Genomic DNA, 284,675 nt, shown 5'->3' with positions numbered 1-284,675 from the left:
TCTGGTATAAGGCTCTACTCTGTTGAAAGGCCCCCTTGGGGAGGGTAATGAACTTGTGGTTCATCGAGGGGGTCTGCGTTTTAAGGAGTGCTACAAGAGGGTGTCAAGGCATTGCTCCATGGCCAGACAACAAGTCAACCCAGAGGAAGGCCAGTTCAAGGGGGAGCAAGGCCAATGTCAAGGTCCAGCCAAGGGTCTTCGAGGCTGGAGAAGGACCCGGGCAGCAGCATCAGCCACAGGGAGTCGTCGTTCACCCAAGAGAACCAGTGTGCCATTGGACCCCTTCTGTGCCACACAGAATATGAATATCTGCTAAATGAATAAAAATTGAGAGAGACCCCTCATTCATCCCATTTATTACCCTTCTGCTCAGTGCCCCAGAGCAGAATGGCTCCCTGGAGAGCTAAGGGGCAGCCCATCCCCTCGTCTTTTCCTACAAGTCTCCACAGAGAACTCACTCTACAGGGATTCAGGTTGGAAAGGGGGACTTGTGGGGACTCTAGGGAGTGTCGTGGGCAGAATTGTGTTCCCCCGAGTGATATGTCCTACCCTATTCTATCCTATCATGGCTTCTGAGACACAGTCCCTATCCTAATCCCCCGAAACTCAGAACATCACTTTATTTAGAAAAAGGTCTTTGTAGACATAATTAAGGATTGTGAGATGAGAGCATCTAGGCTTACCTGGGGGGGCCCAAGGCAATGAACATGCCCTTATAAAGGACCAAAGAGAGAAGAAACAGGAAGAGGAGAATGCAAATGTAGAGGAGGGACCGATGTGGCCACAAACTGCGGGACACCCGGGACTAGATCCCCAGAATCTACAAGAGGGAAGGAAGGGCACAGCTCGGCTGACACCTTCGTTTCAGACTTCTGGCCTCCAGAACTATGAAAAAGTAAATTTCTGTTGTTTTAGATCACCAAGCTTGTGGAGATATTTTAGAGCAGCCCCAGGAAAGGGGGAGAAGGAGCTGCCCTTAGAAGGGCAGGTTCACAGGCTCCTTGCCCAGTGAGGATGTGAGGTCACTTGGGGTTTAGACAGTCAGCTGTGACTATCAGCAGGAGTCCCTAACAAACAAGCGGCTGGCTTCCAGGTCACCTGACATGGGACCTTCCATCGGTATCTGGGGGACCCAACCGGACACACATCCTGACACAGAGATCCAAAGACCGCGGAAAACCAACACACGTAGGGAAAAGGGGAAACAAGAAAGAGAGCAGAATAAGCCCTGAGAGTCTACATGAAATCTCAGAAAACAAGATAAAATAATGGATTCTTGAAACAAGCCTACACTCAAGAACATTTTTTTAAAAAGCAGGGTAATAATCATCCCTCAATAGTTAAAAATATGAGGATGACAACCAAAACTCAAGAGTGATAGAAACAAAATGGAGGAGGCGCCTGGGTGGCTCAGTCGGTGAATCGTCTGCCTTCCAATCGGGTCAAGATCCCGAGGGTCCTGGGATCGAGCCCCGAATCCCGGCTCCCTGCCAACAGGGAGCCTGCTTCTCCTTCTCCCTCTGCCCCTCCTCCCTGCTAGGGCACTCACATTCTCTCTCTCTCTCAGATAAATAAGTAAAATCTTAAAAAAAGAAAAAAGAAACAAAATTGAGGAAATTGCCAAGAAGGTCAAACAACAATAAAAGGAATTTTCAACAAAGGCACAAAGATGAGACCACAAAAGGGTCAAGCAACCCCAGAAGTCATGAAACGGAGAAGGGAAATGATGAAGAAGTAGCAAAGGGAGACATCAGAATTGAGGGACTCAAGTCAACAGACTGAGGGGCCTGCCGCAGCCACTGACCCCTGGGGTGACTCCCGAACCCCGTTTTGCAAATGGATACTGCCTGTCCATCTTCCGTCTGCCCCTTCCTGCACCCCACTCCCGCTGTGCGTGAGGCATCAGCACTCATATTTTACGATGACACTGAATCATAACATTTACATGCTTTCCCGTTGAGTTGATTATCCTGAAATTGAATCTAAAAGTTAAGCATGTGCGCCTGCACTCAGTAAATGGTTTCCGTCTACATTTCCTCCCCTAGAAAGCCCGCAGTCCCAGTGAAAGGATACTCACTCTCCAGACGCAGGTCCATTCCATACACCACCCATTACTCCCCCACGTCTCCAAGACGCCTCATATCCCATCCATTCCCTCCTCTGCCCTGGCCTCCCTCCCCAAGGCCTCCCACAGGTGCCTGAGGACCACTGGTCACCACCATCCGGGGCCAATGGGGTGCCCGGCTCTCCCCAAGGAGGCAGGCCAGCTTCCTTCTCCAACCTACCCTCCTTCAGGAGTGTGTCCTCCAGGGGCTTCCCGGGGAGACGTGCGCAGATAAGCTCCCTAAGGCCTGACACCAGACCAGACAGCACCTGTGTGCCCAGCAGTCAGCTCCCCCACCCTCTCCGTGGGAACCTTCTGGAAGGCACCCACTGGGAAACCTGCCCGGGTGAGTCTGTCCCCAGTAGCGGTCTCCATAGCCGCTGCTACTCACACAGGGTAGCTCCTGCATGGATCCTGGGGCACATCTCTCATTGCCTCTGTTTTTTTGTCTTCTGAACCATTTTCCAGAGGATTCCTCGACTTCTAAGCCTTGTACTGAGGTCCCTCCTCTACTCTTGACCCCACAGTACACCCTTGCTATGACTGTTCTGTTCTCCTAACATTGTGTTCATGTGTCATGGATGCATCATGTCTTCCTTAATTCACTGGAGAGGTTAACGAAGCTAGGGATGGGTTTGAGTTTTTTATATCTTTTTCCTTTTTCTTTGGATCTTGCTGGGTTTTTTTTCTTTTTTTGTGTGTCGATCGGATCATCTGCAAAGCAGACGTGAAGAGCAGAGTTCGTGAATGCCACAAAGGTTGGCCACAAAGACTGTGACCACTAAAATCCCAGCAGGCGAGCATTTCCAGCCGGCTTCCAGATTCCCGTCTGAACCTGTAAAACTCTGGCATCTTCCTCTCCCTCAGCAGGTCCTATCACACCTCACACAGGGCCGGAGAGGCCAGCTGGATGGGGGGACACCTGCCCAGCGGTGGCAGGTGACGTGAGGGTCTGGGCCACCTGCTCGCAGCTCACTTCCATCCCCAGGTCCTGCCCAGGCTGCATCCCAGAAGTACCATTTCTGTAGTGGAACTGACTTCCCCGAGGCACACCCAGCTTTGTGAGACAGTGGGCGATAAACAGTGATGGAAGATGGACCACCAGCTCTCTTCAAGGTCACATTCTGACCACCTTCAAAGGTCAGTGCCAACCTACCCAGCTTCCAGAAAGTGACATTGTTTTCCATTCACTCTCTTGGCCGAAGAGGGGTAACTTTCCAGGGTTTCCGCTTGGTCTTTCCATCATGGCTGCTCTTACTCTGTGTTCCAAGAGCCCAGCTCAGGATCGGTACCACTGACAAATGTATCAACCAAGGCCGTATTGAATGTGACACAGCGATAACCGGCCATCTCTGCTGTCCTCATACGTCTTGTTGCCTCCTCACTTTCGACAGGCTGACCCCACTTGTCAGGGCGTCCCCTTCCCTGGGACACTCTTTCAAGTCAACCACCATTAAAGCTGTTGACATGAGGGCTATCGTCTTGAGCTAGGCACTACCCTTGCCCACATACCCCTTGGGATGGGCTCTCCCTCGCCAACCAGCCCCTACATCTAATTCTCAAGTCCCCTGCAAAGCAGAAGTAAAGACAGATGTGTAAGAGATGGATTGGGCATCACACCAGTGAAAAAGAAAAGGGTAAGGGGATGGGAAGGGAGAAGAGCCTTCAGACGGTGATGCACAACTGGTCCTTGTGGAAGGAGAGGGAAAGGGGTCCCAGGAGGGGAAGCCCAAAAGGGCCATGCAGTCCCAATATGGTTGGGCCAGGCCATCAGGATCACTGGTGCGAGGGTCATCCTGAGAGTCCAACACAGGCTGGAAAGGGTGACCCTCATCCCCCTGTTGTTGCCCGTCATGGCCTCTGCTTGTAGGCTGGGCAGCACTGACTTCAGCTGGGGCGTTTCTGGAAGGAGATCAGAGGGGCACCCCCCATGGCTGTCGAGTCTCTCTGAATGCTCTTTTCTTCTGCATTTTTTGTGTGTGACCGCTCTGCTTTGCTCTCATCTTTCTGGCTGCAGTGTCTGGCTATCCCCAGCTGTGTGTTCATTCATGGGCACAGGGCCATGATGCTGCCTGGGGAAGGAGCTGGCCGCCCATGGGCCTCTCATTAGGGGATGTGGGGCCAACAATAACCCGGGACCTCAGGAACAGGGCCCAAGGGAGGCAGCAATAAAAGTCAAACTGGTAGGGGTTGCCTCTGGGGTACCCAGCAGAGGCCACACCAACACCAACGTCAGTCCTCCCAAAATAACTCATTAAATCCTTGAGTGCGGAATTCTTGGTCCATGGGTGCAGGGGCATGGGGAGGTGGGTTGCTTGGTTATTTGTAGGGGAGGCAGAGGAGTCTGGGAGGGGAGTAATGCTTAAATGGCACATATTCTGGGGATGAGGGGACGGGGGGGGTGCATCTCTACTTAGCTCCTGTTTCAGGTCCACACCCTCCCCATGGGGGGCATCCTGAGTCCTGGGCATGTCCAGGCTCCGAGGAGCCAGCACACCCTCCTCGGAGCTGCTCGACGAGGGTCCCCATTAGGCTCCTCCATCACTTCTCCAAAGGTCTTGAAATCTCACCTCCTGAGAAGAATCTTCTCCCATTCTCTTACTTTTTGTGAGTTTATAAGATCATCTCAAATCCTATTTTGGAAATGAACAAGCCATAAAATCCATATTTCTCGAACAGCAACCGTGAAGCTTAAAGCTCTTTCTCTCTGGCTGCTTCCCCCACCACCCCAACCCTGCTCTTGTTTTTACCCGGAGCACTTGCCCCACAGCCTGTTGTCCTCCTTCTGACTCTGAAACGGGATTGGAGGACATTAGCAGAAGTAGCAGAGATGTCCACCGCTGGGTGTCTCAGGATTGCTCGGGAGAGAGCGGTCACAACTCCCCAAAATGCCCCTAAACCGTCTTCAGCCTGGCTCCCCTGCAGGTCCATGCTGGGGGGTTCCTGTCCCACAGCCTCTCCATGCAACCCCTCCTCTGCCTGGGCCCCCGCCACACTCCCCACTACTCACCAGATCATTCGCTAACAAAGTGTAGACTAAAGCCAGCCTTGTCCCTCTTGTCCCAGGTACACAGCTTGGCCAGGGTGCCCCAGGGATGCCATACCTGGCATCACTTTGATCCCTGCAGGGCTCCAGCCAGAGATGGCCAGTGAGGTCCAAAATGACCAGTGTCCCCAAGGGAGGGGTGTCCCAGCAGAAAAGGGGACAATGTCCAGTAAAGGGCTCAATATCCATCCCAAGGCAGGGCCTGCGAGAACAGACCAAAGGGCTGAGGACAATTGCTGCCATCTCTGTCACACACATCCCTCCACCTTGGGCCCCAAACTCCAGGCAGAGGTAAGAGTCACACCTATAAAGTTAAATGCATTAGGCCTTTTATGGCAGCAGTGAAAGAGGCTGCATCCTGATATGCATCTAAATCCCCAGATTTGCGTGTAATTATATGCACAGTTATCCAGCATACAATTCTTTCCGTCACACAAAATGTGGCTTAAGTGAACATTTGATCAGCGCCATCCGTTCCATAATGAACACATTCAAGATGAAAGTGATTCACAGAACCCTTCTGGCTTGTGTCAGGACCAGCAATTCCTGGAGCCCCAGAGAGGTGAGGAATTCTCAGCCCAAGAGACACAGACCCCTGCAAGAGGCAGCTGGGTGCCCCCAAGATGACGTGCGTCTGCCCAGGGGCCCCCGGGGGAGGGGAGTCAGTGACATGAACAGCTGCAGCTGGACTGCAGAAAGGAGAGCTGTGGGGGCCCCATCGGAGACTCTCTCCTGGGATTGCCGGCTGGATGAAGGAGAGATCTACTGAACAGACAGGGGTGTGAAAGCCCCATGACCTGGCTGGGCCCTCGGCATGGTGAAAACTAGACTGGGTGACCCCTGAGCCCCCCTGGTGGCCCAGCCGCTCTCTGCACTCCAGGCCTCTTGCTGATTCTGACCCTGCCTCGCACCTGGACTGTCGCCACCCCTACCCTGGCATTGTAAAATGGCGGGGGGGGGGGGCCTCCCACAGCCAAGGGCTTGGAGGCCGGGGAATCCTGATGTCCCCGTGGGGTAACCAACAGCTGGGAAGAGCTCAGGGGCAGGATGGGTGGATCCTAAATGGGGCTCCCCAGCACCTGCCCTCGCCAGGGCCTCAGCGATGATGATGGACTGACCATCATGTGGATTACAGATCTTTGGGAAAAATGCATTTTTTTCCACATATTGAGCAACACCCAGTCCTGATTCTCCAACTAAGATTTCCACAGATGTTAATTTTGTTAGTACCGTGTTCCAAAGGCAGCTGAAGTGGAGCAAAAGTATTCGGGGGCACGGGTAGGGGAGCCTGATGGCTCCACAGAGGAAACACCTGGCTGGGAGAAGAGCTTGGCCAGGACAGTGTTCTCTGCTATGGGAGAGCAGGGGGAGAGGAAGAAAGAGAGAAGAAGACAGAAGGAAGGAGAGGGGGGGGGAGGGAAGAAGGAAGGAAGGGACGGAGGGGAAACGGAGGGAGGAGGGTAGGGAGGGAGAGAGGAGGGGGAGGGAGGATGGAGGATGGAGGAAGGGAGGAGGGGGAGGGGAAAGAAGGAAGGGAGGGAGGAGGGGAGGAAGAAAGGGCTTCAGACTCCAGCACAGCACCAAGAAATTTTCAGCCAGGTTGGCAGCAAGTACTTGTGACAAACTGTCCCACTGGAGGGGTTCCCACAACTGGTGGAAACTGGTCTGCCTCAGTCAGTGCCCGGAGGGGAGCAGCCACGGAAGTGGGATCTTACTGAGAGAGAACCTCCATGGGGGAGAGACTTCTACTCACTGTTCACACCCCCTGAGAGCATCACCATCCGAAAGTGATCTTCTTGATGCAATTTGCTTCCTTGTCCCTCCGAGCTCCCCTCCACCAAAGCACCAGCTCCCCAAGGCCAGGGACTTCACCTGTTCCATCAACCCTTGTCCCCTGACCCAAGGCCAGACACCAAGTAGGTACTCAAATATCTGTGGGGGAGAAGGATGCGTGGAGGGAGATCTTGGCTTGACAAATTATTGGATGGTAACAGAGATTTTTGAAAACATGGAAGTTCCACTCCCCAAATTGGAATAATAAATATTCAGATTTTTTTTTTCCTTGATCACCACCACCCAAAAATCACTTGTTTGTATTAAAAGGTAAAATTGCCCTATGTACGCCAGAGGAGTGTAGCCATCGTGACCCACGGTGCTGGGGATGCTTCCTGGTGTTCTTTTCAGCAGATGGTTTGTCATGGGCAAGACTACATGTGGTATTATTTTCATACCTCTATTAGGCTTCCCAAAGGAAAACATTCCTTAATCTGGGGGGTGCAGAGGGAGAGACCTGATATCCAGCCCTGCAGCCTGATTTCCGGCTAACAACACGGAAGTCCCGTAGCTGGAAGCTGATCGATATCCACACATTCATTTCCTCTGGTATCAAGCAGGCTAGAACCCGAGCATACAGCTCTTTTACCTTGTAATGTCATGTAAACAGAGCCCTCTGCACACTAGGTCAAAAGATAAGCATCTGGAACAAAATAATTAGAAAAACTTGAAACTACCATAATCAGAAACAGCCTCGAAAAGCGCTTAATTTTACGAGAGGGTTATGTTACGGGTTTTGCAAAGAAGCCTTATTTCTTAACTTGGGGGGAAACAATCCAAAGGCATGCACTACTAGCTCTAACGAAGTTCAAAGGCTTTTTCAGGACACTTCAGTGTACTAATTATTCCAGAGGGTAGTGGAGTCCTTGACGTGCAAAGGGCATGGGGAGGGGGGAGACATCTTGATCACCCAGCAAGGAGATCAACATTAGGCTTGGGAAGGAATGACTTTGATCGCTTGTATGGTACTTTTTTTTTCTTAATATTTTAGGTAATCTTTATACCCACTGTAGGGCTTAGATCAAGAGTCATGGGGTCTACTGACTAAGCTAGCCGCAAGAGACCCCTACTTGTATGGCTTTTGATTTCAAAGTGAGAGGCAGAGCAGACCTGGCCTGACACGCCTGGACCTGAGCTGTTCTCAACAGGCGTCTCTGTCACTCTGTCCTTTTCTCTCTGGCTTCAGTCAACCCTGGAGATGCCTCCCAGATGTTCCACAGTGATCGTGTCCCAGGACCCTTGGCAGCGACTCTGGGTGATGGACAGTGACCAGCGACAAAGGAGCTGCTCAGAGACGCACCTGCTAACACACCTGAGCTTCTTCCCTGGTAAGAAACATCCACATTTTCCCAGGCCAGTGGGGCTCCAACAACATTTTAGCCACAATGGCCTGTTGTCCCTATGGCGTCCCAGTTGGGAAATGGAAGTCAGGATGGTCAAGAGAGAGGCCTGGAATCAGCAACTTCTAGGCAGTGCTGAATTTGAGCCCACACCTGGAGGTTCCACGGGACTTGACTTCAATCCACACATCTCGCTTTAGTCTGGAGTTGCTTTGGAAGTTGTGGTGCTGGGACATTCATTGTTTACATGTCCGTCGATGAGCCTTGAATTGTTCTGGGCCGGAAGGACACAGAAGTGAACACATCGCAGATGACCCCAGCCCCCACCAGCATCCCAGTGGGAAGACAGACAGTAAGCAGACACAAAGACCCCAGTCCCATGGAGCTCTGGCTGGCACAGTCCCAGGAGGGTGTCCGTCCCCTCCTACATCCCAGTTCTCGGGGGCAACTCTCTCCTCCCCCAGAGGTCACCAGCTGTCTAACTGGGTATCCGAGCCTCTCTGTCCCCTGGCCATGTGCCCAGGCAGGTGATGAAGCTGATAGCAACAGGGAGGCCAGGCCAGGTCCAGCCCCAGATAGGGTGAGGAGGAGGAAAAGGAGGCCCAGCCCTAACCCTGCTTCTAGAAGTTGCCACGCTCCTGTGATCCTTCTTGTCCCATATCTGAGCAGATTTCCACCAGCTAGAAGAGAACACCCAGAAGACAAGGAAAATAAAACTCCGCTTCAGAATGCCAAGATGGGGAAATTTATCTTAGTGTTCAAAAAAAAAATTTTTTTTGGAATAACATGATATGTCTGAGGCCTGTCTTTGAGGGGGAAGTTGTATTTATCCAACTGTTCCTTGTTATCTCCCTTCCCACCGTGACAGGGTGAGGGCTGGTCTGCTCTCGTGGACTCTCAGAGTTCCGGGTGGGAGGGCTGGACAGGGTCAATGTCTTGACCTTCCCTGGGAGCGCTCCCCCACCCAAGCCTGTCTCTCTCTCCCTCTCCCCACTGTTATCCCCCCTCCTCCAAGAGAGTGCTTGCATTTGGTCCCGTCATCCTATTTCGACCTCAGCCAAGCCTCGTGTCCTGCCCTGACACCCATGATCTGGGACAAGGACCCTGAGAGTGTCTCACTCCAGTTTCCCAACATCCGCATCCAGCTCTCAGAGGCTGGCACGTCGGTCAAAGATTTAGAAACCCGTGTGTTTCCTGTTTGGCCCCAGCCGTGCTAAAACATCCCATCGGGAGCTGGGTATCAGCCTGGAGACGCTTATGTTTGAGAAGACAGCCCGGAAGGAAAGGCGTCCCGAGCTCCCAGTGTCGAGACAAGGCTGAGCCCAAGGCTTCCATCAATTCCTCCACTGCCGCTCCTTCTTCCATGAATGACCCCGAATGCTCCTGGCCTGGAGGAGTCCTCCTCAGGGCCCTCCAGCTGGGCACACAGCCCTGCCTCCCTCTGGAGGGGCCGTGTCCTGTCCCACGCATGGCCTGGGTTGATGGCTCGTTCCTCACCTGTGTGGAGGACCTTGTCCACGTCAGATCAAGCTCCGCAATGCCCTCGAGACAGGGGAGGATGGGCCAAGACCCCAACCCTCAGGCACCCTCCTCTCTAGAGAGGGAGCCAGATCAACATGACATTAGCCGGGGCACAGGGAAGCCAGCTCCTGTGAGGGCAGAAAGGACTCGGGGAGCTGACTGGAGTCATGATGTGGAAAGTTCCAGAAGCTGGGGTCAGACGGGGAGCTGGGTGTCAGGGGCCCTTGAAGGCCTGCCCATTACTCTGAATGAGAGAAGCCTCCAGGGGGCTGGGGGGGTGTCACTGTGTCTGTGGGGGAGGGGGATGGAAACCAGCCAGGGTGAGGACACAGTCAGGGAGGCGACACAGGCCCGGACCACGCCCATGAGGGGTCACGCTACACCCTGTCCTAATGCTACAAAGGGACAGTGACCATCCGAGCCCTGGTCCCTTCTCAAATCCCAGAGTGAACATGCTCAGGGCACTTTCATACCACACTCAGAGTCAGTACCTTTCTGCTAAAAACATGTCTTCCAGCAGGCGTCGTGGTGTCAGGGAAGAACAAACCCCTGGCCACCGAGCCGGCCCAAGGAGCTGTGGGCTCCTCCATCGTTACGGGCGAGGGCCTGGCCCGCCAGCAGTGGAGCCTGGTTCCTCCCCTCCAAGGAGGGGGACAAGGCTGATGTCAGAGGAAGAGGGAACTGCCCTGCAGAGGGCCTGGGCCCCTCCCCATCCCCCAGACACATCCTCCCCTTCCTAGGCCAGGATGTGTCCACTCCACCATGCACGGTTAGGGCAGTAGGAGACCGAGATCCCGGAGCACAAGCCGCCAGGCAGGCAGCCCCCGCCTGCCACATCCACACTGCTCCGGGGCCAGCAGAACTGACTCCCATCTGTCCCTGGGTGGGGGCCTCCAGCTCTCTAGGGGACCTGCTGTCCACAGCGACAGCCTGGATCCCCTCAGCATCCGGCTCTCACTGTGCTGGGGTTCCTGAGACGTCCCTGGGTGCGTAGGGTGAGTCAATCAGACCAAGACCCTGGATCAGGTGTGCACCCCTGGTGGGTGGGGTGGGGAGGATGTGGTTGTCGCTACCACACCAGACAGCGCCAACACATGATTCCATGGCTGCAGAAAGTCCTCCTAGGCAGGGCAGTGCCCAGCACGAGGGTCCGGAGCCGTCACTGATACTCTCCACGGGAGCGCCTGCTGTATTCTCAGAGCACCCTCTGTCTGGCCTGTCCTTCATGAACATTCTCTCCCTCTCGGCAGCCTGTCCTTCCGTCTTCTTAACAGGGACTTTCACGGAGCATCCATTTTCATTTTGATGAGGTCTAATTCGTCCATTTTTTTTTTTCCTTTTACAGGACAGGCTGTCTGATGCTAAATCTCAGAACACTTGTCCCAGTTGTAGGTCCCAAAAATCGTCTCCTGTTTTCTCTACGAGTCTCGTGGTTCCATGTGTCACATTTCAGTGCGGGAGCCACTTGGAGTTAAATTCCGTATACGGTATGCAGATGGGTCAAGGATCATTTTCTGACCACAGACACCTGATTGCTCCAGCGCCATTCGTTGGAAAGACAGCCCTCCTCCGACGCCTTGGTTCTGCACTGTCATCAGAAACCAGCCAGGCTGTCTGTGTTCACACCCCTGCTTAGCTCGCAGAGCTGCTGGGGATCACCTGTGGAGCCTGTGGAGGCTCAGACGGCGACTGGAACGACCTGCTGATTAGCATGATCGTGGACCAAAGACCACGTCCCTCCTAGGCCTCATCTTAGCCCTCAGCAGCCTTAGAGCTATTTCTTCTTCTGGTCCCGCCACACCACCACTGGGACCCATGGCAACTCTGCAGGGACACACACACCTGATAACGCCACCACAGGGGCTCAGCCAAAAATCTGGCCCAATAAGCTTGTCCGGACAGCCTCACCCCTTCAACACATGGGACCCACTGCTAGTCTGAGGATGAAGGCCCCTGGGGAGGGTCAGGAGGGGCTATCCCTGACTTCCTTGTATTGGGGGACCAGGCTCAGGGACCCCACTCAGCTGTCAGGCTCTAGGTATCCTGACCCCTCTCATAGGAGCCTGCATCACTGGGTCACCAAAGACTCCCTCCCAGCATCTGTCCCTGGAGCAGCCGCATCTCCCTCACTCTAACTCAGGACCCCTCCCACTACAGCTGAGACCCATTTCCTGTTCAGTCCCCCACGCAAATGAACAACAGCTGGGAAACATCTCTGCTGAGGCTGACCACACCCACCCCTTCCGGGCTCATTGATGGCTGGCTGAATGGGGGGCAAGTTCTCTCCCCCGCCCCCCACAACCCCAGCAGCCCTGGCTCCCTTGCTGCTCCGCTGAGCCTTTTCAAACCACCTCATCTTGTGGCCACAAAGGAAAACCAGCTTTGCACAGAGAGGGAGGTGGCCCTGCAGGAGAGTCAGCACGGTCCCTACCTAGAAAGCGCCCACCACGTGTTGGCAATTTCTCTGTGCCCTGCAACAGAGATGTCAACCTCATGCACCCTTCCACCGGCAAGGAAATTTGGCCCCAACACCGGCCAGGCCACTGTGCAAAGCCTCTGACAGCAGCCCACGGGAGCTTAGGTAAGGACTTGGAGAGGTCGGAACCCACGTGCCATGGGGACAAGAAGAGAGGAGGGAAGTTCATGTTGGCTGGAAGGCCAGGGAGGTCCTAGGGATGGGGCTAAATAAAGCCTGAGACTGTGGGGGGATTGTGTTCTCTGATGATCGAAGGAGGGAGGCACGCAGACTAGAAGAGAAAGGGTGGGGCAGGGAGCTGGGGAGCAGCACAGGTGGGCACATCCTCCAGGCAGGGACTCATTTGTGGGGTTTCAGGAGCCAGCCCAACTTTTCAACCTTCTGTTGGGGACCCTGCTTGTGGCATGAGGGTGAGACTTCCCAGGCTAAATCTGTCCCAGTGCCCTGAAGCGCTGTTGCCCTCAAAGATGCCGCCAAGCAGACTAAGGTCGCTGAGGAAATCTTGTGATAAACACGACAGCAACAGGTCACAGAACAGACAGCAGATTTGACCTGCACACTCAGGCGGAAGGACCAGGCATCAGAGGACATTCAGCCAGCCCCCCTAGCCCAGACCTCTCACGTCTGGACTGCTCATTCTCTGTCCTCCCCAACCAAGGCATTTGAAGAGGGAATAGATGAGAATTCTGGATTTTACTAACAAGCTGTGAAAGTGCTCCTCAGAGAAGCCACGTGCAAAGTCACCAGGCGCATGGGGCGGTGGGGGGGGAGGTGTTCCTGCAGACACCTTGCAAAGTCTCCCCCACTGTACCTGGGGTGAGTCTAACTAACACGAGACCCTTCCCCATCCTGATACCAGATGCTGGTTGGGCTGGATTGCTCTGAGGTCTTCAGTGGCAGCAAATACACCACGGCCAACTCAACATCACTTCCCAATCACAGAAACCACCATTCCAATGAACTCAAGCAAAGATACCCTCCTTACCCCCTAAGCAGAAAAGTTCAAGAATAACACTGGTCTTGGCAACAACTGGGTCCAGGACTCAAAAAAGGTCATCAGGGCCCTTCCCAGCTCCTCCCAGCCACCCACCCACCGGGGATAGTAACCACCTGCATTAGGAACAGAGGTCCTCTGTTTCCCAGGGCTGCATATCAAGCCCAAGGAAGACTTGGATTGGCCCTCTTCAGGCCATGCACTACAGCCAGGAGGAAGGGACAGTCCACTGGTCCAGCTGGATGGAAAGTGGGGCATCAGAAAGGGAAGTTCCCAGAGTCCCATGGAGGATAGGACCCCGTGGAAAGAAGGCAGCCACCAAAAGCCATCTCCGCACAGAGGATCACAGTGATCTCTGACATTGACAAGCATTCCCACAGACATTACCTCATCCAATTCCCTGTTCCCCCCACCCCCCAGTGCCCGGGGTACAGGCAGGCCCAATGGAGGCCGCACCGTGGCTCTGTTCCACAACACCATCAGACTGCTCCCCAGCAGACACTGTGCCCACCCACACACTGACTTCCCACCCCGCTCCCAACCTCAGGGCTCTCTCTCTGGACACAAGAGCATGCACAGCCCCCAGCCAGTGCCAGGGGTCCCTGAGCAGCCCTCAATCCATGACCTGCTAAAGCAGCAGAAAGAAGTCCTCACCTCCTCACCTCTGGAGAGGAATAATTCTGCATGGTCCCTAGGAGGCCCAGTGGCCTACAGGGAGAACTAGGGCGATCACATACCTATCTCCCCCAGCTCCACTGCCCTGCCTCCCAGGCCACCCCCCCAAATAAATGACTTGCAGCCAAATTCTCAACTCAAGTTCTGTCTGATGGAAACTCCAATAAGAAGCTCTGCACATATTGATAAGCTATTGTCAATAAAGCAGATACAAGAAAATTCTATAAAATAACTAAATTATATAGCAATGCCCTCCAACCCAGAAGGGAGACATTGCTAATCGATGGAGGCCCCTTTAGAAGGCTGTCCAAGCCCAGTAAGAGAGAGCATCATGATCTCTTAGTCATGTCTGGCACTGGTAGGGTAAGTAGGGATACAGCAGGTACCTTGCTGTTTGCCATCCCTGCTCCAGCCAACTGGCTTGCAGAGCCCATAAAGCCACTCAATAAATGTCACTGTCATCTTGTCACCAGTTCCCAAAATGGCTGATTTTCCTCCTCCCTCCCCCAACATTGTCAGCCTTGCTAACAGTCATATGTGCGTAAGTATCTGCTGGAAAAAGCCTAGGGCTCAGCCTGTCTTGCTATTCAACAAAGGAAACAGAGATGCTGAGTGCAGAAAGCAGTTAGCACCCACCTGGGTGAGTGGTTCAGCTGAAAATAGGCATGACTCACCCTTGGCCGGGAGGGCCAAGCCACAGTTCCAGCAAACCCTTCCCCACCCTAAATGCCACCAAAGGAGTCCAGGGAGCAGAACCGTGCATCCTGGAGGTACGGCTCTGTGTGTACAGGTCATGCAGCCTCACAGCCACCCAGACTCCACTCCCCCAAGAGTCACGTGGCTCGAGGAAGGCCTTAGGGCTCATGTTACACAGAGCACAGCCAGAACCATCTGGCCAAGCCTGGAGCCCACTCGGAGTCCCTGTGTAAACATAGCCCGTCACTTAGAAAAACAGAATTACATTTTCCATAATGAAGAAATAAATCTCTAGGGGTTATTTACAAGAATGTATACTCTCTGCTAAGGGACAGTGTGTTTTTCACCAATTAGCTAGAACAGGGTCTTTGCACAACATAACAAAACAAAAGAGAATGAGGAAGGGAAAGTCCAGTTAGGTCTGTGTTCAAAATAAACAATCTTTACCATTACAGACAGTCCCTGGTTTAAATACAGGCCAAGTTCCAGGACTGTGTTTCCAAGTCAGTCATTTGGGGTTTGACATGTGCTTTCCCATAGAAACTATGTCCGTTGGTTATAAAGCTAGCCCACAGCCATCCCTTCCTCTGAAAGTGATGGAAGTACATTACCGCCCTCTCATCTCCACTTCTCTGCAGCATCATCTCTGCCTTGCCTCCATGAGAAGATAAACTCTGAAGTCCAGAACAAGTCAGGCAGGACCATACCGGGGAAGGACCAGTGGAGTGTGGGCAGGGGCAGGGAGATCTAGTGGCCTTTGGTTCTGGTGTGAATACTAGCACCCCTCCTTCAGCCCCAGTCCCCATCACCTTACCTCTGAACAGTTCCCACCTTACATTGCTGCTGCTCGGACAGTGAGGTAGCCCCAAGGAGGGAGAGCACAAGTTACAGGATTTGACCCTAAACAAGAGCCTGGGGGAGAAGCTGCACTGTTACCTTCACATGCAAAAGAGAACTTGATTATGAAATCTGAGCATTTCAGGGTTTGAGGGAATTCACTAAGTGTTTCCAACAAAGAGCAGGACTATATCTGTTTTACCCTAAAATAATCCCCAGGCCTGGACCATGGCAAGATCAAACAAAGTTTGGGTGGATGGATGGATGGATGGATGGATGAATGGATGGATGGACAAATGGACCAATGGATGAATGGACAAATGGACAGATGGATGGGTGGATGGATAGATGGATGGAGTGATAGAATGGTGGATGGAGGGATTGATGGATGGATGAATAGGTAGGTGGATAAGTGGATAGGTAGGTGGACGGATGAGTAGATGTGTGGATAGCTAGACAGATGACAGACAGAGGGATGGACCAATTAATGAATGTATGAAGATCAAAACAATTCTTTCTTTTCCTCACCATTGCCTCTGGTTTGAGTCCAGGGCCCTCCTCTCAGGGATTCATAGAGCTTCCTCACCCCTTCTATCGGAGGGAGTGGGGTAGAGACACATGTAGACAAGACAGCTGTCTAGAAAGCAGGAAGCTCTCATCAAACACTCAATCTGTCAACACCTTGATATTGGACTTTCCAGCCTCCAGGACTGTAAGAAATAAATGTTTGTCATTTATAAGCCACCCAGACTGGGGTATTTTGTTATGGCAGCTCAAACAGACTAAAGCAGCTGTGGACACTAGGCAATGTTGCTCACTGGCGCCATCTTCAAAGATTAGCAACCACATTCATTCAGACCACAGTCCTTAGCAGGTCTAGCTAACATCATTTGCAATTTGTGGTCTCCAAAGTCAGCATGGCAGAGGAAGCAAGAGAAAGAGAGAGAGCTAGAGAAAGTACAGTGACTTCTGAATGCCTCTGTTCATTCGCCAGAGCTAGCCCTACAACCCCAACATGACTGCAAGGAAAGTTCAGGAATGGAGAGGAGTGGGGGACAATTTAATCAGCCCCAGTGGCCTCTGCTCCATCATCTACCTCCTCTAAGGATGGCCCCTATGTTGATGAGCACAAGCAGATTCCCATTCACTGCGGGTGGGTATGTAAACCAGGACAGCCTCTGTTGAAGGGCAGTGCGACCTGCCCAGCTTCCTGCTTGCTCTGGGCTCTAGGACTCAGTGGACATGACTAAGCCACAGAAGACGAGGGCTGAGGAACATCAGGACACCAACCTCCTGTCCTCTTTCCAGAGTATTTTGTGGTGTTGGCCAGAATAAAGAGGAACTCATTCCTCTTGAGGGTGGAGGCCACTGGTGTGACCCTGTTGGTTCCCACCTAGTTAAGGAGAACACACAGTATCATTGTGGGAGGCAGAATTGGCCACATTGGGCAAGTTGGTTTGTACAGCCTTTTCACATACTGTGTCCAATTCATGGTGCCATGTTAGCACAAAGGTGGAGAAACCAGAGAGAAATCCAAGAACAACAAGTCCACTTGACCTATAAGTGAAGGTGGAAGGGACTGGGATTAACTCACCAAATGAACAGGAAATGACTCAGCATCAAATGCCTGTGAGCAGCAAGTCAAGAGTGTGGACATGGGTGTCAAATGGACCTGGCTTGGATCACTGGCTCCATCGTTTACCAGCTGTGGGGCATTAGTCATGTTACTTAACCTCTCTGAATGTCACGTTCCTCATCTGTAAAGTAGCCAAAGTCGTAGTAGCTCCCTCACAGTGTTCTTGTGACCATTAAATTAAACCATGTGTGAGCTGGGCTCATGGTGAGCTCTCAGTAAATGTGGGTGGTGTTCTTGCTGTTGATGTTATTATCCCAATTTCCAACTATGTTGGAATAACATGACAATCTCTACAAGCCATTAGGTTAAATGAGAGAGAAATCATTAGTAGCCCATCAGCGACCTTGACAGATCCTTAGTGTGTCATAGCAAACCCTCCTAGCCCCAGCCCTTGTCTACCTCTTCAGCATGATCCTACCTCACACCACACACTCCATCCCTGATGAAGGATTTGCAGTTTCAAATGGTTAGGGTTCTTCTGGATAAACCTGGATAAACTTAGGCAAACTGAAGATGTATTGAAATCTAAACACTAATGAAGCAGGACTCAGGAAGGGTAAGAACCAGGCAGTTCTTGGAGAAGGAAGGACTTCAGAGGCCATGCCATGTACTCTGGGTTTCAGATTTACGTGGAAGACAACCTGCGCTCACAGGAGCACAAATGACCAAGGATGGCTAACGTGTAATTCAGGGAAGACTGCTGGGGAAACACTGGTGTAGGGTCAGTCTTTCTGGCAACCTGCCTTAGCATAATCCAATCAGCATTGCCTGGAACAAGGCGCTTGTGCCACTGAGGGCAAGAGAGGATCCATGTTTTATTTTGTGCTAGGAAAAAACCCTGCTGAGTACACCAAACTCTTGGTTTTATGGGGATTACTACTTAGGAAACATATAAAATAGGCCTTTACTTTAAAAGAACCCATTTGAAAGTTTTAAGCAAATAGAGGTGGCACCTGGATATATAGCAAGTCACAGAGGGGCTTCAAGGATTAATGCAGTTTAAGGAATGTGACCTGAAGCGGGGGCGGGAGGTGGGGGGGTCACATGCACACAGAGAACTCCTTATGAATAGAAGTGCTCTAAAGAGTCCAGCATCCTAAATGCAAATTTCAGGGATGAGACAGGAAATCTAAATAAGCTGGGCCAGGTGTGACACAGTAGGGAGCAAGGGAGCCTGTGGCAGCCCAGAAGAGGTACAATCCAGCTAGGTTCCACTCCATTCATGAGCCGCAGTGGGGAAACACAGGCCCAGCACTGTTGGATCTCCACTTCCAAAGAGAGGTTGGACATTTTTTCAGATTTTTTAATGAGAGTAACTAACTCAAAAGTTTTAAAGCAATGGGTGAGTCACATGTAGCCTATCGTGGACTGAAGCCCACCCCTGGGCATACAGCCTCTGACCCCACTGAAATTTGAGAGACCCGAACGCATGATCATCAGGGTCATACCACTCCTTGCTCTTCTTTCAGCATGGAGAAAGGGCTATGTAACCATGCTTGGGGGGAAATGGTGAACCCAGAAAGCTACCTGCCTCTTCCCTCTGAAAGACGAAAATGGTGCTTAAAGAAGGTATTTCTTTTTCAACAATACCATTATGAAAATTTTCAGACAGAGAGCAAAGGTGGAAGAATCTTATAGAGAATGTCCTTATCTCTAGTGTACACTCTGACATTAACCATTCACTGTATTTGCTTCATCATGTCCTGACCCCTCTACCCATCCCCCCAGCCACCACCTATGCAGCCTCATAATGAGGTTCTTGGTAAATTAGCAGGGATGAGGTTTTGGAAGGTGCCCTGATTCCCTCAAATCCATACTCCCATGTTTCTTTCCTCTGTACTGAAGGGAGGTAGAACTCCCAGAAGTCTTCTAGCTTGCAGGTATGGACCAACACTGGTGGAATCACACAAGTAGGAGAGAAATTCGGATAGTTCTATTTCTCTGTGTGTGTGTGTGCCCCAACTTGACTACAAGGAACCTGCCAATCATCCTTCTGGAGTTTCAACTCCTACCTGACATGTTTGAAATGACTCCAACATCAACCATGTAGCCTGAGATCCTGGGCTCCAGCAACACCTCCTCCTCCTCTGTTTGTCCCTATAGCCTAGAGAGGAGAGTGACTTTCTTGCTCATGTCTTGACTACCTTATCATTCTGTGTTCCTTACCTCTTTCCACTACCGTGGAAACACTTCCTTGCGTTGTGTCCTCTATCTGAAATGATGGGTATGGATTCTGTTGTCTTGATTGGATCCTGGATGAAACAAGAGGCCAGCAGTTTGTGACCTCCAGTCTTCTGGAAGGCATAGGTCATGATTCGAGATGCTTGTTGTGGATGACACCTGTGAAAGAAAGAGGGGAGGGAACTATAGAGGAAGAGACCAACTCAGACCCACCCTGATGGAAGCCACCAGCATGAGGGAAGATGGCAGCCATAGTGGGAGTGTGGGAAACAGCCCCAGAGGGTCCTGAATGGGCTAGAAAGGGCCAGGCTTTAATCCCCCACTGTGCCCAAAAACTGTCAAGAGCTACCAACAGAAGCAGCCTCAGCCAACACACCAGAATGGGTCCTAAAGATGCTGAAGCCAGAGCCTTCCCACAAACTCATTCCACCAGATTTCCAACAAATTCTTCCTTAAAGGGAGAGCCAAGAGGTACACTTTCATATCCAGAACAGCAAACTACTTCTTTGTAAAAATTGTCTAAATTATATCTTAACGTCATCTTGAGGGAACCCTGCTTGAACTGAGAAGTGAACAAGAATGGGATCCAGCCTCAAGAAACCAATGTATATACACCCCCTGCCAGAGTTTCTCCTCCATGGACACTTGTATTTTTTTCAAGATTTTATTTTTAAGTAATTTCTATACCCAACATGGGGCTCAAACTCAAGTCCCTGAGATCAAGAGTTGCATGTTATACCGACTGAGGCAGCCAGGCATCCCCTCAATGGACAATTTTAAATAGGTGATTAATCACAGGGTCACAGTGGATGAGATGGTTAGGGCCCATCTGGAATGAGTTAAGTGCAGAGAAATGTTTTTAAGAAATAAATCTCATCCAGTTGTCAATTGTAACATGGGAAACTATACTCTAAAAGTGATATCTAGGAGTGCCTGGGTGGCTCAGTCAGTTAAGTGTTTGACTCCTGATTTTGGCTCAGGTCATTATCTCAGGGTTGTGAGATTGAGCCCTGTATTGGGCTCTGTGCTGGGTGTGAAGACTACTTAAGATTCTTTCTCTTTCTCTCCCTCTGCCCCTCCACTCCTTTAAGAAATAAAATAAAATAAAATAAAATAAGGTAAAAAAAAAAAAAAAAGAAATAAAATTAACCTCAGTAGCCAGCTCTAGCCACTGAGTTAAAAACCTCCTGCTTACATTTAGGAAATTCTTTTTAATCAGATGTGATTTAAATTTAATAAAATACACTGATTTAAATGTACATTTCAACAATTTTTGATGAATGTATACACTTTTGTATATGAAGTACACATCTTGATGAATTACAACAAATGTATACAACCATGTAGTCACAATCTCAATGAAGATATAAAACACTTCCATTGCCCCCAAAATGGTCCCCTGTGCCTCTCCTTAGTCAACCCCTACCCTTGGCACCAGACAAGTACTTACCTAAACTAAAAGTTTTCAAATTTCTGGAAGAAATGTCCAGTGATCCAATTGCTGGACCATATGGGAAAGGCATGTTGAGTCTTCCAGGAAATTGCCATGCTCTTTTTCAGAGGGGCAGTACTTTTCCAGATGGCCCTGGTACTGGTACATTTCTACCAGTAATTTAAGTGACCTAGTTCCTCCTCATCTTTGCCAGCATTTGGTGTTATCACAATTTTTTGTTTTAGCAATTGTTTTTTTAAAGAGTTTCATTGATTTTATTTTATTTTATTTCTTTTTAGTGTTTCAGCATTCATTGTTTATGCACCACACCCAGTGCTCCATGCAATATGTGCCCTCCTTAATACCTACCACCAGTCTCACCCAACGCCCCACCCCACACCCCTCCAAAACCCTCAGTTTGTTTCTCAGAGTCCACAGTCTCTCGTGGTTTGTCTCCACCTTCAATTTCCCCCAACTGACTTCTCCTCTCCATCTCCCGATGTCCTCTGTGTTATTCTTTATACTCCACAAGTAAGTGAAACTATGATAATTGACTTTCTCTGTTTGACTTATTTCACTCAGCATAATCTCTTCCAGTCCTGACCATATTGATACAAAAGTTGGGTATTCATCCTTTCTCATTAAGGCATAACACTCCATAGCATATATGTACCATATCTTCTTTATCCATTCATCTCTTGTAGGGCATCTTGGTTCCACAGTTTGGCGACTGTGGCCATTGCTGCTATGAACATTGGGGTACAGATGGCTCTTCTTTTCACTGCATCAGTATCTTTAGGGTAAAAACCCAGTAGTGCAATTGCAGGATCATAGGGTAGCTCCATTTTTAATTTCTTAAGGAATCTCCACACTGATTTCCAAATTGACTGCACCAACTTGCATTCCCACCAAGAGTGTAAGAGGGTTCCCCTTTCTCCACATCCTCTCCAACACATGTTGTTTCCTGTCTTGTTAATTTTGGCCATTCTAACTGGTGTAAGGTGGTATCTCAATGTGGTTTTGATTTGAATCTCCCTGAGGGCTAATGATGATGAACATTTTTTCATATGTCTGATAGCCATTTGTATGTCTTCTTTGGAGAAGTGTCTGTTCATGTCTTCTGCCCATTTTTTGACATGATTAAAACTGGGGGCATCACGTTGTCTGATTTCAAGCTTTACTACAAAATTGTGATCACCAAGACAGCATGGTTCTGGCACAAAAACAGACACATAGATCAGCAGAACAGAGTAGAGAGCCCAGATATGGACCCTCAACTCTATGCTCAAATAATCTTTGAAAAAGCAGGAAAAAATATACATTGGAAAAAAGACAGTCTCTTCAATAAATAGTGCTGGAAAAATTAGACAGCTACATGTAGGAGAATGAAACTGGACCATCCTCTTACACCATACACAAAGATAAACTCAAAATGGATAAAAGACCTCAGTGTGAGGTAGGAATCTATCAAAATCCTAGAGAAGAACAGAGGGAGTAACCTCTTCGACATAGGCCACAGCAACTTTTTTCAAGATATGTCTCCAAAGGCAAAGGAAACAAAAGCGAAAATGAACTTTTGGGACTTCATCAAGATCAAAAACCTTTGCACAGCAAAGGAAACAGTCAACAAAACAAAGAGGCAACCCACGGAATGGGAAAACATATTCGCAAATGACACCACAGATAAAGGGCTAATATCCAAGAGAGACACAGCAAGAGAGGGAACACAAGCAGGAGGAGAGGGAGAGAGAGAAGCAGACTTCCCACTGAGCAGGGAGCCAAATGTGGGGCTCGATCCCAGGACGCTGGGATCATGACTTGAGATGAAGGCAGATGTTTAATGTAATGACTGAGCCACCAAGGGACCCCTATTTTAGCAATTCTCACAGACAATGATACCTAATTGTGGTTTTTCTGTTGCATGTGCTTCATGACTAAGATGCTAAGCATCTTTTCATGTGCTCATTTACTATCTGTGTACTCTCTTTGGTAAAATGTCTGTTCATGTCTTTAGCCCATTTTCTTTCTTTCTTTTATTTCTTTATTTCTTTTCAGCATAACAGCATTCATTGTTCTTGCACCACACCCAGTGCTCCATGCAATACGTCCCCTCCCCAATACCCACCACCTTGTTCCCCCAACCTCCCACCCCCCGCCCCTTCAAGACCTTCAGGTTGTTTTTCAGAGCCATAGTCTCTCATGCTTCACCTCCCCTTCTAATTTCCCTCAACTCCCTTCTCCTCTCATCTCCCCATGTCCTCCATGTTATTTGTTATGCTCCACAAATAAGTGAAACCATATGATAATTGACTCTCTCTGCTTGACTTATTTCACTCAGCATCATCTCTTCCAGTCCTGTCCATGTTGCTACAAAAGTTGGGTATTCATCCTTTCTGGTGGAGGCATAATACTCCATAGTGTATATGGACCACATTTTCCTTATCCATTCGTCCATTGAAGGGCGTCTTGGTTCTTTCCACAGTCTGGCAACCGCGGCCATTGCTGCTATAAACAGTGGGGTACAGATGGCCCTTCTTTTCACTACATCTGTATCTTTGGGGTAAATACCCAGTAGTGCAATTGCAGGGTCATAGGGAAGCTCATTTTTAATTTCTTGAGGAATCTCCACACTGTTCTCCAAAGTGGCTGCACCAACTTGCATTCCCACCAAGAGTGTAAGAGGGTTCCCCTTTCTCCACATCTCCTCCAACACATGTTGTTTCCTGTCTTGCTAATTTTGGCCATTCTAACTGGTGTAAGGTGGTATCTCACTGTGGTTTTAATTTGAATCTCCCTGATGGCTAGTGATGATAAACATTTTTTCATGTGTCTGATAGCCATTTGTATGTCTTCTTTGGAGAAGTGTCTGTTTATATCTTCTGCCATTTTTTTTTTCTAATTGGATTGTTTGGGTTTTATTTTTTTTTATTTTACTTCACTGTTGAGTTTTATGCGTTCTTTATATACTTTATATACTCTAGATACTTTGTTGCAAATGTGTTCCCCCAGTGGGTTGCTTTTCTTTTCCTCCTATCAATAGACTGTTTTACAGGGCAAGAGTTTTTAAATTTTGATACAGTCCCATTTATCCCATTTATCCATTTTTTCTTTTTTCTTTTGGTGTCAACTCAACTAACTCTTCACCTAGCTCTGGTTTAAACTATTTTCTTTCTTTCTTTTTTTCATAAAAATGTAGGGTTTTATAGTTTATATTTAAGCCTGTGATCCATTTTCAGTTGAGTTTTATGTAACATATGAGATTTAGGTTGAGGTTCATCTCCGCCCATGGACGTCCACTTGTTTTCACACCATTTGTTGAAAAGGTTATCCTTCCCTCATTAGGCTGCTCTCACACCTTTGGCAAATATCAGTTGGGCATATTTGTGTGGATATATTTCTGGGTTCCCCATCTTGTTGTATTGATCTATATGTCTATCTCTCTGCCTATTCTATATAGTCTCAACTACTGTCACTATATAATGATGCTACCATCATAATCCATTCCTTAAAAAAAAAACGACAATTTGAACAAAACTTCTGTTTAGCTTCTCTTGAATGCTTTAAAGATCCTGCCAGAGATGGGACACAGGTGAGAGTCAAGAAAGTAGCACAGATGGTCCTGAGCCCAGCCACTGCTAGGAATCCAATTCTTGGATAGAGAAGATGAGAAAGGCTCAGCAGGGCTCCCACTTCCCACAGGGTGGTGGAATAGGGCTTTAGTCACAGGGCAGGAAATTTGGATAGGGGCCCTGCCAGTTGGCTAGACCAGCCTCAAGACACATAAAAGAATTACAATAGAGTGATATTCAGTGCCACATTGGAGCCATTACTGGAGGCTACTTACCGGCAACCCCAAGATTCTATGCCTCAGACATCTGTTCTAAAAAGAGAAGCCTTAATCAACAATGGACAGGGAATTGTTGGATAAAATCTCAGCTTCCTCAGCCCAGGCTGGAATAACTCTGAGGCCTGTCCTCTCTTGCCTCCCCATCTCCCAGCAGGTACAGTCTCCAGTTGCTCGTGGTGGTAACCATCTAAATCACACACTCTTTGACCTCAATTCCTTGTCTTAGTTTTCCCACTCCCCTGCAGGTGCTTCCTTGGGGTGGCCTCCAAAAATATTATTTGCATCAAATATGCTCAGGGTCTGGTTCTAGGCAACACAAACCAAGACAAGGGGCCCAGGGTTGACTTTGAGCTGGTTGCCCTTAGCCTACAATCTGCGTTGGTGCCATGTTCCTTTCACCATGTTTTTGGATTCTTACAAACCAGCTGTTTGTACCCTTAAAATTCTGATTCTTGTGTGATGAAACCAACTGTGTCAGCTGACAGGGACTGCGGCTTAGGCATTTTAAACTGGAAAGTTGAGAAATTCTGTGTTTTGTTCTTATCTTATAAAAATGAGTAGTGTTGCATCTCCACTTCCTCATATCAGGTAGATAAGGGGATAGGAGAAGAATAAATGAAACAAGATGGGATTGGGAGGGAGACAAACCATAAGCGACCTTAATCTCACAAAACAGAGGGTTGCTGGGGGGAGGGGGCTTGGGAGAAGGGGGTTGGGATTATGGACATTGTGGAGGGTATGTGCTATGGTGAGTGCTGTGAAGTGTGTAAACCTGGCGATTCACAGTCCTGTACCCCTGGGGATAATAATGCATTATATGTTTATAAAAAATAAAAAATTTTAAAAAAAATGAGTAGTGTTGTGGATTGAATATGTCCCTGCAAAATTCATATGCTAAATCTTAACCTCCTCTCCACCAACATGACTGTGTCTGGATATTGGACCTAAAGGAAGGTCTATAAATTTTAATGAGGTCATGAAGATGGGGCTCTGATCTAATAGGTTTGGTGACGTCTATAAGAAGGAAAAAAGAGACCACAGATCTCTAAGACATACACACACACACACACACACACGTCGAGAGAGAGAGAGAGAGAGAGAGAGAGAGAGAAGTAAGGCCATGTGAGGACACAGCAAGAAGACAAACATCTACAAGCCAGGAAGGAAGTGCACTCCAGGAACCAAACTGATGGAGACCTTGGTCTTGGACTTCTGACCTCTAAAAATATGAGAAAGTAAATTTTTGTTGTTCGAGCCACCCAACCTATGGTGTTTTGTTGTAACAGCCCAAGCAGACTAATGCAGGTAGTAAATAGGCAGGGAGGGAAGGGAAGGAGGGGAGGGAAGGGGAAGGAAGGGAAGGAGGGGAGGAAAGGGGAGGGAAGGGAGGAAGAGAGGGAGGAGGAGGGGGAGGAGGGGGGAGTGAGGAGAGAGGAGGGGGAAGGAGGGAGGGAGGAGAGGAAGCTAGCTCTTACTGGGGAAGAATCTCCTTAACTCAAAACAACTGAGACAGTGGTGGAAGTCTTTAGAAAAGCCAGAGCAGGGAGTTGGCTTTGACCAACACTCATAGGACCGAAGGAAAAGGACCAAATTAAACAACACTTCAGAATCCTAGCAATGATTTCCTTAATCTAGAAGAGACATGACTATGGAATTCTGCCATCTTTTCTAGGTCTTGTGGAATAAATTCCTTTCCTCAAGTAAGTTCCTGTTCAGCTTCCAGTCACCCTGATGGGACAGTGGGAGTGGGCAGGTATGCCCAGACCTGAGCATCAGTGGGAGCAGAGCTGGCTCAGCTGCTGCCTCCAAGCTCTACATGCAGTTTTCGCACAGACACATGGACGCACCTGCTAGGCTATGGCCACCTGACTTGGGCAACTGTCCCAGGAGGAGGGCTTCCCAGGCTGGCAAGCATCATTCCAGATTTTACACAGGGGACATTTTGGCAGAACCACTGCTGACTCTAGCCTCCAGACATCTGAAATCATTCAGCCTGTGAAATCAAGCATAGACGTTACAAAGATTCCAAAGACCATCAAGTTGAAACCAGATACCTAAAGACGTGGCAAGCCAGTTAGCAAAAGAATATAAACACTAAAGTACTAAAGCATGCCACTTAGGTCTGCTCAGGAGCAATCTGTGCTTGTCGGTGTCTCAGACACTAAAGGAGACCAGCTGGGCAGCCTTCAGTCAGGGCTGGGAGGGCTGCGTAGACTCTGCATGTTCCAGGTCAGGGCAGATGGGCACATGGAGAAGATCGGGGGATGCTGTGGGGCTGGTATTAAGGCCTGGGGTGTGTGGCTGGTCCTCTTGAGTTTGCATGATCCTGAGTACTGCCCCACCCTTCCCATCCCGTCGCCATCCCCAGGGCCCTTCAGGCCTAGAGAATAGGCCTCAGTAACTGACTCTGGCCAGTGGAGGGCATCAGAGGACAGCAGGATCCAGTGGGTTGTGCTCAGGGGCCAGTTGGCCCTGGAGCTTGTCTTTAATGGACTGAGTGTGTCCAGGCTCAGAAGGAAGCTGGCCCAGGAGCCCAGGGAAGCCGGTGGACAGAGGCAGGCCGTCATGAGGCTCCGACACCACGTGCCTTTTGGGACACGTGGTTCTTTCCTCCCTCCCTCGGCACAGATCCCGGGGTCAGAACTGTGTTGCTCTCCAGCTCAAACCCTTGTTACATGCCAAGGCCGAAGGAGCCACCAGCCTGATGCGAGGGAGACCCACACTGAAGGTTCAGCATTGTGGGGCCAGAGTCTGAACATGCAGCAAGGATGGGGGCGGGGCAAAGTCAGGCTCAGGGAACGGGGAAGGGCTAATGGGGAGGAGAAATGCCAGTCAAAGGCTTGCTAACAGAGAAGGGAGGCATTTAGCTGCAGGGGTGAGAAAGGCAGCACCGGAAATCTCTAGGCTGTCTACTCCAGGCCGGGGCTGGGGCCTGGGTCAGTCTGCAGTGGCGGGAAGGAAGGAGGGTCTCCAAAGGCAGGGTACTAGAGAGGCAGACATGAAGTCCTACTAGCTGACACAGCCCCGGGTGACTCCCACCTGAGGGCCTGGCCCAGTCACCACCAAACTGGGGCTAGTGGAGTTGGCTCTCAGCCATCGGCTTCCAAGAACCACAGCAGGCATGCCAGGGGTCCGGTGGCCTTTCAGGAGAGGCCTCACATCATTGAAGCAGGGAGGCCATGCACAGCTCTGAGACAGACCTGAGTGGCCATCTCGGGCCTGCCAGCACTGACCAGTGGCCTTGGGGAAGTCACTTACCTGACACTCACCCCCCTCTGAGCCTGTTTCGTGATCCATGAAATGGGTATGTTGATAGCAGTGCCTACCGCACAGGTTGGCTGTGGGGACTGAATGAGATCACACTGGTGACACTCAGCCCTGGGCTATGCACGGTTTAGAAGCTCAGGAGCTGGGAGCCGCTGAACATCTCATAGCTGTCACTTGATGGGCAGCAAGAGAGGGTGACTGTCCGCTGGGCCCTGCGCTTGGAGGCTGGGCTCCACCCAAGGGCCAGGGCAGCCCCTGACTCCCTGTGGGTTGCACCTTGCCCCCTCCCAGCTTGAGGTCCCATTCCCCAACTCCTGAAGACATGGCCTTCCTCTTAGGCGTGGTGGCGAGGCCCAGGACACTACTTACCCATTCACCCCACAAACCTGGACTCGGTGCCAACCATCTGCCAACACCATCCCGGACATGTGGCACTCAGCTGGGCTATGAGACACACAGGAAGGGGAAGCCTTTGTCTCTCTGGAGGCTGCTTCTGGGACCAGCATGGTCAGAGGGGTGGGATTGGGGCAGTGGCCTCTCACGCCACCAGCTGCTGCTTCTAAGGGTCCCCAAGGATCTGGGGGACAGAAGGGGTTGCCGGCAACTCAGAAGCCCCAGGACAGGTGGGGCCATCCTGTGCAGGAGCTCTGCTTGCCCCTTCAGAGGCCCTCCCACCCCTCTCCATCTTGCTCCGTGTCCCAGACTCTAACCTCTACATCCCACATCTACAGAGGCCCGGCCTTCCAGCTTCCCTGCGGGCTCAGCCAAGGAGGGGCACTAGCCAGGACCTGGAGAGCGGTGAGAGAGGTCACAGTCCTTATCCTCCTCCCTCCCTGCCTCGCCCCCCCCCACTCTGTATACCCCCACAGGGCAGTGGTTCAGTCTCTCTTCCAGCCACTTCAGGAAACCACTCCCTGCTCTGCCTCTTAAGGCCTGAGGGAGCAATGGCTTCCCCTGGGACCAGCTCCAGGAGCAAGTCAGCCTCCTTCACTGGCTCCCTTCACTCTGCCTACATCTCTGCCAGGGGTTCCCCGGGCAACAACTCTGCTGGCTGTTTCCTTCCCAGACTCTGGCTGGCAGAGAGAAGGTGTTCAGGAGGTCCATGTGGTGCACAGCCCGGAGACCCCTGAGGCCAGGATGAGAGAGTGTGAGCTCAGTCCTTGGGCAGGGAGCCCAGAGGCTACCAAGTCCTGCTGGTGGAGAGCAGGGGGAACAAAACCCAGGGCACAGGGTTGGGGGGCCCAGACTTCCCACGGAGAGTTAGGGTGAATGACAACTATGAGAGGGCATCCCCCCCACCAGGGAAGCCCCCTCAGGGGGTAAGTACTGGGTGTGAATGGGCAGCAAAAAAGAGCTCTCCCCAGCCCTTCTACAGATAGATCCCTCACTCAGCTGCCTGGAGCCCAGGACACATGTTCCCACAGCCACAGAGGCCCGGCCCTAGGCCAGAAACCACACAACCCATGACATGACGAAGTGGCCAACAGGGACAGTCAGTTTCCCATTGTTCCCTGGGAAATGGCAAGCCCAGGTCCCATGCCTTCACATCCTGAGAATCAGAAGTTATGTCTGGCCCCTTCTCCCACCCAGCCCCCCAGGGCCACCCACCCACAGTCTTCCATCCTTCAACTCTGGCCAGATGGGCTCCCCAAGGCTCTGCCCTATGGAAGGAGGCAGGGACCAGGTCTCTGAGGGTGGTTCAGGCCAGAAAGGGAGTCGCTGGAGGTTCCGTGTTCCTAGCAGAAGCTGCTAACTGGGGTTGGGAAGGAGGGGGCAGCCCCGAATGGACAGCCCCAGGCAGCTGTGGGTGGGTCCCTGGAGGCCTCTGCAGGCGCCAGGGGTGTGAAGGCACTGAGCCAGGGATCTTGACCCTGTCTGTTGGGTTGGAGGGAAATCCCAGAACTCCCATTCCCCCACCCCTTGCCCCGCCCCACCCCGGCCCGCCCCTACGCTCTAAAGGCCCAAGGACTCCCTAAGCTGCACTCCTGGAATCAGAAAGCTTGGTGATGCAATAAGGCTGCTGGTCCCATGACAGACCGCTGAGGGGGTGACTCCCCAAGGGGCCCAGCACAGGAGGGTTTGGACTACCAACAAACCAGACAGGGGCACCGGGAGAGGCAGGAGAGGAGATTCTTTATAATCTGATATTAAAAACAAACAAAAAAAAATGCAATCAAGTAACTACCACGGATAAAAACACAGGGTGCTAAATTTCTGTAACTTAAGGGCTCCTGGGTGGCTCAGCCGGTTAAGCTTCAGACTCAGGGTTTCAGGTTTCAGCGTGGGGATCCAGCCCCACACTGGGCTCCCTGCTCAGCTCAGCGGAGTCTGTTTCCCCCTAACTCTCATGTTCTCACTCTCTTTCTCTCTCTCAAATAAATAAATAAAATCTTTAAAATAAATTAAAATAAAAGTCCATAACTTATCTACACCTTGATCTGGTCTTGTGTTGACTCACACGGCTGGGAGGGGTAAGAGCAGAGTCACCTAACACATTCACTGTTCTGGATTTATGAAATGCCGTCAGGTCCCCGTGAGGTCCCCGTTGCTGCTGATCCACCATACAGTATGGTTTGTCATGAGGGTCTCCTAGTAAAAGGGCATGAGGCTGGGGGTTCTGCCTTCCAAGGCATCAGAAATCCCTGGGGGTCCATAGGGAGAAACTGGAGACAGAGGGCGAGCATTTTCTAGTTTCTCAGCTGCTGCAGACATCTGCCGGGGGTGGGGGCCGCTGGGCCACAGTCAGCCCCACCAAAGGGGCAGATGTGCAAGGGTGGGGCTCCTGCATGCTTGTGAGGGGCTCACCCCCAGCAGAAACCGCATCTCTGCCTTTAATTATGCATTTGAGTAAAACTGGATGCAAGCTTGTTGGCAGCAATGGAAAGTCTTCAAGGACCCAGCCAGGCCTGGATTGGGGGAGGGGAGGCTTAGGAGGAGGAGGGCGTGGGGAGGGAGTCCTGCTAGTGAAAGGATGAGATGCCCCCTTGCCCATGCTGCACTGAAATCTCACTTACTCAGCCCGGACCTCATCCGAGTTGCATGGGGCCCTATTTCACAATCCACAGCACTTTGCTGAAGGCTAGCCCCTGTCCTCTGAGCTCAGACACCAGAGCATGGGATCGTGTCCCAGTGTTAAAGGTGGGGAAGCTGAGGCTCTAAGGCGCAGGACTGTGGGCTCTGGAGCCAGCTGGCCTTAGCAGGATGACTGCCCTGGCCCTGACTGCCCCTTTAGGGCAAGATGTCAGCCACTGAGTGCCCTGGAGTCCACTGGCCATAGGCCTCTGTCACTCCCTCTCAGTGCAGAGGAATCCGGGGGCAATGGCCCAGTGGCAAGCTTGGGACTGCGCCTCTGCTGTCCCTAAGGCCTTGCCTTGCAGGGCTCCCTGGGTCCCTTCTCACTCTGCCATCCAGGGCAGGAAGCTGGTGGGAGCAGCCACGGGTCCTGGCACTGTCAGAGATCAGCCCTGAAGGGTGCCTCCAAGTTCCATTCATTGCTGTGTCTCCAGCAAAGGTGGACACATGGTCAGAATACAGGGAGAAGGGCATAAAGTAGAGGAAGGGGGGGAGCATGTCTCAATGTGATGAGCACTGCCCTGGGGGTTTTTACACAAAGCCTTAAAATCCTAGAAAATAGCCATAATACAAACAAAGAAAATATTAGCCACTTATGTTTATTGGGCCAGATGCCAGGAAGGTAGGGTGTGTGCATCCCTGGTCTACCTCGTTTTTATTGTGCATCTCAGACAAGCGTTCTCCCTGCCATTCAGTCCTCTGGGAGACAGGGACAGCTCGGGCACTCTCCTTGTGTGTGGTGTGGGGAGGGCCTGTGACTGTGCGTGTCAGTCCTGTAGGACAGCACCGTGGCTGAGGGAATGGTCACCAACATCCTAGCATAATAGCAGACAATCAGCTCCTGGACAGCATTCCGAGATCACACAGCCAGTGGTGACATCCTGCAGGGCCTCCTGATTCTATCTGCGGTTTATAAGTCAGTGATTTGGAAGTGACCATTGAAGCACTTTCGTGACACTGATGTCTGCAGCCTAGTCATGACAACTGCTCTCAATTATCAGATAATTCCAACATCAGGTTCATCTAAGGACTAGCATTCATGCCCTGTCTCTGCCCCATGCCAGTGGTTTTCCTAGATCTTGGTAGGACAGGGATTTTGTGCTGTATCCTGGATATTTGGGTTATTGATCCCAACGAAATCTATTTTTAGCAGATAATTACCTACTTCTGTTGAGGCAAGGACAGCCTAGTCTTCTGGGCTCAAGGCACATCTTGCAAGTGTTCTTTTTTCCAGTGTTGCTGGAGCTTCTGCCCTGTCCCTCCTGATATCATCTGTGGGAGTAGAAGGCACTGCCCTGAGGCACCTGTGTCACTGAGTGAACGTCTGCAGGAAGGGGCAGAAGCCACGGGGCTCAGGTGTCCTATTGCCACTGGGCCGAGGGCAGGGAGGTACATGGCTTCTCAGGCCCCACTGCTGCAGGCAGCATCTGTGGGCAGGTGGGCTACTGGGGATCCTGCCGTGGGGGACTGAGACAGTTGCTGCTCACAGATCGTACTGCTTGCTGGTGCTGGGTTGTTGAGTGAGGCTGGACTGTTCACTGAGTCTCTGTTGGGTTCCCCTTTCTCAGTGTCTTAGCCAGAGAAACTGGGCTTTTTGAGGTTTTCTTTTAAGCTTTGCCTGTGGAAGGTTCTGACTGCAGGTCTTCTGGGACCCAGATAAAAAGAAAACTCATGGAGCATCAATCTTCTGGCCCTGAGATCCTCAGCCCTTCTACCTTCTTCCACCCAATGCTCAGAGTCCTTTGATCATTGTCAGTTGAGTATTTTCCAAGGTATTAGATTATTTTTAGAACAGAGGAGCAGGGGAAAGGGCATTCAACATCTTTTTCTGGAATCAAAATATCAAGTCCTTTATAATTGCACATTCCAACCCATCTCTCACCAGCTCCCACTAAGTGCCCCAAAATACACACCAGTTCCACCAGGCTGGTTGGTCTCCTCAGGGGATGGTTCCATATAAAGGGCTCATCATCAGTCAGATAGGCAGCAAAAAAATAGATTAGCCTTGGTGAGATGAAGCCCATGCTGCTGAACCACATTGCTGACACCCAGGTGAACCAAGACAGAGGCTGTCCTCCACAGGATGCCCAGTACCTCTTCTGGCTCAGCGGCTCTTCTGCAGTAGATGGCCTCTGGTGGGCATTGACCTGAGATACTGATTCACACATGGCGACTGCCGCCATCTTGGATCTTGGGAGAGCCTCATGCCTTTTGTCTCCAATCTTCCTATATTTTTTCCTCTGGTTCCCTCTGGTCCCCTAGCCAACCAGAGAAGCTTGCATCATTGCCTTGACCTACTACAGAAGAGAGTCCCCCCATGTTCTGAGCCCGACTCAAACCTGTCAGCCTTCCAACTCGCTTGCCAACAGGATTGGAGCCCTATTCCCAAGTGAGGCATACGCTGCCTTCAAAGCCCAGAGGTTCGTCAGGTGCTGGTGGCTGTCTGTCATAGGGGCCACAAAGTAAATAATTTGCCTTTACCTTAGAAGGCATATACCAGCCTACTCTAGATCATTGGACCCCTGAAAACTTCCCCCAAAGTTGCATACACCTGAGTCTTGTGTATTTGCTTCCAGCTTCTAATACTGTCTTACCTGTGCAGCCAGTATCTTGCCACTTCCAACGTGCCAGATCTAATCAGAAAAATATCAGTATGTTGGACAGGCACGTTCAAGGTTACAGAGGATTATATTAAGACACAGATCAAAGGGTTAGGATAGCCCTGAGACAGCAAAGCGGGGGTATGCTGCTTCCTTCCTCTTTCCTGATGAGCATCAGCTCGGGCTCTGTATCCCATCGCCCTCCAAAGGTGGAGTGTTCACCTTCACCCAGTACACAGTTACTCAGGTAAGCAGGGATAGGCCCCCTGGGGGGAAGGAATGTGGACTATTTATGGTATGTATCATAGTGACACTGTAAGGTCTGTTTTCCAGGGGCCTGGCTTCTCCTTTAGTCAGTGGGCTCTGAGTCTGAAAACTAGTTGAGATCTGGACACTAGGGAAGGGATGGGGACTGTTCACTGGACTTTTCATTGCAGCATGTGATATTAGCCCTCTGTTCACCAGTTCCTGAATTCTTCTGCATATACTCATCAAGCAATGTTCTGGTTGGATGCTCGTTTTTTGAGTCCCAAGGAGTGCCATGGTTCCTTAGCCAGCCCCACTGATACCAATGGACCAGTGGCTCATGGTCACATTTCTGGATATTCTGCCATTATGGTAACTTAACCTACCTTGCCTCTGTTAACTGAGCACCTCCACCTAAACTCTATTTGACGATCTCAGCCTCCCCTTCGACACTAGGAGGTGAAGTCTTGTGGCGTTAGCTACTGTCTACACTAATGGCATTGAGATGCAGAGACACCCCTCATAGGTGTGTCCCTTGCTGCCTTGGTGAGGGAAGTGTCTTCTGGGCCCTCCCAGGGAACACGGACAAGTGGTAGAGCCTTCAGCCTCACGTGATAAATCCACTCACACATCCCTATTTCCCCAAACTGTCTCCATTCTCTCTCAACGTTAGCAAGAGAACCACAGCATGCACACCTCACTTACACATGCCCAAGTTTGCAGACCCACTTCGGCCGTGTGTTTAGGTAATTCCCAAGCATCCTTGTTGAGAGGTCTGATCCTAGGGCATAGCCAAGCTCTCCCAAATCAGTAAACTCAATTCGTTATCTCAGCATCCGCACCCACACGTTTCCCTGCTGCTGGTCGACACATTCAAGCCAGGACCAGTGCCCACATCCGTGAAGATGTTGTTTATGCCCAGAGCAGGAATTTTCTTTTCCCACTTGTGCTAGTCACTGGTCTAGAGGAAAGAAAGACAGGTGGGGACAAGTCTTGAGAACAAGCATCCCATCGCAGACATCTAGCACTAGGAACATGTCCAAACAATTTCCGGGTACCAGCACTGTGAGGGAAGGGGAGAGCTGCTTCTTTATGCCCACAGGTGTTCTGGAGAATCTGGGTGTTCAAGCTCAGACTCATCCACCCAAATGTCCCATGCTGGGTCATGGGATAGCACTCCCCTATCAAGGCCCTGGCTACAGCACAGAAAACCTATCCAGGGTGTTCCCTTTGTCGCTCTGACACACATTTGCCAGATGTCAATACGAGATGACAGTAAAACTTGAATTTCAAAAAAAATGAATATTTTAGTAAAAATAGGTATGTCTCACGAAATTCTTAGAACATACTTATATTTGAAAAAAAAAAAAAACTGTTCACAGTTAACCTACAATGAGCATTTAAGGAGCCAACTCCTACCTTCTCTGGAAAGCCTACACTGGCATCCTTACAATTAAATGTTGGTGCTGGGTCTGATCAACACTTTCTTCCCTAAGGTATCAAGACATGGGGATGTCTTGCAACATCGCTAGGAGGGCTCGCAGCTCCCACAGCACACGCTGGGAGACACCAGCCCCTGCCATTCTGTCCCCAGGTATGCATTTGGTTTTTATTACAGTTTTTAAGTGGCTTTAAATACCTGAAGATTCTAATCAAGTGGCTCCAGAACCCTGAAATACATTTATAAAACTAACTTCAAAACTGGGGAGCTATTCCAGGCTCCTGGGCAAGTCAGATCTGGCCAGTTTGGAAGGTTAACTTGGGAGGGACGGAGGACAGGAGGGAAGGCACAGAAGCAGGCGGATGTCAAGTTTCCACCCTGAACCAAAGGCCTATCTGTGCTCCCCGAAACAAGCATGCCCACCTGGGCTTGGGGTCCAGGAGCTGTGGGAGAGGGGGCTGGGCATTTGAACTGGGTTTGGGGTGCAGGTGGCTAGTTAACAAGAAGACTGGGAAGAGTATGAGGGGAGGGGAAGGGCGGGGCGAGGGTCAGTGGGCGCAGGGTAGAGGGAGGACGGGGCGAGGCGCTGCTGGAATCTTACTCCTGGTTTTGGGTTGGTTCCCAGTTGTCACTGACCTCAAGCCCTTGCCAGCCTCTGGACATCCTGCGAGGGTCCAGGTGGCAGCAGCCCAAGGGAGCGAGCGTGTAACAGGTTTCCTTAGCAACACTGCAAATGTTCAGGAACATTCAAACAGGAGTGTAATGTGAAATATGAAAGCATATCTTACGCCATTGAAACTAAAATGAAGTCATTCTATGAGGCATGGACATGAGGAAGGGGTGGGAAGGGTCATTACCGCAGTGCCTGATGTGACCATGGAGACATGGGAGCACAGGTGATGACCGCCGCACCCAGCGAGGTCCACACTCTGGGGCCAGCTGCTCCCAAGCTGTGTGTGGCTGGTGACACCGCGGGGGTCCTCTGGCTTGGAGCGCCTGGGTCTGCCCCTCACAGGCTCCTGCCTCTGGCTGTGCTGCCTGATGGAGAAGTCCTCTTCCTGCTGTGCTGGGCACTGCAGGGACCAGGCTCAGGGACACCCATACCTGGGCTTGACCCTGACCGCACCACTCTAACCCTGTGGTCTTTGGGCAGGTGTCTCAGCTTCCTCGCCTGCACAACCCCAGGGACACTAGGTGGGTCATGCACCTAACACAAAAGCTATTGACACAGCAGGCACCCACAGTGCCCACTTGGCACACAGTAGGTCTTCAGTGAGGTTCCACGCTCTTCCCTTAAGAAGGGGGTCTTCTGAGAGTAAAAAATAAAACCTTAAGGCCTGAATTCTTTCCCTTCAACTCAAACCATTTCTGCTCAGTTCCCTAATCCTCAGGAGTGAAAGTCCCTAATTACACTAAGCAAGGGAAAGCATGTGCTCATTGGCCTGAGCTTCACGTGATCTGAAGCTTCCAGAACCCTGAAAGACTGAGTGTTCTGATGGTATTAGAGTCACGAGTTTCATTCCTCAGGAGACTTCACTCTCTTCTGGCTTGACTTCCCTGGCTAATTAGAGCCTCTACTCAGCAATATCAAAACCTAATTCTTTGTGTGTTCAGGTGAGGAAAAGCATGTTGCCAAAATGAATTTGCAGATTCTATGTTTCTGAGAACTTGAACCTGGGGTAGGAACAGGCAAATGAAATTCTGTCAGGCTTTGAGTAGAAGGAAACTCTCTCTTGCCCTCAAACACAATCTTCCTGGGGAGGGAAAGCCAAGATGACCTCGGACCAACTCAAGAGAGAGGCGGAGTCTCCGCGTTGGGGGCCGGGCTCTCATAACACAGTAAGGGCTGGTGAGTGGCAGGAGCAAGAGGAGAAGGATCCAGATGCTTCGGGCTTCAGTGAGGGCGGTGAGCCTGGTGTCAGCCTCTCCCCAGCAGACCCCGTTCCCCAGGAGGGTGCCAGGAGCACAGGGCAGTAGGGGCAGAGCTCTGTTTGGAAAATGCCCATTAGTCAAAGCTAAAATCAAGGGCAACATCATTTGCAACGACATGGATGGAGCTAGAGAATATAATGCGAAGTGAAATAATTCAATCAAAAAAAGAGAAAGAGAAAATAAGTCAATGAAAGAAAGACAAATACCATATGATTTCACTCATATGTGGAATTTAAGAAACAAAACAAAGGAGCACAGGGAGAAAAAAGAGGGAGAGACAAACCAAGAAACAGACTCTTAACTCTAGAGAACACACTGATAGGGACTGGAGTGGAGGGGGTGGGGGATGGGGGAAACAGGTGATGGGGATGAAGGGGGCACCTGCTGTGAGGGGCACGGGGTGTTGTACTGAAGTTTTGAATCACACATTGTTCACCTAAACTAACTAGTTTTATACTACAGGTTAACTAACTGGAATTTAAATTAAAACTTTTTTAAAAAGTCAAGGGCAGGCATGCCTGGGTGGTTCAGTCGGTGAAGTGTCTGCCTTCACCCTATTTGGGCTCTCTGCTTAGCAAGGAGCCTGCTTCTCCTCTCCATCTGCCCCTCCCCACCGCCACCTGCTCATGCTTTCTCTCTCTCTTGCTCTCTCTCACTCTCTCTCTCAATAAATAAATAAAATCTTTTAAAAGTAAAAATTTTAAAAATAAATAAAAAATCAAGGGCAACATCAAAACACATAATCATGATTACCAAACAATGTTTATTCAACAAGTCATTATCAAGGGCCTACTATGTGCTAAGCACCATGGAAGGAGGCAGGCACACCAGAGTTCATGAACATCGTGGTCCTTGGGCTCCCAGAACTTAGAGTTGGGGAGCAAAGTTGTGAATCAGGTCACCACGTACATGGCAGGTAAATTATGGGAGTGTTTCTGCAGGAACGTGCAGGGAATAACAGAGTCCAATGGTGGGGAAGGCTAGAGGCTCAGAAAATGCTTTTTTTTTTTTTTAAGATTTTATTTATTTATCAGAGAGGGGGGGAGAGCGAGCACAGGCAGACAGAATGGCAGGCAGAGGCAGAGGGAGAAGCAGGCTCCCCGCTGAGCAAGGAGCCCGATGTGGGACTCGATCCCAGGACTCTGGGATCATGACCTGAGCCGAAGGCAGCTGCTTAACCAACTGAGCCACCCAGACATCCCCAGAAAATGCTTTTCTAAGGGAATACTGTAGAACTAAGAACCAAGAAGGGAGGAGGGCCAGAGCAGGGGAGGCGAGGGGCACCATCCAAGCAGGGGATGGATGGGAGTCAGCAGACAAGTGCTTCCCAGTGGTCCTGACCCCACAAGAAACACAGGTCAGTGTGTGTCCCCCAAAGTGTGGGGGACAGTTCCAAGGCCTCCTGCCCTGAAGACCTGGCTGAAACAGCGTCAGGCAACACCTCTCCAAAGGCCCTGTGATTCCCTACTCAGCCCCACAAGCCAGAAGAATGCTCCCCAAAATGGGATTTTTCCCAATTTTCCAGATTCATAAAAGAAAAAAAAGTCATTCGATATCTGATGAAAACACACTATCTTGTAACTCACAGGTAGTTTACTGGACATGGCTGGGGTTTGGGAAAGTATTCTGCATATGTTCAATTTTCCATATGTTCACCTCGAAAAAATCCACATGCCCCTGTTAGCCTGATGCCAAACTGGCCCAAAGACATCAGAAGAGGGGAGCATGAGGGGTGGATTTTAACAGCCTCCTGCAGGGAGCTAGAGAACCCAGGAGGGACACATGGGTCAGGGACAGCAGGCCTTTCAGCACAAATCCTGGACTCAGTCATCTTGTAGAGATTGTAGGACACTCCCTGGTGGGCCAGGGGTCTCCTTTCCCCTGGTCCCTGGCTGTGAGCAGAGTTCAGGCTAAGTCCAAGCCCAGCACTCCGTGATACTTGCCCGAACACTAGCCCTGGAGATGGGGGCTTCCCAAACAGTGACATTCAAGGCTTCTCCTCTGATGGCCATCTTCATGCTGAGCATCCTGCTGGAATGGCCAAGACAATAATCCTTCCCTACTTGTCCTCTCTGCCCCTAGATCTCTGCAAAAGACAGGGTCTCCAGACTGGGGCCATGAAGACAAGACAGTGGAGAGGAGCCCTCTACTGCCCTCTGGTGTCCAACCATCAACCAGATTTCCCAAGAGTCATGGTGGCTTAATGAGAAGCTCTCTGCTAGAGAGGGAAAAGGACCCTGGGTGTATAGGCCTCTTTTCTGGGCATCAGCTTCCTAATCAGTAAGAGACAGAAAACACTAATTCAAAAGTTATATGCACCCCTAAGTTTACTGCAGCATTACTAACAATAGCCAAGATATGGAAGTAATAGTGTCCATCAATAGATGAATGAAAAAAAAAGATGTGGTATACAGATATATACACACAATGAACTACTACTCATCCATAAAAAAGAATAAGAACTTGACATTTGTGACAACAAGGATGTACCTAGAGCGTATTATGCTAAGTGAAATAAGTCAGATAAAGACAAACACCATGTGATTTCACCTAGATGTGGACTCTAAAAAAACAAAAAAAAAACAAAAACAAAAACAAAAAAAAACAGAACAAATGAGCAAACAAAACAGAAACTCATAAATACAGAGAACAAACTGATTGATGCCAGAGGGGAGGGGACAGGGAGATGAGCAAACAGGTGAAGTTATAAAACTACTAAGTCATAGGGATGAAGAGTACAGCATAGATGTACACACATACAGTATTGTAACAATGTTGTTACATTGTAACTGTTAAATGGTAACTGCACTTACCCTGATGAGTGGAGCATAATGTACAGAATTGTCCAATCACTACCGCTACATCGCTGAAATAGATATAACATTATATGTTAACAGCTCTTCAATCACTCAATCAATCAACAGACAGGATTAGCCACATAGTGTTGAGAAAGACAATACCAGCCCCTAAGCAAGTGAACAAGGCAGGATAGTCCCTGGGGCAGGGGCAAACTGTCAGGGAGCCACGGGTTACCACCAATGAGAGCTCCGAGAAGCTGGGGAGCAGATGGAGGTGAGCAGAATCCCAAAGGTGAGGACCAGGCAAGGCAGGAATGTCAGGGGGAGGAGAAGCAAGGACACCCAAGATCCTGGCCATGAGCCACCAAGTGCCCCAGCTAACCTCTCTCTCCTCTCTTCCCTGTCCCCTCCCCATCTCCCCTAAATAGCTAATATAGGAAATCAAGACATTCTAAATTGGATCCTTTGCAATAAAGGATATTATAGAGATGACTGGCAAAATTTGAAAGGGTTCTCATGATTAGAGATAGCAACTTAATCACGATTTTGACGGTTAGACCACAGTTAACTGTCCTTCAATAGAAGACTGTAAAATAATTATGATAAACGTAGGCAATGGATACTCTGCAACCATTAAAAAGAATGAATTGGGTCTACTAATAGTTGTAAACTTTTACGAAATCCTCACTGCATAGCAGGTCTCATCCAAGAGCTTTATGTATATGGATGCAGAACAATCCAGGATGTAGAGGGAGAAGCGAGTCCTGGGGAGGTTAAGTAACATGCCCTGGGTAACACCGCTGGATGATAACACACCCAGCCGGGAGTCCAGCTCTCACAGCTGGATCCAGAGTCCATGTACTTAACCACCCACAATAATTCTGGAACAATGCACAAGACCCCATTAACAATGACTGCCTTTGGGGAGTGGGACTGGAAGCAGGAACAAGAGGGAATTTGACTTTTCATTTTATACTGTTTATATTCTTTGCCATACATCTTTATCATGTATCATCACGAATCACGGCTGTACATTCTTTATAACCCACTCATTTAAGAAAATAAACACTAAAGTATACAAAAAAAAAAAATTTAACCCACTTCTGCCCTTAAGGAACTTACAGTTCTGAGGCCAACTTTTAAGAGATTCATTAATTTTACAAGCAATGGTAAATATATGGTAAGGAAATGAAAAAACAGGAATGGGCTCCCATGGGCTAGGGAAGCTGGGCTTTAAGTTGCACTATTCCACAGCTTGTGCACTCATGTGCCCACACACACACACACACACAGACACACACACCCCAGTTGAAGATGTTTGGTGAGAGCTCCTATCCTGAAGCAGCCCACGGGCCTGAAACACCCAATTTCACTTGCGGAGCTTCGCCAGGCAAACACTAACTGCAACAGCGTTTTGTGGCTTTTGAAAACTCGGTACAAATTATCCAATGTGACATGGCAATGATCCCATGAGGTCTAGTTTCCTTGTCCGCAAAACGTAGATGGTGGTGTGTCTTCACCTAATACCATCTATTATGTATTGTTAATCATCCTATCCCATTTTGTAGTTATGGAAACTGAGTTTAAAAGGCAGTTCCTGCAGCGGGGAGGCGGGGAGGAGGCGGTGTACTTTTCATTCCAGTGTTTTTTAATGACAAGGGAGAAGGAGGAGAGGGCACCAGCTCCGAAAGAGAGAGGGGAGAGAGGGAAGACGGTGGTCCCCAAACTGTCCCTGGAAATTCTGAAGCACAGGTGGCTGGGGCTGGTGGCGGCGCTTGGGACAGCTGGGTTTGAAGCGGTCCTGAGCTCCTAGTCCGGGCAAGGAGGGTGCGGGGAGGTCGGGGGATGTTTGCCCCGACCGTGTCCTCCGATGACACCCCGTCTGGTCTGTGCGTCCCATCTGCTGACTCTGCCGAGAGCCGCGACAGTGCAACCCGGTCCTTGGTCCTCGGTGCAGGACGGTCCTCGGTTAGGCAAGGCCTCGGTGCCGACCCCGCGCGGGGGATCCTGGCGCTGTGGGCTTCCCGGCCCAGGAGCTTCCCGACGCCGGGCAGGATGCAGGGCGGCCAGAGGTACGGGACCTGCGCGTCGAAGCCCGGGACCCCAAGTCCTACTCACCAGTTGGCATTCCCGCTTATTAGTCGGTGGCTTTGGGTAAAGCTCTTTCCTGAGTCTCAGTTTCCCCATTGGTAAGGCCAGAGTAAACCGCGTTCCCCTGCAGAATTGGGTAGGAATTTAAAGAAGGGCCGCGCGCTCCGAGGGCGTGTTCAGGCGACGGGTCCCCTGGCCCTGAGGGTAGGGCCAAGTCAGCAGCAGCACCCGGCGAAGTCAACGCAACTCCCGGGTGTGGGCTCAACCCTCCCCTCCCCGCCACCTTTCTCCCAGAGGTTGGCTTGGGGCGCGGAGTCTGGCGTGCTCCCCGGCTCCCGGGCCACCCGCGCCACTCGCACCACTCGCGCTCGGGCCTTTGCGCGCCACCCGGAGGCTCTCCCGGAGCTGGGCGGGACCGGGGGACGGGGGGCGGGGTTCGACCCACGTGACCCGGCCGGCTGCACCCGGACCTAGCCCGCACCCCGCGGGCCGCGCAGATCAGGTGCTCGGCGCCCCGCGCCCTGCCTCCCCCCCTGCGCCCTACCTGGCCCGGTGCTTCCCGCGCCCTCCCTGGCCCGGACTATCTTGCTTTGCCCCAGAGCGCCCGGACCCGACGCCCTACCTGGTCGCCTGCCTTCCTTCGCCGGACCAGAGAGAGCAACCCCGGGAACAGGGCCAGGGCCTGCCCGTCCCTAGAAAGCAGCTGGTGAGTGCAGTCAGAAGGGGGAACGGCGAGGCCAGTCCGGGTGGTGCCCAGGACTGGGGGCCCAGGCGTAGGGAGGGTCCGTGGTGCTGTGTGCAGCTCCGAGTGGTGAAAATACCCCAGTGCGGGGGTGGGGCTCCCAGACCCTGGTCCAGGCTGTTGAGGAGGGCGCTCCCTTTCCACCAAACCCAGGTCTCACGGATACCCTGATCAGACTACTGGGTTTTCATGGAGCCCATTTTGGACCAAACAGTGCTTTGAATCACAGCCTACTGTAGTCCGAGCGCGGACAGGGCTGAAGTTTCGGTCAACGGAGGGGACCCAAGGCTGGATTCCCAGGGGCCCAAGGCCTTCTGATGAAAGTCTTCCACCTCCACTGCGGGGCTGATTTTGGGGGAAAGAGCCATGATGATGTTTTGCCACGGGAGGGGGTCCTGACCTTCCTCTTGCTTTCCAAAAGCCCCAGCTTTAATATAGTCATCTTTGTTTACAGAGAGCACTCCCCGCTTCAATCCACCCATTTGCCTAGTTTCAGAGATAGGCCCCCCCCCACCCTGTGGACGATGGGCGTGGTGTAGTGGACACAGGACCCAGGTCCTGGCCTGAGCTAACCCTCCCTTATAAATCCCCTATAGTTTCCCAGGCTTAGACACCTGTTTCCCACTAACCTTAACCCAGTATTGAAAACTCTATTTTCAGCTGGGCTTCTACTTTTTCTTTTAATGTGGTGTGTTCTTTTTTTAAATCATATATACATATTTTTTTCTGAGAGGTCTGGATGGTATTGGGGGAGGTGTGGCCCACACGAGCCCACTATATGCCAAGGCAGGCACTGGCTGTGGCTGGGAGGCCCGCAGAAAGGGCAAGGGCTTGCCGCCCGTGGGGAGCGTTGGATCCAGCTCGTTCACCTCTTTCCTGGACGTCCCTGCCTCCACGTCATTGTTGGACCACTCAGAGGACCCTAGCCAAGCCACAGCTTTCCTGGGCAAGAGCCCCATCCCCTTCCAAATCCCCAGGGCCTCCCCACATCCAAAAATTGGGCACAGTGGTCGATGCTCTGGGGGATTGACTGAGGACAGTTCCAGGATCACGGAAGAGACGTCAGTGGGTCTTACTGATTAAGACATTAGAGACTGAGACATGAAAATCAGCTGAGTGGTTCTGCTGGGGGGATTGGGGTGGTAAGGAGGTTTCAGAGCCCTGAAGGCTAACAGGAAAGGTGACTTCAGTGCCCTTGAATGACAACATGGTGCTTGCTTGTGTGTGTGTGAGCCCACATGGTTGGGTCAGCCTTCTGAGGCTGACTATCTTGCTTGAGAAGCAACCCCTGAGGGAAAGCTCTGCCCCCCCCCCCGTCCTATAGCCTCCCCTTTCTCTAATATTCAGGTAGTTTGCAGGGCTGGAGAGGGCTGGAGAGCTCCTGGAGGCCGAACCTCCCCATGACCCAGAAGGGAAAGCTGAGATCCAGAGGGGCGGGAAGTTGACCTAGGTCACAGGGCCAGCTGGTGCCTGCACCAGGATGGGCTCCTGACCCTCGGCCCTGTCCTCTCTCTGCAGCCTCACCCCTTACCCATTCTTCCTGCAGACACTGGGGCTGAAGCTTTAGCTGCACATGCAGAAGCTGCATCTGTGTATAGATGACAAGTCTCATCGGCAACCGCCCAGAGACCTGAGAAAGCAGAGAGAAGGGACAGGTGCAGGTGGGGGTGAGCAAGCTATAGAGACCTCCCCCAGTGCGGTTGCTGCTAGAGCAACAGCACCTTGAGTGGGGGTCTGGGGAAGCTTCTGGGTGGAAATGCGCTCATTTTGCCGCTGACAAGGGCTGGGGCAAGGTCTGGCCACAGAAATAGCCACACCCGCCAGTGCAGAGGGTGGCATTTGGGAAACAGCCAGCAGGGTCAACACCAAGGGCCCCGCAGCTGGCACGTTTGCCTTCCTTTGGGAATGTGTCTGCACCTTTATCAGCAAGGACACCGCCGTGGCCTCGACTCTGAGTCAGAGAGCCTTCCTGCCTCCTTTGGGACTTGGGCATTTCTTGACAAACTTGGACTTGTTTTCCAGCTTTATTTGCTCAGGGCAGGTGACCGCTCATAAGCGCCATTGTTCCAAGGCTCAAAGGGCAGCTGACCCAGGAGGCTGGTCAAGTCAAATGTCCTGTAGGAGGAGCCCCCACCCACACTTCCCTTGAACTTGGCCAGACTACGAATGCAATTCTTGAACAGAGAAAGAAACACGACGCACCATTGAAATTCAGTGGTCCGCATCTGGGATATACCCGTGGTGTAAAACCCATTCCATGGTCTTTGCAACTCTTTTATCACCACGACACCCTTGCTTTTCTCCATTACAACTAAAAAACCATTAGGGAGGGCTAACTGTCTCAGAGATTAAAAAGGTGATTAAATCTGAGCAGTGGAACAGGCGAAATTGAAAGCATTTCACGCAGGAACCTCATGACTTGGAGCCCGGCGGAGTCAGCCCTCCCCGCCACACATGCCCTGGGAGGTTTCCCTGGGAGGGAGCAGGGACGAAAGCAGCCCCTCCCCTGGGTGGTGGGTGGGTCCACAGGCTCTCTGCCCTCATGCTCCCCCAGGACTGTTGTGGGTAGAGGGGTTCCAGGGGCAGATCGGGGTCTCAGGGAGCAAGCACAGTGTGTAGTGATGGGAGACAGATAATTAACAAAAGGGCTGTCCCCTCTTTGAGCCCATTTGGTTCCACAGTGTGGCTGTGCCTCACAGGGGGCTGTCCACAACAGCGTTATCAGCCCGAGGCAAGCCACAGGGGGTGCCAACAATGTCTCCCCCAGGTCCCAGTGACTTTTGGTCTGTGCATTGTAAATGCTCAAGTCGAGAAAGTATTGTCCATGCAATTTAGGGTTACTTTCTAAAGATAGTGTTCAAAAAGCACTAAAAGCCTCCGCATGTCCTTAATTCACTAAATGGGAAGACTCAGTCACAGTAGATGTAGACTCGGGTCACAGGCCCTTGGCTCTCAGCCCCTGGCTGCGCCGGGAGCCTCTCCCTCCATTCATCCCAGAGCATGGCACAGCCTCCTACAGGCAGATCCAAGCTTTGGAATCCCTCTTCCTTCCCTCCTCTCCCTGAACCTCTGGCTCTCCTGGAAGTTGGGTCAGAGCTCAACATAAGCACTAAGCTCAATTTTTCAGGTGATGTCCAACCGCATGGTGCTTGGTTTGGCTGGGTCAGATCCGTGTTTTCCACAATCTAGATCACGTCCATTCTGGCTTTTTAAACAGTATAGTGAACATAGGTCATTTCCCATGATAACTCAGTGTCACGATCAGAACTTCCAAGAGGGAGCTAAGCCACGGTGCCACCATTTCTGTAGAAGCAGGTGGGGCCGCTTGTTGCTCTCGGCCTCCTGGTCCCCCCTGTGCGTATGTCAGCCTGCTTCTGAGGGGCTCATCTGGTCTTGGTGGGCACCCCTCTACCAGAGGTGTCCAGACCCTCCAGGTCCAGCGTGCATCTGGTCCCCGGGGCCTTGGTGGTCTTTGCTGCCCAGGCTGGGAAACCAAGAAGCCCTCCTTATGAGCAAGAAGCTCCCAAGAGAAGGAACAGTCTGGGGAAGGGGCGCCCCAGGGAGGGGAGAAGAAGGATGTGGGAGGGGAGGGGGGCCATGTCCTCAGCGTCAAGGGACTGTTCTGGCGAGCTAGGGGCCTTCTCATCCATCCGCTTACCAGCCACTGAGCATGCTCTTGGCTAACTAGGCTTGCATGGCGAGAAGAGTATTCTACTTTCCTTTTGTTTTGCCTCCCTCCCCCGCCCCTCACTATCTAAGTTTCTTTTTTTTTTTTTTTAAGATTTTATTTATTTATTTGACAGAGAGAGATCACAAGTAGGCAGAGAGGCAGGCAGAGAGAGCGGGGGGGGAAGCAGGCTCCATGCTGAGCAGAGAGCCTGATGCGGGACTCGATCCCAGGACCCTGAGATCATGACCTGAGCCGAAGGCAGCGGCTTAACCCACTGAGCCACCCAGGTGCCCACTATCTAAGTTTCTTAAAGGAAGCCTGGAATTGTGTCTCTTTGGAGAGGAGACGGTGGTAATTAGTCAGCTGACGGTCACGGCTCTCTCACCATGAATGTGCTTCTAAGGATACAATTTCTTTTTCAAAACTGGTTTGAGAAAAATGAATCAACCCCAGTCATCCACCAAGAAAGAACTTTTTCTTCCAGTTTTTCAAAAACCAGAAATCGTGTATTCTAGAACGGCAACAGGGAATTTTGTTTTAACGCTTTCTTGTCCAAAAATCTAAATTCAGCTGTTGATGAAAATAGTTTGAATGAGTCTGGCACATTGAGGCGACTTTGGAACGCATCATTCACAGTCAGCATCATGCTCAAAGGGGGAAATACTGAGGATTTGGTGCAAAAAAATGAAGAAATTATTTCTCACCGATTTAAGGCACAAGTCAGGGAATATTTTAGTTGAGGGCCATGGGAGCTCTATAGAAATTTTCGTTTTAGATGGTATCTGGATGCTGCCTTGAAAAGGTCACTTGACAAAACTGACCCCTTGTAAAACAAATCAGAATCCATCCCTGGCCCAGAGCAGGTTTGTTGATGTCTCCATGATGAACGTTCACATGGTCAGCAGCACTGGAAGAGAGCTGCTCCCCAGAATTCAGAAGCAAAATCAAGTTTTCAGTCAGCTTAAAGAATTCCCAGGGAGAGCAGACAGACAGGATCCCGAGAAACGGGTTTCAGACCCCAGTGAAGCTTTGTTGAAGTCACACAGAGATTCTCAAACTCTGTTCCCCCCGGCACAACTGTCACCCGACCCACATCTTCCCCTGAGCCGTGGTGCCTAGAGAAGAGCTGACATGAGTGTGGCAGCCTCGTCCTTGGGCTGAGGGGCAGCGTGCAGGGGGTCAGAGCACTGGGAGCCCAGAACAGTGCCTGCTGCATGCCAGGCAAAGGACAAAGTCTGTCCCTCCTAGAGCTTGACAGGGATGGACGGGACAGCGGCAGTCACAGCAGAAGGTGCGAAGAAATGTTCAAAGGATGGGCATGATGGGGTGAGCAAGGTGGTCCCCTCTGGGACCTCTGGGAAGCTCCCCCAACCCTGCTTGCTCAAATCCCTGGGCAAAGTCCTCCCTGGTGTGGTAACGCCTCAGTGTCGTGCCCCGTGTGATGGCAGCACTGGCATTTGTGAGGCCCTTGTGATTTCTCTGTGGGAAGAGAGCTTGTTTGGAGGTTCTAGCAGGGGAGCGCAGCTACTCGTATACCCTTGACCGAAGAACGGTCCTCTCCTCTATCGGGGAAGGTCGTCCTCTTCGACCGAGCGCGCAGCTTCGGGAGGGACGCACATGGAGCGGTGAGGGAGGAAGGGGACACCTGCCTAGCCAGCCAGATCAGCCGAATCAACCCTGGCGATCAATGGGGTGACAGATGTCGCAGCCAGATCGTCCTCACATCCTCTCTGTGGGAAGAGCCAGCAGGAGGGCCCATCCGTCCCCCGTTCTCTGCTCAGCCAACCCCTCAGCGTCCCTGCCCTGCTTCACTAGAGCTTTCCGGCTCAGAGGGGTCCCAGGACCAGCAACATCGGCCCACTCCTGTTTGAACATGACCCCCAACCCTGGGAATCTCATTCAAACACAAATTCTGAATCAGGAGGTCTGGGGCAGGGTTTGAAAATCTGTCCACAAGGCACACTGTTATTGTTTTGGGTTTTTTTTAGATTTTATTTATTTATTTGAGAGAGTGTGAGAGCCCAAGTAGGAGGAGTGGCAGAGGGAGAAGGAGAAACAGGGGGCCTGCTGAGCAGGGATCCGGACACCAGGCTCCATCCCAGGACCCTGGGATCATGGCGAAGGCAGACACTTAACTGACGGAGCCACCCAGGCGCCCCATATGAAGCACTTTGAACAGCATGCAAGGTTCTAAGGTTCTACTTATCTTGGCTTTTGGCGTTTGGGTTTTCCTTCCTTGCCCTTTTAGCATTGACTTGGATCTGGCTTATCGTCTACAAATAGGGCATAAAATGACCTGAAGTTTCCTTCCTGGCCAGCAGGTGACCTAGAATCAGGACGCCACACAATGTTAAGGGCCCTTAATTCTGTTAAAGCAGTTGAATGAAGTCAGGATTTGGAGGGTGAGGCAAGGATGCCAGGGCAGCCCGAGCTGCCGGTGAAGCCAGCGTGCGCCCGGGTTGGAAGCTCGGATAGACCGAGCTCCCGCTGACCTTGCTGCCCAGGGGCTTGGTACTCCGTCATTGGCCTGCACTTCGACTCACCATGGGAAGAACGCGCATCCCCCTCCCCCACCCCACAGACACTGTAACCTCACAGGCATCACACCAGGGCCACCTCTCAGCAGGGCGCGCACTGGCCGACTCCACACCTTGACCAGGAATCTGGGGAGACATTTCCTCGTTTCCATGGTGTTGCTCCCCCAGGAGTTCTAAGGCAGAAGCCCCAGGGATGAAGCGCATCTCCAGCATTTCCCCAGTATTTCTGGGGGTCCCGTGGCAGAGCATGGCCCGGGGATGGGAGAAAGCGGGATGCCCCTAGATACTGACATCACCGACATTATGTCACAGCGGAAGGACAGAGGGCCCCGTGGCTAAGTGTGTGAGTCCCAAGGGTGCAGGGATTGCACACATAAGTATGACACCTTTAAACTACACAAATTGGCCTGTTTTAGAAAAGCGTTCCACCCAGGTCCAGACAAACTGCCCAGAACTCCGTGTATTCTGCTTTGCCTCTTACTTTGTGGCTTAGCTGCTGTCCACAGGCTTCCGGGGTGACCACCGATGATACTGTCTTTTCCAGGTGTGACCCCGACAAGCAGGATGGGGAGAAAACTGGATCTTTCCAAGCTCACGGACGAAGAGGCCAAGCACGTCTGGGAAGTGGTTCAGAGGGACTTTGATCTGAGAAGGAAAGAAGAGGAAAGACTGGAGTAAGTGTGTGGGGCCGAGCCCCTCTCTCCGGCGTCCTCTGCAGCGGGGGCAGGGGGTGCCTCGCGGGGTGCCCCGGGACGGGCAGACAGCAGGAAGCATCAGTGCAGGACACGGGATGGGAAGCCAGCCACTGGGAACCGTCCCCCTTTCTGGGCTTGGCTTCCACCTAATTGAAACGAGGGGATCTGACTTTCTAGCCTGCATTTAGGTGTTCCCTGAATAGTCCTATTTCCTGTTGACCCAGCTTCAGGGTCACCTTGTCTCCTGAGCCTGGTGATGCTTCGGCCGTGACATAGCAAGCTAGAGGTGATAGAATAGGGAAATACCCAGAAGGCCGGAATGGAGCGGTTTTAGGACCAAGACTGGCTTTGTCTGTCTTTCCAGAGTGCTGGGTGGCACCCATCCTCGAACGGGCAGCCATGGGTGGAACCAACACCCTCCGCCATTATTTACCCCCCCACACACCCCACCCCACCCCCATATCACTTAGCTGTGCCCTGTGCACCTTTATCATCCTTTCTCGGTGACCGTGGGGGCGGGTAGTCCTATCAAGGGGACACTGCAGCAATGATTCAGGGAGGGGGGGGCAGCAAAGCAGACTCCTGAAAGGGCACTCTGGGCAGAAGCAGAGAGCAGGTAGGAGGGAGTGGGCTGCCAGCATGTGGGGCCTGGCAGGCGCTGTGGGACCCGGGCCTTCTGAGTCCCAGCCACCGTCAAGCAGGGGATGAGACCCGGCTTCTGCTCCACGAGCGGTCAGGTGGACTTTGAGGGCGGAGCCAGCAAGTCTGCCCACACCCGCATGCATGGGTGCCAAGGGTAGACTACAGGGTCCTGGCCTGAGTAGCTGGGAGGCTGGGTGGTCACCGCCTCCCCGGCGGACAGCAACGAGGAGCAGGTTTGGGGGAACCAGGAAAGGGTTCAGACACATTGCAGTTAGGTTGTCTGTGGGACATCAGATGGACAAGTGGATGCCGCGTGTGCCGGCTGGGAGCTCAGAACGGCTTGTGGACTTCTCACCAATAGCTGGTATTTGTGTCAGCTTCCTGGGGCTGCTGTCATCACTGTAAATTTAGCGGCTTACCATGTACACATTTCTCCTTGTTCTGGAGGTCAGAAGTCTGAGCATCAAGGTGTCAGCAGGCCTGTGTTCCCTCTAGAAGCTCCAGGGAGGAATCTTTGTCTTTGCCTTCCCCAGCATCCAGGGTACCCGCACTCCCTGGCCCCTGGCCCAGCCTCTGTCCTCCGGGCGGTCAGCCTGGCACCCAGCCCTGACTCCACTTTCCCCCTCCTTATCCCTCTGCGCCCTGTAAGGACCTGTGATGACACTGGGCCCACCCAGAAAATCCAGAGGAGCCTGCCACCTCAAGACACCTGACTTCATCCCGTCCGCACAATCCCCATATGCACGGTCCCAGGAACTAGGAATGTACACAGTTTTCATGTGGGAGGAGCATTACTCCACTGACCCCAGGATGTTCTCACCAGACAGAAGGAGACCCCCCTGCAGGAGAGAGTCCAGAGCCCCCAAGGAGACAGAGAAGGCCGAGCATTGAGGGGACCTCTGGGTCCCCACACAGAACAAAGTCCCTGACAAAGGACCAGACACTCAGGGATACAAGCATGGTGACAGTGCGGAGGGGTCCTAACGCACCCACACTAGACCTCACACTGGAGCCCTTGGCAGGTCTGGATCAGACCCGACCTCCAAGTCCCATGCAGGGGCCAGAGCTGCCTGCCCTCGGTCTGTCCCGTCTCCCTCTGCCTCCAATGACCCCGCTTTGCGACATGCTGAAGTCCCTCCCTCTCTTTCCCTTCTTCCTGTGAACACTGCAGCATCCTCTCACTCTTACCAGAACAGCTCCCCCGCCCTGGTCATGACCTCTGGGCCCTGACGGGGCCACAATGTTCCTGCCAGCAAAACCAGCCTGCCCCTCCCTCTTGACAGCGCCCCGTCCCCAGGGATGGACCACACCCTGCCTGCAGGTAGCCCAGCTGTTGTCCACGTGTATTTGAAGTGTAAATGGAAACACGGGGGTAAATGTGAAGGAGGGGAACCCAGCTCCCAGGGAGCAGAGGGAGGAGTCCCTGGGCCAGGTCGCAAGAGGCAGCCTCTGTCCCAGAGACCCGTGAGCTGGGCTGCTCCTCCTTGGTGTAGACGGCTGAAGTGGGTCTCGCAGAAAGCCCTGTGCTTATTGCATGAAGGTGAGTCCCTTCTGACATCCAACATTCCTCACTGTCAGAGTCCTCGGGGCCGTTCACATTGCCAAGAGGAGCCAGGCCCAGCTGGCTTGTCGATGCTGTTGCAAACAGAAGGTTCCTACAGCAGTGTGAACTGTGATTCCCCCTGTCCTAGGTACAGCCTATGGCCCAGGCCAGACCCCCAGGACAGATATGGTCAGGGTGCCCCCCTCACTCAGGAGTGCCTGATACCATCTGCTCAGAAAAAGATAGTTCTGGAAGTGGGAGGCAGGGGTGTGGGGGGATGGGCCCGCTCCGCTGTGTCGACTGGGCCTGCCCTGTGCTTGGGGTGGGCTTATCAAATGTCCCCTCCCAGACCAGAGACTGCCTGGGGGACATTAATGCCATGGAGTGTTGTCCCACCTCTGGAAATGTGATCTGCTGTGAGGCCATGTCGGGGAAGGGCTGTGTCACAGTAATGTTGAGCCAAGGGTGGTGAAGCCCAAGGCCATTACTGTGACCGGTTCCTGTGGCACAAACAGGGATATAGCAGGTGATACGTTTGGGAAGAAAAGAGTCATTCTAGGAGGGAGGAGGAAGAGAAGGGCTTTTATAGCTCTTCCCATTTTTGATGGTTTCGTCTCTCATTCACTGTGCTGTTAGCTAAATATGCAACACAAACTAAAGCCATCTCTGACCATGAGGAACATTTGCTGCAGCGTCCCGCTGACCCTAGGCCGCCGCAGGACCCGGGCGTGTGGTCCCGAGGCAGGGGGGTGGACACGATGAGCATCATGAGGTCAGGACACGTGGATTGAATTTCAACCCAGACAGGCAGCTCTGCTGGGAAGGGGCACGGCTCAACCAGCCTAAAAATAAAGACTCTGGGTTCCTGACACCAGAATTGGTTCGACAGAGCGGTTCGCCGTCATGTCAGCACTCTAGTTCTCTGATCTTTGAACCAGCTGAACAGAGAAATCATGGTCCGATGACCACGAGCTGGTGGCTGTGACCAACCAAGCACCTTGGGAATCGCTCGGTTGGGTTTCTGAAGTCTTTGCATCTCCAGAAGGGATGCCAGATGGAAGGCTCGGCTCAAGGAACCAGCCACAGCCACTGATAGAACCGAGTGAATGGGGAAACAACTGTGAAACCAAGAAACGTGTTCACTAAATAAGAAGAACTTTCCTATCCCAAATACACATCAGGAGGACACAGCGTACGGGCCTGACTCGCCGGGAGCAAATCTGGCGCGGAGCCTTTTGCTAAATGACCACTGCATAGACCAATTGGAAAACAGACAACAACAGTATTTCTTTTAATATTTACAAGTTAACAGAAATGTGTATTAGATGTATTTCTTCCCAGACGTGGAAGCAGGAGTCCACTGTAAAGGATCCAGCACCTGCTGGATCAAACTGTAGGAGCAACACACCGTTGGGTCTCTCTCCTCTGTCAAAACACGTGACAGATGAGCTGGCCCAGGTCGCTGATACTTGGGCAGAGTGACAACACAGATGCCACTCCTCTGAATCAACTGGATGGAGTTTTCCTAGGGTCTAGCTCCCCTAGGAAGCAGACACACAGAGTGGCAGACATACCCGAATGGGTGGCTTTCCTTGCAGGCTCTTTCAGGAAGTGGACAAGAAGGGAGGAAGCCATGCCGTCTTTGGCACATAGAAATCTCTCCCTGCGGTTGGTGTGTGGGACCAGGCACTTGGGAGTAGGGTGTTCACTGTACAAAGTGTCCTATCATTCTTGGCCTCCCATCAGGACCTGATGCTGCCCTCCAAAGAATCCAAAATTCAGAGATAGACAAAATTAGTATGTTAACAACATTGGCATCTGTAAGGCGGTTTAGGGTAGATTTAACTTACTACCTGTTTCCTACCATCGAGTCCTGACTGGTGGGCTGTATAATGAGGATGTGTGTCTTGCTGTGGATGAACATTGAGCCTTAAAATGGACAGACCCTTGTGTGAGAGCCCCGTCCTCTTTATGCCGAGTCTGCTACCTGGTGCAGGGCCTGGGCTTCGAGCCACCCCGGGTGCTAAGGAGACAGAATGTAGGATTATTTGGGGATATCTGGGTGGCTCAGTGGGTTGAGCATCTGCCTTCGGCTCAGATCAGGATCCCAGTGTGTCCTGGGATCTGCCTGCACCCCCCCCGCCCCTCCCCCTCTACTCTCGCGCTCTTGTTCTCTCTTAAATAAATAAATATAGTCTTTAAAAAAAAAAAAAAACCATAGGATTATCTCAGTGCCACAGAAGAGTGTTTGGTAGCATGCTATTTCTGATAATTTTGTTAAATTAATAAAATAGAAATAAAAATACTTTCTTAACACGATGAAAGAGTGCTTCAAACAAGAGTCATCAGGATATATTAATGTTAGAAACAAGCAGAGGACTTCTATCATCGGCACTCATCACCGCTAATTTAGCCTTGCTCATGATGTGCTGGCCGATGCGATTAGAGAAGGTAACAAAATAAAGCCTGTGGTCATGGGGAGCCATAGCTACAACCTGCAGATGTGAAAACCCAAGGTCGTTCTTTGTAAAACCAGGAAAAAAAAGGCTAATTACAAAAGAATATTAAAAAAAAATCAGGGTCCCCTTCTTAGACATCAAAAATAATCGGTTAGAAGATACATAGAAAAAGATTCTATTTACAATAAAAAGATGAGGTACCCAGAAACATACATATCAGCCATGTGCAAAAGCAGTATGAAGAATAACACAAAACATTATGGAGCAACATTCAAAAATGTGAAATAAATAGTAGGCGACACCACGTGCTCTAGAGAACACGAGCGTCTGACTGCGGGGGAATCAGTAACCGTAACCCCGGTCAAATTCCCAAGGTACTTTGGGGAATGTGAGAAAATGGTATGGAAGAACAAAGATGTAAGATAGAACAGTTTAAATAAAATTAGTAAGAGGGGCTTTGTTCCAGGAGATAAATTATTTCAGTGCTAAAGTAATTAAAGTGGTCCTTCACAGATGTCACCAATTAAACAATATGGAAAAGTCTGAAATACAGCAGTGTGTATAACAACTTCTGCTACAACAAAGGTAACGTTTCATACCAGTAGGAAAGGTTAGTCTGGGGACAGTTGACCACCAGCATGAGTGAGAGTTAATCTCGGATTTTTAATTGAAATGTTAAAAACATGAGCCATGTAACTAGGAATATTCCTGGGAGAGAATACGGATAAATACGTATAGAATCTTGCAGTGAAAGAACCAACATATGGCAATGCAGGGAGAAATTAGAACAAAAACAATTGATAAGTATTGACTAAATAAATGTGTACATACAAAATTTTGAAAAAAATTTAATTTTTAAAAAGAAGAAACAATATAACAGAAATGCCGAGGATTCCTATCCTTGATATATAAGGGGCTTCTTAAAATCAAAAAGATAAGTAAGTTTTCCAAATTAGAAAACCACCCAAAAACCCAATGAAATGGGAAAAGGATATGAACAGGAAATTCACCAAAGAAGAAATGCACATAGTCAAGAAAAAAGATGAACAAATAACTGCAAGAATAACAAAAGAAATACAAACTAATCAAAATATATCATTTTCACGTATTTCCAAAGATGAATGAGAATCCCAGTAGTCAGCCTGGCTGAAGAGTGTGGGTGAATGCAGGGATACGTTAGACCTTTGTGGAGGTCAGTCTGGCATAGCATAGCCAAAGCCCTACAATGGGGGCAAGCCCTTTGAGCCAGCAAGCTCTTGGCTAAAAGTCATGGAAAGGAGAGAAGCAAGAGAGGATATCCCCTCACAGCAAGGATCATTAAGAGTGAAGAACTAGAAAGACTCCAATGTCCAAAATTACAAGTTTTCGCCAAGTAACCAGCTTTAACCATGAATTCAACAATGGATCACCTGGAGCCCATTAGAAATAAAGCTGTAGCAATAAATCTTCATGACCAGTTCACAAGGTACCAAGTGGAAAAAGCAGGTGGTGAAAATGTATGGGTTTATGGCATTTCACTTTTTTAAAAAATGCATAGAAAAGTCTAATAAGACCAGAGTCTCTGAGCTCATTGACCTTTTTCTTACTGTATTCCTCCACACTCACATCTGGGGGTCTCCTGCCTTCTGTTTCTTTGCTGAACTTCCTAGACCATCCAGTAATCACGTTCAGAGGGTCAGGGACCCCACCTGAGTCCTGCTCTGTGCACACCCATTCCCCGAGGGTGCATACCAGCACCATGGTTCTGATGCCCCCTGGACCCGCACTGCCCCTTGGACCGAGGAACTGAGCTACGTCTCTCTCCAGAGTGGGGACCAGTAGCCACCTGCACCTGTTAAGCCCTTGAGATGTGCCTGATGCAACTGGGGAACCAACTTTGTCTTTGTTTTTTTCATCATTGTAACTGGCTGAAACAACCCCGTGTGCTTTGTGGCTGTGTGCTTTGGATGGTGTGGATCTAGACAGCAAATCTCAAATATATGACCTCAGCCAAGAACTGTCTTCTGAACCTTCGAGGCATGTAGACAAATGGCTGCTGAGCCCCTCGGCTGGGGTCTAACCAGCATCTCTAACACAGCGTGTCTAAGGCAGGTCTTGATTCCTCCAAGGTCTCCACTTCCCCATCTTGGAGTCAGCCTGGTTGCTGAGGTCAAGTGCCAAGGCATCACGGTCATTTCCACTCCTTCCTTCTCATCCCACATTTCATGCCTTGATCAGCCTCACTGAGCCAGATGTGGCTCGCTGGCCACACAGAGCTACCCCAGTTCATTCCAGTCCATCTTTCTGCTGGACATCTCCCCCCCACCTCCCTGCCGTGCTGTCTTTCTCCCCATGGCCCCCAGGAGTCACCTTTCCTCCAGGTCTCCCCGTCCCACCCTTCTCACATCACTCCCATCCCTTCTCAGACATCACCGCCTCAGACAAACCTCCCCACATTGCTTTCTGAAATAGACCCTGTTCTCCCAATACCATTGCTTTCTGCTTAGCCCACTGGATCTCCCTGCACAGCACTTAGGTCTGAATCTGTCTCCTCACCCATATCTAAGCCCAGTGAGGGCTCAGTTTGGTCCCTAGCACCCAGCCCATTGCCTGACCACAGAAAGACTCACGGCCGTCTTCCAATGTGCACAGATAATGAATGTGCACTTGGGTCTTTTACTATGTTACATCATTTACTCCCTAGACAGGCTTGCCACTCTGCGGTTCTTATTAGCTGCTATTCCAGGACTGGACACTGAGGGTGGGCCTGTCTGTGAAGAGTGTCCAGAACTGGTTAACTGTGAGACTGTGTAGGGGAGGGTTTTCTGAGTATTTGACGTTCATCCTCGTGACTCGGGTATTAAGAGGTCTTAGCTACAGAAAAGATACACGTGATTTTTTAACGTCACCTAAGTACAGACTAGCACTTCAGGAAACCTCCTTGCACGGAACATGCACAGAAGGGCCCAGCTCTTGGACTCCCTCCATCTGGGGAAGATCCAGGGCCCAGGACACCTGCAGCCTCACCCGATGGACGTGCGCAGCAGAGAGAAAGGGAAGCCTTTGCATGGCATTTCAGAGCCTGTATTCAATGGCCAGTGTGCGGGCTGCCCCTGGGATCCGGTGAGACGCCGAGTTTGCAGTCTGCTGGGCTGCACCCCTGTCTGTGGAGGTGGCCTCTCAGCGGCCTCTGTGCTGGAAAGGACTGGGCCATTGCAAAGCGCAGGGGGAGCGGGAGCGCTCAACCCAGGTAGTGACTCATGCCCCTGGGTGAGGACAGAGCTTACTGAAATAGCACACCCTGTTTTCAAGGGCACAGCCCAAAAATCAAATATTAGCCGTGTGAGCTGTCCCCAGAAAGGCAAACAGGTGGAACTGTGGGCTCGCAATCTGCAAACAGATCCGGGCTCCTGAGACGCTCTCCGGAAGCTGTCCCTGCGTGAGACGTGGACAGATGAGGCTAGCCTTAGAAATGCTGCCCCCAAGGGTTGTGAGGTCCCCCTAGCTGGGGCACCGCCCTCAGCCTGAGGGGCGGGCTTAGCCTGAGAGCGCTGCCCGGACTCCCGCGAGACCAGGGGCCTCTGGCTGTCGCAGTAGCAGACTAGTCAGACCTGTCCTGTTGGCACACATCCTGTGGTCAGTCCCAAGGACTTCACAGAGCATTAGTGAGTTTCTGTTTCCCGTCATTATCCTTCCTGGTAATTATTCACACACTTGGGACTGTAGATCCACACACTTGCTCTTCGACTGTCCTCCTTCCATCGCGACTAACCGTCCTACTGAGTTTGGCCTCTGTGCTTTCAATAAGTTGGCATCCTGATTCTGGGACTCATCGGCCCCAGCACCGCCTTCCTGCGCTCACACCTGGAAATCGTCACTCCGTCGGGAGCACATCTGCCGGTTATTTTCTCAGGAAGGGCACGGCCTATGGAGTGGACGTTTGGGAATCTCTGCTGGGAGTAAGGTCTCCGCTCGCCCACTCTCCCTTCAGAACTCCGGCAGAATAACGAACCCCTAGAGACGCCCACCTCCCGACCCCCAGAATCTGTGACTGGGGCAGGTTATGTGGATATGCCGGCAGGTGCAACAAAGGCTGCTAATCAGCCAGCCTGGACATGGGGAGACGGTCCTGGGCTCCCCAGCTGGGCTCGGGGTGATCACCAGGGTGATCAAAGGAAGTGGAGAGGCAGGACAGGGCTGGGAGGGGCACCCCACCACCTGGGCTGGCTCTGAAGGGTAGAGGAAGGGGCCTCAGGCCAGTAATAATGCCCTCAGGATGCTGGAAAAAGCGAGAGAACAGATGCCACCCCATCCCCTCAGAACGTCCCGGAAGGAGTGCAGTCCTGCCAACACCTTGATCGTGGCCCCGCGACGGCCACGTCAGATGTCTGACCTCCAGAGCTGTTGGGTAAAAAGGCCGTGTTATTTTAAGTCATGAAGTATGTGGGCATTTGCCCGAGCAGCAACAGGAAACTGCCCTGTGGCCTCCAGCTTCCTCTCTCCGCCTCGCAGAGAAGCACCTGCCTGCCGACTCCTGGCCCCCCAGCGTGAGCTTGCCTCATCCTAACTGAGCTGTGCGGGTTGTCCACCCGCCCTGTGGTCCTCCAGCTCCTGGTCTGAGGACCCAACTCCTTTTCTTCTCCTGCTTGGAGAGTTTTCCTGTATTCCAGTGTTCGCCGCTTCCGTGGCACAGTCAAAACTCACAGCCACCGAGCTGTGTGGAGAAGAGCCATTCATTAGTTTCCCATCTGAGATTGTTCGTGGGTCCTCACGGCCTGAGTAGAAGGAGCCTTCAGCTTCCTCTCTGGTGTCTGACACTCTGTTCTCTTCCTCTGACTCTTTATGGCTTAGTCTTATCTTTCTTTTTATCGTCCCCACACCCCCTGCTTTGGGTCCTCACGGGGACAGAGCTGCTGGGATCTTGGCTGTAGGCACTGCCCATGGGCTCCTTTCTGGTCCCTGAGATAGAGTGGAGGGTCAGGTCTGCTTCCAGAATGAAGACCTCGGCTCGTGAATCATCCTGGCTGGGCATTGAGAGGGGCTGGCTCCCCCCACTGAGATTCTTGGTCCCTGGTGTCAGTCTCACGTGCTGTGGCTTCTCCCAAGCCCAAGACTGCCAGTCCCCGGGCTTCCCAGCACCTCATGCTGTCCTCCAGGGACAGGGTCTAAAGATCACCTAATCCAAGAGCCAGAAGCAGAAGCTGCGGTCCAAGCTCATTCCTCTTTCAGTGGCTGCTGGGGGACACAGGTGCGTGGCCACTGTGTGCTCCCCCCTCTCTGATCCTAGAGGGTGCACCACGCACCCTGGGTCCTAGGCTGTCCCCAGTACTCACACGTTTCCACCGTACTCCCCCTCTGGACTCCCAACCTAAGAAAGGGAGAGCAAGGACACGTGGGTCTGCCCTCTTCATTTGCCCCTAGCCCCTTGCATACCCAGTTGTGGCCAACAGGGGACCTCGCTTCCCCTGTCCCATCTTGAAAGGGCATTCCTTGCACCAGACCCATAATGTCCTGCAAGGCCACTAAGCCTGTCTTGAGGACAGCTGGCATCTCCCCTCTACTCTGGGCTCCAGATGTTGGCACCCCAGAGCAAGCTGGAAGTCCGCGGGCAGAGCACGGTGCTGTGGGTTTCTGTTCCCAGGGTCACCCCTCTGTGGAGCTTCTGCTCCATCTGTCCCTGATGCCACCGCCCGTGCCCATCCCTTCAGCCCTCTGCTCTGCATCGGCGGCCGCAAACGTGCTCCGGAATCAGCTGTTCTCAAACATGTTGGCCTCAGAGTCCCTTTACATTCTTAAATCATTGAGAACCCCAAGGGGCCTATGTTTGAATGGATTATATAAGTCAATATTTACCCTATCAGAAATTAAAACCAGGCGTTTTTAAAATATTCATTGATCCATTGAAAAATAACAACAGTAAACCCCTTATACGCTAAATGTAAACGTTTTTATGAAACATAACTTTTTCCAAAACAAATGAGAAGACAGGCATGTTCTGTGTTTTTGGAAATCCCTTCCATGTCTGGTGTAATAGGAGATGGTTGGATTCTCGTTTGGGCTTCTGTTTTGAATGCATTGGAATATGTTGTTTTGGCTGAAGTATTTGAAGAAAATCTAGCCTCGTGTTGATGTGTAGTTGGGAAAAGGGGGTGGGTTTGGGGGGGTCTTGCCAGATGATTACAGATGCTGTGCTTTCATATTACCGGGGAACCTAGCAACTGGGGGTTTCTTAAAGTAGTTAGACAGTGGGATCTGAACGCGTATCAGTGAACCAAACTCCATTGATCTGTCCTACACTCAGATCCCATTTTGTATCCATGTGAGGTTCTGTCACACCATAAACAGTTTCCAAATGGTAACACATTTCATCATATGCCGAAAAAATCACATTGATTATCATCACCACTGATCTCATCAGCAGCCTCTAGGTGACAGACACTGTCAGGCTCGTGGTGGCAGATATAGATTTCCCAAGGTTCTTCTTCATGCTCGAAAGCTTGAGTTTTGTCATAGGCCACAAATATCACCACTTGTTTTCCTCGCAGTGACGAGCTCACTGTGTTCATTTCTAAGAGAACGTCTGGCCAACACACAAGACAGAAGAGTTTAGCTTCCTGTTGTGCTTTTAAGTAAAAATGATGCTTCGTGAAAAAAAATTCTAGTTCATGTTAGAACTCCAGCAATGGGCTGCCTCCTTACGTCAAGACCCCGGTCGTGCTTCAGGTTGGAACGGAAATGCTTTCAGTGTGAGCTGCTCGTTTCTTCACGTGGGGTATTGCAAAGACACGGCTCAAGGGTCAAGGTTAGTAAGATGAGTAACTTATTGTGGCATCAAGGACCTGCCTCTAATCAGGACGTACTTCATCAAAGACATGCTCTTCTTTAACCTTGTGACAAATACCGCAGGTTGCTGGTTCGGTTTGTGCCTCTGCCTTCACCCACACTGAAGTCCTAGCTGTTCGGTCACCATTGCTTCCCCGCTACTGGTGCAGGAGTCAAAGGCCAAACAAGAGAAGTAACATCTCAGCATTGTTGTTAAAATAGTTTTGACCTTGTGGACCCCTTAAAAGATCTTGAGACTCTCCAGAGGTCTCTGGACCACACCTTGAGAACCCCTGTTCTAAATTGTGGTACGCAGTATGTGTGGGGGTCATTCCGCCCGTCTTCCTCCCATTGTGAGTTTCCATCCCTTCCCATCTTTGTTGGGGCCATCTCTCCTCCACCTCAGTGAGCATAGCCTGTGGTCTTTCCATCTCAGCCTGGTTCCTTCTTTATTTCCTCCTCTCCCTGAATCGCAGGTAACTCACAAGCACGCTTGTTTCAAGTCTTCTTCCAGCTCTGGCGGTCGCTCACAAACAGGGTGTTTTCTCCTTGAGGCTGACTTGAACTGACTTGAGCTGCGTGTTGGTCTTTTGCCTGCCGATGCAGCCATTGTGGAGAGACATCTGGTCGACCCCATTTTGCAACAAGCAGAGTGTGTGCATCATTCTGTCCCCCGCAACTCCTCACCATGCAACTCCAGATCGGAGTGATTGACCCTGGAATATGTCAGTGTCCAGCTGTCACCCACATGGCTCTTATCTCAGAGGACTTCCGGTCCCGGGATGTGATGTGTCCTACAGGCCCCCACCCTTCCTGCTGGGCTGGGGGTGTGGTTCTGCCTGGATGCAGAATAAGGGCCACTGTGCTGGGAGAGAGGCGAAGGGTGGTCTCTAGATTTTCTAGCTGATCCAGATACTGTCAAAGTGGAAATGGAGGAGGTCAAGAGACCCTCCCCACTGGGGTCCAGGTCCCTGTGCTCCCAGGCTTGAAGCAAAGATGTCAGTGCAGCTTTCTCCGTGGATGACAGCCCTCCCCCAAGACTGCGGCCATCACGAGGCCATGTTTGCTTGGTTTTCAAAGCTGAGGCTAGAGTTTCATTTGTGGGACCTCCCAGAGTGTTTGAGCAACAAGCGGGGAGCGGGAAATCAGAGAAGTGCAGACAATGCCACTTAAAACCAGGAGTCCCGTCCCAGAGCTTCCTAGAAGAGCTCTGGGCTATCCCCGTCGGAAACCACAGGCCCCGAGTTCCCACAAGACAGTGGCTCCCTGGGTCCGTCTGATTTTGTCACTAAGAATGGATTAAGTAGATCCCTTTGAAAACTAAAAATACTGCATTTGGCAGACATTCTCTAAAATCCAGAACAGAGGGAATGGGTCCATGACGTGGAGGGGACATTTCCCAGTCGGTTCGATTTGGTGAGCCTACCAGACGGGTCTGGCGGGGGGTGCTGTGGTTTTCCCAGGACAGTCCAGTGCTGGATGTTTCCTGCACCAGACACCTCCCAGACGAGGCCACTTCAGGCTTGCTGTGTGGGAACAAACTGGGGGGAGGGGGTGGGCAGTTCAGCTTGCTCACCTATTGGAAGGGACCCCGAACTGTTTGCAAGGAGATATCTCCCGTCTTTGTCCCCAGGACTCTGTGTGACCTCCTGGGGAGAGTGCCCAACCCCCACTTGCCTGGCGTCCTCCCTCCACACAGAACCATTAGCTCAGGCCATGAGGCAGAGCAGGGCCTCAGAGAGAGGAGCACTGCCTTGCCCATGTGATGAGCTTTATCTCTGCCATCTCTGTGGCAGTGCTGACCAGCCCATGAACCGCCTGGACTTTTCTCTCTTCTCTAACCTCCTCTCAAACAGCTGGACTGGGCAACAGATTGGAGTTGGAAATAATCCTGTGGCCAGACCATGTGCACCCCCAGGATCCCACCTGGCCATGGCCTTGCTGGACTCCCCAGAGCCACCAACTTCACTCTGCTCTGAGGAACATTGGACCCCCCGGTGCTAGGAACTGCTAGGCCCACCCTCATCTGGTGAAACGGGGTGCTGGAACACAGTCTCTGAGCTCTGGGCTGTGCATCAGCAAAGCTCCGGGCTCCGTCTCCAAGCTGGGGTTCCGGAACTCTGTCCCTCCTCTCTCCGTTATGGGTTATGTGAGGTGGTGAGGACAAGCGGTGGCAACTGTCCCAGCCTGTGATTCTGAGCCCTGATGGGTCGTGGCCCTTTAGCACTGAAAGTCACGGACATGCAGCCTGGAAGAATGTCAGATTGTGAAGAGGCACGGAAATGTTTAAAGGCAACTTCATTTCTGTAAAAATAGAGTTGTTTCAATTCCAATACCCTAACTACACATGTTTGACCCCAACTTGCTGGGCTTCCCCCTCACCCCGCCCACCCCCCCCCCCGGGAAAGAGCAGGAGCATGGAGCTGGCCCTGCAGACAGTGAGGGCTGCCTGGAGGTGACTTACCTGTTTTCTGTATATGAGAAAATTCTGTGTGTTTGTGTGTGTGTGTGTTCTTGCACATCCATGCATGTAAGCACTTAAAACCTATTGCAAAAACAAGGCAGGTGTCTCAGAGATTTCTTGTTTCTGATATTTTCCCAAGGGGGTTGAAGGGCCGGATTAAGAAGGAGAGCTCCCAGAGAGAGCTGCTTGCTGACACAGCGCACCTGAATGAGACCCACTGTGCCCGCTGCCTGCAGCCCTACCGGCTCCTTGCGACCCCCAGAAGGCAGTGCCTGGACTGTCGCCTCTTCACCTGCCAGAACTGCAGCCATGCTCACCCGGACGAGCAGGGCTGGCTCTGTGACCCCTGCCACCTGGCCAGGTGAGTCATGGCCTGACATCCGAGGGACCCTGTGGGTACCAGGGCCTGATAGGTCTCCGGGGGGGGGGGGGCCTGGCTGAAGAAGGGTGGGCATGGACGCATGCCTCCCAGCGCCATGCCTCTGCCTGAGCACCCTGTCTCTGCAGGGTTGTGAAGATTGGCTCTCTGGAGTGGTACCACCAGCACCTGAGAGCCCGCTTCAAGCGCTTCGGGAGTGCCAAAGTGATCCGTTCCCTGTGCGGACGGCTGCAGGGGGCAGGTGAGGAGCGTACCCCTCCCCAGCCCCGCTCTTTGTTCCCATGTGTGTTTCAGGTTTCAGGACCAAGTAGATCCTTTGGAATGGGTCTGTGCCCCTGTCAGGCCCTCTCGGGTGTTTTGTACGAGGTTGGCTGCTTTCTGTGGCCCCCTGGGAAGTCCTGAATGCTGTCGACACCCAAACTGCTTGAAATCCTACCTTTCAAGGTTTCCTAGCAGGTTGAGAACTCATAGCTCAAGTCTCGAACTCAGTGACTAGTCTAGTCAAGTAACCAGGCTCTGGTTAACAGAGCATGTTCTCCAGGCCCTTCCTCTCTGGGCGTCTGATTTGGGGCCTGGATCTTCTCATTTCCACAAACATTCCCTGTGCATCTGATGGGCCGAGGGGTCTTCCTGCAGCTGGAGGTCTGGTCCCCGCCACGGGGCTCAAGGGTGAGAACCCCAGGGAACAGGGCAGAAAGCCACACTGCAAAGCGTTTGAGAAACTCGACCCCAGAGGCGGTCCTGTTCACAGAGGCCACGTTGGAACCCCTGAAGACCTAGTATTGCTCTGGGAGGTGCCAATTCCAGGGACTGGGCCGGCTCAGGAATCTGTGTCTTATGAAAGATTGTGGGGATTGTGAAGCCCAGCCGAGGTCCGGAGTTCCTGGAGCCAACACCAACCCGCACCTGCCGATTTCAGAGTTGTCAGAGTTGTCACCACAAGGTGGCGCTGTGGGACAATAGGAACCCTGACTCCCCGCTGCTCCCAACTGGCCCCAGAGTCCTTGGGATGATGCCCAGGCTGGATTCTCCCCCAGGGGCACCTGGGAGCACAGTTCACTGAGTCACAGAAGGTGCAGGGAAGAAAAGTCGTGTATGTGTTTTCAAGTAGTCAAACTGAAAAAATAGAAATGATTGAAGTTACTGTTCTGAGGCCTGGTGGGCCAGGGCCAAACACAAACTGGTCAGCTAGGGTGGGGGATGGGGGTGCAGGGGGTTCTCCCGGTAAACCTGCAGAGCAACCGGGGCATTTCCCGAGGCCCCCGCAGCAGGACGGGCGGATGCTGCCGGAGACGGCCGTCCCAGGTCCGAGAAGGAAATGAGAGGAACCCGGAGCTAAAACACGTGGTCTCGGGGGATGTCTTTCTTCCCAGCGCCTTTCCTTTGGTTCCAGGTTTACCTGACAGAGTGCAAGGCTCGCCTGACATCCACAGTAAGTCCTCGGAGCTCGTAGGGCTCGTGATTGTTCCCTCCTCCCTGTGAGAGCGGCTGAGAACTATCTTCCGTGTCAGGATCAGGGACCATCCTTCGGGTTTGCTCAAACCCTCATCCCAAGTGGAGAGAGAGATGTAAGGAGTCGGCGACCAAAAGGGGCGCAGAGCTCCTGTTCCTGTTCAGTCCAGGGGGCAGCTCCATGCTGACAGGCCACACGCACACCCACATACACATGCACACACACAGACACACGTGTGTGCCCCAGGTCTCTGGGAGCCATGCCCACATTCCCTCCATGCAGACAGAGCTCAGCTCAGTGTCTTCTATCTGGTGGTTTGGGGTAAGTCTCCTCAAGATTCACAGTCCAGAGAATGAAAATAATCAGCCTGTCTGCCCGGTGCATGGGTCCTAGTGTGGGGGCCCGCTGCACAGGGCACTCTCAAGTACAATAAATGCCCGGCTCGTTCACACTCGAGACCTCCCCTGACCCAAAGGTACAGGGAGTGAGGGCTGGGGGGTGTGCAGGGGCAACACATGTGGGCCCAGCCCCACAGCCCACATGCCCCCAGTGCAGGGATGTCCTCATGGCCTTTGTGGGAAGGTCGACGATCCATGTTCTAAAACCCTAGAGCTCGTTTCCTGGAGGTCTGGAGACCTAAAGGAAAACAGGAGCCAGGTTAGTGTGAGTGGGGAAGCAGAGGGAAGAGGCTGTGATGGGGCTGCCCGGGTGCTCAGGTGAGGCAGGGGGCCTGGAGGGTGGAGGAGGGGTGGGCGCCCTGGGGCTGAGGCTCACCTCCTTCCAAGCTATGTCTGCAGACTGCAGATAAACTCATGAAATGATTGTTTGAGAAAACGTGATTTTGCTCTCAGCCTCCTTCACCCACCACAAGGCCAGGGATGTGGATTACCCGAGAAGGAGTCCCTGAATGGAGGACAAATGCCCGTTGGCATGATCCCTGACAAAACTGATGCAGAGTAGTTGTTTTCTTCTGGGGTTCAGACCAAGTCTAACTGATGCTTGGATAGGTCTTTGGAAGGCCAGCAGATGGTTTTGCCTGGATGTGTCATGGTGGGTGGATAGGTGGACACGTTTTTGCAGAATGCATGAATGAGTGGATGGATGGATAGTTGGATGGAAAGTGGATGAATGGGTGGTGGCTGGATGAGTTGTAGGTAAGCAGGTGGGTGGGCAGATAGGTGGGTGAGTGGATGGGTTGTAGATGGTCGGGCTGGTTGGATGGACTGGTAGGTGGGTGGATGGGAGTGGGTAGATGGGTGGTGGATGGGGGGTTGGGTGGATGAATGGGTAGGTGGGTGGATGGGAGTGTAGATGGGTGGTGGGTGGGGGGTTGGGTGGATGAATGGGTAGGTGGGTGGATGGGAGTGGGTAGATGGGTGGTGGGTGGGGGGTTGGGTGGATGAATGGGTAGGTAGGTGGATGGGAGTGGGTAGATGGGTGGTGGGTGGGGGGTTGGGTGGATGAATGGGTAGGTGGATAGGTGGGTGGGGAATGAATGGGTGGCCCCCAATCTCTCTCCCTGGGTTGAGTCACGCGTGCGTCTGTTGCAGGTGGGCCTGAGGCAAGCGCTGGCGAGGGAAGTGGTGATAGTGAGCAGACAGATGAGGATGGGGAACTAGACACAGCAGCCCAGGCCCAGCCCATTGGCAGCAAAGTAAGTCTTCCCTGGTCACCCCCACCGATCCCCCAGCTGGAGCCTGGGGTTCTGATGTCCTAAAAACCTCAGTGTTCTCCTTGACTTTACCGGTTACCGTAGCATGAGCACAGAGACCCTACCTCCCTGGCCGTGCCCGGAGAGTGTGAGACACCGAGCACCAAACGGGATCATGCCTTCAGCACGTGGTCTCACCATAAGAAACCCCAGAGCAAACTATGGGGCGGACAGAGCCCTTGGGAAGCCCACCCGACCTGTCCGGTCTGGGTCCCAAGAGCACGCTCTGAGGTTGTGAGGGCAGGCAGGGGTCGCAGAGGGCATCCTGCTGTCTTGCCAGGTGGCTTTGGTATCCTTCAGGGAAGAGAACCTCTTTGACTCCCCTCTGAACATTTTACTTTTTTTACAGCCAGCCATAAGCCTTGCTTTTAGGTTCATTTCTATCTTCACTTATTTCATAACATGTTTTTGGTGACAGACAAACGGAGTACCCCCCGGGGTTTCTGGAGATTGGAGGGGGGAATGACAGAAGGGGAGCCGTTTGGGGCGGGGGAGACAAGGAGTTTAGTTGGAGACACCGAGAGGAGACCAGGATCCATGACATTCAGTTCTGGCCAGTCTATGGGGAGAAAATTGTAAACGTGCCACTCAGAGAGCTTAAATACTAACCAGTGTCTGGAATATTCCCTATGTCATGCCGTTAAAGCATCAAGATTAGCGTGAGGGAGGATTTCAGTAGGTGGGTGCTGTTCATCTGGACAACTTGGAGTTCTCCCCCACCTCTGGGACCTTGCGGGGGGTGCCCCTCACCTGCCTGAACCATCCGTCCCCCACCTCTCAAGGGAAAGAAGTATCTGGGAGCCCCAGAGGAGCCTGCCTGTGCTCCCCGCCCCCCATCCCGAGGCTGCCGTGTCCTCGGCACACCGGAGCAGCCTTAGGCCCCTTGGGTCCAGCAGGTGTTTCCTTCCGCTCCTCTAAGAGAGGCTAAAGAGGCAGACCTTGCAGGGCATTCCGAGGTGCTGCCTTGAGCTCCTTCAGGTTTGTGTCTAGGGTGGGAGGTGAGGGTGCCCCTGAGGGCGCTCACCCTGCCCAGGGCAGAGGGTCTCAGGTCCTTGCCATCCAGCTGACCCTGACTCTGCTCCTCTTGCCCACATCTGCACCTAAGAAAAAGCGTCTCTCCATTCACGACTTGGACTTTGAGGCTGACTCTGACGACTCAACTTGGTCTGGCAGTCACCCCCCAGATTCGTCCCCAGTGCCAGCCGCCACGGACAGCCTGCAGGTCAGTGGGCTCTCGTTTCTGCCCCCGTCCTTCCCAGGATAACCTGAGCGACAGGTGCTCGGGCCCCAGGTGGGGGACGGCACTCTGGGAAGGAGTCCGATGGCCATAGCAGGCCTGATGGGCCTGATGGGCTGGGGGGAGGGGGAGGGAGTTGGGGTGCTGAGGATCTGGGATCCCACAGGATCCAGAAGCTTCACACCCCCCATCTTTGCAGAGACAGGGCTGGCCCCTTGGAAAAGTGGAGTGCAGGAGGGGAACCAAGGCTGGACGAATGAGGGGCCCCGGGAATTCGGATGGGCTGCTTGTCAGGGGAGCAGGCCAGAGGAATGCTGTCTGTCCTGGACTCAGGGCCTGATAGGTGCCTGGGCATCCGTCCAGCAGTTCCAGGCCCAAGCTGGGCGGGGCTGTGTCTGCCTGGGCTGATCCGCAGACTGCTTCAGGGGAGAGGACAGCAGGGCAGCAAGCCGGCACCCCAGAGGTCTTTGGATAACAAGTCCCACTCCAGCTGCAAGAACAGCCCCTGTGGCCTCTGCTTCCTGTGGTCTCCGGGCCCTGAGGACCGCTTCCTTCCTGCCCCCTCAAGCTGGAAAGGAGCTGGGGCATGTGACTTCCAGACAACCTCAGTACCTTGTATCCTTGGGGGCAAGGGCACAACAGAGAGAAGCTTCTGCCAGCCAGAGGAAGGGTAGAAGAGGGGCTGGGGCTGCAGCCGAGGGGCCCCCAGGGGTCCTGCCATGCTCCCGCTCACCTTTCTGGGAGTATTAAGGTGTATGCAGTTAGAACAACACATTCCACCCACCACCCCACCCCACCCAGATAATAGCTCCCCCACCCACCTCCTCGGGGCCTCAGGCTCTAGGTGGGTCAGAGCCCTGAGCTGTCAGATGTGTTCCCTTGTACAGTGAGTGGCCCAGGGTCTCGAGAGCCCCCCAGCCTTCCACGGACACGTGATACAGAGTGGGCAGTAAATGGTTCTCTGCAGGATTTCTGCAAATAAAGGGACCTGAGTTGCAAGGGGCCAGAGCAGGGAGTGCCTAGCGTTTGCTCCCGTGAGGTCTGGAAACCCTCAGACTAGGATGGAAAGACCCCCGTGCCAGGGAGCTGCCCTTCCTAGTAAAACCTCACGCGCCCTTCAGGTCCCGTGTGCTCAAACCTTCACTGATGAACCCCGTGCCAAGGACGCCTCCCCAGAGGCCATGGTTGCCCCTGGATGCCACCCCCCTCCAGAAGAGCAGACGGACAGCCTCTCCCCTGCGGGACAGGACACCCTCACTGAGCTCTGCGTCCCTGGAGAGTCCCGCAGGACAGCCCTGGGGACTGCTGCTGCAGCTGGTAGGTCCCTTGATGGGCTCTGCATTGGGGAAGGGGTCAGCAGAAAACCCACCCACTGCCCTGATTTGTGCAGACACGCCGGCCGATTGATAGCAACCCCTTCCTTCACTGCCTTGTCTGGCATGTCTGGTCGTGGTAGACACCACTCCCCATCCACTCCCACCCACTCCCCCCCACCCCCAGGCTGGACGCTGCCGTCCTGACACTCAGAAGTCCCAGCATCAACAGCTCAGCTGGTCACATAGCTTGTTATCAGCTGTAGGGAGGGTACTGAGCTGGCTTGGGGTAGAGACAGGCAGGTGTCCCTGCAATGATAAGGATCACTGGTCACCTGGACCATCCATCCTGACCAAAGGACAGGTCAGGTCCAAGCCTGGGGACTGACACTGCACCTGGGGATGGACAGTACTCTTGGGGACGGATGGCGCGTTTGGAATGGATGGTGCACTTGAGGACAGATGGCGTACTTGGGGATGGATGGTACATTTGGGGACAGATGGCGCCCTTGGGGACAGACGGTGCATTTGGGAATGGATAGTACACTTGGAGGAGGATGGTACTCTCGGGGATGGACAGTGCACTTGGGAATGGATGGTACTCTTGGGAACGGACAATGCAGGTCCCGTTTGGGCACTGCTTCCCCCTGGTCCACCACCAGCCCCCAGCTACGAATCGTGAGGTCTGCAAGTGCTGAGAACTAGACTTGCTTAGTTGAATTTTGTTGTCAGACAGCGCGCTTCATAATGAAATCCTGAATTGCTGTCTTTTCCTGTGCCCTGTGGGAGTATGGGTTCAGGAGTTCAGACACCCTAATGCAGGAGCAGATGAGATCACAGAGGCAGCCCGGCCCTCCCCCTCCCACGTGGCCGCCGCGTGGGGCCAGCTGCCGGGAAATGTGGTTAAGACACCTCCTGCCAGGAAATCGGTCCCCTTTCCATTTTTCCTTTTCATTATATTATAGGGAACATAATCTCATGGTCCACAGGCTGATTAGGGTGCTGGAGGCATTTGGGGAGGAACATGGGGGCTTTACTTCCCGCTGAACAGTGAATAAATGAATCTGCATTGAACAGGTCATAGGATGGGGGTGGACGGGGACGGGGACGTCACAGACTCCCTGACCCCCACCATGATCCTGTCTCACGGTGAGGACACCGACGGGGTGGCAGGCAGGGAGGGAGAGGCCGAGGGAGACCACGTTTCTGACCAACCAGCAGTTTCACTTCATCCCTGGAACGGGGAGCATCTCAGGGGACATGCTCCCGACACGCAGGGGCCTCGTCTGAGGCTGGGTGGAACGGGGCAAGCCGCTTGTTCCACCAGCTTAGCCATTGTGACTCAGTTTCTCCTCCCTGTGAAGAGGGCTCATGCCTGGCGTGTGACACCGTTGTAGCCACTAAACAAGATTGTAGTGTCACAAATGTAGCAACTTAAAACAGCGGATCTCCATCCTGTCCGTATGGGAGGGAGTCCAGGCACTGCCAGACTGTGTCCCCAGCATGCGGTCTCCCAAGCTGAAGCCAGCGGGGCCCGGGGTTGCAGTCTCCCTGGAGCTCGGGGCCCTCTCCCAAGCTCGTTCACCTGTTGGCAGGACTCACTGAGCCAGTGGGGACTGGTGCCTGTGGAGGACAGTAGCGGCCATGCACAGTGACTCCCATGCGGCCAGCCCTGGCCACCTCTCCCTCTGACTCCACCTCCCAGGGAGGGGTCTGGAGCCCTAGGGAGGGGCCTTGCGGTGAGGCCATGGGGACAGTAGTTCCCCCCAATCTGGAGCACAGGATGAGCATTTTTGGGCATGCTGGAGGTGATCCGTGCCCACACACAGATGCGAGAAATAGCCCTCAGCGACCAGCATGGACAGACTTTCCAGAGCCCCCACCACTCACGGACGCTGCCTGGGCCCCACATCAGCCACGCTCTGGGCACACAGTTTCACGTGGTGGAATTTCGTGTACTGTGGTCACCCGGCTGATGTGGTCTCTGCTCCTCTGGCCCCACTGAGAGTTCCGGGCAGGATCCTGTTTCCTGAAGGTCCCGTGTGAGGGTTTGGGATCCGCTCCGCTCTGACCTTGATCTAAGGTTCTCTGCTTCCTCACCTCGGGGGGCTGAAATCATGTCTTCGGTTTCTGTCATCTCTCGTTTTTCTTTACTGGGAAAAGCGTGTGCACTGGCTTCCAACTTTTTGCTCTGGATAATGTGATCCCACTCTCACTCCAAAGGGAAGAGCGTCACCAGGAGTGAGCGGCTCCCCTCCCACTATCTGGCCGAAATGGACACCTCGGAGGACGATGGCGAGAGCCCCGGGGCTCCCCACGCTGCCTTCCACCCATGCGGAGGAGGAGGCCACACCCCGTCCCAGAGTCAGGTAAGGCACCTGCAAAACTTTCCTTCCCGCTGATGCTTTGGATGGAGATTTTTTAACCTTCATGCCAAGCTGCTTTGGAGAAATCAAAGCTTTCAGTGCTTTCAAGCCGCACGTTTGCCCAGGCCTGTGTAGCAGAGACGTGCGAGCAGTATCATCCAAATGTCCGCTGTCCTGTTGGCATGAAATCCACATAATGTAGAATTCACCGTCCTGAAGCTCATGTTCACTGCACTCAGTGCGTTCACAGCCTGGTGCAGCCGTCCCCTCTGTCGGTCCCAAAACGTCACCGCCCCAGAGGGAAGCCGATCCCGTGAGCCGTCGCTCCCCATCCGCTCCCTCCAGCTGAGGCGGCCACCGGCCTGCTTCCCGTCTCCGCCGTGCGCCGTGGGCATTGCATCCAGACGGGAGCGTTCACCGCTTGATGTGCGTGCCTGGCTTCCTGCACACGGAGTCACGGTCTCAGGATCCGTACTGTGGCCTGTGTCAGTGCTTGGTTCCTCTGGAGGCAGATACTTAGCTTACGCCCCATCAAGCATTCTGTCATTTACGAGAGGAGCAAATACTCCACCAGGGTATGCCTTTAGTAGATGTTCCGCAGGTTTTAAGAAAATTTAATTTGACATACAAAACACCTGTTAAATGAGGGAGACTCACTCACGTTGTAGACCCTGATTTATGACATAAATCACAAGATTCCTCTGAGTATCCCGGGTTCCCTTCCCTGAATTTAAACCATGGTCCCACTTACAGACAGCAGAGTCAGATCTGAGCAAATACATCTTATGGGAGGAAAGGCTACCACACTTTATACGAGGACAGCCTGACCATAGGCTGATGCAGACTCATAGAGACCCTGGCAAGGCCCAACTCCTACAGAGGAGATCTTGGGATTAGGGCCTTTTGTTAGTGAGCAGCCAGAGGCAGGACATCAAGAGGAGAGCCCTGCTCTGGATGGAATCCCAGAGGCAGCTCAGCCACGGCTGGTCTCAGGCATGTGTTCAGGAGCGAGGACTGACCCAGGCTCTAGTATGTGGCTCAGAGTTCCTCCTGGGACCCTCCCCTCAGGGAGACTTGAAGGGTGGGAGGTGGCCCTGGGGATTCTCCCTTCAGGGTGACCCAGGGATGGAGCTCAGGCTGTCAGATGGAAGGAATGACTGATGTTGAGCGTGTTCAGAAAAGGCGGAAAGCAGCTGGGACCCATGCGGCTGTGCTTGGCCCTCTTCTAGATGCAGGTGGGAGGGGCCGCTCTGCAGGGAGCTAGGGCCTTCCCCCACCCCTTAGCCTTGTGCGCACTCTGACAACCCTGGAGGAGCTTCATCTGACACAGCCCCAGCCCACACACCCCCTAAAACTCCTGGCTGTCACTCTAGCAGCACCATCCGTGGCCCTTGGTGACTAATGGAGCTACCCAGTGGGACCCACCCAGTGGGACCCAGACTTTGCTAAACCCTCTGTCCCCAGCAGCAGAGGTGCCAGCATGGGGACGGGACCCCCACTGGGCGGGTGGGGTGCCAGCCCTCCCAAATCTCAGCTGATGCAGAAAAGGTGAGAGGCTCTTCCAACCTTGATCCTCGGTCCAAGCCTCGGGAAATGGGATCTGCCGGAAAAAAGCAGCAGACTTGTAGAAGGAGCACTTCTTCGCATGGCTTCTGAGGAGTCGGTGCATGTTTTTGGTTTTAAAATTGGGCTAATGTCAGCGGAACAGAAATGTGAAGTCTCCCTCTCCAGAGCCCGTGCCCTGAGGCACAGCTGACTCTCTTTCCTGGAGCGCTACCCAGAAGCTTCCCACAGCCATGGGCTAGAGGTTCTCTGTGCCCACCCTCTGCCTCTGGAAGAAGGGTGCTCTCCCTCTGCCCTGAGCACAGCAGGGTGTGAAAGACCCTGAGAAGGTCTGCAGTGAAAGCCGTCCAGCATTCTCCACCCAGAGTGGCTCTCACTTCTTGGGGCCTGGACCCTCTTTTATGGAAGAGTGAGGAAAACACCACACAGGAAAGTAACCTTTGATCAGACCAGGGGTCAGCCCTTAGCAGGGCTGGGGGAGGGTAGTGGAGGGGCGGCGAGGCCAAGGCAGGGACCTTCCTGTGTGGCAAAGCCACAGTGGACAGAGGAACCCCCAGTCAGATGACAAGGTGATAAAGACTGGAACTGTCTGTTTTCAGTAAGTTTTTAATTTAACGACTGTAATAACTTTCAGTAAAACACATTCCCTGACATCTGGCCAGCCCTCCTGGTACGTGCCATCCTTCCTGCCTCCTTGAATGATTCCCTATTTCATGCTCGGAGCTTGTCTCCAACTCCACCTCCCCCAGCCTCTCCCAGAGCACGTGTCCCACACATCTTTGTGTAAAGGCCAAGTGGGCAGCAGGCCAGGTACCCCGGGGAAAACCCAGGGCAGACCATTCCAGGGGTCCCTGCAAGGGGCTGTGGGTCCTGTTGATGAAGTTCTAGAACCTAGGTGAGGAATGGTGGGCTGAGGTCCGGAGCCGATGACCAAGAAAGAATTCTTGAGACATCTTTGGTGCAAAATGGTGGTTTATTAAAGCACGGGGACAGGACCCGTGGGCAGGAAGAGGGGCTGCCCCGGGTTGTGAGGGATGGCAGGTTCTATACCTTGCCATTGGGGGAAGGGGAGGGGAAGGGAGGTTTCAACGGAGTTTTCATATGTTAAAGAGGGCCTACGAGGTGCCGAGGTGCCCGGATGTCCCAGGCCAACCGGAGGCCTTACCCTTGCTGCTGGATCAATGTTGTCTTTAGACCAGCCATTAACATTAAGATAGTTGGGAGACTTTTTGGTGGGATGTCACAATCCTGCCATCAGTCATCTTTGTTAGTAAGATTTAGGACATTTGTAAGCCAAGGGAGACTCCTGTCTTGCAGGATTGTGAGCTCTGCAAGTTAATTATTTGCTTATTGTTCATGGCAGTCAGGGCTGCCTGAGGGATGCTACACATATGACTGAGGGGGAGCGGATGGAGAAAGGGTGCAAGGCGCCAGCTTTTGCTTTGTCTTCAGCCAGCCCCGTGCTCCCTCATCACTGTCACCCCTCAGCTCTTGTCTCTCCTCCAGCCCCAGATGAGAACAAAAACCCTAGTTCCTTGTCTCAGGGTGATTTTCTTTTTTTCAATCTGGAAGTGACATTTGACAGCAGCTGTGTCAGGCACCGGTGGGTCACCCTCTTCTTCTCGGTGAGGGGGTGGGGTCTTTTGTGCCGGCCACGTGTCCCCGGAAGACAGAAGCAGTCTGTGCACACTCTCAGCCGGGTATCGATCCCACCTCTCCAGCCCAGGCAGCCAGACGGCGGCTCGGTTACCGGCAGTGGCAGTCGCTCCAAGTCCTCACCAAGCGGTGACGGTGACGTTTCTCAGCTTTTGTATTCTTCTTTGGGCAGCTTTGCCCACTCAAAGCCCTCGGTGATGTGAAGATCAAACCAATTACCTACCGAACAAAGCAAACGCATCCTGTCGCTCATGTGGCTCAGCATTTCCCTTTGAAAACAGGGTGAGCTCCCGAGGAGATAATGGCAGGAAGGACGCACCTGCCGGGCTTGGAGGAAAGGAAGGATTGATTTTCTCGGGTCTGGTCTGGGCGTTAATAGACTCTGGTGACTCAGGAGAGGAGGAAGTTGTACTTTTAGTCACTTGAGGCCGTTAGCTGGTGCCTCCTGGCCCAGAGCGACCCGAGGCTCTTGCCAGCTAATGACTTTTAGTTCGAGCAGCCTGGCATAATGAATTAGCGCCTTCCTGTGCCAACCAGGAGTGGCGGTGACCACAGCTCCCTTACGGTAGTGACACGTCATACCTTTCAGATCCAGCTGCCTCACTTGCTGAATTTGTCATTCTTCTTGCTCACCCCTTGCCCTCTCGTGTGGTGCCACTCCCAGATTTTACTTGGTGTTCTAGAACTCTCAGTGTCAAAACGGGCCTCACGCTCCCCTTCCCAGGGCCCGTTATGGATGGTGGCCTTAGCTTTCCTTCCAGTTCTTGGGAATTTAGTGCTTCTGCGGAGATGGTCCCCAGATTCCTGCTGGTGAGAGTGGGCTCTGTCTGCCGGCCACTCCCTCATCTTGGGGATCCCATTTAGGGTCGGAGGGAAGAACTGTCCTCCCATGGTAAAAGTGTCCCCAACGGAAAGCTCAGTGTCTTGGTCATGAATGGTGGATCTTTGGCCTGGGTGGCGACAGGATCACCGGAGTGCCCCACCCTACAGACCCTGGTTCACGAGGGCCAGGACTGGCCCCAGCACAGGCACTGGGGGCGAGTAATGGAGACTTCCCCCAGAGTCCTGTCTCTGAGCACAGTGCACACAGATGACCAGCTGAATCCCAGTCTGTTTGGTTGTCTCAGTGTCTCCCAGGCTGCGAGCCCACAGATGCCGACAGAGAAGAGGAGACCCTCAGGAGGAAGCTGGAGGAGCTGACCAGCCACATAAGTGACCAAGGAGCCTCGTCCGAGGAGGAGGGGAGCAAGGAGGAAGAAGCAGAACTGGACAGGAGCCCCTCCATCAGGGACCTCCCGGGGGCAGGCCTGGAGGTGAGGCCACCTGACTGGGCTCGGCAGGACCTGGGAAGAGGCAAGAGCTCTTGACTCCCGGGCCAGGAGGCAAGAGCTTGTGACGTAGCCCCTTGCCCACCCCAGGCAGCCAGCCAAGCTCTGGGGGGCCCTGGGCCCCAACAAGAGCTGCATGGGAGGCTTAGCCCCCAGCCAGCCAGCTAGTCACCCAGCCCCAAGTTCAGAGGAAAGAATGCCATAGGATGGGCCCATCTTGGGGAGCGCCCTGCCGTCTCTCCTGCTGGTCATCACGCTCCATGCTTCCCCCTCCCAGGTGAGCGGGGCTGTGGGCCAGATGTACAGACAGGAAACCATCCCTGGGGACCCTCAGGACCTTGTGCAGCCCAGCAGGACCGCAGACAAGGAGCTGCTGGAGCTGGAGGACAGAGTGGCTGTCACAGCCTCAGAGGTTCATCAGGTGGAGAGTGAGGTAACACCAGTCCCGGGGGTGGGGGGTCTCCAGGCGGAATCGTGGTGGGATTCTGGCAGCTGTGGACAGTGCACCAAAGCTCCAGAACAGGAGCTTGGGGTTTCTGTGGGGATTGCCCACACCACCACCCCTGTTTTCATCCCATTTACCTTGGGGAGAGGCAAGCAGGGTGTTCAGCCCTACAAGAATGATGCTGACGCTTACCCCTCCCTGTCCCAGGAGGAGGGGCCTTCTCCAGAAGCAGGCTCCAGTTTTAGGACAACCCTGAGGTCTGGAGCAGACTCTGACCCAAAGGTCATCCTGTGAGTCCAAGTGTGGGTCCAGGACTCAAGCGTCAGGAGCCTACAAAGGTCGAAGGACACTGCCAGGGTCTCTCAGGGACAGCCAAGATGACTGAACTCTGCTCTGCCCTCCCCCGGTGTCCCCCAGAGAAAAGAGGGTCTGCCCCTCGGGCTGCAGGGGGAGTCCGCACCCACGGCCCTTTCTCGCTTCTGCTCATCAGCAGGTGCCCACCAGGAGTAAGGAGCGTGTCTCCAGAGCTGTGTGTGTTGGGGACAAGCCACCTCGAGGACTTTGCATTAGTTTATTCCTTCTTGCTCAGAAAATGATTTTCAAACTCCTGAAAATGGCAAGGCACAAAGGCACAGCTGTTGCACTCTTTGATAGAGCCTTGCCTTCATGGAGTTTCTGCTTTCGTGGAAGGAGATAGAGGCCAAGCCAATGACCAAGGATCAGTTCTTAAAGCCAGCCGTGCAGGGAGGAAGTGAGGGTGGCTTGGAGGAGCCCCCAGGTGGGCTGCCCAGCAAGGAATATTGCAAGAAGAAAGCAGCACACATGTGTGGCGGTCCTGGGGTGGTCTTGAACTTGGCATGTTCAGGAAGGAGCAGTGAAACCCTGAGCCTGGGGCAGAATGAGTGAGGGGGAGAGGGTAGGAGACTGCTGCAAGAGGAGGGCAGAGTCCAGAGAGCCGTTGGAGGGACCAGAATAGGGGTGATGGGGCCTTGATTCTGTTTCCAGAAATTTCCTTTGGCTACTGTGGGAGTCAGGGTTGGGGGCCCATTTAAAATGATGTCAGGAAGGCAGGCTCTGCCAGAGGCCAGTCAAGCCTTTGCCCATAGTGTAGGCCTGTCTCTTAGAGCTGTGGTGACACTGTCCGCTGTCACTGCCCCTCCTGCCATCCCTGGGGGGAGCCAGATTTCCCAAAGTGCCTGAAAATGTACAGAGCCCCCCTCCTCCTGCATGGGGGTGACCCTTGAAGCAGCCCCCTCCTCGACAACCATGAAGATGCATGATAATGGGCCCCCAGGAATCGCATCTGTTGGGACCCCATCTTAAGGGGACTGTAAGAAAGCTGGTGAATGGGAGGCTACTCTTCCTGGACTGTGACGTCAAGCTGGTGTATCAGAGTGACGTCCGTGTGTCTGTCCTTTTTCCTGCCAGGTCTCCAACATCAAGTCCAAGATTGCCGCCTTGCAGGCTGCAGGGCTCACCGTGAAGCCTTCCGGAAAGCCCCGGAGGAAATCTAACCTGCCGGTGAGTCCAGGAAGCCCGGCGCCTGGCTTTGTGCCCAGAGCCCCAGCCAGAGCCACACCCGGGGGCCTGAAACCAACAGGCTGACTGGCCCCCTCCCTTCCCACCCTGCCAGCCTGGCTGGGTGTGACTGGAACAGATTCCCTGGGGACAGCAGGGAGGGCGCTGCCCCCCACCCTCCACAGTAGGTCTGGGACCAACACTCATCTGCCCAGAGTCAAGCTGGGGTCCCCGGAGCTGGTCACACCGGTGGGGCAACCTGGCAGGCAAACACAGGGTGGTCCCGGGGGAGCCCCAGGTCTGGCTGCAGGAGGTACACAGGACATTCGAACTTCAGATAAATGACACGTCACTTTCGAGTATGAGTATATCCCCTGCGATGCTTGGAGCAGACTTATAAACCGTATTCATTGTTTCTGAATGTCAAAGCTAACGGGCTGTCCTGTGTGTTACTGGGCTGTACCTGGCAGCCCAGGCTACTGGGCTGGTGAGCTGGGGGCTGACGGGCCGTCCCTGAGCACCTGGCCCCATGTTTACGGAGAAAGGCCGTGCCCCTGTCCCGCTGGTCCTCCTGGGGCAGGCGTCAAACAAGCCACCGTTAGGTACAGGCCTTTTCATTGTCCCCAGATATTTCTTCCCCGGCTTGCTGAGAGACTGGACCGGAATCCTAAGGATCCGAACGCAGACCCCATGGAGGAGGTATGTGTCGTTCCAGGAGGAAGAGATCGGGGCCACTCCCTGGCAGCACAGCAAGCAGGGAGCTGACACGTGTCAGTGGGGCTGACCCTGACACACCTTGCAGCTCGGCCTGCCCCGCAGGGCGGCTTCCCCAGAGGCACACACGGGGACAGACTTGGTGTTAGAACATTGGTTGGGGAAATCCGGGAAAACCCAGATGAGGAGCGGGAAGGTGGGACCGACGGGAGGAGGCCAGCAAGCCTCCCACCTCGGCAGACCCCACGCAAGGTATCTGTGGCTCCCAGTGACGCCCCGGGCGTTGTCTTGTATGGGGCAAGGAGGCCGCATGGACCCCCCCCTCCAATGCCATCAATCATGGACGAGGTCCGTTCTGGGCTCTTCTCCCTGGCCCGTGCGGGCTGGCAGGCTCCAGAGGCCTGGGGACAGGCCCACCAGGGGGATGTGGGGGCCAGCTGTGGAAGCATCAGGAGCCAGCGTGCATGCGGTGTTACGGGGCCCGGGGTGTGGGAGACAGTGGCCCCGCTCACAGCGTGCAGGGCATCTCCAAGGTGTAGGCCGTGTGGTTGGGGGTGCGGTTGGAGGCGCCCTCCCAAGTGCCCCCGAAAGAGTGGCGTCTGTTCCCAGTCCTGCCTGCTGCCCGATGTCCCCTCGGAGCCACAGTGAACACGCAGCACTTCTGTGTGTCGTGACAGTGACACTGGTAGCTCTTTAGAGTTAAAAACTGTGCTTTTCTGAAGGCTCCTTGCGTCTGAGGTTTACGTACCTGGTGAGGAAGCATTGCGGTTAACCCTGTTGTCCCAGTGAGAAGACCAAAGCCCAGAGAAGTTGACGTCCTTGACTGAGATCACGCAGACCATAAATGACAGGATAAATGATGGAGGAGTCTCAGCCCGGGCCCCCGGGCCCTGACCTCCCACCCTCTTCTGGAGGCCCTGGAGCTTACTGATGGGCTCAGGGAAGCCCAGCCCTGGAGGCCTCTCCAGCAGGCTTCCAGGTGCATCCCCCACACCTGCCAGGCAGAATACCAGGCCAGACGTAGGAAGATTTCCAAGGGAGTGAGGCCACCTGCTCATGCCCAGCAAGGCAGAACAGGGAGAGGCATCGTGGAGAGGCAGGCAGCGGGAGTGAGGGTGACGGGAAGGCATGGGGACCAGCAGCCATGGGATTTGGGAACATGTGAAGAGCGGGTAGTCTCCCGCTAGCCATAGGAGGGGGCTACTGCCTCATTTTCCAGAGGAGTTCAGAGAGGACACACAGTCGTCCACATCATGGGGGTGGGTGGGTGGTGCCTGGACTTGAACCCAGGTCCGTGGGGCTGAAATGTGTGTTCCCTGCCCTCCCGCCCACTGCTGACAAAGGTAAGCATCTCTTTTATGCTCTGATATTTGGTGTTTCATTTATTGATACCGTGCATTTTAATATTGATAAAAGTCCCAATATTGCCAAAGAACAGAAGGCAGCGGACAGAATTCACTAGAATCTGGAAGAATCGTGGGAAGTCCCAAGTTCGCTCCTCGTGTTGCTAAGAATGACAGCAATTCATGATGCCCAGAGACATCTTCTTTCTTCTAGGTGACAACAGCACCCTATCTTCTCAGAAGGAAGTTCACTAATTCCCCGAAAAGCCAAGGTAAGAGTTAGCGGCTTCCCTCATCCCCGCAGGCTGGGAAACGAGCTGGAGGGTGTGGGAGTGGCCAGTCGGGGTTCTGCGTTTCTGGGTCATCCCCACGACACAGCGTCTCCTGCCCCGGAGCCTGAAGGGCCCTCCCCGAGCCACCACGGCCACCGGCAGGAAGCACTGCGGTGGCTGGGTGTTCTGGAATTCTCTGCACTGAGGACACAGAGGAGGTGACGCTGGTGTTCTCCATGTTTTGCGTCGTAAAGGGCTCTCTGGCCTCAGCAGCTCCCGACCCTCTCAGGCAAGGCACAGAACACGACTTAGCTTCCCTTGATGTCTCAGTAGCAACAAGGACATCAGCTTCGCTCAGGGTGAATGGGAGGGAAGGCCCGGTTGCCTTTCCCGTGGTGCTCGGCCAGGCTGCCGGGGAATCGTGTGCTGGTGCGCTGCTCCCCTTACAGCCCGGCCACGGGTCACCAGAGGGAAGCAGCCTCCTTTCTGGGTCAGGGTTTAGTCCCCCAGCGGGACTTCCAGGCCTCCAGGCCTCTGAGCCACCATGGCATCTCCTCTTGTCCCTACGTCTGAGCTGCCCTCACAACCCCCTCATTACAGCTCTACCCACAGCCACGGTCCCAGCACGCAGCTCCCTCTGTGTTCCTCTTCTGCTCCCAAACAATCGTTGGCTCCCACCTGCTGGCAGAATGAGTGGGATTTCTTAGCACAGCCTTCCAGACTCTCACCTTCCAGCCCACACAGGAGCCCTGGGTGAACAAGACACACTCACAGGCACATGTGGGCATTGATCGCTCTGTGCACACACACACCTCCGTACCTTTGCCTGGGCTGAGCCTTCTGCCCAGAGCCCTCCTCACTCCCTTTCCTACCCACCTCTGCCCTCCGAGGCCAAGTGCATTGTCTCCCCCACCCCAGGAGTTTCTCCACCACCTCCTCAGAGCAGGTTTCTGCACATCCCTGTTTGTGCCCAGCTCTCCTCCGTGCAGCTGCCTCTCTGCACCCCAGAGCTCCCTGTAGCCAGGCAGGTCAGGCCGCAGACAGGGCAGGTCCTGAGACCCTCTGAGGTGAAGCCCCCACTCAGAGCCATGAGGCCACCTGCCAAGGGCCGGGAGGAGGCTCCTAGAGCACATGCACCAGCACCGGGGGGAGCTTCCAGCAAGTGCCACGGCTCCCACCCAAGTGAGGGCTCCCAGTTGAGCGGGAGGAGCCCAGGTGAGCGCCTGGTGTTGGTCAGAGGCCGCTCACCTGGTCCCAGTTCCCCTGGAGCTGGCAGGCTTCCCAGGGGCTGAACAGCCCAGCTGTGGCTGCTGGTCCCCACACGCTGCTCCTGCCACCACAGCCAGTCTCGGCGGAGTGGCTCTCAGCTGTGGGCCAGACATCCATCCCCACATCAGAAGGATTCACTGCCGCATGGCTGGGATCTCTGGGTGAGCAGTTCCCTCCGTAGAGTTTGGTCTGGGAGCAGGAACACGTAGCAAATCCTGGCAACACGTTCTCCACCCAAAAAGGAACCCCGAGCTCATTTGCCAGCCCCCCTGCGTAAATGCGACCGTCAGCCCTCCTTGGTGGCCTCTGCCAGTTTCCATGGAGTAAACCTGTCCGCGGCGGCTGAGGTCAGGCTGCCTAGATGTCGCAGAACATGGGGCTGGGCAGAGGAGACGCAGCCCAGCACCCCCTGCACCCCCACCCCAAGGAGCAGGTACATGTCAGGCGGCCCCCCGACAGCTGCTAGAGGAGGAAGGCCACTGGCTGCCCGCACCCAGGGTTTGCTCACCTGTGGCTCACAAACAGCTGACTAGGATGGGAAACCAAATGCCCCTCTACATGACTGAACCCCTGGGGGGAGGGGCACCCTCTGTTCTGAGGAGCACACCACCCCCCCAGGCCCATGGCACGTCACAGAACTGAAGGAAATGCCGAAGCGTTCTGCGTTTCATTCGAGGGAGCATTTCTGCCACCGCCGTGAGATCGGGTTTTAACGCTCGCTCCAAGGCAAGGGAGAAAGAATAGCACTAAACTGTGTGTTTTCTCCTGCGCTCCCTGAAGGTAAAGACGGGACCTCCTTTCATCGGCAGTCGGTGTACCGCGGGTCCCTGACACAGAGAAACCCCAACAGCAGGAAGGGGGTGGCCAACCACAGCTTTGCGGTAAGCCTGTCTCCTCCCTCCGGAGGCGTCTTGAAAGCCCCGGGGCCCCTTCTCCAGTCTCCGTGCTGGCGTTAGGACTCCAGAGCAGAGAAAATGGGAGAAGCTAACAGAGTGAAATCAACCAAAGATTTAAAGAAAAATTGAAAACGTTTCTTAAAGATGCCAGAATATACCAGTGATATGGGCTCCACTTACCCTGGGCTGAGTCTCGACTTGGGGAAGGGGACCCTCCGTGACAGAGTGAGTACACTCAGGGGAGGGGACCACCCACAAGACAGTGAGGACACTCGGGGAGGGGACCGTCCTTGAGAGAGAGGACACAGGGGAGGGGACAGCACCTGAGGCAGTGAGGACACACTCCTCAGCCCCAGCAGCTCACCCGTGCAGTAAATCTCATTCAGCAAACCACCTGTGCAGATGTTGGGGTCAAGGCTGTCCCCAGGGGCCATGGGAGAGAGTGCTCTGCAGAACACCTGGGCTGGCAGCCCCTCACGAGAACCCGGGAAGCCTCCTGCCCTGTGTGGATGCCGCCTGTCCAACAGCACCTCACACATGTGGCTCTGTGACAGCTCAGAAGAGGTCATCTCTGGGGACCTCGAGGTCATGCCCATGTCCTGTGGATGGCCTTGATGACTTGGGGCCGGTGGCTGCAGTCAAGGCCCAAATGCCCTGTGCCCCCGCAGTGGCTGTCCACTCCCACAGGCGCTGTATTCTTTCCTCAAACTCCATTTTTAAAAGGGTTTCCAAGCATCTCACACTAGGGACGCACAAAGGTGGGGAAAGGCTATTCCTAACTGTGTGAGCTTGTACTGGCAGACGGGGAGGGGTGGCTCGCCGTCTTTAGGTCACCCCAACAAGGGGACAAGGACATGCGTAGGGGTTGCTGGGAAAGGGTAGAGGTGCCTGCGGGCCTGACAGAGGGCTGGTGACCATTAGTAAGAAACTGACCAACAGGGACTTGAAAGTCTAAATGCTTTCAAGTTCGAAAATACCTCCATGGGTTTCAGAGCTTTAAATTTTCAGATATTTTCTATCTATGCGCCCCCTCTGATGAGGGGCAGGTGCCGCTGACCCAGCGTCACAGCTGGGGGAGCAGAGGCAGAGACACTATGCAGAAGCCCCATTGGTGACTGACCAGCACCTTCTATGTACATGTGTCTGTGTTGCTGTGTGCATTCATGTGTATGTGTGTGTACAAGTGTACGTCTGTGTTTGTGAGCCCGTCTGCGTGTGTGCACCCTCGTATGTATACACACTCATATGTCTATGTACGGGCCCACTTGTGTCTGCATGTGTGGACACACTCCTGTCTGTGTGTGCATGTCCACGTATGTCTGTGTGTGTGTACACTCCTGTGTGTGCACCCTCATATGTCTGTGTGCGTGCCCATGTGTCTGTGCATGTGCACACACTCATGTCTGTGTTGCTGTGTGCACTCCTGTGTGTGCAACATGTGTACCTCTGTTTGTGCATGCCCATGTGTCTGTGCATGTGCATACACTCATATGTTCGTGTTGCTGTGTGTACTCCTGTGTGTGCACACATGTACATCTGTGTGTGTGTGCCCCATGTCTGTGTGTGTATGCCCACGTGTGTCTCTGTGCATGTGTACATGCCTGTGCATGTGCACACTCATTTATCTGTGTATGCATGCCCACATATATGTCTGTGTGCACACCCGTCTGTGCACAACTATGTACTGTGTATATTTGTGCTCCACAGAAACCTGTGATGACCCACCAGCCCTGAAGGGGGGGGTTTGTTGGAACAAGATGGAGCAACACAGGGCCCTGCCCTCACTTCCCCTCTGCCTCACCATCCCGTCCCTCCGTCTTCCCTGTGCTCCATGGTGGACATGGTCCAGGAGAGACAGGACACAACACCATCCACAAGGGAACTCCATCTGTGAGGGGACAGCTTTCCCAGACCCTCGGCTCCTCACTCACGTTCACGGACAACCTCTGCCCCCACCCTTGCTGGCCTGCTCTGATCCATGAGAAACATCTAAGCTGACATGTTTTTCCCTTAGGACGGTGTTAAACTTTTTGAAGGACAGCCAGAAGAATGTTCTCGGTGTGATCTTTTAGCCCTTTCCCTGCTGGCTTGGTGCTGCACCCTCTGTGTGTTCCCCACACAGTGTCAGAGCACAGTCAGGCACTCTGTGTGTTTCTGTGTGTGTGCACGCATTCAAGGAAATCGGGTATCAAGATGAATGACTGAACTCATGGCCAGCTGGCCTCACCGAGCCCCTCACAGCTATTCTGTGGGTCCCCTGTGGTTCACAGACCGGGAGAAATTACGCTGTGGTCAAGGGCAGCCCGAGCATGGGGCAGCAGGTGGGCCTTTGACCTATGTCCAGGGCAGATGCAGAGGACCTGTGGGAGAGGCAGATGCTGGAGCCCTGGGCAGGTGGGCGAGAGGTTGGGGCTGGCCCAGGGCTGCCACTGCTACAGTGACATCCAGCAGGACAGAGGGCCAGGGGCAGTCAGGGATGCCTGCCGGCCACCTCCAGCCACCTGCCATCCATACTGTGCTGAGCTCAAAGTCCTTCTCCATCTGGGACAGTCTGGCATTCACTGTCACTTCTGGGTGTCTATGTGGCTTCTCCAGTTTTCAGAGGAGCCCACCGCGACCCTTGGGGCTACCTTGGAGCAGTAACTGTAATTGGAAACACCCTCCCCCAAAACTGAGCAGCGGTACATGCTTCACAGGGACTCATGTGTTTAATCCTTGGATTAAATTTAGGCCCATTTTGTAGAGGAGGACACAGCCCTGAGTGTGAGGCTCCTCTCCTGCAGCGAGAAGCCACCATGTGATCCTCTGTTACTTTCTAAAGTGACTTTGAGCCAGCTTTGACGTTTCTCTCTTAAACTGCCTGGTGTTTGTGTTCAAATGAAATGGGAACCGGAAGCAGATGGAGAAGTGGTGCCCCGAGCCTTAGCTAGCCAGCCCGTCTTCTGCCCTGACGCTGGACAGAGCCCCACCCCACCACCACGCAGACCCTGGACCGCAAGCTTGGCACGTTCACTGAGCCCTAAACACAGCCACCGCAGAGGAGATGCTGTCCTTGGGCTGGCCCACGGGGTTCAGGAATCAGCTTCTGGATCGATCCGAACAACCAGGCTACAGATTGTGCTGGACCTGTAGAAAAGACGGATCTGATGCCCCTTCCTGGGATGGAAGCTGCTAGAATATATAGCTCCTGACTCACTGCTCAGTGATGGAAAGGTTCCTACAAATGAAAGGGGATCCGTTTCTTTTTTGGCACACCTCTCCTTATTCCCAAAGTAAGCTAAAGTCACTGTGAGTTCACAGGAGTCAGAGAGACAGCCCGATGGCCCTGGTGTGTCCCTGAGTGTTGATGGACTAAGACAGTGGGTCCCCCATCCTACTTGCCTGTACCCCAGCCCCTCATTAGCCGCATTCCTCCACTGCTAATTTGAGTGCTGACAACTTCAAACTCAAACGTACCAGTCTCTTCTGCCAGAGTGGCCTTCTTGGGTCTGTGAATTGTCCCTGTGCCCGTCAGGTGAAGCAGGCATTCTTGCCCTCGGCGGCCCCGCGGAGCACCCCAACAATGTGGGAGGCCCCGGGATTCGTGCTGATCTGGCGTGTCCTCAGCGAGGTTGCCCGGGACCAAGTCTCTTTCCCCGCCCCCTGCATGGGTCCCTCAAGCCCCCTGGATGCCACAGCGCCTTTCCATGCCCCCTGAGCTCCCTGCCTTTGGTCACCTGGGCACTGGAAGTACCGCACCAGCGACCAGCCACCACCTCCCCTGGCATCTCCACACCGCCCCTCCAGCTGAACGGGTCTTGCCTCACCCCCCCCCACCCCGCCGCTCACTGTGCCCACTTGTGTGCACTCCAGCCTCCCCGTATTCCTCTCCTTCACCCTACACTCAGTCAGGAGAACCTGGGCCTGTGGAATGTTCCACGCGGTTCTTTCCCATGACATCTGAATATTGCTGCTCATAGACACGTCGGCCCACCTTTTGATAAAGCTGCTGAGTCTCCGACCGTCACGTGGCTCGGTACTGTCTGCGCGCACACATGTTGGTGACCTTGGCTGTGACTTATGAACTCGCAACCCCGGGGAGCTCTGGTCACTCCGGCTACTGTCCTGTGGGGCAGCCCAGGGCGTCAGGAGGGCCACCATGCGCCCCACTGCCCAGATCCTCTGGCCTTCCCAACAAGCCCCTGGGAACCTTGAGAGGCCTGTCGGCTTGAGGGACTTCATCCAAGGCAGGCCAGCCCCGCCTCTTTTCTCCAAAGCCCCCTGCTCCAGCTCCCCCTGAGGACACCCACCCCGTGTGAAGGCCTGGATCCGCCGGTCTGGCCATATCCATGAGCTTCCTTGTTGTCCGTGTTGTTTTTGTGCTACAACAAGAGCTGAGTATTTACCGTCCAACCCCCTCCGGGGGAATGGCGACTCCTGGCCTCTGTCCCCGACTTCTGCAGCAGGGCTGGCGAGGGCAAGGGCAGCACACCAGCCTCTCTCGAGTCTGCTCCCACCCGCGCCGCCCAGCCACCTGCGCTCTCGGCCACCCTCCACCCCTGCACTGCCTGCCCCCTGCGTGATTGGAGAGAGGCCTGTCGCCCCACGCTAGCACACAGTCCAGGCAAACACTGAAGACATTACAGCTTGGGTAGTGATGGCAGCCAGCCTGGATCTCGACGGGCCCCGAGGCTGCTCTAACCAGTCATCACAGTCTGGGCTGCTTCAGACCAGAGGTTGACTCTCTGGAGGCCGGAAGTCCTGAATCTGTGTCCACAGGGCCCGCTCCCTCCAGAAGCTCCAGGACAGACTCCCTTCTCTGCCCTTTCCAGCCTCGGGGGCTCCCGCTGTCCCGAGCCAGCAGCTGCATCCTCACAGGGCCCTCTGTGTCGGTCTCCGGTCTCGCTCCACCCTCCTCTCATGGGGATGCTTGTCATTGCATGTAGAACCCATCTCGATCACCCAGCGTGGTCTTCTCATCTGGAGATCCTTCCCCTAATTACAAGGACCTTTTTCCCAAATAAGGTGGCATTCTCAGGTTCCAGGAGCTAGGAGGAGAGTCTGGGGAGACCCCGTGCAGCCCGCTCCAGCTAAGTGGGGAAACCCATTCTAATCCACAGCTGATGGAGTGAAACCCCCCATGCAGACCCTCAAAGAGAGCACAGAGCCGGCAGAAGGAGCTCTGCACCCTCGCAGGGGAGCAGCCTCCTCCCCCACCTCCCCGGGAGCCCCAGTCCCCAGCACACACTTCACTTCTGAGCGTAGCAGCGAGCTCGGGCAGCCGGCCTCCCTCTCTGCCCTGTCCTACAGCACAGCCACGCTGCCCCTGCCCTCCTGGCCCCAGGGCCCCATGGACACCCCATTCCCCGGTGCCTGTCCTTCCTCACCCAGTAGCAGACTTAGCCCTTCCTGCCCCCATCAAGGCCCGAACACCCGTTTTGGGCAAGTAAACCTCCGGTTCCACCAGTTTAGAGAAGAGAGATGGGGGCTCAAGGCACGGAGTGGCCCTGGCCAGACACCCCAGAGCCCAGCCTGTGCTGACATAGCAGAAAGCTTCAGGAACAAAGGCTGTGCACATGTGACCTCGCCAAGCGGTAACTTGGAGGCCCGAGCACGGGAAAATCCCACACCTGTGGGGTCCTCAGCAGTCGGGGTTCCACCCAGAAATGGACACAGAGCCACTGTGCTGCCAGTATTCAGGGGGCTGTTGGGCATGAGTGACCATCTTCCCCAAGGCAGTGGCCTGTGGAGAGCCCAAGGCATGCATGTGATCAGCGTTCCCCAGGCAGAGAGAGGAGAGGCTCCCCAGGGCTGTGATGGTCATAATTTCAAAGGGCCCCCAAACCACCCACTCTGTGCCGGCCTTTCCCGGGCTCACACGACTGCTCACATGTCGAGGTTATGTCCCTGGCTCAGGGGAGGGCTTCCTTGGGAATAAAAAAAAAAAAAAAAAAGAGGAAAAATGTCATGAGGAGCTGGAGGCACAGACCTAAAGATCTCTCGGAGTCTCAGGTGAGCTTGGAGCAAGCAGCCAGAGGCACTCTGCCCATGTCATCTCGTGTCTGACCCATTGTAGTCCAGGTCCAGGCACCCACAGCACTCCAGGGGGTCAGGGTTCTTCCACCACAGTGACAGAGCAAGGCACAAATCTGAAGGTCTCTGCAGCACGGAGTGGAAACACCCACTTCACAGGGGCCGGATAACCCACCCCAAAGCCACGCTAAAACTCTTTTGCGCTTGCTTTCTGATCCCCAGGCTCTTGGCATCCAGCGCGCGGGCCAGCCGTGGGACCATTAAGCAGGCCTGCAATGCCCATAACATCAGAGCTGTTTTTGCACAGAATTATTATGACCTATGAGCTGTCTATGTGTTTTGTTGGTTAGAAAACAGAAAATGGAGACCAGCTAAGGCATTAAGAACAGTCAGCATCATCTCTCATCCAGCAAGCATACCCGTCCCTCCAGACAGCCATCTGGATGTTCACGTTCAATTTAAAACTGCAGGTGACTTCCCTGGCAAGGAGGTGAAGCCCGCCCCGGATGTTACCCCACAGCTGTGGCTTCTCAGGAAGGAGCCAGCTCCAGAAAGAAGGGCTTTACTCCCTCCTGCTGCCCAGACTCCCCTGCAGTTGCCCCCAGTGAAGTCCACCCAGAGAGAGACTCGCTCAGAATCCCAAGGCAAGGGTAGTACTGGAGAATGGAGCATTTGACTACATCCCTGCAAACACAGCAGTCTGTGATGGTCAAATTTATGTACCAGCTTGACTAGGTCATGGTGCCCTGATGTTTGACCAAACACCAGTCTAGATGTTGCTGTTACAGTATTTTTTAGGTATGATTAACATTTACAATTAGCGGCCTTCCAGTAAAGGAGATTCTCTTCTGTAGTGTAGGTGGGCCTCATCTAAGCAGGCGAAGGCCTTCGGAGAGAAAGTTCTCTCAAGAGGGAATTCTGCCCCAAGGACTGCCTTTCAACTCCAGCTGCAACTTTATCTCTTCCCTGGGTCCCCAGCCTGTCATCCTGCCTTGTAGATTTCAGACTTGCCAGCCCCATAATCACATGAACCAGTTTCTTACATCTCCACACACACACACACACATACACAAACACTATTGGTGCCAATTCTCTGGAGAAAACTGACTCATGCACAGTTCCCACATAAGAGCTGTGTCTAATAGTTTCCACGCTAGAAACTTAGAAACCCTTTGGGTGGGAGTCATGTATAAACATTGGAGAACACCATTTCCATTGATCACAATATGATGCCAGGTTCCCAGAACCACTGCCCCTTGGGGCAGGAAGATGCTCCCACTACTGCTCATCTCTCACTAAAACTTGATCTCAGCTCTCGGGGACTTTGCTTCCCACATGACACATTCTCGGGGACTTTGCTTCCTACATGACACATACTTGAGAAATGACTTTCTGACTTAAAGATGAGTCCTTTAAGATGTTCTCAAGAATTTGGATTTGCAGTAGGCAAAAAATATGAACAGACATTTCTCCAAAGAAGACATACACATGGCTGACAGATACAGGAAAAAATGCTTAACATCACTTGGCGTGAGAGAAATACAAATCAAAATCGCAATGAGATAGCACCTCATTCCAGTCAGAATGGCTAAATTTAAGAAGTCAGGAAAAAGTATATGGTGGTGAGGATGCGGAGAAAGGGGAACCCTCTTATAATATTGGTGGGAATGCAAGGTGGTGCGGCCACTCTGGAAAACAGCATGGAGGTTTCTCAAAAAGTTGAAAATAGAGCTACCCTACAAACTAGCAATTGCACTACTGGTTATTTACCCTAAAGATACAAATATAGTGATCTGAAGGGGCACATGCATCCAAATGCTTATAGCAGCAATGTCCACAATAGCCAAACTATGGAAAGAGCCTAGATGTCCATCAATGAATGAATAGATAAAGAAGATATGGTGTGTGTGTATGTATGTATATATATACATCCATGTATATATACATACATACACACACAATGGAATATTACTCAGCCATCCAAAAGAATGAAATCTTATCATTTGCAATGACATGGATGGAACTAGAGGGGATTATGCTGAGTGAAATAAGCCAGTCAGAGAAAGACAATTATCATATGGTTTCATTCATATGTGAAATTTAAGAAACAAAACACAGGAACATAGGAGAAGAGAAGGAAAAATAAAATAAGATGAAACGAGAGGGAGACAAACCATAAGAAACTCTTAGCTCTTGAGAACAAACTGAGGGTTGCTGAAGAGGAGGAGGCGAGGGGGGGGGGTGTCACTGGGGGATGGGCAGGCAGGAGCACAGGTGATGGAAGGAGCACTGTGTGTTATACGCTCCTGATGAATCCCTGACATCTACCTCTGAAGCTAATAATACACTACATGTGAATTAAATTGATTTTAAATTAAAAATTTTTCAAAAAAAGAGTTTGGATTTTCAGCAGCCTTCTATATCAGAAGCAGCTTGGTCGCCAATGGAAAACCCACCCCCCACCAACCACCACGGCCACTCTGCTGCTCGGACTCTGGTGACTCCCTGTCCCCAAGGCCACCTCTTTCCCATCAGACTGTGCATGTCTGTCTGGGCCTTCAGAAGGACCACATGTTTAAGACACATAGGCCAAAGCCACAGGACTAGCTGCTTCTAGAAATAAGCACCAGGAAGAAGTATTTCATCAGTCACTCTTGACACTTATGGAGCACTGCTTCTGTCTCCTGGAGCTGCTTCACACAGTGTACGAGACAGGTGGCCGAGGACAGCTGAGATGGACTCTCTCCTGGCTTGGGAGGCTGGAAGTCCAAGTTCAAGGTGCTCACGGTGCTGGTTCCTTCCAGAAGCTCCAAGGGAGAAGCCATGTCCTCCTCTGCCCCAGCTCCTGGTGGCTGCTGCCACCTGGGCTTGTGACCACATCACTCCCATCTCTAACTCTGTCCTCACGACACATTCCCCAAGTGTGTCTACATGTGTCTGTCCTCTTCTTAGAAGGACCCCAGTGACTGCATTCAGGGCACACCTTACTCCAGCATGACATCATCTTAATTTGATTACATCTGCAAAGACCCTATTTCCAAATAAGGTAGCATCCTGAGGTCCCTGGTGGACATGAATTTTGAAGGGACACTATTTGACCCATTGCACCATTATGGTCCCAAATCTAGGCCCCAAAACAGCCACCCATCATCACGTTTCTTGCTGCATGTGCCCAGACATCCCCCTTGTTAGAGGTAAAAGTTCAAAGATCTCAAAAGCAGTCAGTTTGCTCCAAAAAGTGGGATCCCCTTGATCATGCCAACATGAAGAACAAGGAGGGGTGAGTCCCTCAGGAGGATCTCTTCAATGTGGGGCTCCTTTCATTGCAAGGAGCGGAACCCACTCAAACCGGCCCAAGTGAGAGAGAGAGTGTGTGGGACTCGTGACACTTTCCTGCAGGACAGTGGAGACCCAAGACCCAGCCTCAGGAAGGACAGGGCCAGGGGAGGCTCCAGGGCAGCCATGCCCTCGTGGACTCTCTGAGGTGTCCCTTGTGACCGTGAACCCCCAGTGGCCTCTGCAGTCCCAGTCCTGACTGTCCCCTGAGATGGTCATAGTTCATAGTTGCAGACCCAAAGAGACAGCATGCACAGGGCTGTGAGCCTCCCAGGTGCTGGCCAACCTTGGGTGGGGCTGCCGGATGGAGAGCAGAAGCCCTGCACTCGACTAGCAACAGGACATTGATCCCACACATGGGTCGCCACGGCCTCCCGCATTTGGACTACGGAAACCAGACTGCGGTCTCTCCACCAGGGTCTGAGGGCCCCCCTCTACAGTTCACCAGGAGCCACACCTGCAATGAGTTATCTGCCTGCTGGAAATACAGGGGGCAGTGGACCGCCACCCAGGGGCCCAGTCCAGCCCACAGCCCAGTTTTGTTAGAGTCCCTACCGGAGCCCAGCCGCCCACGGTCATGGCCGAGCACCTGTGGCTGCAGCAGAGATGTCAGCCCACAGAGCTGATAAGATCTGCTGACCCCTGACTGAACACAGAGTGCCCAGGTGGGCGAGGGCCAGGACCATGGATGGCTTTGAACTCTGTGTGCAGGGCAGTTCAAGGACGGGAGGGCAGGTGGGAGCGAGCCGCAATGCCTATGCCGCCTCCCAGCCCCGCTGCTGGCCGTCACCTGCTGGAGGGCCCCCACAGTGGCAAGGGACCAATGCCATACTGGGACAAAGCCACTTAGCTGAAAGGGGAGGATTCACTGTCCGACACATTCACAAGCACGTGCGTGCACACATGTACGCTTGACCATGTATGTTTAAGTACAAGCATGTGCACACATGCATGTGTACAGATAGACAAATACATATGTATGTACATGCTTACATGTGCACGTACACACGCCTAAACACATACATGTGCATGTGTACACATGGGCAAACGTACTCCCACGGCTCCTCTCTTGCACTGGGGGCCCTGGGACTGCGCACACATCTGTGGGGATCACCAGACGACCCCCTCAGACAGGACCACACCCCAGGAGAGAGTGTCCTGTGTCACCATCACTACTCTTCACCACGAGCACTGGCAGCTTTTGACCACAGATGATGCAGAAATTCTGGCAAAATCCAGTCTTGGTGTCCTTACCCTGCAGCCCAGGGCAGAAGACCTCGCCCACCCTCCCCCCCTGCCCTGCCCCTGCTGTGTCCCCATACTCCCCATCGCCAGGGAGCCACAGAACCTTCACTGCCGGGAATGGCAGCTGCGGGGCAAGGGAGAAGTGCGTGGGACGGACAACCTGAGGGTCATGTGCACCCCGAAGCTTTCGCTAGAAGTCTGACAGAGGCATGAAGCGGGGGGTTGTCCCCCCACGCTCACCCAAGGGGAGCCACCAGGAGCCCTCTTCCCCAGAAGGGGCTTCTGGCCACAGAAGTGCACGACCTTCACGTCCTCTGTAATCATTCCAAGCACGAAGTTAGCTCCTCAGTCGCAGTTAGATTGTAGAGTATCATGCAGCTATTTTAAAGCTATTCTTTTAACAACTTGAGGGCCTGTTGAAGGGAAGCAGCGAGATTCAACGTGCAGACATCCAGAGAACGTACCCTGACAACGGGCAGGGAGACGCCCCCCTAGAAGGAGACACATCACGTGTGCTGAAGGACTCACTTCCTCCATGGGACTGGTGCTGTTTCCCCTCATTTCCAACACATGCTAAATTCTTCCAAAATGTATACAAATTGCTTTTATAAGAAAAAACGAATTTATTCATTATTGTACAATAAAAATTAACTTACTTGTTTTAGAACAGTAACAAACTTGCTCGTTCCACACCTCAATTGTGAAGACTATGGAAGGCCTAGGAAAAAGCATTTTGGGCATTACAGAAACGGGACAAATGTGGTCTGCGTGTCACCGGCGGGGACAGAGGGCAGATGCCGGGCGGGGACGGGCTAGGCTGGGGGGCTCGAGCCACCATGCTGCATTCACAGCGGGCCCTACGGGCGCCGGGGACTCTGCTGTCAGCCCAGGGGCCAGCGTGATGAAGGAAGGCTAATGTGTTTTAAAACCACTCGACCCAAATGCAATTATATAACAGGAAGGGACAAATCACATAGCTGATGAGTTTTTTAAAAAAAAATAGAAGACAGAAAAGGAAAAGCGCAGACTCTGTCCTGATGCCGCCCTGGGAGGGAGGGGGAGGTGCGGGGGGTACCTGGGGGGTGGGCTGCCTCCTCCTCGGGTAATAAAAGGGGGTGAGCTGGCTCTGTCTGGGTCACCACCGAGCCGCAGCACGCTCGCCGCCACCCTCGTAGGGACCTGTGGTGAGTAGCTCTCGCGCTGTTTCTCTGGGCTCCTTCCCGCTCACTATCCTCCCTGGCGGGCTGGGGGTTGCTCCCTGAGTCAGAGAGTGGTGTGTCTGTGGGCCACCAGATTGCCCAGGGGCCCCCACACTGAAGCGTGGTCCGCAGTGGAGACAAAAGGCAAATTGTCCCATGCAACTCCTCTGGGAATGCAGACCGGGAAGCCCAACGGATCGGCAGCAAAAATCTTTAGCCGGCAGAGAAGCAGGTCCTTGGGGACCGGGAGCTGGGCGCTGCCAACCTCTCCAATGCCAATCACTTGGTATGGGTCCTGCCCAAAGGAACAAGAAACAGCCCAGCCAGTCTGGTTTGTTCCTCTGCTTCCTGGTGATAACTGCTAGTTCCTCCGGACTGGGGACCTCAACACTGCCCAGTGTGTGACACCCCAATGGACCTCTGAAATGGAGAGAGGTGGTCATTTTAAATAGCTCAGACCATGAGCACTCTCCATGGGGCTCGGACAGGCTGGAAAGTCAAGGTCAGCAGAGGGGGTCCTCCCTGAAGCAAAGGGGGCTCCCAGGAGTCTTCCAAGTGCCAAAGATGTAGGTGCCTGCAGCCGGGGCACCAAGTCAGCCTGACAGATGTCCCTTAGGTAGGTCAACGCCTCCACTCGGGCAGGGTGAACAAGGACTTTCTGAATGCCTCTGGTGCCCACAGCCCTCTGGTGCTGCCATGCCCCATGCGTGGTAGGGGTCCTGCTGCATGAGAGCAGGTCCCATCTCCTGGAGACACAGCAGGTGGCATCTGGGATCATAATGAGGGTGAATGCACTTGGTAAGGACAGAGGACAGACTCCCCTGCATCTCCTGGCTGCTGCCTGCCCTCTAGGGTGTGTCCGGAGGTCCTAGTCTAAGCAAGGGAAAGAAGCCTGCACCAGGGTCCCAGCCCACGAGAGGCAGAGGCATGACACACCCCACCCCTGGCCGTGTCTGAGGTAGGCAAGTTGCCCCCACAACTCTGCAGTGACCCTGATTTCCTTGGGACCAACCCCCCACAGCCTACTCACCTCTGCCCTCCCTGCCTGGGTGCACGACATGCACAGCGGTACAGAGACTTCCCATCCTTCCAGTTCTCTAACACAGATGGACAGAAAGACCAAGGCAGGTCCAAGACAGCCCATCACTCTGCACCCCCTTTCATACACCTCCCGGATCCTTCCCACAACAGAGGGTCGGTGCAAACCTAAGCCTGTCAGAGGCTGACACACACAATGGCCTCAGGTAACTCTCTCTGGACAGAGGAGACAAGGAGGTCCCAGGGAGGGTGACAGATTTCACAAAGAGTTGGGTTTGTCTGCTAGGTATGTGCCCAGGACCACCCTAGCACAGATCGGAGTGTGCAATGCAGTGTTGCCCCACACACGTGCACTCACATGTGCACACACTCCCATGCACACTGGCACACATGCACACACACACCCATGCACACCGGTCCATATGCACTCACTCGTGCACACACTCCTATGCACACCAGCACAAATGCACTAACACCTCGTGTGTGCACACATGCACTTACATGTGCACACTCACACACAATTGAATGCAGTGCACTCACGTGTGTATACACATTTGTGCACACAGACACACACAGTGCTCACATTATCTAGGGTAGCCACCTTGGTGAGCACACACCTGCACGTGTGCATAACATCACTCTGGCCCTTCTGCCCCAGGTTGCGCCCTTCTGTGTGGGATCCCACCTCCAGCAGGGCCTGAGTGAGGAGCAGGGGGCATGAAGGCTTTGCAGACCTGGCTGCTGTGCCTGCTGCTGCTGTGCCTGGCTCTGAAAGGGGCTGCCGGCCAAGCCCACCAGCATTCCATGGAGATCCGCAGTAAGTGCCCAGGACACCCAGATTTAGCCTCCCTCACCTGCTACCACTGTTCCCCGGACGAGGGACCCTGGCTGGGGCCTGGCCACCTCCTAACCAGAGGTCCCGGCATCGCTAGGTGCCTCAGCTCTGGAAGGGGTGTGGCCTGCTGTTCACCAGGCTTTTCCGCAGAGAGGCCCTGTCACCGACTCTCCGGCACCCCTGCCCTTGCACAACACACAGTGGAGGGGGTCGCTTCCTGCCCCTGAAGGTGGCCTGGGCCAGAGTTGGCCTTTTCTACCCCGGCCCAAGTACCTGGGTGGGGGGGGTAGGGTTTGCTGGTGAGTTTGAATTCCCATTTCCCGAAGCTTCCCACTGTCCAGCACTGGCCTTGTCACACCTTCTGGGTGTCCCTGCTGCACAGGTGGTCCCAGCATGGCCTGGGCAGGTGGACAGCCGTGAGCTGGGGACCCTGGGGGAGCACTGCGTGTGAGCACTGGGCCCTGCCACCCACGGGAGTGCACGGCGTACGCATGCCATGGACACAGCACCCACACCCATAAACGGCCCTCACCCTTTCCTTCCCAGCCCCGGACATCAATCCCGCCTGGTACACAGGCCGCAGAATCAGGCCCGTGGGACGCTTCGGCCGGAGGAGAGCAGCCCTGAGGGACGTGGCGAAGCCCAGCCTCTGGCGACAGCCCGCCTGCTTCCCCCTGCAAGGAGGTGCCGAGCCCGCCCGGGATGGGTGACAGCTCAGCCCACAGAGGAATAATTGTGGAGCTGTCCCCCCGCATTCCCCGTTCCACAGGCTACTTGCCCTCCAGTACTAATAAAAGCAGCTGGCCTTGCTTAGACGTGTCTTTGTGGTGGCCACGTGGGAGCTGTTTGTCCTCCTGGCACGTTTGCTTGAAAGGACACTCAGAGCCTAGCAGCCCAGAGGTGCCATGACTTGCCCGAAGGCACCCCACACTGAGTAGGGGACCTGGGGCCTTTTGGGGTCACCTGCAACCTATTGCATGTGCACCCTCCACCTGGGCCACTCTGAGTGGCTGCCCAGGCTGTGCACTGCACCACCCCATGCAGGAGGCCCCTGGGAGAGGGCAGCACAGCCCCTCAGCCTGACCTGTCCCTCTCCGAGCCCAGTCCCTTTTACCCCCTTTCTGAGTACTCCGAGGAGAAAGAGAAGCATGAGCTGCTTGTTTCAAACTCAACCAAGATGTCCCTATGTCCTGCCTCCGACTGGGCAACAGAGGCCAGCCCTTCCCTCTGAGACTCAGTTTCCACATCTAAACACCCTGGGGCAGTAACACCCATCTCATTCGACAGCTCAGGCAGGCATAGCACATGTTTGCTGGCCAACCCTGTGTACGTTCAATGTAGACCCCTTCCCCAAGGCCCTCTCCAATCCAGCGTGAGGGAATGAGAACAGTGGGGACAGGCTTATCCAGTTACTTCCACACCCAAAGCCCATGGGCCTCTGCCTTCACCCTGTTTTCAGGGTCTCAGGAACCCACCCTGACCACAGGACTTCTGTCGGGCCACACTCAGGAGGCCCCAGAGCGAGCCTGCAAGACCCCAGACCCCAGCTGTCCCTGCTCCCATTCATGGAAGGGGCATCCATAGCTCCCCAGACATGGAGAGGCGGCAGAGCTGCCCCACCTCCCCAGCCACAGGGAGACCCCAGGGAGGGCAGAGGTCAGCTCGCCCAGGGATGAGCCCCTGCTACATGGGCACCTGCCCAGGGTGCAGTGAGCACAGGGATGGGAGGGGTGAGGTTGTACCCAAGGCAGGCAGGTGCTGGCCCAGGCCTGGAAGAGCGAGCAGCCAGGAGAACAGTCTGGCACGTCCTCAGACAGTTACACATTGAGTCACCATATGGCCCACAGCGCTCCCAGGTACGTCCCCAGAAGAAGTGAGAACAGGTGTTCAAACAAATGTTTATACAGAAATGTTCACAGCGGCACAATTCACAAGAGGCAGAAAGGTAGAAACACCAAATACCCAGCCAGGAATGAACAGATAAACAAAACGTGGTCCAGCCAGCATGGATTATGATTCAACCATACAAAGGGACGGAATTGGACTGAATGCTCCAGTTTGGGTCCTTGAAAGCGTGATGCTAGGTGGGAAAAGCCAGACACAAAAACCCACATCCTGCAAGATCCGATCTACATGAAAATGGGCGCCAGTTGTCAGGGTAACTGCTTAATGGGATGAAAATGCGTTGGAACCAGACTCAGATGGTGGCTGCAGAACAGTTTAAATGGGCTAATACCACTGAATTGCACACATTCTCAGAGAAGAGTTCAGGGTGAAGCTCAGACAGGACAACACAAGGGCGTGAGGTTGGGCAGCTCCAGACTCCGGCCCCTCTTCTGTGTCCCAGAGGGAGGAAGGGGCAAGAGGTTGTATGTTTCCTACAACTTGTCATGAAAGTTTTCAAACATACAAGGAAGTTCAAAACGTAGCCTAACGAGCATCCACACACCCTCCACTTAGTTTCAACCATTATTACCGCATTTCTCTCTCTCTCTGTCTCTCTCTCCCCCTTCCCATTTGGAAGTAAGTTGTAGACATCGTGACATTTCCCCTAGATGTTTCCATATGTTCCCCCTCAAAATAAGGATGGTCTCCTGCATGACCATAAAATTATTGTCCCTGATTCATTTTTTAATAATTCTATAATATCATCTAATTTCTAGTCCATATTAAAAAATCCCCACGGCCAGAAAGTTTTGGCTATCTTGTTTTCTTTCTTTCTTTTTCTTTCTTTCTTTCTTTCTTTTTATTTTTATTTATTTTTTTTTTTTAAACCAGGTTACAACCTAAATCCACTGTTGCTGTTAGGCATTTCTCCTTAGTCCCCCACCTTATTTTGTCATGACATGGACTTTTACAAGAGCCCAGACGCGTTATCCTGTGAAATGATATGGGAGGTGATGTGTGGATTGGTCCCCAGAGGGTGGTTACCTTGTTCATGTTCCGTCCCCTCATTTCCTGTGGTCTGAGAGGGAAAGGCAGGGCCTCAGTCTGATGGGTTACTCAGGGCTCCATGTCCCTTCTGTCCCGCATCATCGGATGGACAGTCCAGGCCCCACTCGGACAGATGCTGGGGCCAACCCTCCCATGGAGGAGGATCTCAGCTATAAGGGGTCTTCCTGTTCCTCACTGCGTGCTTGAGGCAGCAGCCGGTTTACCCAGAGCCCCCAGCCAAGGATCTAAGCACCCACTGAACATCCCCACTGGGAGCCCATGTCCTCACCAGCGTGTTGCACCAGGAAGATTCTCCAATTCCTTCCACATTTGTTACCATATTCTTCAAAAGGAGGTATCTCTCTCTCTCTCTCTCTCTCTCTCTCTGTTCAACACTTACAAATAATTTTTGGGTGCTCAGATTGTCCTCAGTTTGGCCAGTGGGAGTTCCAGCAAGAGAATAAAGGGAGCCCAACGTAGGCCCTGAACTCACAACTCTGAGATCAAGACCTGAGCTGAGATCAAGAGTCAGACACGGGTGGCTCAGAGGACTGAGCCCCCAGGCACCCTGGGAATACATTTTGGAAGAAGAAGAATGGATCGAGTCAGGTCCTCTGGGCTGTTAAAAAAAAAAAAAAAAAAAAATTTGAAGATCTAATTGACTTTATTAAGCGACTCATGAATGGGGCCACAGCCAGTCTAGCCAGTAGTGAGAGGTTCTGTCAAGGTGCAGAGAAGGAAAGGTGTTGAAAGGCAGAGAGAAGGCTCCTTTTGTCTTAGAGTTTATTAGCCTTGTTGAGGGAGGTCGCCCTAATAGGGGAGAACGGGTCTCTCAGAGGATCGCCTCCAGGAAATTCCAGTGCATCAGGCTAAAAGTCACATTCCAGAGAGGGCAGAAACTGCGGTTGGGTTGAGAATGAAATCTGGCTTTACTGATGCCTTAATTTCAGAGGCTCCTTGGGCCTGGAGTTTTCTTTCTGATCATGTGAAGGGGATCCTTCCAATGGGGTTGGAGGAGACACCTCCCACAGAAGCAGAAGACAGAGAAGGGGTAAGGTTGCAGGCCGGTCGGCAGGGTTCCTCCGAGGGGCCCCGTCTCAACCCCCGGAGTCTCCTGCTCCCACCACCTAAAAGGGGCACACACCTCCCCCAGCTCCAAAGAGGACCCAGGTAGACACCCAGGCTGAGCGGGGCGGGAGCAGCTTTCCCATTGCAGGCAGGACAGGGGCCTCCCAGGCTGACCCCCATGGGGACTCGAGGCCAATGCAGACCTCTTCTCCCAGGAGTCTTCATGGAGAATGCATCTCTCTGCGTGCTCCACACCCACTGCCCACCCTTCCCCCCATCACAGGTTCCAGGATGGAGCAGACATGAGGTGGGCAAAGCATGGCACAGAGACCCTTCCAGAATCCCCTGTCTATTGTGATAGAGGCTGGTTTTGGAGAGCCTGCCTTTCCTTTAGGTCTCGGAGCGGGGAAGGAATAGTTTCTATCCTCTTGCTGGACACATGTTGGTTGAACCGCTGACATGTGTCTGATGTTGCCAGGCACCGAGCACCCCACAGAAGGAAGAACAGAGCCCTTGGCCTCAGGGCCATTGCCCATCTTGCCAGAATATTAGGTTCACTGGGAAGGTGAAGCGCCCTGAGCGCAAGCTCCCTGGAGACCCATGGAACCAGGGCAGGTGATGGGCCAGGGATACGGCCAAAGGAGGCTCCCAGGTGATTCTAATGCAGGGTTGAGCCACCTGCCTGGTGGGGTCGGAGGAGAGGGTGAGGAGCCATCACATCCAGGGTGATGGGGAACCTGAGCTCCAGAAGCACAAGGCACCCCATCAAGTGTCGGGGCACAAAGAGGGATGCCTGGTAGAAATCCGTCCAAGGATATGTTCTAACAATAAATTCCAGCACAGCCATAAGAAACTTGACAAGACGGGAGGGAAAGAGGCATAGATATGTGGCGTCCTACACACATCATCCTCATTTCCCCCACTTCCGATTGCCTCAGTCAACTCACAGGAAATTTCTCTGAAAGCCTGGCATTTAGCAGAGCAAAGGCGGGGACCCTGTGCCCTTGAGCCCCAGGGTTTGTCCTGAGTGATGATGGAGCACCACCTAGTGGCCATGGGTGACCTCAGCCTCTTGCCGCCTCCAAGATGGGACCCACCAGGTGGGCACCGGGGGGTCCTGGGTCTCTACAGCCAGGAGGTGAGGGGAGCACTAGAGACAGCCTGGCACCCCCGGGACTCACCCCCACGTACTGCATCTACATGAGAATAATATGAAACAGAGTGCGGCTTGACTACTGTCAGAAACTGTCACCGATGAAATTGTTTAAGGAACAAAATAGCGTGAGTGGAAATCTGGGTAACAGACCCTCTCAGAGGCTTTTATTTCTGTATTTATCCTTTAGCTTTTCTCAAGCATGACTGGAGACGCCTTGGGAAACCTGCATTTGTCTGGGAAGACATACCATGATCTTGAGGTTGGAATGCAGGGGGTCCCAGGCCTGTAGGCTGAGGGAGGGACCAGGGGCCAGGAGGGAGCCTTGTCGGGAGCCCTGACCTTTGGAGGGATACAGCCATGCTGAGACGACCCCAGCTGGACGGGTCCTAGCCAATGCCGGGGTGTGTCCTGATCAGCTCAGAGCTCCCTGCCTGCTGGGCCCCAACCAAAGGTCCAGGCCCTCGGCTGGGATGATAGGCCTGTGGCAGGGTGGACGCAAGCAGAGAACCAGTGCAGAGGAGCCCCTAGAAACGCTGGCACGCCCCTCATGGATGCCAAGAGTTCAGAGTAAGCGTGAAAGGATGCTTTACTCCTGTCCTGCTGTTGATCCTCCCGGTGATACAGCGAAAGCAGCCTTTTCAGGTGGACCGCAGTGTCTTAGTGTTTACAATTTCAGACTTTGGGGCAAGGATGAAAACCAACACCACCTCTCCACCTCACAAAACGCGCACCCTCTGAAATACCCTCAACTTGACATCAGGGCTAACCTCCCCAGAAGACCATCTGGTCCTCCCCCTGGAAACAGGCAGTAATGGGGTGAATGCGTGATGTGTCAGCCCTGGAGAAATGTCCTGTGGCCCTGAGCCACAGTCTGGGCCTGGACCTACCTCCTCGTTCACTCGGAACAAGCCCTCCTAAAACACGCACCATCACAAACCCCAGCCTCGCAAATTCGGCGACACCAGCTCAGAGAAAGCGGCTGAATGTCTGCAGACATATGTGCAGTTCCACTCACACCAGGGCTAGAAATCTGTGTCCTCAGGTTCCCTGGGCACAAGCATCACTGGCTGAACTCAGAGCCCGGAGAAGAGAGGGTAGAGGGGCCGGTCCCCCACCCCCAACCCCGCCCCAACTGTCGCATTAGATGCCATCCCTTCTGGGGCCACCGCCCCGAGATGTAGGAAGTGGACGTAGTCCCATGATCTTCCCAACACTGTCACCCCCATGCGGGCCTGTCCCCTCCTCCCCCAACTCTCAGAACCAGGCGGGCCCAGCCCCAGATGGACAGTGAGACTGCAGAAGGGACAGCCATCCAGGCCAGGGCGGGCGCACCTGGCCTGGGCATCGGGTATCAATGTCAGGGGTTATCAATGTCATCGTGACAAAGGACATTCCAGAAAGTTACAGATTTTTATCTTGGTTTTAGTGTGTGCCAGGTTATAGGACTTGAATCTTCCAGGAACCAGGGAGGTGTTTCCTTTCCCTTATCTTTATGTTTGGAATGTTCCTTATGGGTTTTTTTTTTTTCCTGTGAGGCCAATGCACAGTGTGTGCTGGGGGCAGAAATGCAGCCCAGCTTTGGAAAGGTTTTGCCGAGTCACTTTGACCTTCGAAAGTATTAAAGCACAGCTTCCCTGGGAGCCCAGGAGCAGGGCCCACAAATGCTAAAAGGTGAACGTTCTCTGTATCGGCCCTAGAAGCCCCCTAGCCCCGGATCTTCTCCTGAACAATTCCCACCGGCTCTGGGAAGTGGGAACACTGGCGGATGCCAGCTTCCAGAACCTCTGGGTCTCAAGGAACAAGCCTGTTTGATGGCGACTCAGATCCTTGGTGGAGGCAGTGGCTCCCCCTGCTAAGCCTCCTGGCCTGGGGGGGGGCATCTTCCCCAGGCCCCCCACCCTAACGTGGCTGCTGCTAGTGGGGGCAGCACCTGGCCTGCCCGGCAGATGCCCCGTTCAGAGCCAGCCCTGCATCTCCACGCTGCTGCTGTCCCTCCTTCTTCTCTTCTCTCTGCAGGAGCTCCCAGGCTGCGAAGGGCAGAGGAGAGTGGTCTGGGAGAAAGCCCACCAGGCTGTCCCAGGTCCCACCCTCCCTAACATTTACACAGAGCCACCAAGTTCGGGCCCCTGGAGACACTCTGCTGGGTCCTGGGATACCAGAAAGGAGAATCAAGAAGCAAAGCCAGAGCTGAGCCCCACCCCCACCCTGGCTCTCCTGGGGGCTCCACCACTCACCTACAGCGTTGAAGACCTCGGTCACCTGGTGGTTTAGTTTGGCTGAGGCCTCCATGAACAGCAGACTCTTGCTCTCCGCAAACTCTTTCCCTTCCTGCCGGAAAAAGCAACAAAATTCCCACACTGGTTACAAAACACACTTTCCTGGGAATACTGGGCTGCCTTCAAAGACCCAAGAACCAGTTCCTCCGTTCTGGGTCATGGTGCTCCTGGAGGGGCCCAGGGCTGGGGAGATAGGAGGAGGGTGGTGGGGAGGCGCCCCTCCATGAGGGCCCCACACCCCAGCAGAGCCCCAGCACCAGCTTCCCCTGGTGGCTCCCTGCCCTCACGTCTCCCCTCTGGCACCTGGGGGCTCTGACATGGGGGAAAAAACATGTGGGAAGGCAAGAAATATGGAAGGGAAGCAGGCAGAGCTCCCTGCGGGGGGGAGCGCATCTGGGCCCTGATTCTGGGGGTCCCTCCTGGCTTCCCCCCCAGGGTAGCACTGCAGGGAGTGATACGTAAGTGTGCTAGTGCGAAACCATTGAGATCCGAGAAAGATGAATACTTCGTACTATTATAGGAATGTCCACTTTCTGATTGGATTCAATGTTTATGCAAAACCTTAGCATTCGGGAAGACTGGGAGTGGGGGCTTGGGGGAGTTGGGACAGACAGGACCTTTTTGTAGTACTTTTGCAATGCTTTCTGTAATTCTGAAATTATTTGAAAATGAGAGCCAAAAAATTCACCTGAAATCTATGCTCTCCTCGTCCCTGCCTTGGCCAAAGCACCCAACGTTGCCCCCATGGCTGGATGCCCGTGTCCCTGGCACCTGTACCTCCAGGTGTAGACTCAAGGCCCAGCTGTGCTTAGCGGGAGCTCAGAATAAAGAAAAGATCAGGGGGTGGTCCAGGGTCCTGGGTGGTGGGTGAGGTCTACAGCCCTGACCTCAGGGTGTCCGTTAGTGTGAACTCTAAGCCAGGAGGCCTTCCTGCACAGGCAGAACAGGCTCAGCCCAGGGCAGGGGTGCTGCTGCCTGAGGCCCCTCACTCCCTCAGAGCTGGGCTGCCTGCCTCCCAGCAATCTCTGCACCCAGGTCCTGGTCTCCCCAACTAACTTGACCTAACTTACCCCCAAATACTCTTTCCAAATCACCCATCATGCCCGGGCCCCTAGCTTCTCAAAATCCTCTGAGGACTCCTTGTTGCCCCCAAATACTGCCCCCTCCCTAATGCCACACGCTGGGATCTCTGCTTCTGAGCCCACTGCCTTCTCATCACAACCTTCCCTCCTGGCGGCATCAGCCGACCCCCTACAGCCAGCACCCTGCTCTTCCCTCTGCCAGCCACCCTCTACTCATCCCGCCTGCCCGTGCCCTCCCAGACCCTTCCTTCACACATACACCTACACACGTTCCTATGCACGCACACACATGGTCTGCACACACACCCTGCAGGCACGGACCCGTGCACACCCCTCGCCCTCGCTCACCACCCGCCGTCTCACGGCGCTCTACGGGCTTCTATTCCACCTTGGATCGCTTTACAAAGCTCTGGCTTTCTACTGGTCTATTCCTCCCTCAGTTGCTAGCAAGCAAATGTGGACTTACTCAATTTATCAAGCACAAAGAAAAAGATCTGAAAACCCACCGAAGTGAACACGGGAGGGCGGGGCAGGAAGGGCGTGGGTTCCTCACAACCCTGGCTGAGCCAGCGGGTCCCTGCAGGCTGGCAGCACGGCGTGTCCCCGCTCCTGGGAACAGTACGCAGGGCCGACCCTCCACCAGCTCGCCGCTCGGCTGGCCTCCCCACACCTGGGGAAGAGCCATTTCTAGACCTAACATCTCCAGGAAAGCCCAGAAATCTTTGTCCCAAAGGGAAAGTCAAGCGGGAAGCATATGTGTTTGTGCATGTGCATTCAAGCGTGTGTGACGTGTGTGCGTGTGCGTGTGCATGTGAGTGGGCAGGTGACGGAGTGACAGGTGCGGGTGTGTTTTGGGGTCACTCTCTTCGCCCCTCGGGGAACAAAACGGCACTGTCAGGGTTACCTGGAGCGTCACCTCCCGCTGCTCGCTGAGGTCCGTCTTGTTCCCAACCAGCATCACCACCACCTCCCCTGGGGGGGACTCCCTCTCTAGGTCCTTCAGCCACTGCTGAGCCTTGCAGAAGGAATCCTGACAAAGGGGAAAACACATCAGAATAAACCCTGTGGGTGGTTTCACCAGCTATCCCGGCAAAGAGCAGGCAGAGGCGGGTGGCCTTCCTGTTAAAAGGGGTATGATCCCATTGGCCCCTCTGCTCACCACTGAGCTGCTCAGGTGGGCAGCCTCCCACGCTGCAGCCCGTGGCACCGTGCTTGCCCCCAGCCCACCCCACCCACAGACTCTGCTCTCTTCCTGCTCACCTGCCCTCAGCCACCTCCCTGCCCCGCCCCACCCCAACCCCAACATGCTAAGCACCCCCTACCCCAGGCTGAGTCAGGTGCCCACCCCATCCCTCCCACAGATCCCTGCCTTCCCTCCTCCAGCTCTAAGTACCTGCTGACTCGTACTCAGCATCGACCCAGACAACACCCTGTGGATGTACAGCCAGGGCCGTGTGCTCTTTCCACGACACACCCCTCACCAGTGCCGTAGGCCCCCAAGGCATCAGGAGTGAAGATGGGGGTGCTCTAGCAGGGTGTTCTGAGAGGACCATGCAGGGGCACAAATTCAACCATGCAGTAGCAGGAGCACGGGTTATCAGCAAGAGCTTCCTGGAGGAAGTGACAGACTTTCACAGATGTGCTGCCCACTGGCTGTGGTGGTTTTACCATAAAGCACCAGCATGGGCTGGTCACAGGAAGCCTTCAGAAAAGAGTATCCCTGCGCCTGGGAGAACAGAAGGCAGACGTCTTACAAAGGAAGGTGGGAACATGACCGAGGCAAGGCTCACCTTCCTGGTGATGTCATACACCAGAAGCGCAGCGTTGGCGCCCCGAAAGTACAGGTGGCAGATGCTGTGGTACTTCTCCTGGCCAGCTGTGTCCCAGATCTCAAACTTCAGAGACTTGGCGCCCAAGTCCACCACCTTTGTGAAGAATGCACCTGAAACAGAAGCCCGGGCTTTAGAAGACATGGTCTTTAGAGCCTGGGCTGGGCCACTGAGGCAGGATGCAGACAGAGCTGTGGCGGGACGATTCACCCTGCTAGGAACAGAAGCTAAGGGATGAGTCTGGGCTGAGATCATGATTCTTTGGCATAAGACTCCAGCTCGGGGGCGGGGGGCGGGGGGGCTCCTAACAGAACCCACCCACCCAGGTGTCCGCGTGTTCATCTGCCTTTCGCTGCACACCCACAAACCTGAGGTCAGATAAAACCTCCTAAAGGGCATGTCCTATCCTATCCCCAAAGTGATGGTCTTAGGCCTCTGGGGCGTAATCAGAGCTAGATGAGGTCAGGAGGAGGGGGCCCCCACTGTGGGATCAGTGCCTTTATAGATAGAGACACAGAACCCTTGATCTGTCCCTCCCTCTTCCTCCCTCCCTCTCTCCCTCCCACCCCTCTAAATCTCAGTGCCCTCTTCTTCACCACGAGCCGACGGTGCCCCCTTCCCACAGTGGGTGTCAAACCACAAGAAAAGAGAGGAGAGCAGGGTCTGTGCCTGGAGCTCCCCTTCCTTTGCCTGCCCTGGGCTCTCCCTGACTCACAGGGCGGGACGGTGGCCTCCTGTCCACATCCTTCTATCATGTCCAATCACATTCCTGAACTTGATTTTGGTTGTTCCCTAAAACCCACCACTGGTAGGTTCCCCACAGGAAACACCTTCAGGTCAGCCTCCCGAACTCAGCAACCCTAGCTTCCCATCTGCTCCTTCTCTGCTTTGTAAATGGTGGCTGCTGGTCAAGCTCCAATTCACGTGCACCCCAACAAACGTGCAGGGAGGGCTTTCAGTCCCAGCGAAGATGAGGCACGAGTGATGGGGTGATTACAGAGAGGAGAACCTTAACTCCCCCAGAGAGAGACATGAGGTCTCTCCAGGGCCCCTGGACTCCTCTCCAGAGCAAACTTCCTCCCCAGCCCCCTGGAGCCCTTGGCTCCAATCAGGGGAAGAGCCCACATTAATTATCTCTCTTGTTCAGAAACCACTGACCGCATTTTCTACATCATCACAGCTAAAGCCAGGAAGAATAAATGATATTGGCCTCAAGGTGGGGGGTGGGGTGGCATCGGGCCAAGAACCAGGAATTTTTCTGTTTCTAGAATACGTAGCTGGAGGTGACACACAGGCACATTTTCACGGGGCCTCGGGTGGATGAGCAGGGCCGCCTGGTGCACTTACACATCGTGGTTCCATCACAGCCTAGACCGGGTCCCCTGCCTCCTCTGGTCCCACCACAGACTTCAGCACTGGCACCCCAGCAACAGCCCCGCCCTGGTCTCGCTTCCATCCTCTGGGGTAATGGGGGGGAGGGGTGCGGCTCCTAGAGGCAAGTGAGCTGCGCAGTGCCCCCCATCTGCGCAGTGAAGGGTGTAAAAATGACCGATTGCCCTTCCCCCACTTTACTGCATTGCCCCAGATTATAAAGTATCTCAGTAAACACCGACCTGAGGAACGAGGTAGTGCTCTGTCTGGTTTTAATGTCAACAAATAGCTGATTCTGTTCATCGAAGCCTCTCGGCCACATCTGCCTTGCTTGGACAGAGTATCAGCGGGGGTGGGGTTGAAGGGAACCTGAAATGCTTAGCTGACAAGGGCCAGGATGGTAACAAGGCTGAATGAGGGCTGTCTTTCCCTCCCACACAGGCCACTGCGACCCACCAGTAAATACGCATACCAGCACTAGATGTCACCGTTGCTCCAAAAGATGTCACTAAGATAGCAGGGCTAGCACCAGGAAGCAGGGAGAATTCTGGGGCTGTGACCAGTTGGGACTCCAGGAAGAGAGCTCTGTGGGGAGCCCAGTGGGGTCTTCGGGAGCTCCCTGTGGTTCAAGCCCCTAGTCCCGCCCCCATAGCATTCCCCCTTGGAGCTGCCCCACCTCCCCCGCTAGGCGCTCTCCCGCAGTGGGATGCTGTGGGGTGGGGGGGGGAGCTGTGGGGCTTTTCGGGTCTCCCTTCAGTAGGCTGACCCCCAGGGGACTGTGCTCCCTTGAAATTCCTACTCTGGTTCTGCTTTGGGGACACGAGCGTTCCAGCTGTCTCAGGGCAAGACCCGGAAGACCCCGTCCAGCCAGGGGACAGACAGACAATGGAAGCATCTGCCTTCGGAGGGCTTTTGTACAACACAGACTACACAGACATAACTGAAAGGAGGGATCGTATTCCATCATCTCGTTTGAAGTGGGAAGATCAACCTTTATGATAACATACAATGATGTACTAATTATAATGGCATGATAACTAATAAATCCTGTAGACTATAATATACAGATAAACATTATAGTATAATAACAAATAAAATCATTAACTGCCCTTCTTTATTTTTATAACAATGTAGCCACTGTGACAGCAACCACAAGCAACCTTGTGGTGTCATAAAGCACGTGAAGTCAACTCTGAGATTTAAGGGTCAGGAAGTTCTAGCCCTGTGGTCGGCAGCTGCTTGAATAAACGATTGCCAGACCCAGCTCGAGGCTCGCAGCTCCATGGGCCCCTGTTCTGTGGTTTCTGGTGCCTGATGGTGTGCACAAGTACGCACTCCAGGGACAGTGGGAAGGAAACAAAGACCCAAAGCACCAGCCCCAAGGCAGAGGCAGGGTCCTGAGCCTGAAAGCGGGGAGGACGGCCAAAGCTGCCCATGAGGATGAGGCTGGTCCAGGGCCCAGGCAGAGGACCACGAGGGGAGAGAGCACCCCTAGGCCTGCCCCCCAAGCAAAGACCCCCACTCTGACCTGAGCCCAGGCTCTGCCCACCCGCCTGAGCCCAACAGAACCTCTGAAGGGTGTGAGGAGGATGCTAGCATGTCCCCAGACCTGCTGAAGGAACCTATGCAAGTTTCTGTGGGCAGGGACAGGCCCTCGCCCACTGTTCCTGTACCTGCTGTGGGCTGGGAAGCACTGTCTGCCAGGCTTGGGAAAGTCAGTAAACTTCCCATTAATTCAGAGTGACTGCACTGTCCTTGGCGTAGCTGGCTCTGTGCTTAGGAGCCCCCTCCTGCCCTCCAGGGAGGGTCCTCACTGCAGCCCACCCCCTTGAACCCAGCAGGTACTGGTCCCATGGAGCCAAGTCTCTGGCTCACAGCGATTGTCCACACCACCGTCCCTCCCTCTCCTCTCCCACGGGAGCACGGTGGCAGCCCACTGCCTCCTAGGGGACTGGTCCCCTCTCCCATACTGGTAGAGCAGAGGCCCACACTGTTTTGGCAAAGGGCCTTCAGTAAATACTTTGGGCTTCAAGGTGCTACCATCATAGTTATCTCCGCAGGATACGCAAATGATGGGCACGACCGGATTCTGGCTGGGCCAGGCCTCCTTCTCCAGTCTCTGCTCTCCACAGAAGCTCCCTACCCCCCAGGCCAGATTTAGCACTTTGTTGTGTTCTTTTAAGTCTGGTCCAGTATCGTGGCTGACTGGTGTCACTTTTCCTCTGTTGGAGAAGGTCGCCCTGGGCCCCCTCAGCCAGGCTAAACCAGAATCTTTATGAGCTCTTCTGGAGATTCCCCCCTCCTGGAGCCAGCCCCTCACCCCTTCTCTGCCCAGCTCACCATGAGTGCTGGGGGCCTGGACCTGGCAGGTCTCTCGGCCCCCATGTCCCTCTGGCACTCTTGACAGTCACTGTCCTGAGAAGACTGCAGGGCTTCCCAGTAGCTAATGCACATGTCAAAGTTAGCATTGTGTGTCCCTGTCCAGTGCCCCTGTTTGGCATCTTCTAGAGCCCTCCACACCTAGTTCAGGCCTGGGACAGAGGCCACGCCCAGCAGGTACTCACTGCATGAGTGAGGGAGGGAGGGAATGAATGAATGAATGAGTGAGTGGACTCGAGTAAGTGCCAAGCAAAAGGCTTGTCCATGGCAGAGTCCAAGTCTGAGGCCAAAGCTCTGGTTCTGAATGGGGGATCTCTCCTTGGCCATGCTAGCCACCTCCCAGGAGGGCTGGCATGAAGTACGTGTTGAGTTTCTATTTTAGGTGGAGAACAGGATTTCCAGCCCCAGAACAGCGTGTGACAGAAGTCAACGACCCAGCAGATGCTCCAAAGGCCCTTTTCCCCAAGAGCTATGGCCTGTTACTTCTTTAAGAAGTAGGGAGTGGGTCTTCCCTCCATGCCGCCCCATCCCCCAATCCAGACCAGGTGATAAACTGAGACCAGGCAGAAAGGGAGCTGCTCTTCCGGACACTACCCAGGGGAACAGCATTGGCAGGAGGGACCCTGGGCAGGGTGCGAGGTCTGTCTATCTGGGCGGCTGAGTGGCCGAGCCTAGGGGGCCTTCCCTTGGGCTCCCGTTCCACCAGGAACAACCCCTCACACCATGCCCTAGGGGCCCAAGGCCCTGACCCTGAACCCCTGCCCCCTGCAGCCTCCCACTAAGCTGACACCAGACTGCTCTCTGGACGGCACATGTGTCTGACCAAGGGGGGGCCTCATCCCCTCCCTGCTGTGCTGGGTGCCACCCGAGGGCCCCGGGCGAGTGTGGGAATGCCCCACTCCTGGGCCACCGCCCTGCCGTCCCCTCTAGCTGACTGACCAAGGGCATGCTGTCCCATGTCACTTACATCCCACGGTGGGCAGGATGCTCTTGAAGTCATTCTTCACATACCGGAGAGCCAAGCTGGACTTGCCTACAGAGCCACTTCCCAGGAGGACCAGCTTGAACACGCAGGGCTGGTCCAGGCCAGCCCCAGGAGAGGGGACCTGTCCCGTCTGTGCCATGTCCTGCCAAGAGAGAGCAGATGCAGGAGGTTGCATGTCTGCCGCCAAAACATCTTAGTGAGTTCGCCCCTGCGGTGCCGCTTCCCTGGGGGACGGCAGACAGCCTTGAGCAGCGGGGAGCTCAGGGTCCGAGGCAGCAGCCTAGGTTGGTGACCCTGCGCCACTCAGCACCCTGTTCCCTCACTGCAGAGCAGGGCGAGCAGACCCTGCGTGACAGGTTTGTTGCGAGCAATGCTCGGGAAGTGTGAAGGTGTCCAGCAGGACTCACTGCGTTCAAGCACTACATACCCTGGGAAACAGCCCTTGTATGCTGGCCATCATGCTGCCTTGTCGTCCTCATTCCCATTACTTCTCACTCACATGACCTTATTTAATCATCACAACAGCTCCAAGAGGTAGGCATTTTTATTCCTACTTTACTGATAAAGCCAAGTAAGACTGCAGGACTCCAAAAAGTACTAAAACCGCCCGAGAGGCAATGCGCTCTCTCCATTGAGGCTCATGGGTTGGAGATGGTGCTTTGAAAGGATCTAGGATCTACCTGAAGAAAGGGTCAGTGTTTCAAGGACCTCAAAACATTTTGGTCTTTCCCGCTGTATCCAAAGCCTCTGCACCTGTGAGGGATACGCCGTAGAGAAAACCAGCTCTGTGATCAAAATAAATTTGACTAAACCCTGCATATCTGTTCATTACAGAAAATTTCAGGCACCCTCCACCGTGGAACGGAGACCGTCCTAGTGGGCCTCACTCACTCTCCTCCACTTCCAAAACCTTGGTTCCCGCCCATCCCCAGACTCCCTCCCACCAAGACCGGTGTGAAGCAAACCCCAGGCACCCTGTTGTTCCATCTGCAAATCTCAGTATATACACACACACACACACATATTCTTTTGTTTCTTTGTAATTAATTTGTTCAAAAAATCAGCTTCACAGTCTTCCTCTGGCTGATTGGATCCCCTGTTCTTGTCCTGTGAACCCCGTATTTGTTCTAGCCTGGCAGATCGAACAGCAATCTGATCAGAACCAGGCCATTGTTTGGCAAGAATGCTTCATAAGCATGCTTTGCATTTCTTCAGAGGGCCAATAATGGCCAAGCACTTTGGGGGTGAAGCTCAGGATCCTTGAAGACCATTGCCAGATCCACTATGTCACTAGGACCAGGGATATTCTAATGTCCCCACCTTGTCTCCCTTTATGATCTGGGCCGCTTCTAGGAAGAAAAACTTCCCCTAAAAAACATTGAAACCCACAAGGGGACAAGGGGGTGGGCAGTCCTGGGAATAGCCTCCTCCTCCTCCTCACTCTGTGGGCAGGAGGGAGGCCCCCAAGGGTGACAGGAATGGAGGAAGGGAAAGAACTTCCAAGAGGAATGGAGACAAAATCAACAGCAGCAAGAAGCACACCATGTCCCCCACCCCCAGCCCGCAGCTGTCCCTGTCTGGTCTGCCTGCAGGGACAGGAGGGGTAGAGGCAAGCTTGGGAGTGGTGAAGGGATGGGGATGGGAAAAGCAGCCCTGAGCCCTAACTACTAACAAGACTGTCCCCAGCACAAGTGACCGGGGAGTGACAGGGTCTGAGAGAAGGATTCAGAGCTATTTCTGCTCCTTGAGGACAGGGTGCTCCACACAGTGGAGGGGAGTTTTGGGAAGGCATGTGGAAACTCATCTTATGTGGGATTCACAGGTCTCACCATTAAGTATGATGCTTATAGTGTCAATGCGTGATGTTTCGGAGAAGGATTGGAAAGATAAAGTATTTTAAGTTTTCTATCTCTGTTTTTTTGAAGCGGATCCTGGGGTCACTTGGGGAGCTGCTAGCTTCCAGGAAATCTGCTAGATCTGCTCAGATCTCTGTCCCACAGATGCAAACCTGTCCCACCACAGCGGCCATCCCGATCACATCCAGTCCCCAGCAGCAGCAGTTAATAAAACAGACAGTCTCTGCTATCACATGCCCCGAAGTCAGTCCCTGTCCCTCTTCCTGATTGAAATAACGCTGGTTTTGAACTCTGTCTTAACTCATAAAATTATTTTTTAATGACTTATCTCTCTTGCAGGACTGTAACCTCTAATAAGATTCACTTTATATCATTATTTTATTAATACTCTCACATGCTCTGGGTTGTAACCTCCCAGGAGAGCAAGGACCATAATCATGGACCTTATAGTAGGTGCTCAATAAATATTCCATGCACACACAGGAATGGCGCCGCAAAAAAGCCATAACTGGACAGACATACTGTTTCCACCCCCGCACTTTGCATGGCTGGTACAACCCCAGGGAGCTGGCCTTGCAGTGAACTGGGCTATCTGCCAAAAGGCTGAGCAGAAGAAGCATCTCTAACAGGCATTGAGAATACCTGCTTTGCATTTCCCACATCAAGAACAGTGGTTCGATGAGCCCGCCCAGGGGAGCTGCCAGCCTGGGCTCACAGCTGAGAGGGCAAGTTAGCTCAGTAGCAAACCCTCATTTATAAAGTGCTGCTTTTCCCCTCGCCCCAAACTCAGAGGAACAGAGTTGAACGCTGGTTACCAAGGACTGGGGAAGGGGAATGAAAAGATGCTAATCAAAGGATACCAACTTCGTTACAAGATTAACAAGTTCTGGGCTTCTAATGGACAACATGGAGATTATAGCTAATGATACTATATTGTATCCTTGAAAGTCCCTAAGGGAGTAGGTTTTAAATGTTCTCAGGGCCAGAAAGACGTGGTAACTATGAGATAGGACGGAGGGGGTCACTAACAGCATGGCGACCATCACATTGCAGTATACAAATGGATCAAATCAACATGGCGCACACCTTGAACTTATACAATGTTGGATGTCAATAACAGCTCAACCAAGCTGGAAAAAAATCCTTTTAAGAATGGAATGTCCTGACTTTTCGGCGTTACCCCAAGCTATTCCCTTGTTTCTAACCAGAAGTACTTAATGGCTGCTGCTTGGAAGCAGGCAGGCATCCCGTTGATTCAGACCATAATTTGCACAGAGAAAGTTCTAACACACCTACAGTGATACATTCTTGAGAAGTTAAAGATACCCCTTCAAGGGTTCCTTGCTATTTATACACTCGGATTAATAAAGCTCTTAAGTCTAGAAAATCTTTAGCATAAGACATGTGTGAGTTAATCAAAACAGGTGGGCTATGAACGAATGATCCATTCCTACGATATCACATTCCAGCATCTTATTCCTTTGGCAATGAAACATCTCTTTGTTTAAAAATAGTGTTTTACAATAAATATAAACACATCATTGTCAATATGAAAAAATAACCCCAGATCCCACCCCCTTAATATAACCAGGAAAAGCATTTTTGCCCATTTTCTTCTTAGTTTTCAGGCTATGAATCTTAAAACAAGCAAACCAAAACCCAGAGCTTTAACATAAAATGATGTATCCTCCCTTTAAAAAAATAACATACGTAAAAAGCAGCTTTCCACACTGCTGTGTACATTCCACACGCATTCAGCATGATATGCTCACTGACCACAGAACATTCCTACAGCTCTTCCACTTTGCTAACCCATTTCCCCACTACAGGATTTTTTCCTTGGTCATAATTGTCTTCTTGGTAATAAATAAGACTGCAGAAAGCACTTTCGAGTACAACTTTTTGTGTGATGACATGTTGTAAGCTTCCGATAATCACAGGCTGGAGCCCTCTGGTCAGAGAGAAAATTGAAAATGTGACTTCTGACCCAGCCTCTAGAATTTAATCAAGATGAGGTTATTTGAAGTCTTTCTAAACACAAAGATGTTCTTAGGAACGCAATATTCATGATTAGGAGTAAGATACGCCCTCTGGAGCATCCTGATTAGGGCCTTTTAAACATTTCTTACCAGCTCATCTCTTTTCTACCAAAGGGAAAAAGAAAGGATTGCAAATCTGAGCTGGTCCTTTCTTGGGGTAGGGGAGGGCATTTCGGGGCATTTCGGGGAGGCTCTGCTCTGCTGAGCCTTCTGTCCAGGATGTCACTGGTGTCCTCTCTGCCCAGGGGCATGTAAAGAACAGGGAGGTTACTGAGAAGCTGGTTATGCCCGGGCAGATCTGCACTAACTGGGTGCCCTGATTCCTCCAAGACAGGTCCCTTGAAGGGCTGGCTCCTCGCCCCCACCAGCGGTTTACAGTCAAGGCCTGGAGCTGGACTTTTCCCAAAGCCACCGTATAAACAGGAGTCTCCTTCCGGGAACCCGACCTAGCCAGCCACAGGGGATCCAAACAGGGGCACTTCCGGTCCTCCGGAAAACAAATTCCTCACCCTACCCTTGGCCGTTTTGTTTAGGCCCACAAGGGCAAAAGTACAGACACCCTCACACACACATGCACACAGACACACACACAGATACACACAGACACTCATACACAGACACTCACACACAGACACACACACAGACATGCACACACACTCACACACACTGTGCAAGTAGACAGAAGTTAAAACAACAACTCACGTGTTCCTGAGGCCTGATCACCTCCAGGAAGCCTGGCAGCCTGTCATCATCAGGTCCTGCAGGACCCCACCTGTCTCCCTTTTCTCCCTCCTCTGGCCCCCAACAAGGTTTGCTTCCCCTGCCCCGCCCACAGGCAGGCAGGCAGGGATGGTGGCCCAGGTGGGGACAGACTGAGGTTCTGCTCCAACAGAAAACAGGTAAGAGGCAGCCCCGCCCCTGCCCCCAGGTCAGGTCTCCTCCTCCTGTCCCCAGAGGCTCCCAGGACAAAGTCCACCACGGTCATGCGTCACCTGGGACAGGGCAGGGCGGGAGGCTGGATGGTGAAGCCGACCTGCGACCTGCGAAAGCACCTGGGAGCCTGCGGGAAGCCAGACTCCAATCTGGGGTGTGGGGAGTCACCCACATCCAGGAAGTGTCTCAGCTTTGATATCCGTCTCTCACTTCAAAGCTGAGGTTCTCCCCTTGGCTCCTTCCTGGGAGCAGCGCGGATCCTTGTTGCCCTCCAAGCCTGGAAGGAAAGGATGTATTTTGGTCAATGAAGTTATTCCTGCCCCCAAAGAGCTAGGAGACGGCTCTTGTGGGTCCCAGCACCCAGGGCCAGAGGCAAGCAGGGCAGCCAGTCCTGGGCTCGGACACCTGCATCCTGGCTGGACGCCACAGTGGGGGAGGCGCTGTGTTTCTCTAACGCCCCCTCCCAGGTTTGTCACCCTTCAACCTGAATACTCCTCCCAGGGATGGGAAGATCGGGCCCCAGAACAGACGGAGGGTGACTCTGGTCCTACTGACCTCCAGGGTTTCCTTCCTCCCTGTCCCTCACTAGGACATTGCATGGGGCATGTGCAGGGAGGGGCCCTGGGCTGGCTTCCTGCTGGGGTGCCCTCCCACCACCCCTTCAGGACCAGCTCCTCTCTGCTGCGCCCATACCACCCCCCGGGGGGGCGGCGTAGAGGGCTTCCCCCTCCGTACATTCCCTCCAGGGTGTGGCCACCTCCCTGAGGGCCATCAGCAAGCTTGGCTGGGCCCTGCCACTTGGGAGGCTCAGGAACGCTACCCCCTCATGAATGCCCTCCTTAGCCCCCCACCTGAGACCCGCAACCAAAGGTCTGGGTGACGATGTGTTTCTCGGCCTATAAACCATAGATGGAGGGTCCAATTCTGAATTCCTGTGAAGTGGCCACCTTCCTGCAGATTGGGGAAAGGGGGCCCAGAAGGAGGGGGAGATGCCAGTTTCATGGCAGGAAGGCAGAGACGAGATAGTTAATAACCAGCATCTGACCCAAAGCGGGAGATTTGTGCCTGCGGTCAGACAATGGATTTGTCTGATGAGCCAGGCCTCGTCCAGAGGAGATTTCTGGAGACCGTTCAGCTCCCATGTGACTCTTCAGCTGCACCGAGATTGTGTTACCAAGGGTCCCACCCAGAGGCACAGGCCCAGTCTTCATCTGGGTGTGGAACAGAGGGTCATGAGCATGTTTGCTGTCTCTCCATTTCTTTTCCTGGCTCCGTGGGCCAGGAGCGGGGGCACAGCTTCCTGGGTCCTCTGTCAAAGGTCTCACAGGCTGCGGCCAGGCCCTTGGAAGGCCAAGGTCCTTTCTGAGCTGGTTGTTTGTACAATTCAGCTCCCTGCTGTTGTAGGAGTGAGGTCCCATGGCTGTCTCCCGGGGTCACTTGCAGTTCTCACAGCCCACCTCCTGGTCCTTGTCACATGGCCACTCACTGACCCTCCCACATGGGCCAGCCTGCTCTTCAAAGCCAGCAAGAGGGTCTGTCTGACTTTCAGAACCTTTTTTAAAGGGCTTGCCTGATTATGTGAGGCCCACCAGGCACCTCTCCCTTTTCATTAACTCCAAGTCAACCACTAAGGGGACTTAATTACATCTGCAAACCCCACTTCACCTTTGCCATATTACAACAACATAACTCAGGAGTGATGTCCATTCTATGTACAGCCTTGGGCACCCTCAGGGAGAGGGGATCCCAGCAGGTGTGGACACCATGGGCCAGCCATCTTGAGATACACACTAGAATCCTGTTTACCCTAGTGTGAGCTAAAGCCCACACTCTGTCCAGCTGACCCAGAGGGAAAGCTCCCCATCAGCACACTGCTGTTGGGTGGTGGGGACCCACTCGCTGGTCCTCGGATTCAGGCCAACCCCAAACAACCTGGCCCAACTTACAAGGCCCAGGGGCACCATGAGAGGCTAGGACCCAGCTCCTCATGAGGTCTGGAGGCTCATCCCTTCTCTGGTCTCAGTGTTAGCCTGCACATGCTTCGCCTGAATGGGTCTTGTCCTTCCCACGGGAGCTCCGCAGTCACTACCCCTTCTGCTCCCCAAGAATGTCCCAAATGTGTCGTTTGTCTCTGTGAGACAACCTCACCACAAAGAGACATCCACCAAGAGAGAGAAACCTGTGCACTCACGTTTAAATCTAAAGACACAGGGTGCCTGGGTGGCACAGCCGGTGAAGCATCTGCCTTCAGCTCAGGTCATGACCCTGGGACCTGAGATTGGGCGCCCCATCAGGAGGGAGGGTTCTGGGATCAGGCTCCCTGCTCAACGGGGAGCCTGCTTCTCCCTTTCCCTCTGCCCTTTCCCCCTTGCTTATGCTCTTTCTCGCTCTCAAAGAAATAAACAAAATTTTTAAATCAGTCAGTCAGTCTGAAGATGCATTCCCCCGTGGACACAGTCAGACTCCAGCACCAAGAAACTCCCGGAAGGGAGGCTCGACACTTAGAGCGCGTTCTGCCCCATAATCCTAATCGCCACTGCTTGTCGGGGAAACTAGGCAAAAATAGGACACAAGCAAGTCACTTAAGTGACCACCACTTACATCCTCTTGAAAGAGCTGCGCCAACTTTCTAGCTTTCACTCTTGGCGTTTCACTCACTTCCCTGACTTGGCAGCAATAGAGATGCCACTTGACTCTGGCCCTTCAGCAGCCCACATATAGGAGCATGCCCGATCACGGGCATAGACTCCCCCTGTGGAAAGAAAGCCCAAATCCTGCAGTTCTGAAGCCAGAAGCCCTCTGGGGATTCTCTGGTCTGAGCACCCCACAAGCGTCAGAAGAATCTCAGCAGCACCCCAGCCAACAGGTTATTCAGTCTCCACTCCACATCTCCAGGGCCGGGGGCTCTTCTGCTCCCTGAGCCCCCTCCCTACCCCCACCGCCTGTGGCTCCTTCCCATGCACACCCAACTTCCGTAACTTTCCACCTATTTGCCTCCCTGACATCACATGGCCAACACCTGAGCCACTGCCACAGAAACATTTCTGAGATTTTCGACACAGTCATCAAGGCACATAGTGGACACTGCCAGTGACCTGCCTGGACCCCACGGTCCCCCAGCTCCTGGCACAGAGGCCACCGGTGTGGCCAGGATGGGTAATACAGCCCCATCCCAGGAGACGTGCCCTGTCTGGGGATCTGTGGGGGAAGGGGTGCTTCCCTGTCCTCCTTGGGCTTCCTTATAGAGCTGGAGTTAAGGATCAGACTCGGTGTGACGGATGGCTGCAGGACAGATCTTCCAGAATGTTCTTATCTCCTAGGGCCTTTGAGATAAGCAGAGAGGGTCACCTGCCTTGCCTCAAAACCTTCACCCCTGCTTATCTCAATGGAAAATTCCAACAGGGATTTCTGAACACCAGTTAAATTCCTCAGCTCAGCAATCAGGCCGGCGCTTGGCTGCCTGACAGGCTGGGCAGAGCAGACGAAGCAAAGTCCGGCCCCGAGGCGTCCAGGACCCAAAGGCCAGCACAGGGGACTGTGCAGGGAGAGGCGACCACCTCAGCTTCGGACCAGGCCTCACAGTCCCGTGGGAGCAGGCAGAGGAGATCGGCTCACCTGACCAGGTGAGAGGACAGGGGCAAGGCAGACTCCTTTGGGGAGGAAACATCTGACACACCAAAGACGGACCAGAAACTTCCCTAATGACCCGCGGAAGGAGGGCTTTCTGAAGGGAAGCGGCTGAGCACAGTGAGAGGAGTGAGGCCACAGGGGACGCTGTCGGAGCACCCAGAGTCTGGGGTGGGCGCCCAGAGAGCTGAGGATGGAGGGGCCCTGTTCCTAACGACTTGCGCAGTTCCTAACGACTGGAAACATAACAAAAATAAAGTAGCACCTTTTACTGCGCACCTACTATGTGCCAGGCATTGTGCTGACCCTTGACTTGGGATTCTGATCTCATGGTCACCCTCATGGCAAACCCACCCTGGGAGCCACAGCCAGAAGGCCGTTCCACGGGCCCTTCCCTCACGGTGCCCATTCTTGGGGGTAAGAAGGTCATAGGGCCCCCCACTTGTAAGGCACAGTCCCAAATCCAGAGATGACGAATTCCTCACCCAAGTAACCCCACCACCCTCCTACAGGGCCCACATGGGCCTCTGTGCTGGGTCCACTCTACTCCAGCACAGGCTGCCACCAGGGTGAGCACGCAGTCTCCTCGTGCCCAAGAGACCAGCGATGGGGAGTATGGGGGGAGCACATCAACCCCGCTCTGTGAGAGACAGACGCAGGTCGGGAGCAAAGGAGGCCAGTGGGGCTGGGCCGTCATGTCCTGGCAAGCGCTCCTGGGAGCTCTCGGGTTCTAAGAGCAAACCTCGACTTCTGGATTCTTTTGAAGGTATACCGGTCAAAGGAGGAGGGTGGGACATATTTAATTCAGCAACGTGTGTGCTTGGCTTCATTTGTCACTTTTAAATGCTCAGATGGTTGGTATATGGACTACGTTTTGTGTGCCTGCCCCAGTCCCTGCAAATATTAGGGGCGGGCCTGACGGTTTTATCCCACTTCACAATTGAGGAAATAAGCCCAGAAAGGGAGAGGTGGCCCAGAGAAGAACAGCAAGTGGACAAGTCCCACAGTCAGTGGGAAAGAGAGAGGAGGAGCTAAGCAGACCTGGCCGTGAGCCAGCCCCCCACCACCCCCACCACCCGCCCCCCCCCAACCCCCCCCCCGCCTCCCCCCCCCCCCCCCCCTGCCTCAGAGGTTTGGTGGGAGGTAGTCACCATCCCCTGGCCCCGGGGCACAGAGAGCTAACCTGCTCCCGCCCCTACCTCCCCCATTCCTCACTCTCATCCCTGCCTTAGCCAGTCTTCCTTCCTGTAGAGTGCTCCCATCAGCAAGTAGACAGACTCTCCCCTGCACTGTGTCCCCCTTAGAGCTGCCTCTGCCTGGGTCCACATTCCCTCTTCCCCCATCTCTCCTGACCCTGCTCCCAGTGGGCGTGGCCACCTCCTGGCCCTGGAAAGTTCTCGATGATCCTGTGGCCTCCAGGCTGCCCAGGCCATCAGCCCTCTGCCCTCACCCCTGTCAACGCCAGCCCCCCATTGCAAGCACTTTCTTCTAGTGGCTTTTTGGACCCACCTTGCGGCCACGGATCCTCCTCGGTCCCCTTGGCTGGTTCCTCCTCCTGTCCAGGACCTGCACACCCTGGGGGTCACCGTCCCCCTTCCATCTCCTGCACCCCTCCTCCCATCTGTTCTCACCACCCTGCAGGGCATGTAGAATGCTGCATGTATGCCAATGGTTCCCCGATGGGGTCTCCCTCCTAGCCCACCCCTGGCAAGTCCAGAGTCCTGCACTAGACTGCCTCCCCGGCATCGTCCCTCAGATGCCCACTGGGCTTCTCAGCTTACTGAGTCCAAACTTCACATCCTGGTTTGTTCCCCAAACTTACTCTACCTGCAGCCTTTCCCATCTTGGTTAATGGCATCTCTATCCTTGCATTTCATTTGCTCAGTTCGAAGTTCCCCATCTCACCCAGACCAGCAGCTCTGGTCCTTACTGTGGCCCAGAAGACCTTGGTCATCTGTCCGCTGCCAGCATCCCTCATCTGTGACCCCTGACCTTGTTCTGCTACTCTCCACTGGCCACAACCACCCTGATTCCCTGTAAACGTCTCCTTGTACATGCACACATGGCTCACCCACCCTCTTAACCACCTCAAGGCTGTCTTTGCTTCAAGAAATGACCATAAACTGGGGACAGTGGGTGGCTTGAAATAGTTCTGGAAGCTAGAAATCTGCAATGAAGGTGTTGGCAGAGGGACTTCCCTGAGGAGCCTCTGAGGGATACTCTGTCCCTGGCCTTCCTCCTGGCTTGAGGTGGTTGCTGGCAGCCTTGGGGGTCCCCTTGGCTGTGGCTGCCTCAGGCCAGCCTCTGCCTCGTCCTCACATGGCTTCCTCTGCGAGCCTCCTCTTCTCACAAAGACACTTGCCTTGGGTTTCGGGCCCCCTGGTTGGTTAGTCCAGGATGAGCTCATCTTCAGATCACTACTTAACTCAATTACATCTTCCACCAAATGACGTCATGGTCACGTGTACGCTGGGTTGAGACATGGACACATCATTCAGGGGGCCACAGTTCGGCCCATAAAAGGGCCCGCTCACCCATCACCCTCTACAGGGGACCTTCTCTGACCCACTGACCCAGGGGCTCCTCACCCTACAGCCTCCCAGTATTTTTATCTGTGACACGACAGCTCACATACTTTATATTTTCCTTATTGCCTATCGCTGTCTCCTCCACCAGGCTATAAATGCCTAAAGGCTGGATTTGGTAACTGTCCTGATCGCTGTTGTAACCTCCAGGCCAGGAACAAAGCCTGGCACATAATAGTCACCAGGAGAGTAAGGGCCGAACGAATATTTACATGTAAGTGTGTAGAGAAATTCTGTGTGCACGATTTCAGGATACTGCGGGATCAGACTGCGTCATCCGCGAACCCAGCATGAAGAATTCCTGAGTTAGAAGGAAGGATTTCTGAAGACAGGAAGACCTATTTTTTTTTTAAGGTTCTTTTCTTTTTTTTTCAAATATTTTATCCATTTACCCGACAGACAGAGATCACAAGTAGGCAGAGAGGCAGGCAGAGAGAGAGAGGAGGAAGCAGGCTCCCCGCTAAGCAGAGAGCCCGACGTGGGGCTCGATCCCAGGACCCCGGGACCATGACCCGAGCCGAAGGCAGAGGCCCCAACCCACCGAGCCACCCAGGCGCCCCAGGAAGACCTATTTTTAAAGTCAAAACTAACATTACAGTTAATGGAAAGGCAGCAGGAATATTCTAATTAAAAACCGGCGGCCAAACAACAATTTCCTGTCTAAATTTTCCTTTTATTATTATTTTCCATGATATTGTATATCCCTGTATACACATTATGACAGCAAAACCAAAGAACAACAACAACAACAAAAAAAAAAGAACAAAAGAGAAAAAGAAAGAAATTAAGATAAGAAAGAAGGATGAATGTCATTATTTATGGATAATTTTATACTTAGAAAATCCAAAAGGATGTCAGCTATAATATTACTAAGGATAGACTTTTAGAAAGTAATCAGATAAAAAGTAATTAAATTATCAAACATTAGTTGATGGGAGACACCGGAAGACTGGATACATGAAAACACTTAAGAAGCTCACAGAGATTGAGCGCCATGACCTTCACACTTCCTCTAACCCAGTTTCACGCATCACCACCTGCCATTGCATTAGCATGCTTGACAAAACGTAGAACAATCTACCTGTCAAGCCCAGGCTGTTGGAGAACCTACACCCCAATTCTCGTCTCAGTGGGATAACGAGTTTCAGCTTTCAAGTACACCACTTATAAATAAGTGTTCTGAGCACAGCCCACGGTGGGACAAACTCATGAGCATGAAAACAGCCCTCATCCTTCCCGACACATGCCTTCCAAAGGAGTTCTGACGTCGCCTTCTCTCCCTGCTCCCCAATCCCTGCTTTGCTCAGGACTTTCTCTCCCAGCCACCTGGTTCCAGGCCTCGTTTGCTGACTTGGGTGTGCGGGTGGTGAGCGAGGAGTTAAAGGGGGGACAGACACACAAGTGCAAAGTGAGAAGGCCTGTCTGCATGTTCATGCTTCCCATGCATGTCTTTACAACAGCATACAGGGTTGACTGCCTTCTGATTTAGAGGGTCTGGTCCATTCCCCTTTAATGTAGTTAAGGATTTGGTTCTGTTCAGTCCACCATCTTGCTGTTCATTTCCTATTTGTTCCCTCTCTTCTTTGGTCTTTTGTTCTTCCTTTGGAGGTCATCAAGTATTTGTATTTGTACAAATGTTTGTACTTGTGTAACTATTACACAAGTGTGTGTAGTAGTCCTTTCTCTCTCCTTTAGTGGTTTCTTAAGCATAATATATCTTATTTTCCAGTTCTCCAGTTTCTCCTGGGTACATTTTTTCTAAATCTCTTCTGAAATCATGTGTCTTTGCCTCTTCTATGATCTTTCTTTCCATACAGATTCTTGACCATATTTGTCAGAGTATTTCTTTTTAAAGATTTTATTTATTTGACAGACAGAGATCACAAGTAGGCAGAGAGACAGGCAGAGAGAGAGGGGGAAGCTGGTTTCCTGCTGAGCAGAGAGCCCTATGTGGAGATCGATCCCAGGACCCCGAGATCATGACCTGAGCCAAAGGCAGAGGCTTTAACCCACTGAGCCACCCAGGCGCCCCCTTGTCAGAGTATTTTATTTATTTGTTTATTTTTATTTTTTTAAGGAGGCCCCACGCCCAACCTGGGGCTTGAACTCACAACCCTGGTTCTGAGAGTCACAAGCTCTGCTGACAGAACCAGCCAGGTGCCCCTGATATTAACTCCAACATCTGGTTAGTTTGTGGGTTTGTTTCTATTGATTTTTGTTTTGTTTTGTTTTGTTTTGTTTTTACTTGCCCCTGGGTCACATTTTACTGCTTTTCCACTTGTCTGGGAACTATTGGTACGTATTAAATATCGTGAATGACAGGTTGCAGAGATTCTGGATTCCTTTCCTTTGGAGAGTGTTGACCTCTTTCTAGCAGATGGTTAAATTACTGGTGGATCATCATGAACCTGTGGAAACTTTGTTTTACACCGTCGTAGGGTGGGACCTATTTTGTTTTGCCATTAATCCTAGGGTCAGTCTTAGTACTGGCGCATAGTCTTTGCTCCTAAACTGAGGCCCTTTTGAGATCTCCGTGGAAAGCCTGGGGCATCTACCAAGTTCCTCTACTTGGCAGAACTTAAACTCCAAACTCTGTCTTTCCTACAGTGGGCAGAAGATGAGGTTCTAACATCTCTTCACACCCTACAGGCTTCTCGAAGTCTTACCTGTATGTGCACTGTTGAGAGGTCAGCTAAGGATTTGAGGACAATCAACGTGAAGTTTTGGGGGGCTCTCTCTTCTGTGGTTCTCTTCTCTTTAAGATTCTATTCCTCCACCCCAAAATAGCAGGATACACATTCTTCTCAAGCTCATGTGGAACATCCACCAAAATAGACCACATTCAGAGCCATAGAACACACCTTCACCAATGTAAAGAATAAAAATCATACAGTGTCTGCTCTCAGTGCAACAAAATTAACCTGGAAGTCAGTAACAGTAACTGGAAAATCCCCCAATACATGGAGATTCAATAATAGAATTCCAAATAACACATGAGGCAAAGAAGAAATCTGGAGGGAAAATTAAAAATGTCTTGAACTAAGTGAAAATGAAAATACAACTCAATCAAAATTTGTCAGATGCAAGGAAAATAGTGCTTAAAGAGAAACAGATAGCTGTAAATGCACACAATTTGAAAAGGAGAAAGATCTAAAATCAATAATCTAAGCTTCCATCTGAGGCAACTAGATAAAAAAAAAAGAAGAAGAACAAATTAAATCCAAAGTAAACAGAAGAAAAGATACACTAAGAACTGAAAGAGATATCAATGGAATTGAAAATAGGAAATCAATAGAGAAATTCAAAGAAACCAAAAGCTGGTTCTTTGAGATCAATAAACTCATAAGCCATTAGCCAAGCTAAGAAAAAAGAGAGAGGAAACAAACTATTCATATTGGAAATGAAGGAGGGGACATCACTATAGGCCCATGGACAATAAAAGGTTAAGGAAGGAATACTATGAACAGCTCTACACCCACAGAAGTAATGACCTAAATGAGATGGACCCATTCCTGGAATGACAATTTGCTGAAACTCACACAAGAAGAAATCATCTGAATAGGCTATACCTCAAAGAAATTGAATCAATAATTAATAATCTTTCAAAACAGAAAGCAGCAGGTCCAGATGGTTCACCAGTGAATTCTACCAAACATTTAAAGAAGAAATCATACCAATTCTCTACAATCTCATTCTAAGGACAGAAGTAGAGGGAATACTTCTGAACTCATCTAAGGACAGAAGTAGAGGGAATACTTCTGAACTCATTCTATGAGACCAGCATGACCCTAATACCAAAAGCAAAGACATTATAAGAACACTAGAGACCAATATCTCTCATGAACAGATGCAGAAATCCTCAACAAATATTAACAAATTAAATCCAACAATGTGTAAAAGGAATCATTCAACCACGACCAAGGGAGATTTAGCCTAGGTACAGAACGCTAGTTCAACATTCAAAAATCAGTTAACGTAATACACTTCATTACAAGGTTGAAAAAGAAAAATCACGTGATCATGTCCATAGATGCAGAAGAAGCATCTACAAACTCCAACACCCATTCATGACAACAACTCTCAAAGTGAACTAAGATGCTGCGCCTTATTTTTTAGCCAGTCTGGCAGCCTGAACTGAATTCCCTGAATTTTCAGACTTATCAGTTCTAGAGGCCCTGCCCCGAGCACAACAGGGAGGTCCTCAAAGGAAAGTCGTATCAACACAGATTGCAACCAGAGTAGGTCCCAGCCATTCCAGGCTCTGTGCTGGGGCTTTTACCGACCCCACCCTTGACTGCTTACAACCTCCTGTGGCCTAGGCCTGCCTTTATTCAGGAACCGAGGCCCAGAGAAGTCAGAGACCTGACCCAGGTCCCATAACCTGCAAAGCAGAGAGTGGGCTCCAAACCCAAGTCTGTCTGATCCCAAGGCCACGCCTTGAACTTCCGTCTGTGCTCGCTCGCCAACCCGTCATAGTATCTTCTCTGCAGTGGGGGAGGATAATGCAAAGGCCAGGGGGGTCCTATGCTGGTCTCCACAGGGAGTGGAGGTTCCAGCGCCAGGGTGAGAGGTCAGAACCCATTCCCTTCAGTGCTCCCCCAAAACCCATCCTATTGTAAAGCATGGGGAGGAGTCCTGCACCAGCTGCTGGTTGGGGAGCTGGTCTCCAGGTGGGGGCTCCTGACTTATACTGGTTCCTGCCATCACCCTAAAGCTCCACATTATCAGCTCCATTCCCTCTTTCCCCGGCTGCAGGGTCCCCAGTCCCTGCCCAGCCAAAAGGGACAAGACCACTGCATTGTTGGTTCTTCAGCTGTATGGAGTGACAGGGACTTCAGTGAGATTCTGGCCACACAGTAGATCTTCTGGGGCCTGTGCTGAAGGGATTCAGGACTTGCTGCGGTTCTAGGGACCAAATGCTAATCTGCCACCTCTTAGAGTCCGACTGCTGTCCTTTTGTTCCTTCTTGGTCTCTGTTCTTGTGGCAAGTGCTCAACAAGAGAATATGATCGTCCTAGTTAGTCACTTGGAACTAACAAGTGACGTAGTGAGTGTGTGCTCATGTTACAACCATTGTCTCTGTTGGGTGAACTTCATGCACAGCTCCTGTTGGCTGGGGCCCAGGAGGGCTGGGGGCATCTCACAGCGTCTGAGCCACACTGTCCTTGCAGCCACTCGTGGGGCCAAGCTCAGAAGGGCCTGGGCTTGGTCTGATGTTCCGTCGGGAGATTAACCTCACCGAGGGCCCTGGTTGGATTACGTTCTGCACTAGTTTCCTGGGGCTGATGTAATTCATGACCACACACTGGGAGTCTTCAAATAACAGGAATGCGTCATCCCATAGTCCTGGAGGCCTGGAAATCAAGGTGTCTGCAGGGTTGGTTCCTTCTGGAAGCTCTGAGAAAGTATCTGTTTCACACCTATGTCCTAGCTTCCAGTGGTTGCTGGCCATTCCCAGTGTTCCTTGGATGTGAATGTGGGGGGATGTTCTTCAACCTAGTTCAAATGCCTAGAGTCCAAAGACTTCTCTTGGTTCAGGAACCCCCAACGGTCTGGGCCTACGCAAACGCCCAGCTTGCTTTTCACAGAGACAGACCTACCAGAAAGCACATCAGCTGACCTTCTCATGAATACTTATGGAATCCAGGGTCTTATGAGTTGGATGTGTCCCCCCAGAATTCATATGTTGAAGTCCTAATGTCCAGTACCTCGGCACAGGACTTCATTTGGACATAGAGGCAAACAGAGGTCATCAGGTTGAAGTGAGGTCATCACAGTGGGACCTAATCCAGGGTGACATGTGTCCTTACAAGAAGGGGAAGTTAGGCCAAGATGGAGGAGATGTTTCTACAAGCCAGAGAATGCCAAAGATTGCAGCAAATCACCGGAAGCCAGGGAGGGGCAGGGGACCGATGCTCCCTGGCAATCTCCAGTATATTTTGAAAACATCCTTTCAGAGGCAAGTTACTAAATTAACACAAGCTACCAGGAATAGAAGGGATTTTATTAGCCATCTCCTGCGGCTGCTCTTTGAAGCCCAGGACAGCGAGCCTGGAACCCGCCTCTCTACCTCTCCGTGCTCACAGCAGCCCTCAGCTCTGGGATAGACAAGGAGTCAGCCCTGCCTGGCTGTCAGTCGCTCTGTCCCCACCCCAAACTCACATACCCATGGCCCATCGACTGTGCAGTCGATGAACATGAATAAACATCTGAGCAAAAAGGGGGTTCCTTGGAGCAGGGCAGACAACCCTCACAGTAATGGCTGTTACTTTAACAATGATCGTAATAATGATTACTCATGCTGTGCGCAGCCTACAAACTCTAAAACGTGACTACCAGGCTGGTTTTATATTATTTCAATGTATCAGGGCAAATGTACCCAAAATGCATTCTGATTCCAGAGAGGAAAGATAGCGGAGGCTGTGCTGAAACCATTGATGTATCCTTACAAAATCCACCTGCTGAAACCTAAATCTATCCCGTCACCACACCCCCACTCCCACCCCCACCTTATGGTATTAGGAGGGGCAGCCTTTGAAAGGGGAGTAGGCTATGAGGGCGGAGTCATCATGAATAGGATTAGAGCCCTTATAAAAGGAACCCCAGAGGGATCTCTCCTCCCTTCCACCAGGTGAGGACACAGCAAGTCCCTGATCCGGGAACTGGGCCTCCATTGGGCACCAAATCTGCTAGTGCCTTGATCTTGGACTTGGTAGCCTCCAGAACAGTGAGAAATAAAGGTCTGTTTTTTGCAAGCCACTCCGTCCATGGCATTCTGTGAGAGCAGCCTGGAGGAGACAGCCCCAGAAAGCTCCAAGCAGGGCACCCAGCTTGGTGGCTGAATCACCCTGCTGCAGTCTGGCAACCAAAGAGCCCTTGACCCATGTCTGGTCCAAAAGACCCAGACTCTGTTACCCCCACAAGTGGGCTCTGTGCATTCTAGAGCTGTGAGATATGATTCGAAGAAAAGGGCCCTGTGGCCAGTTGTATAGAATGACCATTCCTTGCAATCCCTTCTTGGAGAGTCAAGAGAGTCAATGCACATCTGTACTTAAAAGAGCCTATGCTAAGAACAGGTGCAGCCTGTTCAACCTGATTTAAACCAGCATTTCCAACATTACTGGATCCTAACTGCCTTCTCCATGAACTGCCTATTATCATGCCTGGAACTAGTAGTAAGGAAATAGGTGGGGGGATACCACCATCCTGATGCTGGCCCCTCGTTCGGCCCCTCTTGGACAGTGCGTTCCTCCCGGAGGCTCTGTGTGCCCCTTAGGATCTAACACTGAGAAAGTCCAACCTCATGTTGCATTAGTGACCTGCACCCATGCCTGTTACTCCACCTCCACAGCCTCAATGGTCCACTCCGCTCAGCTTCTTCAGATCACCAAATCCCCCTCCCCCAGAGGGAAGTTCCTTCTGGCACTTCGTCAACACTCCACCTCAGGTTACTCCCAGAACTAGACCGAACACCCAAGAGCAGCCTGACCAACATATTCCTCTTGCATAAGAGATCTCAAAACTTATCCCTCATGAAGTATTTATCAAAAACCTTCTCATGCCCCCAGAACTGTGCCAGAGGGCTGTGGTGCCACAGAGAAATGTCCCTGGGAGCCTACTGTGTCCTGAGAAGGCCAAAGAAAACTTCAAAAAATTAAAGAGTGCTGTAAGTTAAATTATTCACACCAGCAATACAATAAATGCGGCCATAACAATATAGAATGAGCGCCTGAGAGCATAAGGACAACCCAAATCATTGAACATGGCCATGCCCATATCCCCACCTAGAAGTGCAGGAGATGCCCTCCCTGGAAGAAATGCCAGTTTGGAAGCAGGTGAGGGAAGGCAGGTACCTGATCTGCTTCCATGTCTCTTTTCTCCTCTCTAGGTTTGCTCTGAAGGTTTCTTGTCCTAAATAAAAGGAGCCTTGGGTAGATGGTTATCCTCCCCAGAACATGGCGGGATCCAGAAGACAGTTTCCCAGGGGGCAGAACTGGAAGCAGACACTGGGCCAAGATTCCACAGCAGAGGCTCTTTGTACCGGGACCAGCAACTCTAAAAGCCCCAGTAACCACAGAAGGGCTACCATCAACAGTGAGAAGGCAGGTGGGGCGCCTAGGCCGCACCATCGGCGAACCATCTGACTCCTGATTCCGGCTCAGGTCATGATCTTAGGGTCTTGAGATCTGCTTAAGATTCTCTTCCTCTTCCCCACCCTTCCCCCCTCCCTTACGCATTTGCACTCTCGATCTCTCTCTCTCTCTCTCTCAGAAAGGAAAAAAAATAAATAACAGTAAGAAAGAGGGTCTTCAAGTATGCAGGAGAAGGCTTTGCGTCCGGTTGGACTCTACCAAAGGTTACCCACCTGCCTTGTTCCTGGAGGACTGTCAGTAAATATTTACTGAATTGATGAGTGAACAAGTGCATGGTGGGTAAATGAGAAAAACAAGAAGTTAGACTTGCCCCCCAAAGAAAGCCAGCAGAGTTCAATGGCCATCTGAGTGAAGGAATGAATGACATATTTCCTTTAGGAACTGAAATAATTCAAGTACCTTGCACATTGATGGTTTCCTCCACAATGCTTTTCTCAACCACCCAGAAGGACAAAAGCAGAAGCAGAAAGACTGGGAAGCAGAAAGTTAATGATGTACTCTGCTTGCACACACATGCACACACATCTGCACAGACACAAAGAGAGGTGCACACAAGCTTACCTGCAGATATGTGGCCTGGACTGTTTCTTCTTTGCTCTCCTCTCTCAGGCAACTCATAAAAGTGTCCCCTTCTCTGGGCTTGTTCTGGAGGGTGGCCCTCCTTCCTGGAATCAGCCCTGGACCGTCTCCCTGCCCAGTCCCTGCCTTTCCCACCCCCACTCTCCTCCCCAAGGCCAGAGGCCCTCCTTCCTTTTGGGAGCCGTGTCTCCTCTCTGCCCTACTAGGGCAGCTGGTGGCTTTGATCAATAGCTAATGTCTGGTGCTGATCAAGGATCCAGAGTTCCTTTCTCAGAATGACAGGACTGATGTTCCCAGAGAGGACACAGAGATGGTTACGGGGGAGAAAAAATAATTTTCCATCTACCCTTCTGAGTTCTTGGCTGAGAGCCCTGTAATATAATACAGAGTAACAAAGAGAAAAACAAACAGAAGTTTATTAATATGTGCACCCCATGCATACATGGGAGATACACACACACACACACACACACACACACACAAAATTAGTAACTCTCCAGGTGGCCCAAGGCACCAGCTGAAATGCCAATCTTCAGCCAAAGACAGAAGACAGTGTGGACTTCCAGTTATGGGGAGGTCGGCAGGAAAAGCACAGTAGGCAAGTATAAGGTTGTGCGAATTTGAATGGCACCTTCTCCGTAGATCAGAGTTTCTGGTGGTTTAGAGTTAGCTTCTCTTCCTGGTAGAGAGGGAGACACCCCCACCTGCAAGAGCTGCCTCTGTACATGCAAATTTCTCTTGCAAAAGGGCGACTGCTACTCTGTGCTCTGAACTTCTCCTCTGTCTGTTTCTTAAAATAATCAGCTCAGAATAACCCTCACATCCAAGAAGTACATTTTGGGGTGACATAACCTGCTACCTTTCGCGGTCTAACATTTTGTACTTAGGGCAGTGAAATCATGGCCGCGAGGCCCATGGAACAGCAAGGGTGCTATGCCCAGCTTCCCTGCCCATGCTTTCCTCCACTACAGTCTCGTCCTGTGGGAAAAAAATCATATCCATGCATGAACCAGGTGCTCCCTCCTGATTTGCCAGGGAGAAGCGCCCTTGGAGAAGGGCGCTTCTGTACTTGACTCATGTTTTGGCTCCTTTTGCAGCCTTGAGACCCACTGAAGACAGGAGGTGGGTCTCGGTCTCCTTCTTCTCTCCTGTGCGCTCCCTGCATTCAGTATGTGCTCTGATGCCTGTGTACAGGTGGAGGACTCCACCAGGCACTCTGCGGGGTGGGGGTGGGGGGTTCTCTTGATCATTCCAAGGATCTTATTTCACATTTTGATTACATTTTACCATGAGTAAGAAAACTGTTTCTGGGGAAGAAAACCATACAATCTTTGTTCTGCTTGAAACAAAGCTGAATTTTTTAAACTACTTGTAACAAAATGTTATAAACTGTTCTTTGTCTGGGGAGGTGGATATAAAGAATTCACCTTGAGCACAGGATGCAAATGAGTAAGTGGCAAACTATTTTTCTATTATGTTCCTAAAATAGATTGGGTGCTGGCAAGGAGGCTGCACCTTGGCCCCGAGCCCTGAGCACTGTTACAGCTGAGAGGGAAACCAGGCAGAGCGTGGGCCCCTCCAGAACGTTTTCAATTGGTCAGTGCTATCTTCAAGTGCAGAAATTTCCACTGATTTTTTTTTTTTTCCCGGAGACAGTCCTCAGAGCATTATTCCGCATAACAAAAACTTGGTGAAATGTTTGTACGGTTTCAAAATTGGCAAATTGAAGACATGGAGTGCTTTTAAAAACCACTGCCAAAAATATGGCAATCATCTTCCCATAATAATGAAAAAGACCTAACACATCTGTGCTCAATTTCCGCTTTGAAGGATTGGGGGAGAGTAATTGATAAGGACGGTGTTTTGCTTCAGGAAAGGCTGCATCAGCTAACTGCTACATATAAGCAGGGGAAGGTCATGGTAACTCCCCCCTCAGAATGCGTCCCCAGATTTGCGGGCATGTGTGCAAACCACCAGATCACACAGGGACCAGCCTGCACCTAATGTCACCCAGGCAAGTGCCAAGCAGAAAACAACAGCAAATCCAAACACAGGGCAAAATACCCCGGTTCTGCCTGAGTCTGGAAAAGCTTCCAAGGATTAATTGTCCTGGGGGCAGGGGTGGGGGTGGGTTTCCAGATTCCATTCACAGCAAGCAGAACAAGACAACCTGCACGGTAGGGAAATCATCTGCTTATCTTGGGGTCCTGATGTTACCAGGGGTCCTTCTGCAGGAAAATTGTGTGCCGTGGGTATCTGAGACCCCACAATAAATGGTAGGGAGGAAGGAAGTAGATGGAACTACCTCAACCTGCTGAAGTCTCCCAAAAGATGGATATCAAACACACTGAACACCAATTGTCCCTTTGTTTATCCAACATCTCCACGTCCTGGAGGAAGTGAGGTGTCCAGGTAACTTGTTGGGCACCCCCTTAAGCTTTGGTCCCTTCAAAGTCATTAGAGTAAAACTGACTTTGATTTGATGCCTGAAAGGCAAATGCATTCTTCTGCTTTCAGCTTCTGTTTTCAGCATTTTTGTTGTTTGCCCTTTTAAAACACTTTTTTTTTTTTTTTAAGATTCATATCTTTATTTTAGAGAGAGAGTTAGGGAGGGACAGAGGAAGAGGGAGAGAGAGACAGAGAAGCAGACTCCGAGCTGAGCATGCCAAGCTCCCGGTAGTTCAACCGCAGGATCCCAAGATCCTGACCTGAGCTGGAACCAAGAGTGGGAGGCTTAACCAACGGAGTCACCCAGGTGCCCCTAAAACACTCTCTTGCATGAAGTATAATTTACATGTAATACAATGCACGAATGTCAAGTGTAGGTGCAATTCCACATGCAAAACTCTTCTGACAAATGCCTACATGCAGGTCATGTGGGGCCACCAGCTGGTTTCAGCTTTCCTGGAACCGTCCCTGTCGGACATCTCAGGAAGCCCTATTGCCAGGTGAACCTGATCACCCTATGCAGCAGTCACCTCACTGCAGGTCCAAAAGAGCACCAGTGGCGCTGGAGTCATCCCACCCTCCCCCACACCTCCCACCCCCAGAAAGCAATCACTACTCTGCCTTTTGGAATCAGTCAGTGCTCTGTGTCTGGTTTCTTTCACCCAAAGATTCATGCATGTTGCTGTTTATAAGCTTTGTCAGTTTCTGCTGCTGTGGGCTAGCACCTCTGCCCCCATAATGATCTTCTCCATTCCCGTGTTGTTAGGCCCTGGGTTGGTTTTCAGTGTTTGAGTCCTGGGAATATTCTCATACACATCTTCTTGCGGACATGTTTTTACTTCCCTTGGGTAAACACCGAGGAGTTGCATGCCCGGATCACACGGTGGGTTATGCTTCTAAGAACAGCATTCCGACTCTCCCACTCACAATGTCAGAAAGTCCCATGGGCTCCACGTCTTCAGCCATACTTGCTCTCACCAGACTTTTCCACGACAGACATTCCAGCAGGTGTGAAGTGGCGTGCAACTCGGTTTTAGCTTGCATAGCCTTGATGATAAGGATACTGAGCACCTCTCCAGTTAGCCTTAGAGTGTTTGTGTCTATCCTTATATGAGGTGTCTGTGCAAAGCCTACAGATCTCTTGCCTATTATTTATTTGCTTAATCATTTCATTTTTGTTTTTTCATCATGGTAAGTGTACTCTTTAATCCCCATTTCCTCTTTCATCCATCCCTCTGGTAACCATCAGTGTGTTCTTTAGAGGTAAGAGTCTATTTCTTGGTTTGTCTCTCTTCTTTTTTTTTCTTTTGCTCATTTGTTTTGTTTCTTGAATTCCACTTTGAGTGAGATCATACAGTATTTGTTTTTCTTTGACTCACTTATTTCATTTAGCCTTATACTCTCTAGATCCATCCATGTTGTTGCAAATGACAAGATATCATTCTTTTTAACAGCTGAATAATGTTCCATTGTATGTATACACCACATCTTCTTTATCCATTCTTTTATCCATGGACACTTGGGCTCCTTCCAGAGTTTGGCTCTTGTAATAACGCTACAACAAACATAGGGGTGCATGTATCCCTTTGAATTAGCGTCTTTGTATTTTTTGGGTAAATACCAGTAGAATGACTCCTCGATCATAGGGTGGTTCTATTTTTAATTTTTTGAGAATTATCCATGCTGCCTTCCACAATTCTTGCCCATTATTTGAAGGACTTATCTATATTTTTCTTATTAATTCATAGGAAGTCTCTATATATTCTGGATAAAAGTGCTTTGTTACATCTATACATTGTGGATATTTTCTCCCAGACTGTGGCTTGTTTTTTATTTTCATAACCAAATTTTTAAATAAGCACAAATGTTTAATTTTGATGAAATCCAATTTCAGTTTTGTACTTGATGATTAGTGTACCTTATCTAAGAAATGTCTGCCTAACCCCAAGGTCTCAAAGATCCTCTCCTCCATTTTTCTCCCAGAAATTTTATAGTTTTAGCTTTTAGGGTTAAGGCCAAAATCTATGATTCATTATTGTGTTCATTGTGCAGTGAGAGTCAAGCTGTATTTTGACTAGGGATAGCCAGTTGTTCCAGACCCACTTACTAAAAAAGACTTTCCTCTCTCCCTTAAAATATTTTGGTGTTTTTGTCAAAGGTCAGTTGACTACTGCGGCGGTCTGAATCTCTGGCACCTGGTTGTTTGAGGGAGTTTTTTTAGTGATTTTTCTTTTTGTCCCTCCGTTTTGGTAATTTTACTGACCATTCCTCCAGTTCAGTATCCTTTCTTCAACATTATCCAATCTATTCATACTATTCAATGACTTTTTCATTGCAAATATATTTCCCAGTTCTATAATTTCTATTTGGTTCATTTTTACAGTCCCCAAATCCATCCTGAAATTCCCTCTACTTTATCCATTGTACCCATCTTTCTGTTATTTTATATTACTCATCTGTTAATTTCATCATCTGAGTCACCTTTGAGTCTCTCCTGGTGAGTTAATTTTCCTCCCAGTCACATTTTCTTGCTAAGAATTCTTTATTTCTGCTGGGCACAGTGGGCAGGATCTGCCAGCAACTCTGGATTCTGTTATCTTCTTTTGAAGAGTGCAGACTTTGCTTCTGTCAGGGAGTTACCTTGATTTCATGCCAACAGATTTGCTGGGAGTCAGTCCTGCCTGTCCTATCCCTTTGTCCTTGAATGTGGTCTTACTGTTAAGGCATAGTCCTTCTGGAGTTTCAGGAAAAGGCTCAAGGTGTTTGCTGCTTCCCTCTAACTTGGTATGACTTGAGTTCCAACTTCATCTCCCCAGTACTAGACAGCTTCTGGAATATCTGCTCAACCCAGCTGTCACTTTCTTCTGGTTGCCTTGGAGTCTCACCTCACACCTACTTCAGGACTCAGCTATGCGTTTTGAATAAGTTACTACACAGATCCTGAGGCTCAGTCCTCAAGCCAGCCCCCTTCTCTGGGACTTTCTCCCTAAATTTCCCAGCTGTACTTTAACCTCAATCCCTAACACCTAGCTCCTCAGTCCAATTGTCTTCAGTTCTATTCCCAGCTGAGGCCAAGAATGTCCTCTGAGGGAGTATTGTCACTTTTACAGGTTATGGCTATAAGCCTCTCTAGTCTCTGGCTGCTTTGATGACTCTCCAGTGCCTGTGAATGGCTCTTTTTTTATATTTTGTTTGAGGTTTGTAATTGTTGTCGGCAGGAAGGTTAGTTTGATATAAGCTTTGTCTCCATTGCTAGAATCTAAACGTCCTCTGACAGCTGTTCTTAAAACCACCTGAAGTATAGTTAATAAATCCCATGTTAGGAGAAAATTTATTCCATTGCTTGTCAATAAGTATCTGCAACATTTCTCCTCCACAAGTTGAAGGGAACTGGGTCTTCACATCCTCTTTCCAACAGCATCTTATGAAACGGCTTTTTATACCATCAAGCCACAAACATTTTCTGGGCACCTGTGGGTCCATGACCCTGAATAAGGCTCTCTGGGGTATGAAAAGGCAACCGTGGTCCCAAGTCTCAGAAATTCTCACCTGGCAGAGCCACTCGAAGGAGCTGTCTAAGGCACTGACCCTGTGTGCAGAAGGACAGCCACCCTCAGGTTTCTCCCCAGACACACACACAGCACATAAGTATCCAGGTGTGATGTCCTCCTACCAAAATGCCTCATTTGTGCAAAATTCCTGCCACTGGGGAGCACTCAGTAGGGATATTACTATGGTAATATTATTTAGAGCAAACAATTTCACGAACTCCAGCATTTCAACTATTGCTAGTCCTACTTTACCAGTGACACATGTCACACCCACTGGGACCCTCCAGACCTGCCACCACAGCCCCAAGGGTGCTGTTTCAGAACCTAAAATGTACAAGACAACAAAAGGATATTTGAGAATATGATTCTGCCTAGCAGTAGAAAGGCTTGAACAGGGACAATAGAATGGGAGTCAAATGGCTCAGGACAACTTCAAAGTATCCTCCTTTAAATTTGAATTTGAATACAAATTTCCTGTTCACATGCCTTTTTGTAGGGAGCGGGGAGAGGAATCCAGCTTTCATCAGATTCTCAAAGGAGTTCACAATCCCCCCAGATTTAAGACTTACTGTTTTTTTTTTTTTTTAATACCATGAACTCAATCACTAAATATTTTTAAATATCCCCCTAAATATGTATATATTTATTTATGTATAAATTATCCTCAGGGTACCTGGGTGGCTCAGTTGGTTAAGTATCTACCTTTGGCTCGGGTCATGATCCCAGGGTCCTAGGATCCAGCCCCACATCTGGCTCCCAGCTCAGCGGGAAAACTGCTTCTCCCTCTCCCTCTATGTGCTCTCTCTGTGTCTCTGTCTCTTATATGAATAAATAAAATATTTTTTTAAATTATCATCTTCATAATCTATCACCATTGGTTAATAAATCAAGGAACAATAGGCACTTAAAATGAAGCTAATCATTAATGATAGGAAATCTAAATTCAAGTTTCACAGTTTCTGATGGTTACTATCTGTTCTTATCATATCTAATAATCTTACACTGAGGTCAATGAACAGCTTCTACTTGGCCTAAAAAACCTGTATCTTGTTTTCCTATTTGTGATTTGGGGGAATTACTTTTTAAAGAATCTTTTAAATCCTTTGAAGCTATTGGTTTACACTTTGAAAGTTAGTTAAAACTAGGTTGTGTAATTCATAAATCCATTTAACTTCGCTAATTCAAATACATTAAAATACTCTGAAAATGATCTCATGAGAGAGAAGGCCCCTACCAGCATGGAATACCTTGTGTATCATTGTGACATGACAGGAGGCCACTTCAAGTGAGGTAAACATATCCAATATTAATATGTAGGGGCTCATGTTAAATTATGGGGCCATAATATCAAACTACTCTTTGTCATAGAGCATTTTTATTTTTATTTTAGAATACATGTTTATAGGGGTGCCTGGGTGGCTCAGTGGGTTAAGCCTCTGCCTTCGGCTCAGGTCATGATCCCAGGGTCCTGGGATCGAACCCCACCTTGGGTTCTCCGCTGGGCGGGAAGCCTGCTTCTCCCTCTCTCTGCCTGCCTCTCTGCCTACTTGTAATCTCTCTGTCAAACAAATAAATAAAATCTTTTAAAGAAATAAACTACATGTTTATAAAAGTTTTAGTATACTACTCTTCCTGTACCTCAATGAATTGTCTTGTGCACACCACCCCTGAGACCCCAAGTCCAGGGGCTGATTCATGGCAAGGTGAATCCACAGGTATGACGAGTGAGCCAAGTACAGACCATCAGGCATCCGCAGAGATGCTGAAGGGGGAGAGAAGGGGGAGAGATGAAAGAAAGAAAAAATCGAACTTAGGGGAGAAGTAGGAGTCCAAGATGATTGTAAAGTTTCAACCCCAAGAGACATGAAAAAGTAACTGGAAATGGCAAAATTGGGTTGGAAGGGAATATGGAACTACTGGTCTACCTCAGCTATGCTGTGTATGAGCTGCTAAGTGAGGAAACAGACAAAGGTCAGCTGGCCCCTGGAGACAAGCCGGTCACCTGCCAAGCAGAGGATGCGCAGATTCTGACCTCAGCCAGCCTGTTTGGAGCATGACTTCAGCTCCATGTTGTCCACTGTCTCTCAAGTCATCTCTGTGAGGGGTTGTGATTCTCCCCAGCCATTCTCTAGCTGTCTTCCAAGTGAAGTCATTGCCATCTCACGTTCATTGGAAGAGTAAGGCTAGAAGACAAGTCAAAGAAATTGGGGGCAGAACTACAAGCAAGTCTTACTCAGTGGACCCGAGTGAGTCACCCCTCAGCCCATGTGACCTCCCACAGAGGTCCTGCAGGTGGGATGATGCCCCCGGAAGTGCTCATTAATTCCTCCCTCCAGCCAGCCCGCAGGCTTGCCTAATGAGGTCCCAAACAAAGGGAACACTGTGCCCAGGATGGAAATTCCATGTGGGTTCCACTGTGGGGTGTCATTCACCAAGGTTGTCCTGGCTACCACCACTTTGTCACAGACCTTTCCTGAAGGTGGCATCTGTTTCTTCGTGAAAGACCTCAGCATGGGGCTTAGAGATGAACATACTGATTCTCTCGGCCTGGACATGGGGCCTGTGATGCCTGTTTTCTCTCTCCTGCTCTGAAATAACCCCTCATGGGTAGCATAAGCACCTGAAGTAGGAACACAGGAAAAGGGCTGCATGGGAGGGGTTTTGTGGCCATAGTGGCCCAACTATGGAGAATTCTTCTAGGTAGAAGTAGGTTCCTCAGTTCCTCTCCATGCAGGAGAGACCAAGCGTCCAGGGCTAAGAAAGTTTCAGCTTCTTGAGGCACCTGGGGCTCAACCTGATTGGAAAAGATCTCATAGCTTGCTTTCTTTCTTTCTTTCTTTTTTTTTTTTTTTAAAGATTGTATCGATTTATTTGAGAGAGAGAGACAGATATGACAGAGACAGAGACAGAGAACATAAGCAGGAAAGAGAGGAGAAGCAGGCTTTCGCTGCTCAGGGAGCCCAATGTGGGGCTCGATTCCAGGACTCTGGGATCATGACTTGAGCCAAAGGCAGACCCTTAGCTGACTAAGCCACCCAGGTGCTCCCAAGATCTCATAGTTTTCTACCTCCACCCAAGGGGCTCTGAGAACAGGGGAGACCACAAAGCAGCCTAATGTCTCTGCCCCCTGCCCCACCCCACCCAGCAGGAGCTGCTGCCCACCATTCATTCCAGACCCAGGTCTTTGGGGCCAGGATCTGGAGGGACCATTCATTGACTGCCTGAAATACCTCTCTACATGGATTGCCCCCCAACCCCCTATCGCCTGACAAAGCAGGCATTAGCATTTCCACTTAAAGGTAAACACGGACCCTAAAGGGACAACCAGCCGGTCTGAGAGCACATGGCCAGAGAGGAGGAAAAAGCACCTGCCCTATGGTCTGGGAGGTCATGAGGTCATCGGACCTCATGAGGATCAGCAACACCGGTTCTGACAATTCCCAGGAGTTGGCTCTTTCTCAGGGGTGGGGGAATGAGGAGGAGAGGTGGAGGATGAAATTTACTCTGTTGTCTAAGAACACTGCCTAGGGGCTAGGACTGTTTAGAAACACCTCTGGCCAGTCCTAGGGAGGGAGTCCTCTGTCTCTGGATGAAAGCCAATGGGGACGATGAGTAGGAAGGTCAGGGAGTGAACTCAGTTCCCCAAGTTCAGCTGCAGGTCCCATTATGATGAAACAGCAACATATCTAATCCCCACTGAGGACAGAAGGATGAGTGAGACGTGGTCTGTCCCTGCCCTTCTCGTGTCAACAAACTGCTACAGAAGAATTTAGGTGCTGGAATGAAGAGCAGCTGAAAGTTCTGATGAAGAACAGTGAGGGAAGGAGGGGCAGCCTTGGGAGCTGGGAAGGCTTCCTCTAGAAAGGAGATGTAGGAGGCTTTAATGGGGCCTGAGATGAGGAGTTCCAGGTATCTCAGGTAAGACCTGGGACAGCAGCAGCCATACCTGTGTCCTTTATAATAAAGCCCCAGGCTCCAGCACAGCAATTGCCAGGTAACAGGTGTGGGGATATGAATGAGTGAAATAATGGGAAAGAGAACCAGCCTCAGCAAAGATACATTCACCACAATGCATCATGGGCTAGGGGAGTGGTGAGCCACCTCCAGCAGGGCAGGGCGAGAGATGGTTTCCTCCAGCCGGGGTTATGTCAGCCAAGGGGTATGGGGTCCTAAGTGGTGTAATATGGCACAAGAGATTCAATCAAAAGACGTTTCCTCAGTGCCTACAATGTGTCAGGTGTGTGCAAGCTCTGGGAATACGGTGATGAACACGGTCACAGCCCTAACACCCGCCTAGTCCACCCACTGCACTGAAGTCCGCTCAGGTGTGCTGAGCACCTGAATCCGCTCCCCTCTCCTTCCTCCTGTGTCCTCCTCTCACCGGCTCTCCCCATCCATAAAACCTCATCAACTCTCCCTGCCACTGCAGGGTCGCTTTTCTGTTCCCTGTTCCATCCAGCTTCCAAGTTACTTCCTAAGAACCCAAACCAACCTAGTCACAGTCACTCCTTAGAAATACACCAAAACGTTCACCATACCTTTCTGTGGGGCTCAGGGGGGAGGGGGAGGAGGGATACAAGTGACTCCGGCATAGCCCCCTCTCTCCCATTCTTCCTCAGCCCCATTAGAGATCTCTCCACACCCCAAACATTGAAACAGACCAGTAACTTCCGGACAGTCTCCTTTCCTCTTTTCTAATTCAGTGCTGACAGCTAACAGTTACTTGCATCATTACCATGGCCAAGAAGGCAATGGCTTTATAAACCTTATCTGATTCTCCAATTTATTTTAAAATCTACTTTTAGAGTGTAAAAGGTAAAGCTTAGGTAAATTCATTCCTTTTTCCACAGCTGGAGACACAGAAGTGGTAAGTCACAAGTCACAGAGGACATCAAGTGAAGAAGGAAAATGCATACATCAACATGGTGGTTTTGAACGTGCTATGAAACTTAGAAGGCTGGCCAAGGTCACGGGCTGGCAGCTTCCAGTAGATCTGAATGGCCCTGGGACCTGACCTCAGAGCCTTTCTCTGACCCCATCCATCTGCAACTGCCTGACTCCAAGTCAGAGATGCTCATCCTAGACACATCCTTGCCTTCAATCCTCCCGGCAAACCCTTCTCTGCAACTCCATTCCCGCGAGCCTTTGAGCGCCCCAACAGAGGTCCCACCTCCACCATTGAGCCACTGCCCTGGAGCGGTGGTCCAGGATCACCCGCCGGGCCCACCCTCCAGTGCTGCCCCGGTCCCTAGGCCTCCCCAAGCCTCTGACCCCTCCGAGGTCCCTCGCCCCTCTACCCACCTGAGCCCCCAGCCCCGGTCACCTCTACGTCCTTGCATCATTGCGCCATCGACACCCGGCCATCCCAAACCTCCCACCATCTCCACGCTTGAGGTTCCGGCGCGTCCCTGGCCCAGTGTCACCTGGCGTTCCCCCGCCCCTGGCCCCAGGCGTCCCCTCAGGTCCCCGGTGCCATGTCCTCGTGCCTACTCCTCAGACGTCCCCGCGCCCCTGTCCACATCTCCTGGAGTCCCCCGCAGGGCTCTGGCGCCCCAGCAGGCGTGTCCCCCTTGCTCCAGCGTGTCGCTGCGCCCCCGGCCCCGCGCCTCCCGGTCCAAGGTGGTCCCGCACCCCGGCCCCGTGTTCCCTCCACCCTACGGCATGTCGCCGCGCCCCCGGCCCGCATCCCCCCCTCCAGCGTGTCCCCGCGTCCCCGGCCCGCGCCTGCTGACGCCATGACGCCGCGGCGGAGGGAGGGGCGGAGCGGGACCGGCCGGAGAGGGGCAAGAGCAGCGGGAGCGGCGAGCCCCGCGGCAGCAGCGGGCGGCGTGGCCGATGGACATGGGCACGCAGGGCTCGGGGCGCAAGCGGCTCCCCAACCGGGAGCGGCTGACGGCGGAGGACGACGCGCTGAACCAGATCGCGCGCGAGGTGGGCGGCGGGCGAGCCCGCGCGGCTGGGAGCGGGGGGCGGGGGCGCCGCAGGAGCGGCCGCGCATCGGTGGATCGCTCTGTCCGTCTGCGGCGGCGCGGGCAGGGGCGCGGGCAGGGGCGCGGGCCCAGAGGGATGTCGGTTCTCCGGCCCCTGCGGACAGGCTGGCGACTCTGACCCCTCCCCCACGCCCCTGCTCCCTTGGGCCACTGTGTCCCCCTCTCAGGGAGCGGGGCGGAGGTGGGCAACCCACGGGGTCAGGAGCCAGTGCCCAGCTTTGTCCTGCCGCTTGGTGGGGGTAGAGTAGGCCGCCCCCGGAGGCCCATGGCCAGTCCCCGGAGGCCACATGGCCCTGGCGAAATGGCCTGTTTCTTGTCTGCAACCATGGGTCCTCAGTTGTCACAGAGGTGCGGCTTGGGCATGAGCTTGGGGTCACTGTGAATCGTGTTTCTGGAGCGAGCCTGCAAACGGGTCCTGGCGCCTGAGGGGCTTTGATCCAAGTTTTCTGGGCAGTTTATCTGAAATGTTGGGGGCGAACTTTCAGCTGGCAATGAAAGGAGCACTGTGTGCGCGCTGGACAAGTGTCTTTCCCTCCAAGGATCCAACCTTGGCGTGAAACAGACTGGTGACATGGGAAGGTTTCTCCTGGGATTGGCTGCCGCAGCTCGCTGGGGGATGGCGGGGGGGGGGGGGTGTTCAAGGGGCCCCAGTGTCAAAGGATGCCTGACTTTTCCCGCAGACCCTTTTTGTACCTTTTCAGTGTCCTGTGTGTGTGTACTCACTATACAGGTGCAGTTCGCCAACCCCCCTCACTGCACTCCCTTCTAAGCGCCGCCACCTTCCTGCACTCCCTTCTAAGTGTTCTGATATGATGTGGAGCTTGTCTGCATACCACTCTGTGCTCACACGGAAAAACTTCAGGCCATGTAGGCTGTAGGCTCTGGTTTCATTAGTCAGTCTTTTGCCCCAAGGTACGCTCTATAACCATTTCTTAGGTGTTTTTAGTTGCAAATATTCGATTTTGCTTTTCGGACACAGGGCTGTCAATCAGTATTTGTTGAATATTGGAATGGATCAAGACTTTGGTTTTTCTCTGTGTGAAAAGGAAAAGGGCTTTCCAGGCAAACTCTTAGACATCCCTTAAAACCCACTGCAGGTTGTCCTCTGTGAGACCTTTCCCATCACCCAGGCCAGCATCTCCCTGCTTCCACCTGGCTCCTCTAGTTCTTACTTCCTACACCTGGTATGGAAGTCACCTCTTCGCAGCAGAATTTGCTCACTTAGCTTGCATATAATCCCAGGCCTGCTAGGATAGTCACTTAGGTATGTAATTGACCATAGGACCAAACAAGCATTCTCTGGGAGACCAGAGGTGACCAGTGGATGATCCCTGGGCCTTGTCTTTCTGTCGGTGCTTAGGGACAAAGGAACCAGAAGAGCAAGAGCTCCCAAAGTCTACCTCGTGTCTGCTGGCTTGGATTGGATGCAAAGGCTAGGGATGCTCCCTGGGTTGACATCCTTGATGTCCTGAGGATTGGGAAGCCATGGTCGTGCCCCAGCCAGGGAGATGGTGGCGGGCAGTGACAGATTCAGACTGTGGAGTCAGTCCTGTCCTGTGAACATGCACACACCTCACAGAGGAGCTATGCGATCCTGGGGAAATGAGTCATTCATCCCCCATGAGTGTCTGTTCTCTTGTCTCTAGAATGCGACAAAGAAATCCCCTCTTGGTGTTTTGACTAGCATCCATACAGTGAGTAAACGTGAGCCCCACCCACCTATCCTCCTGATAAAACTAAACCATGGATTGGCTTGTTGTAAGTGCTGAGTGGCGGGAATCTATAATGTCGGAGGGAGCAGGGGCAACATTTTATGTTTTATCACAAATTGAATTATATTTTCTCAACTGTAAAAATTAGAATCACGATTCAAATGGCAAGTGTCTGTTCACCTTTGAGTTCTTCAGTTCTTATAAAAATTAACAAATTCATCTGAAGTGTAGTATATTTTTATTTGCTCACTGATTCAGCAGATGCATTCCGGGCTCTCCAAACACCTGTCCTACGGAGACTGGGATTCAGGGATGGACCTGAAAAGGGTCCAACCATGAAGAGTTGGGTCAGAAAGGGGTTTGACCTATAAATCAATAACAGTCACAGAAAACAGGAAGAGATCTGATATTAAAAGTCCATAAATGTTGTGCCTGGAAAGTTTGGAAATGAGAAAATTCCAGTTTATTGAGGGGATTAGGAATGGCAATCAGAGGTGGCTTCCTAGAGGAAGTGGCATTTTGAGTTATTTTGAAGGGACAGGAACGCTGACCTTAACTGGCCTCCACAAAGGGAATATATTGGCTGGAGCATGGATTCCTGGTCAGCCCCACCAGTGGCTGCTTCTCTCCATAGCACCTTGCAGCAGGCTCTGCTGAGCTGCCCTCTTTGGGTAGCCTCACCTTCGGGCTGACATGCCTTTTGTTCCCACACTTCCCCCCCACCCCCCCAGGAGCCCACACCCAGTCTCTCTCTTGAGAACTGGACGTATCTTCCCTGACAGATCTCCCTGGCTCCCGGGCACCACCCCACCCTGCCCCCGCAAGCCAAACTATGAGCAGGACTGCTAACTGAGCCGCCCACACCAGCCCCTGGGTGACCGTGTGCAGGGCGGGGGGAGTCCTAGCCTGTGACCCATCAGGCCCATCCTGGAAATGGGGAAAGTTGGCTGCTGCTTCCAAAGCCCTTGGGGAGCTGAGGGGCCTGAATGAAAACTGGGGACTCTTTCAGAAGGTGGCAGGGGGTGGGTAGACAAAGGTCAGGCATCTGGGAAGGCACATCTAGAGAATAACCGGAACCTTCTGAACTGGGGTGACCTAGGTCCCACGGGCAGGGTCACCAGGCAGGAGGGAGACGGGGTGGGCAGGACTGGGAGGGGAGCTCAGCTACTTCTGCAGAGGGCTCGAAGCAGTGCTCTGACCTGTAGAGGCTGACACTTTCCTATTTCTGCGGTTCCATTGTGGTTTAACCTGAGGCTGGTTTAAGGTAAATGGACTTGTAACTTGAAAACAGTATAGATGCATTAGCACAAGTAGCTTGCTTCCGAGGTAGAATTCGGGCAGGACGTTGTCAGGAAAAATGTCCAGTAAGCACTTGGAGACACTCCTCACCGCTGAAGGCATGAGCAGTGTTTCTCACACCCTGGGGGAAGGTGTCTTGAAAGCACATATATTTTTCCCTCCTGCCATGTTTAACATTCGGCTCAGGATTTTTGGTAGCCTCCCAAGCTTCTCTTTCAGCTCTGAGGCAATTGCTGAGGTGAATTGCCTGAGACAATTCACAGTATTCCTCTCAAACAGAGAAGGACAACAAAATTTTTAAAAAATTTTTAAATTTAAAAATTTTTTAATTTTAAAAATAAAAAATAAATTTTTATGAATTTTTATTATAATTTTTTATTTAAAATTTTTATCATAAAAAATTTCATTTTTTTTAAATTAAAAATTAAAAAATAAAATAAAATAACACGCAAGCTGCCTTATTAATGAGCTTGCTGGGCCCTTTAATGGTGCTGGTGAGTGAGCACCCTGTGGCCACAGGGGCCTGGGCTGATTCCCTCCCCTATGACTGTCTCCACAGCCTCCTCTCCAAGAGCTACCCATTGCAACACCATCCCTGGGGTGCAGATGGTGCCCCCTAGGTCCCTCCTGTGGGAGGGTGCTGACTCCCTGGCCAACTGCTGGGAGCGCCAGCTGCTGGGGGTTCACAGCTGTCTTGTCAGGAGAAAAGTGCCCCTGGCCACCCAGAAGTCGCTGTGGGGGAGGGGTTCCCCACCCCCATCCCTGGGGCAGCCTGCAGCTGTTGCCTGAGGGGTGTGAGGTTATAAAATGTCCCCTCCCTTCACTTCAAGTTGGAATGACTCTGGTGCCAGATCTCCCTGTGGGATGGGGCTGAGGGCACCCTCTGGCGAAGGCCACCTCCTACCCCTGCCGGTCTCTTCACCCCTCTTCTGCTGGCTGTGCTCCCCAGATACAGACCCACACAAAAATACCTGCCTCAGGCTCTGCCTCTGGGGACCCCAACTTAGGAATGAACTTGCTGGGTAGCCTTGTACATACAGGACATTCTCATCCTAAAACCTCTGTCATGTTGCTACAGCCAAACTGTCCCCCTCATGCCTTTGTTCCGGGGGAGGCAACTTTTCTGAGGTGGGCCGGCAGCTACAGACATGGGGGCCATGGACTGGATGGTGTCATCCAGTGTTGTCAGTGGTTTGTGATCCAGGACACTGGTTGGAACAGAATCAGGAGCTCAGCTGTGAACAGTCCTGATGGTGTGCAGGCCCCTCCCCACAGCTATTTCTGTGTGAGCGCCAGCTGTCGCCCTCTCCCCCTTCTGGGTGACCCTCGTGACTCACTGGCCTCATGGTTAGGGCTGTGAGTTTTATGTGGGTGGCCTGCAGAAGTGGCACGATGGGTGGAAATCAGGGGACCTAGAGTCCAGTTGAGCCTGTCGCTCATGAGTCTTGTCAGGGTTCAGGGCTAGAAAGGGGGCAGGTGGGAATTGAGGTAGCCTCGGAGGCTTGCAGGGTGCCAGCCTCGCCGAGAAGCTTCCCCCATAATTACATGGAGTCCCACCAGCAGAGTTTAGAGTCTCTCTGTCTGACATAGAGAAGTGGGCTCACGGGAGCTGGTGATGCCTAAGATAACTAAGAAGGTGCCCGTTCAACATTCAGCTGCTTCCAGTTTCTGGATTCAGTTCTTGGCTCTATCTGAAGCCAAGCTACAGGTTGTGTCCTGCAGTCAAGCTGACTTGCTTCCCATCTCTGGCTCTGTTGTCCCCAGCTGACCTCTGGCCATCAGGTTTGATGGTTCATGGGAGAGTTGATATTCTTCTGTCCTTACGATGTCTATCCCCGTTTTTGGAGTTTGTTTGTTTTTTCATTCTCTTGACTTCTGAAATGTAATGTTTATTTAACCAAGGTAATGTGTGTTTTTACCCTTGTCCCACATTCTCAGGCCATTCTCCACACAGCAGCTGGGTGATCCTTGAAAATATGTCAGCTCATGTCGCCTCTCTAATTAAAACTCCCCAATGGCTTTTCGTATCACTGCATAAAGGCCAAGTTCTTAATGGCCTGACAAGACCCTGACCAATCTGGTGATTAGCTCCATGTTTAAAAATTATATGTGTGTGCAGTCTATTGATCATCTGAGTGTAGACACGGACCATTAGTTTCCTGGCTGGGGGAGGGGACCCCACTCAGGCCTTCCCACCACTTCTGTGTACCCCCATCCTCACACCACAATTATGTTGCAGTAGAACTACAGACAGGTAGAGAGTATGGTGCTAGTACAGTGAGATTCCCCGGTTCAAACCCCGGTTCTGCCATGTGCTCTGTGACCTCGGGCAGGTTGCTTCACCACTTTGTGCCTCACTTGTCCCGTAGGTAAAATGGGAACGTTTTGAGTGCACTTTCCATGGGCGTTTATGAGGGTATATGTGCTCTTTTGTGAAAAGCACCTCGTAAAGGTAGAGTGATGACGATGACATCATGTGTGGTTTGGCTGTGGAGCCAAGCCTCACGCTCTGACATTTCTGTCCCTGGACAGCTTTCTGACTTTTCCAGAGTTCATGACTTGTATTTTTTTCTTTTTTCCCAATTGCTCTCCTGTTGACATAGCTGTCACACCCAGTTCTTCAAAAACTTTTCAACAGGACCCCTCCCAGTACTATTTCCTGGGTGATTCAACAAACCAGACAGCCTACCATTTCTCCTTTGTCCCCTCCTGGATATGGACCCCGGGAAACATCTGTCCTCTAGACCCTCTCTAGACTTTGGCTATCCTTCCCTTTCCCTTTCCCTTTGCCAATCTGAGAGTTCCCCACTTTTCTATTGTTGTTGGATCCCTCCTTGCCTGATGCCATATTATCTTCCTCCTGAGATTACTCTCTCATTTTGCTGGAACACGTCCTACAGTAGCATCCTGAAAAAGAATGCCTTTTCCAAGTGTTTCCATGTCTGAACATGTCTTTATTCTACCCCCGTACTTGATTGATAGTTTGGCTGACTGTAGCGTAAAAATAATTTTCCAAAGAATGACAAAGATTTCTATGTATTCTTTGAAATGATTTCTAGCATGTGTCATTAACTGAAAGAAGCAATGTGCAGGAAAAAAAAAAACCCAAAAACAGTGTGCTGTCCCTTTTGTAAGAAAGGCAATGATTTGTCTGTATTTGCATGAGTAAACCCTGGGAGGCCAGCAGAATTGGTCAAGTGTCACTTTTAATGCTCTTTGGACAATTTTTTCAAGATTGATTTATTTATTTTGGAGAAAGAGAGAAAGAGTGAGGGAGGGGCAGCGGGAGAGAGAGAACTTCAAGCACACACCCTGCTGAGCATGGAGCTCTAGTTTGAGACACTGAGATCATGACCTGAGCAGAAATCAAGAGTAGGACGCAAAAGCCACCCAAGAGCCCTGATGCTCTTTGGATATTGAACCATGTGACTGAATTCCCTCTTCAATAAAATAAACTAATAGTGATCAAGAAAGTAAAATTTAAAGCTATTTTCTACCACAATTTTAAGACATCATTTTCCACTGTATTCCAGCCTTCAGGGTTGCTTTGAGAATTTTGATGCATTGTGTATCTCCAATATCTTGTATAATCTCTGCCTTTACTTTCGAGAAGCTTTTAGGACCTTCTCATGATCTCAGTGCTCTGAATGGGTTATTTTCCATTTATTGAGCATTCATGGGGGCCATTGGATCTGAAAACATGTATCCTAAAGTTCTGGGAAGTTCTCTGAATTTTCCCCTCCCCACCATTTCCTGTGCTCTCCTTTATAGCAGCTCCTTTGCTGGGAATAACTTTCTTTTCATTGCCTTTCCCTAACTTTCTTCTCTTGGTGATGCTTTGTAGGAGATCACTCACCTTTATCTTCCATGCTTTCTGCTAAACTTATCTGTTCTGTATTCAATTTCTAAAAGGTGGGGGTTTTGTCGGTTGTTATTCTTTGTTCCCTTTTAATGGCATCCTCTCTGATTCACAAATGTGGCACCTTTTCTTGTCATTCTGAGGATATTAATTTGTTGTTGTTGCTTTCTCCAAGACTTTTCTTTTGTCTGCTGTATTATTACCTGTTTCTTTTTGCCCTTTGTCTGTGATGGCCTCTATCTTTCATCTTGACGCCTCTCCCAGATGCATGGTGATCCTCAGCTGTCCATTCAGCTCTGAGAATGAGACACTAAAACACTATGAGAACCATTTGGTCAAAGACCAGGAGGGGAGGTGTCACAGGATGCGAGTCCGACAGCACCAGGGGCACGGTAGTGTGGCTAAAGTGCTAATCCACTCACTACCTCCTCAGGGCACAGGCACACAGCCTGGAATCTGAACCCGGGTCTCCCATTTACCAGGCCAATGCCCTAAACAGCATCAGTGTTGGAAGGGACTATTGCTTAATGCTAGCAAACCAAACCTCTCTAATTTGGTCCCTACAGGTAGAGTTCTGGTTTTGATTAAGGGGGTGGTGGGATTGAGAAGAATGTTGAAAATTAATCTGAGATTTATACCAGGACAGAATAATCTCTAATGTCCATACAGCCCAGAGAAGGGAACCAGTCACGATGATCTTCTTTCATTGAGAGTGGAATAAAATATCAAATTAGGTGAACAAACAAAGGGACTTATAAAAAAATAAAATTTTCATAGCTTCACACATCAAGGATAATTCACGTATTTGTTTGGAAAATTCTCTATGATCAGAGATATAAAGCAAACATAAAATACCTGGAGAGTTTAGGTAGGCAGAATGTGATATGGTCTTGGCAGTGGGTAAACCCTCGGATCAGCAAGTATGTAAAAGCCAGAGCCATTTGCTGGCGTGGTATACTGCGACACTTCCAGCCTTTCTTGGCTTGGGGGAAGAAATGCTCACGACAATATTTCAACCTAAAGGAACCAGGAGATCTAAGTTTTTTTGTTTTGCTTTTAAGCTCCATCTCATAAATTTGTCCATTCTTTCTTTACCATTACCCTTGATTTCTTTTATTTTCATTTTTCACCTTGTTTTATGAGATCCCTTAGGCATGGAGGCAGTTTTCCAGGTTGACAAGAGATGGGATTTGCATGTTGACCGAACAGCTAATGTGTCTCCCTCCCAGGTGCCCTAAGATACTGCTGTAAATGATCCCAGATATGTCTTAAAATCATCCAGAACAGTGCTGGTCAGGAGAACCTTCTGCACTGATGATGGTCCTCTCTCCCTGCTCTGTGTCTGGTGGCCACCAGCCGTGTGTGACTGCTCAGCACCTGCCCTGTGCCTAGTGCCCCTGAGAAATGCATCTTAAATTTTTTAAAAGATTTTATTCATTTACTTGAAAAAGAGTGAGCACAAGCAGGGGGCAGGGCAAGGGCGGGGGGTGAAGCAGATTCCCCGCTGAGCGCATAACTGGACACAGGGCTCAATCCCACAACCCCAAGACCATGCCCTGACTGAAATGAAGACCTGGACACTCAACCGACAGAGGCAGGCAGACACCCCTTACATCTCAAATTTTGTTTAATTTTAATGCATTTAAACTTAAATAGCCACTTATGGCTCGTGGCCACCAGATGTGCAGCACAGCTTTACATCAGTGATTTCTTCTTGGCTGAAATATGCTGTGACAAAGGTGTGGGCCATCATGGAGAGCAGGGCTGAGCATCACCCATGACCAGGCACAGAGGAAGGAGGACACAGGGATCCGGGGGGCAGGACTGGCTGACTATGGCCAGAACCCAGTCCAATCTGGGGACACATGCGGGTCCATAGGAGGAGCACGGTCAGCCTTTGGAAACCGGGAGACCATGGAAGGTATAGTGTCCAGGTGTCAGAGCCTCCTTTCCTTTGTGGAAGAAGAACTACATTCCCCAGGGGGGGTAGAGTAAGGAACAGGGCCAGGGACACGCAGAGCCAGTGGCCCAGTCCATGTGGGCACTAACTGAACCCTGGGGTCCCCTGCCTTCTGGGGGCTGGATCCAAATCCAGAGAGAGGACTGGACGGGATGTGCCCCAGGGTAGGACGGTGCCTGTGTGCAGGGGCGGCCAGGGCCTTGGGACCAGCAAGATGGACGCCAGGTGAGCACACGGAATGCATCCACCTCAGCTCCATGCGCACCTTCAGGGTCCCGTGGCTTCCTTGGCATCCAGAGGATGTGTAGAGCCCAGCATCAGGATGGGATGGGCCCTCTGTTTTCAACATGAAGGCAGGAGCTGCTAAGGCGTCGTATTTTGAGTGACATCCTATGGGGCCACGTGTCTCCTTTCTGCCCATTGAGGAAACCCGTTTCCCACTACCCCCAGTATGCTGCCGACAGGATGGATCATGTCAGGTGTGGTTCAGTTGGGACTTGAGTCCATGCTGGTGCAGCAGAGCTTTTAGCCCTCCTCCCCGAGGAAAGGGCCCCAGGCCGGGGCTCAGGTGCACTCCAGGGATAGTGTGGTGCTCGCAGGTGCTGAGAGCAGCCTCTGCCCTCAGTCAGGGGCACAGCCTCACACTGGCCATGGGCTCTGCCTCCTGCCTGCTGGCTTCATGCCAGGGAGACTGAGGATGGGGGCACACTGCCAGGAGCTGTCTGGACACAGAGCCAGGTGCCTCCATCTGAGTCTGCCATCCGCCACTCACCCCGATGGTGTCATGGCCATGGGTGCCCACAGCTGGGAGAAAGAGAGCAGCCAGGCGAAAGCCTTAGGACAGTGTGAGGCTAGGCTTAGAGTGACACTCTAAGGGCAGGGAGCAAACGGGCAGGGAGCCCAAACAGCCGCATTATCCAATGAGAGCCACAGACCTCACGAGTGTACCTGCCAGCATCACCCCCTCCTTCGAAATCCCAGGTGTGCTGCCAGAGGAGGAATAAGGGAAGCCCCCACTTCAGCCTTGGGGGGTGCTGGCTGCCCATCAGGACTCCAGAGTTCCCCCCCCCCCAGAGAGGCCCCCAGGTAAAAGGGGATGCGTGTGGGACATCAGAAAGTTCGGCAACAGGACATTTCCATAGGATTAAGATTGTCCCCATATTTCCTAAAAAGTATGTGCTTTTGCTGTTCACAGCTGAACTTCTTAAAATAGACCACTAGACTGATCCCTGCCTGGAGCCCGGACACTTGTTCCTGAGAAAGTGGTAGGCAGGCTACCTCTCCCTTCTCCCCCAGTGAAAATCAGCGCTGTCCGTGCCCTCTCCGTGCCCTCTCCGTGCTCTTGGCCCCAGGGCATGTGGGTCTCCCTTGGGCTGCAGGCATGAGACAGGAGTGACTTAATCATGACAATGTTCTGGGTCTGTCATCTTCCCCTCCGTGGCTTAGACCTCTGGCTTCCATTGTGATGTGCATCTGTGAAGGAAAACACGCTGGGTGCCTTCCTTCTCCTTAACTGAAAATTCAGCTCTAGGATTCCTTTTGGCTTGACAGATCTCTTTCGCTTGGATTTTTGGGGGGTTTTATGTGTGTGTGAACAATGTCATGGTTTTCATGTATTCTTTCTTTCCTAAACATCTTCCCAACATTCCCGAAATAGAACATGGTGGTTCCCACTTATGTGGAGTGGAGGACAGAATGAGAGCACGGCCTTGCAGTTTGGCAGACTGTCCCCGAGATCTCTGATTACTGGCTTATTAAAATGATGTCACATGAGAAAGTGTTAATGAGTGAGAGCATCACGTATGTTAATAACTAAAATCCAGGGGCACCTGGGTGGCTCAGTGGGCTAATGCCTCTGCCTTCAGCTCAGGTCCAGGGTCCTGGGATCGAGCCCCACATTGGGCTCTCTGCTCAGCGGGGAGCCTGCTCCCCCCCTCCGCCCTCTGCCTGCTTCTCTACCTACTTGTGATCTCTGTCTGTCAAATAAAAAATAAAATCTTAAAAAAAAAAAAATACCTACAATCCAGCGGAGTCAATGTGAAGACCTTACCAGCTTCATTCAGTGATCCATGAACGGGCAGAGTCCCATCTAGAAGTAAAGGGAGCCCCCTCGGACCTGCAGGAAATGGAAGTCTTGTCTGGGCCGGAGGGACAGGAAAAGGAATTTTCTGGCAAAGAGTGGATTGTTTGAGGCAAGACCTCCTCCTCCATGTGGGAGATGGCAGGGATCCGGTTGGCAGGGTACCTCCCTGGGGCTGACACTGTGACTCCAGACTGACCTGTGACGGTTACGCTCCTGGGAAAGGCTGAAACTGTGCTTAGGTAGGATTCTAAGTCTTGGTTTGCCGACGTGGTGCTTAGCACAAGTGACTCCATTTTGGGCCCATTGTCTCTTTTTTGACCCATGTAATAATACGCCATCAGTGATACAGAAATAATTGTTTATTCCATTTTGCAGTTTTTTAAAATTTTGAGCTATTGGATTTCACAGACACCAGCAGGTTTCCTTCCTTATGCCAGGGCCGTGTTTGTCAGGGATAGCTTCTCTCTTCAGCAGACCTAGAAGCGGCCAGCTCTGCTGCCCAGGACCTCTGGGACATGGGCCTTTGCTGGCTCAGAGCTTCAGCTCCTCCATTGTGGGACAAAGACAGGGCAGCTGGGGACCAGTGAGGCACGTTGGTGGCTGAGGTCTAGGCCTCCTCAGGGAGCACTCAGTCCTCCAATCCCCTCCTGGCTGGCTCTCCCTCCTCCTGGGAAGCCTCAGGCCTGTGCATCTCCCACACAGGACCTGGAATGCGCAGTATGTGTCCCCCAGTCCTCCTCCTCCTGTCACACTTATCCGTTGGCTGCTTCCTTTAGCAGCTCCTGTCTCCCATCCAGGGGGGCTCTCCCTGGGGGCTGCACTAGGGCCCATCACCGGGGGGACCCCCCAAGCCCAGCACATAGGAGCCACTTGGGAACCACCTGCTGGGTGAATACAGATCGAAGCAGGAAGGGGAATTCCTCCCCACCCACAGTGGGTGCTGACTGGTCTTCACACTGATGGGAAAACCTCTGGAGGTGGGATTTCTCTCCCAAGTAGCTGGAGCCACTTTTGTCAGAATTTCCACGTGGGTTACAAAGTGTGGCTTACACTCATGACTCTTGCTAAATCCTGAAGCCTCACCCGATGTCACAGTAGACCAGGAGACAGAACCATGCTGTCTTCATACTGATAGCCTTGTCGGAACTTGCCAGCCAGAGGCGGGTACCACCCACGGACCACGACTGTTCCGGATGTGCCGCCGAGGCCGGGACTGCGTTAGCTGATCTTGGGTTTCCCTTGGCCTGAGAGCTGCTTTCAGGAATGGACGGCAGTGGGGAAGCCCTAAAAGAAAAAGTGAAATAAATTTTCTTCCTGATTCCCATGAGAGGTATTTTTCTCATCCTTGAGAAAACATGGCCTAGAGGGTCAGGGCTGGACTCTGAGTTGGAAGACCTGGGTCTGCAGCCTGGGGTCACCGTTTGCTGGCTTTGCCACCTTGGACAGACCACGGGGACCCTCGGTGTTCCCACCTATAAAGGGCAGTGATGATTCAGAGTTGGGAGGACCAAGGGGATGAGCACACGATGCTTCGGGCAGGGACTCCTGCTGCTCTCCAGGGCAACCATGTCTCCTCACACACCCCCCGCTCTAAAATGAAGCAGGGGTTTGTTCTGGCCACAGACCATGTGTTTTCAGTGGCCCCCTGCCTGCCACCCATCCACATTTACAGAGATTCAGACTGACAGACAGAGACTTGGATCCTGCCCTTAGCACCAGGCTCTTCTCTGGATTCTAGGTTTGGATTTGAGGTTCTAGGCTCTCCCCAGACTCTAGACTCCAGGTTTTAGGTTCTAGGCTCTGGGCCCTGCTCCAGGCTCAGCTCTGGGTTCTAGGTTCTAGGCTCTGAGCTCTACTCCAGGCTCCATGTTCTAGGTTCTGGGCCCTGGAATCTACTCAAGGCTTGACTCCAGGTTCTAGGTTCTGGGCTCTGAGCTCTACTCCAGGCTTCTCTGCTCCAGCCTCCAGATTCTGAGATGCCTAGGGAAGTGGGTGGGGGTAGGGTGCCTGGAGACAAGCCCCACTCAGCACTGGCTTCTTTAACCATAAGGAGGGATAGCACCTGCTGTGTGTCTCATGGTGTTCGCATGAGGCCCAAAGGAGAAAATAGTTGAGATCATGCACGCAGAGCCTCAAGGGCTTTGCAAATGTAAAGTACTACTGTCAGAAAATTGTAAAGACTCTTAACACCTAGATGTTTCAGGCTGGCTTGTAGCTGCGTCTGAACTTGGAGCAGATGCTCACTGACCCCAGGAGCTCTGCATTTTTCTTAACGCAGAACACTTCTCTTTCAGGGTGCTGTTGCTTTGTTCTAAAAGTAGGGGAGGAAGCAAGTTTGAGCCTAGTGTGAGAGCCAGGGAAGGTGGGAGGTAGAGCTGGGGAGAGGAAGGGCAGGAGCCGCTGTCCGCAGACAGTCCTTCTCCAGGCTTCCAGACCCCTGAATCTTTCAGGTCCTTGTGGAGGCAAGGAGAAAAGAGACTAGGGTCACCATCACCACAATGACCACAGACCCCCGCATCCCCCGGCTCATCAGGGAGGGCTGGGGGGCAGCAAGGATCCAGCCTTCCCTGACACATCCTCATGCCTCAGTTTCCCTGGAGTCTGACCCTGTGTGCAGCCCCCATCGTGCCAGGAAAGCATAAGTATGACAAGAGTCTGTCTCGTGGAATATCAGCTTCTGTTCTGTGCATGTGCAGAGTCCTGTCCCTTACAAAAAGGCATTGCTGAATCAAGCCTTACCTCAAAAGCACAGGAAGACCCCACACTCTTCAGCCTTTTGCGGGGGGGGGGGGCATTGCGGTAAATGGCCTCTGTTTGGCTCTGTGCCTTCTCTTGCTAACCACTCATCCCTCATAGGGTGGAATCAGAGCAGCCTGTTAACTAAACGGTTCTGGTCACTCAGATAGGGACGTTCCCAATGGCCTCTCTGCGGTCAGTGGCTGTGGAGGTGCTTGACCACCTTTGAGAAAACAAAGCATGTTGGGCTGGGATTGAAGGTGGTAAATTGTACCTCGCATTTGTGGTCCTCAAAATGAGCGAGTGAGCAGAGAGACGGATGGATGGATGGACAGATAGACAGACAAACGGATGGATAGCCTTAGCCTGACTCCAGTCACATTTGCAAGTTGGGTTTCTTCTGAGACTAGAGCAAGATTGTCACCTGTGCACAAATGAGATTTAGCAGAAACTACAGTGAGCAGGATCTAGCCCAGCCAGGTGTCTAGTGTCTGAAGGGTGCATTTCGGTTCCACCTTCCCTGGGGCCAGCGTACTGAGCCTTCCCATCCCCCCTCCCATACCAGGACCTAGAAGGAGCAGCGAAGCAGGCAGGTTTCTACCCCCTCCCAATTATCCGACAGTGGCTCCTTCTTTCCAGCTCCTCGTTTTGTGACCTTTTCTCCCTTGTGCTTCTCCAGTGACCTTTTGTGTTATGTGTGCACTTGGAAAAGGTCTCCGAATGATCCTGGGGATGGGGCTTTGATTTCACTGGACGGTGTGTGGGCGATCGGGTTGCACCCACATTGCCAGCACGGTGACCTTGCATTCCCTAAAAAAGGCCTGTGCTGTGTCCAGGAAAGCTCTCCTGAGGTTGATAGCCCACTACCAGGGGCTGAAGAAACATGGGCCTTGTTTGCAGAACATTCTATCATGTGGCTTCCCTTTTGGGGTACAGGGTTAGTCCTGGAGGAAGTAAGGTGTACTGATGTACTTTGCCAGGTGCAGTAAATAGCTTTGTTTGCCTAACTTTAACCACATAAGCGCTGTAGTTCTAGAAAGCCCTGTGCACACCAAGAGTCACTGAGACATCTGGAGGGGAGTGGTGCCGGCCTGTGCATTAGGGATGGTCGAGAGCATGCAGGCGGATGTTACAATGAAGAAATGCACACGTTTCTGTGAAATGTTCTCAATTTGGATTTGCCATAATTAGACTGAGCTTATGGATCTGGGGGCAGAACTTCATGGAAGAGAAGTACCCTCTTGCTCATGTCACAGCAGGCAGTTCTTGATGTCATCATCAACGACGTTGACCTGGACCACTGGGCTAAGGAGGGGTCAGCCAGGTTCCTCCACTGTAGAGATCGTATTCTTATCCCCTTCCCCCAGCTCTGTTCCCTAGATGTGAGTCCCTACATGCAGCCCCCACTCAGAGAGGGACTTCAGCTCCCTGTCCTGAAGGAGTGTGTAATCAGAGGTTGAAATGTTCCCTGTAATTAGTAAATTTGGTAGTGATACTTTGAGGCTCTGCAAATGTCCTGTGCCACCCTGAAGTCCATCAGTGGATCGGTAATTCTCTGTGGCATGTAGATGTGAAAAGCAGGTTATTTGGTGTGAGGAGTGAACTGGAGAGCCAGGATGGGGAAGCCCTCAAGCGTGTGATGGTGCCTGACATGGTCTGATCTTGTCCCAGCCCCATGCCCTTGGCCTTTTCCCCTCACTGCTGGTACACTGGCGGCTCTCTGGGTCTCACGGGCATCTGTGCATGGGCTGCTCACTGCTGTGGACACAGACGTGCCAAACCCTTCTTACCTACATGGCCCCTTCTCCTGCTTCCCACTGGTGCTCTGACTTTCTCTTTGGTGCGGCCAGGAGGGGCCATGCTCCTTCCTAGTGCAAACCAGGTAGGCAGCATAGATAATGCTGTGAAGTTTTTGGTTTTGGAGGGATGCAGAGGAGCTAAATAGTGGGTCATTATACAAATGAAGGTCTTGCATGATGAGTAGAAAAAAAAAATGACTTCCTTATTCTACTGTTAGCATAACTGTTAACATAACAGAAAATGAGGGGGAAAGTCTGATGAGAAGAAGTGAAAATGCAGTATCTGTCTTTCGGAAAACATCTTTAATACGAGCACCTCCAAGATACTATGGTTTGGGTTCCAGACTGCGGCAGTAAAGCAGTATCACGTTAAAGCAAGTCAAATCACCTTTGCGGTTTCCCAGTGCACATAAAAGTTCCGTGGGCATTATACTCTAGTCTGTTAATGTAGTATTCATGCAATAGCATTAAGTCTTTTTGAACGTACACACCCTTGCTGAAGAATACTTCATTGCTAAAAAATGCTACCCATCACCTGAGCTCTCAGTGAGTTGTAGTCTTTTCGTTGGAAGAGGGTCGCACTGCGATGTCCATGGCCACTGACGGATCAGGGTGGTGGCTGCTGATGGCTGGGGCAGCTGTGGCAGGTTCCTAAAGTAAGACAATGATTTGTCCATTGACTGACCTCCTTTCTCAATTTCTCTGTCACACGTGATGCTGTTTGATAGCATTTCACCCTCAGGAGATCTTCCTGCCGCCGCTTTAGCACCTGAGTGGAAGTGATATCCTAAACCCTCTGGTGTCTCTTCAACGGTCTTCACAGCATCGTCACCAGGACTAGATTCTTACTCGGGAAACCTCTTTCTTTGCTCGGCCCCAGGAAGCGACACCTCCTCCCTCAGATCTGATCACAAGATTGCTGCGATTCGGTCCCATCTGCAGGATCCACTGGGAATTCCAGTTCTCCTGCTGTTTGCAGCCCCTCTGCAGTGATGTCCTCCACAGAAGACTTGAACCCTCCACGTCATCCACCAGGGCTGGAATCGTCCAGACTCGTATTAATGTTGCTATTTTGGGGGCACCTGGGTGGCTCAGTGGGTTAAAGTCTCTGCTTTCAGCTCAGGTCATGATTCCGGGGTCCTGGGATCGAGCTCTGCATCGGGCTCTCTGCTCAGCAGGGAGCCTGCTTCCTGCTCTCTCTCTACCTGCCTGCCTCTCTGCCTACTCGTGATCTCTGCCTGCCTATCTGCCTGACCTCTTCTCATGAATTACAACTGTTCTTAATGGTTTCTAGGATGGTGGATCCTTTTCAGGAGGTTTTCAGTTTACTTCACCCAGATCCATTGGAGGAATCACTTTGACAGCTGAGCCTTGTGAAATGTACTTCTTAAATAATAAGACTTGAAAGTCAAAAAGACTCCTTGATCCATGGGCTGCAGGAGGGATGTTTTGTCGGCAGGCATGAAAACAACACTCATCTTGTCCATCTCCATCAGAGCTCTTCCGTGACCCAGGACGGGGTCAGTGAGCAGTTGTATTTTGAAAGGAGTCTTTTTTTTGTGAGTGGTAGGTCTCAACAGTGGGCTTAAAATACTCAGCAAACCGTGTTGTACACAGATGTACTTTCATATTTATAGAGCACAGGCAGACAAGATTTCCCTCAACTGTGAAGGGCCCCAGGATTTTCAGAATTTTGGATGAGCACCGGCTTGAACTTAAAGTCAGCAGCCGCGTGAGCCCCTCGTGAGAGAGGCAGTCTGTCCCTTGAAGCTTTGAATCCAAGCACTGACCTCTCTCTAGCTGCCAAAGTCCTAGATAACTTCTTCTTCCACCATAAGGCTGCTCTGTCTATGGGGGAAATCTGTCGTTTAGTGTAGCTATGTTCACTCCTCATCTCACTAGGTCTGGACAACCTGCTGCTTCACCTTGCACTGGTATATTATGGAGACGACTGACTTCTTTCCTTAAACCTCCTGCATCAGATGCCTCTGCCAGCTTCTGGCTTCTCTCCTGCAGCTCTGCCTCCTCTCTCAGCCTTCACAGAATGGAAGAGAGTTGGGGCCTTGCTCTGGGTGGGGCTTCGGCTTGAAGAAGTGTGGATCTTCTATCCAGACCAGGAAAACTGTCTCCACATCAGCAATAAGGCTGTTTTGCTTTCTTCTCATCGTGTGTTCACTGGAGTGGCTCTTTTAATTTCCCCAAGAACTCATCTTTTGCATTCACAACCACTTAGTACAAAAGGCCTATCCTTTGACCTGTCTTAGTTTCGAAGTACCTTCCTCATTGTCATCATTTCTAGCTATTGATCGAAAGTGACAGACACGTGACTCTTCCTTTCACTTGCGCACTTAGAGGCCATTGTAGGGTTATTAACTGACCTAATTTCCATACTGTTGTGTCTCAGGGAACACGGAGGCCCCAGGAGAGGGAGAAAGATGGGAACGGCCGGTGGGTGGAACAGTCAGGACACACACAACATTGATTGGTTGTCTGTTGTCTTATATGGGCACCGTTTGTGGGGTCCCAAGACAATTACAGTAGTAACATCAAAGATCACTGATCACAGATCACCATAACGAATGTAATGAAAAGTTTGAAATATTATGAGAATTACCAAAATGCGCCACAGAGACCCAAAGTGAGCAAATGCTATTGGGAAAATGGTGCCAATAGACTTATTCAACACTGGATTGCCACAAACCTTCCATTTGTAACAACTGCAGTGTCTGTGAAGCCCAGTAGAGCCAAGTGCCAAAAAGTGAGGTCTGCCCATCCTAGTGGCTGATAGACACAAGAAAGATAGAAGGAAACCCAGACCCAATCACTGAAGACGAATGTCTGGGTTACAGAGAGTAATAAGCTCCTCTGCAGAAAGCGTCGTCACTAATTCATGCAACACAGCATTGGTGGGACACAAGGGACCAGGAATTGGACCCTTCAGTGCTGGTCTAGGTAGTTCTTCCCTCCTGTAGTACAGTACCTCCCCCTCCTTCCTTAGCATGATCGTTCATTGCGGATGCCCTCCACGATAGGGTCACAAGAACAGCAGACCAAAGGTGTCAGCAGTGAGCGCGTCCTGAGTGGTTGGTGGCCATCGTACGCACTTAGCCTTCATATGAGGTCACACATCCACCGAGTGTTTGGGCACCCCCGAACTCCTAAGTGAAAGTTGTAGTCCCCAGTGTGACTGTATTTGGAGATGGGGTCTCCGCAGAAGTAATTCCGTCAGATGAGATCACAAAGGTGAGACCCTGATCCAGTAAGATTCAGGTCCTCATCAGGAGACCACAGGGAGCACCCTTCTGTGAGCACAGGAAGAGCCAGCAGTGAGGGGCCGTCTACAAGCCAGGAGGAGAGCCCTCACCAGAGGGTCCCTCGATCTTGGATCTCCAGCCTCCTGACTGTTGTGTAAGCTGCCGAGGAGGTGGCATTTTTGTGTTGCTCCTGGTCAAGACCATGATGGGTCAATGCTGCTATTCCCACCTCAAAAGGGAAGAAACGGTCGTAGAAAGAAGCAGTGACCTGCCCGGGTCATACTGTCAATCTTCCCACTTACCATCACATGGCTTTTTGATGGTTGACCTTGGTCACTCTGAACTCTCTTCTCTGTGTCATCAGGATAGGCCAGGTCATGACATGGGAGTGAACACCCCCAAATCTCAGAGACCTGCAGTGGCACAGGCTTCTCTTGTCCACATGAGATGCCTGTCACAGGTCGGGGGGCCTCACAGGTCGCCGCCAGGTGACTTCCTCTGCAAGGACTTCAACATGGTAGGGACAGAGGTTGCTGACTTGTTTGCTGGCTCTCGGCCCTTCTGTCCTACATGACATGTCATTTCCAGGGGCAGACGACAGGAGGGTCCCTGGCCAGCTCCTCAAGCCAATGTGAGGGTCTCTGTACAAAGTGGAAAGGGAAGGAAGACCCACCGTCCAGATGCAGAGCCTGACAGGAGAAAGCGCCCCTCCCCCTAGATGGGTGTGTGGGGCTGGGGAGCAGGGGCTGGATTTCACCCCATGGGCCCCAGAGCCTGGTACTGCCATGAGAGGAAGCTGGCTGGACTTTCTTCTTACCCCTCCCTGGCTCTCCATGGGCTTTGGCTCTCCCTGCTCCTACCTGCAGCTGGGGTGGTGGAAGGTTTGCCTTACAAACACTGTGCCTTCTTGGGTATTCCTGTGAGAAGTTGGGGTCACTGGCAAGACTGCATTGCACACTCTTCCTGAAGCAGGAGCCACAACTGTATATGGATGTTTCTAGAATCTGGGAGAAGAACTTACTCTTTTCTTTGATATTCTGAAAACCTGAGTGCTCCTTCTGGGTATGGCAGCGTCTAAACCTACAACTGAGAAGGCATATAAATACGCTGGCCCTTTGGCTTGGTTCTGATTGCTTTCTTTGGTTTTTAAATAGAAAGAGGGGAAGGAACCGAGGGAGAAGGAGAAAGAATCTCAAGCAGGCTCCATGCACAGCATGGTGCCCAGTGCGGGGCTCGATTTCATGACCCTGAGATCACCACCAGAGCTCAAAGCAAGAGTCAGACCCTCAAGTGACTGAGCCAGTCTGGTGCCTGGGTCCTGCTTTCTGACTTGGGTTCTCGTGTTACACTTGTTTTGTTCCTGTGCTGAAGCTGCCCATCGTCCCGCTGGAGATGCTGGGGAGCCCCGCCGCCGCCCTCCCAAATGTGTGCGGCCACTTGTGTCATAAGAATGAGGAAACTGGAAGCAGCTACCCTGACCCCTGCATCTACTGCAACTGCTGGCCCCCCGGACTCCTAATGCCCCTCTTTCCCCTATTTTTAGAGGCCACTCTTTTCTGAAACCACGTGGTGACACATCAAAGGCATTTTGTTTCTCGAGCGCCTGGTGCGTCCACCGCACGCCGGACACTTGAGAAACAGGTGACATGAAATGGGACCGACATTTAATGTCAGGTCACAGGGTCTCAGCTTTGCTCCCCTACTGAGCAATGGAACCATTTGTCCTCGAAACCTCATGGGCCCCCGCCTTCCCCTGCCTGAGCAGCCCAGACTGGGGAGGGACGGGAGCATGCGCCGTGCTTGGAGAGCATCCCCCAAAGCACAGGTGATGTCGGGGTTCCACGGGAAGGAGGGAGAAAGCACCAAAATCAAGCGGTTTATGACCTCTGACCTTGCTTTCTCAGAATCCTGAAAGACTCAGATCTTTTCAGGATTTTCTCCCTTTTGTCCCCTGGATGTGACGGCAGCCAGAGTCTTCTGCTCTGCTGTTCTGGCTGCCCCCAAGGAATTCTTTATTTTATCAGTTATTTTTCTGAGAGAGAGAGAGCAGGGCAGGGTGCGGGCACGGAGGGGCAGAGGGAGAGGAAGAGAGAATCTCAAGCAGACTCCTCCACACTCAGCACAGAGCTCAGCCTGGGGCTCGATCCCACAACCCTGAGATCGTGACTTGAGCCGACATCGAGAGTTGGAGGCTCAACAGACTGAGCTACCCAGGAGCCCCAGAATTTCAAGCAGATTCCCCGTTGAGGGCAGAGCCCCCAATGAGGGGCTCAACCAGATGACCCTGAGATCATGACCTGAGCCGAAACCAAGAGTCAGACACTTAATGGACTGTGCCACCCAGATCCCACCCCACCAAGGAGTGAGAGACAAGCCTGCTCTCTAATGGGAGCCTTCCTTCCCTGCCCGGCCTCCATGTTCAGGGGCAGGAGGGAGAGCAGGGTTGTGGCTGGTGGTGGGGGTCGGGGGGGCATCCACACCTCTGGGAGCCAGGCCCCCTCTCCCTGGAGCATGCACAGCAGGGGCTATTTAATCAGCTGGACTCAGCTAAGAGCGTGGTGACATTAGATGCAATTATAGGCCAACCTTGGGACACCCCGGGTATTTTTAGGTTTCGTTTCCTAAAAAGAAGATGGTGTTTTTCAGGCCGCTGTTGGCAGTGTCCGTGTCTTGACATCGTTTTATTTTCCATTTGATGCGGCTGGTCTTTGCCTCCTCTCTGTCGTGGTTCCCAACAGCACGGGGGCCGCATCATTCCGGCCTCATGAGCCCGGGGCTGCCTTTCTGTGTTTTGGCCTGTACATTCATCTCTTTATTCCTCCGACGACTCAGCAGACCTCTCTCTGACCAGCCCCCCTCCGCCAGGGAGCAACGTGCTGGGACAGAATGTAAGATGCGGTCCTTGTCTCAACCAACCACCTTGCTTTCAATATCCGTCCGTCCACTGGGCAGGTTTCTACTGATCACGTCCTCTGCGCGGAGGGCGCAGCAATGCCCGAGGGAAAGCCATCACCCTCCCCGCCCCCAACCCTAAAGATAAACTTCTGAACAGGCAGCTCTGTGACAGGTCAGGTGTTGAAAAGTGCAGGGAAGGAAAGCAGGGACCTAAGGAGGGAAAGGGGGATTTGCTGTTGTGACGGGCTGTCAGCAGAGGGCGCCCTGATAAGCTGCTATTCCAGGCAGAAGGAACTAGAGTGCACAGCGGTAGTTGAGAGCAGACCCGAGCAGGGAGGCTGTGTGGCTGAGCCCAGGGAGAGAAACATCGAGGAGCTGGATCCTACAGGGCATTCCAGGCCACTGTAAGACTTGAGCTTTCTCCTCCAGGGAAATGGTTAGCTGTTGGATGCATCTGGTGGAAGACAGGCCTGCTTTGGCCTCTGTCTTAAGAGGGTTCTTCATGGAGCTGTGTATACGACTGTCATGGATGGCTGTGTAGGTTGTGCACTGCAAAACCCAAGAACATACCTTCAGACTGACTCCTGTGTGAATGGGCATCCACCACGTGTGCGGGGCTGGCCCTGCATGAGGAGCAGACTTGAGGGTGGTGGGGAACAAGGCTGGATACAGGTGAAGGGAGCTGGTGGAAAGGCAGTGATTGCTGGATCAGAGTGGGGTGGGGCAGTGGTTGTGCTGTGAAGTGGTCAGATTCTGCATTCCTTCCATAGGCAGGGCCCACAGGGCTTGCTAACCGATGGGACCTCGGGGAGGAGAGAAACAGAGACACCAGAGGTGGCCCCAGGGGTTTTGCCCTGAGCTACTGGATGAGTACAAATGAAGGTTTGCCATAAGCTAGTCTGGGTGTTGAGTAAAGTCAGTTTTAGGAAAAAAACCCTACTTGCTGTCTTGGCATCTCTGCCCTCCATCCCCCACATGCTCCTCTGAAATGCTCGCAGGTCACTCTGGGGTGCAGAGTTTTGATTAGGGGTCTTCAGAGGCAAATTCATAGTCCCTGAGATGCACATCAGAATTTGTGCCTACAATGTGGATCACATTCTTTATGTGGGAGGTTTTTAAAAATGAATGGTAACACAAAAAACTTGAGATGACTGCAAGAAACACCTACACATCCAGCAGCTAGAGTCCCCGAGAACTTGTCCTGTGTGCTGCCCCTGGCTCTCTTTGTCTTGTGTCCTTGCTCATCAGAAGCACATTCCAGAGACCACGTCGCTTCACCCCTGCATGCTCCTGTGCACGGAACTTTGAAGTAGGATGTCTTCTCCCACATCCACAGCACTCTCCCAGATAGCCAGCCTGACATGAATGTGTCCTATCATCCAGTCCCCAAAACATAAAAACATTTTCCTAATTATCTCAAAAATGTCATTTGACAGTTGGTTTCTATGAATTGGGGCCTACCAGTGTCCATGCATCAAGGTTGGGCATTCTGCCTCCTCGGGGCCTTCCCATCTATGGCAGCACCCCTGTCCCCGCTGTGAGTGCAAAACAGGTCCCCCCGACCACGAGACAGTCCTGCTATCTCGACATAGGGGTGGCTCCCTTCCAATGTCATTGTACTCGTTCCTCTCCCCCCTGTATTTCCTGGCGGGGAGAGTTAGCTCCCGGAGCGTGCCGTCCAAAACGTAATGTGAGCCTCAGTGTCTATCATTGTAGCCACGTAGACAAAAAGCCAAAAGAAATAGGTGAAATTGATTTTAATAGCATGTTGGATACAACTCAGTGTATCCAAAATAGTATCAGTACAACACTAATCAATATAAACATTATTAATGGCTGTTTTACACTCTTTGTGTTTCACTAAGCCTTGAAATCTGGAGTGTTTTGCTCTGGTGCCTCGGCTGGGTCGGGCTGTTCACTGGCTCAGTAGCCACATAGGGCTGCTGTGAGAAGTGCTTCTGGGAATTCAGACACATCTGTCCCTCTGGAGGCTGCCGTGTGCTTCCTGCTGTGTCACATCAGAGGTCCTCGGTGGTGGTGACACTTTGAGTGATTACCAGGGGGTGACAACAGATCCTTCCCTTGCAGATGTGTCCATCCAGAAGGCAATGGGCTCCCACTTTCTGAGTTGGGAAGACAGGGAAATTGGGGAATGAGGAGTTGCCCTTGCTATGTGCAGTATCTGAAAATCCTATCTGGCATCCAAAGAGAGAAGTAAATGGGGCGGTTGGATGTGAGTCTGGAATTCAAGAGTGAGATCTCAGCTGAAGATATAAAATTGGGAGTCGCCAATGTACTGGGGACAAAACAAGGTGAGATCACCAAAGGGACAAGGTTGAGGGCTGGGGTCAGGAGAGTAGGGAACCAGCAAGCTGAGCTGCTGCCCCAGACACCAAATGGGGAAAGTATTTAAAGAAGGAAAGAATCACCTGTGTCAGGTAACACCCGTGGGTCAGGGGAAGAGTAGGGTTGAGAGGTGCCCATTGGATTTGGGGATGACTTTGTTAAGAGCTGGCTCATGATATCATACGGTGGACCCCCAGTAGAAGCAGGTTCAAGGGAGAAGGGGATTTCTCAAAAAAGCAAACATAGAATTACCATATGATCCAGCAACTCCCATTTCTGAGTACCTACCCAAGAGAACTAAAATCACGACCTAGAAAAGCTATCTGGGTACCCATGTTTGAGGAAGCATTATTCACAATAGCCAAAATGTGCAAGCAGCCACGGTGTCCATCAACAGATGAATGGATAAACCAATGTGGTCTCACCATACAAGAGAATATGACGCAGCCTTTAAAAAGAAGGAAGTACTATGCCGTGCTAAAACATGCATGAACCCGAAGGACATTGTGCTCAGTGAAACAGGCCAGTCACAGAAGGACGAATACTATAGGATTCCACTCATAGCGAGTCCCCAGAGAAGTCAGATTCACAGAGACAGCAAGTAGAGTGGTGGGTGCCAGGGGCTGGGGGAGCTGGCATTCAGTGGGGACAGAGTCTGGGTTGGGAAGATGAGAGCGTTCTGGAAGATGAACCACCAGTTCACGTGGTACAACGTGAATGTCCTTGATGCCACCGCACCACCACCTAAAAATGGTTGAAATGGTAAATTTGATGTTCTATGTATTTACCAACAAAGAAAGGCACCGGCATGTTGTGGGGGCATGGGGTAGTTGAAGTAGGGCTACACTGTGGGGTCAAGGCGTGTAGCAGGAGTGTGAGCATGCAGGGACCAGAGAGAAATAAAAACCAGGGGGGATGGGGTGTCATTCTGTGAAGGAGCTCAGCTGTGTAGAAGGTCAAGGGTGACATAAAAAGTGTTCCAAAGTTACGGACAGGACGTGATTGACTTTGACTACTTCTCCATGGTAGCTTTGGTACCATGTAGACAATCCAGTATTTGATACCAAATATCTCAGGCTGGGCTAAAAGTGCTTCTGGGAGTGTGTCTACACAGCAGACTGTACCAAAGAGATTATATAAAACATATCCCTGCGGTGATGGAAATGTTCTAAAATTAGATTGTGCTGATGGTTGGGCTGCTCTGTAAAGTTACTAAAACTCCTGGGCTTGGGGATGAGTAGATCATCAAGTAGGTGACTGTTACGGTATGTGAATTACACGCCATTGAGCTGGTCAGTCCCGCTGCCCGTGGTCCCGAGCTGGGCCCCTGAACAGAGACCTCCTGGCCGCTGCCCACTGTCCACTGTGAGAGGACGGTGGTCTGGAGAAGCGGGCCACACCTCCCCGCGTCGGTGCCACGCGTCCGGACCCTTTGCTGTATTACCATGGTCTAGTGTTCTCATCTGGACATGGTGACCTCATCAGAGCGGATGCCTCGAGGGGCCCAGTGGCTCCTGGCTCTGCTTCTGGCTCCGTGATTAAGACTTCCCCATGGTTGGGGGCCATCAGAGCGATTCCCACAGATGACAAGGATACTCAGAGGGTGGCCCGGGCTCCTCCATGCCCCGCTGGGCTCTCAGGACCTCCCACGGCTCCTGCTGTCTGCATCCCTGCCCCCCACCAGGCTTTGGCAGGAGAAGCAGCCAAGCTGCCCGCTGGCTCAGCAGCTAGGAACTCAGCAAGGCCGGCCCGCCCCCGAGGGCCTGAACTTCCCTGAGACACCGTCTGTCTGCAAATAGCTCAGAGGCCAGCCATGTGTGTTGGAGCCCCACACCGCCTCATTCTTTTCCATTCTGTCACTTGGCCCATGGATGCGGAGGGTGTGCCGACCAGGGTGTTTATTAGCAGGGAGGCATTCAGGCCTCTGGGTGACTGGATGGGGAGCAGCTGGTCCCGCCCGGGTTCTGACTCCATAAAAGGCCCATATTAAACAGCATTGCTGAGCCGCCTGCCCAGACCAAACAGGGACGGCCGCTAAGTGTCCTCCTGGATGAATGGACTTAAATCAAATGACCACAATACCTTGGCTGAGAGGGGTCTCAGAGATGATTTCTCTCTGCCCCCTCCCCCGTATTTGATAAACGAGATTTCATCCACTTGCCCATGGTTATCCGGCAACTCAACACAGGGACTCCGGTTCAACACCTGGGGTTGCCAACGGCTCACATCAGGCCCCATGCCCCATTCCTGCTGCATATGGACGCCCTGACAAGCTGTTGTCCGTGACCTTCAACAGGCCCGTCCTGTGAGGACATAACACACATTCATCATTGCAGCAAGCTGGCAGCTTTAAGAGCTCCATGCACGGCTGTGACTCTCAGTGGAAGTCAAATCTTGACCTGCAGTGAAATTAGATCAAACTCATGGTCCAAGTTAGCGGATGGAGCGATCACACACCTTTTAATGTTCCTGAGTATTTAGCTGGTTTCAGGATTTATGAGTGATTTTTTCAAATGGTATGGGCGTGTAGTTCCCAGAAAACACGTTTAAATGTTAGGTATTAGTTCATGTGTGAGTCACTAATTTGAAAAGCAGCCCATGGTGATTTTGAGACACTGGCCCTCTCAGAGGGACACGCAGCCTAGAGGGTTGAGAGCCGTGGACGCACCTTGGGGGCGGGGGCCTTGGGTACCTCCCCTGGTGAAGAAAAGTCTTTCTGTGCATAGTGACTTAGGAACTACTATTCTAGGGCAGAACAAGTAAAAATATAATGTTTTGAGATCACAATTGCACAGCAAGGAGGCTGAAGTGATTGTAGTTCGGTTTTCGTTTGAGAAAACTCTCAAGGCCACCTTCGAGAGATGTATTCATGGAAAGGGTTTTTATGTTTAAAAGGAAGAGGGAAGATAGACATTTACAATTTTTCTAAAAAACCGAGTTCCTGGTGGCAATTAGATGAATCTAAAATCGCTACTTTGTGGAGTGCTGAGTGATGTTTCCATTGATTTTTTTTAAAGGTTTTATTTATTTATTTGACAGAGAGAGAGCATGAGCAGGAGGAGGGGCAGAGGCAGAGGGAGAAGAAGGCTCCCCGCTGAGCAGAGAGCCCGATGCAGGACTCTATCCCAGGACCCTGGGATCATGACCTGAGCAGAGAGCAGATGCTTAACTGACTGAGCCACCCAGGCATCCCCCGTTGTTGTTTTTTTTTTTTTAATTAAAGATTTTATTTATTAATTTATTTGAGAGAGAGAGAGAGAGGACACAGGGGGTGGGCCAGAAGGAGAGGGAACCTCAAGCATACTTCACACTGAGCAAGAAGTCCATCACAGGGCTCCATCCCACAACCCTGAGAGCATGACTTGAGCCGAAATCAAGAGTCAGAGGTTCAACCGACTGAGACACCCAGGCGTGTCGATTATTAAGTTAGCCACAACTAGCCGTGTTTGAAACAAGAGAAAACCCCCTGGGCAGGTCATCTAAATCCACTAAATCAGGGGAAGCTCATCTGCTCACTTGTGTCAGAGGAAGATGGTCCTCTTTTTAATCCCATCACATGATTTAACCCAAGCCAGCTCTATGTACTCGCTTTAGACAGCAGCATGACGGGTCGGTATCGATTAAAACCCAATCATACAAACAAAAGAAAAAATACCTAAAGATATTTTGATGTCTTTTCATATTCAAAAACATCTAAATCTTCAGCTGAAATGATAACAAGAGAAAACAAGAGAAAGACTACCTTTCTTCCCTCATTAGATTATGGTGGAAGAAGACTGATTCCACAGCCAAGGTAGACATCTCCTTCTGGCCTCGATTCCCAACAGTAAGTTCTAGGTTCCCAGTCTGAAGTGTATCTGTGCAAATGCAGCAAACTGTTGGTTTTACTCTTAAAGTTGTTTCTGTTTTATTTCATCTCATTTCTCACATTGACTCCCTGGAGTCAACAGAAATGGATCCCAATAAATGAACTTTTGTATATGGGGTTATTTCAAACCTGTGGGGAAAGTATAAATTATTAAATAATTGTATGGGCACAGATGGAGAACCATATGAAATAGAATAAAGTCAGTGAATACTTCACGATCTATGTCCAAATAAACTACAAGAAAATCAAAGATCTAATTTTTTTTTTTTTTAAAGTAGGCTCCATACCCTGGGTGTAGCCCATCTCGGGACTTGAACTCACAATCCCAAGATCAAGATTTGAGCTGAGGTCAAGAACCACCCAGGTGTCCCAGATTTAGATATTTTCAAAAAAGTGAAACCATAAAATTATAAGAAGAAATGAGGGAATTTTAACACAATATGGGAAAGCCTTTCAGGTGAGGTATGAAACCTAGAAATTACACAAAGAAAAGAATTTATGTTTGTTTTACATAAATATATTCATTATGGCCAAAACCACCATTCAAAATGTGAAAAGACAGCAAACAGAATAAATATTTGCAGCTTGTATCACAGAGGTCAATCTTCCTGATCCATGTGAAGAGAACTCTGACTGGTCCTTAAGGAGACCAGCACTACCAGAGAAGAACGGGCAAGAGAAAGTGACGTCACTCCTGAGAACCCCCTCCTCCGTCCCCTTTGAAGCCAGATCCCCAGCACTAGACGGGACCCTCTCTCCATCCCCTTCAAAGCTGGACCCCCAGCTCCAGACAGGTCCCCCTCCTCTGTCCCCTTCGAAGCTGGACCCCCCAGCTCCAGATGGCACCCTTCCTCTATCCCCTTCAGAGTCGGACCCCCAGCTCCAGATGGGAGGCTGCACCCACAGCCTGGGCATTGGCCTGAACTCTGCTACAAAGGGGAGCTGGCATCCCTTGAGGAGGGAGCCCTCCAGGACAGCGCCCTCGTGGGACTGGCACGCGAGCACAGCTGCCCTGTGAGCCCTCAGCACAGTTCTTCTGATTGTGTCCACGGGGCGCCATGCAAGGTCAGGTCATTTGCCTGTCATCCAGACACCATCCAGAACAAACCAACAGAGAGGGAGGTGGCATGCTAGGTCTGGGAGGAAACAAGGCAGCGCAGGCCACCTGCCGCCTGCCCTCCCAGAGGGTCAGCTCCATCTGGGGCCTAGGTGGGGACAAGAAGAGCAATCCTGAGCCATGGGCCAATGGTGGACTCGTCCTAATGCAGCAGCTCCTTTGTTCCAAGTGTTGAAGCTGAGGAAGCTGCCTGATGGCCAGATGCGGAGAGCTTGCTTTGGCTCTGCCCCCCGAAGGGCACTCAGCCTGGACGGGCCTCAGCATGGCACCCTCATGGTCTGGCCCCAAAAGCCTCCGAGAAAGTCGTGAGATGGATGGAGGTGGTGGAGGGCTTCGCTTGCTGATGAAACAGAAAATGGGAGGTGGGGGAGGGGAGCCGAGGAAGAGGGGACAGTTTCAGATTCCAGAAACCCTGAGTTCTGAGGTCCCAGGGCTGATGCCAAGCATCCCCACATATTACCATGTCCTGGTTGACCCATCCTTTGGCAGGGGTGGGGGGTGGGGGAGGAGGAACAGGGTGTGGGACCTGCGGGGACTTTTGTCCAGGAGCTCTCCAGGGAACCCAGGATCGTGCGGGAGAAAAGCCTGCATAACCACCACAGGAGCATTCTGGAAGAGAATGAAGCTGGGCCATCTAGCTCTTGTGGAAAAAATGAGAGCCAAGCTCAGCCTCACGGCGAAGGCGGGCAGTCCCTGTGCCTGCGGGCCTGCCTTGCTCTCTGTCCCCTACGGCTTCCTGGGCTGGGCTGCCTCACTAGCTCATTGGAGGTGAACTAGCCAGGGGCCATCTCTGGGGGTGCTGGACTGAAGCCCCCCGAGGTGGCCAGGCTGTACTTGGACCCGCCCTCTGATTCTCCCCTCTGTTGGGGGGGTCAGCTTGGCCCAGTCGCTACTAGTTCTGGGGACACGATGAAGACTGGATGGGGTGTCCAGCCTGCCCAGATGCCGCACCCCTGGCTCCCCTCGTGCTGACTCCCCGATGCTGCTACAGAAAGGGTCTATCCCCCAGGCCCTTCAGCTAGCTGGGCTGTCCTCCTGGCAACCACTCTGTCCTTCTCAATCGGAGTCAAATCTGGGACTTTGGCTGTCGCTCCATCCTCCATATGCCTCTGTCTTGCTCTCCATCTCTGGGCCACCCACCACCCCGCCTTAGGAGCAATGATTTACTGGCATCTGTGTCCTTATCCGTGGGACTGTCTTTGCCCTCACTGTTGATCCTGTTGGGCAGGAGAACGGTGAAGATCCCAACGGCCTCATCACCATGGATGGGATTTCAGAACAACATCAACATCTGTTATAGCGATGTTCAAGTCCATGAGCGCATTCCAGGAGGAAGACTGGGCCCCAGGTATAGGGTGGGGAGGTGAGCATGATGCCATGTGTTTGCCCAAGAACAGCTCCAAAAAGCCAAGGGCACCAGTGGTAGCTCCGTGGCCAGGCTTCATGGCAAGGGCTGTCCTCACCCAGGTACCCAGAGGTTCCCCAGAACATGAGTAAATGTGAAATCTGGCTGCAGACTGTGTCCCCAGCGCGATATAGGACAGTGTCTGGATTAGTTTCCCGGGGCTGCCAGAACAGAATGCCACAAACAGTATGGCTTCAAACAACATAAATGTATTATCTCACAGCTCTGGAGGCCAGAAATCCAAAATCGAGGTGCAATCAGCATAAGGTCCTTCTGGAACCTCTGAAGGAGAGTCTGTTCTTTGTCTGCCTCCCAGCTTCTGGAGGCTGCTGGAATGAAACCGACACTCCTCCGCTTGAACACCCGTCCCTCCCATCTCTGCCTCCGGCTGCACGTAGCATTCTCCCTGTGTGTCTGAGTCTCTGGGTCCAAGTTTCTCTCTTCCTAGGAGAAGCCCAGTCATTGGAGCAGGACCACCCTAACCCAGAAGGCCCTCGTCTTAGCTTGATCATGTCTATAAAGAGCCCATTTCCAAACAAGGTCCATTCACAAGTTCTGGGTAGACGTGAATTGTTGGAGGATGACATTCACCTGGCAAGGTGTTCTCGAGCATCACCTGTATGATTTTGTTCTTCAAGGTTGAAGTATGTGGTGTGTGCCACGTCCCCTTAAGTCCTTAGATGACATAAGGAAAGCCATTTTTTTGGTCAGGTCCAACACCAGAATGCATTTTTTTCCCTTCCTCTTGGGACTTGAAGATATATAATAATATGTCATAAACTGACCTGAAATCATTGTTTGTCCTGCAATACCATCCATTAATAACACCTTGTAACTGGGACAGTTTTGTGCTCCCATTCTCAGTCCGGTTATTTAGAGTGAAACCTATTTTCTCTGAATTAAAATGCATTGATTTTATAACTATGACTGTTTTAACAAAAAGGGCTAGGATTTGCGGCTTGAAGAAATAATTGCTAGAGATCGTGGCCCTTCTGTGGGACTAGGAGGTATATAGCAGAACTCCCAGGCTTCTGGTGAGCATGCTTGGGGAGGGTGGTATGAGGTCTTTGCACCCCTTCTGGAAACTGGGAAGGCAGTAGATTGGTGGGCAGGGTGGGGAACAAGAGAAGAGCTAGCTTCTGAAAGTGTTGTGTTTGAGATGGCTCAAGGCTGCCCAAATGGAACGATCTAGCCAACGTCGGCCAAACGTGTTGGCCTGGATCGTAGAGGAGACAGGGAGGTCACCCAAGTTCGGGGACGGCGGGAGCCATGTGGGTCCATGAGATGAACTAAGGAGATTGGGAGAGCAGGATGCTGAGGACAGAGCACTGGGGCTCTTGGAGAGACGAAGCAGGTGAGCCGGAAGTTCACCTGGCCCGCACCTGGAGCCAGGCACAGAGAATAGTCACCCGGAGGATGAGGGAAATGACCAGTGCGGTGAGCAGCGGAAAAACCAAAGGGGTACAAGGAGAAGAATGTGGCTGGCATTTTGCTCTTGTGGAGGGAGCAGAATCTGGGGGGCTACAGTTGTTGGGGGTGGGAATGGACATGGTGGGGCCCAGGACCGGGCTTGGGTTTGTGACAGACACTCGGACTTTCTCTCTAGCGTGGCTTCATCCACATGTGGGCCTGCTGTTCGGCTCTTGCTGGCTGCTGCTCTTAGTTCTCAAAGGGACTGCCCATTCTAGGGCCGCTGCGGGGGGTTCTGCTCCTAGCCCCAAAAGCTCCCTGGGCTTCAGACCCATTCACTGCTCCAGGCAGCATCTCCTGCATCTCCTGCTGGATCCCTAGGCTGGCTGTCCCCACAGGGATCGCCGCAGGACAAGAAGGATGTTCTAGGAACTAAAGCTTGTTTAAAACCATAACCTGAATTTACGGAGTGTGTGTTACTTCCCAGCCCATTGTGTGCCTTTTCCCCCAAGTGCTGGGACATAGGCGTGGTTGGAGAAAAGCACACGGACTGAGAGGTTGGTGGCCGGACGGTGGTGATGCCAGCAGCATCGGACACCAGGCAGGGGTTGGGGCTCCTCCACTAACACTCCCACAGGAGCAGGTGTCCCGGGGTCCTGGGGACAGGGGTCTGGAGGTGAGGCAGTCTGTCCGAGGGCATGAACCCTGCCTTCGGAAGAAACAGATTATATTCTGTATAAGGCCAAATCTCCAAGGAGGCAAGTCTTTATGCCAGAGAAAAGGAACTTTCCACCAAGAAATGCCACTCAGAAGCTGAAGGCACTTCTTTCCAAAGTGTGAGTGTCTGGTCCCTGGAAGTGTGTTTTTGCCTTTTTCAACTTCTCTGTTTGAATTTTTAAATTCGAGGAAATGGCATTTTATAAAATACTCGTTCTACTTTGTCTGCCCAGTGGCTGCATCGTATTTTTATCTGTATTTACCACAATGATCTCCTTAAACCCCCATTTTCCTCTACTATAAATAATATGGAAATGAACACCCACGTTCAATCAGCTGCGTGCCTCTCTGATTGCCACTGGCAGCCAAAGGAAGATTGCTAGTTTCGAAGGCTGTGCACATCTGTGAGGACTTTGGGAGCCTACTGATGTTCACGCCACCTTAATTTGGTTTTCCATTGCACTGCAGAATTTCACGACAGCCAGGAATTTCTATTTGTAAAATTGAGTGTAGGAATTTTTCTGGAAGCTAATAAATGACTTCAGACTTATCATCGGCCATTGCACTGTGCTGACTCTGAAATACTTTAAGTTTTTTCCCACATCTTAAAGAATACTTATAATTTTAATTATTCATGAAAGATTTAAATAAGCTTCTGACTCAGTGTCAGAGAATAGAGCTTTGCTTATTGTGGAAAAAACTAGGTAATGCTTTCTGAAGTTAATGAAATTAAACTCTGGGAGTTTCTCATAAAAGTTAAGGTAAAATACAATACTAATTTAATTTAAGAAAAACAACAGTGATTTTCTTATTTACTGGACCGAATTTTCTCCAGATATGTTTCTATTTTAAAATAATTTTTAATTCGGGGGGCAGCTGGGTGGCTCAATGGGTTAAAGCCTCTGCCTTCAGCTCAGGTCATGATCCCAGGGTCCTGGGATCGAGTCCCACATCAGGCTCCTTGCTCAGCAGGGAGCCTGCTTCTCTCTCTCTCTCTGCCTGCTGCTCTGCCTGCTTGTGCTCGCTCTCTCTCTCTCTCTCTCTCTCTGACAAATAAATAAATAAAATCTTTAAAAAAATTTTTTTTTTTTTTTTTTAATTTAAGGGGCTCCTGGATGGTGCAGTCAGTTAAGCCTCTGACTCTTGGTCTTGATTCAGGTCATGATCTCAAGGTCATGGGATCGCCCCACGTCAGGCACCAAGCTCAGCAGGGAGTGGGCTTGGGATTCTCTCTCCCTCTGCCCCCTCCTTATCCTCTCTCTTTCTCTCTCTCTCTGAAATAAATAAATAAATCTTTAAAAGAATAATTTTAAGAGCCTGCAGTTCTGAGCAAAACATATATAAGTGAAATAATCTGTAACCTACAAAATACAGAGATCTGGACTTTTCTTACAGGTTTTAAAGAGGGAGCCAATGGTGGGCATCCACTCTTCACATGGAAATGAGTTGCTTCCCAGAAGTAGCTATAAGCCAAAATATCTTAACATGATGCCTTATCAGCAGCCCAACATTTAAAATTCGGATTTTGTTCCAAGTGGCTCATTTTATGACATGAAAATGCCAAAAAAATACCCTGCAAAAATGAAATAATTCTGTGCTCTTACGAACTTCATTAGTATTAAAACTGGATGCCATGCAAATTGATCTTGTGTGTCGGGGGCAGGGGGCTTGTTACACCTATTTCAGCATGAGCTGGCTCGCAGAGCAGATGGAAGGATGGAAGGCCTTGCAGACTGGCTGGGTGATACCGCCTCCAGGCAGCAAGCACGGACTGGCATCCTTTGTTGGAAAACAAGCTCCAGTTGCTCACAGCACTAGAGGCTCCTCTGGAGCGGGCTCTTCCTTGCAGTCAGATTTGTGACCTCCTCCCTGCTGCATGACCCCTCACCCCCAGTGTGTTTGGTGCAAAACTCCTCAGGGCCACAACTTCCCCAGGAGTTGCCCCTGGGTCCCAGCCCCACTGCTGCCTCGGGACATGTTGTTTTACCTTTTTGTGCCTCAGTGTCCTTACTTAGAAAATGCTCTAATTCGTGAGCTTGTGGTAGAACCCAGAACCCAGGTGCAGTGCTCCGCAGAGCTAAGCACCAGACAAGCTCTGGAGACAGCTCCTTGCCCTGAGCACCCCCCCGCCCCGCCTTGGCTGTGTGCACGTGGGACACTGACTGGTCCCACCGAGCCACGACGGCATGGTGACGGGTGCTGCCAAGCATTGATGGTGTGACACCTCCATTGTTAACCATGTTTAGGCTCAGTGATAGCTGTCGGCTGACTGGTATTTCATTCTTCCTGTCTCTCCTCTGGGGCAAGAGGCAGGGTGGGGGCCAAGGGGTACAGGATAGTCCCATAGGTCATGCTACAGAGGCCACCCTGAGAACCAGTCCTCCGACACGATGGGTGGTAGTGTTCCCACAGTTCCCACATGGGACACCGAAGTGAAATGACCTCACCAGGTGCCATGAGGCAGGCCAGTGCCCCCACCTAGCTTCCAGATACCACCTGCCCTATTCCCTCCACGTCCTGGGCTGTCTGGCTGTGCTGCAGCCCTCTTGTCAGCGCTCGGGCCTGTGCAGCAGCTCCAGCCACACTCATGGCCTTGACCTCTCACGAATTCTCCACATCCTGCCCTAACCCCCCTCTCAGTTCCCCCACCACAGCCCCACAGCCCCCACTCCCCCAGCTGGCTGGCTGCCTCTGCCATGTCTCCCATTCCCCGCTGCTCAGAGCTGCCTGAGCCCGAATTCCTCCACTATCCTCCCTCTGCAGAGCAGGGAGCCTGACTCAGCTGAGGCCCAGTCCCCTCACGTGGCTGCCTTCACAGCCTGCTAGTCTGTCTATCTGCCCCCAAGATCTCCCACCTCAAATCTGTCTTTGTCTTGCTGTCCCCCTGACCCCCAGAACGCAAACCTCATGCCATGGTCTCCTCCTTACCACACTTATTAATGGTTCCTTCTTGCTGCCCAAACAGATTTAACATCTTAGCCCCCCCCCCCGCCCCCCTGTATGGCTCAGTCGGTTGAGCTTCCAACTCTTGATTTTGGCTCAGGTCGTGATCTCGAGCCCTTCGGTGGGCTCTGAGCTGAGCACGGAGCCTGCTTGAGATTCTCATTCTCTCCCTTCCCCCTCACCCCCACTGCTCAGACACACCCTCTCTCTCTCCCTCAAAAAAATAAAATATAATCTTAAAAAATCTTGGCCTCCCCTCTCACCTCATCTCCATCTCCCTCCCATGGCATCTTACATGCCAAACATACTGAGCTATGGGACAACAGTGTCTCCCATCACTCTCTATACTTCTAGACTCAGTTCCCCCTTCCTCCAGGAAGCCCTCCCTGTTTTCACAGAGGTGGCATAGGAGTGTATCAACCTTACAACATTTGTCCTGAGGTTTGGCTAAAACAAGGGTTTTTGTTGAGTAAATGAAGCAATTACTAAAAAAGATAAATATTGTGGATGAAAAGAAATGTTTGATTTATTACATTAAATGGAATACATTTTTATTGTAGGGAATAATAAGGAAAATTTAAACAATAGAAGATAAATATTAATTGGGGAGGGTATGTGCTTTGGTGAGTGCTGTGAAGTGTGTAAACCTGGTGATTCACAGACCTGTACCCCTGGGGATAAAAATATATGTTTATAAAAAATAAAAAATTAAATAAAAAATTAATTAAAAAAAAGAAGATAAATATTATGTCCCATACTGTGACCAAGCATAAAACCTGTGACAATTTTGTTTTACTCCCCTCTGATCTTTTACCTATGGATGTTTTTGAACATAGTCTCATTTGCATATTTGGAAATACTGCATGTTTATTCTCTTTTTCAAGGGAAGAAATAAGCTCAACTTTTGTATCAAATGCTCTGAAAAATGTAATGGTCACAGAACACAGCACAAAGGACATTCCATCATGTCCAACACAAAGGTTGTTCACAGGGTATTGTGTTTGTTTACAGTTATGAATAACATTGCAGCAAATGTCTTTATGGGTAAATACTTTCTTGTAACTTCCTCAAGTCAGAATATTACATGAGCAAACACAGATGTGAGAAGCGTAAACATGGGTGAGGATCCTGAGACTTGTTCCCATATTGCTTTCCTGAAAAGCCTTCTTCATTTACCCTCACCCCCCTGTGGTCTGGAAGTGGCTTCCTCCCCACTGGGTCAAGTGCTGTGATCATTCTTCGCCTTTGTGAGTTTGGCAGCTATGCACTGGTAGCTCTTTGATGCTTTGGTTTTTGAAGTTCTTTCCCTAATTGTCAAAGCATGTCTTGGAGTGTTAGGTTTTTTGCTCTTGTTTTGATGATTTGTAGATTATTTATTTACCTTTCTGTAGCCCAGGCCAATGTTTTTTCTCAGTTGAGATTGCCCAGGCAGATTCTTGACAAACCTAAGAGTGGTTCTCAGCTGGGCTTCTCCTGTAAGATGTTCGAGTTCTCACAGAAGCTGAGCAGATGAAGGAGAGCCGAAGGGTGGGGTTAAGTAGGATGGAAATGATGGCTGCATCTGGGGTAAATGCTTACACACGCCTCTCTTTCCAAATAACACTGTCTCATGGAACACAACTGGCTGTTCCAGCACACTGTTCCCCGGGAAACAGCTTCTGATGAGCAGAGGCCCACCACGATGCTTCATTCCCACCCCCGTGTGAGGTACGTTCACCTAGCACAGTGTCCCACATCGCTGTCCCCAGAATCCGCCTGAGTCAGCTTCTGGCAGGAGACCAGGGGAGTCTGGATGAGAGAAAGAGCACCAAATCCTTCAACACAGCCCAGCTGGGAGGAGCAGGTTTTCTGTGCCTTTGGACATCTGACAAAGGGTGGTGGATGGTTACAATTCTAAAAGGGAAAAAATAATGCATCCTCTAAGGATGATTTGTCAACTGGGTTTTTTTCAGAGAGGAAAAAGTCTGAAATGTCCCAGATGCGCTATTTGCTGTCGCTATAAACACAGCTGGGGGCCAAAAGCAGTATTGTTCAAGTGGAGGTCACTCTGTTCTAGGAAGTGTGCGCCCTGACACGTTGGTGTGTCTGCTTAGCCATGGGGCCTTAGACAGGTCACTTGTCAAGACTGGAATAATAACATCTCCTCTTCAGAGCAGTGACCAGGCCAGATGGTGCTTGGAGGCCCCTCGCAGCTGTGGTTTTAATAGATGGGAAAAAACATCTGTCTGAAGGTAGCCAGGGACAGGGTGGGAGAGTCAGGACCATGGATAGCCCTGCACTGTTTGACTACTCTACTCAACCCCAAGCCTCAGTTTCCACCGTGATGCCATGGGAACAATTATGCTGAGCTCTCAGGCCCGCTAAGGCTTCAGGGAGCTCAAACACAATGCCTGTCTGAGCCAGAGCCCAGTGTCCGGGGGCTTGTGCAGCAGTGATCACACAGACTCTGCACGCCTAGGTTGTGATCGGCCTCCACCTGCCTACCAGCCCTGGGACCTCTCCAAGCCTTTGGTTTGCTTTGGTTTCCTTGTCCTGAGTTGGACAAGGGAGCTTTTCTCCAGCCTACTGGGGCAAGGTTTCCCTTGAGAGTCCAGCAGAGGGGGTGACACAGCATGGTGAGAGGGTGCGAGCATGTTCACAGCTGGGGAGGATGGCCCCAAGTCCGCACCTTTGCATGTCCCATTCCATCCCACTCTCATGTTTTCTCTGAAGAGACCTACAGTATTTTCAGATAGCATATGGAAGCAACAGTCTCTGGCATCCAAAATGAGTCTAGGATTCTGAATCAAGGCAACCCCTCCAGTTTGTTTGGCAGTGCTCACTCTCCCACCAGTAGCTACTGTCCCAAGTGCCGAGCGATGAGCTCATGTGGGCTTGCTGGCCAGCCGTGGGCCCCTGCCACAGCCTGCACTGCACAGGTATCCTACGGGCACTGGTGGGTAGGTACAAATCTGAGAGCCAGGGGCTTACTACGCTAGGTAAGTCTCTGAAACACTTAATCCCAGTCTATGGAAACAACATCTAGGCAGAGCCCATGCTCCCACAAAAGCTCATTTGTCACATGTCAGAAACCTGGGACAGGGTGGCTCAGTTGGTGAAGTGTCTCCCCTCAGCCCAAGTCATGATCCCAGAGTCCTGGAATCCAGCCCCAGGTCAGGCTCCCTCCTCCTGCATCTTCCTCTGACCCTCCCTCCCTCTCGCGATCTCTCTCTCTCCCATTCTCTCTCTCTCTCTCTCTCAAATAAAATCTTGAAAGAAAGAAATAAAGAGAGGAAGGAAGGAGGGAAGGAAGGAAGGAAGGAAGGAAGGAAGGAAGGAAGGAAGGAAGGGGAAAAGAAAGGAGAGGAGAGGAGAGGAAAGGGAAAGAAAGGGGGAAGGAAGAAAGGAAAGGAGGAGGGAGGAAGAGAAGGAAGGAAAAGAAAGAAACTAACTGGTCAGACACATAGGTTGGACACTTTCCAAACAGAAGCGAACCATTACAGTGACAAACTGTGTGTAGAGTCTTTTATATTCTAGCAACAACTAAAGAGAAATGTAGTAAGAAGAGATGAGGGCACCCTGGAAGCAAGGACTTCCCTGGGGTGCAGGGGCGTCTCCCAGAAGTGCACCGGCTGCACGCTCCTCCTGCTCCCAGTGCACACGGCCCCCATGGGAGAAGCTGGCCAGGAGCTGGGGCCCACAGCCAGCACCTTGGTCTAGTCAGTACCTTACTGGCTGTGTATACCTGTGCGCATGCATGTCTGTGTACACTCGTGTCTGCGTGCGAACGTGCCTGTGCGCGCGCATGCCTGTGTGTGCCCGTGTGTACACATGCGTGTGTCACTGGTTTTTCTTCTGAAGTATCTTCACCCCCTAAGTAAATTCTATTTCAGTGACATAACTGACCAGTCTGACAATGTATTTCCTAACATTTTTCGGCTGTTCAGCAGGTGGAAAGGAGAACACCCCCTCATTCTGAGATCTGCAACTTTTACTAAGTGATAGAAGTGATAGGGTCATGAGTCCTAGCAGGGTCTAGAATCCTGTGGACAGACACAGCTGGCCGTCTCAGCCTCGGGACCTTCCATCGGGATGGGCCCGCATTATAGAGGCGGGGCCAACATCACTGATTTCTTGTTAGAAACTTGTTAGTGACTTTTTAAATATAGTAGACCACAAAATAGAGCTTCTTAAAACAAAGGCAGAATGCACAGTTCTTGTGCAAGAGAAACTTTTGTGGTCAATGAAAACTGAATATTTGAAAAATAAAAATTAGGCAAAATAAAAGATAAAAAATTCTTAGGTATCTGGTATCATATTAGTTGTTCAAAATGGAAAGCAGAGAATTTTCTGTACCTGTGAAATACACATTTTATCTTGTCCTTTAAGAAAAGTGAGGCACCTGGCAGGTGTGGGACACTTGATCTCCGGGTCTTGAGTTCAAGCCCCATGCTGGGGGTAAAGTTTACTTGAGAAATAAATATTGATTAAAGTTTAGTTGTTCTAAATGTGGTTTATTATTCTGATTATTCTAAGAGAGTAACTATCATATAATGAAATAAAATCCTACAAATATCTAAAAATGGATATGTGTTTTTAAAATCCTTCCCTTAGCTTGGAGGTCTCAACAAAGAGCTATAGTATTTCCAATGTGATTCAGCTTGTCTTTTCAAGTATGTAATATAATGCATAACCCACAAAATACTGACTTTCATTCTCTTTAATAAGTAGTTGCTGTGTTTTCCTAGAGTTTGATAGAATTCTGTTATAATTTGGGATATAGAAGGGTTCAAACTTTTTAGATTAGACGATAGACTTATCATGGCATGTATGTTCACTGTACAATACATTTAAAAAATTGAGCTTGTTTCTATATTAAATAAAACTTAGCCATGGATTAGGTTACTAACTAAATTCTTCAGCCGAGGGTTGGGCTCTCCTTTATTATAAACACTTCAATTTTTGTAAGTTGCTTTAGTAAAGTAAGAAAGAGGAAAGAAAGAAAGAAAGAAAGGAAGGACGTGGGGGGAAGAAGGGAGGGAGGGTTGAAGGAAGGAAGGGAGAGACTTGGGGATTCCCTGTCTAAGGCTGGAGTCACCACCAGGAGGCAGAGCGGAGTCACCTGTCACCAGTCGGTGAGCTGAGGACAGTGTGGGTATGGCCCGTGGCTGGGTGCCACATCCAGGACAACTGGACAGACATCTAGGAGGCATTCGGTCTTCACCCATTCTCTGAGGGAAGGCTGTCAGAGGTTTCACAAGAGAGCTTACCTTCTCCCACAGCCAGGAGGCTCACTTCTCACTTCCTCAGAAGGCCCCACACCGTGTCTCCCGTTGGCATTCCCCAAGCCTTGGCACCCTGTGGGCACACTTCTGTTTAATGTCATGGCACTTACCACAAGTACAAGAAATTATAATTATGCAACATCCATCTTCCCCCTGGGAGGTTTGATGGCCTGTTGTCATTGTTCATCCACAGTTGGCTTGGTACGTGACATGTGGTAGACCCTGGATCCATGTTTGTTGATTGAATGAATGAGTGAATGGGGGGATGGGCAGGGTGGCACTGGCAGCAATGTTGAGGGTGCTGTTTGGGGTAACTGGAATCACTCTGAGAAAACCCTCTGGGGTGTGACTGGAGTGAGGCTGTGGCCATGGGAAGACACCACAGTCATTGAAGTGGGAAGTGGGGGAGCATGGTCTTTGAGAAGAGGGCCAACAGTAGGCATGTGTGGGTGTTGAGGGCACCAAGGTTCTGTGTGTGCACCCTGAAAGGGGGAGTCCCTACAACAAGCCTGTAAGGTCGGTGCCATTATTGCTGCTCCTTTACATTTGGGGGAAACTGAGGCAGAGAGATAAAGCTTGCTTAGATGGTGCTGATCGGTCATGCCCCCATGGATGAGGAACTGCAGGAGAAAGAATCTTAGAGATAATAGGAGTTCTTCGTTGGATGTGTCAAGTTTGAGATGCCTTTGGCATAGGCAAGGAGCAGGTGGACTGAAGCTTGGAGAAGTCAGGAGTAGAAATACTGACCTGGTGCTCAGGACACTGGTGTTATGGTCAACATGGTGGGGCCAGGGGAGCCTAGCAAGAGGCATTACAGGAAATGCTCTGAAGACCACCCAGGAATCTGAAAATACCCACTTCCACCATGAGTTGGGGGCAAAGTTGTGAGTGTGGTTGTGTTCTCTTTCCTTTCTGTGGTGTTCAGAAATAGGTAATTAGTCAATAAAATGCAAAGATTACTATTCCCTACTTGCAGGAGGGGTTGACAGTATCGATGAAATGAGAGGTATGCACAAAGGCATGGATTTGCATTATGACCTTCTCTTTCAAAGCATAAAAGAAATTTGGTATCAATATTAAGTGTGTGATTTTTTAAAAAAATATTTATCCATTTCAGAGACCATGAGTGGGAGGGGCAGAGGACTATGGGGAGAGAATCTTAAGTAGACTCCGTGCCAAGCCTGGGAGCCCCATGCAGGGCTCAATCCCACAGCCATGAGATCAGGACTTGAGCCAAAACCAAGAGCTGGCGGCTCAACACACTGAGCCACCCGCAGCCCCCAAGTATGTGATTTAAAAGCAAAATTAGGGTGCCTTGGTGGCTCAGTGGGTTAAGCCGCTGCCTTCAGCTCAGGTCATGATCCCAGGGTCCTGGGATCGAGTCCCGCATCAGGCTCTCTGCTCAGCAGGGAGTCTGCTTCCTCCTCACTCTCTGCCTGCCTCTCTGCCTGCTTGTGATCTCTGTCTGTCAAATAAATAAATAAATAAATAAATAAAAGCAAAATTAAACAAGACAAAGAACTGTATTTGACCTCTTAAAAGATCCAGTAAGACTCTTACTTAACCTTGGGTCCCTGGATCCCCCAAGGGCCTTCGGTTAGATGTCAGTTGCATAGGAAGAAAGAACAGCATTACCTCCCATTTGAATACAGGCTGAACACTTCAGTCCTATGGGAAGTGTATGCGTCTTGGCCACCTGTAGAGATCCCAGGTGTTTTCTCCCACTACTCAGTGGTTGCGAGCAGCTGGGAAAAGTGTACACCACTGTGTTCACACTGTGGCAGGTGTGAACTTGTCACTGAATGCACTAATACAGGAGCCTGCCTCTGATGGCTCTTAAGTCCCAGCACCCCCCATCCCTCCTCCCCTGCACTGAGGCTGAGGCTGGGGCTGGGGCTTGGCCTGCAGGGCACGCAGCAGAAAGAACCGCTCCTCCCTACCTGCTTCCTGTTTCTTTGCCTGTCTCCAGGCAACGGGCCGCAGGGTTCCGTTCTGTTTCCAGTGTTTTTCCAGCACTCAGAAACCCCCCGTCGTTGTCAGGGAGCCCTGTCAAATTCTAAAACACCCAGGTCAGAGCTCTGGGTACCTACCCAGGCCTTTGGAGCATGGTAACCCAGCCCCAGCTGTCCCCAAGGTCATTGCCTCTGAGCCTCTCTGTACCTTCTGACGCATCCAGCACATCTCCTGTATGTTACATCTATATGTATGTTGCATCCTGTATGTTACATCTGTATGTATGTATGTATTGTTACATCTGTATGTGTAACATCTTCTGTAGGTTACACTGCTGTTACCAGGACTGGGATAGACTTCCTGATTAGACTCTGAAGGACACAATGTAGCATGAATTAAAAATATATTTTAAGAATATGTTTTCAGAATAATCCATTTACTTTGTAACTCAATATACTTTGCTTTAAGCATTTAAAAATATTATTCTGAAACTGGCCACAGGTCCCCGGGAGTGTGCCAGAGGTGTGTGTGATACAAAAGCAGGGATGAAGTGGGAGTGGTCGCCCACCTCATTCATTACAGTTTGTTTCAACAGATTTAAAAGCCTGGAGGAACACAAAACAAAGGTTTTTTTGTCTCCCTTTTCCCTTCCTTTCTTCCCCCATAAAGTTATGGAATAAAATGAACTTGGTGTTATTTTTCCCCCTTTAAAAGTAGTATGTGGGCACCTGGGTGGCTCAGTGGGTTAAAGCCTTTGCCTTCAGCTCAGGTCATGATCCCAGGGTCCTGGGATGGAGCTCCACATCGGGCTCTCTGCTCAGCAGGGAGCCTGCTTCCTCTTCTCTCTGCCTGCCTCTTTGCCTACTTGTGATCTCTGTCTGTCAAATAAATAAATAAAATCTTAAAAAAAAAAAAGTAATATGTGCTCACCCAAAAGATAGATATAGATATCAATATCTATATCTATATATTTACAAAGTAACCATTTCTAGGTGAGTGGCATCTGGTACTTGTGGTACAAGTGGCATCTGCACACTTGTAACCATCACCACTGTCCATCCACAGAACATTTTCACCTTCCCAAATTGAAACTCTGTCCCAATTAAATAATTCCCTATCTCCTTCCCCCAGCTCCTGGAACCCACCATTCTTCTTTCTGTTTCCATGAATCTGATTAACATAAATGTTTATTATTGCCTGCTGCTTTCCCATGGTTAAGTGGCTTGAATGTGATAATTAAAGCAAGCAGTATTTGCCTGATGCTTGCCTTTCTTTTTTTTTTTTTTTTTAAATTAACATATAATGTATTATTTGCCCAGTGGTAGAGGTCTGTGAATCATCAGGCTTACACATTTCACAGCACTCACCATGGCCCTCCCCAATGTCCATAACCCAGCAACCCTCAGTTTGTTTCCTGAGATTAAGAGTCTCTTATGGTTTCTCTCCCTCCCTATCCCATCTTGTTTCATTTTTTCCCTCCCTTCCCCCACGGCCCCCTGCCCTCCCTCTCAAATTCCTCATATCAGAGAGATCATATGATAATCGTCTTTCTCTGATTGACTTATTACACTTATGATGCTTGCCTTTTTCTTTTCTTTTCTTTATTTTTTTCTTTTTTCTTTTTCTTTTTTTTTTTTTAGTTAAATTAGCTGCTGTTCTCATAGAATGTCATCCTGCCAGTCCTAATTGTTCTGATTTTGCTGATGGTATCTGAAAATTCATGTAGGGTCATGATGACTTAAATCTTTTGACTTCCACAAACTGCAGCTGTAGAGAGAGTCATGGCAGGGAGATGACTTTAAGACAGATGTGTGCTGGTCACATACTTGGAAGAATTCTTCCACACAGAATTCCAGATCTTTTGTGTGGCCAATTTCACGTGGAGTGGAGACTCTTGGAACTCACACTGTACAACTTCCGTTTTCAGGAGACAACTCCACACTGACATTGTTCCTCTTCCTCCTTTTGTGATACTGCCTAAACAGAGTAAGTTGGAGAGTTTTTTTAAGCCATTTTTAAAAAATTGTGGTAAAATACACATAACAAAGTTTAGCATCTGAACCATTTTAAATTTCATTCACACCATTTACAGCTATCACCACCGTCCCTCTCTAGAACTTCCTCATCTTCCCCAAACTAAAACTCTGTCCCATAACACACAGACTCCCTGTCCTCCTCCCCCAGCCCCTGGTGCCCACCCTTCTGCTTCCTGTCTCTGTGAATTTCACAATTCTGGGGATCTCGTATAAGCGGAATCACACAATGTTTGTCCCTCTGTGTCTGGCTTCCTTTACTCTGCTTAATGTTTTCAGGTTTCATCCACAGGTGTCAGGATCTCCCTCCTTTTTCAGGCCCGATAATATTTCCATTGTGTGGATGGACCATCTACAACAAGTATATGCTGAAGGAACACTCAGGGTTACTTCCATTTATGAAGGAATGAATTGGTTTTGTATATTTAATATGAATTAATTAGAAATTTTGATGTGGATTAACACAAAGAGAACATGGGTTGTAAGGTCCTCTTTTCTCATTATATTATATGATATTATTAAGCCAATGTGAAACATTTAGCACAGGCCCTCTGGAAATGCTCCCCTGTGGCCACCAGGAGGCAGGCCTTGGAGTTGTACGACCCCTCCCCCTCCTTTTGTCCCAGACCTATGTTCTTCATCATCTACTCACCTTTGCCTTCTTCCAGAGATAAAGATAGTTCTATTCTGTTTTAGTCTAAATGTAATTTTAGATAATCCTAGAATATTAGAATTGAAATCTCTGAGTATTTCTATCTTTTTAATATTCTTAGTTGCAAATAATTTTTTTCTTTTTCAAAAACCTGCGCTTACTGTAGGAGAGCCTCTTTACCCCAAAAGAGAAGTTCTTGAGTTTCTCTTGCCTAATACCATTCTTTGGAGACACAGTCATACTGCCTTATCTGGCCTGCAAAGTTCAAGTCCAGCATCTAGATCAGAATCACAGCTAGGAAGTGACCAGGCACCTCAAAGACAGTAACAGTGGCAAAGCTCAGGCTTGTTGTTCTGGGAGGGTAGCTGGCCACTCCTGTGAGAGCCCCCTGATGTCGGATTCCAATTAATACTGTGATTCTAAGGGTTGAACCAGCACTGGGAGTACATGCAGGCTGTGCCCTCTGAGCAGGAGATAGGCGGGCAGAGCCATGCTGGGTGGGGCAGGAAGGCTCATAGGGAGGGGCAGTTGGTCTGGGACAAAAGTTACTCCCACACCCCGTGGTAAATGGAGACTCCTATGTAAGATTTAGACTGCATGCCCCTGGAATTATTTTGTAACACTTTGCATTATTAAGACCAAGAATCTGCCCTACTTTATGAACAATTACTCATTTGATTTTTTTCTTTAAGATTTTATTTATTTATTTGATATAGAGATAGAGCACAAGTAGGCAGAGAGGCAGGGAGAGGGAGAAGCAGGCTCTCCACTGAGCAGGGAGCCTGATGCAGGGCTCGATCCCAGTACCCTGGGATCATGACCTGAGCCAAAGGCAGATGCCACCCAGGCATATGGGTGAGCCACCTAGGTGTCCCTCATTTGATGTTCATAAGGCCGGATGAACTAAGTAACACCATTACTCCCATCTTACAGATGAGGACAGTGAGGCCTAGAGAGGGGCTGCATCACTGGCCCGAGGCCGGCAGGGAGTTTAGACAGAGGCAAAGCTTCCTCCGTGGCGTGGCTGCCCATACAGACCTGAGCCTGGCGTGGGCGTGTTCCTCCAAGGGGCCTCACCCTGCAAAAAGCAATTGCATTGAACACCCACAGTAATAATTAACTTTCCACCCACTTTAGTGCTAGTCCTTCTCCAAGTTGCGTTGCCTGTGTGTCGAAATTAGATTCTAGATTCTAGCCTTTAGTCAAGAGTGTCTTGCTCTGAGACTTGTCATTTGCTTCCTTTCGGGTCCCTTGGCAGGTGACTGACAACAGATTCTCTGCTTACTTTATTGACAACTTTAATGCTATTTAAATTCCAAGAAGCTTGGAGTCCTGCCCTGGGAGATTGCGGACAAGTACTAATTGGGGAAGCCGCTGTGTCCTGCCCGTTCCGCTAAGTGTGGAGAACCCATGTTAGGGTGAGACCAGTAGACCAGGGCCCCTGGAATGTTACTCGGATGGCCATTCTTATGTGCAAATGGGACAGATAAATCTGCAGTGTCACTCTGGAAAGGAGGTGGAATGTGTGTCCACTTGCAGATTATGTGTAAGCCTAAAGCAAAAAATCAGTCTAAAGCCAGGAGTTCAGTTTGCAATCATTTGTAATGACATTTTTAAAAAATAAATAAATAAAACCCATAGAGGCCTCCCCGGGTGGCTCAGTCAGTGAAGCGTCTGCCTTCGGCTCAGGTCATGATCTCAGGGTCCTGGGATCAAGCCCCACATCAGGGCCCCTGCTCAGCGGGGAGTCTGCTTCTCCCACTCCCTCTGCCTGCCTCTCTGCCTACTTGTGCTTTCTCTCTCTGTGTGTCAAATAAATAAATAAAATCTTTAAAAAAAAAAAGATCCATAGCACTGCCATAACCCCAATAATAATTTTTTTTTCAGTTAAGGCAAAACGGTAAGATCCCATTCAAAGTAATATTTAGGACTAAAGAAATATGCAGGACCTATATGAACAAAACTATTACAGTATACTGAATGACACGTTAGATTTTTAAAATGGAGAGAGACATGCTTTGTTTCTGAATGAGAAAACCCAGTGTTGTAGAGATGTGAATCCATCCTCAAAATAATTCATAAACATAACATGATACATCTAAAATTCCAATTTAAGGGACAAGACTGGTTTTATGTTTGACAATTGGACACTAAGGTTAATCTAGAAGAGTAAATAATGGGGGTGCCTGGGTGGCTCAGTGGGTTAAAGCCTCTGCCTTCTGCTCAGGTCATGATCCCAGGGTCCTGGGATTGAGCCCCGCATTGGGCTCTCTGCTTGGCAGGGAGCCTGCCACCGCCCCCCCTCCCTGCCTCTCTACCTACTTGTGATCTCTGTCTGTCAAATAAATAAATAAAAAGTCTTTAGAAGAGTAAGTAGTGAGACTGTCAAGAAATTTTTGGAAAAGAATAATGAGGACAGTTTTCAACTTGTTTTGTAGCCTACGGGTTTCTTTATTCAAACAAAATCCTATGTCCCTATTCAGATACCTTCAGTGGGTCCTTTACTGCTTCCTGAATAAAGTTCAAGTTCCTTAACCTATTATAAAAAAGAACATTTTAACAATGTCTGAACGTACTCTTAAAAGCAATAAAATTCCCACGATGCTGTCACTTGAATGGAGTGGCTGTGTTGTTTATTCTGCATTTCCTTCCGGTCTTTGTCTGTATGCATCCATTTCTACTTTGTCATATTCGTGATATACTGTCTAAGGATGAGAACACTAAAACCCTGGCTTTGGGAAGAGCTGTAAGGCAAAGCCAAAATGCAGGGCTCAAAGGGGGGCAGCTGCCTGACAGAGGGCCAAGCTCCCAGAGTGTCCCAGAAATCCTGAGTAAAGCTTTAAACCTAATCCAAGCTAATTCAGTGACCCAGACTCCCCACGGCTTTTCTAACCCTGTATGTGAACTGTAATTCCAGAGTCCCTCCACTTGCAGGAAAAATAGTCTGTGGACTTTGGAAGAACAGACAGAATGTGCTGCAAGCTCTTGGTGGCCAGCCTGGGGTCCCACTGTGCCTTGCCGTCCTATGGGGGGCTGTGTCCATCCGATTTTACAGAGGATGCTGAAAGGGGTCATGGGAGTCCCCAAAACTGCAAAGTAATGAGCAGCAGAGGGATTCCAGCCCGATTCTCTACCCCCTCCACTCTCCGCTTTGGAGATTGAGGGCTTTCTGCAGGAACCACTGGGCCTCCACGTGGGCTGTGCACGCTGCTAGGGGTCCCTCAGCCCCAACTCCTCCGCACTCACCCACCCTTGGCCCCAGATGGGCCAAGAAGCAAATCTCCATACTCTGACCTTCTTGCTTGCAAGGCTCTTACTTTAGTCTACTTCCACCATCACTGCCTTGGCCTTGGCCTTGGCCTTGGCCTTGCCATGCCCACACTGTGTCTGAAATCTCAGCTCCCCACTTCCCACCCTGTGGCCCCCACCTCCTGTCTCTCAACACCTGGTGCTGACTTTCTTCCTGCTACAACCACTAGCTTTGCTTTTGAGTTCTCACTAAAAGAAAAAAAGAGGACCACAGGTATCCAGCAATAGGTTGAAACAATTCTTGCCATATTTCTTTGCATGGGTAGCTAAGAATTGGAGCGTGGCTTATCTGTGTAAGTTAAGTCAGTGTTCTTGTACAGCTTGGGCACCTTTGATGAAGGTACATGCCCCTCTAGACCTGGGCTTCTCCCCTGGGGGCATTTTGCCACCCAGGGGACATTTGGCAATATCTGGAGACATTCTGGGTTGTCACAAGCAGGATGGAAAGGCCAAGGACACTGCTAAACTTCCGTGACAGATGTCCCAGCAAAGAATGATTTGGCCCAAAATGTCCTTAGCATAGGGGTTAAGAAACCCAGCTCTCTTATTTACATTAGAGTCTCCTCATAAAGTCTGATCCCACATTCGATACTGGATGCCTCCACAGAAGTGGGAACGAGAGGAGGGTGCTTCAACATAATCTGAGTAGCTAAAATCAAACCTCCTGGTCAGAAGAAGCATTTCGAAAGCCTCCAGTGGGCTTAGAGAACCACGCCTTCTCCTTGTTCAAAGGCGGGTCAAAACCGCCCCACAAGATGTTGGGTATAAAGATGCCTTTAATTGACCTCTTTGCTGGTACTCGGAGATGACGTGGTCAGGAGTGGCTATTTGATCTCCAGTTATTCCAGAATTTCCACTCTTGTGCCAAACATGCCTCTCCAGACTGCTTCTTTGCTGTTCCTCCAACGTCCCTTGAATTTCATCTAAAATTCTCACTTTTCAGAGGTAAGACTTCTTGATTCTATGTTAAAGTCTTCTGTAAAGATACACAGTTCATACAAATTGATGATGAAGAAGTTGCTCATAATTTGGTACTTCTCTGGAGGCTAACAGCTGATGACTTACCGTGGCCCTGTATTTTGGGGCCTTGGGTACAGAAGGGAACAACCTTATAGCAGGCTGTGGGCCTGTGTTTCTAGAGCCATGCTGAAGGGTGTTACTAGTCTCAATTTTTCTTAGATGATTTTAGGGATGCTGTCTCAGAAATTTCTGTACTTTGGGGATGGAAGGTGGTGATGTTCTCATCTGTCCTTAAGTCAGGTCGTCTTCAAGTCAAATGGCTTATTAGCAGGAGTGCCTAATTTTTAAACCTTTGAATTCATCTCACCTGCCTTAAATTTCCCTGTTTGCTGTAGGTACCATTTAAATTCACATCATAAAGTCCTATGATCCCCACACTTCTTTTCTGTGAATGACATTTGTTAATCACACCTGTAGCCTGATTGATTTCTGGAGGGTAAAAATTTGCTCCGTGGCTTTGACTGTAAGGAACATTCTTATCTTTTCTGGAATGTCAAACTCATAGGCAAGAGGATTAAAGCCCAAACCAAATAAATGAGTGAGAACCTAGAAAAAACATTGCTTCCATGTATTTAATCACCATTTTCTGTTCCTAAGTATATATTATATATTGAAGCATTTGGTTTATTTCTTATTGGTGGGGTGTTCTGTTAGCTAGGGAACACAGTTCTGCACAGTAAAGCCTACTTTTCCATGTCACTATTTATTCTGAGCAAAAGCATTTTAAATGGACTATTCAGAGAGCACATAAAGATACATCTTTGTGGGGACGCCTGGGTAGCTCAGTGGGTTAAGCATGTGCCTTCAGCTCAGGTCATGATCTTAGGGTCCTGGGATTGAGCCCTGCATCGGGCTCCCTGCTCAGTGGGGAGCCTATTTCCTCTCTCTCTGCCTGCCTCTCCGCCTACTTGTGATCTCTCTCTCTCTGTCAAATAAATCAATAAAATCTTTAAAAATTAAAAAAAAATACATCTTTTTCTTTGTTATGGAGTTAACTTAGGGGATTTTTTACAACTTATTCCTACATGGCTGAGAGGTAGTAGATTTTAGTTGTTTCATTTTCTATATGTTTAGAGAATAATCAGTTGATATTTGTGGTGTGTTGTGCTCACAAAAAACACAACTAGTTTTCCTAAGAGGTACTTCATTGCAGATGGATGTGGCTGTTTCCTTGGTTATAATATATGGGAGATGTTTCTGTGATCTCTCAGGTCCTTGGTCTGGCCTCAGATCACTAGTTCTGAGGGATGGCATGGAAAAACAGATACATTTTCCCCCCAGGGTTGCTATGGACTTAGGCCTGGACACTTGGATATGAACTTAATTCCAGAGTATAATAAATTAGAAATTATGGCGAGTGTGGATCAGATTCTACCTGTGACAGCATTGTTGGGCTTTCTGGAGCTCCGTGGAAGGGCTCTGTGCTCAGAAAATAGAAACGGCCTCCCGCCAGTGGGGACCCAGGAGCTCCATGCCAGGCCCATCAGTTTCTGTTCCCCCTGCCCTTGCTCCTCCCTCAGCTCCGTGGTCCACGGTCCTTGTGGTCCTCTCAGCTCCATGCAGCCCAGAATCAGGACCCAAACCCCAATTCCATCCACGTCCCACCCCCACCCATTGGGCACCAGAGTCTCTCAGACCCGTCCCCACCCCTACCCCAATTTCCCCCCCTTTCCTTTGGCTCCTACCTTTCAGCCTCCAAAGTCCCTCCCATCCTTAAAAAGAGACAAATGAATATACCCCCCTACCCGGACCTCCCCCTATCCCGCCTTCCGAACTAGGCTTTCGTCTTCCATTTCTCACACTTGCCCAAACTGCTGAAAACGTTTAACTGTAGGATTTTAACAACAGCGTGCCCATGTTTTTCTAGTCGCAAATTAAGTTTCCTCAACTCTCTTCTCTTCCCTCCATCTGCCTCATGTAACATGAATGTTCATCTGGGAAGCTCGTGAACACCGGGGAAGCCTTCTGAGGCAGCTGTCGAACGGTGGCTTTTGCGAGACGCCCTTTGTCTGTTTCTCTGACCCACCCCCTCCACTGTCTGTCTCGGCTTCTTGCTGACACACTTCTCACTTCTCCGTGTAGGAGCCCCACGTTTCTCTCCTCGTCTCTTTCCTCATCTGTGCATGCTCCCACGTTCTCAGCACTTTCACCCAGCTCGCCGGCTGATGACGCAGCCAGGCCTGCTGGTCACCTCCTTAGGGCTTTCTGTCACCACTTCCGGGGTCGTGTGACCAAAACTCAAACTTGCCACCTTCCTTAGAAAATCTAAATGGTTTGAAAGAAATCTGGTGAGTTGCTGAGTAAGTAGGTAGTTATTTAAAAAAAAAAAAAAATTCCTGGGGCTTCCAGGTGGGGCACCACCTTCAGCTCAGGTCATGACCCCAGGGTCCTAGGATGGAGTCCCGCATTGCCCCAGGGTGGGGGTGGGGGTTGGTCCCTGCTCAGCGGGGAGCCTTCTTCTCCCTCTGCCTTCCCCTGCTGGTGTTCACTCTGCCCCCCCCCAAATAAATAAATAAAATCTTTTTAAAAAATTCCAAAAGACATTCCATTTTCAAGAGAGAGTTTCTATTCCCAAATGCTACAAAAATATAAAACACTTAAGATCAGTGAGAGTTAACGATAACCTCCCCAAATCCTCCATTTTCTCAGGAGAATCATCCATCCACGAAGCCATCTTTCATTTAGGAAGCACCTCTTCCCTACTACCCCGAGGTCCAAGATAAGAACGCCCTTCCATTCTGGAAGGATCCATTCCTAGTGGAGGGGAGGGTGAGTGCCGCATCACAGAGAGGTGAGAGAATGAAGGATGTGGTTCTTTCTCATCCAGCACAGGCGAGCACCTGGTAAACAGAAGCTGTATATACACATACATAAGCATTAGAGAGAGAGAAAGAGAAAAAGCATGTGAGTCAGGCGGGAGAGAGGCAGAGGGAGAAGGAGAAAGAGAATCCCAAGCAGCTTCCATGCCCAGCCAGAGCACGATGCGGGGCTCCATCTCATGACCCTCAGATCATGACCTGGAATGAAACCAAGATCCAAGGCTAACCACCTGAGCCACCGTGGGGCCCCAGCAGGAAACTAGCTCAGTCTACTTTTCAGCTACTCTTGCCACTGGCGCTTCTGTCCACAGGAGGCCGTCTGGGCCACGAGCTATGTTCACTGCTGCATGGGGTGCAGCTTTCTCTGCTGATGCCAGGTGGGGTCTGGCCCTCCACTAGATGTCCCTGACCAGTGCCCTAAGTCTTCTTGGCAGAGCTGGCTAGCACATCGATCTGGGTGTACACGTGGCTTTGTGGGCATCCCTGGAGGGGAAGACGGGTTTACTGGTACAGGCTAAGGCTGGGGGGACCACAGAGAGCACCACCTAGCCTGTCTGTTGACTCTCTCTTCAGTCAAGACCCCTGAATGGTGGCTGGAAGTGGGGACCCCTGGGTGGTGTCTGGGAGTGGGGACAAGGCTATACACATTATCCTAAGGTCTCAGACTTGTAGTGGGGACTTGGGTTAGTGAGCCCAGCCTCACTCTTCCAACTCGGGTCTGCAGACAAGTTACACAACCTTCATGGGCCTCTGTGTGTAAAGTGCTTTGTAAGTGGAAAGGGGCTGCCCAGGACTGCGTCATTATCTCATGAAACAGCTTTTTAACATGAGGCGTTCTGTGATATTAGTCAAAAGGACCCTTATAAAGTTAATAATAATAATAAGCTCATCGTTTGTAGAAGTATTTGGAGTTGTTTATTTTGTTGTAATCAATATGAATAGTGATTCATGTTCATGGAAAACAACAGTTACGGCGTGACTTAGAAAAATGGCTCGGTGTCTGTCATTTGACCAAAGGGGAGGTTGAGAGTGCCTCCCCCACCCCCACTGTCTGCCCTCTGCTCTCTGCTAGGATCCCAGGAAGGGTTTGTCTCTGGTTCTAGCACTTCGAACCAAACCACAGGAGGAGGCGAAGCTCGAATCCAGCAACAGGCCAACACCATGGAGATGAGTAAACCAAGCTTGGGTGTGGTCTCGCTGGTTAAATGTTCTGGCATGTTGGTTAGCTATGATTCTGAGGTTCCCAGAACTAAGTAAGACAGCTCTATTTACCCTTGGTTTTCTCAGGGGTCCCTGAAGAAATTAAGTCCCTGCCTATAATCTTGTTGTACATTGGAGAACTGCTTCTTTTAGATGTTGGACATTTAACTTTTGTTGAGAGGGCACAGAGGATCCCAAGCTTGGTGGCTTCTAGGAACGCCTAGGACAATGCTGAGCTTTCACAAAACCCACAGCACCTCCTCTGTACAGAGCTCCTGGGCCTGGCAGCTGGGAAGGAGGGGGAAACTCACAGTCGACCTGTTACAAGGGGTACCCTGACCAACAGGGGGTAGAACTGGGAAAGTGAACCAGTGGCCTTAACCTCACCAGCTCCTTACATGAGGACCCCAGGGGAGCACCAACCCTGGCGAGGCGGAGGGCTGTCCTGTCCCTGAGCACCCACCCCATGCCACTCAGCCCTCTCCAAGACACCCTGGGTTTATCCTGCTAACCTTCCTGAGGATGGAAACCTCAGGCTTCCTAAGTCCTCCTTCTCACCTGACACTCTCAGGCGGGTTTATTTCTGTCTTCTTCAAGGGAAAGGGTGTCCACTACTGTGCCAAGCTGTCTTTTGAGCTGTGAGCACAGGGAAAATGTGTCTTGGAGTGTGTCCCATTCTAAGGCACGTCACTTTTCACAGCTGCACCCATCTATGATGTCTTCGTGAACTTTCCAAAAACAAGTTTGTAGGTTCCAGTTACTAATTAATCATCCCTCATAAGTGGCCTTGCTGTGAGTTTAAAAAAAAGAAAAGAAAAAAAGCCTGTTTGCTGGACGCCTGGGTGGCTCAGTTGGTTAAGCAGCTGCCTTCGGCTCAGGTCATGATCCCAGCGTCCTGGGATCGAGTCCCATATCGGGCTCCTTGCTCCGCAGGGAGCCTGCTTCTCCGTCTGACTCTGCCTTCCACTCTGTCTGCCTGTGCTCGCTCTCTCTGACAAATAAATAAAATCTTAAAAAAAAAAAAAAAGCCTGTTTGCAGAAGGGTCTTCATTGAGGGGTCCTTTCCATTAGAGACCCATGTATCATCAAAATTAACAGATGGCAATTACATAGACCCTTTACATGTTTTTCTTGGGTCCCAGGATCTATATGAGAACACCAAGAAGCAGGATTCAGGGCTCTTCTTATGACAGACTTTGACACTTGCCTGTGGCTGGGAAGGGTTCTGAGGCTTGGCCGTCTCACAGGGCTGACTGGACTGAGACACACTCAGGCACAGCATCTTCCCATCCGGAAGGATGTTACAACAGCACGTTTCTCTAATGGGCTACCATTTTGTGGAATAAGAAATCTCCTGGGCACTAACTATTATTGTTTTATTGTTGGTATCGTTAGTTTGTTCCTAGGACTAAAAGCAGTCAGCTAGCTGCTTCTCACTCCCTGATGGTTTCTTGCCACCCACAGCTTCTGCAGCCAGCCCTTCCCGAGGTTTCTCTGGTCATTGCGTTTCTCAGCCATTGGAACCGGTCATTGTCCCACTTCCTTCCTGATATAGTGGAGGAGGATAGGAGAGTCTGGGAGTCTTGGAAGAGAGTGGCTGGCCAGCAGTGTTGGTCTCCATTTCTAGCAGGGCTGCTCAGTGGGGTCTGCGCATGGGTGCCCGTGCTCCTCCCCTACACCTAGAGGTGCTACTCGGGGGCCCTGTCGTTACTATTGGCGTTTTTCAGATGAAGCTTGAGACATAGGGCTAAGCAACCAGCTCTAGATCCCACAGAGTGCCAGAACCAGGAATTGGACCAAGTGCGTTTTTTTTTTTTTTTTTAAGATTTCATTTATTGGGGTTCCTGGAGTCCTCAGTTAGTTGAGCTTCCTGTCTGTAGCTCAGGTCATGATCCCAGGGTCCTGGGATCAGTTCCCACATCAGGCTCCCTGCTCAGTGGGGAGTCTGCTTCTTTCTCTTCCTCTGCCTACTGCTCCCCTTGCTTCTGCTCTGTCAAATAAATAAAATCTTAAAAAAAAAAAAAGATTCTATTTATTTATTTGAGGTGGGGGTTGGGGGTGGGGAAGCAGATGGAGAAGGACAAGCAGACTCCCTGCTGAGTGCAGAGCCCACTGCTGAGCTAGATCCCAGGGCCCTGAGATCCGGACCTGAGCCAAGATCAAGAGTCAGATGCTTTACCCACTGAGCCACCCAGGGGTCCCTGAACCAGGTGCTTTAATTCCAGAGTCCATTTAACCCCTTCCCTGCGAGGTTTAATGGAGCTGATACCTAGAGACTGGATGGTGGCCTGGGGCTTGGGGAAAATGCAGATGCCTTCTAGCAAATGAAGCCTGTTCCCTGTGCCCTGCTCTGGAAGATGTGGTTACAGGGTTTAGGAAGGCTAGTAGCTCAGGATTCACCTACCTAGACTGTAATATTTAAGCTGAAGTCTCAAAGAAGGCTATTTTATTGTCTGTCATTCTCATCTGTGAAGTTACTACTAAAATTATTATTGCTTTCCATGATAAAATCTGCAAGTTCCGTTCTTGTTTACGCAGAAGAGTTTAAAATTATCTTCTCCAGTGAATTTAACTTCCAAGAATTAAGAATTGTAATACACTAACATATTTTAAAAGAGGTATAGCAAGAAAACAGGTATTAAAAGGTAAGCATTTCAATCTCTTTGAAAGTTATTTTAGCAAACCTAACGATGCTATCCGTCAAAGCTTGGAAGGCTCCGCATGTGTTCACCTTAAAGCCTGGTGAATTCCTCCCATGGGGGTCACTCCAGACATCTACCTGGCATCTCTATTCTGTGGCCCCTACTCTCTCAACTAGGTCCGGTCCTCCAAGACTTCCTCTGCCCACCCTCTGAGTTAACCCCTTCCTTTAGGAGCGCCCTCCTCCGAAGTCTTGTGCTCAGGGGCGCCCTGTCCACAGTGGGAAAGTCTGTGCGCACAGGTCTTGAGCTAACAGGCTGGATAGAATTGGATTAGGGTGGCAGAGTAGGGAAATTGGGGTACTGCAACATCGAAATGTGAATCTGTAATCTCGCAAGGTTTTCTGGAGCCGCCTTTGCAGAGAATTAGGCCAAACCATTCTGTTTAAAGTTCGGGTTTTGAGGCGGGGAGGTGGTCTTTTTGAGAAGGAGCTTCTGGGTAGGAGGGCAAAGTCAAGACAGGGGAGGAGGAGGACGCGCAGTCACGTTGCAGGCACCGCGGGCACAGGGCCTGGCCAGGACGGGTTAGTGTTCCATAAAAATCTGCCCCAGACCACACTGGCGAAGTCGGGAAACGTGGCGTTCCTCTGCCCGTTGGACTTTTAAAGAAGGAGGTACGCGTGTCCTGCGGCTGGAGGAGGCGCGTGCTGGGGGGCCGGTGCCGGTCCCCGCGCGGGGGCGACTCCGCTCCTCCCGGCTCGGCCCTGCCTCGCACCGTCCTCGCGGCCGCGCCCGGGACGCGCAGCCCCCGGATCCACGCCGAACCGCTGGCACCCCGGCTCTTTGCTGCGCCGGCTTCCTGAGCGGGAGGCGGGCGCGGGCGGCGCAGTTTTGGGGTTCTGGAAGCCGGCCCTTCTCGGGGTTACGCGTTAACGGGGTACCCCCGCCGGCAGGTACTGCTGTGCTAGGGCGGAGATTGCTGCAACGCAGAAGCTCAGTCTGGCCGGAGTTCGGTGGACGTTGCGGGGCTGCAGCCACGGGGAGCTGGGCACCAACGGGCCGGGGGCGGGGTCCGGGCGGCAGTTCGCCCCGCCCCCGCTCAGGCCCCGCCCCAGAGGACTTACCGCCGCGATGACCAGCACAGGCCCCTCCCCAAGCAGGCTCCTGCGACGCGTGGGCTGCTCCAGCGTGCCCCCTCTCCCCGAGGCCCCTCAACTTGCCCTTCCCCGACTTTGGGCGCGCAGCCAGGGCGGGGTTGTGGGCGGGCCGGCTGTGGTCTTTTCTTTCCCCTCCCTTCCCCCCACCTCCGCCTTTCCGGTGTCTGCGGGAGGGGGTTGGGCGGTGATTGATAACCGCGCAGCTGGAGCTCGGGGCGGTCCGGACGGGGCGCACCGGATTGGGAGACAGCTCGAGGAGGGTGGTGGGGGAGAACCCCCGGGGGCGGAGCGCGCGGGCGGCTGGGTGGGGGACCCCGGGGGGGGCGGAACGCTCGAGAGGCGGCCCTGGCTCCTCGGCCCCCGGGTGCCCCCGCCCCCGGCCCCGCCCGCCCCAGCCACCTGCGCCCCGCCCCAGCCGCGCCCGAGCCCGGGAAAGGCAGAGGCGCGCCCCTGCTCTGGGAAGGGCGAGTCCCCGTTGCGAAGAGCGTTGTGTCTCCGGGAACAAGTAATCCCGCCACCCCGGGCATGCGGCGGCGCTGAGAGCCTGCCGGCCAGCGGATCCGACGACTCTAGCGAGTCCCTTCCCCGGTTGTTCGAGAAGGCGGACCGATCGCTGGGCAGAATGACCAACCCCGCGGCCACGCAGAACAAGGAAATAGACTGCCTGAGCCCAGAAGCTCAGAGACTGGTAAGAGAAAAACACGTTGTCGAAACTTTCGCTTTGCTCCTGGTTGCCGTTCTGAGGCCCCAGGGGCAGTGGGCACCTTCCACCGCTGCCCTCTGTGCCTGGGGAAGTGCGGGGTGTGCCCCGCGTGGCCGGCACTCCCTGCAGTGAACGTCCCCACGCGAGGATGCGCGGGCGGGAGCGGGCTCTGCTGTCTGTGCGTTCGCTGCCCTGTGTGCGTGGTCCTCCCTGCACGCCGGAAAACTCGTTGTCGCGGACCGAGCAGCCCCTCGCTAGGACCGAAAGAAACTCGGTCGCTCCCCTGCCCCTGCAGTGGCGGTCTGGGACGGGCTCAGCCCAGCCAGCGCGTGGTCGAGAGTTTCCGTCGCAGCTGCTAATTTGGTGTTTCACAATATATGGCACCTGGGAACTGGTGCCCGAAGCCGGTGCCTTCACCCTGAGGCTGGTACCACCAGTGGCCTGGGTAGTTTGGAGTACTTATACTGCTTTGGATTTTAGGTCTAGTGGGCAGAGCCTGATTGCTCCAAATACCTCCAGGGTCCCGGGTCACCAAATCCACTTTGGCTGGTCTCCTGGGGTCTGCAGGGCTTGGCAGGATCCTCCATGAGTGGGATTTTGCAATTATCCAGCTCAGTACCCACCCAGGACTGGGATCATGTATGTGAGGATAGTTGGACATTAAAACTGGACGGGGGGGGGGGGGCGCCTGGGTGGCTCAGTGGTTTAAGCCTCTGCCTTCAGCTCAGGTCATGATGTCAGGGTCCTGGGATCGAGCCCCACATCGGGCTCTCTGCTCGGCGGGGAGCCTGCTTCCCCCTCTCTCTCTGCCTGCCTCTCTGCCTACTTGTGATCTCTCTCTGTCTATAAAATAAATGAATAAAAATCTTTAAAAAAAAACTGGACAGGGGGTAAGATGGGGAAGGTTTGTAATTACCCATTTTCGGGCAGCTTGTGATTGACTGCGGATGGAAATATATAAAGACCAAAGGGTGCACTTTGAAAAACAACCACGAGGTCCGTAATGCACAGAGACCCTATGGGATTTTCACTTCACCCAGTTTTTTTTTGGAAGCCTTGATAGAAGTGTGAGCCGGACACAATCACTCCTTCATCAGGCAGAAATTAATCATCTACTGGGTATTTGCAGGGGATCCAAGATAAATAAGACTGCCCTGACCTTGGGGAGCTTCCTGGTAAATGCCAGGGAGAAGCATAGAAATAGACTTTGATGAATCCACGCTTGAAGGTTGCTTTCCTTGCTGAGTACTGTCAGGTGGATATTTTTAATGTCTGGGTTAGTGTGCTTCCTCTGTGGCCTGGTTTAAAGTTCCTGCCATGAGCCAGACCTTTGGAGCTGGTTCCTACCCCTTCACCTGGCTGGTGTCTAGGGGCCTGGGAGCCCATGGAGACATCTGTACATCACCACAGGGAAGGGCCCTCAGAAGAAGGAAGGACGAGGAGCTTGCTGGGAGATGCTAGTGTTCTGCAGAGGCGCCCAGGCAAACCATAGATGGCAAGAGCAGGGTGCTGTTAGCCCTGGGCAGGAGTCGAGCTCCAAGGGACCAAGAGCTGGGCAGGGAGCCCTTGATGGAAGAAAAAGTAAACATGGAGAATCAGGATGTGGGAACGGAAGGGACAGGCCATCAGAGGAATGAGAAGAACTAACATGGGCTCTCCGTGGCACTGGCTGCCAGGTTCCCTTAACCCTTATCCGTGGATTGGATCTGGTTGAGAAGCGTTTTTCATAGAGGTGTGGAGATAAGTCACAGGAGAGTCCGGACTGGGCTTTGATTGAGGTGCCCTGCTGTATCCCCAATTCGAGGATCCAGTAAACTCCCAAAACTGAAAATTGTTTTTGTTTTGTTGTTTTTGTTTTTTTAAGTTTGTGGCAGAATTCATTTTGCGGGAAGGCCTGCCCTGGCTGATGGGAGGCTGTTTTCCATCTGTGTTCCTCTCATTGTGAATATTCACACATTTCTCTGCAGTCTGGGAATGTCTTGGTTGATGGCTATTACTCTGGTGATTACAGACTCGAGGGCCTATGCAACCTATCACCCTTCTAAAATCCAAAAATGTTGAATTCTGAAACCCGTTTGGCCCCAGGGGTTTCCAAGAAGAAATTGTGAACCTATAGTTCTGTTTTGTTTTGTTTTTTTAGTGAATAGTAGCAAAAAGTATTTTAGAGTGGGGCCTGGGAAACAGAAGTAAAACTCAGTCCTTTTATGAGGTTAAAGGTCTGGTTAAAAGGAAGTGCTGAGGGGCAACTGGGAGGCCCAGTCAGTTAAGCATCTGCCTTTAGCTCAGGTCATAATCTTGGGGTCCTGGGATCAAGCCCCATGTCAGGCTCCCTGCTCAGCAGGGAGTCTGCTTTTCCCTCTCCCTCTGCCTGCCGCTCCCCCTGCTTGTGCTCTCTTTGCCAAAGAAATGGATAAAATCTTTTTTAAAAATAGAATTATAAAAAATAAATAAAAGGAAGTGCTGAGTGAACAGTTGGGGGGGGGGTGCCTTACACAACAGTGAGCTCTGGCCCTGGAGCTCTGTGAGTGTAGAAACCATACATTTCTTTCACTTTTGTAACTTCCTCGTGCTTATGACCGGTTGTGTCACCTCTGGTCTTTTTCGACATAACTGATTGGCACTAAGCCCTCACCAGCCACCGGTCCTGTCCTGAGGACAGCCTGCCTGGGTCGAACTCTCATCATTGTGGGTCCCTGTCCCAAGGTCCCCCGGTCTTGGCAAGTAGGCGCATTGCCCAGTGTGGGGGTGCAGTCAGTACGAACGTCATAAAACCTGCCGTGGCTCAGAGATTTGAGCCCTGGAAACCTGCCTTGTTTTAGATGGGTCACTTTCCCAAGCAGTTAAGATACAAAAATAGTGAAGTAAGGTCTTTTCTCATAGGATTAAGAGTGTCCCCCTAGGGCAGAGATGACACTAAATTTCCCTTTTGCTTTAAGAGTTACTTTCTCTTCAGGTGGAGCTAATACAACATAGCAGAAGCCTCCTTCACAAATTAAAAAAAAAACAAAAAACAAAAACCACACACACACACACACACACACACACACACACACACGAAAACCCTTCAGTCGCAACTGCCACTTACACTAAGCACAGGAAATCAAGTTATTTATAGTCGCCCGAGCTGTTTTCAGGTGATGTTGATTGGAGTCTTACCTGATTAGAGGTCCTTATCTAGCTTCTACAGAGTTGTGAGGGCAAATGCTGGTGCAACAAGTTTGCTCCTCAAAAGGCAATGTTCAGGAGGAATTTGTTATCCTTGAAAAATCAGGCTATGTGACTCAGCGGAGGCATTGTTTATGACTAGTTACTCAGGGTTTCCAAGTATCTGTTCATATTTAAAAGCATTCATCTTGGAATCTCAGAGGCCAAAAGGTTCAAATCACTAACCTGTTATCAAGATAAGCCTGTTACTCACCCGCTACAGGTTGGAGACTGGGTAGGGAGCAGAGGATTTTTTTTTTTTTTATTACCCACAGCTTTTCCTTTGGGCCACCAAAATCTTAGTTTTAGTTTTTGCTTTTTAATAAAGAAGCTCATTTTCATGAAATGGATTTACTGAATTTTTATTATTTAGACTTTCTAGATAAAATTATATTAGCTTCTTTCTCCATATTTGTGAAACAAGGCATTATCTTGATTCTCTCCGCGATGTAATATTCCAAATTGCCATGGGTTGATTGAGGCCACGACTGAAATCCCCTTCCCCTGGCCAAATTCCAGAATAAATACACAACAAAACCAGCAACAACACAAATGTGTATTCTGAGACTCATCCGTTCATTAGGGCGAGGGCCGGAGCTCAAGTGGTTTTCTCTTTAATACGGTAACCTGACAATTTTAAAGTCATGTAAGTGGTTTTGCCTTGAGTGGAAAAGCCTAACGACTTTGTAGTAGGAAAGTCATTTATCGTAATTTAATGAGGACTTTTAATTGTAACCAAAATGTTTCATTTGTATGTTTGTGTAATCAGCCTTCTCAAAGCAACCTCATTTCTGATCCTCACATCTTTTTTATTTTGTGGCAAGTGGGTGTGTCATCTTCCAAGGGGGAGAGAAATAGAGTGGCTTTTTGGTGTGGGCTGGGACCTCCTCTCCCTGCTCTGAAATTCCCCCCAGGCCGCTAGGGACCCAGCCCTGTGAATTTAGCTCAGATGGGGTTTAAAGGCACAGGGCTGGGTCCCTAGCGGCTACAGAGGGTAGAGGATGATGAGTTAAGCATTAACAACAGGTAGCATCCCCAGACACCTGCAGGGTCAGCCCTGTTAAATGGTTTCTGTAGACAGTTTTCCTAGCCCTTGCCAGAACCTTGTTTGGTTATCTCCATGTACAGATAAAGGGGAAACTGAGGCTCAGAGCGTCAGAGGACTTTCCCGAGTACACCCAGCTAGCAGGTGGTAGAGCCGGCTCAGACACAGGCCTGCTAATTCAGAGCTGGTGCTGATAACTGTCGCCACTGTATACAGTCCTTCACCGAGGGTCTGGCCAGCGGCTGCTGCTGTGTGGCTGCTGTGAGCTTCTCTTTGCAGCCTCTGGGGTGTCACAACCCCAGCACAGGGAGAAGCGTTTCTGGTTGCTAAGGCAGCCTCTTAGGGCACATGGCCTTGCCCCAAATGCATAATGAGACATCTTCGTTTTATTGAACATTTCCTTTTTTTCTCTGGTAGTTTTTCGACAAAAGAACTTTCTTTAAAAAAATTTTTTTTTAATTTTTTTGTTTATTGGGGTACATGCTTGACTCAGTTTGGTTAAGCGTCTGCCTTCAGCACAGGTCATTGTCTCAGAGTCCCCAATTGAGCCCCACATCAGGCTCCCTGCTCAGCGAGAGTTTGCTTCTCCCTCTCCCTCTGCCGCCATCCAGCACCCCCCCCCACCACCTCAGATTGTGTGCTCTTCTATCTCTCTTCACTCTCTCAAATGAATAAATAAAGTCTTTTTAAAAAGAGATTTTTTATTTATTCATTGAGAGAGAGCGAGTGAGGGCATCAAGCAGGGGAGCAGCAGAGGCAGAGGGAGAAGCAGACTCCCCACTGAGCAGGGAGCCCACCAGGGGCTCCAACCCAGGACCCCACCCTGGGAAGAGAGACGCTTAAGCAACTGAGCCATGCAGGCACCCCAGACAAAAGAAATTTCAGTGGACTTTATTTTTCTAAATAAGGAAAAAAAGAGTAAAACTGAAAGACAGCCACAGAAATTTCTGTTTTTCTATTTTCACACCACACCAACTTTGTAAGTGCTACGTATGTCAGCATCCCACAGAAGCATCCTTCCTGGGTGCTGTGCGGCTCTACCCCACCCCACCCAGACAGACAAGCTCACTGAGAATTGAAATGATCCCTCTGGGGGCACCCGGGTGGCTCAGTCAGTTAAACGTCTGCCTTCAGCTCTGGTCGGTCGTGGTCCCAGGGTCCTAGGATTGAGTCCCACACCAGGCTCCCTGCTCCGGAGAGCCTCCTTCTCTCCTTCTCTGCCACTGCCACACATGCTCTCTCTCACTCTCTCTCTTTCTCAAACAGATAAATAAAATCTTAAAAGAGAGAGGGAGGAAGGAAGGATGGAAGGATGGCCTCTGTTTCTCTCCTGGCTTGTTCTAGGAGTAGCGCTCGAATAGAGGCCATGTAGTAAATAGTCATGTGCTGCCTGATAAAGGAAGGCTCTGGAGTGTCCAGCCCTATTCTGAGAAGGAACGATGTCTGTTTTTTGTGACACCTTAAAAAAAATGTGGGGTTTGCAGGGAAGACTGTGAGTAGAGCAGGTTAAGGGGAAAGGAGGGGGGCCCAGATGAATTGACCAGAGAGCATCTGTCACCTGGAGGCCCAGCCGCACAAATGGGGCCAAGATGCTCTCCCCTGTCGGTCACACATGGTTATTTGTCGCTCTCTCTTTGTCATTCAAGCTCATTGAGGCTATTGAAGGAAATGTGGGCCTTCTCTCAGCTCAGAAAAAAATGTGAAAGATGTAAACAGCAAGAGGAGAAATGTATCCGTGTGGAGGACACTGTGCAACATGTTCATTTGCCCCCATCAGTATAGCAGTAGTTGCTAAATTGAAGATAGTGCTGGGAAGTTTCACTGGGTAAATGTTACTTTGTAAAGTTTAAGGTGAATGATACTAGTCGCTGCTTTCTATAAAGTAACATGAATAGTATTTTTTCTGAATAGGGCCAGTTTGTTATTTTGGCATATGGGGAGGTTTTTTTTTTTTTTTTAATTCATTATTCAGAAAAGCAAAGTCAGGAGATTTCTAGTAGCAAAATGGGGAAAGAGAACTGACAGTCTCACTGTAGAAACAGTTCACCTCTGGTGTAGAGATACAACATTTTAGAAGTGAAGGAAACTCCCGGAGATCGCTTAGCCTGGTTCCCCCGTTCCCTGTGATAAGAGCTAGCGTCCAAGAGTGATGCAGTGTCCAACAGACAGACTGTTAATTATAGAGAACACACTGATGGTCACCAGAGAGGAGTGGCTTTGCGGGGTGTGGAGATAAGTGATGAGGATGAAGGAACACATTTACCGTGATGAGAACTGAGTAATGCATGGAGCTATTGAATCACTGTATTGTACACCTGAAACTAACGTAACATGGTATGTTAATTACTCTGGAGATAAGATAATGAAATCAGATATAGATAAATAAATATTGCATGATTAACACACCACCACCAACAACAAAGAAGGTAGTGTAGTTTGTCAGAGCCCACATAAGTGGTGAAGGGTAGACCCAGAACCCGAGTGGGTGTTGAGGCCCCTCCCTGGATGGTCTCCGTCTGCAGAGACCTGGAGCGCTGTGACCCAGCCTGTGGAGAGGGGGTGCCCGATGCTCTGGGCTTTAACACCAGGTGCCCTGGTCTGGGCTCCTGGAGGCCCATGGCCTAATCTTGCAAAATAGAAGTCTCTCTGAAGGCTGGTGTTTTATCATAAAATTCCTTAGTAATTTTACATTCTATTCCAGAACTCACTGGAGTTGGCTTTGGTGGCAACTTGGTGTTTTAGATAACTAGTTACTTTAGTCTGTTTAAATATATATATATACACACACACATAAATAAATATATTTATTTATTTGAGAGAGATAGAGACCGAGAGAACGAGAGTGAGCAGGGAGAAGGGCAGAGGGAAAGAATTCCAAGCAGAATTCACCACCCACCCCAACACAAAGCCCGACATGGGGGCTCGATCCCATAACCCAGAGATTATGACCTGAACTGAAATCAAGAGTCGGACACTCAGCTGACTGAGCCATCCAGGTGCTCTTATGCTGTAGTCTTTAACTTTCTGTTTTCTAAACCTTCAAGTAAGATGGACAAAGAGTGTCATGTTTAGTCTGTGGCTCCCAGCCCCGTGCCCTTGACCTGTGGCCGGACTGTTTGGACCGAGAGGCCGAGCTGTAGAGAGGCTCAGCTCCCCTGTCCCATTCTGCACTTTCAAAGCTGTGGTTCTCAACCCTGTCGGACCCAGGCCCCCTTTTTGTAACAAGTTTTTAACATTCTCATTGCTAACCTGAAATGAAATTCATATGTGGTAGAATCTGCTGGGACATGTGATGTCAAGTCAATACAGTGTTTCAGCTGTTGCACTGAAAAGAGATAAAACAAAGGTAGATTGCCCTAGGAGAACATGGGTTTTGATAGAGAAAGGCTCTAGCCCCGGTGCACCAGAAGACCAAGGGAGTCGTCTCCGGTGAGCCAACGATGCCCTGAGCCGTAGCTGTGAACACTGACCGATGCAGGCCTGTGGTGCTGAGACCCACATGCCACACAGCTTGGGGCTGTGGGTGCCTTGACATTCCCAAGTGGTCCCTGACTCTTGAGGAAGTTCTGAACACAGCCAAGTCATCTTTCCTCAATGCTGATTGCATTCCTGAAACAGCCAGTGTATCTTACATGGCGCGAATTGTATTTTGATTTTATGCATATGTTGGAATCAGTTTGTAGATCAGAAAATTATGAGGTGGTTTCTTCTCTCCATCTGAGTCGTCAGTGGGAAGGTTCTTCACTGAGCACGCCTGTCTGAAGGCAGGATGGTTGGCCTGCTGTGTCCTGCCTTCAGTCACCGTGATGCCTTCAGTGCCCCCTAGATTCCCCAAATGCCCTCTGAAGTGTTGTTCCTGTCTCCCATCAGCACCTGCAATCCCAAAGTACCTTCCCCTTGTGGTGACTGTACTCACAGGCGTGGCCATAAAGCCACTGGGGGGACCTACAGTAATCTTGTAGGCCAGGGTTTTAGAAAGAGGAGCGTGAAGTGCACATGGCAGCCGAGGACCAAGGGGTGGTGGGTGCCGGCTACGGAGACAGCATGAGCCATTGTTGGTGAGCTGCTGGCTCATGCGCTCCCCTTCCCGTTAGTGTCCCCCGTTGCACTAGGCTGCTTGGACCAGCAGCCCGTCTTGAGAAGTTGCCGCACACGAGGGGTTGGGGACGTACCTAGAATACAAGCTGGCTGTCGCCACTTCCTGTGGCAAAGGCCACTCTGGGCAGGGACTCTGTGCCAGCCTTATGGTTACCCTGCACAGCCGTCCAGTCCAGACGAGAGCTAGACAGTGCGTCCTAAGGGGCTTTCCTGTGGGCCTGTGTCCACGGCCTCCAGCGAATCGGAGGTTTCCAGCCTGCCCCCAGCGGGATTCCTGAGCCTTTGTCAGCCCGGGGCCAGATCTCAAGGGGCAGAAGGTTCTGCTTGTTTCCAAACAAAATTGCTTCTTTGTCACCGCTTCAGGCTTCAGCTGCATGAGACTCCTCCTACCTTCCCGTGAGCAAACCTTTCCCTGAGAGCTTATGAGCTCTGGTTAGACAATGAGGCCTGGGAAAATAGTCTGGTTTTTCAGTTCTGCTTGATTCTAAACCTAAAAGCTAAAAGGAATGTGTACAATCAATAGTAAAACTTTCCTCCTAATTCTAGAACACTTTACAGCCGCCAGATCGCTTGTGTTTCTGAACAGCCCGTGTGGCTCATTTCCATGTTACATCTGAGCAAATGGAACAAAGAGGTGCCGGCCCCTGGGGTCCCCGAGGTGTGGCCACGGCTCAGAGGTGGACTCTCTCCGTGGCCCCCAGCAGTGGTCTTAATGTGTGGGGACAGCCTCCTCCCAAACACCTGTACTCAAATGTGACCGCATGCCTGGTCACAGGGCACGGCCCACCATGGTGGGCACTCCAGCAGTGCGTGTGAACCTACTTTGGGCTCTGTGTCCTGTCGTGAGTGGCCGCTGACTTCCAGAGCCCTCCTCCTGGTGCCCTTCCAGCCCCCAGACCTCACTGTAGGAAGTGACAAGAGCGCCTCTCAGTCACGTTTGTCAAGAATCACCCCCAAGTCAGGACTCATACTCCCCTTCTAGCTTCCAGGTAGAGTTCTAGAACCACTGGGGGCAACTGCAGAGTGGCCGAGCAGAATAAAAACATTTTCTGGGATCATAGGATGTGTGGGCTCGGGGTATAGGGCTCCACACCCTGCCGGAATCCCTGGAGAGTGTGGAAGCTGAGGACCCGGACCCAGAGCCAGTGACCCAAGGCCACACCAGACTCTCCAGGAAGTGACCGTGTCTTCCTCCCACAGCAGCAGATCTTGCTCCTGGAACTCCTGTCCTGCTGGTGTTTATCACCTGCCTGTTCTTTGATGGTCAGCCCATGGAGTCCTCAAGGTAGTTAAATGGGTAGGAGCCACAAGAAGGATATAAACACCTTAGAGCTGCACTGCGGAGACAGGGTTTGTGGGAGACACATCCCCCGTCCCCGGCAACCTGTGTGCCCCTGTGGCCATCCCTGGGCTGGGGGCCTCAGGGCCTCCAGAGACCCTGCTGGGAGAGTGAGTGTGCATGAGCCATTGGAGAGGAGGCTCCGGGGATTAGGCCCTTGCTGCTGTGTGTGTCCACAGTGTCTCCCATGGCATACACGACGCCCCTGCGACCAAGAGCTGTCCTATCTATCTAGGGTCAGTTGTAACAGGGGCTCTGTGGAGTCAATGGTTCCGCCTTTTAGAATTCTTCTCGGGAGAATCTGGTGGTGATGAGTGGGGGCTTCTCTTCCCAACCATCTCCATCATCAGAGGGCCCCTTGCTTTAAAGCCCAATGTCTCTGAAGCACCATTTGCGGGGTTCGAGGCCAGGGTGGGGGGGTCTCTGGGGGTTCGAGACCAGGGTGGGGGGTCTCTGGGGGAAGGGTGAGGCTGGCCTGTTAGGGGAGAGGACACTGCATTCTGGCCAGGAGCCTGGCTGGATGGGCTCCTCCCCAGACCCTGGAGAGGCCTGCTGGGGTGTGGCTGGGGGAGCAGCGGGGGGCAGCTGTGGGGAAGCTGTGGGGGAGCTGGGGGAGGCGGCAGCCCTGTAGGGGTTTTTAGCAACACCCCTGGCCACCTTAGCAGCCCTGAGCATGGTTTTGGTTTGGGGGCTCTGTCCTTTCTTTCCTTCCTCTCTCTCTCTCTCCCTGCCTCCCCCTTTTACCCTCCCTTTTAAAAATTTCCTATTTATTATGAAAAATGTCAAACATACCCAAACACAGATGGGTTAACAGAAGACAGAGTTCCCCACACTTGAGCGAGTGTCAGCACCACCCCGCCCCCGCCAACACACACAGACACACTGGGAGCATGTTGAAGCCCAGCAGGCTGGACTCCATCCCAGAGGCTCTGACTGGGAGGGCCTAGGGGTGGGAGGTGATTCTGCATCTCTAACTCTTCCCAGGTGTGCTGATGCTCTGGGGGGTTGGGGGGGTGCACACTGTGATAGAAGGCCCACCAGCCAGCCCGGCAGCTGTCAGCTTACATCCCTTCAGACCCCTCCTTCCCCCTCCCCCTTACTTATTAGAAGGCAAATCTGATGGCAGTCATACTATTTCATCTTAAATATTTTTTAGTATGTATCTCAACAAAGACGTGGGGAGCAGGAGGAGGCTTACGGCCCAGAGCTCTGCCTTTCCTGGAGCCCTTGGAGGCAGATGCTGAGGGCTTGACGCCTGTCTCCTGTCAGCTCTTGTAGGAAGGGAAGGGGGCATTCCAGAACTGGGAGAAAGGGCCAAGCCAGCTTGCCCTGCTGCCGTCCCGGGAGGTGCCCTGAGGTCACAGAATGAGCTTGGTCACAGGTCCATCGGGGAGCATCCCAGGAGCAACATGGGAGCTGAACAACGAGGCAGCGGACTGCTTGCTGGGCAGGGTGCGCGGTCTTGTATCCAAGCTTGCTTTTCTGAATCCCTGTGCCTTTTGACTTTGTCTTACATCCCACAAACCCACCCCTTTCCATCCTTCCAGTTTCGATGGACCATCACCCTCTTCCTTGAGTTGGGGAGTTTAGGGGGATTGAAGTGACGGCACTCCCCGACTCTGAGCCCCACACAGGCCCTGGGGGGTGAGCTGGGGTCAGCAGGCAGGATGTCCCGTCCAGGTTTGGGGAAGCACCCTGTGTGTCACAAGCATCGGGTATGGCACGTGGGGTTTCTTCACCAGGGTTCTCTGGCTGCTGGCACACACAGGCTTGGGACCCTAGGCTCCTGGCACCCTGCCAATGCCCTCTGGCCACCCCGCTTTGCTTCATCCCACCTCTTGAGGTTCACAGGGTTGCTGGCTCAAAGCAACCTCTGCCCACCTCCTTGATTCCCTACTGGCCTCCTCAGTCCCTTCCCACTCCCCACATAGCAGCCAGAGCGCTAGTTCTCAAACAGAGGTCAGCCCCTCCATGTCCCTTTGTAAAACCCTCCAGTGGTTTCACATTCCTTCAAGATAAGGTTCCAGCAGATACAGGGGCTGAAGCTAGGGCCCATGTCCCAGGCTCTCTGGCTCCTCCAGCTTGTCCCACATTCCAACTCCCCAGCCCTGGCTGTCTCCTCCAGAGACCGGGGACCCACACCGACATCCACAAGTCCTTCCCTGGCCGGGTCTGAAGGTGGTGCAAGGTTGGGTGGGCCTGGGCTGGCCATCACCAGTAGCTGCTGTCCCTCCCCACCAGCTAAGTGCAGAAGTGAAAGTAAGCATTTGGAAACTCTCCTACAAACTGTGACATAGCTGTGACCTCAAGAGTGAGTTTATAGTTCACAAAGGTGGCAGGTGGTGATGGGTTTGTCCTGCACACAGAAGCACTGGCCCAAGGCATGGGGGGAACCCAAGAACCCTTGCCTGGCCTGAGGCAATGGGAGGGCAGTACTGGCGTCCCAGGAAATGCTGTGGGGAATGAATTCCTGTTTGCTTATCACCGTGGTGGACCAGAGCTGTTTTGTATTCTTTTGTTTTCTTCATGACTTGGTCATATCATATTTCTTTCTGGTGACTTCACAGGGATCGCTTGGGGGATCTCGGTCTCTTAGGCTCTGGGTTGGGCTCTTTCATGTTCTTGGTAACATCAGTGTTTCAGGCTAAATTGTGTCGTCAGACTCTCTATCTAGTCTTTCATTCAGGCCTCTCAGGCCAGGACCAGGCTTGTGATGCTGGTCACAGTCGTGTGCTCATGAAGTTGGTCATGCAGAGGTATCTAGACCTGTTTAAATGTCGACACCTGTGTCTGTTGGTGTTTAATTAGTTGGATTCACAGAAGAGAACATGATTTTTACCACTTCCTATGTGACAGGCGTCTCGCTTCCCGGGTGTGAGTCCCATGCGAACCCTAAGAGAGGAAGGTGTTTCACAAGGCAGCAATCACAACGATTCGAAATCGTACTGCCTGAGAAGTTTAGCCCTTTTCTGAATTGGAACTGAAGGTCAAGTGACTACAGCTGATACAGCTTCATAAGGAACTTACCCTGTGACTTGGTTCATTCCCACCATTCCTTTATCATCCAGGCCTGGGTCCCTCAGATCCAGAGCTCTGGTGGGTTTTAGTCTGTTGGTGCCATTGTCCTCATGACCAGGACAGACTTTCTGGATTGGACCTGAGGACCATAGGAGTGTGTGGGCCAAGACGGGACCCACTTCCAGGGTGGAGGGAGGCCCACGGGGTAGCTGAGATGTAGTCTGTGTGGTCCGATGGGCTGTTGTTTTGGAAGCCTGCCTCTCTGGTGGGAGGTCACACCAGGGGTCAGGGACTGCGTGTTCACCGAGATGGTCTCCTCAGGGATCGTTGGTCCAGTCCCAAGCAGAGCTACAGGAAAGCAGTGGGGGACGGGATGGTTGTATGCAGTTCAGACTCCCCCCAGGTCAGAGACACTAGCCCTGTGACACCAGACCCCACCTCTTTGTCTTATCTCTTGCTGCCGGCAGGAGAGTCTGACTTCCTGATCCTCTTTTAAAGGGCTCACCTGATTAGGTGAGGCCCACCTAGGATCATCTATCTTTTGATTAAGTCAGCTGACGAGAGACCGTAATTATTTTTGTGTTTCTTTGGCCTTGAGATATCACCCCAGTCACAGGAGCGGCGTCACTCCCACTCACAGTGCTGCCCATGCTCAAGGGGAGAGGATTTTGTGGAGCAAGTACACCAGGGCAGGAATCTTGGGGACCCCTGAGAATCGGACTGCCATCCTCCTCTCTGCCTGTGCCCCCCCCCCCGCAGCCCTCCCTTCTTCTCTTTTCCTGTCTCTCACATTCCTGCCGCGCCCCTCCCCTTCACCCTCCTGCATGCCCTCCCTTCTCCCTTCCCCTTCTGCCTCCAGGCCTGGTTCCAAGCTGGTGGCTCTGGCGGCCTGGGCTGTACCGGCACAGACACAGACCCGGAGCCAGCAGGCAGGGGCCGGGCCTCCCCGCAGCAAGGCAGGCAGGTAGGCAGGCTGCACTCAGAGTGAACCTAGTCCTCTTGCTGACCCAGCCAAGCTACCGTAGCATTTCAGCGTGGCCGGGTGTCAGTCACATGAGCCTTCCCCTCCCTTCCCCCGAACTCTGCTGGATCTTTTTAGACCCTGAGGGGCCCCCTCCACGGTGTAGCATGGTTTAGAAAATTGAAAATGGTGCCAAGGTATCAATGTACTGAAGCAGTTGTGAAATTTGACCCTACCACCACCCCCCACTTGAGGGACCTGGGCTCGGGTTGATAGAGGAACCACGCGAATGCACCAAGTTACAGAAGAAATTCCTTATAAGGCCACACACCTCTGACAGATGAGCTAAGGTCAGTTTTCAACCCAGATTCGAATTCAGACAAGATAAATTTGTGAGTCAGTTACCAGTGTGGCATGGAGGACACGGGCGTCCTCGACACTGGGATCCACCGACTGGGATCCACCGTGCTGATGGGAGCCGGGTCCTTCGGAACAGACGGGATGATGACACCTGGGCCACCTCCTGTTTGCTGGCCCACTGGCCACACCGGAGGAACTCTGGCTGCCTCTCCCGGCCCTGCTTTAACACCTAAAACTATCAACAGAATTGTCAGTGGAAGAATTACAAGTATATTCATTCCCCCAAAGAAACCAAGAGGAAAGAAGGTGGAATTTGCTGGACACCGGAAAACCCGAATCCTGTGCATATGTGCCACGTCCTCACGGAGCCGTTTGCTGTACCAGCTGAAACAGTGAATGGACAGATCTGTGGAGTGGGAAGCAGTGTGAGTGGCAGGTTCAAGGGCGCAAGTCAGCCCTGGTCTAGAGTTTTAATGGTCTTCAGTACAGTTTGGCTAAATAGCTATCCAAGTTGATAAATAGTTACTTTTGTTTTGTCTTGTTTTTATGTAATGCTTCTAACAGCTAGGACCCACCGACCATCCTGCTCCTCTGGTCTTGTCCTGAGGAAAGACGAGCTTCCTGGCACTGTGGATGTTGGAGAGGGAGCAGAGGGCAGCAGGGTGTCCTGAGAGGTGACTAGACAGGAGTTCTGGAATGTAGTGTCAGAGTCCCAGCCCTGTGCCCTGGGACAGGTCCAACAGCCTCTCTAGGCATCCACTTCCTGCTTTGTAAAAGGGACGGTCCTGCCCAGCTCTGATGCTTTGCTCTAAGCAGTAGTCTGTCATAGCTCCAGAGGAAGGCACGCACCCAGCCCTGCCACTTGGAGGCTGTGTGACCTTGGTCAAGTTACATGCCCTCTCTTTGCCATAGTTCTCTCCTCTATAAACTGGGGATGGTAATAATATCTACCTAAGAGGGTTGTTGTAAGGCGTATGTGGCACAATATTTATAAGGTCCTTAGAGCTGTGCCCACTTAGGGGAGCCTGGGGGGCTCAGTCGGTTGAGCATCTGCCTTCAGCTAGGGTCATGCTCTCAGGGTCATGGGATTGTCACATGTCGGGCTCCCTGATCAGTTGGGAATTGGCTTCTCCTTCTCCCTCTGCCCCTTTCTCCTGCTCGTTCTCTCTCTCTTTCAAATAACTAAATAAAGTCTTTTATAAACAACAACAGCAACCATGCCTACTTGGCATTTAGTAAGGGCTCTGTAAACGGTAGTGATCCTTATTGTCTGTACGACTGCTACCGTCATTCCTGCTGACCTTTAACTCGTATGAGTCTGTGATGTGTTACGGTGTATTTATTAAACGCCAAACAAAGTCTCTTACTAACGGCTTCATCATTCACACGAAAGGAGCCACTGATCCGTCTGCTAATAAAATCCCCTGTGTGTTTCAGGCGGAGGCAAGGCTGGCGGCGAAGCGTGCGGCCCGTGCCGAGGCTCGGGAGATCCGAATGAAGGAGCTGGAGCGGCAGCAGAAAGAGGTAAGGCTCCTGGTTCTGTGCGGGGTTTCTTTCACAGGTGTTTTCATTTTGGGTAGAGCGTGCAGGTGCAGAGACACCTGTTGCTATTTACACACCTGTCCGCTTGACAGTGCTCACGATCGGAATGCGCCGTGCCTGTGACTGTTGTTCAAGGTCAGGCCAGGGAGTGCGCATAGCACGGATGCCGGGCGTGCCTGTCCCAGACCTCGACCTGCTGGGTCCTGAGACAGCCTCCCGCGCAGCCACTCGCCTGCCTACATCCAGCCCAGCCTTCTGGCCGAAAGGAGCCAAGAGCTGCTGGTTCTGAACCTCAAGATCTATCCATCCAGCCAGAATCTCAAGCCTCTGAGTTGAAAAGTGAAAGAACAGAATATTATTTTTTTAAACTAACCAAACTATTTTGTTTAAAAATATTTCCCCTTGCGGCTTTTACCTGTTTTAGTAAGTTTCGTGATGCCTGAAGCCCATATGTGGCACAGAAAACAGAATATACACCATGGGTGGGACAGCTGGGAAGAAACTGCGCCCCACCCCCCGCGCACCAAGGGAAGGTGGACAGGAATGGGCTTACATACCTGTTAATGTAGTCTGCTACTTATTTTCGTAATCTTGAGCTACAGCCTAGGTCGTGTGGACAGCGCGAGGACTCTTGACCTTGTGGTTAGAGCAGTGAACTTTTCTGTGACCTTGAAGTCCACGTGGTGAAGGAAGCAGACCCGTGTTCTCTGTGGGCTGCACCCTGTGGGAGCATCCACACCAGGCCCCACTACAGGGCTTCTCTTGGTCAGAACATTTGAATTTGCCAAGCCAGAGAGAGGCAGCCAGCTGCTTTTCCCAGGGCTGATTTTGCATAGCCAGAATTTTAAAGCTGAGCCAGTGTTTATAAAGCACGTGAGATTTCCAATAAAAACCTGCGTTTCCAGTTTCTCTTCAAATCCTTGTGGATTCCACTGCTCACCCTCACATTCCCTGAGGTGGGGGGAGGGGAGACACCCCCCCCCCCCCCCGCACCTGCCTTAGGTGCTTCTTGTTGCCTTGTTGCCATTCCCTGCATGTGGAGGGTAGCATGCCCCTGGGTGAACGGGTTCAGGCAGAACCAGATTTGAATTTGGGGAAGAAGAATGGGGTTTGAAGAATGGATTGCAGATTGCTAGAAGCTCTGGGCCAGAATGTTACTTAGGAGAGTTAAAACACAGGCCTGGTGGCTGGAGGCTGAGGGGCCCCCAGTGATGGGGACACGCGGGGATGTGGTTCCCGAGAGAAGGGCCCCACCACCCTCCAGCGGGGCCTGGAAAGCAACCTGAGCTGAAGGGCAAGTGGTGGCTCTTTTACAATGCCTTAGGTGTTTCTTGTCCTGTGTTTACCATGGGGGAAAAGCCTAAAATATTTGAAGGTAATTTATCACATCCTCCCCCCTCGTTAGAAATACAAATACAGTTGCAATTAAGTTCTAGTTTTGAAGCTGTTCTGCCTGTAGAATTAGCTTCTACTTGGATTTCTTGTACTTTTTCTCTTAATTTATGCAAAGCATGGGTTTGGCACTTTCCCAGTGCTTTCCCCTGAGAATCATGGTTGTCATTTTAAAACCGGAAATAGGCACTCTGGAATTTTTTGCGTGGGTGATTTGGACTCCTGTGTCGCACCGATGTCTACTGGGATGCGTCCCCTTCCGTCATCTCAGTGAAGGGTGAGGTTCAGCCCACTGGGGCTGAGGGTCATCAGCTCCAGGGGATGCGTCTCACCAGGAGCGATGGTCAAAGATCCTTCAGAGATGCATTTTCAGGACATCTCTGGAGAGAAGGATCTGAACAGGAGGTCAAGAGAACGTCTAGGTCCAGTTGCTTATAGACTTTGTCCCACACCTGTCTGAGACCCTGTCACTGTGCTGTGGGAGCCACCCTGACAGCAGACGGCTTCTGCCAACTCAGACGCTGGTATTAATAGTAATCAGAGGCCACTCAATGGAAAAGTTCTTTTAGCCTGAACTGGTTTTTAAAAATAGATATTTTTCCTTTTTTCAGATTTTTTTTTCAAACTGCCTGGTGTCTGGTTCTTGTTAGAATATTTTCGTTCATCCAGCAGACACCTGCACGCCCACTGTCTGCTGGACCCTGCAGCCCCCCGCCGCGCTTTGGAAGGGAACATGGCAGTGGGGGGAGGGCAGGTGTCCAGAGGCTGGGTCTCCAGCTCTGCCTCCCAAGCTGTACCACTGGTCTGGGGCCAACGGCCACTGCCCTCTTGGGGCTCATTCACTTAATCTATTCCCTGGTTCTCCAACAGGGCCCTGGTCCCTGTTCTGTTAAAGTTGTAAAAGCCTTATAGGGGATCTTCCTGACATATGTTCCCACTCCACCAGCTTTTCCATGGTGGACCAAATCCCAGCAGCACTGGTGTGTCTGGCGGCCTGTCGCTGCGTCTAAGCCCACTGCTGGAGCCCACAGGGCTGACCCCAGGGAGAAAGAGAGAGGGGACAGTGACATCTGGGGGCCCTGCCTTGGGCACTCAGGATGGTATCAGTAATCTTAACTTTATCATCAGCCTCGGGTGTAAGGGAAACTGACACGCACTGAGAATACGATGTCAAATTTCCACAAAACCAAGAGGAGAATGAGTTATGCATTGTGTCCATACACATCTGTTTTCCAGATGCTATGTTTAGCTTAACTGTGGCCTTAGTGATGGGTGGAGTTCATTTAAATACAGGCACAATAACGTTATGTGTGGCTGAGCTTCACAAAGTGCTTTAGCAAAAGTGCTTGATGTAGAAAAATCTTGCTTGATCTAGAAAAAAGTGAAGAGTTGAGCCACGAAAATGACTGTTTGAGTGGCCTCCTTTAGAAGCAAAGCCCCCCTGCTCCCGAGGTTCCTGTGGCTCCTCACAGTGGCCTCACGAGGCCAGGAAGCCCCCACCAGACACACGGGGCCGGGGAGCCCCCGGTCCCTGCCACAGGGCGTTGTAACCTGGGCCTGTGCGCCAGCAGAGCCCCGCTTCTGGGCAGTATGGCCATCCCTGGCATTTGGTGCCAGTTGAGGAGCTCGGCTTTGCAGAGAAAAGCTGATTAAAACCAGGAATCTGGTCAGAAACACCACAGTTGGCCTCGGTGGGACACGTGTTAGAACTGGGACACTCTCCGTTTTAACAGCATGTTTCACATTTGTTGTCAAGACATGGAAGCGGTTCCTGGAAATCAGATGTTGTATCTTGAGTCAAATTCCAAGGAACGTCTTGCACGAAAGCAGGTGGTCACTGGGGTCTCGTTGATCTTCTGCTACATGACAGAGGTGCTTGTGGATGCAGGCGTGGGTTTCCATGATGTGTGGGGCTGAGTTCCGAGGGGCCAGCAGGAAAGCTTGGCTTTGCATGTGAGAAAGTACCCCCGAGTGAGCACCAGCTTCTTGGTTTCTCTTCCCAGTGTGACCTCATCCTCCTCTGTGTGTGATTTCACCTTCCTCCCTGTGTGATCCCACAGACCATTCACCCGTGCTCACCCTCCTCCCTCTCTGACCTTACCTTCCTTCCTGTATGATCTCACCCTCCTCCCTGTGTGATCCCACAGAACATTCACCTGTGCTTACCCTCTTCCCTCTCTCACCTCACCCTTCTCCCTGCATGATCCCACAAAGCATTCACCCATGCTCACCCTCCTCCCTCTCTGGCCTCACCCTCCTCCCTGTGTGATCCCCCAGATCATTCACCCGTGCTCACCCTCATCCCTCTCTGGCTTCACCCTTCTCCCTCTCTGGCCTCACCCTCCTCCCTGTGTGATCCCCCAGACCATTCACCTGTGCTCACCCTCCTCCCGTATGATCTCATCCTGCTCCATGTATGATTTCACAGGCGATTTCCCCTGTGCTCACCTTTCTCCCTGTGATCTCACCCTGCTCCCTGTGTGACCCCATGGACTGGCAAAGAGTTAGTGAAGGCATCTCCACAGTTCCTTCTCTGCAGAACTCACACTCTCATTTGGGGTCAGTTACATGCCTGATGACCAGCACCCGTGACATAAATTCTCAGTGTGCATAGTGACACCCTGTGTGTGTCAGGAAGGGAGCAGAGAAGCCAGCCCTGGTCCATGCAGCCTGTGGGATGCTGAGTGAGGGAGTGGCATGTGGGATAGGGCAGAACACAATGACAGCCAGGTCAGGGAAGGGGTGAAGAAGCATGGAGGGAGCACCCCCCCCCACCCCACCCCAGTCTGTCCTGCAGTTTATACTAATCTGGTTGCCTCAGCCAAGCACTGACCCACCCAAGTGACACTGTTGCTAGCAGAAATTTAGGGTCTTGGAAATACGAGAGCATTGATATTTAAAGTTTGTCTGTTGGTTCAAAAAAGGGGGCGAATCTGAAAGATTTAAGCTAAAATAGATGTATATTTTATTGCTAGTCAAAGAGAGCTGGGGTGGGGCAGAGGGGAACGTCAGGGACATCCTAGAGCCCCTGGCCCGGGGCAGCAGCACACTTGGGTGCTGTCACAGTCCACAAGGGACTCTGCCCAAGTTTCACTTACAAGTGAAGAAAGCAGACAGTTATCCCCACAGCTAAGAAGACAGCTGAGCCAAGATTCACATTCCTACGCCTGGCAGCTGTAAGTTGTCCTAGTAGCTAAAACCAAATAGACACTTAACAAGAAAAACCCAGGGCAGAGTCCATGGGATTCAGGTGGTGTGGGAGCTGGCTGGCACCCTCAGCGGAGGGGAAAAGGGAAGATGCACGTAACCCCTGATCAGTTTATAAGCAGCTACATACCCCGGGAAACCAGTTTTCTCATTGGTGCGGACTTGGAAGCACAGCGTAATAAACACAGAATAGGCAGCTTTGTTAGCAGGAGTGTTAGAGAGAACACAGAAGCCGTGGCTGTTCTTGTAGCTCTTTTTTGATGTGAGATGAGCTGGGGGCCTGGGGGCTCTACCTGTGGACATGCATGTGCACACGTGAGCGTTTGTGTGTACCGCTAGAGGGGGGAGCGAGGCAAGCTGGCAGGGCCTAAGAATTCAGGAAGGTGTACAGGCGACACTTGTCTCAGCCCGTCCTCTGCATATCACATCTCTGGGCCTATTATTAGAACTAGCTAACTCGATTTGAGGTTATACAATCTGATAGCCCCGGGGCACTGGCATTTTAAGTTGTTGATTAAGTGGAAATGAATATGCTTCACAAGGCCAGTGTTTAACTAGTGTAGGGTTGATGCTTTGGTGTAAAAAAAGTGAGAAATGTGATCCCTGTTTTCATCTGGGGGTGAGCCATCCGCCTTCACACAGGTGTTTCTGAGCAGGGGCGAGGCTTTCCTGGAGAGGGAGCTCAGATCTGCTGAAGGTGGACAGAGCCTTGACTCCGTGGAGGAGGAGGGGTGACTGTTGTTCGAGGCCAGGAAGGGGGAAGCTGGTGACAAAAGTTGGAGTTTTTGGAGGTGGGTTATGGTTGGAGCGACACTAGTGCCTGGGATACCCCAAGACGGGGACAAGGCAAGCAAGTAGACACCATGCTGGAGTGTAGATCTGTCCTCAAGTCCCACAGACCCTGAGGACATGGGGCCTGTGAGCTGGCCGTGGATTTACCCCGACCTCCCAGGCCCACCCAGCCCTTCCATGGTGGCCTCTAGCTCTCTCCATCCTGATTCTTCGCGCAAATGGGGAGACCTGACTGTGGCCTGTGTTCGCTTTGCTGTAGGGCTGCGTAAAAGGGTTATGAGCTCCTTCTGAGTGGATTCATGGGGAAGAATAATATTGTAGCTATTCTTTGGGAACTCCGAGTGAGCCTTTTACTTCGCATGAGGACCTCAGCTAGTAGAAACACATGGTGATGGACAACCAGCCAATCTGATGAATGGGCTGTGTTTCTTTAATTGCTGCTGACTTGATAAGCATTTTCGTGGTCAGTACTGTGTGTCCTGTGGTCATAATGTTGAATACGTTCACGTGTGCTCACCCATGTAAGACTAGAAATGTCAAGCATTGGCCGTGATTTGAGTAAAGCCTGACTCAGCAAATGTTTTGTTCTATGAATGAATGAATGAGCCTGATACCTCAGTCTTACCTGGTGATACTGCACAATTAGGAGAAAAAGCTGAAGCAAATGAATATGTCAGTGTGTGATAATACGCTTTTTAAAAAACATGTCTCAGTTCTGTTCTAGTAATTGCTGCTTCTTTACCTGTCATTTTCCTGGCATTGTTCACACCCACGTGAATCAGAATAGGAAAGCATCTTTCTTCCCTACTTGGGCACTTGATCAGTGGACTTTACACTGTACTTTCTAGTTGAACTTTTATCATTGTGCAGAGAAGTTTTGAATTGAAGATGAAGTGCTTTTCCCCACTGCTGGTAATGGTTACATGGACTCAGTGCACTAGAATCACACCAGGATTCTTGCAGGCACCCACCTGTGTGTGCCTCGGTCTCACCATTGTATCTCAAATAGCGTGTAAAATGAGTCAGGAAATTAACAATACTTTCAATGAGATTTCAGACATTTTTTTTATTCTACCAGTACTCAGTGTTGGGTCCCCCCCCCCAGTATTGTTTTTATTCACATTTCCAGGGACTTAGATAACCTTTCTTTCTGATATAACTACTTCTGTAATTGGATTTCACACTTCTTTTCTTATTTCTTTTGCCCTTCTCTGTAGATCTATCAGGTTCAAAAGGTAGGCTCTTTGTTCTTTGTTTCCTAATTTGCATGCCGGTTTGTTTTGTTTTGTTTTGTTTTCCTGCCAAGGGCCTGGTCACCTTTCAGAAATAATGCCTTTCATTGAAAATATGTAGAAGTTTTTACTGCTTTATTTACAAATTGGTTTATTCAAGAATGCTGAAGTCGTCCCTATTTCCACCCCCAGAAAAAGCAACTATCAGACTACCTCTGTCCACAGAATGTTTTCCTCATCTCCACTTTTCTCAAAGAATTAGAAAATTGTTTCTTTGAGGAAGAAACAAACACAAAAAATTGAATTCTAAGATAAAATGAAATCACACTTCAGAATTGGGGAAACTTTCAAAGTCAGATATTTAAAGAAAAAGATTACCCGTCCATATGATTTTATCAGAAAAATCTTAAAACCTCAATGCAGATTACCACAGATTGAGAGATTGGCATATACTGATTTAAAACCCAGGTGGGAAAAAAGAAAATGGTAACAATAGCCAACTCCAATAACTTAAACCTGCCCTCCATCCCTAACATTCAGGGTGGTAAAGTGCGTGTCTATTTGCTGGGCGTTTAGAAGCAGCTAAGATTTAGCGAGAAATACACTAGCCGGCGGGGCATACAAAGTAGGGTCGGAAGCAACCGGATCAGTGGCTCCTGACTCGGCAACAATGATGGAGCGATGGTTAGTTCCCTGAGAATTTATAGTGTGTATCTACCATGAGTCTTTACCAAATCTGAATCTCATTTGTTACTTCTGACATCTATCATAGTGCTTTTTATAAATCCATTTAGTTTGTAGATAAAGAAGAACTGGGTTTTTTTGTTTTGTTTTGTTTTGTTTTTCATTTTGTTTTTAGAGCAGCTAAGAAAAATGTAAATAAGATGATCATTAAAAGGTTAGTCACCAGGTCCTTTTAAACACACGGTCAGTAAATTTAAAATTCCAGCGGTGGATTCCTTTACTGGCTACCATACCAGATTGCCTTTGGTTCCTGTCCCCTACCCCCCAGTCCGCATAACTACTGTCCAGAGAGTGTAGAGAAATCAGATAAGTGGGCGCCAGAACCTGTTTGTGCTTTATTAGTTTTTTTCAGGGTCTGGTATTGGATTGTATGTTGAAGCTAGATCCAAACATACTTAGAGAGTCTCGGGAAGAATTTAACAAGAGGCAAAAGCTGGCAAAGCTAGGGGACCCGCCCTGTAACAGACTGCCCAAAACCTAGAAAAGAGACTCCGCCTAGTAATTTACACTTTGGTTCATTCCTTTCTAGTTCCAGATCACTATTATTTTTCTGTTTAGTAACTCACCAGGGATACAATGTTAGACCTTCTGTCAGAATGTTCACTTGTGTACAAAGTAATTCTAGAAGGGAGCTCAGGAAGTCCACAATAGAAAAGCAGATACACATTTCTATAATATAGATGTGCCAAGGGAAGGGAGGGCTTTCCTTATCATTAAGATTTGAGAAAAGGAAGAGGAGGCAGTAAACACCTCTCTTGGCCCACTTGGTCGTTCTGTGGGATGGCTTCTCTTCTACTGAACTTCAGCTATTTCTGAAAGTCAAGCACCTTTTGTATTGTAGGTCTGGCTCTTACTTCCTCTGCATGACTCACTGGCTAATCATAGTGGTTTACATTTGAAACATTGTACGCTTTCCGCTTTTGGCTTTGGAGCCTGCTCACTAACATCAGAACTTGGAGTTAGTTGCACTTTCTGCTTGGGGCAGGGGGAGGGGGGGTGCTCTCCCTCCCTGAAATGACGGACCCCATCATTTCAGGGAGGGAGAACTGCAGGCATAGCAGTGATGGGTAAGTTCACCATGAACTAGATGGAAGATTTTGAATGCTCGTTCTTATTTTTATCACAAAAAGAGCAAGAGATGGTGTGCGGTATTTGATATAAGTATAGAATTGGCAAAAAAAAGGGAAATATGAAAATAGACAAACGGATCATACAGCTTTTGTTGGAATTGAAATAATTTTTATGCCTTTGTATAGGCCCCCCTTAAATTAATTAAGCCATGAGCTGCAGAGGGTTGATGGCGTCACATTTTACAGGTGAGAAACCTGGAATTTGGCTGCAAGAGTGAGCAGGCCCGACGTTGATTGAATGTAAAATGGCTTTAAGCTGTTGCATTTCACTTAACTTGAAGCTAAAGCCTCAAAGTAAGGAAAGTGACTTACAGAAAAAGACTTGGCTCATGTACTTTTGATATATTACATTTCTGTATTGGTTGAGATTTTAAAAGGTTGAATGCTTCCTCCAGTTTTTTTCCCCTTTGCTTTTCCTGCTTAGCGCTCTCTCTGAGAGAAAGGGGCAAGACCGTTGGAGAGCCATTATATTTAAAATCTGGCCACCCTTCAAAATAATTGTAACTGAGCCAAACATAGCAGCATGTTTTGGCAATTAGAAAACAATTTCAAAATTTGTCTTGGACTTCTAGCACCCAATATTTTTTTTCCAAAGTTTTAATATATAAAGAGGAAAACCATGTCTATGTGATGACATGAAGGTTTGGTTGCTTATTCCTTGCTTTTTCTATTGGAACTGGGGAGAAAGTGAGGAGAAAAGCAAGACCCCATCACTTGAGACTAGACTTGCGCTCCTGCCTCTCTTGGGAATCACTATATTTAGCAAGGGCAGTAGCCATTCTGAATCTGCTTTTCTAATTTTAACTTGGACCACCAGGACTGGCACAAGCGAGGTAAAACCATGGAGGCACTATAGCTAAAGAAAATGCCCAATATAACCTGCGACCCTAAAAATGTTTTTTCTGTTCCAAGCCCTCTTCTTAGCCACTCAGCCATCTTTCCATCGGTGACATGCTATGAAGACATCCAAAGAACGTAAATTCTCGGGGACCTAAATTTAGCGTAGATATCAGATAGCTAGAGCAAGAGCACTGGAGACCTAGGGGTCAGCGCCCTCTCTCTCCCTGTCCCCTGGGCTTTCTTGTTGCTCCAGCAGCTCAAGTACCTTTGCTCTGCAGGCTTCAGCAGCCTCACACTGGGGCTACACCGCCCTGTTCAGCTCCTGCTCTTTGCCGTGCTCCCTGGGCTTGCCTGGGAGGGGTGGGAGGCAGCGGTGTCTTCACCAGAGCTCCCCACCCTGCACCGAGTGTGGTGTTTCCAGCTGTGCGACGGCATGCTCCCTTCCCTGTGTGGCTTGGGCAGTGATTTGGAAATGCATGTCAGAACAGTTTCTTACGTGGTAACCGTTTCACGTCTTGCCTAATTTTCTTTCCCTTCTGTCTTTAGAAATATTATGGGCTGGATACAAAATGGGGCGACATCGAGCAGTGGATGGTAGGCCTTGGATACAATTTTAAGAAACTGACATGGTTTATAATTTGATTCTTACACACTGCAATTATATTGATAGATATCTGCTGTGCCATAATTTAATACTGAGAGATTTTCTTCCAGTTCTGCATCTGGCCGGATTGTTTACATCCGGATGAAGATGGGTTAGAAATGGGCCTGGCCGGCATTTTTGTCTGGTCTGGGCAGTAGCTGCTCACTCCTGGAGTCTCCAGGCTAGTGTCATGTTCTCCAGGGCCACTGCCACCCTGTCTCCCTGGGCAAAGGGCTCTCCGTTAGGCACACAGGAGAAGATGGAGCCCTAGGCATGAGGTTCAAGGAGGGGGAGCCTTCCCCTTGCTGTCCACTGGCCCCAAGAGAACGTGGACCCACTCCTCTCATTAATTCGTCCACATGAGTTCCTCCCACCTCCTCCTGTCCTTGACACTTACTCAGTGGCCTCATGGACGTCATTACATACTTTTAGCAAAGGAGAACCTGGCCAGTGTGGAAATGTCATGTTCGATGTCCCTTATGCATAAACAATCCAAGGAAATGTAGAATTACCTCTTAATATCTTAGACCTCTGTGTAGAATGGGAAAGAGAACAGTTCCTGAAATATAAGCAGTGTGTACTTTCTTTGTCAAAACAAATGATTAATTTCCGCCTTTAGTGTGTGTCAACCATCATTTTAAGCTTCTATGGCAAATGTATTTTCATCAGATCTTAAGACCCAGTTAAAAGATGCCTCATTGTTTTCTGTATCACTGAGAAAGAAGAAGAAGAAGAAAAAAAAATGCTGCGAATTATAATGTGAACAACTTTGATTGTAAGATATACCCCCTTCAGAGATACCCAAATGTGAAAACCATGTGTGTCTCAGAATGCACAAAATATAGTAGATGGGATAATGTCCTTATTGGAGCTTTTATGGTAATGATTTATCTTCTGATTCCCAAAGGAAAGATAATAAGGTTCCCAATGTAGGTGGAAAAGTAGGTTGAGTTGGACCTGTAGAGGTTAGGAACCAGTGAAGGGCCATCTTCTCCCCCAACACACTTTTAGAGTGGAAATGAAATATGCCAATTACTTGAGTGCTTATTATATCCCCAAAGAGAACATTCTTCCTCAGTGGTTCAACTGAAGCCTTTTAATGGCATCAAAGAAAATATTTATTTGACTTTATATCAAAAATACTGTACTGTGTCACAACCAGACTAAGGCTTCTGTTGTGTCTGTATCTGACCTTTAATACTGTTTCTTCCATTGCTTTGATAGGAAGACACTGAGCGCTATTCGCGTAGATCCAGGAGAAACACATCGGTTAGTACTGTGTTCACTTTGATTGAAGTCTAATTTATAGTGTAGTGGCTGAAATGTGCGATTAGATAGTGATGCTTACAAAAGAAACTAACTTCTACTGATTCTGTTACCTAAAGATTTGTGGACTCAACTTTTAGCATTTTGACCTAACTTTGTGAGGGGAGAATGGAAAATTTCTGAGTATTAATATATAGTCATGACAGTCTTAATGCTATTTTGCCATCCAATACCAATGAATAATTTGCAGAATGATATGCATTGAGGCTGTGTTTGTAGATTACTGGCAAAGTAAATAACACCACTTCAGTGAAATTGAGTTAAAGCGATATCATCCAGAAACAGCCCTCTGTAAATGGAGGTGCACACACAAAGCCCATTTGGGGAAGATGTAGGTAGGCTCAAGTCCTCTGAGATTTCCAGAGGCGTCGGATCTGCCCCACTGCTGTAGTGTCAGATCAGCCGTATCTCTCTGAAAGCTGGACATGGGTTTCTACATGCTGTGCTTCATGGTTGTTTTCATCCTTTCTTTCACTAGGCTTCTGATGAAGATGAGCACATGTCAGTGGGTAGTCGTGGAAGTCTGAGGGTCAGTAACCAGAAGGATCGGGTTTGCATGCTGCAGTTTACAGTTGGCCATCTTTGCTTCTGTTTCCCTGCGTTCAGATTTCCTGTTCATTACCCCATAGTCTAACAGGGAAATCTAATCCACGGTGGGGTGTTTCCTTGTGTTGCAGAGAGAGTATTGATAAGCAGAGGTCCCTCTGTTGTATCTCTCTCCCAAGAGTGGATATCACAATGTCTGTATATTCGTCCATAACACAGCACCGCCACGCCTTGATTAAGTTGTCTTGGCAATGCTGGTGGGTTGAAGGGGCCCATTTGCATGCGTGCTCCCGGTCAAATTTGCATCTCAGATAAAGTGACTGTTCCTCAATGCTGTTCTTGCTTAGTTCCTTGAAAGGTGCCATAGGTTGCCTGGTGGAAAATTGGCATGGGTTGGACCCATAAGCCCCAGGTCCACTCACCCTCAGGAGTGTTACCTTTGGTTAGCTTTTGTGAAATCTCTTCGTCACTGACAACTTGATGGTTGCAAAAGACAAAGACATTCAACATTCCAGTAATCATAATGAGGCTTGAAAACATTGCATGCCTTAGGAAGTGAAGTAGAGAAATGGTGTTTTGCGTAGCACTTTAGGTCAGTGCCTTACTCTGACATGTTAGTTTTCTTTACCAGAGGGTTACGATTGCTGTCACTGCTGGTAGGAAGTGGGTCTCCATGCAGCCATGGTTTCGCTTAAGAACTGTCTGGAGCAGTATGCTTGGTTTCGATCACCATGACAATTTATATGCACCATGAATGTGGATTTCATCTGGCTGTTCGCAACAGTAACTGTCAGGGTAACTCACTGTTGTTCTGACCGGCCATCAACGTCATGGACTTAGCAGTGCCCAAAGCAGATCCACAGTGATTTTGCCAGAAAACAACGGTTCAGATGTGAAGACGGTGAAAGTGCTTCCTTGCTTGCTGAAACTTTCCCCTTAGCCATACGGTTATAAGTTCTTCAAAGATCTGTCTCGGACAAGAGTCAAGTTGGAGGAAGTAACATTTATGTAACCAAAATATTATAAAAGCAAACCTGAGTTTGCAGAATCTGTGACAGAGACACAGAAATGACAGCCATTGAGCAGGCCCGGGAGAAGCCTGAGTCCTTGAAACCGAGAAGAGACACTGTTTCCAGGAGCAGGGGAGAGGTCAAGGAAGCATAGGACTAAGGGCCAACTACTGGCCTTAGCGTCAGAGAGGATGTCGGTAGACTCAACGAGGAAACTTTTGATGGAGGTGGTGAGAACAAAGCCTGACTAAGGCAGGCTTAGGAGAGAATAGCAGAGAAATTGGACACAGAGTCCAAGTCTGTCACAGTCCCCATTTTCAGATCTGATCCTCCTGGAATTGTTTTCATGATTTGTGTGTACTTGGATTTTCCTAGGAAAAGAATTTGTCCCTTTCTTAAAATTCTCAGAAAGATTCCTGACCCCAAAGAGTTTAAAACTATTAAAATCATTGTTTATAGCATTCATTTCATTTTCAGTGATTTTAATCAGACATGAGTTAAATTTCTTTGCTAGTCACCATTCTCTGCCAAGATTTCAAGCATATTTGTTTTAAGGTATAGAATTTTATGGACGAGGCCCATAATCTGGACATTAAATAAAAGAGAGAAAGTGGAAAATCAATAGTGGACAGGATTCTTGTGTTAAGCCAGTTGGTTTCCTACACTGTTCTTTCCCATAATATACTTGGTCTAAAGACATAGTACTTTTTAAAGAACCACAGACCTTGAGAACTTGGATCCTGGAGGTAAGAGTCAGATCTCATAACTCTGATAGGTTTAGGACAAGCCCAGAACAGTGAGGAGGTGACAGCATCCATCCTCAAACCCTTCGGGGCCCAGAAACTCTGGCCTCCGTTGGTTGGTGGGCCACTCCCTTTGCAGGGCTAATGTGTTCTGCTTTAATGTATGCTAATATTCTGAAATCTTTAGTTTGCGAAGTTCAAAGATCATACCTTTTTTTCTTTGACAATCTCAAAATACAGGTCTTCTTCATTCAACTGGCAGTGATGATAAATCCTTAAAATTCAGGGGGAAATTTTACTTTCCTAGTGTTTGCATGGGCATTCTTCTCAGTAAACTGGATTTTGGGTATCATAAGATTTTAATTTTTCTTATTTAAAAATTGATGGTGATGCATGTGTTTACCTTTTGCTTAATATAAACAGAATATATCTTCTGGAAGAGGAAGTAAGATTGCTCAAACTGCTTCAGATTTCATGAATTATAGCAACATTTGCCATGCAAGTTTTATTTAACATTACTGGATTTTATGATGGCTGTCGTTCTAATGTGATTCCTTCCATAAATACACATGAGATGATTTTTACATGGAAGTCATGTAAAAATGTAATTTTGCCAAGATTTCAAGATTACCTGGCTTTTGCTTTATGTTTTCTGATATTTGTGTTAGCTTTCTAATTGATTTTGCAACTCTGTTTTCTGTTCTTTTCTTCTCCCACCATCCTGCTGACAGTCGCAGCCTGACTTGGAGTATGGGGGTCCTTATGCCTGGGTGAGATGGTTGGATGGATGCTGAGGCATGATCCTAATAGTGCATAACCTGTAGTGTTTCCACTAACCTCATGGGTGTTTTTGTCCAAAAAGCCAAGTATGTCTCTGTCCAGAAAGACACACATGCTGTCCCCAGGCCCCCCTGGGGCGGTGCCATGGGCGGGAGGGCAGGTATACCTACCAGAGGAAGCACTCTTCTTGCAGAGCCCGCTGGGTGTGTCTCTGATCCTCAGGGTCCAGCTCCGCACTTGAACACAATGACTCGCTGCACGGTCTTTGAGCACCAGCTGTTTGCCACACGCTATGCTAACAGCTGTGGATACCAAGGCAGGACTAGAGTGTTTTGCTTTCAAGGAACGCAGATCAAATTGAGAATTCTCAAAACTTCTCCATTTCTTTTCCGAGATTAAATTTAAGGTCATTTTCTCTATTGTGTTAGCAATAGTCAGAAATACATTCTGGATTTTGCTTTTCTTTTCTGCTTTCATTCTGTTTTCCAACTAAGTTGAGTGCATCAAACATTGCACTTTAGAGTTCTAATCTGGCCTTTCTTATCTTGCTTCCCATCTCTCCTGCCCTTGGGTGTGATCTTTTGACAGCATAAAAATGATCTAACATCATTAATCAAACAAGATGGCAGGTGACATTTGCTTGCATGGTCATCATAAAGTGTGCTGATGTTTTGATAGCAACGGCACAGTGGTGGGTAGCACTCTGACTAATCACAGGTACCCTGGCATCGCTGGCTTCGATAAGGCGTTCGTTCTTGCATCTGCCTTATACTCTCAGAGAATGCTGATTTGTGACTCTTTTTGGTATTTCGTTCTCTCTGAGAGCAGCACTGCGCGGTGTTACTGTGTGTAAAATTCACCCAGCAAGCTTAGGAAAGCGCACATCCCCTGTGCCCAGCTTTAGCTGTTGTGACTGCCCAGCTCAGGGGCACAAAAGGCCACGGCGCTGCTCGTGGTCTGCACAGTAAGGGGTGTTGAGAAAGCAGTCTCCACAGTGAAGAAGATGGACCCTCAGAGACCTGATGTTGGATAAAGCTAATATGCTGCCTATGGGCTTTTTATTCTAATGTGTTAATTTTCAACTCTACTTATCCTGTTGCGCTGCATAGAAAAATAGCTCCCAACCCAACACATAAACACTATCCAAGAGGAGAGCGTTGGTGGTGTTCTTCAAGAAGTCGTAGTCCTAGCAGGATGGCAACAAGATCCTACAGGTTTGAGAATTCATGCTAGGAATATATTCCCTGTGACAGAATTCCATTAAAACAGAAAGCTGGATGTCCGCAGAGACCGTGAAGGGGGAGTTTTTCCTGCATGGCCACCGAAGGGTAGAAGAGAATTGGGACAGATGAGGGGTGCACATGCTTTCCCATCCTTCACTGTGCTCTGCGCTGTGCTGCAGGCAACATGGGAAGTGAGATGACCGGAAGGAAGACTTTGTCCAGAGCAGCATGTAGTACATACAGCAACAGTGGAAACCAAAGGGTTTATATATGTAATATATTTGACTTCCTCACTAATTAGTAAAGTCAAAGTCATCTAAAATTGATGGATGTTAGCCTTTGTTATTATATTAATTATTTTCCAGGAATGTGTTTCTAAACAGCTACTGAAAAAATAAGACTGTGGTCTGAAATCTACAAGTCCTTGACACACATTTCCATCTCCGATAGTCTTGTCAGTTGCGAGAGGAAAGGAAAGTAGATCAAGTAACAGTCCTGCCTATCTCTGAAGGATTTTTTTTACTGTCAAATTTATCTCAGAGATGTTTTATCGTGACTCAGAGAGTTTTCAAATGTAAAGTTGAGGGATTAATACATACTCTTCTGGTTCACTTAAAAAATTCAAAATGACTTGTTTTTGAGTTGTTCACTAAATATGTAGTTTGATAGTGAAGATTTCCTGAATCTGGATCTGTCATCTGTCTGGAAATTCATTTCTTTATTCTTCATGAATGCCGTAGCTGCTACATACATGGTAACCAGTCTCCCATTGCCCAACCCCATGAACCAGGACATGCTCCTGTTCCCCATGGGTGCCAGGGACCTTCCATGGTTGCTCTATCAGCAGTCTTGTCAGCACACGGTTTGGGAGGGCACTGCTCCAGGCCCCTGGGATATTCATTTTGGTCAGATTTAACCCACAGCAACCTTGTCAAGTACGTCTTTCTACACACATTTCCAACCGCTGAAGAAGTGGATGGAGGCACCTGCTGCTGGAGCAAACGTGTTGCATCAGGTCTCATGATAGAGTACTGCTTTGGAATTTGGACTCCCATCCCTTGCCCTCGGCATCTCCTTCCAGTTGTGCGGCTTGCTTTCCGTTTTCTCTCTCAAGAGCTGGCTATGTCTCTGACACTCAGCAGCTCTTGTCTTCCATCAGCAGAAACATCCTTCTAGATGAATGAGACCCATTCTAGAACGGCCGGGCTTTGGCTGGGGGCACATGGGTGCAGAGGTAGGAAGAGAAGGGAAGTTGGCCATACACTTAATCATTCTCTCTTCTGGAGGACACACGAAGAACTCATGAAATGCGTCCTCAGAGGTCATTTTGAGAAGTTAAAGTAGGAAGACGGGATGCACCAGGAGCTCCCATAGAGGTTACACGCCCCCAATAAACATCTTTTCCATGTTGAACCTTTGCACTGCGTTATAGATTGAACAGAAGCTATTTCCGAACCTTCTGGATACAGCTTCATAATGGGCCCTAATTTTCAAGGACTTACCTGTCCACCAAGAACAGAAACCCGATTGACGCAGGCCGGGTCATGAGCCCACTTGCCTGGAGCCCAGGCTGCTGCCAAGCTAGGACTCCGTGGCATCATCCTAAACCTGGAAACAGGAAGACTGCTGACAAAACCAGCTGCACCTGTTCCCATGTGCCACACCCCACAGAAGTCCTAGAGTGACCCATAGCTACAGGTAACACTACCCTGGCTGATGGGCTGAGCCCAGCTGTCCAATTTCTCCTGAGTCGTCATCGAGCAGATCAGAAGCATGGAGGCATCTAGGAGCGTGCTGAGATTTGTGTCGTCCTGGGCTGGTCATTCCTCTGCTTCACTAAGAAAACTATTTACACTCAGCTAATTCTTGCGTGCTGATTTGTGCCTGTGTCTTCATTTGTATACTGACGTCAGTTTCTTCTTTGATTCACTGAAACAGACAAATGGTTATGACGGAGATGTATATGGATCACAGACCCTGAATAGAAGATCTGGCAGGGTTAGTATAGTAAATTTGCATGACACAAAATGCGAACAGGTTGCTACAAAATTTAAAGAATATACATTGCTAAATTTAGCTTCTTTGCTTTTTTTTTTTTTTTTTTCTGTGCTATAGTGGGTCTCTCCCCCCCCCCAGCCCTAGCCCATGAAAGAGTGAAAACTGATTTTTTTTAACCAGTGAACATTCTTAGAATGTTAGCTTTCGAACATTCTAAGTGTTGCTCTAAGAGATTGCTATTAAAAAGAATCCCTTAAGTTTAAAAATATGTTGAATTGGATATTCACTCTTTCATTATTTTGTTACCCTAGGTGTTCGTGCATAATGTCTGTATTAAATATGTTCAGCTTTCAAGTATAATTATATTCAGCATTCTCACCCTCTGTGCCCATCCCTCATTTGTCATTTTATTATTTTTTTAAGGTTTTATTTATTTATTTGACAGAGAGCACAGGCAGGAGGGGCATCAGGCAGAGAGAGAGGGAGAAGGGACCTGAGCTGAAGGCAGACGCTTAACCGACTGAGCCACCCAGGCGCTTCTCATTTGTCATTTTAAAGACATGTATAAGAGCCCACATGTCCCCTAATACTGGCCATGGGGTGCCCATAGCATAGGCTCAGGAGGCAGAGGAAGAGCAGGGTAGTGCTCTGTGGTGGGAAAAAGGAACTACAGGCAGGAGAGTCAGAGAGAAGTGGGGAGGGCTTCAGATTTAGCAGGGAGGTCACAGGGAACTTCACAAAGTGAAACTGTGAACATCTAAAATTAAATTTCATGACTTGCAAATCTGCTGTATATGAAATTAACTAAAATCTTCCTATTCCTGTATTTGCTTTTTTTCTTGTAGTAAATTTTACTACTTGTGTATACAGTATTTCTTTTATCTTAATTATATTAAGATATATCATATATGCACTTGAATTATATTTTCAGGCTTCAGAGAGGTAACCCAGTCCCATCTTGGCTTTCTGAAACTGGCTGATGAGGTTTTTAGCCTCTTGGCCTATCACGGGTGGCATACACATCCATCTCATCTAAACTTTTCTCATTCCACCCTAAAAAAATCCTCCCGGTTTAAAGGTGGCGTCTTCCTATTTATGTTTTTACACCAACGGTTGTAAGTAATTACAAATAATACTAGAGGGGGAAACTGTGAGAACCAGTAAGAGTTACACCAAAGGACATCGCCAACACCCAGACCCTGAAATGTAAACCATAGCCTAGAAACTCTAGTTGGTCCTGTATTTCTGCAGTAGCAGATTGTCTTGGTTCTTACGCTGCACTGGTATTCTAGAGAGTTTATACTGGTATTCCTGGAGAGCTGATACTGGTTTGATTGAGTTCTTTTGTATTTGCCTTTGGACCGGGCACAGGGGGTGCTCTGGGGACAGTCGGGAAGCACTCCCCACTTACCATATCTTCTTTGGTTCTCAGAATTCCAGCTACAGCGGCGAGGGCAGATTCTCCACTCTGTCTTCCCCCAGAGAGGACACGCTGGTTGGTTCTCATTTAAATCTTCCCCACCCTCTCTTCAGAAACTACAGGTTTTGGAGCATGCCATCCCTGTGTGTGAACTTACCTCTCTTTTCATTTTTAATGCCTATTTTATGAATTTTCATTTGGACGGATGTTAAAAGTCTTTTGCTGGGCAGTAACTAACATGATACATTTAATTCAGGCTTATCTCCCCCACCCCCCATCCTGAACTTGACTCATATTTGCATTCAGCTGGACACAAAGAAAGGATTCATGTGGATACTTTGTAGTCAGAAGTAATCCAAAGAGGGGGGAAAAAAAAAAAGAAAACCTTGTCATTCTTTCCTTGAGCATTTCTGAAAATGGTTACTTTGTAGGGTCGATGCAAACTTTGTGGCAGTTTCTCAGGGATGGACTAGGAAAGGAAATCAAATCCAAATCGGGATGTCTACACTACTTCAAGGACACGCATCAATTGGGACAGGCACAAATATTTCTAAATTATTTAAGAGCCCATTATCATCAGTAAAGCTTATTTGTTTAGATCAGTTTCCTACTCACTTAGCAAACAGAGGAAACTTGTTCAGGCCGGAAGATCACAAAGATAAACGAGTGAGACTGGTAGGGACTCTGGAAGCATTTACTTATCTAATAGACCCACCTGGCAGGTAGACAAGCGCAGCAGGAATAGGATGATAGGGAGAACAAGTGTCCTAACAAAGGACGTGAACTGAACCGTGAAGAATACGCAGGAAAAAGATAAATAGAAACTAAGCAGGTAAAGCCAGAGAACTGTAACTCCTAGGGCTCCCTCCTCCTCTGTCTTCCTCCGGTAGGTGAATTTTGACTGAATACAAGATCAGCTGTCAGCACCAACGTGTTGGTGGGTTGCACCATCTTAAATTTTGTGTGTGTTGCACATATTTTGGCAGAAGATTTTGCTATTGCAAAAAGCGTTTTGTTGTTCAGAAAACTTTACTTCCTCCTCACTTTCCAAGCTCAGATACTTGCTCTAAAGTGGAAGATGGTGAGAGGTATCTAATATGCAGATGCGAATTACTCACTGAAGTTCAGCATGTTTTCGAGTTACTTAAATTCATTTAAGAGAAATAGCCCACATTTGGAGCATTGAAGTCAAAATTAGAGCCGGTCCATTCCAAACATTAAATATCAGAACTTTTCAGAAGCCCCGTGTCCCTACCCTTGTTCTTCCTGAGGTCTTACCTTACTCACTCACCAGGAGAAACTTCTCATAATTATCATGCTCTGTAGGTGTCCTATCTGTTCCTGCACAACACATGAGCTGGTATGATTTTATTTAAATATAAAAACAGAAGGGTGTTAATGTCGTGTGGAGTGCTGAAGAGGCTTCTAAATATTTTTCCAGTCTTTTTGGATTTGTCAGACCCATACCCTGGCCATGGCGGCCGCAACAGTGGCACTTTCTTCCCCACCCGGGTCATGGTGCTTTCCATGCCCCACAGAGGGGCTGACAAAAGGGCTCTACACAGAATGTTCTCCCACCACTGCATTAAGTTTCAGTACTTGTGGAGAACATTAGAAAGCTTCTCCCCGTTCCTCCTCTCACCACCCCAGAGTTCCACCTGCCAGCCCCTCAGTTCACATGGGTGTAGCTTATGCCAGACAGAGGAATGACAGGCACAAGTTAGGGGCATTGAAGGGATGGCAGGCTATCTCAGAGACCATCAGGTTCCTGGAAGGGAACGACTTCATCTTCTAGGACTGTCCCACACTTGAACACGTGGTAGAATGTTGCTGGGCAGTCTGAAGTTGCTGGCTTCCTCTTCAAGGAAACTTTAATTTGGATAGAGCATTTTATTTGGGGAAACAATGGATACAGTAGTATTCCCCCAAAGTGTTGAGAAACTGTTGGTCTCAGAATTATACCACTGAATCTGTCCCGTCTTCTGTGAATCCTGAACACACACACACACATTACATCAGTAACTAAGGAACCCACACCAGAGATCATGTCCAGTGAAGTATTTTATTACATAAAGCAAAGGTGGATGTCTCTGCCGAGTTCTAATTATGCATTTTTCTCACCAAACTTCAAAACTTAGAGCTCTAGTTACAAAGACCTTTATAACCCCAATGGTCTTGCTATCAGTTAAAATCAGTGAAATCTAATTTTGCCTATATGTCAACTCAGAACGCCTGATTTGGTTCCACGGCACAGTTTTGTTGATTAATTAGACTGTATTACCTTCTGACTGCTCTGCTTTCTCCCTCCTTCAATTAAGTGCATGCCCTCTGATGGTTTTGTTGTAAAAAAGCAATTCTGTGTGTGAATTTATGATGCCATTGGACCTTTGCAGTGAAATGAAGCTGTGAGCCCTTCTCCCGCTCCTGCCCATTTTCTCTGATTACAGGGATTCTCCTGCTCCAACCTCGGGCTTCCCAGTGCTGGCCTGGCTCCCAAACCCCTGTCTACCCAGAGTGGAAACCGGGTCTGTTCCCCTCCTTGTCACCCCCTTCCTCCCTCTTCCCTTCTGTGCAGATCCCTTCACTTCCCCATCATATATACGAGGACACTTCAACCTCTTCTATCTGAAGTCGACCCCAGAGTTCAGCAGACGTTTTATTTGGCTAGACTAACTTGCTAAGATCTTTCTCAATGTTTTAAGACATTATCAGAATAATTAGGACCTTATATAGAAAAAAGGGAATTGAGGAAAAAGGAGGCTCTGTTAAACGTATATTTCCAAAAGTTCAGGTTCAAAGAATTGGTCTCTTGGGTCTCTCCTCCTTTTCCAGCAATTGTTCCCCATTTGGGGTTTCATTTGTTTCTTTAAAAATATTTTTCTCTTGTAAATGTGTCCAGGAAGCAATTTGGAAGCCTTTTGTGCTTAATCGTACTCCCCCATCTTTGAGAAGTGGGAGAACGGTGTAGTTCTTTGGCTCAGTTTCCCCTCCATTTCCTGTTTTTACAAGCCTGGTGTGCTTATAGGAGTCCCGTTTGTGCACAAGGATCTCTGTGTCAGAGTCTGGGACAGATCACATGGTGGAGGTTGAACTGTCGTCCCGCTGTGTTGCTGAGTGATTTGCCCCTGGTCATGCATGTTCCCTGACCAGCGTGGGGGCCCCTGGCTGTGGGCTTCCATGCCCTCTGCCTGTAAATGAGTCATGATCCTACTCTGGACCTGGGACCCGGCTGCCCCAGGAGCTGCCCTTCGCTCTGGCTCCTGCCCGCCCAGGCACGACTCCGCCTGGGTTTGGATCCCCTGATCCAGGGAGCTGCCAGCCCTGGCCGGCTGGCACAGTCTGACGGCTCCTTTTGGATCCTCATGACCGTGACTGGGATCATTTGATGGAAATAAAAGCACCATTTCCGCTGCGCTCCTTCTGTGTGGATATTTCCGTATTAACACCCCTGAGTGCATTACTAACCCAGGCTTTTGAGTTGTGGGTTTGTTGGCTGCCTGTGGTGTTTGCACCCTGTCACCATTGTCTCACTCCCTGACCCTTTCCTCCAGGAATGCCTGAAAAGAAGTGACTAGAAAGTAGTCCCATTTCAGGGATCCTGGGAACCATGACTGTTTTAAAGTTGGATTTGCATCTGTCGATTTACTGAGAACACAGGCCCTATGTCGACTTCTTTTTCCTTCTAACTGTCGTGCGATAATTTGGCTGTCCTGATCACTGAAAGCATCGTGATTTTTTGTCGCTATTATTCGTCACTGTTTTCTCAAGGCTTTTAAAACCTGCCGTTTGCTCTCGTCCTGTAGCCCTCCTATCCGTACAGTGCCGCCCGGCCTGCTGGGAGTTACCGGGTGCGTGTGCTAGCTGCCCCCCTGCCCCCCCGCCCCTCCCCCACCTCCCCCACCCCTGTCTGCTGACATGTCCCTACCCATGTGGCGCTCACACATGCCATGGTATCCATCAGGCTCCTTTGGACAGATCCGGGTTTTCTCTCTCCCTGCAGCTGACAATAGCTGTCATACCACTTCAGGCTCCAAGAAGACATGTGCTCCCACAGGACTGTTAGCTAGGAATGGAGCAGCGACATCTTTTACTTAATCTGCTGGCAGAAAGAAAGATGGCTTTTTATTGCTTTGGTAACTTTAACAGATGTTAATGTAATATGCTGTATCACTTCGGAAATTTCCAGTTTTAAATACAAAGCATTCATGCCTTGCAGGAAACTTACACTAAACAAAGTGGTTATGCTGTATTGCTAAAAAGTTTCTGAATTCTATCAGATTTCACACGTAAGAAATAGTATGTAACTGACTGAACAGACCAGCTGTGTTCTAAAGGGACACAGGGAGAGCTGAAGTCCCTTTAAACTGAGTGAAGTTTGAGATGGCCATTCACAGTATTGTAAACTCCCATTAACCCTCAGGGCTAAGTTATATAGGATTTTCAAGTTAATCAAATATTGTTTTATAATCAGCAATTTTTTAAAAATTGTGAGATACTGAACTATGGTGAACATGGTGTTTTTTGTTCCAAAGTCACTTTTTATTAGTGTCATCTTCTAAATATCAAGTATGAGGACGCCAGGACAAAAGGATATTTGAATTATCTGCTCCCTTTAAGTCTGGCTTACCAAGTTCTTGTTTAGCAAGGGATGATTTTCAGAGTAATATATTTCAAGGACCTGCCGGAGAGCACACTGCATGCCGGTTGACAGAAACCTCGTTTCTCTCTTAGATGTTGCCCGACCCTGTTCTGCTCAGCTCTTTGCCTGTGAAGGTGGTTGAGAGCTTTCCCTGCATGTCTCCTACAGTGATTTGTTTGGGACTGTTCTCCTCAAGGGTCAATCTTTCTCGCTTACCTTTTCCTGGCTTGTGGGTCCTGAGGAGGGGGAAGGGCCCCTGACCAGCCCTTCTGTTTTCTGTCACAGGCGTCCGTGTTCAATGAGAGCAGTCTCCTCGGCGGGACTCGGCGGGGCAGTGCCTGTGGTTCCTATGCTGTAAGGCATTTTCTGTGGTTCCCGAATTTCCTCCCATGTGCTGCATGGTCCCGAGTGGCTCACTGGACACTGGTCCAGTTACTGGAGAGAACTAATGGGGGTTCTAGGGAGGGAACACTGTCTAATCTCAATTTTCTGTTGTCATAAGGGTCACGGGTCTGTGAATCATGAAGCCTTTGGCTGGCGGGTTAATGTCCTCACACATCAATTTACCTTGAGTTCAAGGGAGGAGATGGACCTTAATTGAGGTTCCTGGTCTTCTTCCTGCAACACGCTAACAGTACTAACATGGGATGAGGTGCTCTTGAAATAACAACAGGGAGGAGAGGGGAGTTCCACAGGCCACAAATTATGGTCACCTCTGGATCATCGAGGAAGAGGAACAAATTTAAAGACTCGGGACCTGTACATAATTCCCTTTTACTTTGCTGTCTTTCCACCTCCTTCCAGGATTTGAAATGGCAAGACTCAGCGCTCACAATAAAGATGTGGTAGTCAGTTGTTCAAGAAATACTTGTTGAGTGAAGAAATGAGTGAATGAAAGAGGGAAGCAAAAATAGAAAAATAGAGTCATTCCATGGAAGGAAGGAGGCTCATTTGGTCCCATCCTGAGGGGCAGGCAAAACTGAACGTCAACCCAGTTTGGATGCTTCTGCACACAGGGGCTCCTCCACAGGGGCTCCTCCTCAGGCTGCTCTTCCTCAGGGGCTGCTTCTTGCAGGGGCTCCTCCTCAGGGGTTGCTCCTTCTCAGGCTCTGATCCTCTGCAGGGCCTGCTTCTCCTAGGGGTTGCTTCTCCAAAGGGTTCCTCCTCGGGTTGCTCCTCTGCCGGAGCTGCTGCTTCTCAGGGGCTGTTCTTTCTCAGGGATTGTTCCCCTGCAGGGATTGCTCCTCGGCAGGGGCTGCTCCTCCACAGGGTCTGATCCTCGGCACGGACTGTTCCTCTGCCACGGCTGCTCCTCAGCAGGGGCTGCTCCTCAGGGGCTGTTCCTCCACAGGAGTTGCTCCTCAGCAGGGGCTGGTCTTCTGCAGAGACTGGTCCTCCACAAGTGTTGCACCTCAGCAGGGGCTGCTCCTCAGCAGGGGCTCGTCCTCCACAGAGGTTGCTCCTCAGTAGGGGCTGCTCCTCGGCAGGGCTCCTCGTAGTTCCTGTGCAGATGCACCCCCAGGTCCCCACAGGAAACATCAGGGTTTACAAAGAACTACTTGAAATCGCCTTTACAATGTTGCTTTTGATACTAACTGGCTACTTAATTGGTAAAATAATCCAATTTCTGGCTTATTGTAGTTCATAAATATTCAGGAATTCTTAGGAAGCTGTCACACCTAAAGTTTTCTTTAGAATGTAATCTTTATAAATATTAATTGCCGTAACATTAGTTTCTGTTGATGTCTAATTAGACATGTATTAATTTTATATTGCATACCATTTGAAATGTACCGGAGCCCACTATAGCAAATATTTTTCTCAGTTCTTAAACATTTGTGCAGGCCATTAAGGAGCTCACAAATCATGCCTACTGGAGAAAATAGCTCTGGCCTACATGTGATGGATAAAATGCAGCTAAAGGATTTTCTTTTATCAGGAAACACACACACACACACACACACACACACACACACACGGTAATTTTTCAAGAGAATGAAACTTTCCCCAAACACTGGGTACTTTTTCGATGACCAAAGTCTAGCCCCCGAGCAGGCGGGGTGTACGTTCCCCTTCAGTTCTCCTTCGACCCTGCAGGTGGACTTTGAGAGCCCCTGATTCTTATCCAGCATCACTGAGCACTCTTAATTCTGTGCCTTCTGCCTCCTGTAGGAACCACTTGGGAGTGGTGATGTTCGGGAAGTTAAGAAAGTCAAACGTCTCCTTGTCCCAACAGCGCAAATGTCTAAAGTGTGGCTGCATGTCTCTGGCATCAAGCCAAGCAGGAGAAGTCAAAGAGAGTAAAAATACATTTTTCTGCACTTAGCACTGCCCTCCCATGCAGAAAGAGCTCAGTATGCATTTGCCAAATTAAATTGGACAAGGAGAACCCGGGCTAAAATCTCAGAAGAGACCTTTGGCAGCATATTGGCAGGCTGGTTGGGAGGGGTGTTCGCTGAGCCCCATCCTTGGCATCTCCCCAAGTCCCAACATTGCCCTCCCAGTGGATGCCAGTTTCCTACATCCGGGAAAGTGACTGTGGAGAGAGCTTCCTCAGGCTCTGGTCCAGCCGCGGCTGTGACTGCTGGCTGATAGGCATCCCTGTGGTGAGGAGGTGCAGCGTGGGTGTCCCATCCTGTCCTTCAGCCCAGGACAGATCTGGAGAGGAGGACCCTCTGCTTCAACCTGAGTCCACGCTGACCCCAAGTCTGCATGGGATGGTCCTGATCCCACTCTGGAAGATTCTTCCCCATCTCCAGAGCGTCCAGCTTCTGTTAACCTCCCCCAGAAGGTAGCCCCAACTACAGTATGTGTTCACAACTAAATGACTTAATTATAGTTTAACGATTAGAGATTAAATGACTAGCTTTCTTGTAAGTATCCCTGTTTTACTTGGAAACCTTTCTATTTTATTTCTTCCTTACCATTATTATGCTGTGTGTGACACGGCTGGGAGCAGTTGTCAGCACCAGTGCCATCGGATCCAGGAGCATGAAAGTTGCTTACAGCAGAGAGGATAAAGCAGGGAAGACCCCTGCCTTCTCTGTGTAAACCCTGGCCCCTCTGTGTGGCCAATGTCCTTACAATTCCACGTCCCAGGTGACAGGCTGAGTTACTTTCCAAGGTCCCATGGCCAGTAAGAGATAGAGCCTGGACAGGATCTTTAGAAATTTTTTAAAGATTTTATTTATTTGACAGAGAAAGACAGAACACAAGCAGGCAGAATGGGAGAGGGAGAAGCAGGCTCTCCGCTGAGCAGGGAGTCTGATGTGGGACTTGATTCCAGGACTGTGGGATCAGGACCTAAGCCGAAGGCAGATGCTTAACGACTAAACATACCCAGGCACCACAAGGATCTTTGTAGCTTACGGTAGCCCCATACCAGTCATGCAGGCTCCCAGACACAAGCTGTTCAAAGGGGGCACGTGGACCAGAGTGATAGAGACCCCGAACTTACTCTTTCCTGCATGATCAGGTCAGTTGATCAGGGAAGCGGTTTTTGACTGGGGAGTTCAGATCACCCGGGCCAGCAGTCTGCCGTGTTAACGGTAGCCTGTCCCGTCTCTGCATAGTAAACCAGAACGCGATTGACAGAGGACACAGTAAGGTTTTCTGCAGGACAGTTTTCCTTGCTCTTGTGTGTGAACCCGAAGGTAAGATTCTGCCTTAAAGTACTGACCTTAGGTATTTCCTTTTATATTGCTTAATAGAGCAAAAGGTGAGAGTAGTCATCCTGGTAAATTTCTTGTGTACGCCAGATGTGGCAGTGACCCTCCGGTATGGGGTGTGCACCGCTCTCTTATCTGTGCATGGGAAACAATGTGTTGCATGTCAGTGTCAATCTTAATTGGATAAAGGAAGGAGAAGGATAATGAGTAGGTAGGGTAGGTCTGGCTCTTTACCGTCTGAAGTTGAAATTGTTCACTCAGCAAGCATTTCTTGAGCCCACACTGTATGCCAGGCCTCTTCTGGTCCCTGCGGATTTAGCAGGGGTTAGACACAGACCCTGCCCTCAGGGGATTACGTGCTGGTGGAAAAATGTGCAAACTAAAAGGTGATACTTAAACTGAGCTGTAGTTCTGTGCCTCCTGTAATTTGCAGTAGAGAGAATGCCTGCTGGGCCCTGGGCGGGGCAGGGGGGGGGGTGAGGGAAGGAGAACAATCAGCCCCTGCTGAGCAGGGTGCATAGCCTGGGGGCAGCGGGGCTGGATTGGGGTGCTGCTCTTGGGCCCCCCAGGGCTCTGCAAAGTCCCTTCAGGCACAATCCCCTGGGTGCCTGTGGCCCTCAGTGGGATTGGAGTCCCACCTCCCCTCCTCGCCCACCTCACTCAGAAGAAAAGGAAGATTAAAACGAAAGCACAGGAAAAATCTATCTCGGACCAGAATGAGGGTGGATGCAAATCAAAGTCAAGAGGGCGTCACTTCCAGATCCATGAGTTGAGGTGTTTTCTTTTGCTGGAAGAGAGAACGTTCAGGCAGATGGAGAGACAGATAAAACCTTCATTCAAGCACCCCAGCCAGGTCACCTGGCGCTTTGAACAAGCTGTGCCCGATGTTGGAGGAACCCTAAATCTCAACTTTGTTTTCTCTTGGAAATGGAGACGAAGGAAACTTCCCCACCGCTGCAAGGCCACGCACCCTGACTGTTGTTTCCACGTGGCCCTGGTGCTGTCTGTGCCTGCACTGGGCCTCACCCCCCTCCCGGGCTGAACAGATGCTTTGCGTGGCTTTCTTCTCACTAACCAAGAATCCTGTGTTCTTTTGATATTATGACTAATTTTTTTCTGTTCTTAGCGGGCATGTATTTGCAGCTGTAAGCGACACAGTCTTCCTTTGCAAGGGGAGCCTGCTCTGCGCACTCGCCTCTGTCCTTTCTGCCTGGCGCGCGGCTGACCTCCTTGCTCACGTACCAGTAGCTCTGCTGACCCTGTCCCTTTGTTTCTGTCTGCGTTCTGGCTGCGGCTGTGTGCGCAGCCCTCGGAGCACGGCGGCCACCTCAACTCCAGCTCCCGAGCCTCGTCCAGAGCCAGCTCAGCACGGGCCAGCCCAGTGGTGAGTGTGCCTCTTGCTCCACACCCTCTCTCCTCCTTCCTTCCGCTGCCCTTCTGCTCTTCACTCCGCTGCCCTGCAGAAGGAACCCTCTGCCTCCAAAGGGCCCTAGCGCAGCCGAAAGTAGGAGGGCTTTTCTGGGATTTACTCCAGGTCTGAGCAGAAACGCAACTGGGGAAAATGCTTCCAAATTTCTAATACTACTATTTCATGATAGCAGAACTGCGTTGCTAAATTTCTAACGGATTACGTGAAAGTTAACAGGGCTTGGGGCTGCCTGGGAGGAGGGACACTTTGTACACTGGGGGGAGATGTAGCCAGGTGTGTGGATGTGTGGGTTTATTTATTTATTTATTTATTTAATGACTTTAAAGTCGGAAGGATAGGCCTCTAACTTTGTAATGTCATCTGTTACTGGACCCAGGTGGCTTTTTAAAATCACGTATCACCTGGAAAGGCCACTGCTCCCACTGTCTCATGAGCTCTCCCTCTGTTCGGGATCGGGGAGACTACAGAGCTACCCTCCCGTTTCTCACCCCCTAGTCCCCAGCCTTCCCATGTCCTTGTTCTGCATTTGTCCCAGGGTTTTTGCAATCTCAGACGATCTTCATCTGATGCTTTGTACGAGGCTACTGTACCTTCTTTTGATGATAAGGGCATGCAGGCCAGTTGCCCAGGGGAGTGGGCAGGAGTGGCACAGCGTCTGCGTGCAGGAGCTGGGGCTGTGTAGTGTGCGAGCCCGCCCCACACAGCTAAGGATTGCCACACTAAAGGGCAGGGCACCCTCCTTGATAAACCCCAACTACAGGAAAGCCAAGCAGGCAGAACGGGTCTCTTCTCAACTCCCCAGTGACAGAGAAGCTTGTGTTCTGCGGCCCTCAGCTTGGTGATACGGCACCGTGGTTAGATGTGTGGCGATCTGGATTCGGGGAGTGATCCTTGTGGTGAGAGAAGAGGCCACCGAGCTGCGGTCTCCTGTGAGCACAGATGCACCTGTTGGCTGCTGGTGATCTGCTTGTTTTTTAAATCAGATAGTCTTTTCGAACATTGATGTTTCATGCAAATGCAGATACTGGCCGCTTCTGGGGAAGGGTAAAGGGATTGCTGGCAGCCAAGCCCAAATCGCCAGGTGGGCCGGCCACACCTATGAGTCCCTGACTCCAAGGCCAAGGCCAGCAACATTCATCCCTGGGCCTGCGCTGGCCTTATCCGATGAGAGGGAGTGATCCTCGCCACCATGTATATGTGGAGGGTGAGGAAATAGAATGCAGACCCGGGACGGTGTTGTACAACAGGACAGCCTAGTGCTTTATGGAAATGCAGACACCCCGCTCTGTCAACACGAGCACCTGTCCCTGCGTCCTGCCCATTTCACACACCCAGCCACCCACCCTCACGGCCAGAGGAGCCCCTGGAGCCTGGGCCAGAGGAGCCCCTGGAGCCTGGGCCCGAGGAGACTAGGGCAGCCACAGCCAGAACGCTCAGGAGCGTGAAGGAAGGTGTAGTGGCAGATGCCGTGTGCAGCCCGGGGACTCATGGCTCTGCCGATGACCCATCCAGCAGGAATAGGAAGGTCCTCCTATTTAACAGCACAGAACATCCGTTTTTAAATCAGGCAAGTTGCTTTTTGGGGTGCCCTCCATTCCCCGGCGTAGCATGGGACGGATACGCAGATCCACGGGGAGCCTCGCAGCGACTGGGGAGAAACTTTTCCCGTGGGGAGATGAACGGAGCCTCAGTCTTCTTAGGCATGATGCTCTCTCACACTCACTCACGTTTGGGGAAGTAATAGAAGTATTTGCACTTGACAGAAGGCGGCTGTGGCCCACATTTCGAAGGATCACGAGCCCCCTGGGGCCGGCTTCCCGGAAGCACGGAGTCACGAAGGCCATGATGATTTGACTGCTCTGGGTCTCTCTTCAGACCTCAGGACGAAGTCACAGAACAAGAGGACTTCGTCTAGTCACATAGACCAAAGTGGTCGAGATCAGACACAAAATTCTGTGTCTTATGCTTTCTAACCTCTGTGAAAAATGTACCCACATACAACAGGTTCATTGGGTGACGGTAACCAGCGAGGCGGCGTTAAACATGCTCAGGCCCCTGGGACCCAGGGATCACTGCTGGCCGGCCGGGAGAGGCCCGGCCCCAGCTACGCTGGACTCCAAGCCCCATCCAGGCACCATCCAGGGGGAAAAGCAAGGGGTTCCAGGGCTGGTGGGCCCTTCTGATCCTCAGGCTCTTTCTCATTTAACTCTCGGTGTTCACAGCCCCGGGAAATGTAACTGCTTCCATAAGCTATGGTTTCTCTTCCCCGAGACAACTGCTCATTTATAGAGGTCAGTGGGCTGCCGAGCCGTCCACACATCTCACGAGCAAAGGTCAGCATCTTGCAGTCTGTGTGGGATGGGCCATCCTCCTGCCCCATCTGGGCCTCGACGGCTCCTGCCGGTGCTCCTGTGGCTCCCGGGGAGTGGTCCGTGGCCCGGTGATTCATCAGGAATGTGGATCCAGGGGAGTGTGAGGGCAGGCAGGGGACAGGCGCCTCTCTGAGAACGGAGTAGGACTAGGGCAAGGGACAGCTGGGTGTGGAGGAAAGGCAGGTGCCCCGGGCATGGGGGCGGAGCACTCTTAAAGAGCAAAAGTAACCAGAATGGAGGAAGGGGTAGCTCAGCCCACTTGAAGAAAATAAAGGTGCCTCGGCATCCAGAGACATCCCCTGGCCCTTGGCCTTCTCACCACATGCCTGGCCCACCTCAGAACCTCAGTCACGTCGTTCCCATTCTGTAGATAACCTGTAAGTTCTTCTCCAACAAGTCTGGGGCCTTCCCCTTGAGGGAAGCTGCGGTTCTTTCAGCCAGTGTTTACTGAGCACCTAGGCTCTAGGTGTTCTAGGCATGGCATTGCAATGGTGAGCAATGCTCCAGCCCTCAGGGACACATGGACTAGAGGGGACAGGCAGGCAGCACCCGGGCACATGTATGATATGAACTCCTGGGGAGAGATGCAGGAAGCTCTGAGAGCTGGGATCGGGAGGTTTGGTGGTCCTGGCCCGAGCACACCCACGGAGAGGGCCTCGCCTAGGGACGCCAACACCTCCATCAGAGATGTCCCAAGCCAAGCCCAGATCTGTGTTCCTGTGTGTGTTTAGAACAAATATGAGTGACAACTGGAAGTTCCAGCCGGTTTAGCCAGAAATACAAGAGACTGTAGTGACCCGTGTTTAATGTTGTGTGGAGAGGCAGGGGCAGCAGGTGGAAGCACAGGTCATGTGTTATGAATCCAGGTGTCCAAGGATAAGTCATTCAGGAGAACGTCAGTGTTATTGGATGAAAAAGCAAAATTTCCACACCAATGGAAGTCTCAATTACTTGACTACTTGAAGTAAAATTGCCCTTAAAATGTTTTCTGTTTTCTTTCTTTTTTTTTTTTTTTAAAGATTTTATTTATTTATTTGACACACAGAGAGAGATCACAAGCAGGCAGAGACACAGGCAGAGAGAGGGAGGGAAGCAGGCTCCCCGCTGAGCAGAGAGCCCGATGCAGGGCTCAATCCCAGGACCCTGAGATCATGACCTGAGCTGAACGCAGAGGCTTAACCCACTGAGCCACCCAGGTGCCCTGTTTTCTGTTTTCTAAGGAGTGGTCACTATTGTCAGTTTGTTGTTGAAAGGGACTGCGCATGGACACAGCTTCTCTGGTCCCATCTTGCATCTGGGTTCTGAGGTTGTGTGGTGGAAGCTGAGGACACTGTGAGGAAGAGTTCCTCTGCCAGAGTCCGGCCGTGCTTATGTGTTGTGTCGTATCTCTAGGCAGGTGGGTAGGCCGGGAACTGTGGTCCTCAGCAGATGTGGTGTTGAAGGGAGCCCAGGCAGTGTGCCTGTGCAGACACACAATGTCGAAAGGCTGGTATTCATGAAGTACTTAATGTGCTACTTGGATCACTTGAGAGGATTTTTTTTTTTTTTTGAGAGGCAGAGTGGCCATAATTTAAAATTCAACAGAAATGTTTTTAAAGTGACTATTTCTAGTTGATTTAAAAACCTGTCTTTGTGTACATTCAGTTGTGATTGTAAAATGCTGGGACACACTTGTTTTCATGCCCACTTAGAAGGTTTAGAATTGCTGGTTCAGGGGAGTGACAAAGTGAAGGCCTGCGGGGTGTGGGCGCTGTACTTGGACACCAGTGTTCACGGAGGTCCTGTGGCTCGGCCCTGGCCCCGCGCAGGTATGGGTCTCAGTGGCTTGCAGCAAGTACCCGTGATAGCTTCCCCCAGGTCCTGCTCAGCCACGTGTCTGCCCTGTGGTGCCCCCTGTGCACTCTGTGTCATGCCGTGACTAGGACAGGATTCAGAATGTTTTTCAATTTTGTGTCTTTCTATATTATGTTCAGAGGTTAAAGTGCCGTGCTTTATATCAAAATTAAACACACCCCCTGGGTTCCTTATCTGTCCCTTTGCTTAGGGGAAGGTGAGGTGTGCTTTAGGAAGTGGGGACAGCTCCCTGCCGGCCTGCTTCATGCCATACAGGCTGCCATCTAGTGGCAGCTCTGGGGACTGCAACAGCTCCTTGCCGCAGGGGTGCCTTCATGGGGCCCCTCATCCTGTCCTTCCGATTTCAGAAACGAGCACACGTATCCTCTGTCATTCAGAAACGGACTAAAGGCACTTACCCTAATGTATACACAAGAGATTGGAAACAACAGTTAGGCAGAGAGTGGCTGTAACACTCAAGAGTTTCACCCCCCCCCCAACAGGTCTTTACTTAAAAACACATTTGAGGCGTTCCCATCCTGAGTTCATTATGTATTTCTGAGCAAAGGCTTTTTTTAAAACTGTTTTTAAACTTTTTTTGAAAACTAAAGAGCTAGCTATGGTTTTAGGGGTTTTTTTTTTCTTGTTTATTTGATGTTTTGCAAATTACAAAAATAATATTTATGTTGATGGTATGGAGGGAAACAGTGCAGAGCACAGCATGTGTTAAAGGACACCCCCTCCCCCCGAAACAGTATTTTTTGGTCTGATCTGTATTCTTCCTCATCTTTATCTCAAGAAAAACTAAAAAACGTGGAGTCCTTCTTGTACGGGCACAGCTATCTCCGTAGGTGGATCTCTGGACTTTCATTTATATACAGAATATTTATCTGCTGCTGACAAGCATTTGGAAAAGATTCTATGTAACCTGTAGAGGCAAAAAGCAGCCAGCTTCTCAGTAGTGACTTGAGAGTCTGACGCTGGCTCTTCATGTTCGACCAGTAGTTAAATTACCTTCCTTCCTTCAGTCTCATGAGTACGTGTTCCACAAATGTACTGATTCTAGGGAGTGAAGGACTCGGGCCCAGGAGACTTAATACACTCATTCTCCTGCAGACAGACCAGTTGCTATCCTAGTCAGCTTTTCCTCAGTGATTTGAAGTCTTCAGGAATATTTTTCTTCCCGAGTGGAGAGAAGAACTACACTTGAAATGCTGACAGCCTCACAATGAGAACACTGGCCCGGGCCTCTTTGGGAGTCTGCCAGGGGCAGGGAGCTAGAACCTACTTGGCCAAAGACCACCTCAGCCCCCACAGAGCATCTGCTCAGGCTGATGTGGCACGCACATCTGGAAAGAAGGATAATTTGGTGGGTGTGGTTATCACACCCACCAAACACATATGCCCACAAATGGCAGGAGGCATGGCACACAGTTGGAGAGCCAGCTGTCTTTAATGGGCTGCCACCAGCCCACATCAAGGAATAGAGAAGGACACATGGGCTGAGATTGCCTGGGAAGCTCCTCTGAGATGCACAGGCTGGCACGGGCTCTCCGAGGACAACCAGTGTGGCCGAGTGGCAAGGAGAGTCCTCTGGGCAGGGCAGGACTAGTGTCCGAAGCCCCCTCATGAAGGGCTTATTTAACAGACAGGGAGGGAGGCCAGTCTGCCCTTGGATCCATCCCACCAGCCTGATCCATCCCACTTCTTGTTTCCTTTCCTACTTGGAGGACAATAAGAAGACCAATAAGATGAGAACAGGGAGTTCTTGCTGAAGACCCAAGTCGGGGAGACCACATGGGGTGGCTTCGGGAATGAGACCCCCAGGGCTGAACTTGGATCTTATGAGCAGGAGACACTTAAGCTTGGCTAAGCTTGGAGCTGGTTTTGGAAATTACCTTCTTTTGGGTTAATCAAGTGTTCTTTGGGATTCCATTTGAGCCTCCTGGTGGGCTGACTTGGTCTTACACTTTGCCGTCTTATTTTCCTATTTGCTTCAGATGTCCTGCCCTGGAAGAGAAAGGTGAAGGTGTGACAGGTTTGGAGGAGAGAAGGTAGCTGATAGTGAGCCTTGTGGGGGATGTGGTGGGGGTGGTGAGGCCTGGAACGTCCAGCCCATGTGGGCCCAGAGTGGGCACCAGACATTGATCACAGAAGATCACTGCCTGTCCGGTGTCCCGACCAGTGCTTCGCCCCTGCACCCTCATGCTGTCCCGAGCCCAGCTTCCTTGTGCGCTCTTTGCGTGTCCGTGAGCCTCCAACCCAGCTCCATCGGGGTTCCTCGACCTGAGTCCGGAATGTCTGTGGCTGAATGTGCGAGGGCAGCAGGAGCGCCTGTGGCTGCCCACTGGATCTGAGGCAGAGCTGTGGTCTGTATTCGGCTCCCTGGAGGTCAGAGTTAAGAACATCTGAGCTACAGGAAGGGCAATCAGAGACTTGCTAGGAAAGGCCTGAGTAGCTGTCAGCTTCCCCCAGAGGCTTGGAGACAGTAGGCATAGGTTTCCTCACCCTCTGTGACCTTCCCAATGGGCTTATGGAAAGGAGCCCTCAATGTGCAGATAAAAGAAGTTGGCCTTTGTAGGATGCTCAGCAAAGAAAGATGCCGGCCACAGCCCGTGCCGGCCACAGCCCGTTGACCTCCAGGCCCCTCCAAGACGCACAGCCTCCCTTGGGGACTACGCCAGGGCTTTGTGGGCTGCCCTGGGTCCACCTGAGAGTCCTGCTCAAAGAAGGGACAGACAGCCTCACGAAAAGCCAGATTCTGGGTTCTCCCTTTTTACCTGCCAGGTTTTCCTGTGCCGCCACCCCCCTGGCCCCACCGCCAGCTCCCCGCATCTGGGCATCAGTCCCAAGGCAGTTCAACCAGAATCTTCACTTTGGCTCTGTTATTTATTCATGAGAAGGAGGAAGAATTGTAATGGCTCCACTGCTTCCTCCTGCTTTCCAGACCTGGGCAGCGGCAGGCCTGGTCCCACTTTCTGCTGTCACCATAGCGATGGGGGCATTGGGGGGTGGCGGGAAGCAGGCTGGAAGGTTGTCCTTGTCCCCCGCATGGGTACCAACATGCAGTGCTGTGGGAAGCTCTGCAGGAGCCCTGTGAAGATGGGGTTCATTCACAAGTCCCTGATGGCAGAGCTTCCTGTGGTCAGTGTGTGCATGTGTTCAGACGTCGCATTCCCGTGGAAGTTACAACGTGGAAAAACCACACAGTAAAGTTCACCCTGGGCCCCGTGAGATGTCCGTGAGCCCCCACCGTGCCTGGAACAGCCCGGCTCGAGTAGATCCGCAGGTCTCATTGGCAAAGCAGTTTTTAAATCACAAAGGAAGCTAATGTAGTGTGACTGTCTTACCCTCTAAACCCATATTATCCATTTAATGTGCATAAGTATTTCATATTTGTCCATTTTCCTCCACAGGTTGAAGAGAGACCAGAAAAAGAGTTCACCGAGAAGGTAAGGAATTTATGGAAGCCTTGACGTTGTGCTGTTGATAAACCACGAGGGCCCCCACGTGCGTGGATGAAACTGACAAGAGAATGCATTGGTTAATCTTCTGAAGAGACTGGCCCGTGAGGGAACAGGACATGTGTGCCACACCGTGTCCTTCAGGGGGTCGCCCCAGAGTCACTTCCAGCATGGGTGTCACACACCCTGCAAATAGCAGAGGTTCCCCATGGGCCCAGGCATGGGCATGAGGTGGACCCCGACTGATTCTCCATGAGGCCCCTCAAAGGGACCCTCTCTTGATTGCTTTCTATAAGCCCCTGGGGAATCTGACAACATTGCAGTACACATTCGGGAACTCTGGTTTTGTCTGAAATCACATTTGGTCTTTGTGGCGTCCCAGGGCTCGCGTGGCCTGCCCAGCCTGTCTGCAGCCACCCTGGCCTCCCTCGGCGGGACCTCCTCTCGGAGGGGAAGTGGGGACACCTCCATCTCTGTGGACACCGAGGCCTCCATTAGGGAAATCAAGGTAAGACTGCCGACCTGCCTGTGACCTAGAGGAGCCTCTGAGGAAAATTAGTCTTTGAGCACAAATCTGTAAGGTTCCAGTCTCCCTTACATCCCATAAACACCTGTTCTAGCCCCACGAACACCAGCTCAGATGGCGTCTTCCATGGGAAGCCACCCCACCCGCACCCCACACTCCCCCCAACCCGGCTGGGCAGACCTGTGCCCTCTGCGCTCCCCAGGCTATCTAGCACACCCTGCTGAGGCCCTCGCCCCGCTGCCCTGCGGTGCACAGCCAACTTCCGTACACCAGGCATGCACAGACAGGTGGTCTCCATTTTTTTTTTTTTGGAATGGTCTCCATTTTTTTGGACACCAGATTACTCATTGCTCCTGAAAACACCACCTTGCCCTTTGAGTGTCCCCCTCCCCTGCCTAGAATATGCTCTTCCTTTCCATCTGTGGTATGCATAATCTGCCTTGAATAGATCATTGTTGTGTTCCAGTGATTTTTTTTTTTTCCTCCTGATACTGGAGTGTAAGCACCCTTCTGTGCTCCAAACTCGCCACTTGATGGGCGGGCCATTCTGAGTGTCTGAGAGACAAAAGCAGTCTAGGAACTTAGGTCCCCTGGAGTGCAGAACCAAGGCCTGAGGGGGAAGCGTCAAGGACTAGAATTGGCTTTGTTGATGGAAGAACTTTCTAATAATTAAAACTGGAGCAAAGGTGCCCATGGTATCTGAAAGCCAGATGGCCACCTGCCAGGGAGGTCAGAGAAGGGACGCAACAGCAGCCAGGGCAGGGTCCAGTCTCCCCGGAAGTGTCTTCAAAGTCTTGTGCTTTGTAAGAACAGTTTTTGTGGGCCGCTCTTCCTAAAACATCCACACGCCCTCCCTGGGCCTCCAACAGCTCTTTGCTACGTCCAAGAGCAGTTGGCTGCGAGCAACCCTGATTCATCTCTGCTCCTGGCCTTGAGAGCACCATCCATCTGCTCTGCTCGGCAAGTGTGTGCTGAGAGTGTAGCTCAGACCAGACTCCGGGCTCCGGGTGTGTGGAGCCGAGAGACGGAGCTCTGTACATGCAGGGACGGAGCCCGGCTGAGTCCCATCTTCAGTATTTCATTCTGTCTAGCACCAGGCAGCAACCCAGAGAGCCTGAGCGAGCTATGAAATAGGAATAAAAGAACCCATTCCATTTGGGGGACTTCTTTTGCCTATTTTATAAAATTGTGCAAAAACGCAATGACACAGACCTACATTTTCTAAAATTTATGGAAATATCATATGAGATAGGCCTCAAGTTTAAGCTTTTATGATTTTGAAATTCATTTTATTTTCCTTCAACTCTTGAAAAAAAAAAGAAAAAAGAAAATCACTGCCCAGACTCCCCAGGATGAGGGCAACGACCCAAAAGCAAAAAGGATTTAGAGGATGGCTTCTCTTTTTTTGCAGTCGTGATCACTTTTCTTCCCCGATGTCATTTGCCTCTTTTGCCAATTCCTAGGAACTGAATGAGTTAAAGGACCAGATTCAGGACGTAGAAGGCAAATACATGCAGGGCTTGAAAGAGATGAAGGTACCAGTTTACACAAGTGTGGGCTGACGGCGTTAACCCGGCTTAACTTCAGAAAACCCTGAAGAAGGCACACAGACAGCATGCTCGCCCTCAGGAGCCTCCAGGCTGCAGAACTCCAGGGGGCAGGGGCACGGGTGGGGCCTCGTGGCCCGAGCAGCCTCCTCGAGGCAGCTTTTAAACGGAGCCCTGAGCCCTGTGGCCCTTGGGAGGGTGACTTACTAACACACTTCCTGATGCATGTTTTGAACTCACCTTCCTTCCCCGGCCCACACCCGGCTTCTTCTCACTTCCCACAGGAGTGTACCATGCAAGACTTTGGGGGTTTTCTTTCTTGTCCCCCCCTACTTTCCTACAAAGGATGTTTCACTTAATTTGCATCTCTAAGGGTGGACGGCCTCCAGGAAGCCAGTCCTTTCTGCGGTGTTTCGGAGACACCCAGAGTACTTGCTTGCATGTTGTAGTGTTTCGCTAGCTGAAGCAGCGTTCCAGCGTGTACCCTCCTGGATTTATTTGAGCAAAGATGCACGACAGTAAGAATGTATTGTCATGGCCTCATGCCAGCCAGGAAATGTAGTGGCTGTATTCCTCGGTGGTGAGGTGGGTTGAAGTCTGTGTTCTCTGTAGATCTCGTGCTAGATGGTAAGCCTAAGACTCCCTCTTCAGTCCCCCAGGAAAGACCCCCCCAGAATTGTCTGACTTTTCTATCACAGGGACACCAACCAGAGGCCACGCTGGTTTTAAAATGAATCAATCCCTGGCATGCTTGTCACCTCTCCTTGAAGAGAGGGGGATGTTACAGTTGACTCTGAATGCGCAGTGAGAAGGGGGTCCCACTGGAAATTGTCACCATGGTTCACGGGCATAGGCGAGCATGGCCCGGGGCTCCATGAGGCCTCCTCAGGGGCCTGACCACGCAGTGCCCATCTCTCTTTCACTTCGGGTAGTTCACCCACCCTAGGGATTCGCCCTCCCTGTCCTGGGATCACCTTCCCAGGATCTCTGCTTGGGGACAGACACGCTCCCCCACTGCCTGGCTAACGAGGGTGTGAGCTGCAGGAGAGCAGTGTTTCCTCTGTAGGTCTCTCTCCCCATGGCTGTCCTTTTAGAGGAATGCCCTCCATCCTTCCAGGACTGACCCAGTGAGATATGTGTAGCTTATTGAGCCGTCCGTAAGTGGAAACTTTAAATTCCATATAATCCTTTCCCAGTTTCCAAGCCCAGCCAAGGCAGCCATCAGCTGGGACAGGTGTTTTCTCACCCAACACTCACTGGCTCTTTCCGGCATCCTGGTCACATTTCCTGAGGGACAACTTCAGAAACCAGAACGGCCCAAGCCACTTTGACGGGCACCCCTGAGTCATGGAGTCAGGTCCCAGGGTTAGGCCCAGAGCCTCCCTGTCATGTGTCTCCCTTGCACTAATGGCCGTGGAAGCCATCTTCCTCCAGTCACAACTAAGAACTAACTTTCTGAGTTAATGACTAATACTCTTGAGTAGTTAATAACCGATTTGACTGCATTGAAAGGGGTGAATGTCTGTGCATTTGAAATTGTCATGTGTTTCTTATCTGATCCATTTGCCCTAAGAAATAAAGTCTAAAACTAGGGCAAGGTTTTCTTGGGTTTTGGAGTTTGTTTTTTCCTTTTCAAAGACCGCTGAACTAATCTTTGTTTTTGTTCTCTTACACAATTCAAAAACACAACATGGTTTCTGCAGGACTCACTAGCAGAAGTGGAAGAGAAGTATAAGAAGGCTATGGTTTCCAATGCTCAGCTGGACAATGAAAAGACGAACTTCCTGTACCAGGTTGATACCCTAAAGGACATGTTGCTAGAGCTCGAAGAGCAGCTGGCTGAGTCTAGACGGCAGTATGATGAGAAAAACAAAGTAAGCGTCAGTATGAGGGAGGACAGTGGAGTGTGTATGTGTGTGTGTGGGGGGGGGTATACAGTGCGTCTGCTGTGTGTGTGTGTGTGGTATATGGCGCATCTGGGGGGTATGGGTGTGTGTATGTGGTATACAGTGCATCTGATATGTGTGCGTGTGTGTGTGCAGTATATGGCATGCCTAGGGGGGTGTGTATATGTATGTATATGTATGGTATACAGAGTGTCTCAGGGGTGTGGGTGTGATATGTGGTTTGTCTGGGGTGTGTGTATGTATGGGTGTGTGTGTGTGTGTGTGTGTGTGTGTGGTATACAGTGCATCTGGGGTGTGTATGTGTGTGTGTGTGTGTGTAGATGTCGTCATTTTTTTAAATGACGGTTCTCCACTTGTCCAGGAGCCCAAACATCTGTGAAGAATGTCATACTCTTTACTAAGGGCTTTGAAATATTAATATGCACAATTTCACTCTGTAAACTAGAGACAATTTTATAGGGAAAACATCGTGTGTTTTGCACATAAGATAAAATCATGACCAGGAAAAAACAAGCCTGTAGAGAACCCACATGTTTGGATAGACACAACTGGGTCCTCCAGGATTCTCCTATTGGGGTGGCTGGCTCAGAAGAGTCTGCAGCTCTTGCCCTTGGAGTCATACATTTGAGCCCCACATTGGGTGTAGAGATGACTTAATAATAAGATCTTGAAAAAAAAAAAATGTTCTTGTTAATAAATATACATTTCTGGATTTTTATTTGTTATCTCTTAACACCACCAAGAAATAGTCAGTTGCAAATATATTCATTTATTTTATTCCATTTAAGAGTTACATACCTTCATTAAGTTACATACCTTCATTTATGATAGCAGCGAGAAGTCTGAGCCTGCATTGAAGTCAGTGACAAAAGACTAATTAGATGTTTTCTGTAGGATATAAAGCAAGAAATCCTTGTTTTTCATAGTTTAAAGAGTTAGTCTATCAAACCCTAGGATATTGTCCAATTTTCCAAAGTCGTTGAGATAAACAGAAAATTTAATTTGTGAGTGTCACTGTCTTTTTTTTTTTTTAAACTGGATTTATCCCCCAAATCCCAAGGGTTAGAAACTAAAGTGCCATTAACAACTCAAAGGTCTCCTTCTTTGACTGCTATAGAATTTAGAAGCTCAAGAAGAATTTTGTTGATGAAGTTTCTGAGAGCCAAACTGAAACAAAGGAGAAGCTTCCCATGAGACCTGATGATGACAGATTATAGGATTATAGGAGCAGAGTGCACATTGTGGACCCCACTTGTGGGCAGTATATGCTAATGCTTCCTAAATATTCCTGGGATATCATCAGCCAGGCATCAGGAAACAGACCGAGAACCCTCAAATCTAATTCCAGAGAATTTGGATGATCCTGGAATGTTGTCCCAAGCTGGGGAACAGGGACCAAGCAGAGCCCAATAGGCAGATCCTTGTTGCAGCCAGGAGGGGTCCATTCACCCTCAGACTTCAGAAAGTGGGTGAGCAGGTGAGGCCAGGGTGAAAAGTGCAGGGCACATCTCTTCCAGAATAACCCCCTGACTGACCTGGGAGGGGGATTCCCCACTGTCCTAAACTTGGGTACCAGCCCATCCTCAGGGATGGTGCAGGATCAGAGCTGAGCCAGAGACCAGAAGAGTGTATTGCCATGTCACAGGGGCGAAGGGGGAGGGTCAGAATAGGGGAGTAGCTTTTGGCCTTGGAGCGGGGGCCCTGGAGTACAGGGTTGGCCATCCGCTTAATAAGCTTGCCAGAGTAGACCGTGTTTACCCCCCTTTTTATGCTAAAGAATATTCCTTATCAGATTTCAAAATCAGGGCAAGTTCCATCCTAAGTCCTTCATGCAGCTGCCTCCTCCAGGCCCTCTGCACAGACGGCCTCCATAGTAAGGGCCCCCGCTTGGCCCCTGTTGGCCTGGAAAGAGTCAGGGAGCACCTGTCTGATGCACCAGGTCAGCAGGCAAAGTTTACAGGAAATCAGAAAGTCCAGAGAAGTGGGCATGTGTTGCTAAAAAGGCCTTGAAAATTGTGATGAGGTGATAAGTGGTTGTTCCAAGGTCAGTGTAAGTCATGGGGATGTGAACTTGAAAGGCAGAGAGTGTGGTGCGGTCACTGTGTCCGTGCTCTTTCCCGCCCGTGTAGGAGTTTGAGAGGGAGAAGCACGCCCATAGCATCCTGCAGTTCCAGTTCGCCGAAGTGAAGGAGGCCTTGAAGCAGCGGGAAGAATTGCTGGAGGTGGGTAGCGCTCTCTCGTTCGCTTTTCCTCCTGTGCCTTAGGAGTATTGGGGGGTTTGTTATGAAACTTAGCCATGTTCTTGAAAATGGAGAGTTTAGGCAAATGCTCCATGCCTTCCTTAAGGAAAATAGTTCCTTTCATTGGTGAAGAGTTTCATTCCTTGGGGGCTTTGTGTTTGTATCGGGAGGCATGGAGGATGGAACGATGGCCCCTGAGATGTCCACGTCCCGATCCCCAGGACCTGTGACTGGGGCGCCTCCCATGCCAGAAGGGACATTGCAGGCATGGTGAAGTTAATGGCCTTGTGATGGGGAAGTGACCCTAGGTTATGGGGGGCCCACTCTCATCACTGGATCCTTATGCAAGGAGGCAAGAGAGGCAGCAGGAGATACAGGGAGAGGGACTCAAGGCTGGTCACTCAAGGGGAAGTGACCCTAGGTTATGGGGGGCCCACTCTCATCACTGGATCCTTATGCAAGGAGGCAAGAGAGGCAGCAGGAGATACAGGGAGAGGGACTCAAGGCTGGTCCCGAAGGGGTCATGAGCCAAGGAATGTGGTAGGTTCTGCCCTAGAGCACCCAGAAGAGAACCCAGACCTGCCTGCATCTTGATTCTGGTGCATCAGACTCAGTTTGGGCTTCTGAGTTCCAGAACTCTAAGAGAATGAATTCATGTTTTCTTTAAGCTGCTGAATTAATGGTACTTTGTTGCCTTAGCAATAGGAAAGTGATACAAGATTGGTTCTGACTTTTTCACTCGTTAACTTGAACTAATGCCTGTAAGTAAGGATGTCCCTTAGGCGGGTCTCTGCCCGCTCCTCTGGCCTCTGGGGACCAGGCTGAGGAAGCAGTTCTGGCATGCAGAGCAGGATGTGGGCTGATGCAGGAAATGGGGCTGGTACGTCCTTGGCACGGGTCTGTGGGCTCACAAGCAGTCACAGCTTTTGGATTATCAAGCCCTGCGCTTTGTCTTCCTGCTTAACCCCTTCTCTGCTTTCTTTCTATCTGTTCCTGTTCCTCAGGAAATCCGACAGCTACAGCAGAAGCAGGCGAGTTATATCAGGGAGATTTCTGATCTTCAGGAAACAATAGAGTGGAAAGACAAGAAGATAGGGGTAGGCTTCCCGAGTCTGTGGGACTGTGCCAAGGGGCAGTCCGTGTGCAGGTGCAGAAACGCGTGTGTGAGCGTGCATGTGCCCTCGTGTGACACAGGACTCGTGACATGGAGAATGCACTCGCTTACTCAAGCCCACAGTAACTCTGACCTTGAAGTGGGCATCCGACATGGGGTGGGCAGGCATCTTGTTGATGCTAATTGGGCTCTCTGCCTGTGCCAAGCGGGCCAGTGGCACCCCGAGATGCAAGGAGTGGGGAAGGCACCACAGGGCAGGTGGGACATGGGGAGGCTCAGGCCCCTCGGATTCTCTGTGTGGTGGGCCTGTGCCTTTCTTAAAGGTGTCAGAGGAAGCTGCAAGGTGGCAGGTGCCGTCCCCACCTGTTCCCTCCTGCATGTGTCCCCCTGGAGGCCCCAGTTCCCTCTTCTTCAAAAAGAAAAGCCACTGCAGCCCACCTGCCTTTAGGAGTGATAAGTAGGAAGACAGCAGCCCACTTAGAGGGCCAGCCATGCTTCCTGATGACAAAGGGCTTCCAATACCCCACAGCCCACCCTGCTCCACTCTGATGCAGATCTCTGGAGCACAGTGTCGGTGTACAGGCCACGTGAGGCCGTGCTGGTTTTCCCCCATGTCCTCACCCATGCTCGTTTAGGACTGATGAGCGTGCACACATGTGTGTGCTTTAAGACCACTTGATGTTTGTGACAACAAACACCAAGAATTGATGTAGAAAGATAGCCCAAGTTGTCACCTGGGGTTTCTTACGCATTTCTTCTTATTCCTTGTTTGTCTCTCATCCGAGTGGGTGCATGGCTTGTGTTCATTCTCTCACCAAGCTAGAAAGTTGTGCACAGGCAGTGCAAAGGCAGTTTTCCCTTAAAGGCATCTCTTAATGCCTTTAAGGGAGCAGGAGGCAATGTTCCTTGGCTGCCATAAATTTGTGAGAAGCTCAGTACTCACATTTTGTCTGTCTCCTGAACGTATTCTACACAATGCTTTAACTCTGGTGGTGTTCCACGTAGTAGAATCCTTGTTCTTGCTTTAGTCACCTGCTCACCCATGTGAATCTTCTCTCTCTCTCTCCGCTCTGCTCACACGCAGGCTTTAGAGAGGCAGAAAGAGTTCTTTGATTCCATAAGGAGTGACCGAGATGATCTTAGAGAAGAAGTAGTCATGCTGAAAGAGGAGTTAAAGGTATGAAGCCAAAGTAGAGTTAAAAAAAAAAAAAATCCAGGTTCTCAAGAATGACTCTATGTGTGTACTGGTGTTAATTAATTGTGTGCCATTGATTTGAGTTCTGGTTAATCAATTCAAATCTTTGGTTAACTGACACTGAAGAGACCCGTAAAATGAATGTGGGTTCATTCAGGTCTGCCCATTTTGTGATCTCAAAAGCACCTCTGACCTCCAAGAATTCTTTTATACTGCATACATTTTTTTCTCATACCCTTTAATAAATTCTCCAGGACATCACACTGAATTAGAGAATGTGTGTATTTCTTTATATTAAAAGTTCAAATTTAAGGACTTCTCCAGCTGATTGGGTGGCATGGGTGAGGCTCACACTAATTAGACTTTGAGACCCTGTGGGCTGAGGAAAATTCCATATCTTGTTTGTGTCATGTCTGGGGGTCTTCAGCTGCTGGCTAGACACTGAGTGAAGGAAAACAGGCTCTGGGTGGGTTATCAACATCGTAGGAGACATTGTTAGAAGAGGGTATAGCCAGGGCAAATTCCAGGATCATCAGTGGAGACATATCGGTGTCAGCTGCTTATGGTCAGGGGTCAAGGCCAGAGCAGTCAAATGGAGGGAACAGCTTTTTATCACCGCTCCTCCCTGGACTGTGAGCCTGGAACTGGGGCCCCTCTGAGCTCAAGGAGAGAGCTATGGGTATGGGGGTAGCAAGTGAGTATAACTGTTTTAGAGTGTTTCACAGTGTTGTAAGCATGAATTATATTTCCCTCAAAGACACCAAACATTCTAGCTAATTCTTTACTCCTTCTTTAACATAAGTTGTGTTTATTCCTTTCGGAACATGCACGTATCTCTTTATCTCTCTCTTTTTCAAGAATGCAACCAGGGTGTTAAAAGGAGGTCACTTTACAGGGATTTGCCCACTGCTCTACCATGTGGCAGCCCGTAGGTCCCTACCTCCAGTTACAAAGGATGCCTGGTAACAGCTTCTTGTCACCAGTGCATCAAGACATGGACCAGAGCATCAAGACGTGGACCAGAGCGTGCAGGAAAGAAGTCGCCTTTGGAGGAAGACATCCCAGCTTTGTGTGTGTCGATAGGATATTTATGATTGTGGTGCCTACCCCTTCTCTGATTCTGTTTCCTTGACCTCAAGAAAAATAATTTATTTCTCATTATTATTAATAAAATAAAGTTTAACCTAGTATGAGTCCGTGAGTATTACAACAAGTTCATTTTTGTTCCCAGAAACATGGAATAGTCCTAAATTCAGAGCCAGTCACCAACGGAGAGACTTCAGACACTCTAAATAACGTCGGACACCAAGTTCCTTCTAAGCTAACGAAAGAAGAGTTAAACGCCCTCAAGACAGCGGGGGACGGGATGCTAGGTAAGTGCCCACCTTCCTTTGGGTCTTTTCATCTTCCACTCCGCATCGATTCACCCTCCATGCATTGTCAGAACTGACATAATCATCACTGATCAATTAACACTCACACAGCATGCCATGTGTCCTGCCATTTCCTGGGAACGCCCTTGTCACACGGTGTGACCACCCACGTGTGTTGTCTGGCGTGCCTCTCTGTGCAGTGCTCACCATCAATGGCTGAAGAATACGTTTCTCTTGCTTCTCAAAGCCACCAAGTGAAACCGCGAATGCAAGGAGTGTCATCTCGGGAATGCAGGGACAGTTCTGATGCTACTCGTTGGTTTTCCTCAGCCACGTGCCAAGATGGCTTCCTAACTTGCTCCGTTACAGACTTCTCCACAGATCAGAGTAGCAGAGGCTGTAAAGTGAGATAATTAGCCCTAGTTACGAGCCAACTCTGCACATCCCAACACCGTTACGTATTTTGAGGGTGCGAGGTGCCTGTGCACATGGGGGGTTGTGATGGATTACGTCTTGGGTACCATTCTCAAGCTAGCACTCAGTGACCCTGGGTAGGGGGCAAGGTGGACAGGCAGCCCCGGGCTGGGGAGCATGGGCAGGGTGGAGGGGTGTCCTACCCACCAGAGTCTGAATGTGCCTTCCCCTCTGTCAGAGGTGTTGTCCTCTTGTACATCAGTTTTTGCTTCTGAAGCGTAGAAATTGGGGAATCCTGTAATTGTAAGAATACTTTATACAATTTGCAAATATCTGAAAAAATTCACTGATTAATATTGGTCATAATGTTTGGCTTTTGGGTAAAATGAACCTTCTGAAACCAGGGTGCAGGCTGAAGTTATAGCCGGTGGGTAAGGCTCGCCTGTCCCTTGCTGCCTGCCACGTTCCTGAGCTCGACAGTGAGGCTGGAATCCACCCGGAGCCCATGTGTTTCATTTCCATTTAGAAGATTTCATTGTATTTTTTTTTTAATTTATGCAAATGTAGAAACCTGTAGGCCCCAGCTTCTCAGGACTTGCTTCCTAGGGAGATGTCCCTTGTTATCTCGATGAATCCTAAAGGGACACAACACTTTTGATTGCATGAAAGTTTTGATTGTTGAAGGAAGATAAATTGAGTGGTTTCCTACGTATAAGCTGTGTGAGCAGCTAGAAATTTGATCACGTCGCTCTTGTTCAAACATACGTTTTATAAATCTTCATGAACTATTAGGAAACCAACCCTTAAAGGACCAGAAATAGCACTTTCCTAAGTGGTCTCCAAATGTTTTTTGATCGCATATCCCTATCAATAAAGAATCGTGGAAACTTTCCAATATGTATATTTTTAATTTGTACATACACATACTATTTCATCAATCTGAAGTGTGTATTATAAAACATACTCCCTGACAGACATCTTTAAAGGGTGAGGAAAGCTAACTAGGAGCCCTCCTACTTCTCCCACTTTCTCCGGGGTACATGCACCCACCTGTGGAGACCACGGCGTAATAATTTTATCCCGCTTTGACTTTCAGTGACATGACATCTGATATGCTGGGGGTTGGTTGGTTTGGAGAATCTAAGATACAAGCGTTCATTCCAAAGTTATAATGTTTTTAATTTGTACTTCTTTTAGTTGGTGAATAGCTTATTATTGATGAGGTGGCCACCGTGCTCCTGAGCACTTGCCACCTGCTGGACCTCCCCCCCGACCCTTACACCCCCACACCGCCTCCCCTACCCCTCACCCCCCCACCCTCCGCCCCTGTGGGGGTGGGGCAGAGGTATTTAGGGCATCAGGCTGCTTTCTCAGGAACACCATGCTTAATTAGATGGCGGGGCTGAGGGTGGATTTCCTTTCACCTCACATGGGCTGTTGAGGCTGAGTTTCCTAAGGGGGGTTGAATGTCTCTTTCAAAACTTCCTTGAAGGTGATTTTAGGCCTATGTGAAGCGCAGTGCAGTTTGACAGGCAGAAAAGTGGGAGGGGTCTGGATGTGCATCTGGAAACAGCTTTAGGTCATTCCGAAGCCCATTGCTTGGGATTGTTGGCTGCCCAATGCAGAGCTCTATTGGTTAACATTTAACTGCACCTTTGAAAATCAGGTCACACCAGAGGGCACCAGCTGCCACTCCCACCTTTGAGACAGTGGCTGTGGCCTCCACGGATGGAACATTTGCTAACGGGATGAGTGCTTTGCCGCACAGACTTGGCAGAGGCTTCTGTCTCGTGTGATCCTTTGAGGCCGCGCTCTCCTTAGGAAGGGGGTCGGGTGGGTGAGAGAACATGTGTTTACACTGTGATGTGTGCTCAGTGGTCACCACATCATGGGGTCCCTTCAATTTTCTCAATGGTCTTTTAGGAAGAGCCAGTGAAGTGGAGGTGCAAAGTGAAATTGTGGAGAATGTGGGGAAAAAAGAAATCTTGCAGAATACTGAGCGAGAGCGGCACAAGGAGGACCCAGCCCAGGAGTGTGTGGGCACAGAGGTGTTCCACCCTGGTGAAAATGCCGAGGACCACAAGGCCTCTGAAGATGGTGCCCCCTCCCCGGGAGCATTAGCAGATGCTACGAATGAGGAGAAGGCTCACAACCAGATTCTAGAGAATGCTTCCCTCCTCGAAAATACAAAGCAGGTTGAGTCCGATGAGGTCAGAAACACACCAGGCAATAGGACTGGGGCTTCCCTTGAGCAGTCCGAATGTTTGCATGTGCTAGGTGGCGAAGCCCCAGATCCTGGGACTGGGAAGGACAGTTACGATGCCTTGGATATCAAAATCCACAGCAAAGAATCTGCAGAAAACCAGGAAGACTTGAATGCCAACTTGGGAGAGGGTAGCACAAAGCTGTGTGCAGAATCCAATTGCCTGCAACCATCTGAAGCCGGAGGGCTGGGCAGCGCACACACGGGGCAGGAAGATGGGAGCCCCATGGAGGGTGTGGTGGAAGCAGGGCTAATGGGGCCTGGGGAGCAGGTAAGCACAGAAGCCTCTGGCCCTCCAACATCCAGCCATGACAATGTGAATTTTGATGAACAGCGTGCCACAAAAGCCTCCACAGAGCTGGACCCAAGCACCGGGCGGGATCTAGACAAAGAGTTCTCTGAGCAGGAAGCCGCTGAGCCCCAGGAGCTCCCAGGTCAGAGCACAGTGGTAGATGGGGGGCATGACAAAAAGGAGGATGGGGAAAGAGGGTTGAGGGGCGAGGAACCAACACAGACAGAATTGCAGAACGTTGCTTATTGTCCAGAGGCTAGAAGCAGTCCTCAGGGAGCAACAGGTCTGGCTGTGGCAGATGCGGAAAGTGAGCCCCTAGATAGGAAAGCCACTGAGGAAGAAAGGAATGACCAACAGGGAGAGGCACTGGATTCATCACAGAAGAAGACAAAGAACAAGAAGAAGAAAAACAAGAAGAAAAAAACAACAGCACCTGTAGAAACCCTTAATGAGGTCGAGAAACAGTTAACATTTCAGGACTCAGATTTAAGTGAGGTGAAGGAAGATGAGCCCGTAGCTCTTACTGACAGAAAACCAGCTGTGGAAGCACCAGACGAGGTGACTGAAAGTCCAGAAGAGGAAAGCGTAGCAGGAAGCAGTGAAAACCCTGATTGTCCAGAAAATCCTAAAATTGAGTTGAATGAAACACTTAACCAAGAAGACAATGGGGTAAAGGCTAAGGGGGGGAAAGAGACAGCTGATGGTGACACATCAGCTTTGGGGGATGACACAACCCCTTCATTGGGCACAAGTGCCAGAGATAAGGAGCTCGAGGAAGCCATGATCAAAGACAGTGCTAAGAATGATGGCGCCGTGCACAGGGGTCCTCCAGAACCAAGGAGCGGAGGAGCATCCAGCAGCACCCTGCTGGAGGGTGAGGGTCCCTTCAAGGACAGTGAAGATGCCCCTCAAACGGGAAGTACAGAGCAGCATGAGATGGCAGAGGGGCCCAGTCAAAGAGTCAAGAAGGTCGCAGAAAACGATGACTTGGCACCCAACACGGAGCTGGGTGTCTGCACTTCAGAAGGCAGGGATGAGCCGAGAGGCGAAAGCGAGAAGGGCAGAAGCAAGGAAGACTGTACCATGTCGTAAGTGGGCAGAGGCCAAGGATTGCACAGGAAGCTCAGTGGTCAGGGGCTCGTCTGCTGCCCCCCTGGGTGAGGTTCCTAAAACATTCCACATGGAGATAGATGCACCATAGGACAGTCGACCACCAAGCTATCCACCACATTGAGTTACAGATTGTTACTTGTAGCTGTATTCTTCCTCATTAAGGTTATCACCCCGAGTAGAAAGAAAGATACATCTGTAATCAGTAGGAGTCCTAACTGAGAACATTCCTGCCGTGTCAGACCATGCTACACACTGCGCGTTTCTGCATACAATCCAAATGAAGCTATTTAACATTTGCCTTGGGCTGATACTCTTGACAAAATCCATCAGCATCCAACTGAAATGACCAAATGGCATTCTGAGATTTGTGAGTACAGCTGATTTTTAATATGTCTTCATTTGAATCTATGTCCTTTTGTATTTGATTTTGATGTGTACGTTATAACCTATACGGTATTTTGTTTCAAAAGGAGATTAATGGCCAAATAGTGTATAGGTCACTGAGTGATAAGATTTGCACCTTAGGACAGTAATTAATCATGTTAGGGATAAGAAATAAATATATCTTAAGGCACTGGGCTATCTTCCTTCCCTTTACCTCATATTAAGTATTTTATCTCAAACTGATACTTTTGATCTCATTGATAATACCTGAATTTATTTTGTGGATTTTGACTTCATTTCATGCTGATTATGTACCAAAGTCATTTTATACAGTCTTTTTTTTTTTTTTTAATTTGTTTCTGGAAGAGACATGTGTTGAAATTGCACTTCCCAATGCAGATTTTGTGCAGGAGAGCATTTCTAAAATTTATTTTTTTAACCTTTAAATTACTTCTCTTTCTATTTGTCTTTGATTCAAGAGAAAAATATGAAAGGTACCATTCTTGCGCAAACTGCTGATTCGACTATAACGGGATATTTTAAATAGTTGAATCACTTTTGGTATTTTGGTATAAATATTTTCATTTGTTGTATATCAATATATTATTGGAAATTCTTGATTTGATCTTCCTGAAGGAAATATATTTTCTATACGAGGAAGCATTTTTAAAAATAATTGTAAAGTTAAATTAAAAAATTGTAAAATACTAAAATCACAAAGGACTGTACATTTGAATGCATTGACACTTTATGAGATGAAAGAATTCATGTCACTGTTACAAGGTATAATTGAATACAAAAAAGACCAAAACCTCAATAAAATTTGAGGCAAGCATAAGTGTTATTATGTTATTGAAATAAAAATATTTTATAACTTTACAAGCCTGTGATTCCACTCTTTGGGCTACTTGAATTCCAGCAGTGGCTACTGTTCTACATAATTATTATCTTCAAAATAGCGCCTACTTCTGGGCTGCTAATTCCCAGTCTGTGTTTTGTGAAGGACTCGTTACATTGTCCCTTGAGAGTGAACGTCTCTCCTGGTACCTAGACCAGGTCTAGCATCATGCCCTCCTGGGGAGAACTGGGAAGATCTACCCTCATAGACTCTCCTGGGTTCTGGTGAGGAGCCCCAGTGAAGAAAGCTGTCTGTTCTGTTGCTCTGCTAATTTGTGCTGCTACGAAGACTACTTTGAAGGATATGGTGAAATTGGCAAATTAGCACTGACTCCTTGCCTGTCAGTGTCCTGATGCGAGGGGCCAATATACCCTCCCCACTAGAGGCCTGTGAGTGGAAAACTGCGAGGTTTGCTAGAGAGTCTCCCGCCCACAGGCTGCAAAGGCCTGGAGAGGGGGCTGATGCCTCTAACTATAGCAAAGCCACACTCAGCATGGAATGGGCTTTGGGAAAGAGCTCTCATTCCTACTTTCAGAGGTCCCTAGGGAGATGATTCAACAACGCAGCTCACTGGATGGTGAGATCATCAAGCCATTTTGAGGTCTTTTTTAAAAGACCTTAAAGCCCTTTCCTCTGTTACTTAATAGCACATTTAAGGACATTGTGTCATACTTCATACCCCTTAGGTCAGCCGTCCAGGGCTCTTGATTATTCACGCATCTGTTTAAGTAATAGACGTTTTGATCACTTCATTGTCCGGAAGGCACTGTGCCAGTGGACAGCAAATAGCACTGGGCTTCTAGCGGAAGTGAACAGGTGAGAATCAGGAAGTGAGCAAAAAAAAAAAGCTGGGGGGTGGGCAGATTCTGAACAGCCAAGTCAGTTCTTGATAATCTAAGAGCCTTCACTGTGAGCATGCCCTTACTCCACAAGAAGGGGTAAGTGACATTGTAGCAGTAACTGATGTCCACGGGAAGGCCCTCAAGCTACCAAGAAGTCAGTAAGACCTTAGGGATGTTCAGGTAAAGAAGGCACAGCGGAATATAAGGCATTTTGGAAAGATTTGATGTCAAAAAATTCAGACTCAGAAGAAGACCAAAAGGCTACCTTTCAGCCACAACCCCAGAGGAACCAACACCCCTGACGTTTCACTCCCATACAGAGCAGAGGAAAACGTTCCATCACTGATACCTTAATCAAAAAGTAGGGATGTCTTCTAGCCCCAAACCAGAACATAGCTACTGTATATAAAATGTAAATCCTCCTTCAAAAGCTTAAAGTATACTCATGGGTGTACGTAGAAAATAGGGAACAGCAACAGAATTTTGAATTCAGCGTTCTTATTTGATGATATACAAAGGTGGAGAAACAGTAGAGTGTTTTTCAGGAGTTTTTGGAAATGAGATGTATTGCACTGAGTACTTTCTGTAATGTTTAGTGTTTAGCGAACGGCAAACCTAATGACTTGAACATTTAAATCTCTACTGTCACTAGGACCCTGGAGTGCTAGTTCTGGGGCTTCATGCAGTTTGGGGTTCCTGTTTTCTGCGGTAAACCCCTTTCCTAGGAGATCACCTTGAACAGCATGCCATCGAAACAAAGGAACCCAGCAATGAGATTTGTCCATCTGGCCAAATGTCCAGGCCACAGAACAAAAGGAAGGGGTGTTCATGCCTACAATGTGTTAGAATGTGTGATTTATCAGTGTGATGACCATAAATAGAGAAAACTTTGTCTTTCAGAAGAAACCCTCACTCTTTTCCTTTTACCCTATCCACAGCTTCTTAAATTTTTTACATGTTATTTGCATATTATTTTACTTATCATTTACATAGTGTTTACTTTTTTTTTTTTTTAACTACATGTTTTTCAAGATGTGTATGACTTCAGTGGTGGATGACATATATAGTTCCCATCTGTACACACCTCCCAGGCCCTGTAAATAGAAGAAAAACCCTGTCCCTGTTCTGGCTTTTGCAGGAAGGAGGTGCTCTCCTGGTGTGGGAGGCTGGCCCCAGGGACCATGGAAATGGCCCAACATGGATTATAATCAGACTAAGTCAGGGCAAGGCAGGAGCAGATTCCTTGAGAGACGTCGGCTTTCCTCTCACTATCTTTGCCCATATGGAGGGAGGTGATTTTCCTCTGCCTCAGGAGAGGAAGCTAGAGGCCCACGATGGCTGAAATTAACCCACAGAATGGAAATCCTGCTCCTGAGAATGTGTTATTACCAGCCAGCTACCCACTCTCACTGTGTTTCACTTGCTCTCTGAAAACGGAGTTGGAACCTGCCCTCTAGGGTTACGGGCCAGATCCAGGTAAAACAGTGCAGAGAGGGAGTGCTTAGTGCTTGTGGTCCTTGCAGAACTTGCTGCCCCTGGACAGGTGAGATGACAAGGTGCAGGCCAGAAGAAAGACCAAGGGGAACAGGGGCTCAGAGAATGTCAGAGCTGCGGACACTGGCTGCCCCGGTGACTGTCCTAAGACCTCGCCAACTATAAGTGCTTCTCATTTCATGGGCCTCTTGGCATGTGTTCCAGAACATTTATTGGGATTCAGTACGGAAAAACCAGACTTTTAACAATTGAAATCCCTTCCTAGCCAACGCGTGTTGACTTCTTCTCCGTATAAAAGGAAACTCTAAATTTGAGATACTGTGACTTTATTTTCTTCCATACCTTGTTTCTAAGCACAGCAGTTTTACCCTGTGAATAGTTTATGTCTGTTCATGACCAGGTATGTCAGGTCAGCCATGAGCAGCAGAACTTCGTAAAGGCAGGACAATGGTAGGTCTGCAGTGCTCTAGGGAGGGGATATGGTCAGCATCTCCATGATGCCCCACCGTGCACTCCACGAATCACTTAGTAATCTTTAAAACTACAAAAGTCGTGCCCTTTTTCTTCCTATCCAGTTAATTTCTTTCTTTTTTCTATTCTCTCCAAACATAGTTTTAAACTTTTCTCCAATTCTGCTGTAAAGCTTGTCTCCCTTAAAATTTCACTTCTGTGTTTTTCATATTCTCACCCCAAGAGTGAAGGTCATTTTACCCTTATTTCATATTTGTTGGCCAGCTCCATTATTATATCTTAACGTTTATTTTGTACTTGCTATCCAGAATATTCGAAGTCTTCTAATAGAAACGCGATGATAATAAAATTGTACTATAGACGGATGAAATTCAAGACCACTTTCTGACATACTCATTGCTTCTTAGGATGCTATGCATTTTGTATGTAGAATATAAGATAAAATAAAAAGTTACATTGAATAGAGCTGGGTTCATGACATTGGTGTTTCAGTGTTAGATGGGCTTGTAGAAGAGAAAGAATAAACTATCAGAAACAATTTGTGTAAATTAAAAGGAATTCCAGAAGGTCATAAGTTTGTCCTATGTTAAGCTTGACATTTCTGGCTTAATTTATATTGTGGTTGTGCCTTTCAAAGTAACCATGTGGGGTGCTTGGAAGAACAATTAGGAAAGCTTGTGACTGGGATGAGAATATTGACAGGTGATTGTTTAGATGGAAACAAAAGTGCATTTTATGCAGATGATCTATTTCCTCTTTCACACGGGGAATCAAAACTGTGCAGCATGGAAGCACTATGGCCTCAGGAGGAAGAGTCTCGAGCTGGGAGTCCAGCTCCGACTCCAAGGTCTGGGTATAGATCTGAAACAACAGAGGAGTACAGTTTTTAGAGGTGTGGGCCCCTGCCTGTCGAAGAGGGAAAGAGTAGCAGGGCGCACCTGTAGGGCTGTGTGGGGGAAGGTGCGGCCACTCAGGCCATGCCTGGGACAGAGTGACCATGCAGTACCCATGAGCAGTGCTGTCACCACCATGTCTTCCTGATTTGGCCTTTACACCGGGGTAGGGTTTTGCCTGCACCCCCAAACTGCCCCCGGGCTGGTCTCCTCCTCTGTACTCTGCAGATTATATCCCTTGACACACCTTCAGAGGAATGTCTGGGGGGATTTCGAGAGGCATGCACTCTTCATTGACCGGGTGGCAGGGGTGACAGAAATCCACTGCATCACTGCAGCTCTCAGGACAAGATCCACTCTACAGGAGTGGGGGAGCAGCTGTGTCATCAGCAGACCTCTGATTTGTAAACGTAGAGTCAAAACTCTGGCGCTGGGGTGTCTCTGAGAGAAAAGAGAAAGATCCCTTCTTCTGTGCCATGACCTTGGGAAGTCAAAGATAATGAAAATGCCGTTGATAACCGATAGCGATGCTCCGAATATTTGTACCTCGCTAATGATGTTCGGCCGTGAAGCCTGTGAGATCTTGTGTTGCAGCGTGGTTTGGCCCTAGAGCCCTTGCATGCTAACCCCAAGTAGAAGACTAGCCCGTTTGCATGCAGCCGGACGCTGCCCCTGACGACATAAGCATGTGTGAGAGCTTGACCCACGCCACTCTCCCTCGGCTGACGTCTTCCCCAGTCCTGTGTGTGGCCTCATTCACTGTGGTACGTGTATAATACCTTCATCATCAGTTTCACTAACCTGAATGCTCGCTCTCCCGTTTAGCATTCTGCCGAATGGTGCACTCCGCGGATTCACCCCAACCTCTGTCTTTCTGATTTCTTTAGATATTAGGTTGAAAAAGCTTATTGATGAACGGGAATGCTTATTGGAACAGGTAACCATCTTTTTATTACTTTGAGTTCCCCAACAGGCGGCCCCTGAGCCTGAGAACCTTCCCATACTTACTTTCTTGCTTTCTTGGGAAAACCCTAACACATCATGCCTGAAAGCAATTACCAAGCCAGCCTGTGCCCTTACTAGTTCTTTCCACATAGGACATCGCAAGTCATGTGAGGTTCAAAGAGGATGTCCCAACGACTCCAGGCGGGGGGGAACTGAATGTGGTTCGCTCTGTGCTGATTCCTGTTTAGAACAAATATTTATGTAGAAGGGGCTAGATGAACCATCGAGAGGCAGGTGCTAACAGCACTTCGACTTCTGCTGGCTCAGCGAAGTCGGTCTGGGGGGTCCCTCAGTGATCAGCACCCCTTTCCAGAAGGTACTTTCTTCTTGGTGCCGCTGACCAAAGTTGTCGACTTCGTCGCATTCTTCCACCTCCAAAAACACTCACCGACGGTCCTGCTCTTTTTGTGTGGAGGGCTGTTCCTCAGTCCTTCTAGGATCACTTTCTGAGGAAACTCAGTTCCTCTCAGTTTCCTACATAAGCCTAATCAACAGTATTTTGCTATACTGTTTACAATTCCTCGGAAGGTTGCTTTCGAAATCGGGGAAAGCACTCAATGTGGTAGCTGCATTGAGGTTTCTGGGTTCTTCTAAAAACAAGTTTCCATCCTAATTCTGTAGGCATTTCCTTAGAGCAGTGCAGCATACCAGTGGGCAGTCTGTGCCTGAGTTTCTGTTCTGCTCTCTGCTGGCTGTTGGAGGAGGAGGCAGCTTCCATGGGGGCCACAGAGGTCAGAGGTTAACAGGACAGGGCTGGAGACTGCCCATCAGACACCGGAACTTTCTGCAGTCCTGGCTGCTGACCTCCCTTCCGGCTCAACATGACTCCGCCACAGGGAGCAGAGCTGGGCAGAGGCCAGCTCCCAGAGCAGGGGCTCTGTGAGGGAGCACACAGTTCTGTTAGGCCCTCTGGATGGTGCCTGCCCAGCTTCTAAGTGAAGAATGTGAAGGTGACTAGTGCACTGACTTGCTAACAACTCTGAGATAAAAGTTTAAAGTATGTTATGTATAGTCTCCTGAATTCAAGAGGAATTTCAAACTTAGAAATAACTTTTCAGGGGTGCCTGGGTGGCTCAGTGGGTTAAAGCCTCTGCCTTTGGCTCAGGTCATGATCCCAGGGTCCTGGGATCGAGCCCCACATCAGACTGTCTGCTTGGTGGGGAGCCTGCTTCCCCCCTCCCACATACCCGCCTGCCTTTCTGCCTGTGATCTCTCTCTGTCAAATACATAAATAAAATCTTTAAAAAAAAAAAAAAAAGTAACTTTTCACCCAGAGTTACAAAATAATTTCTGCCTGATATGGTGAACCTGATTCCATTTTCACCCATTATGCTCTTACTTCCTGAGAAGAGTACCAATGGGCCGAGGGTGTTCATCTCTTTATTTGGATTGGTTATTAAAGGTGAGAGACACCCCCCGCCCCAACCATGGTGGCTGGTGGATTGTAACCATTTACTAGATTTTTCTTGTACTTGATTACATAACCCCAATCTCTTGGGCACCTGAAGACCCAGGAAATAACCCCATAGCAACACTCAACTGTATTATGGGGCATTGGTTTCTGCACACCTCTTCCTTTGTCATAGGCTCTATGCTCAAATTCTGGCCTCATTTAGAGTCGAGAAATTCACACATTTTATTGGTGGATGTTTTCAGATTAAGAAACTCAAAGGACAGCTGGAAGAGAGACAGAAGAACGGCAAGCTGGACAACCCGCACCCCGGAAATGACATCTTAGAGAACGGGACAGACATTCACGTAATGGATCTGCAAAGTAAATGTCCATCCTCTTGGGGAAGTAAACCCTTTACCTGTCCTGTTTGTGTGATCCTGGGGCCAGGGGAGAAAAACCGTCATGGCCAAGAACACCCGGCGTTCCCCTTGGCCCCCAAAAGCCCTTGAGTACAATAGTGCAATGATGTCTCTGTGTGGGATGGAACTGGAACGAGGCTGGGCAGGTGGGCAGAGTGGGGCTGATCCTGTGTGAGCCCTGGGACTCGAACAGGTGCCCCCCAAATGTGCTCCAAGTTACCACCATATGATACACTGTGAAAAACGGTGTTTTCCAGGCTGCATAGGACTTCAGCCGATGGTATAGAAAAAGTAAAAGGTATTTTTCCATACAAGTAAACTAGAAAGAGGCCTAAAGGGAGATAAAATTACCCGAAGTCTCCCCCCCCTTTCCCTCCCCCAACCACTTCTTTGTGTTCTGTGCTCAGAGGGGCTGTCATGCCTGGCACCTGCCCAACTTGGGCACAGGGAGAGTGCTTGCCTTCTCCTATCTCAGCTTCCCCCTCTCCTTCCCCCCACCCTCCTTACCCTGTGGGGCCATAGGCCAGAACTTCCAGCTTTGCATGCCAATGACTCAGTAGGGGACTTGGATCCCAGGTATTATTGTTTCAACATTTTAAAAAGCCCAAGAGTTTAACAGATTTTCCTTCTCTTTCAACCTTTAGGGGATGCCAACAGACAGATCAGCGACCTCAAATTTAAACTTGCAAAATCTGAGCAAGAGATAACCGCATTAGAACAAAATGTATGTGTGTGTACTTTTAAGCAATAAATGGGGAGTGAAAGCGATGATTAACTGAGGTGCACTTGCTAGAACTCGCCCTGGAGGGCTGAGCGCAAAGAGGAGCAGAGAGTCACCAAGCCAGAAAGGGCTGTCTGTGTGTTTCCTGCAGGGAGAGAAAGTAGGGGAGGGAAGATGACTGGGAAGATTCTGGTTGTTATAATGGATACTAACCCTTTATAAACAATGGCTGTTTCTGGAAAATCACTAATGTGGGCGGGGGGGGGGGGTACTTAAAAATGTTCTTTAAAAATAATTTATTAGAAAGCATTTCACGTGGGGCCATCCCTCTTCCCCAGATTTTCTGCCTCTGTCCTTGGTTGGCTTGCTCTGGTTTCTAGATGGGGGTGTTTATGCCTCTAGCATGTTGGGCCAATCTGGGGCAAGCTGCGTCCTCAGCCAAGGGAGAGATGAAGTTGGTACTCTGACCCCCTCAGTTATGGGTTCCTGTGGCTAGCACTTTGGGGAGTTTTAGAGGAAACAGAAATGAGAATAGCATGCCTGGGACCAGACGAGTTTAGGAAGCAGGCTTTTGGTCTCAGTGGACTGAAAGTCTCAAGTGGGTTGTGGCTGCTCCTGTCCCTCGCCACAGGCCTGGCTGTGGAATGCCATCCTCAAGCCTCCTTCCTTTCCTCTCTATTAGTTCCTGGCCTTTCTTTCTCCCTTGCTTCCTCCCCACCATGCCACCCCAGGGAGAGTGACAAGAGCTGAGGCCCTGGCTGAACCTTTGTCCAGAGCATCATTCTGCCTCAACATACCTCTCCTGCAGAATGGCCCCACGTCGGGGAGGGAGGCAGCACTGTGGGAGCCACGCCTTTGGACTAGGGTCAGAAAGGGGAGGGAACCCTCACAGAAATCAGCACTGGGCTGCCCAGAAGGGCTCACTTGGCTAGAACCTATACACAGCCCAAGGTGCTAGGTCTTAATGATTTGCATGGTCTGTCCTGCCATTTGATAACTTTGCCTTTTGATTCCACATGTGATAAAGCAACTGGAGAAAGAAAACAGGCCTGTTAATTTACACATAGGATGTTTCCCTTCCTTCTAGGTAATAAGGTTAGAGAGTCAAGTATCCCGTTATAAATCGGCTGCTGAAAATGCCGAAAAAATAGAAGATGAACTTAAGGCCGAAAAACGGAAACTCCAAAGAGAGGTAAATTTTCTAGGCTGTTGGCAGGGAAAGAATGGGAAATGATGGTCTAACTGTCAGCCGAGAGAGCTTCTGTCCCTCCCCCCCCAGACTTTTCCCGGGCCTGGCGCCAAAGCCACCCCAAAGGGCCTCGCCAATGCTCCCGGGAGCCTGGGGCTGAATCCCAGGTCTCCCCATGATGGTGGCTGTGGGGCATTTGTAGGTGGCCTCTTCTCTCTTGCTTCTCTCAAGTTCTTCTTGGTCTTTGATTTTCTGCGGCTTCACCCTCGTGCATCCTCTGCAGGTTTCCTACTGTTGATTCTGCTCGGGATGTATTGTATTTCTTGGATCCATGAAGTCTGTCTCTAAGTCAAGTTTGGAAAGTTTTCACCCATGACCTCCTTACGTATTCCTCTTTCCTAGTCTTTCCACTTCCCCTCTGGGGCTCTAACCCTGAGGTGGTGAGACCCTCTCCCTGCAGCTCCCATATCTGATACCCACCTGTCCTGCCCAGCTCCTTACTGCTTTGCTGGTAGGTCTCCCCATTCACCTTTCATCTTTTTAAAGTGTGTGCATTCCTGATGGTTGCTCATTGTATGGTCGTGTATGCTTCTTTGTTAACTGTATCTTTCTCTCTTTAAAGATATTGTACAGGAACACTCTTGTGTTTTCCATGCCCACCCAAGGACTGACCCATGTTCAGTCTTGGCAGCTCAAATTCCCTTGCTGCCTCAGAAGGCTTATCCTTCGTGTGTATGGTGTCTTGTGAAGTGATGCTTGATTTTGATGTGCGGGGTCCTTGGGGCCTGACTTGGGGAAATTTTCTGCAGAGGGGGCTTGCTTCTGCTTCTGCTTCTGCCTCTGCTAGTGAGAGGGGATGCAGGGAGGCTAACCCATGCCAGGACCCCAGGAACCCTCCCCCAAAAGGCCTTTGGATCAGAGGTAGAGCTGCAGTCTCCGTTCTGAGGATGCGTGTCTCCGCAACCACGGGGTGGTCATACCCCGACCTCTCCGCCCTGTGGCCCTGCTGGTGTGGCTTCCACTCTGACCCCCAAGCTCTTGTGGCCTGGGCTCTACGGTATGGCCATCTTGGCCTCTGCCATTCTCACTTTGGTTTCTGAAACCTTGCCCCTGGCTGCCCAGGCCTCAGGGACCAACTCCTCCAACTGGCCGGGGCTCAGCTCTGATCTGTTCACCTCACTTATGTTTTGTCAGACCATTGGGACCCCCACGACTGTGCTGTGTCTGGGGTTGAGTTGTTTCAGAGGAGGGTTGCCTAGTCACTCCTGAGGCCAGGATCTTGTGCCTTGAGTCCCTTAAGGAATAGTTAAGAAATATACACATGCACGCACATAATGCTTATACTACAAGGAGCTCAGTGTGTCCAGACGATGACTGTCCTGTGCAGTGGGATGGAATCTTAGCAATCCTTTTACGTTGGGAGGAAGCGAGTTCCTCAAAGCTGCCTTTCCTCTTTGCTTCCAGCTGCGCTGTGCATTGGACAAAACAGAAGAGCTGGAGGTGAGCAACGGCCACTTAGTGAAACGCCTGGAGAAAATGAAAGCAAATCGGAGCGCTCTCTTGTCCCAGCAGTAAACGTCAGCTCTGTCCAGGAACCCGGTCAGCAGATGGAGAGCATGGTATCGTGGGCTTGCCTCCGTTCCCGTCCCTGGATTGCTGCTATGTCCCCTGCTTCCAAGAGCGTCCAGGGAGCGCTCGGCTCCCACATGCTCCCAAGCCGGCCCAGCCACCGCCCCGGCAGCCACCAGATGCCTCTGACTGCGGACCCCGAACCGGGCTGGGGCCACCACTCCAAATCCGCAGGTCATTTAACAAGCACAGCGGGCCCACGGGAGCTCCGTGTCCCACGACGCAGCAGCCTCGCAACGCCACTGAACATGGCAATCAAAGTAAAGATTAAAATGCAACTTGAGTTTTCTTTTCATGTGTCTTGCTGAAAGTGGAGGGGAAATGTTACAGTGTCGGGACTTCCTTTTGGGGCAGAATCTACAATTGGAGCGACTTTGGTAGTATCTTAGCCTATGCTTTTCATACACAAAACACTGTGGAACCACAAGCCATTACGAAGCAAACTCTTTCACTAGAAACAAGGGGGTGGTCTGGAAGTAAAAGTGACCTTAAGAAGACTCTTTACAGGCAACAAATGAAGCTTTTCTAAGGGATTTTTGCATCAGTTCAACCCTACGAACACTTTTTTCCAGGGTAATTAGGCAGTAGCTCCACTGAAAATGACAGCTTTCCATTCGTACTATGTGACCCTTCTATTTGGACTTGAAGTTGTGAACTCCTTTTAAAGAATGTACTATTAGAAAAATTAAAGAAATGAAATGCTGAAAAATTTTAGTAATGTGTTTTTTTATATTCTTTCTCCACAGAGAAAGAAGATCTTTATTCCGTATTCATTGTTCATGTGTTTTGGATCATCTCTTTATTTTTTTGTGTATATCAAATTTTATAATTTTTCTTTTCCTAGTTAAAATTTTTTCTTTTCCTAGTTAATTTTTCTTTTCCTAGTTAAAAAAAAAAAGTGTATTCTCAACAAATAAGAATAGCGAGTGCACTTATAAGAGTCTTAGAATATAAAGCAAACCGAGGAAGTTAACACACTAAAGTCACCTACGTGATCTTCTGGAGCAAAGTAGAGAAAAGTTTGGTTACTTACAGATTTTTAGTTAGTCCTGTGGATGTTGTACTTCAAGGCAGCTTGGGTCAGCAAGTCAGCTTTTCAGGATATTAGCCAGACAGTGTCACCCAAGTATACCTCATGTTGACACTTGGAGAATCCTGGTGTAAGGGACATGACCTGGGTGTATACCATTGAGACAGCGCTCCTGACATAGTGCTAGAGGTCATGGGGGCCTGTCCCCCAGTACCATCTGGGTCTGGGATACACAAGGTAACATTAGGCACGAGAGGAGTTCATGTCTCCTTGTTCCACAGACAGTTTACAGTTCAGATCTCCTTCCTGAGCACGCCACAGATAAGATCATCCAGTCCCCAGTCACACATTGGTGCCCACAGACATGTTGTAGCTGCTGCATATTCAAGACCCATGTTTTTATTTTTATTTTTTTAATATTTTATTTATTTATTAGAGAGAGAGAGAGAGCACAAGTAGGCAGAGAGGCAGGCAGAGGGAGAAAGAGGGAAGTAGGCTCCCCACTAAGCAGAGAGCCTGATGCAGGGTTCCATCCTAGGACTCTGAGACCATGAGCTGAGCTGAAGGCAGAGACTTAACCCACTGAGCCACCCAGGTACATCAAGACCCATTTTTGTTTTTTAAAGATTTTATTTATTTATTTGACAGAGATCGTAAGCAGACAGAGAGAGAGAGAAGAGGAAGCAGACTCCCTGCTGAGCAGAGAGCCTGATACAAGACTCGATCCCAGGACCCTGGAATCATGACCCAAGCCGAAGGCAGAGGCTTTAACCCACTGAGCCACCCAGCCGCCCCAAGACCCATGTTTTTAATACAGAAACCTACTCTTGCATTGATCCCATGGAAGCACCAACTCTCCACGACAACATGTTTTCTATATTTCCCTAGGATCTGTCAAAACACATTGGTTTCCAACCACTACTAAACACTTCTAACTTTAGAGTTCTACTTCAGGAGCATTAAGCTTTCCAAGTTCTTTCAAGAATGCAAGGGATCAGGGTCCAGCCCAACAATAGAAACTACCAATAATCTGAGCAGCGGAAATTTAATGCAGGGAATGATCAACCCATAGGGAATGAACTACAAAGAAAGGATGGATGAGAACTCTAAAGAATGGCCTAGAGCTGAGGGAAAATACCCAAGAGAGGACAAATTGGGACTGAGACCTCACTAGAGAGCCTGGGGCCATCACCCATAAGGGGACATACAAGTCACAGGGTGCCAGGGATTGACGCCAGCGGGCAGGAAGCCAGGGGCCAGGACTGGGGTGCAAACTTCGCTGGAGGGTGGGCACCCCTGGGTGGCACATGTTCATACCACAGGCTCCATGTGAACAAGAAGGAAGGAAACAGGAAGGGGAGTCCCTGCTTCCTGCAGGGTCCCTCCAGTACCATCTTCTTGCTGTGGTGGGACAGCTAGCACAGAGGAAATGTTTCCTTCCTTGTCTTATCCTTAAGATTTCCAACACGTCATTGTAATACAAACACATTTAAGCAGCACAACCTCCTTATCGAGCCATCACAGATGATACTAAGAGCAAGTACATAGAGCACTCGGATTTATTTGTCTGATAGTTAGATATATATCTTCACTGGATTTTCACAAAAGCCCTGTGAAGTTACAAGACGAGGAGGCCATAGCCCAGGGAGTTAACAGGCTGCAAGTCTTGCCACCACTGGTAAGAGGAGGGCTACTTGTCTCACTGGTCCTGGGAAGATAGCCTGCCCTAAATCTGTGGCTCCAAAGAAGTCAAACCTTCAGTCTCTACCTTTCCCACCAATCTTTACAGAAATAGCAAATCCGTTTTACACACACTTCTGAATCCAGAAGAAGATAGAACAGGATTTTTAAATTTATTTCATAGAATATGAATTTTCCTCAAATGTCGCTATCTGGAATTTCTTGCTGGCTTTTCTCATCTCTGAATTTTCAACCACACACCACTGATATTCTGGGCGGAATCCTTCTTGCTTGCTGGGCAGCTGTCCTGTGCATCAAAGGAAGCTGAGCAGAATCCCTCGCTCTACCCACCAGATGCAAGCCCGCAGTCCAGCCCGCAGTCGCGACAAACGTAGATATTTCAGACGTCACCCAAGGGAAGCACCCTACCCTCCATTGAGAATGATGGCTTTCACCTGAATTATAAAATTGGGAGAAGAGAAGAGGTGGCTGAAAACCTGGACCAGGATGCTTATTGAATGTTTCCTACAAACTGGCCGCATTTTTAGAACTAAAGTGGCATTTAAGACATGTAGGACATAAACCCATTCAAAAGACATTGTAAATGCACAATATCAGTAGATAACGTTAAGTTAAGCACAGTTCAGAACTTCAGTGAGGTGCTATGTTCCATTGTTCATTTCTGACGTCCCATTTCAATCCTCTGAAATGTAAACGAAAGAATCAAAACTTAGCATTGATATTTTTGAAATTTTAGGTTATTATTTAGCAAATATGGATTTCTGCTTTGCATGGAGCTGAGCTCGTGGAGAACACCAAGACAAATGCCCACCTTAAGAAGGTGGTTCTAAGGAAGAGAATGGCCACACATGCAGATAATCACAGAAAAGGGCAGCATGGGATAGCGGGGTGGGAAGTACCATACAGAGATAGCCAGGTTCCAATTTTCAAACTGGGGCATAAGCATCTGGTGTGTTTCTACAAGTGGTCAGGCCAGATGTGGCACATGTGTGCACATGAGCTGCTATCTATTGACCTGCCGGGTTTCCTGTACCTGCAGTCTCATCCCCACCCGGGTATGGAGAGACCTGAGGATCTAGAGGACCTCAGCTCAAGACTGCCCTGTGTCCAAGAGCCTCCCAAGACTAGGTTTCCATCCAGTTACCAGTCCCTCAAGAACCAGGCGGCTGTCCCAAGGCCCAGCCCCACACTTGCCTCCACACTCCTTTCCTGACTGGTGTGATGTCTATTGGTTCCCAATACCCACTGCTTGCTCCTTTCCCCTCTCTATCAGAATAGCCCCCATCTCCACTTACCAGACAACTCCTACTCTGTCCCCAAGCACACTAAATGCTAGGCAAGCTCTGCTAGTCTGAATGGAGTGGCAATGGCCATGGCTGGGTGTCTCCCTTTGCAATCACCCATACCGTGGGTGGCATGTAACAAGAACACCACAGTCTTAGAGAAAGAGTCCTAAACTCAAAACATCTGAAGTCTTAGATTAATGATCCTGCGATATAAAGATTTATAAGAAATACAGACATGGTCATTCAGATAACCAAAATGTATTTTGGTCTATATATGCTTGGTCTTCATCCACCCTACCTGAAAGTGCTTCAGAGTCATAGGGTGAAAAAGGTGTCTTATTAATAAAGGTGATTTGGGGCCCCACCCAAGTGTAGGGGCTAATTGCCAAGAGGACCAGTCATGTGACTAGAGGGTTGGAACTTTCTGTGCCACCCTGATCTCTAGGAAGAGAAGAGGGGCTGAAGTTTGGATTGGCCAATGGCCAACGATTTAGTCAATCATGATGATATAACGAAGCCTCTATAAAAACCCAAGAGGAGACTTTTGAGTCCTTTTTTCTTTCTTTTTTTTTTTTTTAAAGATTTTATTTATTTATTTGACAGAGAGAGATCACAAGTAGGCAGAGAGGCAGGCAGAGAGAGAGAGAGGAGGAAGCAGGCTCCCTGCCGAGCAGAGAGCCCGATGCGGGACTCGATCCCAGGACCCTGAGATCATGACCTGAGCTGAAGGCAGCGGCTTAACCCACTGAGCCACCCAGGCGCCCCCTTTTTTCTTTTTGGATATCTTCCACATTTGGCGAACAAGAACACTTCCATGTGCCACCACCCTAGGCCCCAAGCTCCACAAGGACAGAAGTTCCATTGTTTGGTACCTCACCCTATAGGTCTCTTCATCATACTTCATCAGACTCATATCCTTTATCACATCCTTTTAATAAGCTGGTAAATGTAAGCAAGTGTTTCCCTGAGTTCTATGAGCCACTCTAGCAAATTCGTTGGATCTAAGGAGGAGGCCATCTGAACCACCAGTCTGTAATACTGGTAACAACCTGGAATTCCAACTGGCATCTGCTGGGTGGCAGGGTGGGGTGGCAGGGAAGATAGCCTTGTAAGATGAAACCCTTAACCTGTGGAATTGGTTGCTATCTCCAGGTAGAGCATGTCAGAATTGAGTTCACACCTGTTGGTATCCAAAAATTGTTTGGTGTTTTGCGTAGGGATCACCCCCCCACACACATTGGCAGTGGGTCCAAGAATGCTAAAAGAACTCCCTAAATCTCAAGCGGTACATATTCTGTATTTAGATGTGGGTAGCCAAGATAAGGGAGGAGGGTTCTTTAGGTTTGTGTTTACCTCTCACTGCTAGCTTTCTGGGCAGATCACCACCACCATGAGCATGCTGAAGACGGCACCCCTGTCTGACGCTCTTCCACACTGAACAAATTGTTGCTCCATTCCCAGTTCAGGTGTGCTCAGCTTTTCTGCTGCCTGAGCTCTTCTAAGTTACTCCCAGGGCAAAGCCACCTTTGCTTCTCGGCTCAGGCCTGTGTGGATTTTCTCAACCTGCCTCAGCCAGCCTGGAATTTTGCAGTGACTGAG

The 284,675-nt window shown here is 50.6% G+C and overlaps 4 protein-coding genes and 2 long non-coding RNA genes across 55 annotated transcripts; 4 read left to right on the top strand and 2 right to left on the bottom strand.

The window, feature by feature from the left end:
* Positions 1-42,494: 42,494 nt before the first annotated feature.
* Positions 42,495-85,128, top strand: MLPH (melanophilin). 3 transcript variants are annotated; one of them, XM_082691037.1, is made up of 16 exons: positions 42,496-42,771; positions 49,559-49,688; positions 63,758-63,979; positions 64,126-64,238; positions 65,391-65,429; positions 67,001-67,104; positions 68,267-68,383; positions 69,520-69,715; positions 71,935-72,080; positions 76,424-76,609; positions 76,902-77,057; positions 78,498-78,590; positions 79,215-79,286; positions 80,859-80,916; positions 82,966-83,066; positions 84,789-85,128. In XM_082691037.1, the coding sequence occupies exons 2-16, from the start codon at positions 49,579-49,581 to the stop codon at positions 84,813-84,815; spliced, it is 1,740 nt and encodes a 579-aa protein (XP_082547163.1). In that variant the 5' UTR covers positions 42,496-42,771; positions 49,559-49,578; the 3' UTR covers positions 84,816-85,128. The 3 variants fall into 3 exon arrangements, with proteins under 3 accessions (XP_082547165.1, XP_082547163.1, XP_082547164.1); XM_082691039.1 differs by lacking the exon at positions 76,902-77,057 and having other exon boundaries at positions 42,495-42,771; XM_082691038.1 differs by lacking the exon at positions 65,391-65,429.
* Positions 85,124-130,853, bottom strand: RAB17 (RAB17, member RAS oncogene family). 4 transcript variants are annotated; one of them, XM_082691048.1, is made up of 7 exons: positions 130,720-130,853; positions 116,827-116,931; positions 111,809-111,968; positions 107,053-107,204; positions 106,167-106,292; positions 104,139-104,232; positions 100,326-103,931 (listed from the first exon to the last, which is right to left on the bottom strand). In XM_082691048.1, exons 3-7 carry the CDS (start codon positions 111,963-111,965, stop codon positions 103,819-103,821), a joined length of 642 nt encoding a protein of 213 aa, XP_082547174.1. In that variant the 5' UTR covers positions 111,966-111,968; positions 116,827-116,931; positions 130,720-130,853; the 3' UTR covers positions 100,326-103,818. The 4 variants fall into 4 exon arrangements, with proteins under 4 accessions (XP_082547175.1, XP_082547176.1, XP_082547174.1 ...); XM_082691049.1 differs by lacking the exons at positions 100,326-103,931; positions 116,827-116,931; positions 130,720-130,853 and adding exons at positions 85,124-86,207; positions 116,424-116,642; XM_082691050.1 differs by lacking the exons at positions 100,326-103,931; positions 116,827-116,931; positions 130,720-130,853 and adding exons at positions 98,633-100,299; positions 116,424-116,640.
* Positions 94,375-98,437, top strand: PRLH (prolactin releasing hormone). The gene is made up of 2 exons (XM_082691055.1): positions 94,375-96,728; positions 97,293-98,437. The coding sequence occupies exons 1-2, from the start codon at positions 96,629-96,631 to the stop codon at positions 97,454-97,456; spliced, it is 264 nt and encodes an 87-aa protein (XP_082547181.1). The 5' UTR covers positions 94,375-96,628; the 3' UTR covers positions 97,457-98,437.
* Positions 120,004-130,889, top strand: LOC309844349. The gene is made up of 3 exons (XR_014300625.1): positions 120,004-120,277; positions 124,944-125,051; positions 130,755-130,889. It is a non-coding gene; the product is annotated as an uncharacterized lncRNA (long non-coding RNA).
* Positions 130,890-143,349: 12,460 nt separating this feature from the next.
* On the top strand, positions 143,350-279,768 carry LRRFIP1 (LRR binding FLII interacting protein 1). 45 transcript variants are annotated; one of them, XM_082691012.1, is made up of 26 exons: positions 200,837-201,724; positions 217,202-217,288; positions 223,915-223,932; positions 227,190-227,237; positions 228,511-228,555; positions 229,091-229,141; positions 231,643-231,681; positions 234,853-234,912; positions 236,345-236,407; positions 238,780-238,857; positions 240,136-240,180; positions 241,257-241,325; positions 245,946-246,023; positions 253,690-253,725; positions 254,120-254,245; positions 255,727-255,798; positions 257,514-257,684; positions 259,847-259,939; positions 260,962-261,054; positions 262,156-262,248; positions 263,498-263,639; positions 273,591-273,640; positions 275,365-275,482; positions 276,165-276,244; positions 277,329-277,433; positions 278,895-279,768. In XM_082691012.1, the coding sequence occupies exons 1-26, from the start codon at positions 201,011-201,013 to the stop codon at positions 279,003-279,005; spliced, it is 2,685 nt and encodes an 894-aa protein (XP_082547138.1). In that variant the 5' UTR covers positions 200,837-201,010; the 3' UTR covers positions 279,006-279,768. The 45 variants fall into 45 exon arrangements, with proteins under 45 accessions (XP_082547150.1, XP_082547127.1, XP_082547132.1 ...); XM_082691015.1 differs by lacking the exon at positions 277,329-277,433 and having other exon boundaries at positions 200,835-201,724; XM_082691014.1 differs by lacking the exon at positions 240,136-240,180 and having other exon boundaries at positions 200,839-201,724.
* Positions 179,688-186,238, bottom strand: LOC309844351. Its single transcript, XR_014300627.1, has 3 exons — positions 185,890-186,238; positions 184,240-184,327; positions 179,688-180,883 (listed from the first exon to the last, which is right to left on the bottom strand). It is a non-coding gene; the product is annotated as an uncharacterized lncRNA (long non-coding RNA).
* Positions 279,769-284,675: the final 4,907 nt, after the last annotated feature.

This window comes from Mustela nivalis, assembly GCF_964662115.1.
Source record: "Mustela nivalis genome assembly, chromosome: 11".
In the NCBI taxonomy this organism is placed as follows: domain Eukaryota; kingdom Metazoa; phylum Chordata; class Mammalia; order Carnivora; family Mustelidae; genus Mustela; species Mustela nivalis.
This window is presented reverse-complemented; position numbering and strand designations above follow the sequence as displayed.

Excerpts from the sequence above, each read along its gene's own strand:
- PRLH (XM_082691055.1), top strand. The coding sequence starts at position 96,629 with ATGAAGGCTTTGCAGACCTGGCTGCTGTGCCTGCTGCTGCTGTGCCTG. Across the intron at positions 96,729-97,292 it reads GCATTCCATGGAGATCCGCA|CCCCGGACATCAATCCCGCC; the intron begins GTAAGTGCCCAG and ends TTTCCTTCCCAG.
- LRRFIP1 (XM_082690992.1), top strand. The coding sequence starts at position 201,011 with ATGACCAGCACAGGCCCCTCCCCAAGCAGGCTCCTGCGACGCGTGGGC. Across the intron at positions 231,682-234,852 it reads ATGGGGGTCCTTATGCCTGG|ACAAATGGTTATGACGGAGA; the intron begins GTGAGATGGTTG and ends TCACTGAAACAG. Across the intron at positions 255,799-257,513 it reads AGGGCTTGAAAGAGATGAAG|GACTCACTAGCAGAAGTGGA; the intron begins GTACCAGTTTAC and ends TGGTTTCTGCAG.
- RAB17 (XM_082691048.1), bottom strand. The coding sequence starts at position 111,965 with ATGGCACAGACGGGACAGGTCCCCTCTCCTGGGGCTGGCCTGGACCAG. Across the intron at positions 107,205-111,808 it reads CATCCTGCCCACCGTGGGAT|GTGCATTCTTCACAAAGGTG; the intron begins GTAAGTGACATG and ends CTTCTGTTTCAG. Across the intron at positions 104,233-106,166 it reads AGCGGGAGGTGACGCTCCAG|GAAGGGAAAGAGTTTGCGGA; the intron begins GTAACCCTGACA and ends TTTTTCCGGCAG.
- MLPH (XM_082691037.1), top strand. The coding sequence starts at position 49,579 with ATGGGGAGAAAACTGGATCTTTCCAAGCTCACGGACGAAGAGGCCAAG. Across the intron at positions 63,980-64,125 it reads GACCCCTGCCACCTGGCCAG|GGTTGTGAAGATTGGCTCTC; the intron begins GTGAGTCATGGC and ends CTGTCTCTGCAG. Across the intron at positions 65,430-67,000 it reads AGGCTCGCCTGACATCCACA|GTGGGCCTGAGGCAAGCGCT; the intron begins GTAAGTCCTCGG and ends CGTCTGTTGCAG.